Source organism: Pongo abelii, chromosome 8, assembly GCF_028885655.2.
Source record: "Pongo abelii isolate AG06213 chromosome 8, NHGRI_mPonAbe1-v2.0_pri, whole genome shotgun sequence".
NCBI lineage: Eukaryota > Metazoa > Chordata > Mammalia > Primates > Hominidae > Pongo > Pongo abelii.
Genome location: NC_071993.2, coordinates 99212311 through 99500668, shown reverse-complemented (window position 1 = coordinate 99500668; position 288358 = coordinate 99212311). Strand labels below are relative to the sequence as shown.

At 41.4% G+C, this 288358-nt stretch overlaps 4 protein-coding genes and 1 pseudogene across 6 annotated transcripts; 3 read left to right on the top strand and 2 right to left on the bottom strand.

Moving 5' to 3' along the window:
* Positions 1 to 27431: 27431 nt before the first annotated feature.
* Positions 27432 to 33212, bottom strand: HHEX (hematopoietically expressed homeobox). Its single transcript, XM_024253783.3, has 4 exons — positions 32727 to 33212; positions 30541 to 30719; positions 30333 to 30383; positions 27432 to 28529 (listed from the first exon to the last, which is right to left on the bottom strand). The coding sequence occupies exons 1-4, from the start codon at positions 33085 to 33087 to the stop codon at positions 28308 to 28310; spliced, it is 813 nt and encodes a 270-aa protein (XP_024109551.1). The 5' UTR covers positions 33088 to 33212; the 3' UTR covers positions 27432 to 28307.
* An 18194-nt stretch (positions 33213 to 51406) lies between these two features.
* LOC100434440 (eukaryotic translation initiation factor 2 subunit 2-like) lies at positions 51407 to 52800 on the top strand. Its single transcript, XM_063727665.1, has one exon. The coding sequence runs from the start codon at positions 51498 to 51500 to the stop codon at positions 52467 to 52469; it is 972 nt and encodes a 323-aa protein (XP_063583735.1). The 5' UTR covers positions 51407 to 51497; the 3' UTR covers positions 52470 to 52800.
* A 7934-nt stretch (positions 52801 to 60734) lies between these two features.
* Positions 60735 to 60892, top strand: LOC112135370 (U2 spliceosomal RNA; annotated as a pseudogene).
* Positions 60893 to 65862: 4970 nt separating this feature from the next.
* On the bottom strand, positions 65863 to 128798 carry KIF11 (kinesin family member 11). Its single transcript, XM_002820977.6, has 22 exons — positions 128356 to 128798; positions 115461 to 115593; positions 115142 to 115239; positions 114620 to 114698; positions 112568 to 112753; positions 112292 to 112416; positions 108612 to 108702; positions 108124 to 108366; positions 104929 to 105024; positions 100298 to 100386; positions 92465 to 92552; positions 91004 to 91192; positions 88973 to 89180; positions 87862 to 88034; positions 83725 to 83850; positions 83489 to 83647; positions 81130 to 81236; positions 75324 to 75603; positions 72511 to 72733; positions 70944 to 71095; positions 70404 to 70520; positions 65863 to 67608 (listed from the first exon to the last, which is right to left on the bottom strand). The coding sequence occupies exons 1-22, from the start codon at positions 128430 to 128432 to the stop codon at positions 67477 to 67479; spliced, it is 3171 nt and encodes a 1056-aa protein (XP_002821023.1). The 5' UTR covers positions 128433 to 128798; the 3' UTR covers positions 65863 to 67476.
* A 17744-nt stretch (positions 128799 to 146542) lies between these two features.
* IDE (insulin degrading enzyme) lies at positions 146543 to 277733 on the top strand. 3 transcript variants are annotated; one of them, XM_002820978.6, is made up of 25 exons: positions 146543 to 147149; positions 186218 to 186402; positions 188930 to 189137; positions 191800 to 191969; positions 209026 to 209148; positions 219832 to 219944; positions 221104 to 221266; positions 221786 to 221878; positions 222325 to 222416; positions 223472 to 223552; positions 225090 to 225193; positions 239407 to 239509; positions 242699 to 242821; positions 246636 to 246718; positions 250540 to 250684; positions 253993 to 254103; positions 255028 to 255148; positions 259669 to 259760; positions 261011 to 261122; positions 264163 to 264330; positions 266005 to 266277; positions 268739 to 268800; positions 273527 to 273599; positions 274314 to 274381; positions 275431 to 277733. In XM_002820978.6, exons 1-25 carry the CDS (start codon positions 147052 to 147054, stop codon positions 275524 to 275526), a joined length of 3060 nt encoding a protein of 1019 aa, XP_002821024.1. In that variant the 5' UTR covers positions 146543 to 147051; the 3' UTR covers positions 275527 to 277733. The 3 variants fall into 3 exon arrangements, with proteins under 3 accessions (XP_002821024.1, XP_009243901.1, XP_024109163.1); XM_009245626.4 differs by lacking the exon at positions 250540 to 250684 and adding an exon at positions 251175 to 251319 and having other exon boundaries at positions 146618 to 147149; XM_024253395.3 differs by lacking the exon at positions 146543 to 147149 and adding an exon at positions 152937 to 153052.
* The last annotated feature ends 10625 nt before the right edge of the window (positions 277734 to 288358 follow it).

Below are 288358 nucleotides of genomic sequence, written 5' to 3'. Positions count from 1 at the left end.
AGCATCCCAGGGAGGCAGAACCATGGAAGGTTAGCCAGAGGAGGGACTGAGAGGCCACCTGGTCATCTTACAGATGAGAAACTGAGGTCCAAAGAGGGAAAGGAAGGAGAGGTATCCATATTTTGATCCATATTTATCTGTAAGAAGATTCAAGCTCAAAGGGATGTTGAGGGGCTCACCCAAGTCAAATAGTGTTAAATAGGCAGTAGGTTAGCTAGTTGGTTATCCAGAACAAGGAACAGAATGGCCCACTGGAATTACCAAATTAGCTCTCTGAACTGTGAGCAGATCTCTCTCTGGTACATATTGATTGGATGGGTTTGGAAATTATGACACCTGCGTCAGTAGGTACACAATTATTTGGAAAGTCATTCTCAGAAAGCAGTATACATATTGCCCAGGGGGCAAGAAAAGAGAAAGAAAGAAAAGAAAGCCATTTACATATTGCCCAAAAACTTTTTTTTTACAAAAATCTCCTGCCCATATTCAAAACTAGAATTGATTGAACTGTCGACTCCAGGCATGTGATGAGTTCAGGGCTTACCAATACCTTGGCCTGGGTCTTGGCCTCTCAAATCATTTCTTTTTCTATAACCTTTAATGATTGGTCATTATTAAATGGTTCTTGCACATTGTCAGTTCAGCTATTAATCAAATCAAATATTTCCTTTTTTTTATGTTTTAAAATGGTAAACAACCAGTGCCACAAAGTTTCTTGCCTATGCTATAAAAATCTCCAAACATTACTGGAAAATAATAGCCAAGGTTCAGTGAGCATTTTCTATGTACCAGGCACTATTCTAAGCACTATGTGTGCCTTCTCTTATTGGACTTCTGCAACAACCTTTTGCGGTAGATACTGTTCCTATCCTTGCTTTATAACGGAAGGAATCTGAAACTCAGAGAAGCTCTGCAACTCTCCTAAGATCATACAGCTAGGATTCAAACCCAGTCAGGCTTACTGCAAGACCTGCCCTCTTGACTGTACTGTTCTTCATAATTCTGGAAATAGGATATGAGATATTGAGAACCATCTATTTTATAAACATTTCAATGAACAGTTTTTTAACTCTTTTTGGAGACAGGTCTCACTCTGTCGCCCAGGCTGGAGTGCAGTGGTGCAATCATAGCTCACTACAGCCTCGACCTCCTGGACTCAAGCGATCCTCCCACCTCAGCCTCCTGAGTAGCTCGGACTACTGGTGCCCACCACGACGCCTGTCTAATTTTTTTTAAAAAAGTTTTGGCTGGGCGCAGTGGCTTACGCCTGTAAGCCTAGCACTTTGGGAGGCCGAGGTGGGTGGATAACGAGGTTGGGAGATCGAGATCATCCTGGCCAACATGGTGAAACCCTGTCTCTACTAAAAATACAAAAATTAGCCGGGCGTGGTGGCACGAGCTTGTAGTCTCAGCTACTTGGGAGGCTGAGTCAGGAGAATCACTTGAACCTGGGAGGCGGAGGTTGCGGTGAGCCGAGATTGCACCACTGCGCTCCAGCCTGGCCACAGAGAGACTCTGTCTTAAAAAAAATTTTTTTTTTTTTGCAGAGATGAGATCTTGCTGTGTTTCACAGGCTGGTCTCAAACTCCTGGCCTCAAGTGATTCTTCCACCTTGGCCACCGAAAGTACTGGGATTAGAAGTGTGAGCCACCATGCCCAGCCTCAATGAACATTTATTGAGTGCCTTTGATAGTGAAAGTCCTGCAGTATATACAAGGTCAATGTAAGAGATAGCCCTTTCTCTTATAAAGAGTCAGACAGGTATTAAATTAATGTACCAAAAGGCAGAATGTCCTAAGGACTACATTGGAAACAGATAAAGTACAATAAAAACACATAAGAAGGATGGTTAATAGTGAGCAATCAGCAATGACTTCCTGGAGGAGGTGGCATGTGTAAGCTCCTTGAATGACAAATAATGCACCACTGGTAGAGATATAGGAAGGGCAGCTCCCAGCTGCCAGACAGTGTGAGATAGTGAGTGGGGTCAAATCCAGGTTTCATCACTTCCTAGCTACACAGCTTCATCTCTAGCTCTCAGTTTCCTCACCTGGCCAAGTAGAGGGCAATTACATGAACCTGTTCAGGCTGTTGTGGGATAACATCTCTGACAGTTTCAAATAGCACACAGTAGGGCTCACTGATGCTCTGTTCCCTTTCAGGTTCGCTGAGTCATTTCAGAATCCACTGCTCTAGGGCCACTGTCCAAAAAAGCTTCGTCTGTGTTCCTCTGGGAAAACACTCTGGTCAAGGCTACACTTCAGTCAAATATTCAACAGCAGGCCACTTAAACTCACAACAGGATTTGTAAAGGAAATGAGCACTGAAGCTTAACTTCAGTAGTGTGACCAGGAGCTACTGTCATAGAACAAATGGGTTGTTTATCAGCTTTCTATCTGTCCCTAACAAAACCATGTGAAATGAGGCATTCAGCCCCCGTTTTTTTAAAAAGATGACAAACACTAGCTAATTTACTGGAGTAGAACATATTGAGCCAAATGTTTAGTTTTGCATTAAATCTATATCTAGCATTTTCATTAAAGGGGGCAAATTGTAGACTTTACTGATGCTTCAGTGCCCATTTCAGATTAATGCTTAACATTTAAAACTGTGCATGAAATTGCAAATGTATTGGCAAACACATAAGAAGGAGCAGACTAAGTGCTATGTGCTTATTCATAGCCAGCCATTTCTGAGGCTGCCAATGTGTTATTAAGGTGGTTATTTCCCTACAGTTGCCTAGGCTGTGAATAGTTAGTACCCCTGATTACTTAGTTAAATATGCTTCTAGATGGAGAGAGGGAAGGCATGGAAGAAATGAGGGATTATCTAAATTTTGGGTAATGAACAATTAAGTCATAATATACTTCTTGATTCATGGTTGATATTTCCAGAGTAATTAGGTTAGTATCCTTCAGAAAAAGCTGTTCACTTCCATAATCATCATACATGGCCACATTTTAGCTGATGTAGTTGAGGAATAACAAGGACTAAGGATCTTAGAGAAAAAATAATTTTTCAAACAGAACCTTAATTTTTTGCCACCATTAAAACTAGTAAGATGAAACTTTTCCCTGTTATGAGATGAGAACTTTGGTTTATTTTGTGTAATCTTAAACCTTGACTCAGATATTGTCTGACATGTGGTTATCCAAATGACTGGAGAGAAACTCTGTAGTGTATTTCACGATCTAGAGTATTAAAAATTAAATGCAATGAAAAGCGATGCAATTTGGTACCAAGAAGCAAGCCAGAGTAATTTTTATGAAAGTGGGTTTTGGCGTCAGACCCTTTGAGTTTGAACCCCAGCTTTGGTCCCTACCAGCAATTACGGACAGGCAGACCCACCTAAGTGTGGGATGGAGGAGAGAGGTGGTGTCCCATGAGCAAAAATAAAAGGGGTGCAAGGAGCTGAAAACAACAGGTGTCTAGGCTACTTCAAGGGATGGTGATGGAACTGAGGGGCACAGAGCAGAGAGACCAAATGCCCACTCTCAAATCCCTGGGGCAGACCAGGGCCCAGAAGCCAAGGAGTTTAAATTTGAGGCTGAGAAATCATTTGCAACTAGGATGAAGATCCACAAAACAGGTTGGCATCCAGCCCTACTATATAATAGCAGCTCCATATTCAGGGTCTGCCCCAACCACAGCAGGGTTGGTGAGCACCGCCATCGGAGCAAGCTGTATAAACACAGGGGCCAGGAAGAGATTTCTTATTGGTTTCAGAGAGTGAGATGGATGCGTCAGAAAGGAGAGTCCATGGAATGATCTAAAGACTTCCAGACATTTTATTTTGACTTTGTGTCTCATTCACCCAGGTATCCTTTCTGAAGTCTTTTGTTGTTTTTGTTTTTGTTTCTGTGTTTTGAGATAGAATCTCGCTCTGTTGTCCAGGCTGGAGTGCAGTGGCACAATCTCTGCTCACTGCAACTTCTGCCTCCCGGGTTCAAGCGATCCTCCTGCCTCAGCCTCCCAAGTAGCTGGGATTACAGGTGCCTGCCACCACGCCCAGCTAATTTTTGTATTTTTAGTAGAGACGAGGTTTTGCTATATTGGTCAGGCTGGTCTCAAATTCCTGACCACAAGTGATCCACCCACCTCAGCCTCCCAAAGCACTGGGATTACAGGAGTGAGTGACCACACCCGACCATCTCTGAAGTTATAGCGTACAAGATGAAACACGGACTACTGACCAAGGCCATTGCTGAGTGCCTTGGTATCACCCAGAACCTCCACCCAATCTTCAGGATGGCTTTTGGTTCTAGAAATACCCACAACAATTCTGTTATTATCTTTACGGATCCTGGCTTTCTATTTTGGTTCCAGGTTCCCAGACAATAAAACATCAACATCCAGCCTCTATTTCCCAAACGGTGTTCACAGAATATTAATTCTAAGGGAAATAATGAGTGCTACACAAGCAAAGGGTTCTATGATCAAACAAACTTTAGGGACACTTTGTTAAACAAAGTTAAATTTATTTCTCTAGGCCAAGTGTGGTGGTTCATGCCTGCAATCTCAACACTTTGGGAGGCCGAGGCTGGTGGATTGCCTGAGGTCAGGAGTTTGAGACAAGCCTGACCAACATGGTGAAACCCCGTCTCTACTAAAACTACAAAATTAGCCAGGTGTGGTGGTGCACGCCTGTAATCTTAGCTACTTGAGAGGCTGAGGCAGGAGAATTGCTTGAACTTGGGAGGCGGAGGTTGCAGTGAGCCGAGATTGGACAACAAGAGCAAGTCTTGGGCAACAAGAGCAAGACTCCATCTCAATATATGTATATTTCTCTATTTTGCAGGAATTCTCAGGGTCTTTAAGATGTGAATGTGCCATGTAAATATCCAGAAGAGGATAAGACATGACAAATTTCTTAAGTTTATTCGACCCTAGGATCCTTTCTTTCTCATATCCCACACTCTGTGAGGCTGGCATACACCAGAGAAAAATGGATAACCAGCCGGGCGCGGTGGCTCACGCCTGTAATCCCAGCACTTTGAGAGGCCGAAGCGGGCAGATCACCTAAGGTCAGGAGCTCGAGACCAGCATGACCAACATGGCAAAACCCCATCTCTACTAAAAATACAAAAATTATCTGGGAGTAGTGGCAGGCACCTGTAATCCCAGCTACTCGGGGGGCTGAGGAAGGAGAATCTCTTGAACCCGGGAGGCAGAGGTTGGTTGCAGTGAGCCAAGATTGTGCCACTGCGCACCAGCCTGAGTAATAGAGTGAGTGAGACTCTGTCTCAAAAACAAAACCAACAAAAAACCCCGCAATGTGTCAAATAAATATATTAAAAAATGGATAACCTATAAAACATAGAAAACCATAATTTTTAGTCCATCAGCGAATTGCGCTGTTATACAAAGCAATCAAGGGAACTGAATTCCTAAGGCTCACAAGTCCTTCCAAAAAGGGACAAGACACACCAGCTGTTTCCTCTTTTGGCAGAGAATGGGAAGAACAGACAATCATCAGAAAACTGGATAAGAAGAAAACAAATTCTTACCGGCAAAGGATAAGCTAGCATGGCAGTTTAGAAGCCCTGAGCACGCTGGACACAGAGAAATCCCCATCTGCTTGCCATCCTTTTCCACTGGCCTCTACTCGGCGTGCATGAGAAAGACTGGAAACAGCACAGTAGGCCTGGGAGACCCTTCCCCCTTGGTGGTACAGCCCTACAGCACCTGCCAAGGTTTTAGGGTGGAGCAGGCATACCTAGGGAAGCCCATTCATGCTTTGAGCCTTGTCTGAGGACAAGGTGGTGCCTGTCTGCCCCTGGGGGAGGGGCAAGAAACACACTGTGATATAAATTAGCGGTCTACTGTTGCCAGGCAAAGGACAGAAATCTCTCCTGGGCCCCAGACACTCCACCAGTACAAAGTCAGAGTTCAGTAGCTACGGGAGAAAGGGGAGGAAACCTGCCTGTGCTCTAGATCCAGAACTCAGCAGGAAGCAGAGGTTATCACTAGGAAAAGCCCTGAAATGTTAAAAAAAAAAAAAAAAAAAAAAAAGTTACCACTCCAAGAAATTATGCATGTCAATGAAAGGGTCAAATCAAGGTAGACAGGAACAGACTGGCTGGTTGGGAGACTGGGGAGAAATACAAGGACAGTATAGTGGGCACTGACGTTAGCAGACCTGGCCCAGGATCCAGGGTCACCCCCTAATAGCTACATGACTTTTGCAATGTTATCCAAAGTCTCCAAGTCTTAGTTTCCTACATGTAAAAAGGGTGAGCTGGGCACGGTGGATCATGCCTATAATCCCAGCACTTTGGGAGGCCAAGGCGGGCGGTCACTTGAAGTCAGGCATTCAAGACCAGCCTGGCCAACATGGTGAAACCCTGTCTCTACTAAAAATACAAAAGTTAGCTGGGGCATGGTGGCAGACGCCTGTAATCCCAGTTGCTTGGGAGGCTGAGGCAGGAGAATCGCTTCAACCTGGGAGGTGGAGGTTGCGGTGAGCAGAAATCATGCCACTGCACTCCAGCCTGGGTGACAGAGTGAGACTCCACCTCAAAAAAAAAAAGAAAAGAAAAGAAAAGAAAAGAAAAAAAAAAGGTGAGAGTACTGGAATCTTCCCCAGAGGAATGCTGGGGAAATTGGAGCCATGTAAAACACGTGGCATAGTGCCTGGCACATAGAAAACAATCAATTGCTTTGATTCCAGCAGTTGTTGGAAACTGATAAGGAGTGGTTGCAAAAGGCACTTTCCTATTTGTAGAGGAAATTAGTTGTTTTTACCTGACAATCTTTCAGTTCCTCTTCTTCTGTTAACATCTCCCTAGTTTTCTTCCAGGAAGCCCCTTATCCACAATCAATTTACATGATTCATGTGGCACTGACCCCTCCCCATCCCTACCTTTAGGAGTAGGGACATGACCACGTCCTGGCCAACCATCATGTTCCATGTCTGGGCTGTAGCGATAAGTTCAAGGATGAACGCACATGTATGCCAAGGCAGCCCAATGAGAGACAGTCCTGAGAATTCTGATGAAACTCTTCTATCTCCTAAAGTTGCTAAGCCTGAAGTTTTGAGGATTGGGAACAACTATAACTCTCAGGCACTGCTAGTGGGAATGCAACATGGTACAGCCACCAGGGTGTGCTGAATAAGTGTTCCCCCCAAAATTCATGTCCATCCTGAACCTAAAAATGTGACCTTACTTGAAAATAGGGTCTTTGCAGATATAATTAGTTAAAGTAAGGTCATACTTGATAAGGGTGGGCTCTAAACCCAATGACTAGTGTCCTTAAAAAAAAGGAAAAAACCGGTGGCTCACGCCTGTAATCCCAGCACTTTGGGAGGCCGAGGCAGGCAGATCACGAGGTCAGGAGATCAAGACCACGGTGAAACCCCGTCTCTACTAAAAATACAAAAAATTATCCGGGCACAGTGGCGGGCGCCTGTAGTCCCAGCTACTCGGAGGCTGAGGCAGGAGAATGTGAACCCGGGAGGCGGAGCTTGCAGTGAGCTGAGATTGCGCCACTGCACTCCAGCCTGGGCAACAGAGCAAGACTCCACCTCAAAAAAAAAAAAAAAAAAAAAAAGGAAAAAACACAGAAAGACACAGGAGAGAAGGCCATGTGCAGATAAAGGCAGAGATTGAGTGACACAGTTACAAACCAAGGAATTCCAAGGTTTGCAGGAGCTACCAGAAGGTAAGAAGAGGAAGGAAGGGTCAGGCTAGTGGCTCATGCCTGTCTTCCCAATGATGGCAGCTGACCATGGCCACAGACCCAGGCCTCCTGCTCTACTGAGCAGGCAGGGGCCCTTCCCCCCGGGTGGGGATACAGGCACCCAAACTGCAGCTGTGAATGCAAGCCTCCCCTCACTCTTGAGGGTGGCCAGGAGCAGGCAGGATCTGCCCTCCTGGGTGCAACTGCAGCCCCTGGACCCGCAGCTGCAGACCTGGGCCTCCTGCTCCACAGAGCAGGCAGGAGCCAGGGACAAGCAGAGGAAGAGGCTTCCAAGTTGGAGGGGTGGTAGCTCCCAGAGTGCAGCTGCAGCTACCCTCCCAGGCACAGGACCCAGGCATCTCTGCAGCCTGCGCCCTCTGGGGCCCAAGAAGGCCCCTCCCCAAACATACCTGCAGGCCTGGGGTTGTCTGCTCCCACTGCCTGGCCTCTCCTCTCCCGGTGCCTGCTCCAATCTCCAAGCAGGGTTGGGGCTGAGCCCCGGGGTCATGAATGGCAGCAGAAGGCAGACAGATTCCTGGAGGGAAGGGAGCAGGTTCCAGTAAGGCCACACCTTCAGGCCAGAGAGGGCCTGAAGGCTGGGGGCTAGGCTGCCAGTCCCACAGACCAGAGTGGAGACTTGTGCCTCCTCCAGGTCACCTATGGCTGCCTGTGGACCAATCAGTACATACTTCCTCCCCTCTGAGCCCTGGAATCAGCAAGAAGAGGGCAGAGGATGGAGAGACAATGGGAGGACTAGCTGCAGAGAGGAGCTACCCTCTCTGCTGAGAGCAGAGATGCCCTTAACAACCTGCTTGTGGAGAGGAGCTACCCTTTCCAGGGCCTCCTCTCTGCTGAGAGCTGAACACTCCATGGGACAACCTGCCTACAGAGAGGAGCTACCCACTGTGGGCCTCCTCTGAGCTGTGCTAACACTAAATAAAGCTCCCCTTTGACTTCTTCACCTTTCACTTGTCTGTGTACCTCATTCTTCCTGGACACAAGAACTCAGGCAAAGGTGCCACCGGCCGCAAAGGTTTCCAGGAAGAAAATGGATACCCCAAAGATCCCAGTACTTTGGGAGGCCAAGGCGGGCAGATCACTTAAGGTCAGGTTAAGGTCAGAAGTTTGAGACCAGCCTGGCCAACATGGTGAAACACTGTCTCTACTAAAAAGAAAAAAATTAGCTGGGCAAGGTGGTGCACACCTGTAATCCCAGCTACTTGGCAGCCTGGGGCAGGAGTATTGCTGGAACCCGGCAGGCAGAGGCTGCAGTGAGCTGAGATTGCCCCACTGCACTCCAGCCTAGGCGATAGAGCGGCTCTCTCTCAGAAAAAAAAAAAAAAGGAAGGAAGAATTCTCCCCTAGAGCTTTCAGAGGGAGTATGGGCCCACCAACATTTTGAATTTGGACTTCGAGCCTCACAGAACTATGAGGCAATAAAATTCTATTGTTTTAAGCCACCAAGACCGTGGTAATTCATTGTGGTGGCTCTATGAAACTGAAAATGTTTGGCAGTTTCTTATTAAATTAAACCTTCATTTATCCTATAATTCAGGAATCCCATTCCTAGATACCTACCCAAGAGAAATGAGAACATATGTTTACACAAATACATTTATGTGAACTGTTTATAGCTGCTTTATTTGTAATCACCAACAACTGGAAACAATTCAAATGTTCTTCAAGTAGCAAATAAATAAACAAACTGAGGTACATCCATACTATGGAATACTACTCAGAAACAAAGGAACTATTAATAAGCATATGAACACAGATAAATCTCAAATGCATTGTGCTAAGTGAAAAAGAAAAAAAAACATATTCAAAAGGCATGACACCACAAACCTACAGCCATCTAATCTTCAGCAAAGTCAACAAAAATAAGCAATGGGGAAAGGACTCCCCTGTTCAATAAGTGGTGCTGGGATAGCTGGCTATTCATACGCAGAAGAACGAAACTGGATCCTTCCCTCTTACCATACACAAAAATTAACTCAAGATGGATTAAAAGATTTAAATGTTAGGCCTCAAATTATAAGAATCCTAGAAGAAAATCTCGGAAACATCATTCTGAACATTGGCCTTGGGAAAGAATTTATGACTAAGTCCTCAAAAGCAATTGCAACAAAAACAAAAATTGACAAATGGAACCTAATTAAACTAAAGAGCCTCTGCACAACAAAAGAAACTATCCACAGAGTTACTAGACAACCTACAGAATGGGAGAGAAAATACTCACAAACTGCATCAGACAAAGGTCTAATATCCAAAATTATAAGAAACTTAAATAATGCAACAGGCAGAAAACAAATAACCACATTAAAAAGTGGACAAAAGACATAAGCAGACACTTCTCAAAAGAAGACACACAAGCAGGCAACAAATATATGAAAAAATGCTCAACATCACTAGTCATCAGAGAAATGCAAATCAAAACCACAGCGAGATATCATCTCACACTAGTCAGAACAGCTATTATTAAAAAGTCAAAAAACGTCAGATGCTGGCGAGGCTGTGGAGAAAAGGGAGCGCGCCTGTATACCATTGGGGGTAATTGAAATTAGTTCAGCCACTGTGGGAAGCACTTTGGAGAAATCTCAGCTTGAGTTTCCCATCCAGTGTAGGAGACTGACAGGAGGTCACAGTATTGACAATGTGGAGAGCTTCAACAGGAACTACTTTTGAGCTATTGTGATAATAAATCAGATTTGTATAGTTTTCTCAAAATAGAAAATAACCTCAAAACATCCATCTGAAGAAATAAGGTCATGAAAAGAGGAAGACAAAGGAGGATGCAAAACTGAGCAGTCACAAACTTGACAAAAATTAAGTACTACATGTGAACAAGAAAAATTGCTTTCAGTATATCTATTAACCTGTGGGTTACCAATTAAGAAATGTTCACTAGTACAAACAGATTTTTAGTCTTTTTGTTTATCTAACCTTTTGTAAACCTAAAGTAAACAATGTATTAAGCACCGATTGTCTCTCCTCTTTGACAGAGACAGTATGTAATTCTTAAGAAAATAAGCTCAGGGCCGGGCGCGGTGGCTCACGCCTGCAATCCCAGAACTTTGGGAGGCTGAGGCAGGCAGATGACCTGAGATCAGGAGATCGAGACCATCGTGGCTAACACAGTGAAACCCCGTCTCTACTAAAAAATACAAAAAAATTAGTGGGACGTGGTGGCAGGCACCTGTAGTCCCAGCTACTCAGGAGGCTGAGGCAGGAGAATGGCATGAACCCAGGAGGCGGAGCTTGCAGTCAGCCAAGATCGCACCACTGCACTCCAGCCTGGGTGACAGAGCAAGACCCTGTCTCAAAAAAAAAAAAAAAAAAACAAACACAAAAATTATCTGGGCGTGGTGGTGTGTACCTGTGGTCTCAGCTACTTGGGAAGCTAGGCATGAAAATCCCTTGAAGCCAGGAGGTGGAGGTTGCAGTGAGCTGAGATCACGTCACTGCACTCCAGCCTAGGCAACAGAGTGAGACTCCATTTCAAAAAAAATTAAAATAAAAAAAAAAGAAAGTACAGAAATAAACCCATATGTCTATAGTTAATTGATCTTCAACAGGGTGCTAAAACCATTCAATGGGAAAAGCATAATCTCTATTAGCGGTACTAGGACAATTGGATATCGGCTTGCAAAACAATGAAGCTTTGGCCGGGCAGGATGGCTGATGCCTGTAATCCCAGCACTTTGGGAGGCCAAGGTGGGTGGATCACTTGAGGTCAGGAGTTCAAGACCAGCCTGGCCAACATGGTGAAACCTGTGTCTACTAAAAATGCAAAAATTTGCCAGGCCTGGTGGCAGATGCCTGTAATCCCAGCTACTTGGGAGGCTGAGGCAGGAGAATCGCTTGAACCCAGGAGTCCAAGGTTGCAGTGAGCCAAGATCACGCCACTGTACTCTAGCCTGGGCAACAGAGCGAGACTCTGTCTCAAAAAAAAAAAAAAAAAGAATGAAGCTGCCTCATACCATATCCAAAAAGTAACTCAAAATGAATCAACAACTCAAATATAAGAGCTAAAATAATAAATCTCTTAGAAGAAACCATAGGAGTAAATCTTTATGACCTTGGATTTGACAATTGGTTCTTAACTATGACACCAAAAGCTTGAGCAACAGAAGAAAAATTGAGAAATGGAACTTCATCAAAATTAAAAACTTCTATGCAAAAAAGGACATTATCAAAAAAGTGAAAGAATGGTTATCAATAATTTATTGTATATTTCAAAGTAGCTAGAAGATGTGGAATGTTCTCAACAAAAAGAAATGATAAATGTTTGAGGTGATGGATGTTCCAGTTACCCTGATTTGATCATTACACATTGTATGCATGTATCAAAATATCATGTGTACCCTCTAAATAAGTACAATTGTTATATATGAATTTTTAAAAAGTGAAAAGACAACCTACAGAATGGGAAAAAAATATTTGCAAATCATATATCTGATAATGGTTTAGTATCCAGAATATGTAACAAACTCCTACAACTCAACAACAAAAAAGACAAACAACACAATTTTTAAATGAGTAAAGAGTTTGAAAAGACATTTCTCCAAAGAAGGTATACAGGCTGGTCTGAAGATAGTGAGTTATCTCAGTTGATTGTTTAGTCAGTTATAGATCGAACTCCTTATTCTACTCTTTCCCCCTTCTCACTACTGCACTTGACTACTCAAAAATAAAAAATAAAAAAGCAAAGAAGGTATACAAATGCAAATAGGCATATAAAAGGTGCCCAACATCATTAGTCATTAGAGAAATGCAAATCAAAACCACAATGATATACCACTTCATACCCATGAGCTTGGCTATAATTTTTCTATAAAAGGAAAACAAGTAATGGTAAGGACGGAGAAACTGGAATCCTCAAACATTCCTGGTGGGAATGTAAAATGGCGCAGTGATGACGGAAAATGGTTTAGAATTTCCTCAAAAAGTTAAATATACAATTGTCATATGGCCCAGCAATTTCACTCCTAGGCATATACCCCAAGTAATTCAAAATAGATACTCAAATAAGTACTTGGACACACATGTTCATAGCAGCACTACTCACAATTGCCAAAAGGCGGAAACAACCCAAACGTCCATCAACTAACAAATGGACAAATAAACTGTGTTTTATTTATACAATGAAATATTGTCCAGCCATAAAAAGTAATGAAGTACTGATACATGCTACAACGTGGATGAGCCTCAAACACATTATGCTAATGTTTTATAAATAAGACACGAAAGATCACATATTGTATTATTCCATTTGTGTGAAATAATTAGAATAAGTAAACCCATCCAGAAAGCAGATTGGTGGTTGCCAGAAAATGGGGGAGAAGAGAGAATGGGGAGTGACTGCTTAATGGATACAGAGTTTTATTTTGGAAAGATGATAATGTTTTGGAACAGGCCGGGCACGGTGGCTCCCTCCTGTAATCCCTGAACTTTGGGAGGCCGAGGCGGGTGGATCACCTGAGGTCAGGAGTTCGAGACCATCCTGGCCAACATGGTAAAACCCCATCTCTACTAAAAATACAAAACCTTAGCCAGGTGTGGTGGCACGTGCCTGTAATCCCAGCTACTCAGGAGGCTAAGGCAGGAGAATAGCTTGAACTCAGCGGGTGGAGGTTGCAGTGAGCCAAGATCACGCCACTGCACTCCAGCCTGGGCACCAAAAGCTAAATCAAAAAAAAAAGGAAAAGAAAAGAAAATATTTTGGAACAAATAAAGGTGGTGTTTGCACAACATTTTGAATGTACTAAATGCCACTGAATTGTTCACTTTAAAATGGCTAATTTTATGTTATATTTCACCTCAATAAACTTGAAAATTTTTAATGAGTATGTATTAAATAAAGAAAATACTTAACTTTACTGAGGACATTCATAAAGATTTGAAAAAAATGCAAAAAATACAAGTCTCCAGTAAGCGTTAACTATTTTTTAAATCTAAAGACTTTTTCTTTCTTTCTTTCTTTTTTTTTTTTTGGTATGGAGTCTCACTCTGTCACCCAGGTTGGAGTGCAATGGCACGATCTAGGCTCACTGCAACCTCCACCTCGCAGGTTCAAGTGATTCTCTTGCCTCAGCCTCCTGAATAGCTGGGATTACAGGCATGCACCACCATGCCCGGCTAATTTTGTATTTTTAGTAGAGACGTGGTTTCTCCGTGTTGGTCAGGCTGGTCTCGAACTCCCTATCTCAGGTGATCCGCCCGCCTTGGCCTCCCAAAGTTCTGGTGTTACAGGTGTGAGCCACTGTGCCTGGCCATCTAAAGACTTTTTCTAATACACCACTGGAGTGGTACACTATAATTTAAAATAGAAATGGACTAGCAGGCAGGGCACTTGCTTGTCCATGTCAGAGGATTCAGCCAATGATGCACATAAAGCTTCCTAAGTTCTGTTTCTTGAGTTCGGTGCTCTGTAGGTTCTGAGAGCACTTTCATCTGCAGTGCAAGAGTCATGAACAGAAGGCCAGGCAAGGTGGCTCACGCCGGTAATCCCAGCACTCTAGGAGGCTGAGGCGAGTGGATCACCTGAGGTCAGGAGTTTGAGACCAGCCTGACCAATATGGTGAAACCACATCTCTACTAAAAATACAAAAATTAGCCAGGCGTGGTGGCAGGCGACTGTAATCCCAGCTACTCGGGAGGCTGAGACAGGAGAATCACTTGAACCCGGGAGACAGAGGTTGCAGTAAGCCGAGATCATGCCACTGCACTCCAGCCTGGGCAACAGAGAGGCTCAGTCACACACACACACACACACACACACACACACACACACACACACAAAGTCATGAACAGGAAAATCCAGATATGGTAGACTCTGATGAGAAAGCTAGCTGTTGTTTGTTTCAAAAGCCAGCTCAACCTTCGAGGAAAGAGAAAGCTGATTATATGTAAGAATGAACAGAAGCTCTCATCCTGCTACAGAAAGAAAATTCTAGTCCTTAAACCCAGCCACACATATACAAAATACAAAAACAAAATTGAAAGAACATTGCAATTAGTCCAGAAACCAAGGTGTTTTTAGACATTTAATCCAGGAAAAGAGCAAAAGGGAATGATTATTGCATGAATGGAATACTTAGTTAGGTATTTGGGGGTAATTTTTTATTTTAGTTCTTCACCTGATATTGTGGAGCAAAATAAATTTCAGGTAGATTAAGCATTAAATGTAAAATAATGAGGGGTGAGAGAGAGAAGGAAGAGTTTTAGGGGGAGGGTTTTTGTTTAATGTCTGTGGATGTTCATTTGCTTTCTGAATGAGGGAATCTTTCTAAGCTTACGAGAAAAGAAAGAAATCATAAAAGAGATATTGTTACATTTGACTACACAAAAATGTTCCATTTTCCTAAACATCTTTTTAAATAACTGAGAAACATTTTTGCAATAAATAAGGCAAAAAGCTTATATCTTCCAACATAAAGAATTCAAATAAATCAGCTGGGCATGGTGGCTCCCGCCTGTAATCTCAGCACTTTGGGAGGCAGAGGCAGGTGGATCACCTGAGGTCAGGAGTTTGAGACCAGCCTGACCAAAATGGTGAAACCCCATCTCTACTAAAAATACAAAAAATTAGCCGGGCATGGGGGTGCGCACCTGTAGTTCCAGCTACTCGGGAGACTGAGGCAGGAGAATCGGTTGGACCCGGGAGGTGGAGGTTGCAGTGAGCCGAGATGGCACCACTGCACTCCAGTCTGGGAAACAGACTGAACTGTCTCAAAAAAAAAGTAAATAAATAAATAAAAATAAAAGAATTCAAATAGAAAAAGAAATAAAAGGTTAGCATATATATATATTTTTAATTTATTTTTTGAGACAAAGTCTCGCTCTGTTGCCCAGGCTGGAGTGCAGTGGCGTGATCTTGGCTCACTGCAACCTCCACCTCCCAGGTTCAAGTGATTCTCCTCCCTCAGCCTCCGAAGTAGTCAGGACTACAGCCACGTGCCACCACACCGGGCTAATTTTTTGTATTTTTAGTAGCGATAGGGTTTCACTGTGTTAGCCAGGATGGTCTGGATCTCCTGACCTCGTGATCCTCCCGCCTCGGCCTCCCAAAGTGCTGGGATTACAGGAGTGAGCCATAGCACCTGGCCAGCATATTTTTAAAATTCAACTTTGGGAATAATGAAAGAAATGAAATGTAAAATTAAAATACAGCATACTATTCTTCTCCTAAACAATTAAGAAAGATTAGAAAAACAGCACTTCCATTGGTGAAGATATGGAGAAATGATCCTTGTTCTCCACTGATATAAATTGATAAAACTTTCCCAGGAAGTATTTCACAATATTTATCAAGTATTCATCCCTTTGGCTCAATGATTCATTTTCTATGAATATACTGTAGAAGAAATTAAACTGAAAGGGGGGAAAACATTCTCATTTTAGAAAATTTTATAACAACAAAACAACATTAACCCAACCAGAGAATTAAGAAATTATGCCATCTCTACCTAATAATACATTATGTGCCCAAATGGTAGCTCATGCTTGTAATCCCAAGCACTTTGGGAGGCCGAGGCAGGAGGATTGCTTGAGGACGGGAGTTCAAGACCAGCCTGGACATCATAGAGATCTTACCTCTATAAAATTTTTTTTTTTAATTAGCCAAGTATGGTAGCATGCACCTATAGTGCCAGCTACTTGCGGGCCTGAGGTGGAAGGATCCCTTGCACCCAAGAGTTGGAGGCTGCAGTGAGCTATGATTATGCCACTGTACTCCAGCCTGGGTGACAGAGCAAGATCTTGCCTCTAAAAATATATATACGTAGACTTTTATACATGTAAATATAGACATATATATAATGAAGACCTTGCCCAAGGTGGAGTTACCTGGAGGAAACCAGGGGAGATGGGCAGATTCACAGCCTCAATGCCAGAGGAAGGAAATGTTGAGGGAGAGATGACAGTCCTGGGTGTGGGATGCCAGGTAATACCATCTGTTGGAGACACTTTTATAGTTATTTAAACCACACTGTGTGGGAGGTGAAGTGGGCATTCACCCCAGGATAGAAATGAAGAGAGAAGAGGGCATTTGTGGGGACGTGCTCTAAAAGAAGGTCCACTTAGTTTCTTATTTATGACTTTGGAATGCCCATGTGTTATTAAATATTTTGCTATGGGTTGTTTGGCAAAAGCTTTTGCAAGACAAACTCAAGAACTTAAACAGCATGGAATTATTATATAGCAAGCAAAATTATAATTATGCTTAGGATGAAAATAGGTTCATCCTTGAATATTGGAAATTAAAAGGATGTTTTCTCTGGTCTTCAAAGTCATCCTACTGAGCCTTATGCAAATTTATATCCCCAGTGCTTCCACGTGCCACATAGTAGGTGCTCAATAAATATTTTCTGAATGAATACTTGAATAATTTGATAGAAAACTTACAATCAACATTCGAGTTTATTTCAATACCCTATTATTTGTTTGAAAATATATGGACAGCTGGGAAATATTAGAAATGCTTCCCTAAGAACACTTCCCTAGGATGAGCTTTTATAGGCTTTGATAGAGACTGAGCCTTGATTTAACCTTAGAACTGAGCTTAAGTATAAGACAAGTCCTGCTCAGGGAGTGGACACCAGAAGGCCGGTGAAATAAAAGAATCTTCACTCCCCTCAGCACCTAAAACACATAGCCACTGAAGTTTAGGGGTGAATATGTTGCTTAGAAAGATATAGAACAGAAAAACATAGCATCTTAGTGTTAAGTGCAACATTAAAGATGACCTAGGCTGGGCGCGGTGGCTTACACCTGTAATCCCAGCACTTTGGGAGGCCAAGGCAGGTGGATCACCTGAGGTCAGGAGTTTGAGACCAGCCTGGCCAACATGGTGAAACCTCATCTCTACTAAAAAATACAAATATTAGCCAGGTGTGGTGGTGCGTGCCTGTAATCCCAGCTACTCCGGAGGCTGAGGCAGGAGAATCGCTTGAACCCAAGAGGTGGAGGTTGCAGTGAGCCGAGATTGTGCCACTACACTCCAGCCTGGGTAACAGAGTGAGACTCCATCTCAAATTAAAAAAAAAAAAAAAAAAAAAAAAGATCACCTGGTCCAAAAGCTTCATTTTTATGATGAGGAAACAGAGAGATAATTGATATGTCCAAAGTCACATTGCTACCTAACAGCAAACCTAGGCATAAAATCCAGCACACCATCCCATAGCAGCTTTATAATTATAAACATCAAAGTAACAGGAAAATGAAAGTGGAATAGAATGCAAACTAAATTCCTAAAACTACTGAAATAAAATACTGTAACTACAGGGAGACCTATGTCCAGAATTAAAATAAAGTTGCCTTTAGAAATTTTTTTTTTCTTTTTGGAGACGGATTCTTGCTTTGTTGTCCAGGCTGGAGTGCAGTGGCATGATCTCAGTTCACTGCAACCTCTGCCCCCCAGGTTCAATCAATTCTCCTGCCTCAGCCTCCCGAGTAGCTGGGATTACAGGTACCCGCCACCATGCCTACCTAATTTTTAAGGGTTTTGTTGTTGTTGTTATTGTTTGGTACTTTTAGTAGAGATGGGTGTCACCATGTTGGCCAGGCTGGTCTCGAACTCCTGACCTCAAGTGATCCAACTGCTTCAGCCTCCCAAAGTGCTGGGATCACAGGCGTGAGCAACCGCACCCGGCCTAGGTGATTTTTTTCATTTAACCCACCTGAGTGGGAAAAAATAATTGAGATTTTGGTTACTGATATTCCCAGCCCTTCTGATATGTGAAAGGTTGCAGTAATTTGTTTCTTGACAGCCTGATGCTCCTGGTCTTTCTGCTATCTTTCTTTCTCTCCACCTAGGAGTCTTGGAGTCCAGTAAAATGTAAGCAGCGTCATTTTCAAATGTAAATTTTATGGCACAGTTTTTATATTTAGATGCATTATTTAAACTAACATGAAAATTCATACAATGGACCACTATGCAGCAGTGAGGATAAACAAACAACATCACACCATAACGTGGATGAATTTACCAGCAAAAAACTAAAGGAATGGGCAGCCGGGCACGGTGGCTCACTCCTGTAATCCCAGCACTTTGGGAGACTGAGGCAGGTAGACCACTTGAGGTCAGGACTTCGAGACCAGCCTGCCTAACATGGTGAAACCCCATCTCTACCAAAAATACAAAAATTTGCCAGGTGTGGTGGCAGACGCCTGTAATCCCAGCTACTTGGGAGGCTGAGACAGGAGAACTGCTTGAACCTTGGAGGCGGAGGTTGCAGTGAGCCGAGATCACGCCACTGCACTCCAGCCTGGGTGACAGAGCAAGACTCCGTCTCCAAAAAAAAAAAAAAAACTAAAAACTAAAGGAATGAAGGAATGGGAGATAAAAGAGAAAATACTGTGGGATTCTACTTTCATAAAGTTCAAAAATTGGCAAATGAATCTATGCCATTTGGAATCAGGTTAGTGGAGTCCCTTGGAGTGGGGTTGGGGATAGTGAACTAGAGGGGGCATAAAGAGAGCTCCTTGGGATCTGGTAATGTTCTATTTCAAGATATGGATTCCAGTTACATAGTGTAGTCATGTCTTCAGCTGTACACTTATGATTTGTGAGCTTTTAAAATATATATGTTATACTTTAATAAGTAGTTTCTTGAAAAAAATTGACAATCCATATCTCTTAACAAATTTTATTTGTAAAAAAACTATCTTGTAAACATGATGCTTTAAAATATATTTGAAAAGTAAAACAAATACAAAATGTAAATATATACAAAATGTAAATATATTTTAGTGCCCCATGTTTATACAGGGTGGATAATACTGAATAATGGCTAAGATTCAGAACAATATACAACAGAAACTGCATGCATAAATTCCCTGGTCACCATTAACATTGTGTTTTTCTTAATGCCTGAAATAACATCTAAACAAGGGGCAGCTGCCTCAGGCAAATGGTACTTAGGTGATTTTAAAGACCTTAATGAGATCAGGTAATTGCTTGGTGAAGCTAAAAATTTTACCTTCAATTAACTGATCAACAGCACCATACATCATCATAACTTCTCACTCCCTTCCACCTCCGTACCATCAAGTCATTTCCTCTAGACGTCTGAACCTGCACTCAGGGTCCATTTTTTAAACATTTATTGAATTAGTCTGGTCTAATCTACAATTAATGGAAAGTCTGTAGTAATGCAGTTTCCATAAGCAGCTAAGGAAAGTTAAAACTTTGAAAGAGCATGTGAAGCAAACACTTTCTGTTCCTTCTACACTTCTTTGCAACTCATAAAATACTTTCAGAAATCATTTAAAAATATTTGGATTTCCTGCTTCCATTTTCTGAATAGATGATGCTGATAAAAATAGTAGTGATCACAGCCCATCCCAAATAGTGTCATTTTTTTTTTCAGTAAACTGGGTATATTTTAAATAAAACTCTTGATTGAAATTGAGAAGTGTGAACTGGAAATTGAATGAAATTGCCAAGTCTGAAAGGGAAAAATGGCCAATAAAACCACAGAAGCACTTCCTCTTCAAATTTATGCTGGTAAAAAGATGGGAGAGAACATTTTCTTTTAGAGCTTGTTTAGGCTTAAACAGACCTAAATATGTCCTCCCCTCACCCGTGGCCCAAGTTGGCACCTGTCAAGTGTCTCTGTAGCACTTACAGCCCCTGCCCACTATGCTTTCTGCTGTGCTCCCAAAGCCATCCAGGCAAGCTATGTTTCTGGTGGCCAAGGAATAGGAAGTATAATGAGGGTGCAGGACTTGGGGAGGGAGGGAAATGGCTCACCTCTCCTTCAGGGAGGGCACATGGCTTTCACTTTCATTCTGTAGTAAGATATTTATTAAAAGTTTACTGTAGGCCAAACATACTGCTGGATGCTGGGGACACAAATAGTAAGCTATCACACTGCTATGTTCAGAGTCCCTTGTGGAACATGACTCAATGGGCCAGATGAGAGGCAAACTTTCATATATATATATATATATATATATATGAAATGTATATATATATGAAATGTATATATATACACATATATATGAAATGTATATATATGAAATGTATATATATGAAATGTATATATATGAAATGTATATATATATGAAATGTATATATATATGAAATGTATATATATGAAATGTATATATATATGAAATGTGTATATATATGAAATGTATATATGAAATGTATATATATATATGAAATGTGTATATATATATATATTTTTTTTTTTGAGATGGAGTCTCACTCTGTCTCCAGGCTGGAGTGCAGTGGCGCCATCTCAGCTTACTGCAACCTCCGCCTCCCGGGTTCAAGCGATTCTCCTACCTCAGCCTCCCAAGTAGCTGGGATTACAGGAGTGCAACACCATGCTGGGCTAATTTTTGTATTTTTAGTGGAGATGAGATTTCACCATGTTGGCCAGGATGGTCTCGATCTCTTGATCTCATGATCTGCCTGCCTCGGCCTCCCAAAGTGCTGGGATTACAGGCATGAGCCACCACACCTGGCCAACTTTTTTTTTCTTTTTTAACACTTTGAAAGATATAAAGTGTATCTTATAATGCTCACTTCCCCAGAAAACTGAGGGGGAAATGGTATTTCACTCAGCTTATTAGTTTCCTAATGTAATAGAATAATATGTTACATACACAGAAATTGCTTATCCCTTATACTGTATCATAGTCCCTTCCAGATGTAATGCTAGATTTGAATCAAGGCAAAAGATTAAGTAAGATGAGCAAAAAAACCTCAACTCTCTTCTTATAGCTAGAATTAGACTTGATTTGATACCTTTTCAAGAATGCGACAGATTCAGTGAGGAAGTTCTCATTACAACATTGATCGGTATGGTAGTTGAGGTTTTGGGCTTAATTTCTCGGTGACAGTTTCCTTATCTGGAAAATGGGGTTGATAACAGCCTCTACCTCATAGGGTCATTGATGATTAAATGATATAAAGCAGGTTAAAGATTTACATAATATTTAGCAGCACATAGTACACGCTCAGTAATTCATTGATTTAACATATGTTTAACAAGCACCTAATAGGTCAGGCTGAAGATACATAACAGTGAACAAAACAGACAAAAATCCCTACCCTTATGATGTTCATATGTCAATGAGGAGAGACAAATAATAAATAAGGCAGTAAAAATATTATATCCAATTTCATTAAGTGAAATAGAGAAAATTAAATTGTTGTTGGAGATACGAAGAGGAGGTTGGCATTGTAAAAAGGTGGCAAAAGAAGGCCATGTCTGAAGGAGAGGAGGGAGCAAGCCATGAGGCTATATTTGGGGGAAAGAGAGTTCCAGAGAGAGGAAAGTGCCAATGCAAAAACAAAGAGAGCTGTGTGGTGGGTAGAGACAACATAGGTCCACAATCCCTCATTCAAAATTCTGAAATCCAAAATCTCTGGAGTCCAGTCACGCATACTCCCTACCCTCTTTCACCTCTAGACCTGTGTACAGGATCGTCCTTCTCCATGGAACGCCTTCCTTTTCCTTTTCTCTGGTTGGGAGTCCCTGGCAGACTCTGCCACAGCATCTGCTGTCCATCCCTTATTGCAGCATCTCTCTCTGTCAGCTTCATTACACTCCAGTGCTACTGAGCACCTGGACCCTAGAGACACAGGGATTATTACTCTTCTATTTATTTTATTTTATTTTATTTTTTTGAGACGGAGTCCCACTTTGTCACCCAGGCTGGAGTGCAGTGGCTCAAGTGATTCTCCTGCCTCAGCCTCCCTAGTAGCTGGGATTACAGGCACCTGCCACCACACCCTGCCAGTTTTTGTATTTGTTTTAGCAGAGGCGGGGGTTTCACCATGTTGGCCAGGCTGGTCTTGAACTCCTGACCTCAAATCATCTGCCTGCCTCGGCCTCCCAAAGTGCTGGGATTACAGGCATGAGCCACCGTGCCTGGCCTGTTATTATTATTGCTTATCTTGGCTTAAAAAAAAAAAAAAAAACTATCCCTGGCGGGATGGGAGCAATGCATTAGGACTCCAGCAACATTTCCCTCAAACAGGATTCTCACCTCAGCTAAAAGTTGAACATTTCTATAAATTTAAAGAAAATCTTGGCCCCAATAGTGACATCTAAAGAGTGGAGATAAGTCATTTTCTATTCTAAATGGGAAAGTAAACTGAATGAAGATGAGGAATCCTAAAAGGGAAAGGGGGAAAAAGAGAAAGGGAATGAATAAGATAAGGAAGGAAAAGTGGGGAGCAGAAGAAGGATGGAAGGGCATAAACCATGAAAGAAAAACATAAACAAGGTTATGAGCATATCTTACTGCGAGCGTCTGCGAGCAGCAGGGGAGGGACCCTCTGCTGTTAACTGTTTCCCATGCTTGTTCATCTAAGAAGTCGTCTTCAGAGAGAATGAGATTTTTGAATACTTAAGGTTTTTCAAGGATACCAAACTCCCCCTCCAAAATAAAAAGGAGTCTAAGGAATGCTTAGAAAATACGTTTTAAACAAATGTTTTTTAAGTGGGAAGCAGCCTCATTGGCTTTCATGTGGAAACTCGCCTGATATTGGCAGTGACTTTTTTTTTTTTTTTTTTAAGTAGCGACGCAGGAAAGTATTCGGCCGCTCGCGGCGACGGCCGGATGCTCCAAAGTCAAGATCCTCCGCAGACAGGAAATGCCTCTGCCAGCTCCAAGGTCCCCTCGCCGCAGCCCTCTGTGTTGTCCAGAGAGATTTGTGTACATCCGACTGAAGAGGTTTCTCGCCTGCAACTGCGAACCCAAGAGCTGTCTCAAAAGAAGGGAATCACTCGGGGTGTCTAGCTTTTCTGACTGACACTCGGGGCCCACGGCGTGCCACGGACGCCGCCTCCTCTCGGGGGAGCCACGCTCCGCTCTAGGAACTGAGGGACGGAGGCTGAGGATGCGGGTGTCCCTCGGGTCCCCAGCCAGCAAGAGAGGGTAGAGAGTTCCATCTACCCTGCTGCAAGCCATGCTTGTATCCACGACGGGGTGATTCCGGTTTTCCTACAGCCACAAGTGAAGGGGTAGCTGCTCTTCTGTAGACCTGGGGTCTCAGATCTTTGGGTGAGTGGGAGGAGTCTCCAAAGTGCTTCTTATTTGGAGTTATCAACAATACCAAAAAATACATATCAAGGGACAAAATTAGATTAGACATATACAGAGCCCAACTGGGACTTCCTAAAACCTCTATGGACTGAAAAATAAATGTCAGTACAACCTGATTACTTTGACCACAAAATACTGAACTCCTAATCATTTATTTTTTCTTTTTCTTTCTTTCTTTATTTTATTTTATTTATTTATTTATTTATTTTTTTGAGATGGAGCCTCGCTCTGTCGCCCAGCTGGAGTGCAGTGGTGCAATCTTGGCTCACTGCAAGCTCTGCCTCCCAGGTTCACGCCATTCTCCTGCCTCAGCCTCCCCAGTAGCTGGGACTACAGGAGCCCGCCACCACGCCCAGCTAATTTTTTGTATTTTTAGTAGAGACGGGGTTTCACCGTGTTAGCCAGGGTGGTCTTGATCTTCTGACCTCGTGATCCGCCCGGCTCGGCCTCCCAAAGTGCTGGGATTACAGGCGTGAGCCACCACGCCCAGCTCCCAGCCTTTTTTTCTTTTTTTGAGACAGAGTCTCACGCTGTTGCCCAGGCTGGAGTGCAGTGGCATGATCTTGGCTCACTGCAACCTCCGCCTACTGGGTTCAAGCGATTCTCCTGCCTCAGCCTACTGAGTAGCTGGGATTACGGGTACGTGCCACCACGCCCAGCTAATTTTGTAGTTTTAGTAGAGACAGGGTTTCACCATGTTGGCCAGGCTTGTCCCAAACTCCTGACCTCAGGTGATCTGCCCACCTTGGTCTCCCAAAGTGCCTGGCTTGAACTCCCAATCATTTAGAAGCATCCTGGGTGATTGTTTGGTGTTCACATTCTGTCCCATATTGTAAGTAGTCACATAAGTATCTCCAATCACAGATTTAAAGGATCATTGATTATTAGATCTTGAAAAAAAATCAAAATCAGGAGCTTTTGGGTTCATCAGTTTCCACATGCCAATATATCTGGAGTGGGAATTTTAGTAAGTCTCTTCTGTCCCCAGCAAAACGCATTTTCCCCAAATCCAAATAAGTTTTCTTGAATCCCTGTCCTGCCCCCATTAACTAAGATGAATATTCACAGTAATGAAAACCACACACACACACACAAAAGCTTGTCAGAGAAGTTGAAAGACAAAAGGTACTTTCACTATCAGAGATGGTTTCCTCTTTTCCCACAAGATGTCTTATCAGCTTTCACCCTGAGAAAACCATAAAAAGTAAGAAAAAGAAATGTTATGCAATAGTTCTCTAAATAAAATACTACACAGTAGGCTAGTCATCTCTAAAAGTGATGTTGTTTAAAGAGTCAAAGTACATCATCCAACAAAATCAATATCATATTAAGTTAGAAAGGGTTCTGAATATCAAAGACCAATGAACTGAATAACTTAAAGTATAAGTACACGACCCAGGGGATTAATCACACACTGTCATGGTGAAATTAGGGCAATTCTTCCAATCATTAACGTTTTGCTTACAAAAATGTGCTTTTCTGTTTGTCTTTCTGCTAAATGATAACCGTTTTCAAGTTGAATCTCCTGATAAAAAGAGTTAAAAACAAGACAGGAGTTGTGCTGTAAAGGTCATACGTGCTGCTTCGACATGAAATAGCCAAAAGACAAACAAATGAAAAATGCCCGGATCGTAGGAGGAATTTCTAAATCTTCATTGGCAATTTGCAATGGGGTACTTCAGAAAAGTGAATGCCTACCTGTGTCCTGAGAATACTGCACCTCCTCCAGTTAACATGCTCTTGATTCTTAAGGACATGTTTAGATTCAGAATGGGAGCAACTTGGAAAGAGTTAGGATAAGCTTGAAATTGGAAAGCAGCCTGGTTTCAGGGAATTGTCAGCTTTAAAACTAGATTTTACCCCTCAAGTTTTCCAGTGTCAATCAATACATTAGTCTGTATTTCTCTGCTGAATAGTCATGATACAGTTACTCTCAAGAATAAACATTAACTAGGGTTTATCTCCAGAAGCGAAACACACACACAGGTTTCAGGATTACTGTAATTCAATATTACGTCCATAAGCCTCCCATTCTCCAAAAAATCTGATATGGACAGTCCCATTTTCAGATGAGATGGATTATGACCTTTGAAACCTTGATGTAACCTTTTAGGCAGAGTCTGGAGCCTACAGCTGATGGGAAGGGAAACTCTCCCACTGGGTGGCCACTTTGGGTGCCAAGGCTGAGGAGACATGGGGAGTAGGGGAACAATAATGACGGCATGAACTGAGTTGGGAATTTGGGAGCTGGAAGCGGTTCATATGGTTCAACTAGACCGTCTTCGTTCTACAAATGATTTGAGGCCAAGAACTAAAACACCAACCCAAATCTTCAAACTTCCAAGTCTATCCACACCTCTCTGCTTAAGGACTAGTACTGCTTTTCTCAGAAATCTTAATTCCCCTGCAATTCCAGGGGCCTTCTTAGAATCTAAGGAGGCCGGATGTGACAACTCCCTAACAGCAATGACTTTTTCACTGTCTTCATCTGAGTGTCCATATCTGGGGGCGCCACAGCCCTAGGAGCCAGGCCAGGGGTCGGGTCATTCCTTCACAGGTCCTTAGCCAGGAAGTACCCAACTCTACAACTAGAGGCCTCCTCCATGGAGGCCAAGGCTAGAGAGAGATTTCCAGGCCTCTCCCCCAACATATCTCTGTCATGGTTTTCCTGGAATGTCAGAGACCTGATGGCTCAGCTAGGCAATCAGCTGGCACAGACTAGCAATACCCTGAACAATCAGAAACCTGGGCCCCCAAACCCACCTAACCTCAGCACCCCATTCTCCCTGCATCTCATGGTGCCCCTTCCTCCACCCTGCGCGCGCCCTCTGCTCAGCCATCAAACCTCACTCCCACTAGCTTGGATAAGCCCCTCGCTCCTCTGTTCCCCCTCGCCTTTCCTTCCTCTCAGCCCTCCGCCCCAGCCTCTTGCTGGCCAGAGTTACCCGGGGAAGCAGGCGGGAGGGAGGAGTGCCGGTCCCACCTGCTTCTTCCACACCCCTTGCGCTCACATCAGTGGTTCCCCAGGGGTGGTGTCCGGGCCCGCAGCTTTGGCGTCACCTCAGCGCTTGTTGGAAATACAAATTCCCGGTCCCAGCCCTGTCCTAACAGATCAGAACTCCAGGAACAGGGCTGGGTTTCCACAAGCCCTGCAGGAGGTTCTGAAGTTCCCCGGGTTCAGAACCGCTCTCAGCGCAAACCACCTCCCCGCTCCCCTCGGCAGGGTCCCCCATCCCCCCACTCGGACTTCCCCACCCCGGGCCCCGCCGCGCGGAGCGGGTTCCCGAGACCCGGCCGCCGAGGGATGACGCGGTGTTGACTCAGCCGGTCAAGGACGGCAAGGGCCAGCCCGGCTGCCGAGGAGAATCGATGGGGTCCGGACGGCCCCGCGCTTCGCGGCGCAGCGGGCCTGGGCCTCGGCTCTTCCCGTCGCCTGGCGTGCCCGGGACTGGAACCCAACAGGCTCGGAATCCGCCGGCGGGAGCAGAGCTCCAAAGCAAACGGCCCAGGAGAGGCCCCAACCCACGTTCCAGGCACCCACCCGCGGTCCTGGGACTCGGAGCGAGAGCCCCAGCAAGATCCAGCCCCAGTCACTTCCTGTCCCGAGCCCAGCACCGTGCCGGGTACCCAGGAGGTCAAGAAAAGGTGTGCAGATTTTTTAAAATCAAAGAATTAGACTTGCAACGAGGTCAGTCGTCCCACGGACGGCTTTATTTTATAGTCAAGTTACTTATTAAAAAAAAAAAAACATTTTGGCCATTTTTTTTACAGTGAACAATTCTATATACACATTATAAACATTGATATAAAACAGTATCTACAATCTACTTACATTTAATTAACCTGTGACTTCTAGTTCATCTGCAATTAATTTTAGTCAGGTCAGTTTCTCTGCTTGAATTGGGAGGTACTATCCCCTTAACACCTTGGTCAAACAGGTACTAAGTGATAGTGCAAAACAAGCATTTAAGATTCTTATCAACTATATCTCTGACAAAAAGAACACACATCTCTGAGACAAGAGCTCTGAAATGGTTTTGGATTTGAGACAGCAGTATAAGAATGTCATATAAAAGTAAAGAATGTTTTCCTTTTAAAATACTCCAAGGCTGCCTGAAATGTAGGCACCTCTGGATTTGGGGTACCCCTTTGCCTTTCCAATTAAGTGGGAGATAAAGAGATTACAGAAAAGTCATTCAAGAAGGTCCTATTAAAACCTTTAAAGCTATAACTTAAAAATTTAACAAAAAGTTCAAAATTACTTTTTTATAAATAGTGAAAACAACTTACTGTTTTTTTAAAGGGGGAAGAATTTAATCACTATAATGTCACTTTATCAAAACAACCTAAGATCAGTACATAAACTATCTGTTAAGTCAAAATTAAGGTCTCCATGTAGGTTTGTTAATTGAGCAGTGCACCAAATATTTTTAGGTTTCCAGAATACCAGAGAATTGATTCCCTTTCTTATATAGCCTTCCAGTTCTTCTATGAAGATTTTCTGTAGCAAAATATTATTCCTAAATCCAGTTTTCTGAACATGCCAATGCCAGTGGTCATCATCCAGCATTAAAATAGCCTTTATCGCCCTCAATGTCCACTTCCTGATCAGAATCCTCTGAAATCTCTGATTCAAGGTCTTCTTGGGAGGCAGGGGAGGGCGAACATTGAGAGCTATCCAAAGAAGCACCTTTATTCTGTTCACTGGGCAAATCTTCCCTCTGATCACAGGAACTGTCCAAACTTTCCAGTTCTTCTTTTTTATTGCTTTGAGGGTTCTCCTGAATAAAGGAAATGAAAATGGAGATTGGAAGGATCATAAAATATGGATAGGTGAAAGGAATAAATCAAAATGTCTCTTCATCCTATTCCATCTTTTAATTTTTAGTTTACTGAGTGTTTTCAGTTTATAATCTTATTCAGGAGATACATACTTGTGCTTTTTTCTCACTTTGGAAGAAAAGTTTCTGTCATATCAAAGATTATACGCTTAAAAGATGAGATCCAGTCATGAACATAAGGGCAGATATACTATACCAATTGAACACAGATTCTGGTTACTTAACACCAGCCCAGACCCATGGTTTCAATATTCTCAAAAGGTTAAGGGGGAAAGAAAATCAGATCACTACAGATACACCTTAACTTCATTCTTTAAATATTTAAACCTTGCCAATTAACAGTCTTTCAGACATTTTAAAAATAAGAATGCTAACTGGTGAATTAAGAATAAAGTTTCAATTATTAGACTGGATCTTTTTTCATTCATTTTCTGGAGTAAATTTATAAACATCTACATGTGTAAATGTATAACAAGTTACAAAATCATGGCAAAGAAAAAAAATGTGGATCTGGAAGAATGCTGCCAACTGAGAAGGTAGACAATTAGCTACAATTCACTTAAAATCTGGGGCAAATTTCTGGGAAATATCCCCATATTACATAGAAACCACTATTTTTAAGGTCTCTGGTAAACTAGAGTCAAGCCTTTGACCAAGAACTATTAAGTATATAAGCTAGTGAATTTTTAATCCTATACTTGTCTAAAATGCATATAAATACTACATAGAAATATTACAACACCTATACAACTATATTTGTCATATAGTTGTAAGCCTATAGTCTCAACAAATAGATGCACATGGTCAGAAATTGAGAGTGGATCTGCAAATATTTAAATCACATTACAGTAATGAAGTTATGGGAATTTTATTTTCTATTTCAAAATATTCTTTGGGACCCTTTCTTTTTAATGAAAAAGTAATGATCAATAAATTTTAAAATCCACTTTGCTTTAAATTTCTCCACTCATTGTTTCAAAGTATTTATTATAAACCATATATACAATGACAAGTGAACAATTCAGCAATTATCAGATAACTTTGGAGAGTATATCCAGATTAGGACATCAAAAATGAATGTTTAGCTTTAAGTCAATAGACCTTCTTTTAAAAACTAAATTAGCCTTTACTTTTTATCACATATTGCGAAACAAGGTCACTGGAAGAAAGACTGTCAGAAAGTTTAAGCTACTTTCCAAACAAGCTTGAATATTTTCTTACAAGTTTTATGTTTCATTTTAAGAGCTGGCATTAGATAGAAAATAATTTTTAAACTCCCTGACGTTTAATTCTTCTAAAAAACAGTGCAAACAAGACTTAAAGGTGTTTGTTTCTTTATATTTACCCTTGAGTTCTGCCTGGTTTTATTATGGCTGTGTAAATAAAAGAAACAATTTTCTCCCAAAGATAACTGCTTAAGTCATTTACTGTCAATTACTTTATCTTTCCTGCGTTAATTAGATAAACAACATATGGGATTTATAAAACAATTAGCTGGGAGTTTTACTAGCCAGTGTGTGAAAACCCAAGCATAATTGATATAGGAACCCCATTAGGTGCTTTTAGCATTACTGCCACCTGAGCAACTCATCCTGAATTTCAGCAGGACTATTTGTCTTTTTAATCAAGGTGAAGAGGTTAAATAGTCTCTTAAATGACTTTTGCATACAACCCATAACAGCCTTGCACTGAGATAACGTGATAAAAATATTTATTTCCATAGAAACAGAACCATGTCCATACCTGTTTTAGTCTCCTCCATTTAGCGCGTCGATTCTGAAACCAGGTTTTGACCTACAGGAAAGAGAGAAAGAAAATTTGCCACAAGCCCGCGTCGGGACGTGCCAGAGGGCAGGGTAGCTCCTCGCCTCTCTCTCGGTGGCCCGGCGACCCCTACACCCCAGAAGCCTTCCCTTCCCCGGAGGCGGCCCCAGGCCCCCCGCGAGCTCACCTGTCTCTCGCTGAGCTGCAGCATCTTGGCCAGACGCTTCCTCTCGGGCGGAGAGAGATATTTCTGCGTCTCGAATTTCTTCTCCAGCTCGATGGTCTGGTCGTTGGAGAATCTCACCTGGCCGCCTTTCCTTTTATGCAGAGGCCTCTGCAAGAAGGGGCTCCAGAGTAGAGGTTTGCCTGCGGGCGGGAAGAGCGGCGCTCACCCACGGCCCTGGAGCGGCCTGGCCAGACCCCAGAGCTGCCGGGCCCCGGCGATGACAAAAGTAGGCCAGGAGGCCACCCAACCAGACACATTCACATACACCCACCGGCACGTGGACCTAACACGTTCCCACCAACACACAAACATACCCAAAGTCACACACTGACACTGCAGATGCACACAGCCTTGTACACACACAGACACACAGCCGTCACACCTAGAACTAAATCCAGACGTATCTTTAACCCCGAAAAGAATGGGCACTACCGGCTGGGCTTACAATACCACGACCCTCTTTCCCCAGTAGCTCTCGGATTTATACATAACTTTTTGCCCCCTTGGATCTCCCTTGGTGAGCCGCACTTTCGAACACCGGGTGTGTGCGTGTTGGGGAGGAGCGGGGCTGCTGCACCGACAGGGCCTGGCTGCGCGGGAAGCGCTCGGGCCGGGACGCCCGCATTAGGCTGCGCTAGGAGCCTCCAATCCTGGCTGGGGGAGCCGCGGCCTCCTCTGATTTCACACCCAGCCCGCGGGGGCGGCCAGTTAAAGCCACCCCATGGGCTATGGCAACATTTCCGTCAATGTGTTTCCTGTTGGTCTAGCTCGAAAAACTCTTTGCTTCCTCCTGCGCGGTCCCAGCAGTAACCCAAGGAAACTCAGGGCGCACTGTGAAAACGTTAGCCCCCAGGCCCGGCCCGACTGAGGGTCCCGCTCCAGCCCCGACAGGCGACCACAGCCAGGCTCGGGGCGCATCATCAAACCCTCGAGGCTGGAATCAGACAGACAGGATAACAACTCAAAAACATAAAAAGATGAACTAAAAATACAATCCCCCTCCCTGTAACGGTGAGAAGGTAAGGTAAAGGGCTGAGCTACAGGCCGCGCCGTAATAATGGAGACATTAAAATGCTAATTAAGACGTTAATTGTTTTCAGGGTCCCTACTGAAGCTTCCAATAACAGAGTTCATTTAAAACTCTAGAGGCGCCCCGTTTCCTTATTTACCCTAGGGCTCCAGACCTCGAAGGCGCCAAGGGTCACCCACAGCGCGACCACGGGCGGCTTATTTCTTAGGCCGCACACTGAGGGGACAAGCCCCAAAGTTCTGGAATATATGCCCTATGTGTCCCTGCTTCCCTTCCTAACTGACGACCAGGAGCTGCTGCTTCCTACTCCCAAAGTAGTGTCGGTCGGTCCGTCCGTCTGCAGGCCTGCACCTCAACGCTTTGAAAGCTAGCATTGTTTTTTCGAGATTTTGCTTGCGTCAGGCTTCAGACTGGTGCAAAACAGCCTCGAAAAAAATAGGAAGCAACTGGTTATTTTAGCTGCCATAAAGTCACATCCCACACAGAGGAAATGAACAATATCAGAAAAACGGATCCCGGCTATCAGAAGCCGAGTGTTTCCTGAATTTGTCTGTATTGAGGATGTCGATAAAATAATCAGCAGCGTGCACTACTCCGGGGGAAGGGTCTGCTTCATGCAGCCAGGAAAACACTTAACAGCTTCTGAAACCAGATTTACTCCTATCGAGAACTCAAGATTTCCTGTATGAACGGAAAGGGTCAGGCTCTTTCACTGCACAAGCCTGTTCAACCAGGTCCAGCCCCGTAGCCACCCGGGCCCGGCTGTGATCCCTGTCCCACGGGGGCCGGCCTGGGGCGCCTCGACGCCCCTTTCCCCGTCCCTCCCGCTAAGGGAGACCCACCCCGGGTGACACGCGCGGTCCACGGCTGCCCTCGCCGCGGGGTCTATCGCCGGCCCGCGCGCCCCGACGCCTGCAAGGTGCAGGAAAACCAATCTGAGTCACGGTGCGGTCAGCCCCGGCCGCGCGCCTCCCGTCCCCGCGCGTGTCCGACAGCCGCTTTTCCATCGCTTTTGCCACAGCCGTCTACCGCCAGCCCCCTTCGCCCCTCGGCCTCCCGGGCGCTGCCACCTGCCGGGTGGCGCCTCCTCGCCCCGACCCTCGCCCGGCCGCCTTACCCAGGGGGTCGTGGCGGAGCAGGGCGTGCGTGTAGTCGTTTACCGTCCGCGGGAAGGGGTACAGAGGGCCCCCGAAGCCGCCGGGTCCGTAGGCAGCTGCCAGCGCGGCGGCGGAGTGGTGCGAGAAGGCGGGGTGGATCGGTGTGGGCTCGTACACCGGGGTCCGGTAGGGGGACACGAGGCTGGTGAAGGAGGAGTTGGGGGACGGCAGCGTGGGGGCGGGCGTGGGCGCGGCGGGCCCGCGGCCCAGGATGTCCTCGATGTAGAAGGGCGTCGGGTGTGCAGGCTGCAGCAGCGGCGTGGGCGCGTACAGCGGCACCCCCACGGCGCCCGCCGCCGGCCCGGGGTGCGGGTACTGCATGGCTCCGCCGCGCTCCGGCCCCTCGCAGAGCTGCTGGCCCGCGCCGCGGCGCTACATTTATCCGCGCTCCGCGCTCCCGGCGATAGGCTCCGCCGGCCGCGGGGTGGGGCCGCGCTCGCTGGCCCCTTCCTGCCGCCGGGCCCTGCGGCCAATGGCGCGGGGCCCCAAGAGCTGCCGCCCGCCCCCACCCTGGCCCGCCCCGCCGGCCGAGCTCCCCGCCCCCGGGACGCGCTTGCTCCCAGGCTCCGGGGACCTAGCGCCCTGGTGCCCCGCCGCCGCTGTCGCCCCTGGGGGTTCCAGGCACCCTGGCCGAGGACGCCCTCGAGGGAAGCCCTGGGCCGCGTCCGTCGGGGGAGGCGCGAGGAAGGCGGCCTCCTGGAGTGCGGGCTCCAGCGGCCCTGTCACCTCTGCGGAAAGTCTGGGGCGCCGTCCGGGCCCGGGCCCGGAGTGGCAGCAGCTGTTTCCAGGCGGGGAGCAGCGGGACTCGGCGGGAGCAGAGGCCGCTGGCCTAAGACGCCTCCCCGGTGGGTGCGCTCCCTGGATTAACAGTGGCGCTGGCTGTCACCCCGGCCGCTTCCCGAGCTGAGAGCGGGACAGCGCTCTGGGTTCCTAGGGCTGCTCGGCGGCCCTTAGCTGCGGCCCGGCGGGATTCGGATGGCGGCTGGAGTTCAGGTGCTGCGGACTCTTGGCCGCTCCAGCCGGTTTCATTTGGAGGCCTCGGACTCAAGCCACTTCCGCGAGGATGCTGGCAGAAGCCGCTGCGAGCAGCAATCAAGGGGAGGCCCGGGTCCTACAGCGCCGGGCAGAGGCTGTGCAGTCTTCAATCCAGTGGGGGCTGCTCCGTGTCTTTTTTGCTGGCTCTTGAGGGTCGCAGCTGCGCGCAGTCTGGCTCTCTGGTTTTGCACGTGTTTTCTATTGAAGCAGTCCGTACTGCTGGCCCGTATGGCCTCGGCTCTGTGCGTCTCCACTCGCCTCCGGGGCAAGGGGGCATTTTCTTGATTGACGCCCTCCTGCGGTCGTCACACCTCGCGGTGAGCCGTTTCTGCTAAGGTCCTCCATTAATCGTGGAAATGGAAAGACTTCCCCGCTTTTTCTATTGAGACTTCTCAGGTTTTAAAGTTTATAATTTGGAACTATTTGTCCAAACGCAGCGGGACCACAGTAGGAAGAGGCGTGGACTGTGAGCCTGACCGCCTGTTCGAGTTTCACTTCACACATTTTTGTTGAGCAACTACTGTGTGCCAGCAGTGAAAAGGACAGATGTAGTCCCTCTCCTCATGGAGACAGGAAACAAATTTTAATACATGTATGTGCTAGGAAGGAGATGTACATAATGATCTAAAACCTGTAACAAGGGGACATCACCTATCTGGGGGACATTAAGGAAGGGAAAAGCTTCCCAAGAATTGATGTTTGAAAACTGAGTGGGTGTCAGCAAGCCCAGGGTGCTTGGACATTCCAAGTCCAGAGAATAGCGTGTGAGCGTTGTTAGTTAATGCAACTTCCGTCAAGTCACCGTCCCTGAGTTTTTCTCATCTGAAACATTTGAGACTTGGCCTAAAGGCTCCTAATCTTTTTAGGGTAGTGTTAATAGGTATCTTTCAGAATCTAATGACAGACAAGAGCTACAAGTCCAGACAAACTCAGAAGTGTACTACATTATCATTCGAGTTAAAGCATGTTGGGGGTAGGTAAGAATGTAATTGCTCTATTATACTTATACAGTACATATAAATTATAAATTTATATTATATATTACTCCATGATAGAAACTGTCTCTGGAAGGATAACGAACATTGGCTGACTATGAAGAAAGGGGTGGGATTGGAGGGGGCATGTATAGCTGTGAATATTTGGAGACTTGCACTGGATGGATGTATGATCTGTTCGTCGTATAAGTAAGTCCTTGAAGAAGTGGCTGATTCTAGATCTAGGGCAAGAAAAGTACAAGGTAAGCTCAAAGACATCTTGTGCCAGAAACCGTGAAAAGAAAATAGGGACCACCTTGGAGTGGTTTCCATCGGCAAAATTTGGGGTGATTTAAGCTTTAAAAATACATTGGGGATTATACCACTTTGAATATAACAATTCGTGAGTCCATAGTGGTACTAAGAGAGAGAAAGGTGCAGTGGATGTGAAAGCTGGAAGAATGCCAGCTAACAGATGTAGAAAAATTGATACAATAAAAAAATGTAATAATTCATTCAAGAAGAATCATCACCAACTAACAAGTGAAATGTTGAGGATGAGGATTTTCACAAGGCCTCATAATATCCCAATTAACTGGATTCTGGATTTTAAAAAACTATAAAGGAGCCGGGCGCGGTGGCGTACGCCTGTAATCCCAGCACTTTCGGAGGCCGAGGCGGGCGGATCACGAGGTCAGAAGATCGAGACCATCCTGGCTAACACAGTGAAACCCCGTCTGTATTAAAAATACAAAAAATTAGCCAGGTGTGGTGGCGGGCGCCTATAGTCTCAGCTACTCAGGAGGCTGAGGCAGGAAAATGGCGTGAACCCGGGAGGCGGAGCTTGCAGTGAGCCAAGATCGCGCCACTGCGCTCTAGCCTGGGCGACAGAGCCAGACTCCGTCTCAAAAAAAAAAAATTAAAATTAAAAAAAATATATATATAAAAGACATTGCTTTTTATGGGGGGGATAATGGGGACAAACTATGAAGTATATGTTAGTTGACATTAATCTTCTTTTAATGTGATAATCTTTATTAATCTTCTTTTAGATGTGATATTGGTATTGCAAGTTACTTTGGAAAATGTCTGCTATCTTGGGAGTTGCAAGCTAAAGTGTTTAGGGGTGATGGGTCGTATCTGCAGCTTACTTTTAAATACTTCAATATATACATATGTGCACACATATCTACATATTTATACACACATATCTATGTATATGTACATATATGTATACATAAAGAGGGAGATATCACAGGTTCAGTTCCAGACCACTTCAATAAATAAACATAGCAATAAAGCAAGTCACATGAATTCTTTGGTTTCCCAGTGCATGTAAAGGAAGCTATCTTTACACTATACTACATTCAGTGCGCAATAGCATTATGTCTTAAAAAACAATGTACATAACTTAATTTAAAAATACTTTGTTACTAAAAAAATTGCTAACGATTGGCAGGGGGTAGTAGCTCATGCCTGTAATCCTAGCACTTTGGGAGGCCAAGGCTGGCGGATCACTTGAGGTCATGAGTTCAAGACCAGCCTGGCCAATATAGTAAAACCCTGTGTCTACTAAAAATACAAAAATTAGCTGGAAAGTGCTTGAACCCGGGAGGCAGAGGTTGCAGTGAGCTCAGATCATGCCACTACACTCCAGCCTGGGCAATAGAGTGAGACTCCATCTCAAAAAAAAAAAAAAAAAATTGCTGACAATCATCTGAGCCTTCAGCAAGCCATAATCTTTTTGCTTTTGAGGGGTGTTGCCTTGATGTGGATGACTGCTGACTGATCAGGGTGGGAAGCACAGAAGGTTAGGGTGGCTGTGGCAATTCCTTAAAGACAACAATGAAGTTTGCCACATCTCTTGACCCCTCCATTCATAAAAGATTTCTCTGTAGGCTGTGGTGATGTTTGATAGCATTTTTATCCACAGTAGAACTTTCAAAATTGGAGTTCATTTTCTCAAACCCTGTGCTGCTCTATCAAGTATGGTTATGTAATAGTCTCTCTTTTTTGTCCTTTTTTTTTTTTTTTTTTCCTTTTTGTAGAGAATGGAGTCTCGCTCCATTCATTGCCCAGGCAGGTCTCGGACTACTGGGCTCAAGCTATTCTCCTGCCTCTGCCTCCCTAAATGTTGGGATTACAGGCATGAGCCATTGCATCCAGCTATGTAATATTCTAAATCCTTTGTTTTCATTTCAATAATGTTCACAGCATACTCACCAGAAGTAGATTCCATCTCAAAAAACCGCTTTCTTTGCTTATCCATAAGAAGTAACTCCTCATCCATTCAAGTTGTATAATGAGATTGCAGCAATTCAGTCACATCTTCAGGCTCCACTTCTATTTCTCTTGCTGTTTCCAGCACATATGCAATTACTTTCTCCACCGAAATCTTGAACCCCTCAAAGTCATCTGTGAGGGTTGGAATCAACTTCTTCTAAACTTCTGTTAATGTTGATATTTTTACCTCCTCCCATGAATCATGGCCTCTGGAATGGTGGATCCTTTCTGGAAGGGTTTTACTTGACTTTGCCGACAGAGGAATCACTGTCTATGGCAGCTATAGCCTCACAAAATATATTTCTTAAATAATAAGATTTGAAAATCAAAATCAGTCTTTGATTCATGGGCTGCAGAATGGATGTTGTGTTAGCAGGCATGAAAACAACATTCATCTCTTTGTATATCTCCATCATAGCTCTTGGGTGACCAGGTGTATTGTCAATGATCAGCAATAATTTGAAAGGCATATTTTTTTCCTGGGCAGTAGATCTGAACAGTGGGCTTAAAGTATTCAGTAAACCACACAGTAAAATGATGTGCTGCCATCCAGGCTTTGTTATTTTATTTATACAGCACAGGCAGAGTAGATGTAGCATAATTCTTAAGGGCCCTAGGATTTTCAGAATGGCCAATAAGCATTGCTTTCAACTTAAATGTCAGCTGCATTAGCACCTAACAAGAGAGTCAGACTGTCCTTTGAAACTCTGAAGCCAGCATTGACTTTTTACTGGGTATGAAAGTCCTAGATGGCATCTTCTTCCAATAGAAGGCTTTTTGGTCTACATGTAGAATCAGGTTAGTGTAGCCACGTTCATCAATGATCTTAGCTAGATCTTCTGGGTAACTTGCTGCACCTTTTCTATTAACATTTTCTGCTTCACCTTGCACTTTTATGTTATGGCGATGGCTTCCTTCCTTAAACCTCATGAACCAACCTCATCTAACATCCACCGTTTCTTCTGCAGCTTCCTCACCTTTCTCAGCCTTCATAGAATTGAAGAGAGTTGGGGCCTTGCTCTGAATTAGGCTTTCGTGTAAGGGAATGTTGTGGCTGATTTGATCTTCTATCCAGACCACTTGCACTTTCTCCAGATCAGCAATAAGGCTGTTTCACTTCTTAGCATTCATTTGTTCATTGGAGTACCACCTTAAATTTCCTTCAAGAACTCTTCCTTTGTGTTCACAGCTTGTCTAACTTTTAGTGGATCTTAACTTTCTACGTGGCCTCCTTGCTGAGCTTAATCATTTCTGGCTTTTGATTGAAAGAGACATGCGATTCTTGCTTTTCCTTGAACACTTAGGGGCTATTGTAGGGTGACTAATTTGCCCGATTTCAATATTGTTGTCTCTCAAGGAATAAGGAGGCCCAAGGAGAGAATGAAAGAGACTGGGGAACAGCCTGTGAGTAGGACAGTCAGAACACGCGACATTTATTAAGTTAGCTGTCTTATATGGGTGCAGTTTGTGGTGCCCCAAAACGATTACAGTAGTAACATCAAAGACCACTGATCACAGATCATCATTACAGATATAACAATAAATATTATGAGAATTACCCAAATGTCACACAAAGACATGAAGTGGGCACATGTTCTTGGGAAAATGGTGCCAATAGACTTGCTTGATGCAGGGGCGTCACAAACCTTCAATTTGTAAAAACTGCAATATCTGCAAAGCACAATGAAGTGAAACACAATAAAATGAGGTATGCCTCTATCAAAAATTATTAATTGGTGAATTTAGGCGAAGAGTATACAGGTGTTTGTTGTACTATAATTTCAGAGTATATAGGTATTTGTTGTACTCTAATTTTAGCTTTTTTATAATTACACATAGCAATTAAATTACCATAATTCCTGTAGATTTGAAAGTTTTCAATATAAAAATGAGAAAAAATGAAAACACTGTTTCTTTTCTTAATCTCAAGTTCCTTTTTACTTTTTTTTTTTTTTTTTTTTTTTTTTGTGAGATGGAGTCTTGCTCTGTCGCCCAGGCTGGAGTGCAGTGGCACGATCTCGGCTCATTGCAAGCTCCACCTCCCGGGTTCACGCCATTCTCCTGCCTCAGCCTCCCGAGTAGCTGGGACTACAGGTGCCTGCCACCACACCCGGCTAATTTTTTTGTATTTTTAGTAGAGAGGGGTTTCACCATATTAGCCAGGATGGTCTCGATCTCCTGACCTTGTGATCTGCCCCTCTCAGCCTCCCAAAGTGCTGGGATTACAGGCGTGAGCCACCGTGCCCGGCCTACCATCCATTTTTTTAAAGGCAAAATGTTTTGAATGATTTGTGAAGATTGCGTACAATTTCAGGTAGTGCCTTGCCCCGGAAACTATCAGTGAAGGGTTATTTGGGAATCACTGATCCCTCTGTCGGTCAGCTCCAGTGTTGTGCCATCTCCACCGGTCATCATTCTCATCCCATAGCCTGATGAATTCAATGTGCTCTTCTGTGTTCCAAGGACAGAGACAAGCTCTGGGGACAAAGAAAGAACAGTTATTATCTGAAGTTCAAACCTACCTTCACAAGTTATGTTTGGGTCTTGAAAGATTGGGACCTCAGTAAACTAAGCAGAAAACTGTGCTAATTATTTTTCTCACAAAATGTTTCCCCTTTGTTTTCATTGTTCTCCTTTTTCCTGCCCCTTCTACTCCTTGAGTAACAGATGATGACTCCAATTCATTTAGTGCTTTCACAGTAAATCACTAGCCAGCCTTTATTCCCATCTTCAGAAACAGTATGAGTTTATGGTACTGGTTTATTCTGTGCATGATTCAGCCACCAGCCAAAAGATCTAAATCTACAAATATTTTAAAAATATATATTAACATGCTAGGGAAATAATCACTAGCATAGAATTATTAAATAATCACTAATAAAGGAAGCATCCTCTCTTTCTTTGATTTAGCCACAGATCCTGGGAAGTAGATGGAGATCTTAAAAGGCATTGGTAAAACATTCCAACTCAGCTACATAATCCTCACTGGCAAACTGAAGCACTTAATTCTGTTAAGCTATATAACACTACCTTTTCTACATCCAATCGTCAGATCCATGTTCACTTAGCTAAAGTTAAAAAAAAATTACAACCACATTTGTGAATGTCACATTTATTGAACTACATAATTTTTAATATCACTTGTGTACATTTTATAGTTTGTTTTATTGTTTTAAAAGTCATTTGGGGCCCTAAAAGAACTAGATTTTTCCAAAGTTGTCCTTATGATTTTTTTTCACACAGTCAGAACTAATAAAACAAAACTGTTGTAGCTATTTAATTCAAAATCTCTCGGAGTTTCAATATTTTTTCTCTGCTGGATACTAAAACCAATAAAGCTCCATGAGATTTTAATTATATTCTGAATTAAACAAGACTTTCTCCAAAAATTTGGCCCCATTTATTTTAGCCATTGCTGTTGTGCAAAAGACCAAATTTGTAAGAAAAGAAGGTAGTTCTCACTTGTAATTTATCTAGAAGGAATTTAGGTAAACTTTTTGCAACTTACTTTTAATAAATGTATGTAGAGGTAAAAATTCAAGTTAGCTATAGCTTGAAAGTATCAATGGATTTTATTATAACAACTTCGTTCTATTTATACTTACACTAAGTTTTATTATCTTCAACTGTTGGGATGACTAAACCATTTATTAAATTTCATATCAAATCATGTATTTTTTAAATATTTGAGAAAATCTAATTAGTGCTTTAGTGGCTTACTAACTTACAAAATACTAACCTGATCAAATAGAAATGCCTCATCCACATCATAAATGGAATCAGAGCCCTGAAATACATAAGCAGTAGGCATCATGACATTGCTTCAGTGATGTTCTTTTTCCAAAAATTTTTTTTTTTTTTTTTTGAGATGGAGTCTTGCTCTGTCACCCAGGCTGGAGTGCAATGGCGCGATCTCGGCTCACTGAAACCTCCACCTCCCTCGTTCAAGCAATTCTCCTGCCTCAGCCTCCCAAGTAGCTGGGATTACAGGTACCTGACACCACACCTGGCTAATTTTTGTATTTTTAGTAGAGACGAGGTTTTGCCATGTTGGCCAGTCTAGTCTTGAACAGCTGGCCTCGGGTGATCCACTGGCCTCAGTCTCCCAAAGTGCTGGAATTACCCACATGAGCCACCGCACCCAGCCTTTTTCCACATTTTACATACTACAAGGTGCCTCACATACCACTGTCTTGTGGGTGAATTTTACTGATCATGGAGCTTTAGGTAGAGCTTTAGGTAACTGCCCAATTTAAAAAGTGATGAAGAATTCAATAATAAAAAGAGCACCCAATTCGTTAAATGAGCTAAAGGTCTGAATAGATATTTTTCCAAAGAAGATATACAAATAGCCAATAAGCACATGAGAAGATGTTCAACATCATTAGTCATCAGGGAAATGCAAATCAAAACCACAATGAGATACCACTTCACACCCACTTGGATAGCTATAATAATTTTAAAAACACAAGTGTTGGTGAGGATGTGGAGATTTAGAACCCCCCATGCTTTGCTAATCGCAATGTAAAATGAAGCAGCAGCTTTGAAAAGCAGTCTGGCAATGCCTGAAAAGTTTAAACAAAGTTACCACATGACCCAGTGATTCTACCCTTGGGTATATTCCCACAAAATGAAAACATATGTCCACACAAAAACTTGTTCACAAGTGTTCACAGCAGAATTATTTATAATAGCCAAAAAGTGGAAACAACCCAAATGTCCCTCAAATGATGAATGGGTATGTTAAAAGTGGTATATCCATACAATGGAATATTATTTGGTAATAAAAAGATACATCTGATACATGGATGAACTTTGAAAACATTTATCTTCAAAAGAAGTCAGACGCAAAAGCCCACATATTGTATGTATCTTTCAAGCTTGTCCAGCCCACGGCCATGGGTCGCATGTGGCCCAGGATGGCTTTGAATGTAGTCCATCACAGATTCGTAAACTTTCTTAAAACATTATGAGATTTTTTTGTGATTTTTTTTTTTAGCTCACCAGCAATCGTTAGCGTTAGTGTATTTTAGTATGGCCCAAGACAGTTCTTCCAGTGTGGCCCAGGGAAGCCAAAAGATTGGACACCCCTGCTGTATATGAAATGTCCAGAATAGGCAAATCTGTACAAATGAAAAGTGGAATAGTAGTTGCCAAGGCTGGGGAACTTGGGGATAAATGAAGGGTGATTGCTGGTGGGTACAGGGTTTCTTTCTGGAGTGATGAAAATGTTCTAACAGTTATTGTGGTGGTTGTTACGCAACTTTGTGAATAGCTTTAAAAAAACTTTTTTTTTTTGAGACAAGGCAGAGTTCACTCTGTTACCCAGGCTGGAGTGCAGTGGTGCAATCTTGGCCCACCGAAACCTCTACTTCCCAGATTCAAGTGATTCTCCTGCCTCAGCCTCCCAAGTAGCTGGGATTACTGGCGTGTGTTACCACGCCCAACTAATTTTTGTATTTTTAGTACAGACGGGGTTTCACCATCTTGCCCAGGCTGGTCTTGAACTCCTAACCTCAGGTAATCCACCCACTTCGGCCTCCCAAAGTGCTGGGATTACAGATGTGAGCCACCACACCCGGCTAAAAAAAACTTTAAATGGTAAATTTTATGATATGTGAATTACATCTCAATACAACTGTGTAGGTTTTTTGTTTTTTTTTTTTTTTGAGATGGAGTCTTGCTCTGTCCCCCAGGCTGGAGTGCAGTGGCGCAATCTCGGCTCACTGCAAGCTCCACCTCCCGGGTTCACGCCATTCTCCTGCCTCAGCCTCCCGAGTAGCTGGGACTACAGGCGCCCACCACCACGCCCGGCTAATTTTTTGTATTTTTAGTGGACACGGGGTTTCATTGTGTTAGCCAGGATGGTCTCGATCTCTTGACCTCATAATCCGCCCGCCTCGGCCTCCCAAAGTGCTGGGATTACAGGCATGAGCCACCGCGCCCAGCCTGTTTTATTTTTTGAGACAGAATCTCTCTCTGTCACCCAGGCTGGAGTGCAGTGGCGTGATCTCAGCTCACTGCAACCTCCGCCTCCCGGGTTCGAGTGATTCTCCTGCCTCAGCCTTCAGAGTAGCTGGGATTACAGGCGCCCACCACCATGCCCGGCTAATTTTTGTATTTTTAGTAGAGACGGGGTTTCACCACATTGGCCAGGCTGGTCTCCAACTCCTGGCCTCAGATGGTCCACCAGCCTCAGCCTCCCAAAGTGCTGGGATTACAAGCGCAAGCCACCTTGCCCAGCCATTTTTTGGTTTTTGAGACAGTATCTCTCTCTGTTGCCCAGGCTGGAGTACAGTGGTGTGATCTCAACTCACTGCAACCTCCGCCTCCTGGGTTCAAGCGATTCTCCTGCCTCAGCCTCCTGAGTAGCTGGGATTACAGGCACATGCCACCACAGCCCAGCTAGTTTTTGTATTTTTAGTAGAGATGAGGTTTCACCATATTGGTCAGGCTAGTCTCGAACTCCCGACCTCAGGTGATCCGCCAGCTTCAGCCTCCCAAAGTGCTGGGATTACAGGTGTGAGCCACCACACCTGGCCAGTACTATTAATCTCAATGATAAACCAGGACCCATGCTGTCTGGACCACGGACACCTCTATTCAAGAGGAGCAGCCTGTTCCTCTTGATCCTGTGCCTCTTAATTTGCATGATTTTCACCAACCAGGTGCCCTTCTAATCAGCACCGAGAAAGTAGGGGAAGAGGGACTTACTGCCAGAGAACTCAAAGTCTATTGGAAAACCTGAAAGCCAGTACAAATTCTGTTCCTGATTTTAAAATTTTCACAATGTCCTCTCAGATCATATGGCCACAAAATTCCACCATCCTTCACTTTAAGGAGCACTGTAAAGATTCTATTCTGAGAGAAGGAAAAGGCAACAAAATGTTGCGATGCGACATTTTGAAGTCGCAAGACCTGTGTTCTGCAGGGCTGTCAGAGAGAGCTCGGTTCAGACAGAGGTGGAAGGGAAGTAGTGTGGACTTTGTAAGTGTGGGGATCTATGAGAGCTGAGGATGGCCGCCTCCTAGAAAAACAGAAGGTTCATGGTAAAGACATTGTGATTTAACCTACAGGAACTCACCCTCCAATTCCACAAGGACTTCATCTCAGTTCAAACATAAGCTGGCTTCCTGAGGACACGTTTCCCCCAGACATGAAATGGGCCTGAAACACTGAATTATTTAAGATTGGCTTATCGCTGGCCAGGCATGGTGGCTCATGCCTGTAATCCCAGCACTTTGGGAGGCCGAGGTGGGTGGTTCACGAGGTCAGGAGTTCAAGACCAGCCTGACCAACATGGTAGAACCCCGTCTCTACTCAAAATAAAAAAATTAGCTGGGCATGGTGGCACGCACCTGTAATCCCAGCTACTTGGGAGGCTGAGCAGGAGAATGGCTTGAACCCAGGAGGCGAAGGTTGTGGTGGGCCGAGATCATGCCACTGCACTCCAGCCTGGGTGATAGAGCAAGACTCCATCTCAGAAAAAAAAAAAAAAAAATGCTTATTGAAGAAGTCTGAGGTCATTCGGAGAGGTGTGAGAGTGGTAGGAGAGATTGCCCACGCCAAGGTTTGACCCAAAAAAGAACTCCCTGACTGAAGTTACAGGCCTCACCAGAAACTGATAACATTGGTTGCTCAAAAGGGGGAAGCTGGTTGGTGGTGTAGACATAGTGGTGGAGAGGGGCAGGGCAGAGTGAGATGGGAAGTGGCTTTATGCTGCCATTTTTGTACTTTTTGAATTTTGCACCCGGTTTCCAAAAAGTGTCTGGCATATAGTAGGTGCACAATAGATATTTTTGAAAAGCTGAATGGAGTCAAATAAACATGATTGTTTAAAACTTTTAGTTTCAGAGGTACATGTACAGGTTGGTTCTACAGATAAATTGCATGTTGCAGAGGTTTGGTGTACATATTATTTTGTCACCCAAGTAATAAGCATAGTACCCTTTTGGTAGTTTTTCAGTCCTCACCCTCCTCCTACCCTCCACCTTCACTTAGGCCCTGGCATCTATTGCTCCCTTCTTTATCTCAATGTTCAGCTCCTACTTATAAGTGAAAACATGTGGTGTTTGGTTTTCTGATCCTGCATTAGTTTGCTTAGGGTAATGGCCTCCATTTCCATCCATGTTACTGCAAAGAACATAATCTCATTCTTTTTTATGGCTGTGTACTATTCCTTGGTGTATATGTACCACATTTTCTTTATCCAGTCTACTTAGGATGGACATTTGGATTGATTCCTTGTCTTTGCTATTGTGAATAGTGCTGCAACGAACATGCAAGTGCATGTGTCTTTATGGTAGAATGAGTTCTATTTATTTGAATATATACCCAATAATACGTCAAATGCAAACATGATTTTGAATTCAAGTCCCACCAATTTTACTGTGTGCTTTGATTTGTTTCCTCTTTTTTTTTTGAGATAGAGTCTCACTCTGTTGCCCAGGCTGGAGTGCAGTGGTGTAATCTTGGCTCACTGAAACCTCCGCCTCTCAGGTTCAAGCGATTCTCCTGCCTCAGCCTCCCGAGTAGCTGAGACTACAGGTGTGTGCCAACACGCCCAGCTAATTTTTTGTATTTTTAGTAGAGACGAGGTTTCACCATATTGGTCAGGCTGGTCTTGAACTCCTGACCTTGAGATCTGCCCGCCTCACCCTCCCAAAGTGCTAGGATTACAAGTGTGAGCCACCAAGCCCGGCCTGATTAGTTTCTTAACTTCTTCGAGCCCCAGTGTCCTTTAAGTAGCATAGGAATGGTAATATCTTTCTCATAATAGTATTGTGATGATAAAATGAGTTGTTGCATGTCAATCACTAGCATAGAGTAAGCACTTAATAAATGGTAGTTGCCATGGTAATGATAATAATGATAATGCCAATGACAACTACAATAATGATAACGGAGAAAAGTAGCTCAAGGGGCTCTTCTAATTCTTTTATGGTAAAATAGAGCATTTCTCTAGCAAATATTGCTTGAAATTAATGTGCCTTGTCTGGATTTTGGAAATCTGTTATTATAGGGAGATTTTCAGTTAGAAATTTATCCAGGATCTATCATACTAGATATAAACATCTAGTGGAGAATATAAATATTAATAGGACAAGGCTTCTGCCCTCAAAGAGCTTTGTTATAATGGTATTGGTAAATGAATGTCCTGAAAAGCTCCAGACTATCTGATTTTTGTTGTTGTTATTGTAGTGGATTTAATTATAATGAACATATAACATGAAGATTCAAGAGCTGGAAATTCAATGAATCTAATACTCTAGATTCTGTAGTCACTAGTGTGGCAATGCGCCAAATATCACATGGACAATATTCTCATCTTCTTACCTTTGCTTAGCATCTGAATTTTTTTGTACAGTGTTTGTATATATATTCCTGAATATAGAAGGTAGTGTTACCCAGTAGTTAAAAGTATGGACTTTTCTCTAAACTTCCTAACTCTGTGATGTTGGGCAAGGCATTTACTCTTAGCGTGTGTTTTTTTATTGTTTTGTTTTGAATTTAGCCTTTTAAAAAAAAGGCCAGCTAATAATCACACTCATATCATATGGTTTTAAAATGTTTAGCACTATGCCTGACCCAGTAAGTTCTCTACTTCCTTCTGTTTGAGGAGAGTAGAATAAATTTTGCCTGGTGGCAGAAAAATAGCTGTAGAAAAAACTAGTTCAGGCCGGGCATGGTGGCTGACGCTTGTAATCCCAGCAATTTGGGAGGCTGAAGCAGGAGGATCTTTTGAGCTCAGAAGTTCAAGACTAGCCTGGGCAACATGGTGAAACCCCATCTCTACAAAAACAAAAACAAACAAAAAAACCAAAAACCTTAGTTCAGCCCACCTTTCCTTCTCCCATGTTTAAGGGCAAACACTTTTTTGGTTGATTGATTTTTTAACTTCATAAATTATGCAAATGCTATGAGTTGAATGCATCCCACAAAGTTTTGTGTTGTAAATGTAATCCCTAATGCAACAGTGTTGAGAGATGGGATGTGTGAGAGGTGATTAGGTCATGAGCGATCTGCCTTCATGAATGGATTAAGGTTGTTATCACGGGTGTGGGTTCATTGTCAAGATAGTGGGTTTGTTATAAAATCGAGTTCAGCCCTCTCTCATCCTTTCCCACCCTCTCATCTTCCACCATGGGGTGATGTGGCAGGAAAGCCCTCATTAGATGCTGGCACCTTCATATTGGACTTTCCAGGCTCCAGAACTCGAAAGTTTGGGAGCTAAATACATTTTCTTATTTATAAGTTACCTAGTCTTCAGATATTCTGTTATAGCACCACAAAATGGACCAAGACAGAAAACTGGTACCAAGAAGCACGGCTGATGCTATAACAAATGCCTGAAAATGTGGAAGCAACTTTGGAACTGGGTAATGCATAGAGGCTGGAAGAATTTAGAGGAGCAGGCTAGAAAACACCTAGACTGCCATGAATGGAGCACTAAGGGCAATTCTCAAGAAGGCTCAGAAGAAGAGAAAAGCTGTCGGCAAAGTTTGGACCTTCCTAGAGATTACTAGAGTGATGTTGTTTAGAATGTTCATAGAAATATGGACAGTAGGCCAGGCGCGGTGGCTCATGCCTGTAATCCCAGCACTTTGGGAGCCCAAGGTGGGTGAATCACCTGAGGTCAGAAGTTCGAGACCAGCCTTACCAATATGGTGAAACCTCATCTCTACTAAAAATACAAAAATTAGCCAGGCGTGGTGGTGCACACCTGTAATCCCATATACTCGAGAGGTAAGGCAGGAGAGTCACTTGAACCCAGGAGGCGGAGGTCACATTGAGCCGAGATCATGCCACTGCGCTCCAGCCTGGGTGACAGAGCGAGACTCTGTCTCAAAGAAAGAAAAGAAGAAATATGGACAGTGAAGGCCATTTTGATGGGGTCTCAGATAGAAATGAGGAATAAGATTGCAAACTGGAGTAAAGACCATCCTTCTTATACCGTTGCAAAGAACTTGATGGAATTTTGTCCATGTCTTAGGGCTTTGTGGAAGGCAGAACTTAAGTGTGATGAACTATTAATAGAATATCTGGGCTGGGCACGGTGGCTCATGCCTGTAATCCCAGCACTTTGGGAGGCCGAGGAGGGTGGATCACCTGAGGTCAGGAGTTCAAGACCAGTCCGGCCAACATCGTGAAACCCTGTCTCTACTAATAATACAAAAAAATTAGCCAGGTGTGGTGGCGCACACCTGTAATCACAGCTAATTGGGAGGCTGAGGCAGGAGAATCGCTTGAACCCAGGAGGTGGAGGTTGCAGTGAGCCAAGACTGCACCATTGCACTCCAACCTGGGTGACAAGAGGGAAACTCCATCTCAAAAAAATAAACAATAATAAAAAATAAATAGAATATCTAGTGGAAAAAAATCTCTAAGATGAAAAATATTGAAGGAGCTTCGTGGCTACTTTTAACTACATGTAGTAAGATATGAGAGGATAGAAAGAATTTTTTTACCCCCACCAAAGAACTGATGAGAAATAATTAATTGTATTTCTTTCTTTTTCTTTTTTGAGATGGAGTCTGGCTCTGTCGCTCAGGCTAGAGTGCTGTGGCGCCATCTCAGCTCACTGCATGCTCCACCTCCCGGGTTCAAGTGATTCTCCTGCCTCAGCCTCCCTGGTAGCTGGGATTACTGGCGTGCAGCACCACGTCTGGCTGATTTTTGTATTTTTAGTAGAGACAGGGTTTCACCATGTTGGCCAGGATGATCTCGAACTCCTGGCCTCAAGTGATCCACCTACCTCAGCCTCCCAAAGTGCTGGGATTACAGGCATGAGCCACCACACTAGGCCTGATGAGAAATAATTTAAAGATTGAATTTATCACTAAAAGGAAAGCAGAGCAGAAAGATTTAGAAAATTCACAGCCTGGCCTGGTAAAGAGCGAAAAGGCATCTTTAGGAGAGCAAACCAAGGCCATGGCCAAGCAACAATTTGCTAAAGAGATTAGTAGGAATAGAGGAAAGCCAGGTTCCATCTGTTAAGGCAATGGAAGGATGATCCCAGAGGCATTTCAGAGCTCTTTAAGGCAAGCCAGGGCCTTGAGGGCGAGGTTTCCAGAGAGGGCCATGTGAAACCTTAACATTTGCTGCTCTGTACTGACTCCTCCCTAGGAGTCAACTCCCGCCCAGGAGTTCGAGGCTGCAGTGAGCTGTAATCACACCACTGTACTCCAGCCTGGGCAACAGAGCAAGATGCTTGTCTCAAAAGAAAAGAAACACCCTCTAGCAACCTAGCCGCCCACCACACTACTGAAAACCAAAGAGAAAGAGAAAATTTTGAAGACGACCAAAAACAGAAGGCACATTAAATGCAGAGGAACAAAGATAAGAATTATACCAGGTTTTTCATTAGAAACTGTGCAAACCGGAAGACAATAAAGTGACATTTAAAAAATATTGAAAAAACCCACTTTTAACCAGAGTTCTATACTCAATGAAAATACTTTTCAAAAATGAAGGCAAAATAAATACTTCTTTAGAAAACAAACCTAACAATTTATTACCAACAGTCCTGTACTATAAGAAATATTGGCCAGGCACGGTGGCTCCCGCCTATAATCCCAGCACTTTGGGAGGCCAAGGCGGGCAGATCACCTGAGGTCGGGAGTTCAAGACCAGAATGACCAACATGGAGAAGCCCCGTCTCTACTAAAAATACAAAAATTAGCCAGGCGTGGTGGTACATGCCTATAATCCTAGCTACTTGGGAGGCTGAGGCAGGAGAATCGCTTGAACCCAGGAGGCAGAGGTTATGGTGAGCTGAAATCACACTATTGCACTCCAGCCTGGGCAACAAGAGTAAAACTCCATCAAAAAAAAAAAAAAAAAAAAAGAAAGAAAAGAAAAGAAATGTTAAAGGGAGTTCTTAGGCCAGGCACGGTCGTTCATGTCTGTAATCCCAGCACTTTGGGAGGCCAAGGTGGATCATTTGAGCCCAGGAGTTTGAGACCAGCCTGGGCAATATAGTGAGACCTTGTCTCTACAAAAAAAAGAAAAGAATTAGCCAGGCATGGTGGTGCACACCTGTAGTCCCAGCTCCTTGGGAGGCTAGGGTGGGAGGACTGCTTGAGCCCAAGAGGTAGAGGCTGCAGTGAGCTGTGATCATGCCACTACACTCTAGCCTGGGTGACAAAGCAAGAGCTTGTCTCAAAAAAAAAAGGAAGTTCTTTAAGCAAGGGGAATATGATATCACAGAATCTGGTATTATACACAAAGCAAAGAAATCTACACATAAACAATGAAGATTTCTGGAAATGACTAAAATTAAATATAAAAACTTTTTAGTTTTATTTTTGATCTCTATAAAAATTATTGACTTTCAAAAATATAGTGGAATGTATTGTGGGTTTATTGTACATTTATAAATAAAATAAAAACAATCATAGAAAAGATTAAAGAGAAGAATTGAAAGTGTACTGTTACTAGGTTCTTCTTTTTTTTGAGACGAAGTTTCGCTCTTGTCACCCAGGCTGGAGTGTAATAGGGCAATCTCAGCTCACTGCAACCTCCGCTACCCAGGTTCAAGCGATTTTCCTGCCTCAGCCTCCCGAGTAGCTGGGATTACAAGTGCCTGCCACCATGCCTGGCTAAATTTTTGTATTTTTAGTAGAGACGGGATTTCACCACGTTGGCCAGGCTGGTCTCGAACTCTCGACCTCAGGTGATTGCCCGCCTTGGCCTCCCAAAGCGCTGGGATTACAGGCATGAGCCACTGCGTCCAGCCAATAGTCTTTTTTTTAATTAAAAATTTTTAAAAAAGAAAATAAATAAGTAAATAGTGTCCTATCATATATTAAAGAGGCGTCAATATTGTTCGTAGAATTAATTAGCAGATATGAAAAAGTTCTTAAATGTTACAATTTTAAAAATATTGTGCACCCATAAAATACAGCTGTTTACACTCCTTAAAAAAAGAACCTGGTATACGGGCCGGGCGCAGTGGCTCACGCCTGTAATCCCACCACTTTGGGAGGCCGAGGCGGGCGGATCATGAGGTCAGGAAATCGAGACCATCCTGGCTAACACGGCGAAACACTGTCTCTACTAAAAATACAAAAAATTAGCTGGGTGTGGTGGCAGACGCCTCTGGTCCTAGCTACGTGGGAGGCTGAGGCAGGAGAATCGCTTGAACCCAGGAGGCAGAGGTTGCAGTGAGCCGAGATCCTGCCATTGCACTCCAGCCTGGGCGACAGAGCAAGACTCCATCTCAAAAAAACAAACAAACAAAAAACCCCTGATATACAAGGAGATAGCCCTTGATCCAAAACCAAGAGAAAAGACAGACAATAGAAAGAAAGAAAAAAAAACAACAAAAAGCACCAGTGAGGTGGTGGGAGAGGTACTGGCAGGAGCAGCGCTGCCGCTGGGGTCTGGGGCTGACCCGTCTGACTTCCCGTCCATGCCAAGCCCACTCGAGCCGCAGCCATGTCTGGGGACGAGACGATTTTTGATCCTACTGTGAGCAAAAAGAAAAAGAAGATAAAGAAGCCTTTTATGTTAGATGAGGAAGGGGATACCCAAACAGAGATAACCCAGCCTTCAGAAACAAAAGAAGTGGAGCCAGAGCCAACTGAGGACAAAGATTTGGAAGCTGATGAAGAGGACACTAGGAAAAAAGATGCTTCTGGTGATCTAGATGACTTGAACTTCTTTAATCAAAAGAAAAAGAAAAAAAAAACTAAAAAGATATTTGATATTGATGAAGCTGAAGAAGGTGTAAAGGATCTTAAGATTGAAAGTGATGTTCAAGAACCAACTGAACCAGAGAATGACCTTGACATTATGCTTGGCAAGAAAAAGAAGAAAAAGAAGGTCAAGTTCCCAGATGAGGATGAAATACTAGAGAAAGATGAAGTTCTAGAAGAGGAAGACAGCAAAAAAGATGATGGTATCTCATTCAGTAATCAGACAGGCCCTGCTTGGGCAGGCTCAGAAAGAGACTACACATACGAGGAGCTACTGAATCGAGTGTTCAACATCATGAGGGAAAAGAATCCAGATATGGTTGCTGGGGAGATAAGGAAATTTGTCATGAAAACTCCACAGGTCGTCCGAGTAGGAACCAAGAAAACTTCTTTTGTCAATTTTACACATATCTGTAAACTATTACATCGTCAGCCCAAACATCTCCATGCATTTTTGTTGGCTGAATTGGGTACAAGTGGTTCTATAGATGGTAATAACCAACTTGTAATCAAAGGAAGATTCCAACAGAAACAGATAGAAAATGTCTTGAGAAGATATATCAAGGAATATGTCACTTGTCACACGTGCCGATTACTGGACACAATCCTGCAGAAGGACACGCAACTCTATTTCCTACAGTGCGAAAGTTGTCATTCTAGATGTTCTGTTGCCAGCATCAAAACCAGCTTCCAGGCTGTCATGGGCAAGTGAGCATACCTCCGTGCCAAAGCTAACTAATTTGCTAATCACTGATTTTGCAAAGCGTGTTGTGGGGATGTGGCTGGACAGATTTGCCATCAGAGTGGATATGCCGTTGTATTAAAAACAAGATAAAAAAGCTGCCAAGATTTTTGGCGAGTGGTTGATTGGTCTGAAGTCCTTACAAGACGCTGATGCTCAAGCTGTTGATATACTCACTGCCTACTTTAACACCTGTCAGAGAAACATGATATGAGGTAAGGAGGTGCTTTTTAAAAATTGTTCATAGACTTCTGTAAAATGCAAGATAAATTAAAGTTATTATAACAGTGAAAAAAAAAAAGCACCATACAGCTAATGGAGTTGCAAAACAAGATTTTGAGACAGGGTCTTGCTCTGTATTTAGGCTGGAGTGCAGTGGTGTGATTATATCTCACTGCAGCTTCAACTCTTGGGCTCAGGTGATCCTCCCACCTCAGCCTCCCAAGTAGCTAGGACTACAGGTGCATGCCACCATACTGGTGTAATTTTTTAATTTTTTGTAGAGACAGAGTCTCTCTATGTTGCCCAGGCTGGTCCTGAACTCCTGGCCTCAAGCAATCCTTCCACGTCGGCCTCCCAAAGTGCAGGTATTATAGGCCAGAGCCACCAGGCCCAGCCCAAACAAAATTTTTAAAAATTGAATTTTCAAAAACTTTAAAGACAAGATGGAGTACTTTGGCTGGAAACTATAAAAAGTAATCGGATGGAAATTCTAGAATTGAAAAATGCAAAAAATTATAAACGAGATGGATTTACTTACTGGCTAGTCAGTTAAAAAGAGAAAAAGACTGGGTGATAGTTGTAAGAAAATAGTTACAGTTGACCCTTGAAAAACATGGGCTTGAACCATGTGGATCCACTTATACATAGATTTTCTTCCACCTCTGCTGCTCCTGAGACAGCAAGACCAACCCTTCCTCCTCCTCCTCCCCCTCCTCTTCTTCTTCCTCCTTTTTCTCCTCCTCAGCATGAAGACCATAAAGACAAATACCTTTATGATGATCCACTTCCACTTAATAGTAGATAAATTTTCCTTATGACTTTTTAAATAACATTTTATTCCCTGTAGCTTACTTATTGTAAGAATACAGTATATAATACATATACAAAATATGTGTTAATGGACATATTCAAGTAAGGCTTCCAGTCAACAGTAAGCTATTCATAGCTGAGTTCTGGGGGAGTCAAAAGTTATACACGGCTGGGCACAGTAGCTCACACCTGTAATCCCAGCTACTCGGGAGGCTGAGGCAGGAGAATCGCTTGAACCCTGAACCCAGGAGGCGGAGGTTGCAGTGAGCCAAGATCATCCCACTGCGCTCCAGTCTGGCAACAGAGCAAGACTCCATCTTAAAAAAAAAAAAAAAGTTATACACAAATTTTCGACTGCATGGGGTGGGACAGCACCCCTAACCCCTGCATTATTTAAGGGTCATCTGTTACTAAGGCATGGGTAGGCAAAAGGATGAGAAACATAAAGCGGTTATGGTAAAGAAGTCTAACATACATGTAACTGGCATCTCAGAAAAAAAGAATGGGGCTGAAGCTCTATGTATTAGCTCATGCTGCCATAAAATACCATAGAATGGGTGGCTTTTTTTTTTTTTTTTTTTTTTTTAGATGGAGTTTTGCTCAGTGTGGAGCAGAGTGGCGCAACCTCAGCTCACTGCAACCTCCGCCTCCCGGGTTCAAGCCATTCTCGTGCCTCAGCCTCCCAAGTAGCTGAGACTACAGGTGCGTGCTATCATGCCTGGCTAATTTTTGTATTTTTAGTAGAGACGTAGTTTCACCATGTTAGCCAGACTGGTCTCGAACTCCTGACCTCAGGTGATCCTTCTGGCTTGGCCTCCCAAAGTTCTGGGATTACAGGTGTGAGCCACCACGCCCAGCCAGAATGGGTGGCTTGAACAGAAATGTTTTCAAATTGTGGAGGCTGGAAGTCTGGGATCAGGGTGCCAGCACAGTTGGGTTCTGGTGAGAGCTCACTTCCTGGCTTGCAGATGGTGCTTTTTCACTGTGTTCTTACATGGCAGAGTAGGATGCGGAGTAAAGGGCACTCTCTGGTATTTCTTTACAAGGACACATTCTGTAGTATCAGAACCCCACCCTCAAGACCTCATTAAACCTTAATTCACTCCTTATAGGCCCTATTTCCAAATACATTCACATTGAGAGTTAGGGCTTCAATATGTGGATTGGGGGGTGGGGAGACACAATTAGGTCTATAGCACTGTATAAACCCTAAGCAGGATACATACAAAGTCACACTGAGGTATATCAGAGCAAAACTGCTAAAAACCAAAGATAAAGAAATATCTTAAAACTAACCAAAGAGCAGAGGCAGGTAGATTGCTTTGAGCCAAGGAGTTCAAGACCAGCCTGGGCAATATGGCAAAACCCTGTCTCTACTAAAAATACAAAAACTAACTGGGCATGGTGGTGCGTGCCTGTATTCTTAGCTACTCAGGAGGCTGAGGTGGGAGGATGGCTTGAGCCCGGGAGATGGAAGTTGGAGTGAGCTGAAATCGTGCCATTGCATTCCAGCCTGAGTGACAGAGCCAGACCCTGTCTCAAAGAAGAAAAAAAAAGTAACCAAGGATAAAAAGATTATTTTCATAGGAACAATAATTAAACTGACTATGATTTTGCAACAGAAAAAATTGAAGCAGACAATGGCATGATGCCTTCAAATTACTGAATGAGGTGAGGTCAGTAGGAATGGTGGAGTAAGGGCCTCTAAAAACCTCTTCCTACATAAAAGCAATGAGAATATTGAGATAACTTGTAAAATAAAAATTTTCAGAATTCTGAAATTAACCAAAGCTTTGCAACAACCCAAGGAACTTTTTTTTTTAAAGGCTGTATCTCAGTAAGAATGGTGAGCTTTGTGGTGTTTTAACTTGCCTTATCCTCAACGCTCTCCTCAACTCCTCATTAGTCTTCAAAACTAACAGTTCTGCAATCATAGTGAAGACCAGTAGCCTAGCAGCCACTTGCTAGGACAGAATGGGTTTGGAGATCCCCAAAATAGCATTATTTGAGAACTGTCCTTATTTGGCCTGTCTGACAATTCCCTGGAAACCCTCATTCACAAGACTTGGCTTAGCCAGCCACGGTGGCTCAGGCTTATAATCCCATTACTTTGGGAGGCTGAGGTGGAAGGATTGTGTGAGGCTAGGTGTTCAAGACCAGCCTGGGCAACAGAGTGAGACACTGCCCCTACAACAAATAGAAAAAAAATTAGGTGTGGTGGCACACACCTGTAGTCTCAGCGACTCGGGAGGCTGAAGCAGGAGAATTGCTTGAGCCCAGGAGTTCGAGGCTTCAGTGAGCTATGGTCATACCACTGCACTCCAACCTGGGTGATAGAGCAAGACCCTGTCTCTAAAGAAAAAAAGAAACAAATGTTTGCCTTTATTTGACCCAACTCAGACCATGCTCGGTGAGAATAGCCTTTCACCTGGGACATTTGTTGAAAATAATCAGTAGCATGGCTAACATGCAGCTAACTAAGGTAGTGGTAACAGTTGGGGCAAACAAGCTGCCCCCCAGCCAAAAAAAAAAACCATCGAAAGAAGAGCTGGGGAATGAGGTGGCCATAGGAGGCTTTCAAGACTGCTGACATGACTGGGTGCAGTGGCGCACAACTGTAATCCCAGCACTTTGGGAGGCTGAGACAGGCAGATCACCTGAGGTCAGGAGTTCGAGACCAGCCTGGCCAACATGGTGAAACCCTGTCTCCACTAAAAATACAAAAATTAGGGGCTGGGTGCAGTGGCTCATGCCTGTAATCCAACACTTTGGGAGGCAAGGGCAGGCGGATCACCTGAGGTTGGGAGTTCGAGACCAGCCTGACCAACATGGTGAAACCCTATCTCTACTAAAAATACAAAATTAGCCAGGCATGGTGGCAGGCGCCTGTAATGCCAGCTACTCGGGAGGCTGAGGCAGGAGAATTGCTTGAACCCAGGAGGTGGAGGTTGCAGTGAGCCGAGATTGCGCCATTGCACTCCAGACAGGGCAACAAAAACTAAGCTCCATCTCAAAAAAAAAAAACAAACAAAACTGCTGACATATTTCATGGGACTCTAGAAGGCCACGCACATACATGGGCGTATGTGCATGCTCAAATCTGTCCACATGCCCAGGAAAGACCTAAGAAGGTCCTAAGTTCTAACACAACATCTGGCTGAGCTTGAGGCACTGCAAAAAAATGACGAAAGCTAAGTCAGCATTTTTAAATGCCTGCCTGAGTGTGAAGGGTGCCCCAACACAAACATACACAGAGCCTCTTAGAAATGGCTGGGAGGGTAAATAGATTCAGTCATTTAAGTAACTATCTAATCACTAGCTGACCACTAAGCTAAGTGAGCAGAGAATTCAGTGACAAAGAAGACATACTTCATAGATTCATTTGGAAAAGCCACTAAAAAAAAACCCAACATCAACAACAACAACAAAAAAACATCAATAAGTCCTTAGAAGGGGAAATAGTTTGATTTCCAGAGTAGTCACATTGTATTATTAGAAATGTCCGTTTTTGGCCCAGCATGGTAGTTCATGCCTGTAATCCCAGCACTTTGAGAGGCCGAGGCAGGCGGGTCATTTGAGGTCAGGAGGTTAGGACCAGCCTGGCCAACATGCTGAAACCTCGTCTCTACTAAAAATACAAAAATTAGCCAGGCTTTGGTGGCACATGCCTTTAGTCTCAGCTACTCGGGAAACTGAGGCATGAGAACTGCTTAAGTCCGGGAGGCAGAGGTTGCAATGAGCTGAGATAGCAACAGTGCACTCCAGCCTAGGCAACAGTGAGACTCTGTCTCAAAAAACAACAACAACAAAAAAGAAATGTCAGCTTTCTGTATAAAATTATGAGACAAGCAAAGAAATAAAGTATTGTTCTTACACAGGAAAATAGCAATCTATAGAAACTATCCTTGAGGATATTTTAAATGTGTTCAAAGCATTAAAGGAAATCATGTTTTTAAAAATGTTAAAAAGTGCAATAACTGAAATTAAAAATTCACTAGAGGGACTCACAAGCAAATGTGATTAAGCAAAAACCAAGACTCAGCAAAAGTCTTTTTGGATCCATTGGATCTCTAGGAAACACCAGAATTATCAGTGAAGAATATATTAAATGGCTCAAGGCCTACTGTCAGGCATATTTCTATGAATTAACAGTAAAACTCCTAGACCTGGTTCCTGTTTCTGCAATGAGATGTTCCTTTAGAGTCAACGATAACTCACAAACAAAACCTACAATTCATGCAGGAGACATCTTGAAGTTCTTAAAAAAGTCAGCTGAAGAAAAATTGAAGAAAAGTCTATTGTGATTGTCTAGTCTGAGGAACAGAAAGGAAGAAGGATAAATAAAAATGAATAGAACATCAGAGATCTGCGGGACATTATCAAGTATACCAACATACACATAATGAGAGTTCTAGTAGAAGAGAATAGAAACGGACAGAAATAATATTTGAAGAAACAATTTGCTGAAAAACATTTTTTGCTGAAAAATAAAATAAATTTGCTGAAAAACATTTATCTCCATATCCAAGAAGCTCAATGAACTCCAACTAGGACAAACTTAAAAAGATCCACACCTATACACATCATCATAATCCAACTGTCAAAATCCAAAGAAAAGAGTCTTGAAGAAAGAGAAATGCAATTAATCATTTAGAAGAGCTCCTTCACATGATTAACAGCTGACTTCTTATCAGTAACCATGGAGGCCAGAAAGCCATAGGATGACATTCAAAGTGCTGAAAAAAAGACTGTCAACCAAGAATTTTATATCCAACAAAACCAGCCTTCAAAGATGAAGCAAAATGTAAGTCATTCCCAGATAAACAAAACTGAGACAATTTGTCATTAGCAAACCTGTCACGCAAGAAATACTAAAGGGAGTCCATCAAGTTGAAATGAAAGAACACTAGACAGTAATTTGAGACCACATGAAGAAATAAAGAGCACTGGTAAAGGTAACTAAATAGATAAATATAAAAGACCATATGAATATATTTTTGCTTATAATTCTTTTTATCTTTTAAATGATTTTTAAAGACTACTGCATAAAGTTATAATTATAAACCTGTGCTGATGGGCACACAATGTATGAAGATGTAATTATGACAACATTGCCAAGAAGGGGAAAGGGAACAGAGCTACATAGGAGCTAGATTTTGTATACTATTGATATTAAGTTGGTAGTAACCTAAACTAGATTGTTAAATTAAGTTGTTAATTGTAATCTCCAAAACAACAAGGGAAATGACTCAAAATTATACATAGTAAAAAAAAAAAAAGAAATGACAAAGGAATTAAAATGGTATATTAGAAAATATCTATTTAATACAAAAGAGGACAATAATGGAAAATAGAAAGGAAAAATGACATAAGACATACAGAGAACATAGCAAAATGGCAGACATAATTCCTTCCTTAATAGTAATGACATGAAATTGATTAAACACCCCAGTCAAAAGTAAGAGAATGGCAGAATGGATTTAAAAAATGATTCAACTATATGTTGTCTTACAAGTGACACACTAGATTCAAAGACATGAATATGTTGAAAGTAAAAGGTTGGCGGCCAGGCGCGGTGGCTCACACCTGTAATCCCAGCACTTTGAGAGGCCAAGGCAGGCGGATCATGAGGTCAGGAGTTCGAGACCAGCTTGGCCAACATAGTGAACCCCGTCTCTACTAAAAATACAAAAATTAGCTGGGTGTGGTGGCATGAGCCTGTAGTCCCAGCTACTCAGGTGGCTGAGGCAGGAGAATTGCTTGAACCCGGGAGGCGGAGGTTGCAGTGAGCCGAGACCATGCCATTGCCCCCCGGCCTGGGTGACAAGTGAGACTCCATCTCAAAAAAAAAAAAAAAAGATGGCAAAAGCTATACCATGCATACAGTAACTCAGAGAGACCTGCAGTGGCTATTCTAATATCCCACAAAATAGACTTTAAGGCAAAAATTGTTACCAGTTATAAAAAGGGATATATTTTAATGATAAAAGTATCAATTTATTAGCAAGGCATAACTATAAACATATGTAATTAACAACAGAACCCCAAAATACATGAAACAAAAAATAACAGAATGGAAGAGAGAAACAGACAATTAAAAAATAACAGTTGGAGACTTAAATATGCCACTTTTACTAATAAAACAAATAGGCGGACGATTGAGAGGGCAATAAAAGACTTGAACAATACTATAATCCAATTAGACCTAATAGATTTTTATAGAACATTCTACCAAACAACAGTATAAGATACATTTTTCTCAAGTGGGGATGGAACATTTCCAGGATAGACCATATATTAGGCCATAAAACAAATCTCAATACATTTAAATTGATTGCAGTAATACAAAGTATTTTTCTCCAACTATAACGCAACAAAATTAGAAATAAACAACAGAAGGACATTTGAGAAGTTCACAAATATGAGGAAATTAGACAACACACTCCTAAATAACCCGTTGGTAAAACAAAAAGTCACAAGGGATATTATAAAATACTATGAGAGGAATGAAACAAATATACAACATACCAAAATTTATGGGATGTAACTAAAGCAGTGCTTAGGAAGAAATTTACAGTTGTACATACCTACATGTATTATATAATTATACCTACATACATATATGTATGTATGTATGCATATATGTATCAAGTGATCCTCCTGCCTTAGCCTCAGCTGGGACTACAGGTGTGTGTCACCATACTCAGCTAATTTTTTTTTTTTGGAAATGGGATCTCACTCCATCACTCAGGCCAGAATGCGGTGGCACAATCTTGGCTCACTGCCACCTCTGCCTCCTGGGCTCAAGCAATCCTCCCACCTCAGCCTCCCCAAGAAGCTAGGAATAGAGACATGCTCCACCACACCCAGCTAATTTTTTCTATTTTTGGTAGAGATGGGGGTCCCACCAGGTTGCCTAGGCTGGTCTCGAATTCCCAAGCTCAACTGATCTGCCTGCCTTTGACTCCCAAAGTGTTGGATGGAAGGCGTGAGCCACTGCACCCAGCCAAATTTTTAATTTTTTTTGTTTTGTAGAGATGGGGTCTTGCTGTGTTGCTCAGGCTGCTCTCACATTCCTGACAAGTGATCCTCCTGCCTCAGCCTCCAGAGTAGCTAAGATTATAGGCACAAGCCACCGTTTACAATTTTCTAGTTTTACATGTGACTTCCTCTTTGATCAGTGGGTTTAGAAGTGTGTTGTTTATTGTTTCTCGGCCTTTTGGCTAAGATCAAGTGTAGAAGCGTGTTGTTTAATTTCCAAATATTTGGACATATTTGGGGAATTAAACTTGACTTAAAATTGAGTTAAACTTGAAGTCAATAATACATAGTTGGAAAATCCCCAACTATGTATTATTAACTTCAAGTTGTATGACTTGTATTGACTTCAAGTTGTATGACTTGTATTGACTTCAAGTTGTGTGTATTGACTTCATACTTGTATGATTTCAATTCTTTAAAACTTGTGGAGATGTTTTTTAATGAACCAGAATATAGTTCATATTGTTTGAATGTTTCAAGCACTTCACAAATAATATATTCCCCTATTGTTGGGTGTATTGTTCTATAAATATTCATTAGGTCAAGGTGGTTGACAGAGTTGTCAGGTCTTCAATATCTTTATTGATTTTCTCTCTAGTTCTGTTACTTAAAATGCTCAAGTCTCTAGCTATAACTGTGGATTTGTTTATTTCTCCTTTCAGTCCTGTCAGTTTCTAGCACCTCTGTTGTTAGGTACATACATATGTAGAATTGTTATACCTCTTTGTGAATTAACATCTTTATCATTATGTAATGTTCCTTTTTATCCTTGATGACATTCCATATTCTAAAGTCAACTTTGGTAGTAATATAGACACTCCAGCTTTCTTTTGATGAGGGTTTGTATATCTTTTCCCATCCTTTTCTTGTTAATCTGTATATATCTTTTCTATTTGAAATGGGCTTCTTGTAGATAGATTATAATTACTTTTTATCCAATCTGATGATCTATCTTTTAATTAGTTTATTTAAACTGCTTACATTTAATGTGGTTATTGGGCTTAAATATATCCATTTGCTACTTCTTTTCTGTTTGTTTTCTTTGTTCTTTGTCCCCTTTTCCTCATTTTCTGTAATTCTAAAATTAACTGAGTACTTTTATGAATCTGTTTTATATCCATTAAAAATTTTGCCTAGTTATTGCCCAAAGCCTTACAATATACATCATGAATTAATCATGGTCTGCTTTCAAAAATTATTATACTGATTCATATATAGTTTAAGAACCCTGGCTAGGCGCAGTGGCTCCTGCCTGTAATTCCAGCACTTTGGGAGGCCGAGGTGGGCGAATCATCTGAGGTCGGGAGTTCAAGACCAGCCTGACCAACATGGAGAAACCCCGTATCTACTAAAAATACAAAAATCAGCCGGGCATGGTGGCAGGCGCTTGTAATCCCAGCTACTTGGGAGGCTGAGGCAAGAGAATCGCTTGAACCTGGGAGAAAGAGGTTGCAGTGAGCCGAGATTGCACCAATGCACTCCAGCCTGGGAAACAAGAACAAAACTGTGTCTCAAAAACAAACAAGAAAAAGAGTATCACTCTGTCACTCAGGTTGAAGTGCAGTGGTGCAAATTCGGCTCACTGCGACCTCCGCCTCCCAAGTTCAAGCTATTCTCCTGCCTCAGCCTCCCAAGTAGCTGGGATTACAGGCGCCCGACACCACACCTGGCTATTTTTTGTATTTTTAGTAGAGACAGGGTTTCACAATATTGCTCAGGCTGGTCTCAAACTGTTGACCTCAGGTAATCCGCCCTCGTTGGCCTCCCAAAGTGTTGGGATTACAGGCTAGTTCCAACATATTTCCAACACCCCAGAAGAAAATCCCATACCCATTAAGCAGTCACTCTTCATTCTCCTCACACCAGATTTAACCACCACCCGTCTGCTGATTCTATGAATTTACCTATTTTGGATATTTCATAAAACTGGAATCATAGAATATGTGAATTTTTGTGTCTTCTTTCACTTAGCATAATGTTTTCGAGGTTTATCCATATGGTAGCCTGTATCTGTACTTCATCTTTATGGCTGAGTAATCTATCATATGTATATAATACATTTTGTTTATCCATTCATATATTGATGGGTTGTTTACACCATTGGGTCATTGTGAATAGTGCTGCTATAGCATCTGTGTATAAATTTTTGTGGATGCATGTTTTCTTTTCTCTTGGGCAGACAGCTAGGAATGGAGCTGCTGGGCTATATGGTAATTGTTTATCTTTTTCAGGAACCACCAAATTCTTTATCTACAGTGGCTGAACCATTTTACATTCCCATGAGCAACGTACAAGATTCCCATTTTCAGGCTGGGCGGGGTGGCTCACGCCTGAAATCTTAATACTTTGGGAGGCCAAGACAGGTGGCTCACTTGAGATCAGGAGCTCAAAACTAACCTGGGCAACATGGCGAAACCCCATTTCTACTAAAAATATAAAAATTAGCCAGAAAAAAAATTAGCTGGGTGTGATGGTGGGCACCTGTAATCCCAGCTACTCCAGAGGCTGAGGCAAGAGAATCACTGGAACCCAAAAGGCGGAGGTTGCAGTGAGCTGAGATAGTGCCACTGCACTCCAGCCTGGGTGACAGAACGACACTCCATCTCAGAAAACAAAAAGTTTCCCATTTTCCAGCATCCCCAACAACACTTTTTTTTTCTATATTTTTTGTTATAGCCATCTTTCTGGATGTGAAGTGGTATCTCACTGTAATTTGGATTTGCATGTCTCTGATTGCCACTGTCTTTCTGACTCCAAGATCCTCTCTTCAGTTTTGGACAGTTTATGTATGTCTTGACATGGATCTCTCCTGATTTATCCTATTTGGAGTTCCGCAAACTTCTTGGGTGGGTACATTCAAGTGTTTTCACAAATTTGAGGTGTTTGGGGCCATTATTTCTTCAAATATTCTTTCTGCCCCTTTGTCTCTCCTCTCCTTCTGAAACTCCTATTTTGCAAAGGTTGGTTTGCTTGGTGGTAATCCACAGCTTTCTTAAATTGCTTCTTTCCTTTGTTCTTCTGCTCCTCAGATGGACAATTTCAGTTGATCTACCTTCAGCTTCACTGATTCTTTCTATTCTGGCCATATCTGCTATTAGAACCATTTTCCCCCTTTTTTATTGTACTTTTCAGCTAATTTTTATGGTTCCTTTTTATAATTTCTTGGACAATCTCTATGAGACATTGTTTCCTGTATTCCCTTAGCTCTTTGAGCACTTTTGAGACAGTTGATTTACAAATTTTGTCTTAAAGTCCAATGTCTGTGCTTCCTCATAGTTTATTCTAATTTTTTCTGTGAGTGGGCTATACTTTCTTTGCATGCTTGATAGTTTTTTGTTGAAAGCTGAATATTACTTTACTATTAACTCTGGAAATCAGATTCTTCACTCCTCAGGGTTTTTGTTACTTGCTATGGGTTGTGGTGGTCTGTTTAGTGACTTATATATATTTAGAGACAAGGTCTCACTCTGTTCCTGAGGCTGGAATGCAGTGGCGCAATCATAGCTCACTGCAGCCTCAAACCCCTGGGCTCAATCGATCCTTCCACCTCAGCCTCCCAAGTGGTTGGGACTATAGGCCTGTGCCACCATGCCCAACTAATTAAAAAAATTTTTTTTTTTATAGAGATGAGCTCTCACTATGTTGCCCAGGCAGGTCTCAAACTTCTGGGTTCAAGTGATCCTCCCACCTCAGCCTCCAAAAGTACTGAGATTACAGGCGTGAGCCACAGCACCCGGTCCTAGTGACTTTTCTGACCTGTTTTTGTAAAGTTTCTGTTCTTTGACTTACACGGTCTGTAAGGTGTCTTCATTTTGCTTGCGTTCAGTGTGTTGAGATTTCTTTGAAAACTGGTTGCCCCAAAAATTGACAAAGGAAGAAAAAAACCCTGTTTTTGCTGATTGGCTGTGTTGGGACACACCCTCAGTGCCTATCCAGGCCATCTGAAATTGGCCTTAGCCTTTACTTCCTGCTTGCACTGAGCCTACACATCAGCCAGACATGAAATCTTGGGGTCTTCCCAGGTTTGAATGTGCAGACTGACCTGGGACTGTGCATGGCTTTCTAAATCCCCCAATATACATGGGTGCTTTTGAATAACCTAATTTCCCTAAGAAATTCTGCTGCTTTCCTCTCAGGCTTTAGGCACTCCTTTGTTTACCTCAACTGTAATTTTTTGCCTCAGGTGGCAGCGGGTTGTTCATTTGCCTTACAATATTTAGAGACAAACCTGCCAATTTCCCACCATGATTGAGTTCTGAGTTAGATGAAACAAATGCAGGTGCCTTTTGTCAGTCTTTGAGGCTGCCAGACAGGTCAGAACATAATCTTTCAAGAATAAAATCTCTGGGGCTGGGTGCGGTGGCTCACGCCTATAATCCAAGCACTTTGGGAGGCCGAAAAGGGTGGATCACCTGAGGTCAGGAGTTTGAGACCAGCCTGGCCAACATGGTGAAACCCCGTCTCTATTAAGAATACAAAAATTAGCCGGGTGTCGTGGTGTGTGCCTGCGGTCCCAGCTACTTGGGAGGCTGAGGCACGAATTGCTTGAAGCCGGGAGGTTGCAGTGAGCCGAGATCATGCCAATGCACTCTGGCCTGGGTGACAGTGAGACTGTCTCCAAAAAAAAAAAAAAACTCTTCTCCCTAGAAACCCAAGACCAGGACCCCACGCTGAGAATGTGGTCTGTGTGTCTTCAAGACTGTTGCAGAGCTGAGAATGGGGAAAGGGCAAGTAAAACACTGCCAAGCTTTCCTTCTCTTTTTAGGTTGCCTTTTTCTTGACTCAGCAAATGCTTGGTGCCGTAAACTATTTTCCTGGGTTCTGACAAAGTTGTTTCTGAATGTTTTTGCTTGATTTTTCAATGTTTCTGTGGAGGAAAAGGTCCTTGAAGCTACCTACTTGGCCATTTTTGCTGATGCTACTCTTGGTTACATTCTGAGGGCCCGACATTGTGTATGAAAATTGGTAGAGCTAATTTATGGCTCTGGATGTTAAAAATTCTCTGGAGATTTATTTTTGCTTCTGTGAGGCAGTGAAATTAGTTGCATCAGCATTCTCAGATAACTTTTAAACAGTCATGGAATGAGATGACTTAAAGCTGGAGTTCAGGCTGTGTGAGGACCTATTTCTCACTAGGATAGCCCCTTGGAGTGCAACTAAAAGCCTGCATGTTTACTAGGCTCCTTCTTCTTTGGTGGTACCTGCATAGTTTATTTTGGGAATGTGAATGCAGCTTGCCTAACTCTCTAAACATACCCATTGCCAGATAAGAAATTATGAAGCAAGCAGGTTAATGCAGAAACCACATTTATTAACCATGGATTTACTGAGGGCAGTTTATTAGATATTATCCATAGCTTATGCTGACATCTGATTTTGCAGAGAAATTATAGCCATTATTTTATTAAGATAATTCTACAAGATCAATTTAGTTTCTTGAAGTAGCATATATTCAATTCTTCAATAGGGTTTGGTTTAATTTAGCTATCAAAGTCAAATGTCTCTAAACTTTACACACTAAACTCATCATGGGCAGAAAATTTATTCTTTGTACATATTCCTTCTAAGTGTTTTGGTTCTTCAAGCTGAAACATCTCAACTTCCAGAAATATGGTTGCCAGATCAAAAATACCAGAGTCCTTCTAAGGGTTAAGATTTGAATCGAGAAAAAGATACATACATATACATATTTTATTATATACAAACAAGCAACAACAAAAAGTTTCATCATGTAAACAAAATAATATAAATTATAGACATAATTGGAAGTTTCAAAAAGTCCTCAAATCATTGTGAGCTTCTCCAAAAGACACAGGTCTTGGAGTGTGGGCACAGAGCCATTAGTCAGATGTCTGTGTGGTCTCCCATAATAGCAATGTATACTCTAAAGAAGTGGGCTTTTTGTGACCTCTGTCAGGGTGAATGAGTTAGGCCTCTTAAAGGAATGAAATGCTTTCACATTTGGGGCAACAAGTGAAAAATATTGAAAGGAGGGATACAACTAGGGTTAGATTTATTGTTGACAGTGATTTTAGAAATAACCACTAAAAAGGTGTTAAAAGATTTCTAGATAAAATTCTGGCTACTGAAAATAAGAAAGGATACCTTTTGTAGCTCTACAAATGGTTTGGTGAAAAATAAAAAGGGAAAAAGTGAGCCGAGGAGAAAGCGAAATAGAGAAGTCTAGGGAGGAGGCAAGAAAATACACAAGTCATAGCAAGAAAAAAAACATGAGATGGTCCTTTCTAAGGCCAGGTGTTGGTGATATTTACCTATGTAAGCTCAAGCTGAGAAGAGTACAGTTCTTATATATTTATTACTTAATAATATACAAGAAAAATACTTTTCATTTGTTATAAAAGAACTACTTTATATGAAAACTAGAAATACATATTTACATTGCAAATCCCAAATGAAACCCAATTTAATACAAAGTGAACTATAGGGATGACAGAAAAATGGGTGGATATCAAAATTCAACTAAATTTACAGTACTGCCTTATATCTTTTTTAAATTTTGTTTTTGAGACCGAGTCTTGCTCTGTTGCCCAGGCTGGAGTGTAGTGGTGTAATCTCAGCTCACTGCAACCCCTGCTTCCTGGGTTCAAGTGATTCTCGTGCCTCAGCCTCCCCAGTAGCTGGGATTACAGGAGTGTGCCACCACGCCTGGCTAATTTTTAACAGAGATGAGGTTTTGCCAAGTTGGCCAGGCTGGTCTCAAACTCCTGGGCTCAAGCAGTCCACCCGCCTCAGCCTCCCAAAGTGCTGGGATTACAGGCATGAGCCACCGCGCCCGGCTGATATATATATTCTTTTAAAATCTATACACAAGGCTCAAGTTCTGGGGTTTCAGGTTTTATTTTTAAGTTTTCTTTAAAAATAAAATTGCCAACCCCCAAGTGAATTAAAGGTTGATCTGGGCTCGCAGAGGTAATCTGCTCTTTGTAACCAAGTGCTCTGTAGTTTCTTCCACTTTAGACCTCTCCAGTGTGTTAATGCCTCTGTTTTCTTTGTCTTTTCCATGTGATTTTTTATGCTGTGGATTTAAGGCGGGAAAATTAAGTCAATATAAAGTAACATTTGATACACATTAACTACACTCTATTTTCAAAGTTCTCTGGGTTATAGGCAAAAAAACTTAAGTGTAGAAAACCAGAAAAGGTTCAGCACAAGTTTGAGCCAACAATTTGGCAAGTAGCACCAAATGCCTTCTTTATTTGATCACTAATGGAAGGAGTAGAGTGAAAGAAATATTAATTTTCTGTGTTATTTTCTAAGATATAGTTACAGATTTTACTCCAGGGTAGTGATTCTCATCAGGGAGTGATTCTGCTCCCACAGGGGACGTTTGGCAATGCTTAGAGACTTTTTTGGTGTTACAATCAGGGAGTGCTACTGGCTTTGAGTGAGTATTCACATAGTACACTGTTTTTCTTGTGTATCGACGTAGTACAGTCCATAGGAAAGCCCATCACAACAAAGAATTATCCAGTTTAAAATGCCAATAGCACTGCTGTCAAGAAACCCTGCTCTAAGGAAACAGATTTGCTGTCATGCAGAAAAGCCAATTCTGTTTTAAGCAGAGAAACTGGTACATGGGCCACCTTAAAAACACTTTTGCTTGTTTTTTAAAATTGTATTTTATTTTATTTGTAAAACCTATTTCATATTCCTCATTTGGAAGTTCTATTTCATTGGGATCCTACTTACCCATACAGAACATTAATGGACTGGTGACATTCATTGTACACTCAGTCATCAATGCTGAGACAAATTATAAACCAACTTTTAAAGTTTTAAACCCAGAGAAAAATCCCTACATCACACTGCTACTAGGGAAAAGATCATTTCTGGACTTCAGCTGAAGGTCTAAAACCCCATCCCAAACCCTTTCTGCTACTGTAGGGACTTCCTTACCATAGCTGAATCACTAAGCCTAATTCAAAATGCCACAGATAATAATAATAAAAGAATTTCTGACCAGGGATTAAGTAGTCACCAGGTTCTCTTATCCTTCCCCCTTTCCTAACTTGATAAGATAGAAGGATGAAAACTGAAGGACACATATTTATAGTTCTCTAACAGTAAGGAATAAAGCAAAAGGTGGCAAGAATTTGGGAATAAAATTGCCCAGAGGAAGACAGGGAGGAATTTATGAGAATCTGAGTTGGAACTTTGTTAACTATTGAAAGCAGGGATGGAGAATCTTTAGACCTTAAGGGAAGGAGCTGTAGATCTATTAAAAACAGTTACAGGCCGAGCGCAGTGGCTCACGCTTGTAATCCCAGCATTTTGGGAGGCTGAGGTAGGAGGACTGCTTGAGGACAAGAGTTCAAGACCAATCTGGCCAACATAGCAAGACCCTGTCTCTCTATATATTTAAAAAAAAAAAAAAAAAAAAGGTACAAGCATATGCATCTCAGAAGCAGAACTTCAACTGTAAATGTAGATACCAATGTCCTACGTAAGGAAATTTTTCCTTCACACATTCTGTCTAGGCTTGTACCTTCAAATTAGAGGAAAAGATACCAGCACTTTATAGAGCCTCACTTGGAAGCTGTATTTCATTGGAATCCTCCTACTTACCCATAGAGAACATTAAGGGACTGGTGACATTTATTGTGTACTCAGTCATCAATGCTGAGATGAATCATAAACCAACTATGTTCTCAACAGTGTTAAAAAGTGGGTAGGAGGGGCCGGGCCGGGCCGGTGGCTCACACCTGTAATCCCAGCACTATGGGAGGCCAAGGCAGGAGGATCACCTGAGGTTGGGAGTTCGAGACCAGCCTGACCAACATAGAGAAACCCCCCCTCTACTAAAAAAAAAAATACAAAATTAGCCAAGCATGGTGGCACATGCCTGTAATCCTGGCTACTCGGGAGGCTGAGGCAGCAGAATCACTTGAACCCAGGAGGTGGAGGTTGCGGTGAGCCAAAATCGCGCCATTGCACTCCAGCCTGGGCAACAAGAGCGAAACTCTGTCTCAAGAAAAAAAAAAAGTGGGTAGGGGGCCGGGCACAGTGGCTCACGCCTGTAATCCCAGCACTTTGGGAGGCCAAGGAGGGTGGATAATTTGAGGTCAGGAGTTTGAGACTAGCCTGGCCCACACAGTGAAACCCCGTCTCTACTAAAAATACAAAAAAAATTAGCCAGGTGTGGTGGTGCACACCTGTAATCCTAGCTACCTGGGAGGCTGTCAGGAGAATCACTTGAACTCAGGAGGTGGAGGTTGAGTGAGCCAAGATCATGCCACTCCACTTCAGCCTGGGTGACTCAGTCTCAAAAAAAAAAAAAAAAAAAAAAAAGTGTGTAGGAGGGGTCACAGGATTTAATTACATTGGATTAGAGCAGGCAAGGTGCTCAGGAAACATGAGGCAACAGTTCACAAGAGAAGAGCCTCAGGTAGAAGAAATCACTAATATAACCTAAGAAGCCTCCAGTCTCTCAATCTTTTCAATCACTTTGCCTTCAAAGTCTGATTATGGGCAGAGATAGGTTCCAAGACTTACATGTCAAAGGTAGAAGGAAGAGAAATGACTGCTCTCAGTGTCCGAGTATATAGGAAGCAGAAAAGGAATAAATACAATAGCTAAAGATTATCAGCTAAGGATGTAGATTAAGTCAAATTCTGCCTTCATTTATTCTACAGAAAACCCCTTATCAATATCAGATTTTTGTAAATAATTCAAATCGTAAGTGTTAACAAGCCATCCTAAGGAATAATTGAAAGGTTTTTGTTGTTCTACTCACCACGAATAATACCTTTATACTGAATAGTAAATGAATGACTTACATCAGATATGGAAGGGTTATCTGATATGATATACCTGGAAAAATGGAACCCCACCAATTGATGAACAATCCACACCAGCATCTACAGATGGCTCTTGACTTAGAGGTTCTTCAGTATACTGCCCCAGAACTGCCTCTTCTACATCCACATCCTAAAAGAAGAAACTGGATGAGTGACTAAGTCCAAGGGCTTAAAAGTCATCACAACAGTAACAGCAGTTTTCTTCTTTGAATGTAACACAATGCCCATGGTATAATATAAAAGTTAAACCTCAACAAAATTATTAGAAAGTCTACAAATTAATGAAAATAATTCCTAATATATTTTTATAGAGAGTAGAGGTTCCTATATAACAATGTTACTAAGCACAATATTAAGTATTGGCTATTATTATCTACTAGCATAATTTAAAAACTAGTAAGATTAAAAGAAACAAGCCTAAGGGCTAGGCCTATCATTAATGCAGAGGCAGGGTAAGATTGAGGGGTAAACAGTAAAATTCTTCACATGAAGTCAACCACATCAAGAGTTCATAAAAGAGTTCTATTATAAAATTATGATCCTTTAAATTTACCGGAATTGTCTCTTCTTTGTGGTTTTCTGAACAGTTTAGCATCATTAACAGCTCAGGCTGTTTCCTTTTCAACTGATCAAGGAGATGTTCACGTGGTTCAGTTCTTACCAGTGTTGATGGGTATAAATAATTTTTCCTCTGTGGTGTCATACCTTTAATGGACATTAGAAAAGAGGTAAAAATTAAAGTATGAGATGTAAATATTTAAAAAAAAAAAACTAAAACTTCCTAGTCTTGTCTTCTAAAAATATAAAATATAAAAATATAATTGCCATATATGAGGATCAGTCTTGCTACCTGTCAGACACTGTTTGCAACTAACAATATTTTCTAATTTGACAACAGACTTTACTATTTTCAAGATTCATCCTACTCTCTAAAATATGAAGTTTACCATCTCTAAGGATATATAAAAGATGTGCTATAAGCTCTAAAAGGAGTTATAGTGTTCTGAAAAAAATGGCAGCATTATTGGAATGAGTAGATTTCCCAACATGATTACTTTGATAGGAGTAATCATTTCACTATAAATGTGGTGTGGTGGTTAAATATTAACTAGTTATACATATATATATATATACTATGTTGCCCAGGCTGGTCTTGAACTCCTGGGCTCAAACGATCCTTCTGCCTTGGCCTCCCAAAGTGCTGGGATTATAGGCGTGAGCCACCGCATCAGGACCCCAGTTATATTTCTCTGTAATGAGCTCATGTTCTCATAGTTTACAAAAGTACTTGCCTTTTCACTCAACATTTACATTCCTAACTTCATTGAAAAGTAGACAGTAAATCTTACAGGTCTCTTGGGGAAAAAATAAACCAACATTCTATGTAGCACCATCCCATTTTAACAATTGCTTTTTAAATTAAAAAAAAAAAAAGAGTTTTGTGATATAATTTACATACCATAAAACACTCATTTTATGTGTATAATTCAGTGGATTTTAGTGAGTTTACAGGGTGTGCAACCATCACCACAATCCAATGAAGAACCCAATTATTCATGCTGTGTAAAACAGCTTGTTACATCTCTTCATGAAGACCTCCCTGAATCATTACAGCCTACAGTGATCTTTGCCATATCTGATCTCTCAAAATGTTGATTCCTAAATGCTAATGGTCCACGGTGATCCCTGATCTCTTAAAACAGGGATTCCTAAATGGCAATAGTCTATGACAAAATGAGAGGGACACAGAACAAAATGCACAATGTGGTAAACTTTGCATTAAACTAGATTTAGTCAGTTACATCTCTCCCATATTTGTGGTATTAAAATGTCCTTTTACAAACAGTGCTAGGTTTGTAGTTGTTTTAAAAATATCCCCTATTAACAAAGTCAACTCCCTGAATGTATGTGAAATTTTACTGAATTGTGATACCACCTGTATCATGATACTTGATTAAAACTATTTTAAGGTTCCAGTTTTCCCATTTTGAGTTGATTACAGTGAGATGCTAAATTCCTGTCAGGCAATGGAAGGACCTAATTTTTCTGAACATCTGACACTACATAGAGTTTAATTCGACTTCAAAAAATTTAACAATTCTATTTCTCTTTTAAAGTACCTGTTGGGATATCCAGTTTCAGATCCTGTTCCAGAAAGCAATTAAGCTTAGTCAAACCAATTTTTATGGTTTCATTAAGTTCTAGATTTTGTGCTATCAATTTATCTTCATCAATAGTCATCTGATCAAGAAAAATGTTATGCTGTTTCTCATGAGCTGTCTTATGTCCATTTGATTTCTCAGTGATGTCTGAACTTGAAGCCTCACAACATTGGTTTACAACCTGTAAATGATGCAAATAAGTGTTTATTACTAAAATTAAAGTTGCCAGTGTTTTATTCAATATCATATTTTCCCTTACCTTTTCCATAATTTTTTTTTTTTTTTTTTTTTTTTTTGAGACAAGTCTCACTCTGTTGCCCAGGTTGGAGTGCAGTGGCATGACTAGTGCTCACTACAGCCTTGACCTCCCAGGCTCAAGCCATCCTCCCATCTCAGCCTCCCAGGTAGCTGGGACTATAGGCATGTACCACCATGCCTGGCTAATTTTTGTATTTTTTGAAGAGATGGCGTTTCACCATGTTGCCCAAGGTGGTCTCAAACTCCTGGGCTCAAGCAGTCTGCCCACCTTGGCCTCCAAAGATTACAGGCATGAGCCACCATGCCTGGCCTTCAGTAATAAAAGATTTAAAAACACATAAAAAAGTAGAGAGAACAGTATAATTAACCCCCTTGTATTCATTACCCAGCTTCAACATTCACCAACAAGTGGAGTACAAACATTTACCAACAGGACTGGCCACTTAACTCCTCCACAAACCCAGGATTATTTTGAAACAAATCCTGTATCATTTCATCCATTTACTTCAGCATGTATCTTTAAGAGGTAAGAGCACTTTAAGACCACTATCACATCTAAAAAGGTTAACACTGATTCCTTCCTATCAAATGTCTAGTCCATGTTCAAACTTCACCAATTGTCTCAAATGTGTGTCACAATTGCTTTGTTTGAACCAGAATTCACCACTAGATTTGGTTTATAGGTCTTACGTCGGTGACTATATAATTTATCATCCAAATTGGGACACCTTTTAGAGTGAAAGGGCCCATTCTTAATAATCATTCTAATACAACAATGTCAACAAGGACTGCCTCAGGCAAACTAAGACTTAAGGACCTCTAGTCTTAAGTTTCTTTTGATCTACAGGTTATCTTTTCTCATATTTTTTCCCTTGAAAAAAAAAAAAACTTGTTGCTGAAGATATGAGGTCTTTACCCCATTGAACATCTCAAATTCTGGATTTGGTCAACTGCATTTCTATGCTTTACTTTCTACAAACTGGTTAGACCTAAAGGCTTGATTTAATTCAGGTTTAATTTTTTAGCAAGAATATTTCATAGGTAGTACTGCAAATACAAAATGCTTTGCTGTGTCTCTCATGTTAAGATTTATAAGTGAGTTCAGGTATGGTTAGCCTATTAATTATAAAGTTCCCCAACAGCTTTTGATCAAATGGTTTAAGCCATCATTAACATCCACAGGGGTTATTTTATTAAGAGTTGCATACTGGTGATATATTAATCCTATCATTTCTTCTCCATTTTATTAGCTTAGAGTCTAATGAAACACTTTTCTTCATTACCCTGTTAAACCAAGATATGGTTCTTTTAGGAAAGGCAGATGGATGCTATATTTTTTCTTCTTCTTTACCCATTTCAGGACAACGTGTTGCTTCCCTAGCATGATCCAAAGGAGACCTATGAAATTTTTATGAGTTCGTAAGTTTTAATATATTTGATGTGTTTTAATTCATTATGGCCATTATTCTTTTTGATGCTCAGATTGTACCACCTTTGAAGATGGGGGGGTTGGCTACTAAGACCTTCTGACAACCTCAGAAATCTTTAACAGCTTCCTTACTTTCTGGTATGACAAGATCTCTAGGCTCATATATTGTACATTTCCTATCGCAAATCTGAAATTAGCTATTTGTATACAAACTCTAGTTCCTTTTAGTGAAAACAGCTTATATAGATTAAAATTTTTAATTCTTTATACCCACTTCCTGAGAATGTTAGTAAAATCCTTCTAATGCAAAGAAAGAAAAAACCAAGTTACAAAGGGCTCATGCAAGCGTTAAGTTCAAGCAAATCCATAAACCTATCAAGTATCCTTTGGTTACCAGAACAATAACCTAAATACTTAAAATAATAATGGGTTTGAATGTACTTGGAGAAAAGTAAAAAGCAAAGATAGGCCAGGCGCAGCGGCTCATGCCTGTAATCCCAGCACTTTGGGAGGCTGAGGCGGGTGGATCATGAGGTCAGGAGTTCAACACCAGCCTGGCCAATATAGTGAAACCCCATCTCTACTAAAAATACAAAAAAATTAGCCGGGTGTGGTGGCAGGTGCCTATAATCCCAACTACTCGGGAGGCTGAGGCAGGAGAATTGCTTGAACCTGGGAGGCAGAGATTGCAGTGAGCTGAGATCGTGCCATTGCACTCCAGCCTGGGCAACAGAGTGAGACTCCATCTCAAAAAAAAAAAAAAAAAAAAAAAAAAGCATATATAAGTGGAAGGTATTACATATCAAAAGACAGGGTGCCCTTCTTTGAAGAAACTACTAAGTCAGAAACCAAAGGATAAATACAGGAAAGAAACTGTACAAATGTTAAATTAATTCCAAGATTGAGAAGACATACACCAAAGCACAAAACGAGATCATCTGTAAGCATACCAAATATTATACTTAAAAGTTTAAGTCATTATAGCTTAAAATATCATTTGTTTTGAAATGTATTCTTAGCCAAGAATATTTAATTTTCTGATTATTATTCTCCCCAAATTAAGTTCCAGTTACAAAGTTATTACCTCCAATAAGTTCTGAAGTTCCTGTTCCCTTTCATTTAAGGAAGATACCCACTGTTCAGAAAAATAAACTGTTCTTGTGTTCAGAGACTCACATCTCTGTTCAGTCTCTTGAGATATTTTTTCTAGGTTGCCATTGAGTTTATCAGAGTGTTTCACAGACTCTTCAACCAATTTTGTACCTTCTTGGTTAAAATTTCTGAGTTCCTGTGACAAGCCATCAGAATCAGCACAAAATTTTTGACTGTGAAAAGTCATTTTGTTGACTATATCCTTAGATTTCCTATAGGAAAAGAGAATGACACTGTTGAAATGGGGAATTAAGACTCAAAGGATATATAACTTCCCAAGATCACTCAGCTCTTAAGTGGCAGATCTGAACGTGGGCAGTCTGGCTTCAGGGCCCGTGATCTTAATAAATCTTCTGCATTGAGAATGGATGCCTTGGCCACTGTCTTTTCACAGCATTGCCATTAAATGACCTTTGAAAGGATCATCTTTGCTCATGAAACCTTTCACAGCCCTCCTCCAGTTATGATGCTTTCAAAATCTGTCTGCTTGTTTTATTCCTCTTACTAGGCAATGTTACTTCAGGGTATCTACTACAGCCTCTTGTCTAGTCCCTAAATTGGATAATCAGTCATTTATTCTGTTATTAAGCAGTTTCCTTTGCCTAGTATATAAAACAAATCATGAACATTACAAATGTTATGTTTAAATTAGCTATAAAGCTTTCTAATAATTAAAAGAAAATTATATTGGGGTGTGACAAATTATACATATAGAACAATATAACATAAACTTGATATAATATTAATGTTGGTTAGACATACATTTAAAATTCATTGATAATTTCCCTCTCGGTAAGTTGCCCTATAATAGCATTCCAAGTTATCTTACAGGACAAGATTTAAACCTCATGGAATGAAGTGACTCTCTATTACCACTAGATGGTACACCACATGGGTAAACCAAGTGAGTCAGCAAAGATGTTGAAAACCAAACCTACACATGAAAGTCACATGATTGAAAAAAGGGCAAGGCACAGTGGCTCACACCTGTAATCCCAGCACTTTGGGAGGCCGAGGCAGGCAGATCACCTGAGGTCAGGAGTTAGAGACCAGTCTGGCCAATATGGTGAAGCCCTGTCTCTATTAAAAATACAATAAATTAGCCGGGCGTGATGGTGGGTGCCTGTAATCTCAGCTACTTGGGAGAGAGTGAGGCAGGAGAATTGGCTGACCCTGGGAGGCGGAGGTTGCAGTGAGTTGAGATTGTGTCATTGTACTCCAGCCTGGGCGACAGAGCAAGACTCTGTCTCAAAAAAAAACAAAAAACAAAAAACAAAACAAAATCTCACAACTTAATGGGAAGATGAGATTGAGTTAAAAGTACTATAAGCCATGACAATAAATGCCAAACGCAGTTGGTTCAGTGTGTACATAAACATCACCTAGATTCCTGAGTGATGAATACAAAGTCCCTCGACCATACTGGGAAACTGGTGTAGACAGTAAATGTCAGGAAAGCAGGAAAAATGATTTGCATGGGCCTTAAGAAAGTATATCGTACTTCCCTTCCTACTGCAATCCTACTCTAGTATTTCCTCCACAGCTATGGAATGGCCTAGAAATCCATCAGTCTAGATACTAGGAATAAAAAGTAGGACATACTTTTTTGATTCAGCATATAGGAAGAGTTCACAATGGAACATGCTGTACTTAACAGGATCAAAAACAGGGTTGAAAAACAAATGACAGAAGTTAGGTAGGGATATATAAATGATAGCTAGAGTTCCACAGCAGCACTGCTCAACAGAAGTATAATAGAAGCCACATATGCAATTAAAAATTTTCGGCCAGGCGCAGTGGCTCACACCTGTAATCCCAGCACTTTGGGAGGCTGAGGCGGGCAATCACAAGGTCAGGAGTTTGAGACTAGCCTGGCCAACATGGTGAAACCCCCGTCTCTACTAAAAATACAAAAATTAGCCAGGCGTGGTGGTGGGTGCCTGTAATCCCAGCTACTTGGGAGGCTGAGGCAGGAGAATTGCTTGAAACTGGGAGGCACAGGTTGTAGTGAGCCAAGATTGCACCACTGCCCTCCAGCCTGGGCAACAGACCAAGACTCCCTCTCAAAAAAAAAAAAAATCTAGTAGATACATTAAAAAATAAAATAGATAAAGCAATTCAAGTAACAATGTATTAGGTGTTTATTGCACATATAAACACCTAAGTAAAATATATGAAAATAATGACAAATGGGAAAGAGGAAACAGGAATATACTATTATAATGTCCTCTCACTACACATGAAACAGCAAATTATTTGATAATGGATTCAAATTATCTTAAAATGTATACTTTAAATCCTAGAAATACTACTAAAAAGGGAAAATTTAAAAAGTATAAATAAGTCAATGGAAGAGATAAAAACATAAAAAGTGCTCAACTTAAATGAGGAAAGGCAGCTGGGTGCAGTGGCTCACACCTGTAATCCCAGCACTTTGGGAGGCCAGGGCAGGTAAATCACTTGAGGTCAGGAGTTCGAAACCAGCCTGGCCAACATGGTGAAACCCCATCTCTAGTAAAAATACAAAAATTAGCTGGGCATGGTGGTGTGTGCCTGTAGCCCCAGCTACTCAGGAGGCTGAGGCAGGAGAATCACTTGAACCCGGGAGGCAGAGGTTGCAGTGAGCCAAGATTGCACCACTGTACTCCAGCCTGGGCCACGGAGCAAGACTCTGTCTCAAATAAATAAATAAAAATAAAACATCATAGATTATAAATCTGATGAAAAAGCAAGACCCAACTATATGCTGTCTATAAGAAACCCACTTTAAATATAAAGACTTAGACCAAAAGTAAAGAGATGGAGAAGGGTACATCATACAAATAGCAATCAAAGGAAAGCTGGAGAACCTGTATTCATTTCAGACAAAACAGACTTCAGAACAAGAAAGATTATCAGAAATAAAAGTGGATATTACATAATGATAAAGAGGTCAATTCTCCAAGGAGATATAATAATCCTAAATGTATATGCACCCAACAACAGAGTTTCAGATACACGAGGCAAAAACTGATAGAACTAATTAAAAAAAATAAATAAATCTACAATTAGAGATTTCAATACTCCTCTCTAAGTCATTGATAGAACAAATAGGCAGAAACTCAGTAAGGCCGTGGATGACCTGAATAGCACTATCAATCAACTTGATCAAAGTGACACATACAGAACACTTCATCCAACAAAAGCAGAATACAAATTTTTCTCATGTGGGTAGCACACAAACAAAGCATTATCAGAATAACACTGCAAGGGCTCTAAAAACTAAATTGTCAGTGGAACCACAGCCCATAAAAGTGAGCCTGGATCTGTATGCTAAGCCTAAACAGGGTAAATGCCAGCTAAAAAATACTTAAATAGGATCTTGAATCTCCTAACATAATACCCAAAATCTTCAAGGTACAATAGGAAATCACTTATCATATATCAAGAACCACAAAAATCACAAGTTGAATGAGAAAAGACAATCAATAGATGCCAACAACAAGAAAACTCAGATGTTGGAATTGTCTGGCAAGGATTTTAAAGCAACCATCAAAAAATGCTCCAAATAGAAATTGAAATACTCCCGAAAAAAAAAAAAATCCTAGCTAAGAAACAAGGTATAAAAAAAGCAAATGAAAATTATAAAACTAAAAAAAGCAATAACTGAAATAAAACACCTCATTAAATTGTTTTAACAGTAGGTTAGAGATGACAGAAGGAGACTCAGTGAATATGAAGACAGATCAATAAAATTTCCCCAATGTGAACAATAAAGAGAATATATTTATCTATAAGAAATATATTCTACATATCTCCTGAGGGACCAAAATAAAAGATCTAACATTTGTGTCATCAAAGTCATAGGGGCAGATGAAAAAGAGTATAGGGCTGAAAAGTATTCAAAGAATTAATAGATGAAAATTTCCCAAGTTTTGGTGAAAGGCATAAGCCTACAGATTCAAGAAGCTAAACAAAACCCAAATAGAATAAACTCAAAGAAATATAAGTAGACAAAATATAATCAAGTTTCTAAAGACAAAAAAGTTTTGAAAGCAGCTGTAGGGAGATTGCCTATAAGGGAACAATTACTTGAATGGCAGTGGATTTCTCATTTCATAGAGGCCAGAAGAAGAAAATGGAACAGCATATTTCAAATGCTGGAAAAAAATAATTGTCAACCCTGAATTCCACAGCCAGTGAAAATACCTTTCGGGAATGAAGGGGAAATCAAGACATTCTTGGACAAAGAAAAACAGAATTTATGTCCAGCAGACCCACCCTTAAAGACTACAAGAAGTTCTTCCCACCAAAGAAAGCCTGAAACTTTAGGAAGTTTAATTTAGGAATTAAATGGGGAAAAATAGGGTAAATATAGTATCTTTCTCCTCATGAGTATAGAATACTCAATAGGCAAAAAACTGAAACTTGACAAATCTCCTATGTTTTATAAAAATTTTTAAATGGATCATGAATATAAATGTTAAACCATAAAGTCATAAAATTCCTAAAAGAAAACATAGGTCTGACTGTAGTGTATGGTAAGTATGTGGAACTGGCAAGCAATGAGGCTACAAAGCAACATTAAACTCTAATACAGGTCGGGAGCAGTGACTCACACCTGCAATCCCAGCACTTTGGGAGGCCGAGGTGGGAGGATCAGTTGAGACCAGGAGTTCAAGATCAGCCTGGCCAACATGGTGAAACCCCATCTCTACTAAAAATACAAAAAACTAGCCACGCATGGTGGTATGTGCCTGTAATCCCAGCTACTCAGGAGGCTGAGGCAGGAGAATCGCTTGAACTCGGGAGGCGGAGGTTGCAGTGAGCCAAGATCACACCACTGCACTCGCGCCACTGTACTTCAGCCTGGGCTACAGAGCAGGCTGTTTGTTTTTGTCTGAAAAAACAAAACAGGGCCGGGCGCCGTGGCTCACGCCTATAATCCCAGCACTTTGGGAGGCCGAGGTGGGCGAATCACGAGGTCAGGAGATCGAGACCATCCTGGCTAACATGGTGAAACCCCGTCTCTACTAAAAATACAAAAAATTAGCCAAGCGTGGTGGCGGGCGTCTGTAGTCCCAGCTACTCGGGAGGCTGAGGCAGGAGAATGGCGTGAGCCCAGGAGGTGGAGCTTGCAGTGAGCTGAGATCGCTCCACTGCACTCCAGCCTGGGCGACAGAGCAAGACTCCGTCTCAAAAACAAAACCAAAACCAAAAACAAAACCCTAATACAGGAATCAGCAAACTTTTTCTTGAAACGCCAGATAGCAAATATTTTAGGCTATTGTTCAATGACTTGGATGCAATGACTCAACTTTGCCACTGCAGTGCAAAGGCAGCCAAAGACAACATGTAAACAGATGGGTATGACAGTGTCCAATGAAATTATTTGCAATAACAGGCATCCAGCCTGCTAGCCATAGTTTGCCAAAGCCTGCTCTAGTTAGTATATTTTTCATCAGTAATATAGGTTAGAAATTGTGAAATTACTTAGTGTGTTTTCTAAGATTGAGGAAATTCGAAAATATATTGTGGATAACAGCCAGGTTTTTCAGTGTCTTAAAAGAGAGCACAAATATGCAATGAAAAGACATTTATATGCATGTATATATACACATACACACATACATAATAAAATATTAATGAAAGAGAAATTTGAAAGTACACAGAGGAATTATTTGTACTATTTAAAGCTTTTTCTTCTTAAATAATTTCAGACTTACAGAAAAGTTTAAGAGAATTTAAAAATAGCTTACTGCTGTATATTTTCCTGGACACTACTAAGTGGTTTCTGTATATTTTCACACTTTTCCTCCAAAGCACAGAATCTGTCTGTCCAAAGATTGATTAACTGGCAAAGTTCCTGGAAGAAAGGTGTGGGAAGTGAAGAGACTTAAAATTATGACATTTGAACATTTTTTATGACTGATAACAAAACAAGAAGTATTGTCCATAGGTGAGAATTATATAAATTCTTGACAAGAGATCTTTTAACTTTACCTTTCTTCCAGAGGAAAGCAGTGGAAGTGATATTAAAATATAGGATTTTTTTTTTTTTTAGAGACAGGGTCGCACTCTGTTGTCCAAGCTATAGTGCAGTGGCACAATCAAGGCTCACTGCAGCTTCAACCTCCTGGGCTCAAGGGATCCTCCTTCCTCAGCCTCCAAGTAGTTGGGACTATGGGCATGAGCCACTATGCCTGGCTAATTTAAACAATTTTTTTTTGTAGAGACGTGATCTCACTATGTTGACCAGGCTGGTCTTGAACTCCTAGCCTCAAGTGATCACCCTGCCTCAGCCTCTCAAAGTGCTGAGATTACAGACATGAGCCATCACATCCAGCCAGGATTTTTTAAAAAGTAAATAATTAGCAAACTTTACTATTTTAGCTGTAAGTAACAAATTGCTTTCAGTGTACCTCAAAACTAATCAAACAACCCCATATATCACATTATGTTTAAGACCCACTTTGACAGATATATATAGTTGCTTTTTAACTGATAACACTACTAGAAGGGAAAATTAATGTGATATACTAACAGGTCAAGCAATCCAAAAATATTATCAATTACTGGAGCTAAAAAATGTTACAGAACCTAGTTGGATCATATTAACAAAATGTAAATAGTCTTATCTTTGCTCATATTTTACATCTTTGAAAACAAGCTCTTATAGGCATATAACATGCTACACTGCAAAATGAAGAAGCCATCCTAATGACCAAAGAAGAACTGAAAATGCATCCAACATTCTTATTCACTGTTCAGTCTGCCGGTTGGCCAGTATCTCTGAATAACACATCAGTTGACAATACATATCTAACATTCCGATTATGAATAAAGTCTGTCAGTATTTTTACTAGTCTCAAAGGTATTATTAGATTAATAATTTGAATGCTAATGCAGGTAGTATCATATTTATCTATATGTAAATGTGTTCAAAGTTTTACATAATTATTTCAGTAGTGCTCATTTCAAGTTCTGAAAAATCTAAGAAATAGCTCACATACTGAACTTGCTTCCTTAAAGCCAGGGAAGCCAAACCATTCATGCTAAGATACTTTTCAGATCAGATTTTTTTGTATTGCTTTTTTAAACAGCTGCCTAACAATTTTAAGCATTTCAAAACAGCAAATTTATAAAAAGGGGATCAGCCTTAGAATATACACCTAAAAAGTTCTCAACAGGTTTAAGGGAAATACCCTATGCAGATGTATGAGAAAATGCTGCAGTTTTAAGTTGCCAAGAAACACATAGAAGAGCCATTCAAACATGGATGCTTTTCAGGTAGTACAATCACTACCACTTTCTGTAAGATGATCTACATACTATTAGATGCTCACAGGGTCTCAGTTTCCTCATTAAAAATCTGACTAGTATTATAATTTATATCTATATTGATGGGAGGAATAAACACACAGTGAATTGCTCAATAAATGTTAACTATTATAAGAGTTCTGTCATATTATAATAAGCTCATTTAATAAAACTTTAGACAGTCATTATTAAAGTCTTAAGAATACCAGAAGCTGTTTTTCAGATATCTGATATTTACAGATTATGGTTTGAAGGCTTGGTTTTGGTTTAAAGCCTCATATAAGGAGGAACAGTTTACAGGGAAGATAAATCATGAATTACATTTATAATCAATAAGAATTAAAAATTGTATCAATTTACTATGTTTTAAAAGTCTATCAGTGAGACAGAAATAAGAGAAAGTAGGACTTGGTTTATGAAAGACAACTATCCATGCCATCCTAGAAAGAAACAACTTAGCAGGTTTTAATGTAGATACATGTTCACTTTAAATGTTATAACCATTCTTCTCTAAAGGTATGTTTTTCCAGATTCATCTTTCATCTTGATGTGAGAAAAGGACTGTTTTGTCATATTGTGGTTCTCCATGGGGTTCTAGATGTAGCAAAACTTCAAATATTAAGAGAAGTATTCTCAATTGTTCTACAATAATTACTGTTATAAGCAACAGTGGCTATGGTATTTTCAGGTTTCAGGTTTTACAGTATTCAGATTGTATAACATAGATTAATTATCAAGTCATATCAAATCCTCCTAAAACTCTCTTTCTGTACTCCCCAAGTCAGCTAAACAACATACCTGGGAATGGGTCTGCTTTATTGTCTTCAGGTCTTCAGTTAGGTTTCCACATTGCTTTTGTGACTCAACCAAGGAAGAAACGGTATTTTCTTGTAGTTCATGTAGATTGTTACACAGTATACTGAGAAAGCCATCTAGTTCCTTTTTTTGATCTTCTATCTTTGAAGAAACAAAAATGAGTTTCCTTCTTAAACAACACATCAATTTTGAGATATTAAGAACATAGCATTTGTTACCTTATCGGCCACTGTCAATGAAGTCTTGAAAATATGCTTTAGTTGACTATTGATTTTCAGTATAGACACCACAGCTGGGGACAAAATCGTTTCCAGTGAACTTAGAAGATCAGTCTTGAGTACATTCTGGTTTCAAAAATAAACAAATAGGTCTTTAAAAAGAATATTTCCACTTCCATAAACCTTTCTAAATGATATCTTAAATACTTTGGTAGCTAAACATTCACATTAAAATTTACATTTCCATTCTCCATTCTTTTTTTTTTTTTGAGACAGTCTCATTCTGTCGCCCAGGTTGGAGTACAGTGGCAAGATCTTGGCTCACTGCAACAACCTCTGCCTCCTGGGTTCAAGTGATTCTCCTGCCTCAGCCTCCCAAGTAGCTGGGATTACAGATGTGAGCTACCACACCCAGCTAATTTTTGTATTTTCAGTAGACATGGGGTTTTGCCATGTTGGCCAGGCTGGTCTCGAACTCCTGACTTCAGGTGATCCGCCCACCTTGGCCTCCCAAAGTGCTGAGATTACAGGCGTGAGCCACCGCACCCAGCCCCATTCTCCATTTTTTATAGTCTACATAGATAAATCAATACAGTAATACAATAATTTATTATATTACAATAAATATAATAATTTCTCTTTTTTCAAGCCCAGTGAAAACATAGAATTTCTTTTTTTCTTTTTTTGAGATAGAGTTTCACTCTTGTGGCCCAGGCTGGAGTGCAATGGCGTGATCTCGGCTCACTGCAACCTTCGCCTCCTGGGTTCAAGCGATTCTCCTGCCTCAGCCTCCCAAGTAGCTGGGATTACAGGCACCTGCTACCATGCCTAGCTAATGTTTGTATTTCAGTAAAGACAGGGTTTCACCATGTTGGCCAGGCTGGTCTCAAACTCCTGACCTCAAGTGATCTGCCCACCTTGGCCTCCCAAAGCGCTGAGATGAGCCACCGCACCCAGCCAGAACTGTTTCTTAATAGTTTAATGAAATAGAAGTCAGAAGAATTCAAAAGAGAGGAAAATGACAGTTAATAAGATTTCAGCACTCCAAAGAAAATAAATTTTAAAAAACCTATAGGTATATTTTAAGAAAATAAATTTCAAACAAGTTTAGGTTACCAGTCAAAAAGGCTGAGACCAAGTAGTCATCAAGATTAGCCCTTGGGCTGGAAGTATTTAACTTTGAAGATCTGAGATGACTTACATCCTAGTGTATCAGAAGAACTTGTGAAAGATGTTGTTCTTGTCAAGAAATAGGGAAAATTAAGAATGTAGTATAGATTGGAAATATTTATAAAAAGAAAAAAAATCCTGATCTAAGCTCCTTTTGGTAGGATAGGGCTGAGGAAGTATAACAGAAATACATTAGTAAATACCTATAGGCCTACTGACATTCTTTTGGAAAGAGCTAGCATACCAATTTCAACTAATTTTGTGAGAGCAACATGCCTCTTTTAATTCAAGCAAAAATTGTAACTTGGTAAGTAGAAATATATCAATTCAGGCATAGCTTATTTTATTGTGCTTCACCTTACTATGCGTCACAGATACCAAATTTTTACAAATTGAAGGTTTGTGGCAACCCTACCTTGAGCAAGTCTATCAGTGACTTTCTTCAAATATCATGTGCTCACTTTCTGTCTCTGCATCACATGTTGGTAACTACTGCAGTATTTCAAACTTTTTCATTATACACTGTGATCAATGATCTTTGATGTTACTATTGTAATTGTCTTGGGGTACCATAAACTGTACCCCTATAAGACAGCAAATGTAACTGATAAACGTTGTTTGTGTTCTGATTGTCCCACCAGGTGTGTGCTGGAATTACAGGTGTGAGCCACTGCGCCTGGTCAACATAACCTTTATATGCACTGGGAAAGCAAAAAATTCATGACTTGCTTTATTGTAATATTCACTTTATTGCAGTGGTCCGGAAGCATACCTGCAATATCTCTGAAATATGCCTGTATATATACAGACAACCATTTAATGAATGAATCAATATTTGAAAAGTTAGTTCTAGATCCCTGAGGAATCGCCACACTGACTTCCACAATGGTTGAACTAGTTTACAGTCCCATTACTGGGTATAAACCCAAAGGACTATAAATCATGCTGCTATAAAGACACATGCACACGTATGTTTATTGCGGCACTATTCACAATAGCAAAGACTTGGAACAAACCCAAATGTCCAACAATGATAGACTGGATTAAGAAAATGTGGCACATATACACCATGGAATACTATGCAGCCATAAAAAATGATGAGTTCATGTCCTTTGTAGGGACATGGATGAAATTGGAAATCATCATTCTCAGTAAACTATCGCAACGACAAAAAACCAAACACTGCATGTTCTCACTCACAGATGGGAATTGAACAATGAGAACACATGGACACAGGAAGGGGAACATCACACTCTGGGGACTGTTGTGGGGTGGGGGGAGGGCGGAGGGATAGCATTAGGAGATATACCTAATGCTAAATGGCAAGTTAATGGGTACAGCACACCAGCATGGCACATGTATACATATGTAACTAACCTGCACATTGTGCACATGTATCCTAAAACTTAAAGCATAATAATAATAAAAAAAAAAAAAAGAAAAATGAAGAAAAAAAAAAGAAAAGTTAGTACTGACAGGATATCTTTTAACTTTGTCAAATTTGGGTGATTGAGAAAACCTATCAAGTAATGTCATCTAAGCACTGAATTGAGGCAGAGGGTCAGCTAACATTTGTAGTATTTACTTGGAAATTGTTTAATAAATATTGTTAAACTGAAAAAGGGAGGCAAAGACTCTGCACAAAGAAAACAAATAAATTATATGGCTAAGAACTTCCTAGACCAACTATACAATTATAAAATAAAGACTATATATAAATCAAGTATGAAGGAGGTAATATTAAGTGCAATTAGATGTGTGACTTCCATAGAACTCTGGAGAAAAGATTTATAGTTATGGCCCAGAAGGGCATAGCCACATAGATCTAACCCTAAGAATTGATATGTGTTCCCAGAATTCTAAGATATTTTTCTTGCACCATTATTACTATCATTTATTACTGTAGTTTTAAAATTAACTACCCAATATCCCCTTCTGGTTGGTCCAGGACCCCTGGGGAAAGAGTGACTTGCCAATTTCTGGGCCAACTAACAAGTCCCTTGATATCATGTGGTGCTAAACTTGCCCTTTAGTCATTAGAAGCCTCACTAATAACTCCTACTCCTAATGTTACAAGACATGAGTGAAAAAGGTTTCAAAAGTTAGTTCCATACATTTGAAAATAACCTTTCTGGGAGAGAATAAACAGTGCAGAGGTCTGTCTTTAAAAATATAAACGTACTCTCGGCCGGGCACGGTGGCTCACGCCTGTAATCCCAGCACTCTGGGAGGCCAAGGTGGGTGGATTGCTTGAGGTTAGGAGTTCGAGACCAGCCTGACCAACATGGTAAAACCCCATCTCTACTAAAAAAAAATACAAAAATTAGCCAGATGTGGTGGCACATGCCTATAATCCCACCTACTCAGGAGGCTGAGGCAAGAGAATCGCTTGAACCCAGGAGGCAGAGGTTGCAGTGAGCCGAGAAAAGGAGAGGCTGAAAAAAATAAATAAAGAAAAATAAAGAAAAGGAGAGGCTGGCCAGGCAAGGTGGCTCACGCCTGTAATCCCAGCACTTTGGGAGGCCGAGGCAGGCAGATCACGAGGTCAGGAGATCGAGACCATCCTGGCTAACACGGTGAAACCCTGTCTCTACTAAAAATACAAAAAATTAGCTGGGTGTGGTGGCAAGCACCTGTAGTCCCAGCTACTCGGGAGGCTAAGGCAGGAGAATGGCATGAACCCAGTAGGTAGAGCTTGCGGTGAGCCGAGATCACGCCACTCCTGGGCATCACTGCACTCCTGGGCAACAGAGCAAGACTCCATCTCAAAACAAACAAACAAACAAAACAAAACAAAATATATGTACTCTCTCACAGAGCGTGTCTATGACTGTGTCTAGCAAAGCTCAAGATGGAAGAATAGCAGTTAACATTGTTTATAGACTTATCAAATGTAACCCTTTAAAATATTTTATCAAATATTTATCAAATGTAACCCTTCAAAAATATTTTAAAGGATGTACTAACAATCAATTCCTGTAGTACAGTTTTACTTTCTGCTGCTAATGATTGTTCTTTCAGTATCATATTAAAAATCTGAGAAACATGAGTAGACACATTTTCTGGAATAGATGTGAGAGATCCAAGTGCTACTGTAGTAATGTTATCTAATGCAGAGACACTGGAAGACAGCAGATTACCTATAACAAACAAACAAAAAACAGAAAGATGTAAACTTTGACATAAATATATTAAATACAGTTCAAACCATTTCAAAGAAGTTGGCAAAAGTATACCCTTGTTGTAGAATTTGTAATAACGAGCTTAAAAGAACTGGCTCACTACAAAGCAAGGAAATATTTAAATATACATTACAATTTTCTATAGTGCTCTGTAAACCCTTAACATATTTGTAAGTGTATCAGACCCATAACTATAATTCATATAGTACACAAAGAATTAGAATATTCTACAATTAATCTCTAACTAAAAATAATATACAGAATTACGGTAAGTTTACAGAAGAAAAGAAAAACTGGAAATCAATACCAAAATGTATAGTGCTTGGCTTAGTGAGACTAGAGTCTAGATGATTTTTTAAATTTTTATATTTCTGGATGTCCAAATTTTCCATGAGGATAGTATTTCACACTAAATAAACATACTTTTTTCTAAAGGGAGATAATAGTTAAAAACAATGAGACACAAACATATTCTGACAATATAGCAAACCATCAAGATACATATGCCCCTCCGCAAAACAAGTTGCAGAATGTTTACGCACAGAAAATTTCTAGAAAAAGGCCCAAGAAATTTAACAATAACACCTATGGTGAATGACCCAGGGTCAGAAGTCAGAGTCAGGGAAAAAGAGGACTTCTACTTCTAACATTTATATACTTAGTTACTTAATAAATGTAACATTTTATAGAAAACAGAAGGGAGGGTGGGGAGGGAAAAAGATTTGTTTTAATTCAAAGACAATAAAAGCATTAATCTTCAGCCTGAACAAATAGTTTGTGCATGGTAGAGAGTATTGGTGACACTGTCATCTATGTTTCACAAAATTAAATTATCAGTTTTGAAATCAACATCACACTTAACACATCAAGACTAGAACAGAACAGCCTGAACTTACCAAATAAGGTCTTATGTACTTCTAGCATGGCCTTTTGCTTTGAGCTGCCATCCTTAATTAATTCTTCCATATTATTAAACAGACTATTCAGGTTTTTGCCAAAAATATCCTGAGCTTCTGCATTGTGTTGGTCAACTGCCTTCTTACGATCCAGTTTGGAATGGAGACCAGATACATCTTTTGTAGTTTCTTCAACTGTGTTAAGCAGCTATATTTTTAAAAATAAGTGTTAGACAAAATGGATATGGCGAAAGGAATCTGAGGAAAGTATCTACGCAAGGATTTATCTTGATAAGAACTAGTAAATTTTCCAGCCTGGCCAACATGGTGAAACCCCGTCTCTACTAAAAATACAAAAATTAGCCGGGCGTGGTGGTACACACTTGTAGTTCCAGCTACTCAAGAGGCTGAGGCAGAAGAATTGTTTGAACCTGGGAGGTGGAGGTTGCAGTGAGCCAGAGATTGTGCCACTGCCACTCCAGCCCGGGTGACAGAGAGAGACTCTGTCTCAAAAAAAAAAAAAAAAAAAATAGTCAATTTAAACATTGTATCAGAAGAAATGCTTTAACTCATGCTAATTTATCCAGATGCCCAGTAATGTTTGTTTCCCTTCCTGTAGCCATCTACGCAAGCACGGAAAACTGATTTTGTCAGTTATTGCAATAATTATGCTTCCTCAGAAATTTTTTTCCTTCTATGTTCTACTATTTCCTCAAAAGTACACCTAATGGCCGGGCGTGGTGGCTTACACCTGTAATCCCAACACTTTGGGAGGCCTACGCAGGCAGATCACCTGAGGTCAGGAGTTTGAGACCAGCCTGGCCAACGTGGTGAAACCCCGTCTCTACTAAAAATACAAAATTAGCTGGGTGTGGTGGCAGGCGCTTGTAATCCCAGCTGCTTGGGAGGCTGAAGCAGGAGAATCGCTTGAACCCGGGAGGCAAAGGTTACAGTGAGCTGAGATGATGCCACTGCACTCCAGCCTTGACTACAAAGCAAGAGTCTGTCTCAAAAAAAAAAAGTACAACTAATAAAAAATTAAATACTTTCAACATCTTTCATCATCAGAACATACTAATTACTTTTTTTTTTTTTTTTTTTTTTTTGAGGCAGAGTCTTGCTCTGTTACCCAGGCTGGAGTGCAGTGGCATGATCTCGGCTCACTGCAACCTCTGCCTCCTGGGTTCAAGCAATTCTCTTGCCTCAGCCTCCCAAGTAGATGGGATTATAGGCATGTGCCACCACGCCTGGCTAATTTTTGTATTTTTTTTTTAAGTAGAGATGGGGTTTTACCATGTTGGTCAGGCTGATCTCGAACTCCTAACCTCAAGCAATCCACCCACCTCGGCCTCCCAAAGTGCTGGGATTACAGGCGTAAGCCATCACGCCTGGCCAGAACATACTAAATTCTTAATGACTAATTAGGTTCAATCATCCCCACAAAGAATAAGCATCACAGCATCACTATTCTAAATGTCTACAAAATATATTATAAAGTTATGTTCTATTTTCTTTTTTTTTTTTATTGAGACGGAGTTTCGCTCTTGTTGCCCAGTCTGGAGTGCAAAGGTGTGATTTCGGCTCACCGCAACCTCTGCCTCCCGGGTTCTAGCGATTCTTCCGCCTCAGCCTTCCCAAGTAGCTGGGATTACAGGCATGCGCCACCATGCCCAGCTAATTTTGTATTTTTAGTAGAGACGGGTTTCTCCATGTTGGTCAGGCTGGTCTCAAACACCTGACCTCAGGTCAATCCGCCCGCCTTGGCCTCCCAAAGTGCTGGGATTATAGGCGTGAGCCACCACGCCCGGCTAAGTTATGTTCTATTTTCAAAACTCCAGGAGCAGGAGTAGTTTTTTCATAAGTCGACATCTCCACTGAGAAAAATATGGATGAAATAGTAAAATAATGTTTTTTAAATGGACGGAAATACCATTTGGGGTGAATAAACAGAATATTTAATGCTTAAGCACAGAAAATATTTTCTACCCATTCTCTATTTAATATGAGTACAAATCAACACAAGGGACAAACCTTGCTGGCAGCATCATGAAGTTTCTCCTCAGTACTTTCCAAAGCTGATGTGATATATTCTTCTTTAACAAGTTGTAATTTAGTTTCTTGCAAATGTTTTTGAGTGGTTTCAAGTTCTTGTGTTTTATTTTGCAGGTCAGATTTACACTGGTCAAGCTCATTTTTATTATCCATAAACAACTCTGTAACCTAAATATAACACAGAATTTAAAAAACGCTGATCTGGCTGGTAGGATATCTGGCTAGTTCATAAGATTAGAAAAATGAAACAAATTATTTCCATGCAAAAGTTTTAACAAGTTACCCAGTAGGTTAACACAAATATGTCATCCTGTTTCTTTCTGTAATCTTACTCAACACTTTGAGATTAAATAATAGGTTTGGTGTAGTACTATTAATTCTTCAGTTTCCTTCAACATTGTCAATGGATTTGAATATAACAGTGTTAATGTGGCCCGGCAAGGTAGTTCATGCCTGTAACTCCAGCACTTTGGGAGGCCAAAGCAGGAGGATCACTTGAGCCCCAGAGTTTGAGACCAGCCTGGGCAACATAGCAAGACTGACTCCATCTCTACAAAAAAATAAAATAATTAGCCGGGCATGGTGGTACATGCCTGAAGTCCAGCTACTCAGGAGGCTGAGGCAGGAGAGTTGCTTGAGATCAGAAGTTTGAGGCTGCAGTAAGATATGATTATGCCACTGCACTGTAGCCTGGGCATCAGAGCAAGACCCTGTCTCTAAAAAATAATTAAAAATAAATAAATAAAGGTATTAATATGAGGGTGGCCCTGAAAGGTCAGGCCTCTTGCCTACCCTAGTTATATTACTTTTATTTAACATCCAGTCTCTCCCAATATCTGTATTCCTTTATCTGATAAACATGTTAACAAAAATGCTTCAGCATTCACTATTTTGTAGTTTTAATAACAAAATCAAACAATTCAGTTAATTTCTTGTAATGTTTTATTAATATAAGCTGTCAGCTTTTTTGATGTGATTAATGATAGCAAAAAATCATAATATAACTTACTTTCAGTATAAGGGTCAGCAAAATAAAATCTTAAAGAAGGAGCTGGGTGTGGTGGCTCACGCCTGTAATCCCAGCATTTTGGGAGGCCGAGATGGGTGGATCATGAGGTCAGGAGTTCAAGACCAGCCTGGCCAGCATGGTGAAACCCTGTCTCTACTAAAAATACAAAAAAAATTAGCTGGGCATGGTGGTGCACGCCTGTAACCCCAGCTACTCGGGAAGTTGAGGCAGGAGAATCGCTTGACCCCGGGAGGCAGAGATTACAGTGAGCTGAGATCACGCCATTGCACTCCAGCCTGGGTGACAGAGCGAGACTCCGTCTAAAAAAAAAAAAAAATCTTGAAGGAAAAAATATTAGGTCTTTCACATTCTAAAATTTTCTTTCAATATTTGCTTTTCACATAACAGTAAATATCATTTTAAATGCTTACCCTATTCAGCTCCTCCTCAACAGCACCAATTTTTTCCATCAATTCTACTATCTGTTCTTCTTGAACAGTTAATTTTCCACTCATGACTCTAAAATAAAGTTTAATATGAGTTTAACAGTTAATATTTTTTTCTAACTCCTACAAAATGTATTCTAACACAATTGTGACAGCTACACAAACTCATTTCCAACATTTATCACCATCACTTGATACCCAAGTGTCACTTGATACCTAAGTGTCAATAAGCAATAAATACAAATTACAAAGAACAAATTATATTCCTTGTCTTTGTTTTATAAATGAAATATTTTTCCCTTGCCCTCAATTCTGAAACTAAGAATCCCTACCTATGAGGGGAAAAGCATGTGTGTATCAAATTTGAGAAGCTAGAAAGCTAACAGAGGACTGACTATAACTCAAAGTAGAGAGAGAAGGGAATGCAACCTAAGTGTCTATAATCAGGGATATAGAATATAAATATGCCCCACAGAATGCTGGAAAAATGTGGGACTTGAAGGCATCAGGTATCTTAGAAGGAAGGGGTAAGATTAGGGGTTAAAAACTGAGACTTAAAGTATGTATACAGAGCAATTACACCCCCTGCTGCTGCAACACACACATACACCAGCACAAACACCACTCTCACCCCACCACATAACCCCCATGAGAACAAAGGATTACTCTCTAGAGCAGAGTTTCTCAGCCTCAGCACTAGTGGATCAAATAATTCTTCATTGTGGGGATGTCCTGTACATTTTAGGATGTTCAGTACCATCCAATTCATGACAGTAAAAAATGTCTCTGGACCCTGCCAAATGTCCTCTGGGGGACAAAACCACCCACCACCACCAGTCCCTCAACACCACTTCCGTTGAGAGCCACTAGTCTATAGGAATTGCAGCAGAATTTCCAGGTTCACTTTCAGTAGACACCATGGACTGTAGAAGGTTTAGGGACTAGAAATGAGCATTTAAGTGTAAATCTACATACTAAATGATGGAATCCTCAGCCCCCTATACCCACTCTAATCAAAAAATATCAGCAGCTAGAAAAATCTCCAAGCAAACTGGGCAAATCTTCTCAGGAAAGACTGAGGCCTTGTCCAAAAGAAAAAAAATCCAACAAAGAATGATATCTGATGGAAGCCCAGACTTAAGACTGAGATCACCACTTTTTCATCTATAGTGAACTTACAGGTCCATAATCCTCACCCATGTACAAAGCTTCTAATCCATCTTAATTGCCAGGCAAAAATCACTAGACATTTGAAGAAAATAAATACAAATGACAGATATCACAACAGGGAAAAAAAAGATCCCAAAGGACAGAAAAACATAAAAGAAAACTTTAATAACATTAATAATGTTTCTGAGATAAGGAATAGATCCATAAAATAAAAGGATGCTATATTTTTCAAAAGGAGGGACAGGGATGGCAGAAAAGAGTTTTTAGAAAAATTTGACAGCAGAAATGAAATTCAACAAAAATATTAGTAGATGAAGTCAAAGTCAAAAGAAGTCATAAAAAGTAAAACAGAGCAATGCTTTTCTCAAGCACAAAGCTCACAGGTCTTCCAAACCCACTTTAATGGGTCTCCGATTTCTTGAGTATTAGTAAGTTTCAGAAATGAATGCCTGTATTTGCTCATCTAACTCTTTGGTAACAACCAACAATTTTCTATTTCACATTATGCTTAAATGACAAAGATTCTTCCATGAATACAAATTCCCTTAACATATTAGCTAGAGATATTGCTGACTAAAGGAAAAGCTAGAAATGAGCTGTAAGAGAAGAGTTAATTCGAATAGTCTTTTGATTAAATATATTAGCTTTTTATTAGAAATGGATCTTCTACAGCCAGGCGCGGTGGCTCACGCCTGTAATCCCAGCACTTTGGGAGGCCGAGGCGGGAAGATCACGAAGTCAGCAGATCAGGACCATCCTGGCTAACATCCTGGTGAAACCCCATCTCTACTAAAAATACAAAAACAAAATTAGCAGGGCGTGGTGGCGGGCGCCTGTAGTCCCAGCTACTCAGGAGGCTGAGGCGAGAGAATGGTGTGAACCCAGGAGGCAGAGCTTGCAGTGAGCCAAGATCGCGCCACTGCACTCCAGCCTGGGTGACAGAGTGAGACTCCATCTCAAAAATAAAAATAAAAATAAAATAAAATAAAATAAAAATAAAAATAAATAGAAATACATCTTTTATGTAAAATGGGATTATTTGAAATGCTTTTTTATAGTGAATGCCAAGGGGTAATACAACATTGTTATTGTATGGATGAGATGATTTTGATATGGTTTTAAAATGTCTATTAAGCTTGGCTTAAATAAAGCATTATCCTGTTTTAAATGTTGGCTGTAGTCTTTGTGATTCTTCTCTGACTGACACTGTACTAATTCCAAAAGCTTTTTCAGACAAAACTATCTCAGATTATGCCTCATGTCTATTAGAGAACAAACACCTAGGTTTTTTACAAGGGTTTTTAGTTTTAGGTTTTACATTTAAGTTTTTAATCCATCTTGAGTTGATTTCTGTATATGGGCGTTAAGGAAGGGGTCCAGTTTCAATCTTCTGCATATGGATAGCCAGTTATCCCAGCACCATTTATTGAACAGGCAGTTTTAACCCCATTGCATATTCTGTCGAAGATCAGATGGCTGTAGGTGTGTGGCTTTATTTCTGGGCTCTCTATTCAGTTCCATTGGTCTATGTGTCTGTTTTTGTACCAGTACCATGATGTTTTGGTTACTGTAGCCCTGTAGTACAGTTTGAAGTCAGGTAATGCAATGCCTCCAGCTTTGTTCTTTTTGCCTAGGACTGCTTTGGCTATTCGGGCTCTTTTCCAGTTCCATGTGAATTTTACAATAGTTTCTTCTGTGAAGAATGTCATTGGTAGTTTGAGAGAAACAGCATTTAATCTGTAAATGGCTTTGGGTGGTATGGCCATTTTAACAATATTGATTCTTCTTATCCATGAGCATGGAAAGTTTTTCCATTTGTTAGTGTCAAGTCTGATTTCTTTCAGCAGTGTTTTATAATTCTTACCATAGAGATCTTTCACCTCTGGTTAGTTGTATTCCTAGGTATTTTACTGTTTTTGTGGCTATTGTGAAGGGAATTGCATTCTTGTTTGGCACTCGGACATTATTGGTATATAGGAATGCTACTGATTTTTGTACAATGATTGTGTATCTAGAAACTCTGCTTAAATTGTTTATCAGATCTAGGAGCTTATGGACAGAGACTATGGGATTGTCTAAGCATAAAATCATATAGGCCCAGCTGGGCACAGTAGCTAACACCTGTAATCCCAGCAGTTTGGGAGGCGGAGGTGGGCAGATCACTTGAGGTCAGGAATTCAAGACCAGCCTGGCTGACATGGTGAAACCCCATCTCTACTAAAAATACAAAAATTAGCCGGGTGTGGTGGCAGGTGCCTGTAATCCCAGCTACTTAGAAGGCTGAGGCAGGAGAATTGCTTGAATGCAGGAGGCAGAGGATGCAGTGAGCCAAGATCACGCCACTGCACTCCAGCCTGGGCAAGAGAGTGAGATTCGTCTCAAAAAAAAAACTAGTATAGGCCCTGACAAAGATTTCATGATGAAGATGCTAACAGCAATTGCAACAAACCAGAAATTAACAAATGGGAGGTAATTAAAGAGCTTCTGCATAACAAAAGAAACTATCGCAGGGCGTGGTGGCTCACGCCTGTAATCCCAGCACTTTAGAAGGCTGAAGTGGGTGGATCACCTGAAGTCAGGAGTGTGAGACCAGCCTGGCCAACATGGTGAAACCCCATCTCTACTAAAAATACAAAAATTAGCCGGGCATGGTGGCAGGCACCTGCAATCCCAGCTACTTCGGAGGCTGAGGCAGGAGAATCGCTTGAATCCAGGAGGTGGAGGTTGAAGTGAGCGGAGATCACGCCACACTGCACTCCAGCCTGGGCAACAGTGAAACTGTCTCAAAAAAAAAAAAAAAAAAAAAGTGGGCAAATGACGTGGACATTTTTCAAAAGAAGATATACATGTGGCTAAGAAGCATATGAAAATATGTTTAACACCATTAATTGTTAGAGAAATGCAAATCAAAACCACAATGAGAAACCATCTCACCAGTCAGAATGGCTATTATTAAAAAGTCAAAAAATAACACATGGTGGTAAAGTTGTGGAGAAAAGGGAACGCCTATACACTGCTAATGAAAATTAGTTCAGCCATTATGGAAAGTAGTTTGGCAATTTCTCAAAGAACTTAAAACAGACATACTGGCAGGGCATGGTGGCTCATACCTGTAATCCAGCACTTTGGGAGGCCAAGGTGAGCAGATCACTTGAGGTTAGGAGTTCGAGACCAGCCTGGCTAACATGGTGAAACCCCGCCTCTACTAAAAATACAAAAATTAGCCAGGTGCAGTGGCGGGTGCCTATAATCCCAGCTACTTGGGAGGCGGAGGCAGGAGAATTGCTTGAACCTAGGGGGCAGAGTTTGCAGTGAGCCGAGATTGTGCCACTGCAGTCCACCCTGGACAACAGAGCAAGACTCCATCTCAAAAAAAAAAAAAAAAAACACAGAGAAATATTATTCGAGCCAGCAATCCCATTACTGGGTATATACCCAAAGGAATATAAATTGTTCTACCATAAAGACACATGCACACATATGTTCATCATAGCACTATTCACAGCAGCAAAGATGTGGAATCAACCTAGCTATCCATCCACAGTAGACTGGATAAAGAAAATGTGGTACATATACACCATGGAATACTACACAGGCATAAAAAAGAGCAAGATGGCTGGGTGCAGTGGCACATGCCTGTAATCCCAGTACTCCAGGAGACAGAGGTGAGTTGATCACTTGAGGCCAGGAATTCAAGACCAGCCTGGCCAACACGGTGCATGGTGAAACCCCATCTCTACTTAAAAAAAAAAAAAAAAATTCGCTGGGCATGGTGGCAGGTGCCTGTAATCCCAGCTACTCGGGCAGCTGGGGTAGGAGAATCACTTGAACCTGGGAGGCAGAGGTTGCAGTGAGCCAAGATCACACCACTACACTCCAGCCTGGGTGACAGAGCAAGACTGTCTAGGGAAAAAAAAAAAAAAAAAAAAAGAACGAGATCATGTCCTTTGCAGCAACATGGATGGAGCTGGATGCCATTGTCCTAAACAAACTAACATAGGAACAGAAAACCAAACACCAAATGTTCTCACTTATAAGTAGGAGCTAAACCCTGAGTACACATGGACATGAAGAAGGGAACAATAGTCACCTGGGCCTCTTTGAGGGTGGAGGGTAAGAGGAGAGTAAGGATTGAAATGCTATCCATCAGGTTCTATGGTTATTATCTGGGTGACAAAATAATATATACACCAACTCCTGTTACATGCAATCTATCTGTAAAACAAACCTGCACATGTACTCCTGAAACTAAAATAAAAGTTAAAAAAAAAGAGAGCAAAAACCATATTTTCAATCATGGGACTAAACAAATGAAAACCAAAGTTACTTCTTAAGTTCAAAAATAAAATCAGAAAGATGAAAGCTGCCAATAATCGATATCATTTCTAAAGATTACAGGCCAGGATTGAGTGCCTCACCAATTATTTTTTACTTCCAAAGTATCAAAAAAAGGACACCTCGTTTAGTGATGGTAAACTGTTAACTAACCCACAATCTTACATTGTTCTGATTCTAGGGCATCTTACACATTCATGGAATACATTATGACAGTTGGAAATAACACAGAAAAAACTTAAGTTTATTAAATGATTTATATACTATTAGAGTGTTAACATCTACAAAAAAGTTCAGTAAAAGATTACACTAAAATGCTTCTGGTTATTATTAATTACGTCTAATATCTTTTATCACTATTAACTTTTAAAAAATGCTCTGTGAAAGTCTTGCTTCCTAATATCTTCAGGATAAACACAATCAGGAATTTTCAAGTTATAGTCCTTTGCATCCCACTTACCTTCTTCCCCTTGTTTTCTCTGTTATTATTGTTGTTTTATATAATAGGCCTCAATAAAAGCTTTCCTTTGAACAAATTACTCCAGGGCTTTAAAAAGTGAACAGATTAGTGGTTGCCAGGGGTTAGGAATCATGGAGAAGATGAGGTGAGTGTGACTATAGTGAATCAGCAAGAGAGATCCTTGTGATGATAGGATAAGTTCTGTATCTTGATTGCAGTGGTGGTTACACAAATCTATACAAGTGACAAAATGGCATAGAACTATATACACATGTTGATATGGTCTGGCTCTCTGTCCCCACCGAAATCTCATGTTGAATTATAATCCCCACATGTTGGAGGAGGGGCCTGGTGGGAGATAAGTGAATGATAAAGATGGATTTCCCCCTTGCTGTTCTCACAAGATCTGGTTGTCTAAAAGTGTGCAGTGCTTTCCTCTTCACTTTCTCTCTCCTGCCGCCATATGAAGACGTGCTTGCTTCTCCTTAGCTCTTCTACCAGGATTGTAAGTTTCCTGAGGCCTCCCCAGCCATGACTCCTGTACAGCCTATGGAACTGTGAGCCAATTAAACCTCTTTTCTTTATAAATTACCCAGTCTCAGGTGGTTCTCTATAGTAGTATAAGAACAAACTAATATACATATTGTATCAAGGTCAACTTCCCAGCTTTGATATTGTACTATAATTATTTTTTATTTATTTTATTATTTTTTTCTTTTTTTTTTTTTTTTTTTTTGGAGATGAAGTCTCGCTCTTGTTCCCCAGGCTGAGTGCAATGCTGCTATCTGAGCTCACTGCAACCTCTGCCTCCCAGGTTCAAGCGATTCTCCTGCCTCAGCCTCCTGAGTAGCTGGGATTACAGGCACCTGCAACCATGCCTGGCTAATTTTAGTATTTTTAGTAGAGACGGGGTTTCACCATGTTGACCAGGCTGGTCTTGAACTCCTGACCTCAGGTGATCTGCCTGCCTCAGCTTCCCAAAGTGCTTACCCAAAGGGTGAGCCATGGCACCCAGTCTATTTTTTATTTATTTATTTTTTTTATTTTTTTTGAGACAGAGTTTCATTCTCGTTGCCCAGGCTGGAGTGCAATGGTGCGATCTCGGCTCACCACAACCTCCGCCTCCCAGGTTCAAGCAATTCTACTGCCTCAGCCTCTGGAGTAGCTATGATTACAGGCATGTACCACCACACCCGGCTAATTTTGTGTTTTTAGTAGTGATTGGGTTTCTCCATGTTGGTCAGACTAATCTCAAACTCCCAACCTCAGGTGATCCGCCTGCCTTGGCCTCCCAAAGTGCTGGGATTCACAGGTGTGAGCCACCACACCCAGCCTTGTACTATAATTATACAAGAGATAACCGCTGAGGAAGACTGGGTGAAGAATACATGAAAGCTCTCTTGTATTCTTCTTGAAATGTCATGTGAATTAATGATTTAAAAATTAAAAGTTAGTAAAAGATTTTATAAAAAGTGTTTGATAGCTACTTGTTAATGTCAAAACAAAATAGAAGCCTAGGCAGCATGGTGAAACCCTGTCTCTATAAAAAATGCAAAAATTAGCAGGGTGTGGTGGCTCATGCCTATAATCTCAGCTACTTGGGAGGCTGAGGCAGGAGGATCGCTTGAGCCCAGGAGATTGAGGACGTAGTGAGCCAAGATTGTGCCACTGCACTCCAGTCTGGGTGACAGTGCGAGACCCCGTCTCAAAAGAAAACACACACACACACAAAATGAAGTATTTATCGGTACTGGATATAAAGATTTTACTTACTGCTACATAAGTTTTACTTCAAATAGCCTGTTATCAGAAATGCTTATTCTTGGAAATTAACTCCATAGCCAAGGGCTTACCTAAAATTTTCTTCAGAAATGTACACTCCATTTTTCTCACGGGCTGCAGCAAGATCTCGTTTTAAACGCTCTATCTCCTCCGTATACTCCTACACAAGAGGAATACGTAGGTGTCAGTTTAGTACTTTTTTCATTCAGTTTGGGAAGGATATGCATCAAATACAATGTAAAGTTAGTTTTTTTATGTCTTTTAAAACTTAAAGAAGTATGATAAAAAGTTATAACCATACTTTTTAATCAATATTAATTTGTTTAGAAATAAAGTCTTTCAAAGCTCCTTTTTAAATGCACTCATTCTAAAAATATGGACTTCCCAAGAATAACCGCAACCTCCAATACCCAGGTTGGTAGCAGTATTTCACACTAAAATGAACCAGGATTCCTTATAAAAGCATTTGATTCCAGGACTGAGGCAGGAAATATTCAAGATGAACACAGAACATCTTGACAAATAAGACAAGGAAATAAGCTAAGCAAAGCCTACTAGGTTAATCAAAAGGACTCAATAAGCCACTTGAAGATGTAACCCCTTAATATAGTTTGGCTCTGTGTCCCCACCCAAATCTCATCTTGTAGCTCCCATAATTCCCACTCATTGTGGGAGGGACCCGGTGGAAGATGACTGAATCATAGGGGTGGATCTTTCCCATGCTGTTCTCATGACAGGGAATGGGTCTCACGAGATCTGATGGTTTTAAAAACAGGAGTTTCTCCGCACAAGCTCTCTCTCTTTGCCTGCTGCCACCCACTTAAGATGTGACTTGCTCGTCCTTGCCTTCTGCCATGATTATGAGGCCTCCCCGGCCATGTGGAACTGTAAGTCCAATAAACCTCTTTCTTTTGTAAATTGCCCAGTCTCGGGTATGTCTTTATCAGCAGCATGAAAACAGACTAATATACCCCTGGCCAAAGATGAGCCAATCTGAGCATCAGTGAGGAGAACAACTACAATGGGTTAACACAAATAGTTTAAATCTATGAGTTTATAAGGACACTAAGAAACCTAGGAAACCAACTCATTATTCTCAAAATTGGCAAATGAAGGAAATTAGTCAAGCATGTGTCCTGCCTTTCCTGTAAGAACTATACCTCTGGCCAGACGCGGTGGCTCACGCCTGTAATCCCAGCACTTTGGGAGTGGCGGGATCCGAGCACTTTGGGATCCGACGCAGGAGGATCACAAGGTCAGGAGATCGAGACCATCCTGGCTAACATGGTGAAACCCCATCTCTACTAAAAATACAAAAAATTAGCCGGGTGTGGTGGCAGGCGCCTGTAGTCCCAGCTACTCAGGAGGCTGAGGCAGAATGGCGTGAACCCGGGAGGCGGAGCTTGCAGTGAGCCGAGATGGCACCACTGCACTCTAGCCTGGGCAACAGAGCGAGACTCCGCCTCAAAAAAAACAAAAAAGACAAAGAACCAGACATTATATACTTCTAAATGGAAGAAGACACTACTGCTTATGAATTAGTTTTGCCAAAAATAAATAAGACAAAACTTGAATTTAATCAAGCCTCAAGATTCAGCTACCAATTTATAGAAAATACAAAGAACAGAGGAACACGTCAAAAGATACTACGGTAAAACTCTACAGGACAAATATACAGATATTTCCACAATTAAATTACAATGGGAAATAAATATATATACACATATATATGTTATATATGTAAATATGCAATATATGTATATGCTATATATACATAAATATATAAACATCAAATAAGCACATTAAAAAGATGCTCAACATCATTAGCCTTTAGAAAAATTCAAGTCAAAAATCACAATGAGATATCTATCACCTACGACACCTATCAGAATGACTAAAATAAAAAAGTTACACCAGCAAATGCTGGTGAGGATGTGAAGAAACTAGATCACTCATACACTGTAAAATGATATAGCCAATTTGAAAAACAGGCAGTTCCCTAAAATAATAAACATTCAATTATTATACAACCCAGCAATTGCACTCTTGGGCAATTATCCCAGAGAAATAAAAATTTATGTTTACATAAATACCTATAAATGAATGTCAATAGCAGTTTTGTTTGTAATAGCAAAAAAACTGAAATTAGCTCATATGTCATTCAATAACTGAATGGTTACAAAAACTGTATGTATGGTACATACTCACCATGGACTACTACTTAGTACTAAAAAAGAAAGATCTGCTGGGTGTGGTGGCTCACGCCTGTAATCCCAGCACTTTGGGAGGCCAAGGTGGGTGGATCACAAGGTCAAGAGTTTGAGACCCAGCCTGGCGAACATGGTGAAACCCTGTCTCTACTAAAAATACAAAAAATTATCTGGACATAGTGGCAAACACCTGTAATCCCAGCTACTTGGGAGAGTGAGGCAGGAGAATCGCTTGAACCCGGGAGGCGGAGGTTGCAGTGAGCTGAGATCGCACCACTGCACTTCAGCCTGGGCGACAGAGTGAGACTCCGTCTCAAAATAAATAAAATAAATAAGGCAATCTCAAACGTTTACATAATGTATGATTCCAATCAATAACAGTCTTGAAATGATAGAGGCCAGATTATTGGGTACCAGGAAAGGAAGGATATGGTGGGAAGAAAAGCGGTTACAAAAGAGCAATATGAGGGGTCCCTGTGGTGATGGAACTGTTCAGTATCTTGATTGTGGTGGTGAATACATGAACCTATACATGTGACAAAACTGTCTAGAATTAAATACACATACACATACACGTGTAAGGAAAATTGGGAAAGATCAGTGGATTGTTATTAATATCAATATCCCTGTGGTAATATTCTATAGTTCAACAAAATGTACAAAGGATTTCTCTGTATTATTACTTTTTTTTTTTTTTTTTTTTTGAGACAGAGCCTCACTCTGTCTCCCAGGCTGGAGTGCAGTGACACGATCTCTGCTCACTGCAACCCGTCTCCTGAGTTCAAGCAATTCTCCTGTCTCAGCCTCCTGAGTAACTGGGATTATAGGCACACACCACTACACCCAGCTAATTTTTGTATTTTTAGTAGAGATGAGGGTTTCACTATGTTGGCCAGGCTGGTCTCGAACTCCTGATCTAAAGCAATCCGCTTACCTCGGCCTTTCAAAGTGCTGGAATTACAGGCATGAGCCACTGTGCCTGGCCTGTTTTCTCTGTATTATTTCTTATAACTGCATGTGAATCTATAATTATCTCAATACTAAAAACTTTATTTAAAAAAAAAAAATCAAGGAAAGGAAAAAGTAAAGCCAGACTGGGAGGAAATATTTGCAAATCATATCTCATTAAGGGCTTGTATCTAGACTACATGAACTCCTTAAAACTTAATAAGACAAACCAATTAAAATTGGGCAAAGCATTTTAATAGACATTTCACCAAAAAAGATAAACAAATAGATAATAAGCACAAGAAAAGATGTTCAACATCATTAGTCATTAGGGAAATACTAATTAAAACCATACTGGGGCCAGGCGTATTGGCTCATGCCTGTGATCCCAGCACTTTGGGAGGCTGAGGCGGGCGGATCACGAGGTCAGGAGTTCAAGACCAGCCTGGCCAACATGGTGAAACCCCATCTCTACTAAAAGTACAAAAATTAGCTAGACGTGGTGGTGCACACCTGTAGTCCCAGCTACTCGGGAGACTGAGGCCGAAGAATCGCTTGAACCTGGGACGCGGAGGTTGCAGTGAGTCAAGATCGTGCCACTGCACTCCAGCCTGGGCTAAAGAACCAGACTTCATCTCAAAAAAAAAAAAAACAAAAAAACAAAAAAACCATACTGAAGTACCACTTTATACTCCTTAGAATGGTTAAAATTAAAAAGACCGATCATAACAAGTGTTAAAGAGGAGGTGGAGAAACTGCAGACCTCATAAACTGCTGTAGGAAATACAAAGTGGTACAGCTACTTGGAAAAGTTTCTACTATACAACCCAGAAATTAAATCCCTAGATATCTATCTACCCAAGAGAAATAAAAACACATCAACACAAAGACATGTACAGAAATGTTCACAATGGCATTACTGGAAATGATCCAAATGTCATATTATCAGCATATAATTGAATACTATTCAGCAATAAAAAGAAATAAACTACTGATACATGTTATAAGTGGAACCCCAAATATTATGCTAGGCAAAAGAAACTAGATGCAAAAGACCAAATACTACATGATTCCATGTATAGGAAATGCCCAGAAAAGGCAAATCTATAGACAGAAAGCAGGTCAGTGGCCACATGATTGTAAAGGAGCAAAGGGAAACTGGATAGTGATTTTCTAAACTAGATCGTGGTTATATTCCACAACTCCGTAAATGCACTATAAATCATTGAATTGTATGCTTACATTAGGTGGATGTTATGGCATGTAAATTATACCTCAAAAATGCAAATAAATAAATTTTGTAAATGTAAATAAATGAAAATTTTGCTAAGAGTACCAACTCAGTTGATAAAGTTGGTAAAGTCAACATATTAGCATTAGAAAAAAAATATGTTAACATGTAAGACATTTAGTTTAAATCACTATATAAAAAGCCTTCCATGGGCAATTTAACAAATCTTCTTTAACTATTATCTCCCACTTCAGTTTCTTATTTTCACATTTGTCAGACAAGATTACATTACTCTACAAAAATTCACAGTTACCTTAATAAGAGCTTTTTTGGTGAGTTTCTGATTCACTTCAGGCTTATTCAGTATGTTCTTTGCTCTATGAGCATATTCCAATGTACTCAGAGTTTCCTGTCATGGAAAGGAAAGGTCAATTACTGAAGATATTGTGAGAATAATGTAGTTCTGTTATCTAAAATATGTTATATAATAACTTACAAGTAATATTTTATAATTATATCTAATTTTGAAATCTAGTCATTAAGACCACTATGCCCAACCTTTAAAAAGGAAGTTGTCCAATCCTTTTTTCCCTTCTCTTCAATTTTCAGAGTCTCGACCCTTAGGATAATTTCCTTTAGACTATTCTTAAACTCAATGATGGCTCACATTTGTAATCCCAGCACTTTGGAGGCCAAGGCATGAGGGTCACTTGAGCCCAGGAGTTCGAGACCAGCCTTGGCAACATAGGGAGATCCTGTTTCTACAATAAATAAATAAATATTAGCTGGGCATGGTAGTATGTGCCTATAGTCCCACCTACTTGGGAGTCTAAGGTGGGAGGATCACTTAAGGCCACGAGGTTGAGGTTGCAGTGAATGTGCCACTGCACTCCAGCCTGGGCAACAGAGAGGGACCTTGTCTCAAAACAAACAAACAAACAAAACAAAGCAAAACAAAACAAAAAACCACAAAGCTCAATGAATCAACCAACTGATGAATAAACAAAATGTCCTATATCGGCCAGGCACAGTGGCTCACGCCTGTAATCCCAGCACTTTGGAAGGCCGGGGCGGGTGGATCATGAGGTCAAGAGTTCGAGACCAGCCTGGCCAACATGGTGAAACCCTGTCTCTACTAAAAATACAAAAATTAGCCAGGCATGGTGGCAGATGCCTGTAATCCCAGCTACTCAGGAGGCTGAGGCAGGAGAATCACTTGAACCCAGGCGGCGAAGGTTGCAGTGAGCCAAGACCATGCCATTGCACTCCAGCCTGGGCAACAGAGTGAGACTCCATCTCAAAAAAAAAAAAAAAAAAAAAAAAAAAATCCCATATCCATACTATAGAATATTATTCACCCATAAAAAGGAATAAAGTATTGCTGCTACAACACAGATGAACCTTGAAAATATTATGCTAAGTGAAAGAAGCCAGTCACAAAAAACTACATATTACATAATTCCATTTATATGAAATATCCAGAATAGGCAAATATATAGATGCAAAAAGCAGTAGAGATGGGAGTGGGGCAAATGGAAAGGTAATTTCAATGGGTACAGCCTTTCTTTCTGAGATTGTGAAAATGTTCAAAACTTAGATTTTGGTGATGGTTGGACAACTCTGTAAATATACTAAAATTATTAAATTAATATACTTTAAATTGGTGAATTTTATGGTATGTGAATTAAATCTCAACAAAGATTTTTTTTTAATGAAGGGGAAGCTGGAGACCTTAAAAAAGCTTTTTTGTTTTTTTGAGACAGAGTCTCGCTCTGTCACCCAGGCTTGAGTGCAATGGCACAATCTCAGCTCACTACAGCCTCCACCTCCTGGGTTCAAGCAACTCTCCCGCCTCAGCCTCCTGAGTAGTTGGGATTACAGGCACGCACCACAATGCCCAGCTAATTTTTTGTATTTTTTAGTAGAGATGAGGTTTCACCATGTTGCTCAGGCTGGTCTTGAACTCCTGAGCTCAGATGATCCACTCACCTCAGCCTCCCAAAGTGCTGGGATTACAGGCGTAAGCCACCGTGCCTGGCCTAAAAAAGCTTTTTAAAATCCATTTAGGTCAAGCGAGGTGGCTCATGCCTGTAATTGCAGCACTTTGGGAGGCTGAGGTAGGAGGATCCCTCGAGTCCAGGAGTTCAAGACCAGCCTGGGCAACATAGTGAGACCTCCGTCTCTATTTAAACAAAAACAAAACTTAGCCAGGCCTGGTGGCTCACACCTGTAGTACTAGCTACTCAGGAGGCTGTGGTTAGGGGAATCACTTGAGTCCAGAAATTTAAGTTGCAGTGAGCCATGATCATGCTACTGTACTGCGGCCTTGGCAACAGTATGAGACTCTACCTCTAAAAATAAAAAAATTAATAAATAAATAAAATTTCCACTTAAGGCAGATGACAGCAATAAAATAAGCGTACATTTTACCATCTTTGTTACTTCTCTTGGTTTTCCTCTCTGTTCTCACACATCCAAAGCCATCTTCAGTGTTCTCTAAGCAGCCTCTACCACACTAGCGAGCATTCACTTGACCTGCTTCTAAGTCCTCAATTAAATCTCCATACACCACCCACTGCTAATGACCACAGCAATTTTCTTTGAAGACTGTGTGGAAAAAGCCATTAAGAAACTGGCTTTTTAAGGTTAAAAACTCTGCCAGGAAGGAAAAAGATAACTTCTTCAGGAGTGTCCTCCTATATATATTCATATGCAATGTCCAGATTCTTTTAAATTATAGCATAGAATGAACGAAGCTAGGCCGGGTGGTGGCGCACGCGTGTAATCCCAGAACTTTGGGAGACAAAGGCGGGTGGCTCACCTGAGGTCAGGGGTTTGAGACCAGCCTGGCCAACAAGGTGAAACCATGTTTCTACTAGAAATACAAAAATTAGGTAGGCGTGGTGGCAGGCGCCTGTAATCCCAGCTACTTGGGAGGCTGAGGCAGGAGAATCACTTGAACCCAGGAGGTGGAGGTTGCAGTGAGCCGAGATCGCGTCATCGCACTCCAGCCTGGGGGACAAGAGTGGGATTTGTCTCAAAAAAAAAAAAAAAAAAAAGAATGAAGCTACTAAATGAACTTTTTTCCCCCACTATATATATGTGTATGTGTGTGTGTGTATATACATACACTTTTTTTTTTTGAGATGGAGTCTCCCTCTGCCACCCAGGTTGGAGTGTAGTGGCATGATCTCAGCTCAATGCAACTTCTGCCTCCCAGGCTTAAGTGATCCTTCCACCTCAGCCCCGCAAGTAGCTGGGACCACAGGTGTACACCACCAAACCCAGCTAATTTTTTGTATTTTTGGTAGAGACAGGGTTTCGGCATGTTGCCCAGGCTGGTCTCAAACTCCTAAGCTCAAGTGATCTGCCCACCTTGGACTTCCGAAGTGCTAGGTTTACAGGTGTGAGTCACTGTGCCCATCCTAGTAAATGAGCTTTTAAAATATATAATACCTAAATAACAATTACAGCTACTATACTCGCAGCTTCCTTTCAAAGGGCTTACCTCAAGATTGAGAGATGCAGGAGAAATTGTTGCAATTATAGATGTTCTTGTACGCCCTCCAAGAGAATCCTGGAGGATTCTAGTTAGTTTAGATTCTCGGTAAGGAACATGAGGTGTTCTTTCTACAAGGGCGGTAATGACCCTTCCCAAAGTCAACAGGGATTGATTTATATTTCCAGCTTCCCGAGCTCTCTTATCAACAGCTCCAGAACGGCCAATGTTTTCACTTCCCGCAAGATCAACCTTTAATTTTAAAAATAAAAATAAAAAGTGAGTCTATTGGATTTGGATTCAAAGACTTTCATTCTCACAGTATGCATAATTTATTAAATAGCCAGCAAAATAATTTTTCTGTAATTAACAAATTTCTTCTCCCACTACAAAGCTAATCACCCAGTGACCACAAAAATTTTGTCTCAAGGACAAAATTTCAAGCTGCTCTATAAGGTGTTTAAGAGTGAAACAGTAGTATTAAGGTGGATGCTTACCAAGTTCAACTTCCCAATTTTAACAAGCTCTTCTCCATCAATCGTAGTTTCTTTCATATGTATTGTAACAGAGAAAACTGAGTGGGAACGACTAGAAAACAATATCAAGTTGCCCAGTCATTATAATGTAAAATAGCATTTGCTGCTTCTGAAAAACTGAAAACAGGAAAGGAAGATCTAAATCCACACGAGCAGAGAAAGATAACATCAGACAGGAGATATCAAGAATATTTTGGAAGACAGGAGATGGATAGAACAGTGATTAGGATTTTGTTTTCTCATATCTACTGCCTGCAAAAGAGGCATCAATAAGAAGCTATCTGAAAAAAAACTCTAAAAGACTTAGAATCCTGAGGCACCTCTGAAAGCTGGATGTGGGTGGGGTCGAAACAGTTGCCTGGTATGTCAAGAAGAGATGGCTTGTAATCAATCTTCTATTCATAAGAACCATTTGAAATATGTCATTACCACAAATTCAAATGGTACCAGGTAAGGCATTAGTTTACTCTTCCACCTCCCCATCCATGTGTACATGCTGTTGTGTACATGCACAAGTACACTTCTCTGCTTCAAGACTGTCATCAGAAATAGATGACTCCTATCCCCTAACAGCAGAAATAGTAAACAGCATGATTACTAAAACACTACAAGATAATCACTGCTAGATTATAAAATGTTCAAAAGTCTACCTTATGCTAAATACTGATATTCAGGCTGGGGTGGTAGCTCATGCCTGTAATCCTAACACTTTGGGAGGCCAAGGTAGGAGGGTCACTTTAACCCAGGAGTTCAAAACCAGCCTGGGCAACATAGTGGGACTGCCATCTCTACAAAAAAATTTAAAAATTAGCTGGGCGTGGTGGCACGCTCCTACAGTTCCAGCTACCCTGGAGGCTCAGGTGGGAGGATCACTTTAGCCCAGGAGGTCAAGGCTGCAGTAAGCCATGATTGAGTCACTGCACTCCAGCCTGGGTGACAAAGTGAGATGCTGTCTCAAACAAAACAAAACAAATATTGTGCTTTTATCTTAGGGGTAAAAAAAATTATACAGATGACCAAAGACATTCTTTCTGTATCCAATGGCATTTGGTGAACATTATTATGTTTGTTAATATCACTGACAATTGACAGAGAATCTGGTAAGTTTCAATTTTCTTCTTTGTACTTTCATGTTACTTTAAAAAAAAATTAAGTATCTTTTTAAAAATCATTTATTTATTTATTTATTTATTTGAGACTTATTGCCCAGACTAGAGTGCAATGGCGCGATCTTGGCTCAATGCAACTTCTGCCTCCTGAGTTCAAGCAGTTCTCCTGCCTCAGCCTACCGAGTATCTGGAATTACAGGTACACGCCACCACACCCAGCTAATTTTTGTATTTTTAGTAGAGATGGGGTTTCACCACATTGGCCAGGCTGGTCTCAAACTCTGGACCTCAAGTGATCCACCTGCCTTGGCCTCCGAAATTGCTGGGATTATAGGCATCAGCCATCGTGCCCAGCCAAGTATCATTTTTATAAAATTATTTAAATTATTTTAAATTACAGAAAAGGAGGAAGATCCAAGGAAAAACATAAATGTAAACTATAGATATGAATTATAATATTCATCTCCACCGGGCATGGTGCCTCACGCCTGAAATCACTTTGAAAGGCCGAGGCGGGCGGATCACGAGGTCAGGAGATTGAGACCATCCTGGCTAACACGGTGATACCCCGTCTCTACTAAAAATACAAAAAATGAGCCAGGCGTGGTGGCGGGCACCTGCAGTCCCAGCTACTCAGGAGGCTGAGGCAGGAGAATGGCGTGAACCCAGGAGGCAGAACTTGCAGTGAGCCGAGATTGCATCACTTCCCTCCAGCGTGGGGGACAGAGAGAGGCTCCGTCCCAAAAATAATAATAATAATAATAATAATAATAATAATAATAATAATATTCATCTCATGTTTTTCTACCATTATCTACCCATTCCTAATCCAGATTAGGCAATTAATACAAATAAGCATTGAAGTTAGCTCTAATTTGGGAAAACTGAATTAGCTTCTCCTCTTTGTCACATAGCTTCATAAAAAGTGACCTTTATACAAGTCTACATACAAGAAAAAAGGAAAAATAGAAATTTTATACTTTAGTACACTTTAGTATACTTTAGTATAAAATAGTATACTTTTATACTTTAGTGAAATGTACCTAAAGAAATTTTACCTAGTCTTCAGTTCAGTTCTCAAAATTCTACATGAAATTAAGTTATAAATCAACCACAGAATAAAATTTCCATTTTATTGGAAAGCCATTAAGTGAAAATTTAATTAAAATTTTGAAATCATCCAAAATTCCATGATCTTAAATCACTTTTATGTTATATTTTTCTTCTTTCTTTAAATGCCAACTTTTTTTAGAGTTGCAACTGTAATTGTTATGGCATTTTACACAAATTTTCAACTACAAGCCAGCAAAGAAATAAGACTTCTAATCCTAACAATAATTTTGTAGCTCAGAGAAACTGATAAGCAGATAAATTCACTTATTTACAAAAAGTCATATGCTGAATTAACTGCGAAACTGAGACTACACACAAATATCTAATTTGCAATCCATTGCTTTTTCTATTACATTCTGAGGTTTAAAGACCACACACACACACAAAAACACTTCTGTTTTAGTAAACTATATTTGTAGAGTTTAGAATTTGTCCTGTAGGGGTCTTTACAAGAAAAAAGGAGTTCCTAACTTACGTAAATTTATGACAGGGATTTTATATTTCAATGAATAGAGTGGTAAGAGAGGAAAATAAACAATTTTTTAAAAAGGAATTTTATATTTCAGTAAAAGATAATTTAGAGAGAAAAAAAATTATCCCTTTCACCCCACGAAAGCCGGTGTTAGTGACCATCTGTCTCCCACATTAAAATGAAGCCATTTTAAAAGACCTGACTTCTAATCCTTATTCAATGCAAGGGTTTTCAAACTATATTCTAATATCAGTACGGGGCTCCACAAAAGTGCCTCAGGGACCCCTTCATAAGGCTAAGGAGGTAAGCCTCAGAGCGTCCCATTCCAAAATCAACTATAGCAGCCACATTTTATCCTGGGCTTCCATATATGATGTCACTAGAATAAAAGGATTCTTCCACTTTAAGAAAGTTTAGGCCGGGCACAGTGGCTCACACCTGTAATCTCAGCACTTTGGGAGGCCAAGGCAGGTAGTTCACCTGAGGTCAGGAGTTTGAGACCAGCCTGGCCAACATGGTGAAACCACATCTCTACCAAAAATACAAAAATTAGCTGGGCATAGTGGCGGACAGCTGTAATCCCAGCTACTCAAGAGGCTGAGGCAGGAGAATTGCCTCAACGCGGTGGGCAGAGGTTGCAATGAGTCAAGATCGCACCACTGCACTCCAGCCTGGGTAACAAGAGCGAAACTTGGTCTCAAAAAAGAAAAAAAAAAAAGTTTAATACTTCAGCTATGGTTCAACTTATCTTTGTCCTCCTTTCAACATTATTTCAATATTGGTTCCTTCCCTATAAATCTCAAGCCAATTACCAACAACCCCTCCTTATAACACAAAATCTAGGTACGTGACCCACATACCCTGACCCACTCCAATTTGACTTTCTCCAAGTTTCTAATTCTTCTTAAAAGAAAATGGGGCTAGGGAAGAGACTATGGCTTTCTTACCTAGAGTATGCATTCATCAGAGTAGCTGCAGTTGTCCTTTTTGCTGCCCCCTTTTCTAAAATTTGATAGACTTCATCCTTGTTGTGTACTGTAATTTCTTCTAAACCTTTAATTATCACTCCTCTCTGACCAAAATACCAAAAGAACATCCATTAGATTGGTTAAAACACACACATACACTCACACACACACTCACACACACACACACTCTCTCTGACTTCTCAAAGCCTCACACATTAAAATTCAGAGACATTTCATTCTCAAAGACTGAGTTACCTTGTTACGGGGATCATCAAACATCTGTAGTCTCTCAGAAACATCAGATGATGGATTAAGAAGATCAAAAAGCTCTTCATTATAGATCTCCAACAGAGACACTTTGACTGAAAATTCAGTACCATTATCAGTAAGTTTCTCAAAAATTTGATGAAGGGTACGTGGAATTATACCAGCCAAGGGATCCTGAAATTATAATAAGGACTAATATAAAGGAAGAATGCCATTTACTGTGGCAGTTAAAATACATGGGACTCCTTTATAATATATTTAAACATAAGTATGGCAAAGCAAGTTAAAACAAAACAAAAAAAGAAACAACTAACCTAATGTTAGAGAAGTCATTTACAACAGTCTGTTCAACAGTAGTCTTCACACCCTCCATAAACCCGTCACACTTCTTAGCCATCTTCATCCCTGAGCATTACATAGAAACCAATGGAACCTATCTACTTAAAAAGCCAAGTTCACCCGGGCACGGTGGCTCACCCCTATAATCCCAGCACTTTCGGAGGCCAAGGCAGGTGGATCACGAGGTCAGGAGATCAAGACCATCCCGGCCAACATGGTGAAACCCCATCTCTACTAAAAATACAAAAATTAGCCGGGCTTGGTGGCGTGCACCTGTAGTCCCAGCTACTCAGGAGGCTGACGCAGGAGAATCACTTGAACCCAGGAGGTGGAGGTTGCAGTGAGCCGAGATCGAGCCATTGTACTCCAGCCTGGGCAACAGAGTGAGACTCCGTCTCAAAAAAAAAAAAAAAAAAGCCAAGTTCAATAATTCTGCCCAACGAAACTATGCTTTAAGCCTATTCCGTATCTCCTATGGTTACAATTTTATAACTTTATTATCCATATATGTAAAGTAAGTTAATGACTCAATTATGTAAACACTAGAAAAAAAGGTTCTACCAAACTGTCAGTAATTTGGAAAATTAGCTGGGCAAGGTAGTATGTGCCTCTAATCCCAGCTACTCAGGAGGCTGAGGTAGGAGGACTCCTGAAGCCCAAGAGTTCAAGACTGGCCTGGGGAACACAGTGGGACCCCATCACTTTAAAATTAAAAAAACAAAAAAAATTTCTTTTTTTTTTTCTAAATTAACTAGTTTTTTGGTTTTTTTTGGTTTTTTTGAGACAGAGTCTCCTTCTGTTGCCCAGGCTGGAGTGCAGTGGCACCACCTCAGCTCACTGCAGCATCTGCCTCCCGGGTTCCAGTGAATCTCCTGCCTCAGCCTCTTGGGTAGCTGGGATTACAGGTATGTGCCACCACACCCAGCTAATTTTTGTATTTTTAGTAGAGACCGGGTTTCACCATGTTGGCCAGGCTGGTCTCCAACTGCTGACCTCAGGTGATCTGCCCGCCTCGGCCTCCCAAAGTGCTAGGATTACAGGCATGAGCCACCGCGCCCAGCCAATTATCTAATTATTAAACTCATTTAAATTTAAACACATTACTAAATTTAAAACTAAATTTTTTTTAAAAAGTTTTAACACTTCAGCTCTAGTTCAGCTTGTCTTTGCTCTTCTTTCAACTTTCTTCCAGTATTGGTTCTCTCCCTTAGTTATTAAACTCACTTAAATTCATGGAAATCTTTGTAAAACATAGTATATGCTTTCTGCAATATTAAACAATACATTCATCTTAATTTCTTGAACACTTAAGATCATCATGAATAAAGTAATATACTTCCCCTGGCCATGCTAACTTTCTGAGACCCATTCCTTCAGTACAAAGCCCTCTGTGCCTTCAAGCCTCACTCATATTCCAACTTTTCTACAATATTCTGCTCCAACCATTCTGTCATAAATAGACCCCTCTTTTATCATATAACTGTGCCATATATATTGGTCCTTCCTCTTCCACTGAGGCTGTTTCTTAAGCAGGAGTCATACCATGCAGTTTAATTTTACTGTAGTAGTGGTTTATCCTAAGTTCATTTTGACATAGGTACTCTGATCTTCTCTATTTCAAGACAGAGGCCCTCAAACAAGTTTTATACAGTTAAATTTCAGCCACATTAGAGATAAAAATATGTTATAAACAATAAATACCTCTTCCCAGGTATACTCTTCATTAGGTGACCTTTCACCTTCCATTGTAAAAGTTTTTCCAGTGCCAGTTTGGCCATACCTGTAAAGATGAACAAGTGTTAAATCAAAAAGAAACACGTACCCATATGACTCTTAGTGATAGACTAAAAAAACGAAAAACAGGCCAGGCGCAGTGGCTCACACCTATAATCCCAACACTTTGGGAGGCCGAGGTGGGCGGATCACCTGAGGTCAGGAATTCGAGACCAGCCTGGCCAACACGGTGAAACCATGTCTCTACTAAAAATACAAAAATTAGCCAGGCATGGTGGCAGGCACCTGTAATCCCAGCTACTTGGGAGGCTGAAATAGGAGAATTGCTTGAACCCAGGAGGCAGAGGTTGCAGTGAGCTGAGATCGCGCCATTGCACTCCAGCCTGGGCAACAAGAGTGAAACTCCATCTCAAAAAACAAACAAACAACAACAAAAAACACAAGCATTTAAGCTTTTTCATAAATCTGAAAAAACACCCTTTTACTTACGCAAAGATAGTGCAATTATAGCCCATAATAACTTCATCCAGAATTGGACAAACAACACTTCGGTAAACATCAATCTGTTTAGTAGATGCTCCAAACACCTAATGAAAAAAAGAATTAAAAAAAAAAATCAACCTCAAAATTACTCATTTTAATAATTTTGTTGTTCATATGTTAACTAATTCATAATTCAGCCCATTAGCAGCCATCTGACAATTCAGAGACAACTGAAATTTCTAAGTATACACAATTTTCCAGGTAAAATATGTATATTAAAATTATTTTAATTAGTGGATAATCAAGAAATTGTACCATATGTTACCATATCAAAAGTATATGTCTTCCTTGAGCTCTTGTCAGCCAATCCTCCAGTTCGTACACTAACTTCTTTTCGTACAGGATCACATTCTACTATTGAATGGGCGCTAGCTTTCCGCTCTGCCAAATTAAATGGTCTATAAAAAGAAATACACAAAGTCATTCAAGAGCTCTTAGTTCTCAGGTTATCAATGACATTTTCACTAACTACATTTGTCAAGAAAAATGCGAAGTTCTGACCACATTGTTGGTGATGGAGATTAAATCAGGACTAAATGATACTGCTAAAGCAGACAGTAAAATTATAAGTGTCTCAAGTTTCACGAATATAATTTTTTAAATGTTCAAAGATATGTTAAGACATTACAATTCTGGCAGCTTCTTAGAGTAGATACTAATAGAATTGTTTTGTTTTGACGGTAGAGATAGGGTCTCGCTGTGTTGCACAGGCTGGTCTCAAACTTCTGGGCTCAAGTGATCATCCCACCTCAGCTTCCCAAGGTGCTAGTATTACAGATGTGAGACACTGTGCCCAGCCACTAACAGGTTTTAACTTGTAAAAATGCCAAACTTATTTTTCAGAATTCCATTTCTCCTATTCTTAAAATCTCATCAAGGCTGGGCGCAGTGGCTCACACCTCTAATCCCAGCACTTTGGGAGGCTGCGGCAGGCGGATCACCTGAGGTCGGGAGTTCGAGACCTGCCTGACCAACATGGAGTAACTCAGTCTCTATTAAAAATACAAAATTAGCTGGGCATGGTGGCACATGCCTGTAATCCCAGCTACTCGGGAGGCTGAGGCAGAATTGCTTGAACCTGGGAGGCAGAGGTTGCGGTGAGCCAAGAGTGCGCCATTGCACTCCAGCCTGGGCAACAAGAGCAAAACTCCATCTCAAAAAAAAAAAAAAAAAAAAAAAATCTGATCAAATTAGGTTATGATGTAGTAGAAAAAACATGTCAAATTTGTGTTCAAAATACTAATCTGCCAGTAGATACCTGGCACAAAATAAAAGTACATAAAAATAATGACTAATAAGTTGAGTACTTACTATGTGCCAGGTACTTATTGTTTCAAGTGCTTTGCATTGTGCTCAGTTTGTCCACACAACACTGTGAGGTTGGTAATATTATTAGCCCCATTTTTAAATGAGTGAATAGACACAGAAGGTCTACACTGCCAACTGGATCAAGAGTCCTCATTCTATGGAAATGCCTGAGTAGGTATTTAGTTGAAATGATTATTTCCTCAGGAAGTCCTTTCCATCCTACGTGCCTCCCCAACCTGCTCCAACCAAGACCACATTAAATGTCTGCTATATATTCCTACAGCACCCTTTATACACCCTTCCTAAACATCACCTCTCTTATCATCTTTTTTTTAATGTGTTACCCACTAAACCTCAGATTACTAGATTAAGAAATCCTGTCTAGTTTACTGTTTCCCCAGCAACAACTACTATGCTCAGCACACAGTAGGTTCTCAAATATCTGTTAAACTACATTGCCTAATAAATGTCATCCTAAGAGGAATTATGGGAAAACTAAAAATAATCACAGTCCACAGAGTAGCATCCATAAGATAATTATATACTTAATACATGTCTGGGCCAAAGGGAGAGACATAATCTTGACCTGAGTTCATTTTTCCCATTGAGTACCATATATTTTGGAGAAAGTGCCAAACAGGAAATTATTTTCCCCTTATCACTAGATAAATCAAGTTGCTACTTATTTAAGAAGGATACCTCAACTTCCCCTGGCACAGCCCACTCTGAGTATACTTCTGAGTGATCAGAAGACCAAATCTGTGATCCTAGGAAACTTAACTCCCAGGTAGTATCTGGTAATGCTTTCATTTGCCAACTATACTAAAACCTACACAATGCATATAACCGACATGAATGTACAGTATTATTAAAACTTCAACAAAACTAAGGCAGAACCAACTTATACTGAGGTAGGCCAAGAGCATCAAGTGGAATGAATTGCTCTCATGTGGCTAAAGCTTTTCCAATTAGTCTATTATTTTTGGCATCCCCTAAACTAGTATCTTGCCTGGACATATAAAATTAAGTTACCAAATGTATACCATTCACATTGTCAGGACTGAGTGATAGGAAATTCATACAGATCACACATTCCTAAAAGTTATCAAAATTCTCAGAGAAGCTTTAGGGACTATCTGTACTCTAAGAAAGAGTACTGCCAAGTCATTAGTTTCCTACCGAGACTTCTCTAACTTATTAGAAATTGCAAAGTTTCGGCTGCTCACACTAACAAATCCATCAGTTTGTTGGCTTCACTATAGTTATATAAAAATTCAAACAATCAAAATGGTGAGGGAAGGGAGATTGAGGATTAAAAAAACCTAAGTCCTATCCTGAGGAGAGGTGCTAAATTAACTCATTCCACAAATATTCATCAAGTACTTACTATGTGATATGTAATTTTCTAGACACTGGAGATATAGCAATGAACAATACAAAGTTAAAGGAAAGAAAAAAACACCAAAATCCTGTGCTCAGGGAGCTTTTAATTTAGTTAAAGGAAGGAAGAGATGACTATCAAATGAATAAATATATTAGATGCTGATAAATTAGAAATGAAAATAAAGCAGGCCAGGCACAGTGGCTCATGCCCGTAATCTCAGCACTTTGGGAGGCTGAGGTGGGTGAATCACTTGAGGTCAGGAGTTTGAGATCAGCCTGGCCAACATGGTAAAAACCCATCTCTATTAAAAATACAAAAATTAGGCTGGGCACAGTGGCTCACACCTGTAATCCTAGCACTTTGGGAGGCCAAGGTGGGCAGATCACTTGAGGTCAGAAGTTCGAAACTAACCCTCGCCAATATGGTGAAACCTCATCTCTACTAAAAATACAAAAATTAGCCAGAAATCACTTGAACCTGGGAGACGAGGTTGCAGCGAGCCGAGACTGTGCCACTACACTCCAGCCTGGGCGAAAGAGTGAGACTCCATCTCAAAAAAAAAAAAAAAAAAATTAGTCAGGCATGGTGGCAGCCACCTACAGTCCCAGCTACTTGGGAGGCTGAAGCAGAGGTTGCAGTGAGCCAAGAATGCGCCACTGCACTCCAGGCCTGGGCAACAGAGCAAGACTCTGTCTCAAAAAAAAAAAAAAAAAAGAAAAAGAAAAGAAAGCAGTTTAAGGGGGACAGGAAGTGCTGAGAGGGGAAGATAGCTGGTTGCTATTTTAGGGTAGTTAGGGAATGCTTCTATGCAGGTGATATTTAAGCAGAACCTAAAAAGCAAGGGAGCCAGGCCCTGTAGGTATTTTGATGGAAAAATTTTTCAGGCAGAGAGAACAGAAATTGCAAAGATTCTGAAGTAAAAGCAGGTAGATGTATTTTTTAAATGTGTGTGTGAAATTAGCCAGGCGTGGTGGCACGCGCCTGTAATCCCAGCTACTCCGGAGGCTGAGACATGAGAATCGCTTGAACCGGGAGGCGGAGGTTGCACTGAGCCGAGATTGCGCCACTGCACTCCAGCCTGGGCAACAAGAGCGAAACTCAGTCTCAAAACAAACAAAAAACCACACACACACACACACACACACACACACACACGTGTGTGTGTTTAAGTAACCAGGGTTCAAAGACATCACAGAAAATTTTAGAGATTAATGAAAATGAAAATACAACATACCAAAACTTACGGGACACAGCAAAAGCAGTGCTAAGGGGGAAATTTATAGCTATGAATGCTTACATTAAAAAGCAAGAAAGATCTCGTATCAATACCCTAACTTTACAACTTAAGGAACTGGAAACAGAAGAACTAGTTATTTGTATCTTCTCTCTTATTGTTGAAAGAGTATTTTCAACAATTGTATGCCAACAAATCGGATAACCCAGCTGAACAAATTCCTAGAAACACAATACCTACAAAGACTAAATCACAAAGAAATGGAAATTCTGAATGGAGCTATAACCAGTAAAGAGGTGGACTCACTAACCAAAAATCTCCTGACAAAGAAAAGCCCTAGATCTGATAGTTTCACAGGTGAATTATACAAAACATTTCAAGAAGATCTAATACCAGTTCTTCTCAATCTTTTCCCAGAAAAAAATCTAGTAAAGGAGAGAACACCTCCCAACTCATTTTGTGAGGCAAGCATTACCCTGATACCAAAGCCAGATAAAGGCAACTACAAGAAAACTACAGATCACCATCCCTTATGAACACTGATAAAAAAAATCCTCAACAAAATACCAACACATTGAACTGAGCAGCACAAGAATTATACACCATGACCAAGTGGGATTTATTCCTGGAATACAGGGATGGTTCAACATGTAAAAATTGATCAATGTAATATACCAAATTAACAGAATGAAGGAAACCAAAGGATCATGTCAATCGATGCAGGAAAAGCATGTGACAAAACTCAAAATCCATTAGTCATAAAAATGCTCAACAAACTAGGAATAGAGTGAAACTACCTCAACAAAATAAAAGCAACATATGAAAAACCCACAGCAAACATAATTGATGGTCAAAGACTGAAGAATGTTCCTCTAAAAACAAGAACAGGGCCAGCACAGTGGCTCACGCCTGTAATCACAGCACTATGGAGCACTAAGAGGAGAGGATCACTTGAAGCCAGGAGTTCAGGATCAGCATGGGAAACACAGCGAGACCCCATCTCTGAGTAGTCCCAGCTACTCAGGAAACTGAGGCAGGAGGATCTCAAACTAATAAATAAAAGAACAGGAGCAAGACAAGGATGCCCAATGCCCACTTTCGCCACTTCCATTCGACATAATACTGTAAGTTCTAGCTAGAGCAATTAGGCAAGAAAGAAAAATAAGGGCCGGGCATGGTGGCTCACGCCTGTAATCCCAGCACTTTGGGAGGCTGAGGCAGGCAGATCGCGAGATCAGGAGATCAAGACCAGCCTGGCTAAAACAGCGAAACCCCATCTCTGCTAAAAATACATAAAAAAAAAAAAAAAAAATTAGCCAGTTATGGTGGCACATGCCTGTAGTATCAGCTACTCGGAAGGCTGAGGCAGGAGAATCGTTTGAACCCAGGAGGCGGAGGTTGCAGTGAGCAGAGATCGCACCAGAGTGAGCCTCCATCTCAAAAAAAAAAAAAAAAAAAAGAAAAAGAAAAAAAAAAAGAAAGAAAAAGAAAAAAGAAAAATAAAAGGCATCCAAATTGAAAAGGTAAAGGTTGAGGGCTGAGAGCGGTGGCTCATGCCTGTAATCCCAGCACTTTGGGAGGCCAAGGTGGATGGATCACGAGGTCAGGAGTTCAAGACCAGCCTGGCCAAGATGATGAACTCCCATCTCTACTAAAAATACAAAAATTAGCTGGGCGTGGTGGCATGTGCATGTAATCCCAGCTACTTGGGAGGCTGAGGCAGAGAACTGCTTGAACCCAGGAGGCAGAGGTAACAGTGAGCCGAGATGGCGCCACTGCACTCCAGCCTGGGTGACAGAGCGAGACTCCATCTCAAAAAAAGAAAAAAAGAAAGAAAAGGAAAAAGTAAAATTATCTGTCTGCAGATTATATGATCTTTTATATAGAAAACCTGGCCGGGCATGGTGGCTCACACCTATAATCCCAGTACTTCGGGAACCCAAGGGGATTTGAGGTCAGGAGTTTGAGACCAGCCTTGCCAACATAGTGAAACCCCGTCTCTACTAAAACTACAAAAACTTAGCTAGGCATGAGCGCATGCCTGTAGTCCCAGCTACTCGGGAGGCTGAGGCAGGAGAATCGCTTGAACCCAGGAGGCAGAGGTTGCAATGAGCCAAGATCGCGCCACTGCACTCCAGCCTGTGCAGCAGAGGAAGACTCCGTCTCAAAAGAAAAAAGAAAAGAAAGAAAACCGTAAAATTCATCGGGGCAAAAGGAGCTAGAGCATCGAGAAGAATAGCTAGTGGATATCGGGCTTAACAGCTAGGTGATGGGTTGATCTGTGCAGCAAACTATGATGGCACAGGTTTACCTATGTGATAAACCTGCACATCCTGCACATGTACTCCAGAACTTAAAAGTTGATGAAAAAAATAATAAAAATAAGGCCGAGTGCGGTGGCTCACGCCTGTAATCCCAACACTTCGGGAGGCCGAAGCGGGAGGATCACGAGGTCAGGAGTTCAAGACCAGCCTGACCAACATGGTGAAACCCCATCTCTACTAAAAATACAAAAACTGGCCTGGCGTGGTGGCGGGTGCCTATAACCCCAGCTACTCCAGAGGATGAGGCACAGAATTGCTTGAACCCGGGAGGCAGAGATTGCAGTGAGCCGAGATCACACCACTGCACTCCCGCCTGGGCAATAGACCGAGATTTCGTCTCAAAAAAAAAAAATAAATAAATAAATAAATAAATAAAAATAAAAATAATAATAATAATAATAAACTAAGGTTCAATAGTTAATTTAAAAAAAAAAAGCCGGGCACAGTGGTTCACGGCTGTAATCCCAGAACTTTGGGAGGCCGAGACGGGTGGATCACGAGGTCAAGAGATCGAGACCATCCTGGCCAACATGGGGAAACCCCGTCTCTACTAAAAATACAAAAATTAGCTGGGTGTCGTAGCGTGCGCCTGTAGTCCCAGCTACTCGGGAGGCTGAGGCAGGAGAATCGCTTGAACCTGGGAGGTAGAGGTTGCAGTGAGCCGAGATCACACCACTGCACTCCAGCCTGGCAACAGAGCAAGACTCCATCTCAAAAAAAAAAAAAAAAGAAAACCCTAAAATTCCACACACACACAAAAAAACTTAGAACTAATAAATGAATTCAGCAAAGTAGCTGGATACAAAGTCAACATGCAAAATCCAGCAACGTTTCTTTTTTTTTTTTCTTTTTTTTTGAGACAGAGTCTCACTCTGTTGCCCAGGCTGGAGTACACCTCCAGCCTGTGGTGGCTTGGCTCACCACAACCTCCACCTTCCGGGTTCAAGCAATTCTCCTGCCTCAGCCTCCTAAGTAGCTGGGACTACAGGCGTGCGCCACCATGCCTGGCTAATTTTTGTATTTTTAGTAGAGACAGGGTCTCACTATGTTGGCCAGGCTTGTCTCGAACTCCTGATCTCGTGATCCGCCCACCTTGCCTCCCAAAGTGCTGTGATAACAGGTGACAGCCACTGCACCCAGCTTCCAGTTACATTTTTATACACTAAGAATGAACAATCTAAAAAGGAAATTACAAAAACAACTCAATTTAAAATAGCATCAAAAAGAATAAAATATTAATAATTAATTTAACCAAGGAGGTGAAAGACTTATAAAATGAAAACTATAAAACACTGCTGAGGCCAGGCGCAGTGGCTCATGCCTATAATCCCAGCAGTTTGGGAGGCCAAGGCGGGTGGATCACCTGAGGTCAAGAGTTCGTGACCAGCCTGACCAACATGGTGAAACCTTGTCTCTAGTAAAAATACAAAAATTAGCTGGTCGTGGTGCCGCATACCTGTAATCCCAGCTACTCGGGAGGCCGAGGCAGGAGAATCACTTGAACTCAGGAGGTGGAGGTTGCAATGAGCCAAGATTGCGCCACTGCACTCCAGCCTGGACAACAAGAGCAAAACTCCGTCTCAAAAAAAAAAAAACTGCTGACAGAAATTAAGGTGCATAAATAAATGGAAACACATCCCTTGTTCATGAACTGAAAGACTTAATATTGTTAAGATGCCAATACTACCCAAAGTGATCTATAGATTCAATGTAATCCCTATTAAAATCCCAATGACGTGTTTCACACAAATAGAAAAATCCATCCTCAAATTCATATGGAATCCCAAGGGAGTCCAGATAGCCAAAACAATCTTGAAAAAGAACAAAGCTGGAGGATTCACACTTCCTGATTTCAAAACTTACTACAAAGCTGCAATAATCAAAACCATGTGGTACTGACATAAAGACAGACTTATAGACCAATGGAACAGAATAGCACTTAGAAATAAGCCCTCTTATATATGGGCAAATGATTTTTAATAAGGTTGCCAAGACCATTCAATCAGAAAAAGACAATCTTTTCAACAAATGGTGCTGGGAAACTAAATATCCATATGCAAAAGGATGAGGTTGGACCCTTATCTAACACAATATACAAAAATTAACTCAAAATGGATCAAAAATGTATGTAAGACCTAAAGCTATAAAACTCTTAGAAGAAAACATAAGGCAAAAGCTTCCCAACAATGGATTTGGCAATGATTTCTTGGATATAACACCAAAGATACAGGGAACAAAAACAAAAAGACAAACTGGACTTCATAAAAATTTAAAATGTTTGTGTATCAAAAGACAGCATCCCTGTGATCCCAGCTACCTGCAAGGCTGAGGTAGAAGGACTACTTGAGCCCAGGAGTTCACAACCAGTCTGAGCAATAAAGCAAGATACTATATTTAAAGGGGGGGAAAAATAGCCCAGGCATGGGCTCACGCCTGTAATCCCAGCACTTTGGGAGGCCAGGGTGGGCAGATCACCTGAGATCAGGAGTTGAAGACCAGCCTGACCAACATGGTGAAACCCCATCTCTACTAAAAATACAAAATTAGCCAGGCATGGTGGCGCATGCCTGTAATCCCAGCTACTTGGGAGGCTGAGGCAGGAAAATCGCTTGAACCCAGGAGGCAGAGGTTGCAGTAAGCCAAGATTGCACCAATGCACTCCATCCAGCCTAGGCAATGAGAGCAAAATTCCGTCTCAAAAAACAAACAAACAAACAAAAAAACCTAAGGGGGAAAAAAAATAAGGTTTTTTTCCAACATGGTGCAGGATCAAGGTAAAAAAAGAGAACTCTGGCCAGACGAGGGCTCACACTCATAATCCCAGCACTTTGGGAGGCCAAAATGGGTGGATCACTTGAGGCCAGTAGTTCAAGACCAGCCTGGCCAACAAGGGAAAACTCCATCTCTACTAAAAATACAAAAAATTAGCCAGGCATGGTGGTACACACCTGTAATCCCAGCTACTTGGGAGGCTGAAGCATAAGAATTGCTTGAACCTGGCAGGCAGAGGTTACAGTGAGCCGAGATTGTGCCACTGCACTCCAGCCTGGGTGACAGAGCGATTTTCTGTCTCAATATCTGTATGGAGGAGACTGGAGACGACTGACCCCAGCAGCCAAGGTGTTGGAGCAGCTCATAAGCCAGACCCCTGTGTTCTCCAAAGTCAAATACATTGTCAGATCCTTTGGCATCAGGAGAAATGAAAAGATTGCCACCCACTGCACAAAGAGCCAAAGCAGAAGAAACCCTGGAGAAAGGTCTAAAGATGCAGGAGTGTGAATCAAGAAAGAACAACTTCAACTTCTCGGATACTGGAAACTTTGGTTTGGAGATCCAGGAACACATAGATTTGGGTATCAAATGTGACCCATGCATTGGTATCTACAGCCTGGACTTCTATATGGTGCTGGGTAGACCTGGTTTCAGCACTGCAGACACATAGCACAGAACAGGCTGCACTGGGGCCAAACACAGAATCAACAAAGAGGCCATGCGCTGGTTCCAAAAAGTAAAAGAAAGGAAAAGACCACACGGTATCAATGAGTAAAAAGGCAACCCACAGTAATGGGGAAAAAATTTTTGCCGTTCATATATCTGAAAATATCCAAAATATATAGAAAATTCCTAAAACTCAACAACAAAAAAGCAAACCAATTTAAAAATGGGCAAAGGACTTAAACAGACATTTCTCCAAAGATACACAAAATGGCCAGTAAACACATGAAAAGATGCTCAACATCATTAATCATTAGGGAAATACAAATCAAAACTACAATGAGATACCACCTCACACTCAATGGATGGCTACTTGAAAAAAAAAAAACAGAAAATAAATGTTGGTGAGAATGTGGAGAAATTGGAACCCTTATGCACTGTTGGTGGGAATGTAAAATGGTCCAGCCACTGTGGAAAATAGTTTGTTGATTCCTCAAAAACTTTAAAATAGAATTATCATATGATCCAACAATTACAATTCTGGGTAAATACCCAAACGAATTGAAAACCCATATTCATAGCAACGTTATTCATAATAGCTAAAATTAAGAAGTAACTCAAGGCCGGGCGCGGTGGCGCACGCCTGTAATCCCGGCTCTTAGGGAGGCCAAGGTGGGCAGATCACGAGGTCAGGAGATCGAGACCATCCTGGCTAATATGGTGAAACCCTGTCTCTACTAAAAATACAAAAAATTAGCCAGGCGAGATGGTGGATGCCTGTAGTCCCAGCTCCTCAGGAGGCTGAGGCAGGAGAATGGCGTGAACCCGGGAGATGGAGCTTGCAGTGAGCCAAGACCGCACCACTGCACTCCAGCCTGGGCAAGAGAGCGAGACTCGGTCTCAAAAAAAAAAAAAAAAAAAAGAAAAAGAAAAAGAAAAGAAGTAACTCAAGTGTCCATTGACATATGAAGGTACAAGCAAAATGTGGTATATACATATAACAAATACTATTCAGCCTTAAAAAGGAAGAAAACCCTGACATTTGCTACAACATGGTCCAACCTGGAAGACATTATGCCTAAGTGGAACGAGCAAGTCACAAAAGGATAAATACTGTATTACGACTCCACTTTATGAAGTACTTAGAGTAGTCAAAATCATAGACAGTCCAATGGTAGGTGTCAGGGGTTGATGGGAGAGGGAAATGGGGAGTTATTGCTTAATGTGTATGGAGTTTCAGTTTTTCATGATGAAAAGAGTTATGGAGATGGATGGTAGTAATGGTTGCAGAATATTATGTATTTAATATCACTGAACTGTACACTTAAAAGTGGTTAAGATGTTAAATTTTATATTATGTGTATTTGAAAACGACTTTTTAAATTGGGAAAAAAATAGGGGAGGGAGTAGGAGGGGCATAAGAAAGAGAACCAGTAGCACATTATGTAGGGATCTGTAAACTTTAATCTGTGGGTCAAACCTGGCCCCTGCCCTGCCAGATTTAAGAATGATTTTTACAGTTTTAAAGTGTTCTTAAAAAAAAAAAAAGATCAGAAAATAATGCGACAGAAACCACATGTAGAGGGGTACGGTAGCTCACGTCTATAATCCCAGCACTTTGGGAGGCCAAGGCAGGTGGATTCTCTGAGGTCAGGGGTTCGAGACCACCCTGGCCAACATGGTGAAACCCCATGTCTACTAAAAATACAAAAATTAGCTAGGCATAGCAGTGTGCGCCTGTAATCCCAGCTATCTGAGAGGCTGAAGTGGGAAAATCGCTTGAATCCGGGAGGCGGAGGTTGCAGTGAGCTGAGATTGCATCACTGCACTACGGCCTAAGAGAGCGAGACCCTGTCTCAAAAAAAATGATAAACCATATGTGATCCACAAAGCCTAAAGTATTTAAATAAAATAAATATTTATTTCTCTGGGCCCTTTACAGAAAAGGCTTACCAACCCCTGAGGACCTTGCAACTCATAAGTCGCCTATTTACTAAAGCTTAATAACAGACTTGCACCAGGAAGGCTATTTGAAAAAAGGCTAATCTGAAAAAAAAATCTCTTTACACAAAAATTATTGTAAATATTAGACACAAGCAAAGAACTATTCATTGGTGATAAAGTAAATCTCTTCTAAGGCAAGACTTGAAATGTATATGGATCATAAACATCAACTTCAAGATAATGGTTAACTGTGGCTGGAGGAAAAGGGATGGAGAGGGAAAAGGGCGGCTCCAGCAATGATTGTTTTGTTTCTTAATCTGGGTGATGAATATACAAATGTTTATTACATTGTTCTTAATAATTTTTTGTAAGTCTGAAGTATTTTGTAACTAACATTAAAAAAAATTAAATAAACGCATACGGAAAAGGTAATATTGCCTGGTTTTATTAAACAACCAAAATAATTTTAAAATTTGCACTTGTTATATGCACTGCATTTTTAAATAAAAATCTTCAAACAACTACTAACAGAAGCCCCAGAGTACAACAACTAGTAAGTGTCACTGGCTAGACTTAAGACTGCCACCCAATTTCCTCTCTGGCACCTAGTTTAGAAACCTAGTCATCACCTTCGATATCCACAATTCAAGTTACCAGGTCTGAGTAAACAATAGCCTAAGAAAGTTTGTTGATACAAGTTTTTCTAAAAAATAACCTTTTAATTTTAGAATACTTTGGGGTTTACAGAAAAGTTGCAACAGCAACTGTTAACAGCCACAAAAACACACACACAAAACACACATACTTAGTAAACTGTGGAGAGCCTCTAAAAAGTTGAATAAATCAATTCTAACTAAGCAGCAGTTTCTAGCTCATTTTAAAATTGGGAAGTTATTTGGAAACCAGTCAGGGGAGGGCCGAACACCCCTCCACAACCCCTTATCTCGAAATATCCGTTTAATTTGGTCTATGAACAAACAGGCAAATGAAAGAGAAAACTGCAGCACAATCAGAAATTTACACTAGCTTAACTTGTCTTGATCTTTTAAAAAACATAAACTCACTTTATAACTTAATTTTTAATGTTTAAGGACAGAAATGTTTACTTGTTTAGTAGGGATGCAGAAAATATTGCATCTAGAATAAAGAGAACAGTGATTGATTGCTTTTTAGAGGTAATAATACCAACGTAAGTGCTTAACCATCTGCAAAACAGGTATTCAGTCTTACTTCCAAACTGACAAACTACATGAAGTAGCATATAAAAGTGACACCTAAATCTTTATTGACTATAGTTTAAAAATAAGAACGCACTTTTCAGTATGGAACAGTGATCAAATCAAACATGCTATTTTCTCCTAAAAATCAGACACACACAGCAACCGGGTGTCATTTTTATTGAACAGAACGCGGAGAACCAAGAAACTGGGACCCTCAGAAAATGCAAATAAAATCCCTCTCCCTGGACCGCGCAGTAGAGGGCCCAGCAGCGAAGCCCCGGCGCTCGGAATCCTGTCAGCCCTCTCCCTACCTGCATCTCACCACCACCTGGATGTTCTTCCCCTTCTCCTCTTTCTTCTTCGCAGACGAATTTGGCTGCGACGCCATGACGGTCCCCGCCAAAAAATCAAGGCCCGGCCGCTGACCTGGGCGCTGTGAGCAGCGGAGGGGCTTGGCGGCCGGCAGGAGCCGGAGTCTCCCTGGTCCCTCTCGGGCGCTGGCGTGGCCTGGAGGACCGACGCACGCAGCTCGGCGTCCCCGCTCTCTACTCGGTACTCTGGCCGTGGCGTTTGTCCCGCGCCAGCCGGAGCCGCCAAATCACTAATCTCGTCTCCGCTCGAATCCCCAGAAACCGAGCAACGACTCGGCGCCTCAATTTGAAAAAGGGACCGAGTAGCCGGACCAATGGCTGCGCTGGCGCGCAAGGGACCATGGGATGCAGTATCCTCACCGGAGCCCCGCCCCCGGAGCGTGGCCTACGGGAACGTAAAGAGATGGTCTGTCCGCTTGCTCCGGAACTTGGTAGTCCGGAGCCGAGACGCTAGAACTTGGTGTGGAACTTTTAGCGTAGTGTGGCTCAACTTACATAACGTCCCTAGCCCAAAATTCCCTCAGCTGCAGAGAGGAAATAATAGTAACCATCTCAGAGGGTTAGGGTGAGAATTAATGAGCTTGTGGAAGTAAATAGATTGGAATATATGGTAAGCACTCGCCATGATTATAATTATTAAAGAATTGTAAGAGAGGGCAGTAGAAGCACAGAAGAGAGGTCCAAAGCGAGCCGCCAACCCGGAGGCAGAGGCCAGACTAGTCTTTTTTTTTTTGTGAGACGGAGTCTCGCTCTTGTCACCCAGGCTGGAGTGCAGTGGCGCGATCTCGGCTCACTGCAACCTCCGCCTCCCGGGTTCAAGCGATTCTGCTGCTTCAGCCCCCGAGTAGCTGGGATTACAGGTGCGTGCCACCACGCCCGGCTAATATTTGTATTTTCAGTAGAGATGTGGTTTCACCATGTTGGCCAGGCTGGTCTCGAACTCCTGACCTCAGATGATCCACCCGCCTCGGCCTCCCAAAGTGCTGGGATTACAGGCGTGAGCCACCGCGCCCGGTCCAGGATAGTCTTGAAGAATAATTAATGTTGGGGCCCGGTGGCTCACGCCTGTAATCCCAACACTTTAACGGGCCGAGGTAGGAGGATAGCTTAAGTTCCAGGAGTTTGAGACCAGCCTGGGCGACATAGGGTCCCAACAAGTCTCAACAAAAAATAGGGGGGAAAAATAGCCTGGTGTGGTGGTACGTGCCTTCTGGTCCCATCTACTCGGGAGGCTGAGGAAGAAGGATCGCTGAACACGGGAGATCGAGGCTGCAGTGAGCCGGGATTATGCCGCTGGATTACTCCAGCCTAGGCGACAGAGCAATGCCCTTTCTCAAAAAGAAAATAATAATAATAATTAGGAAGTGTTAAGAGATAAGGCTACTACAGGTTCCAAATCGTGATGAAATGGACACTGGATGCCATTTGGAAGACACTGAATTTATCCTTTAGTCATCATCTCTAAGCGACTCCAGGCAAGAAAGCAGGGTCCGCCTCGATTTTAGAACGACTGCACTGACCGACTGACGCAGGCCGCGGGCGCGCTGCGCTCTCGGTTTCTGCGCGGCGCAGCGGGCGGTGGCATCTCAAGGAAGCTGCGCAAACATCCGCCGCCCCGGCCTACGGATCCCAGCATGCAGTGCTCGCTGGGGCCTGCGCGCCCTCGGTCACCTCCGGCCTGCTGCGGGCGAACTTTTCGGGGTCTTGGCAGTGCCTGGCGTGACTCGACCGCTGTAGGTGTGGTATGCCGCACCAGGAAATACTGAAACAGGAGCCTATTGTTATGAATAACTTTTAAAATCTTAAGGAAATTGAACACTTGAACAAAGGATTTTTAGCAAAGCAATTTTATTTTTGCGCAGAGGGGTGCCTTTTTGGCCAGTCGCCATGAGAGCACACCTGAACGAAGGGGCATGAGTCTTTATTTTTGACGCAAGTCCCGCCCCTGTATCTTTTTCCCATTGGCTGGGGTCGGGTCGTATAATCTAAACTAATCCGGTTGGCTAAACATTTGATTTTTTTTTGCTAAGGTGGGCACGTAAAAGAAAGCGGAGAGGAAAGGGGAAGGGGTGTCTGTAATGAGCTAGAAAGTTAGTCCTCTTTTCAAATAAGGAAAGAAATGTGAGCTGGTATTGATAACGCCTGGTATTGTGGCGTGCCTGGGCATTTAACAAAAGCAAAAAGGAAAAAAGGAGAAAAAGAGAAAAAAGAGAGGGTACTATGAATTCAAGAATAAAAGATTGATCGGGTTATTTGAAGAGAAACATCGTATCCCACGCTATGTTGTAGTCGGTTCCTGGAACTGCGCTTCTGGCCCACACAACCCATGGGAACCTAAATGTCGTGTTAGTCTATTAAGTAATAGCCCGGTGTAGTGGAAAGTTCTGACGTCCTTTTTGTGTTCCTCCACTTGCTAATCCCCTACATGCGCCACCCCCACCCCCCCACCCCAGCCCCCCGCCCCAAGGAAATAACTGCATCTACAGCTCCTTCTGCTGGTCATCTCTATTTTGAGTAGCCAGCTGTCTATTGATATCTCCTCTTAGGTGGCTCGCTGGCATTTCAAAATGGGACCTATCCCAAACGGAACCCTATCTTCTTATCTCTACCCTAATCTTTTCTCATCTGGATACTGGTGCTAACCAGAACCTTTGATTCCTCCACGTGTAGTGGAGTCCTGTTGATTTTATCTCCCCTGTGATGATCACCCTAGTCCAAGGCTCTTATCTCTTCCCTGAACAACTGTCATCTACCTCCTTAACAAGTTTCTCTTCTGCCTTTTTCTCCTCCCCCCGACCCCTCCACTACATTTACTCAGCAAGGGAAGCGTCTTTTAAGAAATAGGAAAATAAGATTATGCTCTTCATCTGCTTTTTAATCTTACACTACCTTCTCATTTGTATTTAGAATGAAATCCAAACTCATTACCATGCCCTGTAGGGTCCTTATGATCTGGCCTTTGTCCATACCACCAACTAAAGGCACTTTCCAAAAATCTCATCACCATGCTTCGGAGCTCCTAGCTTTTTCCTGTGACCAGGCCCTTGTACCTGACGTACCCTCTGCCCTGAACTCTGGCTCTTTGCATGGCTTACCCATCTCATTCTTCAGCTCTCAGTTGAACTTTCTCTTTTAAAAACACCTCTCCTGACCACCCTATCTAAAGCACATTCTTCATAATTTTCTTTTTTTTTTTTTTTGAGATGGAGTCTTGCCCTGTCCCCCATGCCGAAGTGCAGTGGTGGGATCTCGGCTCATCACAACCTCCGCCTCCTGGGTTCAAGCAATTCTTGTGCCTCAGCCTCCTGAATAGGTGGGATTACAAGTGCCCCACTACGCCTGGCTAATTTTTTTTTATATTTTTAGTAGAGACTAGGTTTCACCATGTTGGCCAGGCTAGTCTAGAACTCCTGACCTCAAGTAATCTGCCCTCCTTGGCCTCCCAAAGTCCTGGGATTACAGATGTGAGCCACTGCACCTGGCCTTCCTCATAACTTTCTATCTCAGAACCCTGTCTATTTTCTTCATAACACTGCAGGCAATATATTGTGTGTCTCCCTGGATAGAATGTAAGTTTCATTAGGGACCCTGTCTTTTTGTTCAGTATTATTTTCCCAGTGTCTTGAACAAGCCTTACACCAAAGTAAGGCTTTACTCAATAAATATATATTGAGTACCTGAAGGAAATTACTTCACCTCTATCAGCCTTGGTTTCCTCATCTGTAAAATGGAGATAATAATAATTACTGTTATTGTGAGGATTAAAATAACATATAAAGTGCCTGGGATATAATAGGAAAAAAAAAATCTTAATTTCTCCTTTTTGGCTGGGCACGGTGGCTCATGCCTTTAATCCCAGCACTTTGGGAGGCCGAGATGGGCAGATCATAAGGTCAGGAATTCAAGACCAGTTTGGCCAATAAATATGGTAAAACCCTGTCTCTACTAAAAATACAAAAAAAAGTAGCCAGGCTTGGTGGTGGGCGCCTATAGTCCCAGCTATTCAGGAGGCTGAGGCAGGAGAATCGCTTCAACCCAAGAGGTAGAGGTTGCAGTGAGCCGAGATGGCACCACTGGACTCCAGCCTGGGTGACAGAGCTAGACTCTGTCTCAAAAAAAAAAAATCCCCTTTTCTTTCATTTTGGTTTTTTTTTTTTGAGTCAGGGTCTCGCCCTATCACCAAGGCTGGAGTACAATATACCATCACGGCTCACTGAAGCCTGGACCTCCTGGGCTCAAGGGATCCTCCCATCTCAGCCTCCTGAGTAGCTGGGACTATAGGCACAAGCCACCAGACCTGGCTAATTTTTTTTTCCTTTGGTAGATATGGGGGTCTCCCTATGCTGCCCAGGCTGGTCTTGAACTCCTGGTCTCAAGTAATCCTCCGACCTCAGCCTCCCAAACTGCTGGGATTATAGGCATGAGCTACCCTGCTGGGCCGTCTTTCCTTTCTCTTTAGCAAATGTTCAAACAATATATATACGTTAACTGTCACATGGGTTGACGCATGAAATTCAAGGGTCTCCATTTGATAATAGATACAGCTACCATTTACCTAGGGTTTACTGTGAGTCAGACTCCATGCTAAAGACTGTGTGTATCATCTCATTTAATCTTCAGAACAACTTTGTGAAGTAGGAACTATTATTTTCCACTATTTTATCAGTAAACTAGCCAAATAAGTTTGTCTGTAGTCATACAGCATATGACTGTATTTACACTTTAATCATAGTGTAAGTTTAACTATTAGGGAAGGAACTTAGAATTCTTTCCCATTCCAACTCCCAGGTTCTTAACTACTGTCTTTCCCACTGAGTTTTTTTCATTTGCTAAGTGCACATGTATTCTTTTTTTTTTTTTTTTATTGAGACGGAGTCCCGCTCTGTCGCCAGGCTGGAGTGCAGTGGCACAATCTTGGCTCACTGCAACCTCTGCCTCCCGGGTTCAAGCGATTCCAATGCCTCAACTTCCAAGTAGCTGGGTTTACAGGCACGCGCTACCACACCCAGCTAATTTTTGTATTTTTAGTAGAGACGAGGTTTTGCCATATTGGCCAGGATGGTCTTGCACTCCTGACCTTGTGATCCGCCCGCCTCGGCCTCTCAAAGTGCTGAGATTACAGGCGTGAACCACCACGCCTGGTCACATCCACTTTTATCATACTCTTTTTGAAATGCTTACTGTGGGCCTAGCAATGAAACAGGCTGAATTATTGTACTTGCCCTCAGGGCTAAGTCTAATAGAGATAGTCAGGGTCTAATGGCCCCATGTAAGTGTTTTGTTGCACTAAGCAGTCCCTGAAATGTCATTTTACATTGCCTTTGTTGAGTTCAAACTACTCAGGCTAATAATCAACATTTTTCGGCTGGGCACGGAGGCTCACACCTGTAATCCCAGCACTTTGGGAGGCCAAGGCAGGTAGATCACCTGAGGTCAGGGGTTCGAGACCAGCCTGGCCAACATGGCGAAACCCCATCTCTACTAAAAATACAAAAATTAGCTGGGTGTGGTGGCACGTGCCTGTAATCCCAGCTACTTGGGGGGCTAAGGCAGGAGAATCGCTTGAACCCTGGAGGTGGAGATTGCAGTGAGCTGAGATCATGCCATTGCACTCCAGCCTGGGCAACAGAGGGAGGCTTCATCTCAAAACAAACAAATTAGCTGGGGCCGAGCGTGGTGGCTCACACCTGTAATCCCAGCACTTTGGGAGGCCAAGATGGGCAGATCACCAGGTCAGGAGTTTGAGACCATCCTGGCCAATATGGTGAAACCTTGTCTCTACTAAAAATACAAAAGAAAAAAAAAATTAGCATGGTGGCGTGTGCCAGTGGTCCCAGCTACTCGGGAGACTGAGGCAGGAGAATCACTTGAACTTGGGAGGCAGAGGCTGCAGTGAGCCAAGATCACGCCACTACACACCAGCCTGGTGACACAGCAAGACTCCGTCTCAATAATAATAATAATTATAATAATTTAAGTCTAGTTAAACTGAATTCTAACAATGCAACATCGTTGCCCACGTGTTTGCTCTGGCATTTCTCTTTCAGGAGTACATGTACTTCTCGAATAAACTATTTTAAATTGATTTTTATTTTTCTTAAAGAAAAACATGGAGGCTGGGCATGGCAGCTCATACCTGTAATACCAGGCAGGAGAATTGCCTGAACCTGGGAGGCAGAGGTTGCAGTGTGCCAAGAGCATACCACTGCACTCCAGCCTGGGTGACAGAGTATGACTTTGTCTCAAAAAAAAAAAAAAAAGAAAGAAAAGAAAAACTTGGAAATGTTTTATAAAGTTAAATAGTTCTAAAAGGCTTGTAACAAAAAAAAAACCAGTATTTTCTCAGCCTTATCCCACACCAATGCCTCTAGACCTTTACCCCAGAAACAACCAACCACTTTAGTTGTTTTTGCTGGCGTTTACACATTTCTATTTTCATAAGGAATTTGTATATACTGTTATTTGTATTTATTTATTTATTTATTATTTTTTTGAGACAGGGTCTCACTCTGTTGCCCAGGCTAGAGTGCAGTGGCTCTATCAGGTATCACTGCAGCCTCAACTGCTCCCATTGAAGCAATCCTATTGCCTCAGCCTCCTGAGTAGCTGGGACCACAGGCACATGTCACTACACCTGGCAAATTTTTTTCTATTTTTTATAGAGACAGGGTCTCACTTTGTTGTCCAGGCTGGTCTTGAACTCCTGGGCTCAAGTGATTCCCCCACCTTGGCCTCCCAAAGTGCTGGAATTACAGGCATGAGCCACCACGCCTGGCCCTTGACCTCCTGGGTTCCAGCAATCCACTTCCACCTCCTGAATAGCCTCAACTGCATCAGTTGAAGTGATCTTACTGCCTCAGCCTCATGAGTAGCTGGGACTACAGGCGCACACCACCACACCCACTAATTTTTAAAATTGTTCATAGACACAGGGTATTGCTTTGTTACCCAGGCTGGTCTCAAGCTGCTGGACTCAAGCAATCCTCCGTCTCATCCTTCCAAAGTGCTAGGATTATAGGCATGAGCCACCCCTGTGCCAGACCTATACCATTATCTTTTGATTAATCCATTTTAGACATTATTTATTGACATCTTATGGTAGGTGAGGTTTAGTTCTCAAACTTTACCATCCTCTCTGCATTTCCTTCTCCATATACCCAATATTACAATTTCTGGTTAAATCAATTATCTGTATTCAGGTTATTATGTCTGTTCATAGCTGAGCATTTCATTCTAGTGACTAGAAATTTTGCAATGAGGCGGGGCGTGGTGGCTCATGCCTGTAATCCCAGCACTTTGAGAGCCCGAGGCAGGTGGATCACCTGAAGTTGGGAGTTTGAGACCAGCCTGGCCAATCATGGTGAAACTGCATCTTACTAAAAATATAAAAATTAGCCGGGCATGGTGATGCACGCCCAGCTACTTGGAGGCTGAGGCATGACAATCGCTTGAACCTGGGAGGTGGAGGTTACAGTGAGCCAAGATTGCACCACTGCACTCCAGCCTGGGCGACAGAGCAAGACTCCATCTCAAAAAAATAAAAGAAAAGAAAAAAAGAAAGAAATATTGCAGCCAGGCACGGTGGCTCACGCCTGTAATCCCAGCACTTTGGGAAGCTGAGGTGGGCGGATCACGAGGTCAGGAGTTCGAGACCAGCCTGGCCAATATGGTGAAACCCCATCTCTACTGTAAATACAAAAATTAGCCGGGCGTGGTGGTGCATGCCTGTAGTCCCAGCTACTCGGGAGGCTGAGGCAGGAGAATTGCTTGAACCCGGGAGGCGGAGGTTGCAGTGAGCCGAGATCACGCCACTGTACTCTAGCTGGCAGAGTGAGACGCTGTCTCAAAAAAAAAGAAAGAAATCTTGCAATGATGTGCCTTGGTGTGCATCTACTTTCTCTCTTTCTTTTTTTTTTTTTGACACGGAGTCTCACACTGTCGCCCAGGCTGGGTGCAGTGGCCCAATCTTGGCTCACTGAAAGCTCCGCCTCCTGGGTTCACACTATTCTCCTGCCTCAGCCTCCCGAGTAGCTGGGACTACAGGCACCTGCCACCACGCCCGGCTAATTTTTTTGTATTTTTAGTAAAGAGGGGGTTTCACCATGTTAACCAGGATGGTCTCGATCTCCTGACCTCATGATCTGCCCGCCTTGGCCTCCCGAAGTGCTGGGATTACAGGCGTGAGCCACCGCGCCCGGCCAATGTGTGCATCTACTTTCATTAATTGGGCTGAGCCTTTCAGTCTGGCAAGTTGTTACCTTCAGTCTGGGAAATGTTTTTGAATTATTCATTGACTATTTCACTTGTCACATCTGTTCTTTCTTCCTGGAACTCCTATATAGAGATAGCAGATTTCTACCACCCAGCAATTACTACCATTAATATTTTGATGTATTTCTTTCCACTTGTCTATTTGCATATTTTCAATAATTGAGATCATAATTGAATATATAGGGTTCTTTGGTCTTTCCCCCCTTTTTATGGAGAACAGGGTCTCACTATGTTGCCCAGGCAGGTCTTGAACTCCTGGACTCAAACTATCATTCTGCCTCTACCTCCTTAAGTGCTGGGATTACAGGGGTAAGCCACTATGCTCAACCTGAATATAGAATTTTGCATCCTGAATTTTTATTTAACATAAGAATTCTTCCAAGACTGTCCAGACCTCATCTCTACAAAAAATGAAAATAGTCTCAGCTATGGTGGCACTCACCTGTGATCCCAACTACTCAGGAGGCTGAGCTGGGAGCATCACTCGAGCCTGGGAGGTGAGGCTGCAGTGAGTCATTATCATACCAGTGCACTCCAGCCTGGGTGACAGAGCAAGATCTTATCTTGAAAAAAAAAAAAAAACGGGGGCCAGGAGCGGTGGCTTATGCCTGTAATCCCAGCACTTTGGGAGGCCGAGGCAGGTCAGGAGATCGAGACCATCCTGGCTAACACGGTGAAACTCCATCTCTACTAAAAGTACAAAAAAAATTAGCCGGGTGTGGTGGCGGGCACCTGTAGTCCCAGCTACTTGGGAGGCTGAGGCAAGAGAATGGTGTGAACCCGGGAGGCGGAGCTTGTAGTGAGCTGAGATTGCGCCACTGCACTCCAGCCTGGGCGACACAGCAAGACTCCATCTCAAAAAAAAAAAAAAAAGGAAAAACAAAAACACCTTTAGTTAGTTTTAATTACTCAACAAATGTTTGCTGAGCTTAGGTGCATACCCTGTGATAGTCACAAAAATGAATTTAAAAAGTCCTGCCCTGCCAGGCATGGTGGCTCACAGCTGTAATCCCAGCACTTTGCGAGGCCGAGGCGGGCAGATCACCTGAGGTTGGGAGTTCAAGACCAGCCTGACCAACATGGAGAAACCCTGTCTCTACTAAAAATACAAAATTAACTGGGCATGGTGGCACATGGCGGTAATCTCAGTTACTTGGAAGGCTGAGGCGGGAGAACTGCTTGAACCTGGGAGGCAGAAGTTGCGATGAGCCGAGATCATGGCATTGCATTCCAGCCTGGGCAAAAAGAGCAAAACTCCGTCTCAGAAAAAACAAAAACAAAAACAAAACAAACAAACAAAAAAAACAGGCAGACAGGGTCTCCCTCTGTCACCCAGGCTGGGGTGCAGTGGCATGATCTCGGCTCACTGCAGCCTTTGCCTCCCGGATTCAAGGGAGTCTTCCGCCTCAGTGTCCCAAGTAGCTAGGACTACAGGTGTGCACCACCAAACCCGGCTACTTTTTGTATTTTTAGTTTTTTTTTTGAGACAGAGTTTTACTCTTGTTGCCCAGGCTGGAGTGCAAGGGTGCAATCTCAGCTCACCGCAACCTCCATCTCCCAGCTTCAAGTGATTCTCCTGCCTCAGCCTTCCAAGTAGCTAGGATTACAGGCATGCACCACCACACCCGGCTAATTTTGTATTTTTAGTAGAGACGGGGTTTCTCCATGTTGGTCAAGCTGGTCTCGAACCCCTGATCTCAGGTGATCTGCCTGTCTCAGCTTCCCAAAGTGCTGGGATTACAGGTGTGAGCCACCGCACCCAGCCACTACTTTTTGTATTTTTAGTAGAGACGGGGTTTTGCATTGTTGGCCAGTCTGGTCCCCAACTCCTGACCTCAAGTGATCCGGCTGCCTCAGCCTCCCAAAGTGCTGGGATTACAGGCGTGAGCCACCACGCCCGGCCTTAACCTTTCATATTCATAATAAACAATAGATTAGGAGTGATGTCTTAGTCATTTTTGTATCCCACCTAGCAGCAAGCATGGTGCTTAGTAAACGCTTGTCAAATGCATATTTGCTGAATCTGATCAAATCGGTGGATGTAACTACCATTTACAGGAAATATAAGAAACAAACATGTTAAGTCACATTGTAAGAATACAGTCAGCAGGCTGGGCATGCTGGCTCACGCCTGGAATCCCAGCACTTTGGGAGACTGAGGCGGGTGGATCGCTTGAGGTCAGGAGTTCAAGACCAGCCTGGGCAACATGGTGAAACCCTGTCTCTACTAAAAAATACAAAAAAATTAGCTGAGCTTGGTGGTGCACACCTGTAATCCCATCTACTCAGGAGGCTGAGGCAGGAGAATCGCTTGAACCCAGGAGGCGGAGGTTATAGTGAGCCGAGGTCACTCCATTGCACTCCAGCCTGGGCAACAAGAGTGAAACTCCGTCTCAAAAAAATAAAAATAAAAAGAATACAGTCAGCAAAATTTAGAATGTTGGGAACACTATAGGATAAATGACTCAACTCCTTTGACAAATAAATTGTAAAATAAAAAAGAGGAGGGAGAGGCTGGGTGCAGTGGCTCATGCCTGTAATCCTAGCACTTTGGCAGGCCAAGGCAGCTGGATCACCCGTCAGGAGTTTAAGACCAGCTTGACCAACATGGCAAAACCCCATCTCTACTAAAAAAATACAAAAATTGGCCAGGCGTGGTGGCTCACGGCTGTAATCCCAGCACTTTGGGAGGCCAAGCCGGATGGATTGTGAGGTCAGGAGATTAAGACCAGCCTGACCAATATGGTGAAACCCCATCTCTACTAAAAATACAAAAATTAGCCAGGCATGGTGGCATGCACCTGTAATCCCAGCTACTCAGGAGGCTGAGGCAGGAGAATCTCTTGAACACAGGAGGTGGAGGTTGCAGTGGGCCGACATCCTGCCACTGCACTCTAGCCTGGGTGACAGAGCAGGACTCTGTCTCAAACAAACAAACAAACAAAATAAATAAATAAATAAAAGATTTAGAATTGACAAGCTATGGGCCAGGCACGGTGGCTCACGCCTATAATCCCAGCACTTTGGGAGGCCAAAGCAGGTGGATCACCTGAGGTCAGGAGATTGAGACCATCCTGGTTAACACAGTGAAAACCCCGTCTTTACTAAAAATACAAAAAGTTAGCTGGGCATGGTGGCACGTGCCTGTAATCCCAGCTACTCGGGAGGTTGAGACAGGAGAATTGCTTAAACCAGGGAATCGGAGGTTGCAGTGAGCCAAGATTGCACCACTGCACTCCAGCCTGCTGACAGAGTGAGACTTCATCTCAAAATACATAAATAAATAAATAAACAGGCAGGCGCGGTGGCTCATGTCTGTAATCCCAGAACTTTGGGAGACTGAGGCAGGAGGATCATCTGAGGTCAGGAGTCTAAGACCAGCCTGACCAACATTGTGAAACCTGGTCTCTACTAAAAACAAACAAACAAACAAACAAAAAAAACAAATTAGCAGGGCGTGGTGGTGGGCCCCTGTAATCCCAGCTACTTTGGAGGCTGAGGCAGGAGAATCACTTAAACCTGAAAGGCAGAGGTTGCAGTGAGCTGAGATCACGCCACTGCACTCCAGCCTGGGCAACAGAGCAAGACTCTATCTCAAAAAAAAAAAAAAAAAAGAAAAGAAAAGAAAGTGAACAAACAAAAATTATTCTAAAAAATATGGATAAATCTCACCAGATAGTTAAACAAAGCCAGACCCAAAAGAGTATATACTGTATGAGTGCATTTATATTAAACTGTAATCCAGGCAAAACTAATTTATCATGTTAGAAGTCAGGTTAGTGTTTACCCTTGGGGTGACAGTGACTGAAAGGGAGAATAAGGCAGAGCTTCTGGGTGTGTTTACAGGGATGTGTTCAGTTTTTGAAAATTCACTGAGCTGTACACTTATCACTTGTTTACTTTTCTGTTTGCAATACTTCAATAAACTCTTCAAAAAAGATAATCTTCAAAAGATACAAAACAAAACAAAAAAAGGAAACATATTAATTACATGAAGTGTTTTGTTCTTGTTTGGATCCTGATTTGAACAAACGCATTGTGAAAAAGAAACATTTGAGGCGATCAGGAAAGTGGGAACACTCAGGAAAGTGGGAACACTGACTAGATATTTGATTATATTAAATAATTATCTTAATGTTTTAAGTATGTTAGTGCCTGTGGATTTTCTTTAAGTCCTTTGAGACATATACTGAAATACTGAGATGAAATATTAATAATATGATGCCCGGTATTTGGTTCAGAATAATTTGGTGGAGGTTGAGGGAGTTGGAGGAAAAGATAGAACAATATTGGCCATGAACTGGTAATTATGGAAGCTGAATAATGAGTGGATGCCTGGGGTATTTATTTATTGACATTGTTTGGCTGTGGAATTCTAAAATCGTATTTTTCAAAATGTTTTTATCCTAAATTACAAAATCTATGTTGACATTGTTGGGCTATAGAATTCTAAAATTATATTTTGCCTGGAATAGTTATACTATTTTCTTTTCTTTTGTATATGTTTGACTACTTGTTCCATAATACAGTTTTCTCTTCTTTCTTTTTTTTTTTTTTTTTTTTTTTTGAGACAGAGTTTTGCTCTTGTTGCTCAGGCCGGAGGGCAATGGCGTGATCTCAGCTCACTGCAACCTCCACCTCCCAGGTTTAAGCAATTCTCCTGCCTCAGCCTCCTGAGTAGCTGGGATTACAGGCATGCACCACCACGCCTGGCTAATTTGGTATTAACAGAGACGGGGTTTCTCCATGTTGGTCAGGCTGGTCTCCAACTCTCGACCTCAGGTGATGCGCCTAGCTCGGCCTCCCAAAGTGTTGGGATTACAGGCGTGAGCCACCGTGCCCGGCTTTTTTTTTTTTTTTTTAATGAGACAGAGTTTCGCTCTTGTTGCCCAGGCTGGAGTGCAATGGCTTGATCTTGGCTCACTGCAACCTCTGCCTCCTGGGTTCAAGCAATTCTCCTGCCTCAGCCTCCCGGGTAGCTGGGACTACAAACGCCTGCCACTGTACCCGGCTAATTTTTTGTATTTTTAGTAGAGTCGGGGTTTCATTACATTGGCCAGGCTGGTCTCGAACTCCTGACCTTAGGTGAGCCACCCGTCTCAGCCTCCCCAAGTGCTGGGATTACAGGCGTGAGCCACCGTGCCCCTCCCAATAAAAAGTTTTAAAATGTATATTAGTTTTAAGTACAATACTATGGTAATAAAATCCTAAAAGCAACATGAATTTTTAAAAATGTTTTATAGATAAGCGATTAATTATAAATTTGTTAAGAGTTTTCCTAAATGACTCATCTTTGCTAGTCCTTAAAGGTAAATTTGAGTTACTTTATGGGCAGGATCTATAATTCATATTTTCCACACACAGTTAAGACAACTCTTGATCTATCCATTCAGGAAATATTATGGGCTGAGGGCTTGCTTTCAATGTTGAGGATACATCAGAGAAACGAGCAACCAGGTTTCTATGCTTGTGGTATTTACATGTTAGTGAGGGAGATAAATGAGTAAATTAAGACACATAAAATAAGGCCGGGTGCGTTGGTTCATGCCTGTAATCCCAGCACTTTGGGAGGCCGAGGTGGGCAGATCACTTGAGGTCAGGGGTTCGAGACCAGCTTGGCCAACATGGTGAAACCCCGTCTCAACTAAAAATACAAAAAAATCAGCAGGGCATGGTGGCTCATGCCTGTAGTCCTAGCTACTTGGGAGGCTGAGGCAGGAGAATCGCTTGAACCCGGGAGGCAGAGGTTGCAGTGAGCCGAGATCACTCCACTGCACTCCAGCCTGGGCCACAGAGGGAGACCCCGTCTTAAAAAGATAAAAAAGGCTGGGTGCAGTGGCTCATGCCTGTAATCCCAGCACTTCGGGAGGCTGAGGTGGATGGATTACCTGAAGTCAGGAGTTTGAGACCAGCCTGGCCAACATGGTGAAACCCCGTCTCTACTAAAAATACAAAAATTAGCTGAGCGTGGTGGCGGGTGCCTATAATCCTAGCTACTCAGGAGGCTGAGGCAGGAGAATCGCTTGAACCTGGAAGGTAGAGGTTGCAGTGAGCCAAGACCACACCATTGCACTCCAGCCTGGGTGACAGAGTGAGACTCTGTCTCAATAAAAAAAAAAAAAAGTCTTTTGAGACATTTTTCTTTTGAGAAAAAGAAAATTGATGGTTAAAATCAATGTTCCTCAGCTGTTCATTAAAGAATTGGTGTTGCTCAAGAGCCTTAAAAAATAATAAATAAAAATGATGTTTATGAAAAATGTTTAAGGTCTTGTAAGAACTGTTGTTTGAGACAGGGTCTGGCAGTCTTGCCCAGGCTGGAGTGCAGTGGCATGATTTTGGCTCACTGCAACCTCCACCTCCTGGGCTCAAGCCATCCTCCCTCCTCAACATCCAGAGTAGTTGGGAGCACAGGCATGCACCACCATGCCCAGCTAATTTTTGGTTTTGTTTTGATTTTATCTTTATTTTAAATAGAGATGAGGTCTATGTTGCCCAGGCTGGTCTTGAACTAAGCTCAAGTGATCCTCCTGCTTTGGCCTCCCAAAGTGCTAGCATTACAGGCATGAGCCACTGCACCTGCTGCCTAATTTTATTTTTATTTTTTTATATAGACAAGGCCTGACTATGTTGCCAAAGCTGGTCTTGAACTCCTGAGCTCAAGCACCCTCTCACCACTGCCTCCCAAATTGTTGGGATTACAGGCATGAGCCACTGCGTCTGGCCCTAACTTTAAATTTTCCTTTGTTATTAACTACCTAGGTATGCTTTCTCTTTAGCTATTTGTACAAAATTTTGAGTTGGTGGATTCAGAATTCAGATTTTGATTTTGAATATATAACATTAGGCTAGATTAGTTCAAAAGACTTTTTTTTTTTTTTTTGAGATGGCGTTTCACTCTTGTTGCCCAGGCTGGAGTGCAATGGCTTGATCTCGGCTCACTGCAACCTCCGCCTCCCGGGTTCAAGCAATTCTCCTGCCTCAGCCTTCCGAGTAGCTGGGATTACAGGCACGCACCACCATGCCCAGTTAATTTTGTATTTTTAGTAGAGACGGGTTTTCTCCATGTTGGTCAGGCTGGTCTCAAACTCCCAACCTCAGGTGATCCGCCCACCTTGGCCTCCCAAAGTGTTGGGATTACAGGTGTGAGTCACTGTGCCCAGCCTCAAAAGACATTTTAAGTTTTACTTTTGAGACAGGGTCTCACTCTGTTACCTAGGCTGGAGTGCAGTGGCACGATCTCAGCTCACTGCAACCTCTGCCTCCCAGGTTCAAGCGATTCTTGTGCCTCAGCCTCCCAAGTAGCTGGGACTACAGGTGCACACCATCATGCCCAGCTAATTTTTAAATTTTTTTGTAGAGACAGGGTTTCACCATGTTAGCCAGGCTGGTCTCAAACTCCTCACCTCAAGTGATTCACCTGCCTCAGCCTCCCAAACAGCTGGGATTATAGGTGTGAGCCACCGCACCCGGCCTATTTAAAAAAAAAAAAAAGAAAAAAAATTCTTGGCCGGGCGCGGTGGCTCACGCCTGTAATCCCAGCACCTTGGGAGGCCGAGACAGGCGGATCACCTGAGGTCGGGAGTTGGAGACCAGCCTGACCAACATGGAGAAACCCCGTCTCTACTAAAAACACAAAAATTAGCTGGGCATGGTGGCATGCGCCGGTAGTCCCAGTTACTCCGGAGGCTGAGGTAGGAGAATCGCATGAATCTGGGAGGTGGAGGCTGCAGTGAGCCGAGATCGCACCACTGCACTCCAGCCTGGCAACAGAGCGAGACTCCATCTAAAAAAAAAAGAAAGAAAGAAAAGAAAAAAAGTTGTCTAGGTGGTTTACACCTTATACTTGTTTGAGTGAGAGTGGGAAAGATTATACCCCAGATCTTCACATTTCCTACTTTTTCTCATCATTCTGGGGTCTGCCTGAATGTCACTTCCTCAAAGAGGCCTTTCCTGACCACCTGTTCCTTCATATCACTTACTTGATTATTATCTGTTTTTCCCACACAGCTAGAAGGTAACCTCCATCAAGACAGAAACTTTTGTCTTTTTTGTCCACTGCTGTATCCCCAGCACCTTTATAATACCTGGTATCTGTAAGGCATTCAACAAATATTTGTCAAGTCATAAATGAGATGAGCAAATCACAGGTTTTGGAATCAGACAGTCCTGGGTTCAAATTACAACTCCACTCTTTTTGTCCAATTGTTGGCAAGTTACTCAACCTCTCTCTGCCACAGCTTCCTCATCTCTGGTAGGTGAGGAAATATCCATTACAGAGGGTGGTCATGATGACTAATGAAGGATCCATGTACAATGCCAGACACAGAGTAGACCCTCAAAATTGTTACTTTTCCATCCACGTCCTCTTTATTGAGATGATAGTTATGAGACTATATTAATATTATTCTTTCTTATCCAGGACATCTACTCCAACTAGAGGGAAATTTATTATGAAGTTAATGAAGTTTAAACTTCAGGGCTGCTCACTTGCACTGGCTCCAAACTGGGAGTTGTAGAGGGAAAGCCAGTTGTTGTTTGGAAGCATTTTTTTTTCTTTTTTTGAGACATAGAGTCTCATTTTGTTGCCCAGGCTGGAGTGCAGTGGCATGATCTTGGCTCACTGCAACCTCCGCCTCCCGGGTTCAAGTGATTCTCCTGCCTCAGCCTCCTCAGTAGCTGGAATTACAGGCGCATGCCACCACGCCTGGCTAATTTTTGTATTTTTAGTAGACACGGGGTTTCACCATTTTGGTCAGGCTGGTCTCGAACTCCTGATCTCGTGATCCGCCCGGCTTGGCCTCCCAAAGTGCTGGGATTACAGGCATGAGCCACCACGCCCGGCCATCTGGAAGCATTTTTATGTAAGCATTTCTAATAAATAGCCTAAAGAAATCTCAGGAAAAGAAAGGGTACTAATCTCCAAGTCTCGAGTATTTGTTGTGATGTATTTTCTCTCTATCGTAATCTTTTGATTGCTAGTTTTGTATTTATAATTTGTATTTCATGTCTCAAAGAGGTCCCCCAAATTGTATATGTTTCAAGCCCTCCAAGTCTGAATCTACCCTTGACCCAGCCCATTTATAGATTCCATTAATGGAGCATAAATGTATTCAGAAAGGCTGCATTAACACTCTCAGAGGAGCTGCTTCAAGGTGATTGACTACTCTGCATTGGGACTGGTAATTTAAAGGTTCTTAAAACCATGCACTTGCAAACACCACTACGAGGCTTGCCATATTTTTTACCTGTTTTCATCCAAAGGTTTGCCTTTAGGTGAAACTGCACTGTTAAAAAGATCGTGGGTACGTCTTCGATAAAGCATCAACTTGATTAAGGAACCCTCCTACTGAATTCCCATTTAAAGCAATACTTGGACTAAGGACACTTTTTGGCTGCAGTCTTGATGGTCTGCCAATCAGAAACCTAAAAGTACTTAAGCTGGGAAATCATCCCTAATCGCATTCTTCCTTAAAGACTCTCATAAGGTATTATGGAAAGTTAGATTCATAACAACCATTAGGTTGTTCGTGGGTGCAAAGCCCCATAAAGCCATTGGGGAGAAAACTCTTTGTTTAAAAAGTAGCGACTGAAGCCGACTGACAGTAGTATTCCTAGTACGGAGTACTAATAAGAGTAGTAGTTTCTACTCTGGATTTGAAGGCTTGTTTTGCTGTGCCGCCCGTCCCATCCGCACCTTCCTCTTAAGAGAGCTGCTAGCTTCTCCAAGGATGGAAACGTCCCCCTCGGTCCTGGCGTCTCTATCGCGGACCCCTGCGTCTGAATTTCCCCCACGCCGCACTCGAGCCTTGTCTCCAGCGCATCTGTGCCTTCGCGGTCCACGTCCCCACCGCGCTCTAGAGGGAGCCCGCGGGCCGCGCGCCCGCCGCGGATTCATTTTATGTGAGGCCGCCGCGACCACGAACCTTGTTCCAACACCTGCAGGGTCCGGCACGCTAGTTAGTGGGGGTGCCTCAGAAAACATAGTCCTGTGTGCCCTCACTGGATTCATCAGCGGCCCCTCGCCCCCTCACAGTCAGACACACGTCGCCACCCTCACAAGTGCGGCCGGTGGGACCTAGCTGGGGACCTCCCCGCCTGGGGAAAGTCTGGGTGCTGGCTCCTAAAGCGCCCCGGCCAGACCCCTGTCCCGCCAGTCCGCCTGGTCAGGCCTCGGCTGTCCGCGGTCTTCACAGTTCTCGCCCGCGTCCTCGCCCCATCCGGCTCCAGGCAAAACCCGGAGCGGCTACCTCTCCGCAGCTCCCGGGAGACCGCGCGGCGCTTCGGCTAGGGCATGCGCAGTGCGCAGGGCCGGCTCGAAGCGCAAGCAGGAAGCGTTTGCGGTGATCCCGACGACTGCGCTGGCTAATGCGGTACCGGCTAGCGTGGCTTCTGCACCCCGCGCTGCCCAGCACCTTCCGCTCAGTCCTCGGCGCCCGCCTGACGCCCCCGGAGCGCCTGTCTGGGTAAGCTGAATGGAGCGCCCGGGCCCTCGGGCCCCGTGGGTCACAGTGGTTTGGCGCTCGGGTTGCAAAGTGGTGATTCAGCACTTAAAGCCGCCACCGCTGCCCCTCACGCCGCCGGTCCCGCCGGCCTGGGGCCCGTACTGCCGCGCTGAGGCCACCCCAGGGCCCGGAAGAGCGGCTCGCCAGGCGGGAGCCAGAGGCCTGGTCCAGAGTCGGGGAGGTCCCTCGGGCTGGTGAGGGGCCGGGGCCGTTACCCGGGGCCACGGGGCGTGTGCCACTAGTGCGGGGGGCGCGGGGCCGGACAGAGTCATCTGGCCTCCACCCGGGAGCCGCGCCGCGTCACTCTCCCGGAGTCCGCCTGTGAGGGGGCCGGGAACCTGAGGCGGACTCGAGCCATGGGGTAAAGGAATCCGGCGACTTCGGGGGGACCGCTTCTCACCTTGCCCTCAGCCCTGCCCTTTCCTCCGGGCACTGAGTTTCCAGGACCGTGTGGAATGCCCGCGCTGGGAAAAAAGTTTGCCTGCCTCCCGCCTTAGTGAGAAGACGAGTGTGGGGTTTCCTATCGGGGGACATTTAGGAGCCGAAAGATACCTTGGGATCCTCTACAGCAGCTCCCTTGTTTTACGTCGGAGACAACCGGAGCTCCGAGAGATGGCTTGATTTCCCAGCAGTTGCCGAGATTGTGGCAAAACCAGGATTAGGACACAGGTTTTTTGCCATCCGGTGGCGTGCCCTCTCCACTGCACCGTTGATCTGCGTACGCTAGGCATTTTCAGGCTTGAAGTGAACGCTGAATACTTTTTACTACGAATGGAAGAGGATAGGCAGTATTATCTTGCCCTCCCTAGAAACATTATTTGAACTCCTCCTGGTTTTAATCAGTAATAGCCAGCACCTACTAAGTGCAGGGCACTGTGCTGGACCCTCTATGTAAAGTATGTGTCTGCCTTCCAAGGAACTTTGACTTGATTGGAGCGGATTGGGATGCCACGGGAATTGAGATAGCTAAAAGGGTGTGTTGATGAGGGTCAGAAGATGGGTAGTATGGGTAGTGTGTGGGGGCAGAGATAGAAAAGTGGGGGATAGGCTGGCTTTGGAAGGAATGGCAGAAAGGTTGGAGTGAGGGCTGGCGTGGGCGTAATCCAGCCTAGATAGGCGGGCAGTTTGTGTTGGGGGAACAGTGAGCCGATTAGTCTGGTTGATGCTTTATAGAATTTCCCTGGGAGAATTAGAAGGACACAAGTCCTGTATTATAACAGTAGGGTAATGCTGGCCTGGGTCTTGAATTTTAGTTGGGATTTTCCCAATGCGTAGTAGGTAGGGAGCCATTAAGTTTTTGAGCTGGAAAGTTATCTGATGGAACTAGGGATTTAGGAAAGTAGTTTGGTGGCTGTGTGCAGGATGTCAGGAAGTGGAGAGAGTCCTGAGGCAGAGAAACCTGTTGGGACTTAGTCTTTACTGCCTGTATTAGGATGGTAGCAGTGGGGCACTAAGATAAGCTAATACAAATGAAGACTCTATGAAACTTGTTCTCCTCTGTTTTCCACTACATCACAAAATCTCCTACAATGTGCAAGAGACCCCTGAGCTTAGAGAATCAGGTGGTAAGCACAGGCAGGATGCCTCCTCTTGTCCTCTTTTGGGTCAGTCCGCTTTTGTTCTAAATTCATTACTGATAGGCTAGGCTTAGCTATCTCCATACTGTCTCCAGCATATAGCATTTGTGATTTTTAAAGAAAGCACCAATTTTAAGTCTTATATAACTAAGTGGTTTGTATGTTCTAGTTAAAATTACATTTTCTCTGTAGTTATTAAGTCCAGTCGACCATCCAGAGTTTTAAGATATATTTTTCTCAAAGATGGAAATTTGAGAGATTCAAAGCATAATGAATGAGATGAGCCAGCTAGAAAGCTCTACCCTAAAATGAGTGAGTGAGGCTTTTGAGGAAAATACAGGTCCAACCAAAGGGATTAGGGCATAGTTTTAGGAAGGAAAGCACTAACATCTGAAGCTACCACATATTCACATCTTAAGGAATGCAATCAGCCCTACTGTACATAGTCAGAAGACTGTCTTAACAGATATAGCCACACAGCTATTTGCTGGAAGAGCTGAGATTTAACCCATGTCTTTCTGGCATCGGAGCCTGAGCTCTTCCTAACTGTTATGTATTTGCAAACGCAAGTACTGCCTCTGCTGGTATTTTGGCATTCGTTTTCTGGTCTAACCTCTTGAGACAGAGATGGTCTTAAAGCATTTATGTAAGATCAGTCCATTTACAGAGTAACCTCCTTGTTCTCTGTTCAGCCATATTTTATAACTTGGGACTGTGTGGAATTATCTGAACTATTGGGGCACCTGGAGATAATAGCCCATTCCCTGGCAACAACTTGAGCCACCTGGGCATCAGTCATCTCACTTTGCAGGCAGCCCTACTTTGCATTTCCCTGTTCCATAGGCTTAGGAAACAGTGGTATGTCAGTTGGGACTATCAACATTCAAGCTTTTAAACTTTTAATCAGAAAAATGCCTTTTAATAGTGTAAAAGGACAGGGTACCCCTGAAGTTTCTTTAACCTAATCCACACATTCTGCCTGTCTTGAAAGTTAGGGTTGAGGCCAGGTGGGGTGGCTCACGCCTGTAATCCCAACACTTTGAGAGGGCGAGGTGGGTGGATCACTTGAGGTCAGGAGTTCAAGACCAGCCTGGGCAACATGGTGAAACCCCATCTCTACTAAAAATACAAAAAAATTAGCCGGGTGTGGTGGTGGGCGCTTGTAATCCCAGCTACTCATGAGGCTGAGGCAGGAGAATCGCTTGAACCCAGGAGGCGGAGGTGCAGTGAGCTGAGATCGTGCCACTGCACTCCAGCCTGGGTGACTGAGCGAGACTCTGCCTTAAAAAAAAAGAAGTTGGGGTGGGGACAGTCTCCCCAGGGTAGGGGAGAAAAAGTTCAGTATGTTTTCTTTTTTTTAAAGTTCAAGACAGGGTTTCACTCTGTCGCCCAGCCTGGAGTGCAGTGGTGTGATCTCAGCTCACTGCAGCCTTCATCTCTTGGGTTCAAGTGATCCTCCCACCTCAGCCTCCTGAGTAGCTGGGACTGCAGACTCACACCACCACCCCACAACTAATTTTTGTATTTTTGGTAGAGATGGGGTTTCGCCATGTTGCCCAGGGTGGTCTCAAACTCCTGGGCTGAAGCAATCCCCCTGCCTCCCAAAGTGCTGGCGTTACAGGCATGAGCCACTGTGCCAGGCCCAGTATATGTTTCGTAAACACTGGTTTCCTTTCTGTTTTTCTGTTGGTATTTTATATCTCCTAAACATGTAGCCAGAGGATCAGGCTACCTTTTAGCCAGGATGACAAGGCTAGAGCACTTTCCTTCCACAGGGGTAGATCCTGTGTAGCTATGTTAGGTTCTGGAACCTTCTCAGTTGGCTTGTCTTCAGTCTGTTCTCACTGTTCTGTTAGTTTAGACATTATTTGAATGTCTACTCTGTAGTGATCACACACTGTGTCCAGTACTGTGTAAATGCAAAGATAGCCATAAATCTTGTCCTCAAGGAGCTTTCAGTAATAAACAGTAAACTGCTTTACGTCTGACCTTTTACTGGACACCTCCACTTTTATGTTTTGTTGTTTCTTTCAATTAATTTTGAAAAACAACTTAGTATTTTTTTATCACCATACTGATTACTTTTTTAAAAAGTGGGACTCACAAAATTATTTTATTCTTCTCAAAGAACTGTTTAGTTTCTTTTTGCCTATTAAAAGTATAACTTTTTTTTTTTTTTTTGAGACTGGGTCTCGTTCTGTCACACAGGCTGGAGAGTGACACGATCTTGGCTCACTGCAACTTCCAACTCCCGGGTTCAAGTGATCCTCCTGCCTCAGCCTCCAGAGTAGCTGGGATTACAGGTGTGTGCCACCACACACAACTAATTTTTGTATTTTTAGTAGAGATGGGATTTCACCATGATGGCCAGGCTGGTCTCGAACTCCTGACCTCAGGTGATCCGCCAACCTCGGCCTCCCAAAGTGCTTGGATTACAGGCGTGAGCCACTGTGCTCGGAATAACTTTTTAAAGTAGGACTCACAATCTGCTTTCTGAAGGGAAGGCATCACACTCTGCCTGACACATAGTAGGTACTCAGTACACATTTACTGCATAACTTGATTAATGGTCGTTTTTCAAAACTATTTTTTTCTGTAGAGTCCTTAGTTTTGCTATGTTGTTATCATTTTTTCAGTTTAGCTTGAAAATGAGAGTTTTCAGTTTAGCTTGAAGATGAGAGTTTTCAGTTTAGCTTGAAAATCTTTGAATCTTTTTCCCTCATTGCCTATTCCCAAGACCCAGTCCTCCTGAGTCTTTCATCCTAAAGACGCCTAAAGTTTCTTGGAATGATCTTGACCCTCATCACCATCCTACTTCAGGCCATGATCATCTTCAGTAACATCTTACATCAGTGAGATTATCTCACCTGAACAGGTTTTAGAACTGACTTTTCCAGCCTTCTGTCTCCCTACTAGTTGATTCTTATCATCACGTCAGATTAAAAAACCACTTTTCCCAAGCTGTTGTCTCGCCTAAATATCACCAGTGGCTCTGCGCTATTTCAAGATCAAGTTCAAACTTCTTGACCCAGCATGTGAGCATTCTGTTGGCTGGCCTTAGCCCAACTTTTCAGCCTAACTCTTCTCCAGTCAGACTTACCAATTTGCTGTCTCCTTTTACATGACCTATTCATTCCCAATTCCGAGATGCCCTTTCTGTCTTTTCTTTATATGACTAAATCCTTTATTCTTTTTAGGCCTTGTTATACAGGTCACACAATTACTCTTCCTTTTTCTCAACTTAATAATTTTTAAAAACATTGTGAAACATCTATTTGATGTTTATATATTGCCTCTTATTTTTTTACTCTCTTATTTGATATTGTACATGCCAGAGTATATAGGACAAAGAAGAAAAACAAAACGAACACCTGTGTACCATCTATTTTAGGAAACAAACATTTCCAGCAACTTTGAAGCTGTCTGTGCTCACCTGCCCAATTATAACTCTATTCCTCCCCTGTAAAGGTATTATTAGTATTATTATTATTATTTTTTTTTTTTTGAGAAAGAGTCTGGCCTTGTTGCCCAGGCTGGAGTACAGTGGCGCAATCTCGGCTCACTGCAACCTCCGCCTCCCAGCTTCAAGCGATTCTCCTGCCTCAGCCTCCCAAGTAGCTGGGACTACAGGTGCGTGCCACCATGCCTGGCTAATTTTTGTATTTTTAGTAGACATGGGGTTTCACCATGTTGCCCAGGCTGGTCTTAAACCCCTGACCTCAGGTGATCCACCCACCTCAGCCTCCCAAAGTGCTGGGATTACAGGCGTGGGCCACCGTGCCCGGCTGTATTATTCTATATTTGGATAACAATTTCCTTAGCTTTCTTTATAGCTTTATCACATTTGAATACTTCTTAAGCAGTATATTGTTTAGTTTTATTGTTTTAGTTTTATAGCTTTTGACCTTTAACATTCATTTAACATCATTCATAAAGATGTATGAGTTCACTGCTGAATGGCAGTCATGCAAATATGCCCTGGTATCATATTGATCGTTGCAAAAATTCTGTAAGGTAGGCCTAATCTATATTCTGACAACTCCCAAATGTATTTCTCCAGCCAGAACCTCTCCCTCAAATTTCAGTTTTAAGTAATAAACTTCCTACTCAACAATATGAGTCACACTGGTCTCCTTGCTTGACTTGCTCTTACCTCAGATCATTTGCATTGTTTTCCCTCTGCTGAGAACACCCTGCTACTAGTAAGAATGGGGAGAGCTTTGCAGAGAACACAGGATTTGAACAAGAGTCTTTGAAGGAAGTATTGACTTTGGATGAACAAAGAAGGTAAGTTGAGAAAATATTTTATTTTTTGGAGACAGGATCTCACTCTGTCACCCAGGCTGGAGTGCAGTGGCACGATCAAAACTCACTGCAGCCTTGAACTCCTGGGCTCAAGTGATCCTCTCACCTCAGCCTCCTGAGTAGCTAGGACTACAGACTTGTGCCACCATGCCTGGCTAATTTTTTAAATTTTTGTAGAGGCAAGATCTTGCTATGTTGTCCATACTGATCTCTAACTCCTGGCTTCAAGCAATCTTCCTGCCTCTGGCTCCCAAAGTGCTGTGATTACAGGCATAAGCCACCACAACCAGAAGAGAAAATATTTTAGATAGAAGGAATGGTATTAGCAAAGGTTCAGAAGTAGGGAAATTCACAATATCAGCAAAGGAAAGTGAAATTTTGTCTTATTGGATATAGAGAACCTCAGATACTTTTTGAGCAATAGAGTGACATATGAAAGCTGTATTTTTGGCTAATTAATCTGGCTGTTTTTTGTAAGCACAGTTTGAAACGCAGGCAGAGACTGGTGAGGGATAAAGAAGGTAGTACAAATGACAAGGAAAGAAGAGTGTCTGCAGAAGACATGTGCAAGAAGGATTCAGCAGGGTTTAGTTATTGATTGGATGTAGGGACGATGGGAGAGTCAGAGAAGCCTGAGGTCTTGAGCCTGAGTGACTGAGTCTAGAATAGGAGGGGCCACCAGCGTAGGGAAAACTCTTGTCAGGGAGACCCAGCTCTGGGAAGAAGTTCAGCTAGGTGAGATGTTTGTCCTGCCTGGCAGGTGGCAGGTTTTCCAAAGGCATACCAAAAGAACAGGTTGGTTGGGTACAGCAGTGGGCACAGTCTTGTAGGCACTTTTGGGCTGGCTGTTACCCTCAGGTCCCGTAGGGTAGTGGACAGGACTGAGCAGTCCTTAAATACCCAAGGGAATGAAATCTAGTTTGTAGATTGGTAGCTCAGGGAGTAGTTCAATTAGAAGATCAGAACCATATTGATGAATACTGACCTACTACTGGGGTTTCTTATTTGTTTTGTTTAAGGATAGGAAATGGATCCAGAGCCTAGAACAAGTCTGACCTGTGCTGGAGTCTAAGTGGATTCAGCTGTAACGCTCTTGCTGCTGCTGATAATGTTAACCATAAAAGATGTAGTAGCTAATATTTATTGAATGCCTATTGTATGTTATGCTTTTTTGGGTGGGGGGTAGTCATCCCCTCAAGCATTTATTCTTTGTTACAAACAATCCAATTAAACTCTTTTAGTTATTTTGAAATGTGCAATTAAATTATTATTGATTATAGTCACCCTGTTGTGCTATCAAATACTAGGTCTTTTTTTTTTTTCTTTGGTACCCATTAACCATCCCCACCTGCCCTCAACCACCCACTACCCTTCCCAGCCTCTGGTAACCATCCTTCTACTCTCTATCTCCATGAGTTCAATTGTTTTGATTTTTAGATCCCACAAATAAGTAAGAACATGTGATGTCTGTCTTTCTGTGCCTGGCTTATTTCACTTATCATCATAACCCCCAGTTTATGCATTTTATTAGGAGCTTTGCCTGTGTTTGTGTGTGTGTGTGTGTGTGTGTGTGTGTGTGTATGTGTGAGAGAGAGAGAGAGACAGAGTCTGACCCTGTCACCCCTAGGTGGAGTGCAGTGGCGTGATCAGGGCTCACTGCAGCCTTGACCTCTCTGGGCTCAGGTGATTCTCCCGCCATCTGAGTACTCCCATTTCCCGGGTAGCTGGGGCTAGTAACTGGAACTTGGCACATACCACCATACCTGGCTAATTTTTTGGAGATTTTTTTTTTTTTTTAGAGACAGGGTTTCGTCATGTTGCCCAGACTGGTCTTAAACTCCTCGGTTCAAGCAGTCCGCCTACCTTGGCCTCCCAAAGTACTGGGATTATAGGCGTGAACCACTGCACCTGGCTACATATGTTGTCTTGTTTAATGGCCACGGTAATTATGTGGGAGAGTGGTGGTGGTAGTCTTTTTTTTTTTTTTCTTTCAGATAAGGATATTGAAGCTCAAAGAGGTTAACTTGCTCAAGGATACACAGCTAGTAAGTGGCTTAGCGAGATATGAATTCAACTGGGCTCACTCAAGAACCTCAGGGGTTGGCCATTATATTCTTCCTAGAGGTAGCACAATATCTTTAGTAGAGATGGGAACGTTAAAACAGGGAGTTTTTTTTAGAAAAAATATACATGGTAGTTGATGATATTGAGTCTGAAGTGATTACCGGATAGCCAAGGGGAGATCTGCAGGAAGCATTTGAAATATGACTGGAACTTGGTAAGAAGGCCTGAGCTGATTTCCTAAATCTGAGCATAGAGTTGAAGACACAGACACGGATGGATATAGGAAAAATAATCCATGTTTAGATGTGGTGGGGGAGGGGGCAGCCTTGACAATGCTCACATTTAGGTGTAAGAAGGAAACATAGTTGGAGAGGTTGGGAGTTAGAGAGGTGGAAGATGATATCGGAAGTGAAATAGCCTGAAGTTCTAGCCAAAGAGATTTTGGGGAGAATAGGGTCTTGAGAAAAGAACAAATACCATTTCTTTCTTTCTTTTCTTTTTCTTTTTTTGAGATGGAGTCTCGCTTTGTTTCCCAGGCTGAAGTGCAGTGGTACTCACTGCAACCTCTGCCTCCTGAGTTCAAGCAATTCTCATTCCTTAGCCTCCTGAGTAGCTGCAAGTACAGGTGCCTGCCACCATGCCCAGCTAATTTTTCTTTTTTCTTTTTTTTTCTGAGACAGAGTCTCGCTCTGTCACCCAGGCTGGAGTGCAGTGGCGAGATCTTGACCCACTGCAACCTCTGCCTCCCAGGTTCAAGCAATTCTGCCTCATCCTCCTGAGTAGCTGGAATTACAGGTGCCCGCCACCACGCTGGCTAATTTTTTTGTATTTTTAGTAGAGATGGGGTTTCACCATGTTGGCCAGGCTGGTCTCAAACTCCTGACCTCAGGTGATCCACCCACCTCGGCCTCCCAAAGTGCTGGGATTACAGGCATGAGCCAGCACACCCAGCTACTGTTATTTCTTGATCTCTTAATTTTAGAAATCTTCTGTTGCTATGTTATGCCCAGCTATTTTATTTTTTTAGAGGTGGGGTCTTACTATGTTGCAGAGTTTGGTCTTGAACTCCTGGCCTCAAGTGATCGTTCTGCTCAGCCTCCCAAGTAGCAAGGATTACAGGTATGAGCCATCACACCCAACTATTTACATATTTCTGATTCTTCCTACTTGATCCTGTGGTACTATGGACGTTTAGTACAGTTTCAGTGTTTTTTTTTGTTTTTTGTTTTTTGTTTTTTGTTTTTGAGACAGTCTTGCTTTATTGCCCAGGCTGGAATGCAGTGGCACAGTCTCGGCTTACTGCAATCCCTGTCTCCCGTGTTCAAGCATTCTCTTGCCTCAGCCTCCTGAGTAGCTGGGACTACAGGCATGTGCCACCATGCCCACTAATTTTTGTATTTTTTTAATAGAGAGACGGGGTTTCGTCATGTTGGCCAGGCTGGTCTCCAACTCCTGACCTCAAGTGATCTGCCTGCCTCTGACTCCTAAAGTGCTGGGATTACAGGTGTAAGTTACCTTGCCCGGCCTAGTACAATTTCTTATATGATCAAATCTATTAGATGGTCTGTTGGTTCCATATTTTCTCCTTGGAGACTATCCTTCAGGACACTTTTTCCTTCTTGCTGTAGTTTGAACTAGTTTTCTCCAGGCTTGCTACAGAATGGTTGCCTGGAATTTCCCTTTGCTTCTCTCCTTTAATGGATCTGTTTCCTGGTTCTCAAATTTTTTTCTTTCTTGGCTTGCTCCTTCATTCAAGAGTAGTTGTATGTTGGAACAAGCTTTCATGTAAAGACTACATGGGAGATAACTTTTTGTAGCTCTTCTGATTTCCAAACAGAAAAGTATAGATCTGGGTTCTAGTGTGAATCTACACCTTTGTAGAATAAGACTACAAAAGTGAGAGAGATGACCTGAATGGCTTCCACTCCCTCCATCCAGCTCTAGAATTCTAGTATTGTAAGTACTTGGGAATTAAGTTATTTTACAGGTTATCTAGCACATGGTTAAAGCAGCAAGCTTTCAAGGATATCCTTTGCGAGACTTTGACAAAAAAGACATATGGCTTCTTTTTTCCCCCTCCCTTTAAAATTGAACTTTAAGTTTTTTTAATTGAACTTAAAGATTTTCTTTTCTTTTCTTTTTTTCTTTCTTTTTTTTTTTGAGACGGAGTCTTGCTCAGGTGCCCAGCTAGAGTGCAGTGGCGTGATCCCGGCTCACTGCAACCTCTGCCCCAGGTTGAAGCGATTCTCCTGCCTCAGCCTCCCACGTAGTTGGGACTACAGGCACGTGCCATCACACCCAGCTAATTTTTGTATTTTTAGTAGAGATGGGGTTTCACCATGTTGGCCAGGATGGTCTCAATCTCTTGACCTTGTTATCTGCCTGCCTCAGCCTCCCAAAGTGCTGGAATTACAGGTGTGAGCCACCATGGTCTTTTTTTTTTTTCTTTTTGAGACAGAATCTCACTCTGTAGCCCAGGCTGGAGTGCAATGGTGCAATCTCGGCTCACCACAACCTCCGCATCCCAGATTCAAGTGATTGCTTCAGCCTCCTAAGTAGCTGGAACTACAGGCATGCACCACCACACCCAGCTAATTTTTGTATTTTTAATAGAGATGGGGGTTTCATCATGTTGTTTTTTTTTCCCCCCCGAGGTGGAGTTTTGCTCTTGTTGCCCAGGCTGGAGTGCAATGGTGTGGTCTTGGCTCACTGCAGCCTCTGCCTCCCGGGTTCAAGCAATTCTCCTGTCTCAGCCTCCCAAGTAGCTGGGATTACAGGCGCCTGCCACCACGCCTGGCTAATTTTTGTACTTTTAGTAGAGACGTGGTTTCACCATGTTGGCCAGGCTGGTCTCGAACTCAGTTGACCTCAGTTGATCTGTCCACCTTGGCCTCCCAAAGTGCTGGGATTACGGGCGTGAGCCACTGTGCCCAGCCAGGGTTTCACCATGTTGACCAGGCTGGTCTTGAACTCCTGACTTCAGATGATCCACCTGCCTTGGCCTCCCAAAGTGCTGGGATTACAGACGTGAGCCACCACGCCCAGCCTACTTTTCTTTTTATGGAGGAAGTACATTTGAAATTTTGCTTTTAAAACAAGAAATAATGAAAACAAACATTAGTCACCTGATTTTCCTTCTTTTTTTTTCTTTCTTGAGTTGGTGAAAGTTTCTCCCTTCCCATTGTTGGGCTACTCTGTGGTTTCTGTATGCTCTGCTGAAGGCCAGTATAGGCTGGGAGTGTTGGATAGCATTTGGTCCAGGGTAAAATATTCTTGAATTCAGCTTCTGTTCCAGGAAGATATCAGTAAGATTGACACCTGTTCTAAGTTTGTACTCCAAACTACTTTAAACTGCCATCCAGTTGAAAAAATGCCTTATTCTCTCTATAGTCTATCCCCTTGGGAGCCAGTGTGATGTAGTGGAAAAGTTACTCTGACTTGGCACTTGGTTATTCTTTTTATCTTGAATTGGTTAGTTTGCATGAGTCTTTTTCCTAGCCACTAGACTAAGTAGCTTCAAATATCTTTATTAATCCTACCAAGTTTTGGTTTCTGAACATTGGCTTCTACAGGTGCATAGTTCTTTTTCCTTTCTTGTGCTTACATATCACTAACTCCTCACTTGATGTTGCTTTTATTTTAGAGAGTATGACCGGCTATAAATGAGGTCAGTGTAGACCAGTAGGCTGGGATGTGGCATGTGGATATGTTTTGCAGTTGTTATATTTTAAATGAGAATCAACACTTAGAAATCCTGAGAGTTCAGTTCCTTTTGGGAAAAAGGGATAATCTGATAACAGTGGGCCCACATTCCTGCCTGGCAGCAATTAGCTTGAGCTAGGGAAGATTTGTCTTTCAGAAGGGGCATGCATTCCTTCTTACAGCCTGCTTTGCTTATTTACATTACATTTTTGGCCTTGTAAACATTATATTTGTGAACCGTTCTATACAGTGATTGGAGGAAGTCAGTCTTAGTAGTTTTCAGACATACTGGAGGTTTTTGTTAATAATAAAAATGAAACAAAATACACATGTAAATTGCCCCGAAAGTACAGAAATGATTGTGTAATCAGGACTACGCTTTGCCTCATTTAAAGTTTATGAAGATTATCACATCATCTTATTTTATTTTATTTTTTTGGTGACAGAGTCTCGCTCTGTCACCCGGGCTGGAGTGCAGTGGCACGATCTCCGCTCACTGCAAGCTCTGCCTCCCATGTTCAAGCCATTCTCCTGCCTCAGCCTCCCAGGTAGCTGGGACTACAGGCACCCACCACCACGCCCAGCTAATTTTTTTTCTTTTTTGTATTTTTATTAGAGATGGGGTTTCACCGTGTTAGCCAGGACGGTCTTCAACTCCTGACCTCAGGTGATCCGCCCACCTTGGCCTCCCAAAGGGCTGGGGTTACAGGCGTGAGCTGCTGCGCCCAGCTTACATCATCTTATTTGATCCTTGCAGGACTACCCTTTGCCTCATTTAAAGTTTACGAAGATTATCACGTCATCTTATTTGATCCTTATGGCAACTATAGGTAGTTGACAGAGAAATGAAAAGTCCCACAGCTCGTAAGAAGTCTACTTTAGACAGCTCTGCTACTGCTGAGTTCGCCTTATTTATTTATTTATTTACTTACTTATTTTTTTTTAGACGGAGTTTCACTCTTGTTGCCCAGGCTGGAGTGCAGTGGTGCCATCTCGGCTCACTGCAACCTCCACCTCCCAGGTTCAAGTGATTCTCCTGCCTCAGCCTCCCGAATAGCTGGGATTACAGGCGCCCGCCACCATTGCCCACTAATGTTTGTATTTTTTTAGTAGAAAGACAGGGTTTCACCATGTTGGCCAAGCTGGTTTTGAACTCCTGACCTCAGGTGATCATCCGCCTTGGCCTCCCAAAGTGCTGGGATTACAGGTGTGAGCCACCACGCCCAGCCTGAGTTTGCCTTATTGTCTAGAACCCAGGTGAGGATGGAGTGAAGGCGGTGGGTGTGGAAGAGCATGTTAGCTTTGCTTCTAGGAAAGTAAGTAGAGCTATCAGCCTGAGCTCTGTGAGCATGCATAAAAGGAGTAACAAGTCACTTCTCTCAATCTTTTTTTTTTTTTTTTTTGAGACGGAGTCTTGCTCTGTCGCCTAGGCTGGAGTGCAGTGGCTCCATCTTGGCTCACTGCAACCTCCGCCTCCTGGGTTCAAGTGATTCTTCTGCCTCAGCCTCCTGAGTAGCTGAGACTACAGGCGTGTGCCAGCCACCATGCCTGGCTAATTTTTGTATTTTTAGTAGAGACGAGGTTTCCCCTTGTTGGACAGGCTGGTCTTGAACTCCTGTCCTCAGGTGATCCACGTGCTTGGGCCTCCCAAAGTGCTGGGAGCCACCGTGCCCAGCCACCGTGCCCAGCCCACTTCTCTCAACCTTTGAGGCATCTCTCGAGCTGCTCACCAAGAAGAGAGGGAGAAAAGAGAGCAAACAGTGTACAGTAAGTCAAGAAGATGATGAGTATAATGTAACAAGGTAGGGAAGACCAAGAACCTTTTGGAGCAAGATGGCTACATTAGGATTTCTGGTCAGTCAGGTCACATAAATAAGGCAGATAGGAACCTTGACACTGGGAAGCCACCGTTCTCAGAAGCCGAATAGATAAGACTATCTGGCCAGTCAGATACAGGGTTAAACTAACAGACTTTTAAGGAAAATGAATATCTTATTTGTACTTACAGTCAGCCAGCCAAACTATTATCGATATTATTATATGGCAACAACATAACATCTTTCTAGAAATATTAATGAACAAATTAGGAATTGTCATAAAACAGCAAAAGGGGCAGAGGAAATCAATGAAGCACACTAGAGTTTAACCCTTTCCCTTAAACAATTGAGTTTTTAAATAAGTAAATCCTGTGACTCCCAGACTGAGGCAGGAGGATTGCTTGAGTCCAAGAGTTGGAGACTAGCCTGTGCAACATAGTGGGACCCTCTCTCTACAAAAAATAAAAAATTAGCTGAGTATGGAGGCACATGCCTGTAATCTCAGCTATTCCAGAGGCTGAGGTGGGAGGATTGCTTGAGCCTGGGAAGTCAAAGCTGCAGTGAGCCATGATTACACCATTGCGCTTCAGCCTGGGTGACAGTGATACCCTGTCTCAAAAAAAAAAAAAAAAGTATACCATTCATGGGTTTTAGTATATTCGCAGAGTTGTGCAACCATCACCACAATCATTTTAAAACATTTTCATCACCTCAAAAAGAAACATTATACCCTTTGGCAGTTACACTCTATTCCACTCTTCCCTGAGCCCATGGCAGCCACTCATCTTTCTTTCTATGGATTTGCCTGTTCTGGACCATTCATATAAATGACATCAAACAACATGTGGTCTTTTGTGTCTGGCTTTCACTTAACATAATGTTTTCAAAGTTCATTCATATTGTAGTATGTGTCAGTACTTCATTCCTTTTTAGTACTCGTAGTATTCCATTGTATGGATAAACCAGATTTTATTTATCCATTCATTAGTTGATGGACATTTGGATTATTTTCAGTCTTGAGATAATAATGAATAATGCTGCTTTGGGCATTCGTGTACAAGTTTTCATGTGAACACTCCTTTTCGTTTCTCTTGGGGATATGCATAGGAGTGGAATTGCTAGGTCATATGCTAACTCTTGTGTTTAACCTTTTCAGGAACTACCAGGTTGTTTTTCAAAGCAGCGGCACTATTTTGCATTTCCACCAGCAGTGTGTGAAAATTCCAATTTCTCTATATCCTTGACAACACTTTTGTTGTCAAGGATATATGTACTTTTGTTATAAGCCATCCTGGTGGGTGTGAAGTGATGTCTCATTGGAATTTTGACTTTGATTTTCCTGATGACCAGTGAGTATATTTTCATATGCTTCTTGGCCATTTATATATCTTCTTTAGAGAAATGTCTACTCAGATCCTTTTTCTATTTGTTAATTGGGTTTTTTTTTTATTAAAGTTGTAAGAGTTTTAAAATATATTCTCTAGGCTGGGCGTGTTGGCTCATGCCTGTAATCCCAGCATTTTGGGAGGATGAGGCAGGTGGATCACCTGCGGTCAGGAGTTCCCAGGACCAGCCTGACCAACAAGGTGAAACCCCATCTCTACTAATAATACAAAAATTAGCCGGGCGTGGTGGTACATGCCTGTAACCCCAGCTACTCGGGAGACTGAGGCAGGAGAATCGCTTGAACCCTTGAGGCGGAGGTTGCAGTGAGGCAAGATTGTGCCACTGCACTCCAGCCTGGGTGACGAGAGTAAAGCTCCATCTTCAAAAATATGCAAATGAAAAAATATATTCTCTATACAAGTCTCTTATCAGATATATGATTTACAAATATTTTATTCCATTCTATAGGTTGTCTTTTCACTTTCTTGATGGTGTTCTTTGAAGCAGAAAGTGTTAAATTTTGGTGAAGTCTAATTTGTCTTTTTAAAAAACTGGTTGTGCTTTTGATGTCATATCTAAGAAGCCACTGCCTAATCCAGGGTCACAAAGATTTAAGTTTTCTTTTAAGATTTGTATTATTGGCCAGGCATGGTGGCTCACACCTGTAATCCTAGCACTGTGGGAGGCCGAGGTGGGCAGATCACCTGAGGTCAGGAGTTCGAGACCAGCCTGGCTAACATGGTGAAACCCTGTCTGTACTAAAAATACCAAAAATTAGCCGGGCGTAGTGACAGGCGCCTGTAATCCCAGCTAGTCAGGAGGCTGAGACAGGAGAATCGCTTGAACCCAGGAGGTGGACGTTGCGGTGAGCTGAGATCACGCCTTTGCACTCCAGCCTGGACAACAAGAGCAAAACACTATCTCAAAAAAAAAGTTGTATTGTTTAATTATTTAGCTGTTACATGGAAGTCTTTGATCTATTTTGAATTAGTTTTTATGTATGGTGTGAGGTAAGAGTCCAACTTCATCTTTTTACATGTGGATATCCAGTACAGTTTGTTGAAAAGACTAGTCCTTCCTCATTGAATTGTTTTGGCATCCTTTTTTTTTTTTTTTTTTTTTTTTGAGATGGAGTCTTTCTCTGTTGCCCAGGTTGGAGTGCAGTGACTGCAACCTCCGCCTCCCAGGTTTAAACAATTCTTATGCCTCAGCCTCCCGAGTAGCTGGGACTACAGGCGTTGGCCACCGTGCCCAGATAATTTTTGTATTTTTAGTAGAAATGGTGTTTCACCATCTTGGCCAGGCTAGTCTCGAACTCTTGGCATCAAGTGATCTGCCCACCTTGGCCTCCCAAAGTGCTGGGATTACAACATGCCCGGCCATCATCCTTTCAAAAATAAGTTGATCAAAAGGTGAGGGTTTATCTCGGAGCTTTCTGTTCTGTTCCATTAATCTGTATGGTTTTTTTTTGAGATGGAGTCTTTCTCCCAGGCTGGACTGCAGTGGCGCTATCTCGGCTCACTGCAAGCTCCGCCTCCCAGGTTCACGCCATTCTCCTGCCTCAGCCTCCTGAGTAGCTGGGACTACAGGCGCCTGCCACCAAGCCTGACTAATTTTTTGTATTTTTAGTAGAGACGGGGTTTCACCGTGTTAACCAGGATGTTCTCGATCTCCTGACCTCATGATCCGCCTGCCTCGGCCTCCCAAAGCGCTGGGATTACAGGTGTGAGCCGCCGTGCCTGGCCCATTAATCTGTATGTTTATCCTGATGCCAGTATCACACTATTTTGTTTACAATTGTTTTGAAGTCAGGCAGTTTGAGTCTTCCAGCTTTGTTCTTCTTTCTCAAGACTTTTTTGACCATTCTGGGTCCTCTGCATTTCCAAAGAAGTTTTAGGATCAATTTGTCAATTTCTGCAAAAAAGGAGTCTTAGGTGGGATTTTGATCTATTTGGGGATTACCATTATCTTAAAAATACTGTCTTCCCATCCATGAACATGGGAGTCTTTCCATTTAAAGTTTAAGTTTTACATTTCTTTTGTTAAATTTATTCGTAAGTTTTTTTTTTTTTTTGAGGCGGAGTCTCACTCTGTAGCCCAGGTGGAGTGCAATGGCAAGATCTTGGCTCACTGAAACCTCCACCTCCCAGGTTCAAGCAATTCTCTTGTCTCAGCTTCCCTAGTAGCTGGGCTTACAGGCGCCCGCCACCGTGTTCAGCTAATTTTTGTTTTTGTTTTTGAGACAGACTTTTGCTCTGTCACCCAGGCTGGAGTGCAGTGGCGTGATCTCGGCTCACTGCAACCTCCGCCTCCTGGGTCCAAGCGATTCTCCTGCCTCAGCCTCCCGAGTAGCTGGGATTACAGGTATGTGCCACCATGCCTGGCTAATTTTTGTAGTTTTAGTAGAGACAGGGTTTTACCATGTTGGCCAGGCTGGTCTCGAACTCCTGACCTCAGGTGATCACCTGCCTTGGCCTCCCAAAGTGCTGGGATTATAGGGGTGAGCCACTGCACCCAGCCTAATTTTTGTATTTTTTGAGAGACAGAGTTTCACCATGTTGGTTAGGCTGGTCTCGAACTCCTGACCTCAGGTCATCCACCTGCCTCGGCCTCTCAAAGTGCTAGGGTTACAGGCATGAGCCACTGTGCCCAGCCAGTATTTTATTTTTTGATGCTATTATAAATTGTTTTCTTATTTTTAGTTTGTTCATTGCTACTGTATAGAAATACAATTGATATTTTTATATTCAAGATCGTGTCTTCTGCAAATGGAGCTAATTTTACTTTTTTCTTTCTAATTTGTACACCGTTTATTTCATTTTCTTGCCTAATTGGTCTGTTTAGAACTTCCAGGACAGTGTTGAATAGAAGTGGCAAGAGTGGAAATCCTTGTCATCTTCTCGATCTTAATGGTGAAAACATTATCTGTCACCATTAAGTACGATGCTAGCAGTAGCTTATTCATAGAGTCCCTTTTTCAGGTTGAGGAAATTCTCTTTTATTCCTAGTTTGATCAGCGTTTTTGTCATGAAAGAGATATACTGTATTTTTGAAACAATCTCATAGTGAAAAGTTGTTATTGTACATTATAGCACAAATAATTTTTTTACTGAACCAATTACAGTAATTTGACCATTGGATACTTTAGTGTGATTTTCTTTTTTTTTTTTTTGAGACAAAGTTTTGCTCTTGTTGCCCAGGCTGGAGTGCAATGGCACTATCACGGCTCACTGCAACCTCCGCCTCCCGAGTTCAAGTGATTCTCCTGCCTCAGCTTCCTGAGTAGCTGGGATTACAGGTATGTGCCACCACGCCTGGCTAATTTTGTATTTTTAGTAGAGATGGGATTTCACCATGTTGGACAGGCTGGTCTCGAACTCCTGACCTCTGGTGATCCCCCCCACCTCAGCCTCCCAAAGTGTTGGGATTACAGGCGTGAGCCACCGTGCCTGGCCTCTTTAGTGTGATTTTCTATATCATCACAATACCATCAGAATCAGAAAATTATTGATGAATAGAAATGAGAGTGGGCATCCTTGTCATGCTTGTTCCTGATTATAGAGGAAAGGCTTTCAGCTTTTCACTGCTGAATATGTTCATTGTTTGCTTGTCTTCCATGGCCCTTATTGTACTGAAGTACACAATGGAGGTATTCCTTGTATACCCAATTTGTTGAGAGTTTTTACCATGAAAAGCTGTTGAATTTTGTCAAATTATTTTTCTGCTCTATTTTTCCCTGCCTTTTTTCACAGATCCTGCATGTGGCATCTGAAAGCTGTCTGTGAGGAGGTATTTTTTTGTTTGTTTTTTTTTTTGAGATGGAGTTTTGCTCTTGTTGCTCAGGCTAGAGTGCAAGAGTGCAGTGGCAAGATCTTGGCTCACTGCAACCTCTGCCTCCCAGGTTCAAGCGATTCTCCTGCCTCAGCCTCCTGAGTAGCTGGGATTACAGTCATGTGCCACCACACTTGGCTAATTTTGTATTTTTAGTGGAGACGGGGTTTTCCCATGTTGGTCAGGCTGGTCTCGAACTCCTGACCTCAGGTGATCTGCCTGCCTTGGCCTCTCGAAGTGTTGGGATTACAGGCGTGAGCCACTGCACCTGGCCATCTTTTTTTTTTTTAAGACACTATTGCATTCTTGTCAGCCTGATTGGAGTGCAATGGTGCAATCATGGCTCACTGCAGACCTAAACTCTTGGGCTCAAGGAATCTTTCTACCTTAGCATCCCTGAGTACTTGGGAATATAGGCATGTGCCATCATGCCCAGCTGTTTTTGTAGAGATGGTGTCTTGCTGTGTTGCCCAGGCTGGTCTTGAGCTCTTGAACTCAAGCCATCCTCCCACCCCAGCCTCCCAAAATGCTGGGATGACAGTCATGAGCCACTATACTTAGCCTTTTTTCTGCATCTATTGAGATGATTGTGTGGGGTTGTTCCCCCTTCATTCTGTTAATGTGGTATATCACATTTATTGATTTGCAATAAGTGTGTTGATGTTGAACCATCCTTGCATTGCAGGAATAAATCTCACTTGATCAAGGTGAATGATCCTTTTAACGTGCTGTTGAATTTGGTTTGCTAGTATTTTGTTGAGGGTATTTGCATCAATATTCAGCAGTGATATTGGCCTGTAGTTTTCCTTTTTTGATGTGTCTTTGTGTAGTTTTGGTATCAGGGTAATACTGGCCTCACAGAATGAGTTTGGAGTTATTCCTTCCTTCTCTATTTTTTGGAATAATTTGAGTAGAATTGGTATTAGTTCTTTAAATATTTAGTAGAATTCAGCAGGAAAGCCATGGGTCCTGGGCTTTTCTTTGCTAGGAGACTTAATTACAGCTTCAATCTTGTTACTTGTTGGTGTGTTCAGGTTTTGGATTTCTTCATGGTTCAATCTTGGTAGGTTGTATGTGTCTATGAATTTATCCATTTCTTCTAGATTTTTCAATTTATTGGCATATAGTTGCTCATAATAGCCACTAATGATCTTTTGAATTTTTGTGGTATCAGTTGTAATGTCTCCTTTTTCATCTCTGATTTTGTGTCGTCTCTCTTTTTTTCTTAGTCTGGCTAAATGTTTGTCTATATTCATCAAGGTTATTGGCCTGTAATTTTCTTTTCTTGTAGTGTCCTTGTCTGGCTTTAGTATCAGGGTAATACTGATTTCATAAAATGAGTTTGGAGGTATTCTCTCTTCTTCTTTTTTGGAAGAATTTGAGAAAGATTGGTATTCTTTTTTTTTTTTTGAGACAGAGTCTCACTCTGTTGCCCAGGCTGGAGTGCAATGGCACAGTCTTGGCTCACTGCAACCTCTGCCTCCCAGGTTCAAGCAATTCTCCTGCCTCAGCCTCCCGAGTACCTGGGACTACAGGCGTGTGCCACCACACCTGGCTAATTTTTGTAGTTTTAATAGAGACAGGATTTCACCATGTCTGCCAACCTGGTCTTGAACCCCTGACTTCAGGTGATCCGCCTTCCTCAGCCTCCCAAAGTGCTGGGATTACAGGTGTGAGCCACCGTGCCCAGCCTGCTTTTTCTTTTTCTTATTTATTTATATTGCTATGAACATACATTTATCTTAACTTACAGCTGAAAATTCAATACTATCGTTCTTTGTTTTGTTGCTCAAATTATTATGGCTTTGACCCTTAGGAGTTTCTTCATTTTGGCTCCTGTGTATTTTGAATAAGCCACATCTTTTTTAGAGTATTGTTTTACTTCTGTTCTAGACTCATCTTATATTTTTCTTGTCCTAGCCCTTGAATCAATCACTTAGTTCCTTTTATTGGAAAATAATTTTTTTATTTTATTTTGAGACTGAGTCTTACTCTGTCACCCAGGCTGGAGTACAATGGTGTGATCTCGGCTCATTGCAACCTCTGCCTCCCAGGTTCAAGCAATTTTCCTGCCTCAGCCTCCCAGGTAGCTGAGATTACAGGCATGTGCCACCATGCCTGGCTAATTTTTGTATTTTTAGTAGAGATGGGATTTCACCATGTTGGCCAGGCTGGTCTCAAACTCCTGACCTGAGGTGATCTGCTCGCCTCAGCCTCCCAAAGTCCTGGGATTACAAGCGTGAGCCAACTCACCTGTCCGGAAAATAATCTTCACAGACCAAGATCTGGGCACTAGATGTGCTCATTGTTGCTAAGGTGTCATTGCTTCTAGTGGCCAGTCTAGTGCCTCTGGTGGACAGCCACATATACACATTTTTATATTTCTATGTCCTTTTGTATATATTAAAAATATAAGTTTGTATTGATACCTTTGATTCCAACTTAGTACCACAATTGTAACCTTTTCCCGTTTCTTATTTATAACTTCTTTTCCAACAGTGAGAACACTGGATTTCATTTTCTACAATTTACTTTCTTATTTCCTCAATTCTAGTGTACACATAGTTTCATAATTGCTAGCTCACCTGTGAGAAACACTTTTAAAATAGGTCACGATATTTACATATAGTTCTTTTTCTCTTAAGCTTTATTGTATCCAGTCAAAATCCAGCTTTCCATGGTTAAGTTCTTTTCTTTTACACTCCTTCAATGTGATTATGTTACTCATTTATAGTTGTTAGGTTAGTTTGTTAGAATTTTGATTCTGTTTCCCACCCCACCCCCCATCATAGTTGGTTTTATTCTTGTGATAAAGAATATATAACATAAAATTTATCATTTTGACCTTTTTGTGTGTGTGTATAGATGGGGTCTGACTATGTTGCCCAGACTGGTCTCAAACTCCTGGCCTCAAGTATCTTCCTACCTTGGCTTTCCAAAGTACTGGGGTAACAAGCATGAGCCACTGCATCTGGCCCATTTTGAGCATTTTTAAGTGTATTGTTCAGTGGCAATAAATACATCCACGTTGTTGTGTAACCATCACCATCACCCATCTCTAGAACTTTTTTCATCTCACCAAACTGAAATTCTGTGCCCATCAAATAATAACTCACCATTTCCCCTCCCTTCAGACCCTTGCAACCACCAGTCTGTTTTCTGTCTGTGAATTTGACTACTCTAGGTACCTTATGTAAGTGGAGTTGTGTAGTGTAGTGTTTGTCCTTTTGTGATTAACTGATTTCTTTTTTTTTTTTTTTTTTTTTGAGATGGAGTCTTGCTCTGTCACCAGGCTGGAGTGCACTGGTGCAGTCTTGCCTAACTGCAACCTCTGCCTCCCAGGTTCAAGCAATTCTCCTGCCTCAGCCTCCTGAGTAGCTGGGACTACAGGTGCACACCACCACTCCCAGCTAATTTTTGTATTTTTGGTAGATATGGGGTTTCACCATGTTGGCCAGGATGGTCTCAATCTCTTGACCTCCTGATCCGCCTGCCTTGGCTTCCCAAAATGCTGGGATTGCAGGCATGAGCCACCGTGCCCAGCCAGCTTATTTCATTTAGTATGTCTTCTAGGTTCATATGGTAGCATGTGCCAGAATTTTTTTCCTTTTTAAGGCTGAATAAATTTTATTATATAAACTACATTTTGTTTATTGATTCATCCATCAATGGACACTGGGGTATCTTCCACCTTTTGGCTGTTGCCAGTACTGCTGCTATGAACATAGCTGTACAAATATCTGTTTGAGTCTTTGGTTTCATTTCTTTTGTATATGTATCCAGCAGTGGAATTGTTACATCACATGGTAATTCTATTTCTAATTTTCTGAGGAACTGCCATTCTGTTTTCCATACTGCTGTACCATTTTGTATTCTCACTAGCAGTGTGCACAGGTTCCAGTTTTTCCACATCCTCACCTGCACTTATTATTTATTTTATTTTATTTTTTAATATTATGTTTTGAGACCGAGTCTCGCTCTGTTGCCAGGCTGGAGTGCAATGGCACGATCTCGGCTCCTGCAAGCTCTGCCTCCCGGGTTCACGCCATTCTCCTGCCTCAGCCTCCCGAGTAGCTGGGACTACAGGCGCATGCCACCACACCCAGCTAATTTTTATATTTTTAGTAGAGACGGGGTTTCACCATGTTGGCCAGGATTTTTTTTTTTTTTTTTTGAGACGAAGTCTCGCTCTGTCGCCCAGGCTGGAGTGTAGTGGCGCTATCTCTGCTCACTGCAAGCTACGCCTCCCGGGTTCACACTGTTCTCCTGTCTCAGCCTCCCGATTGGCTGGGACTACAGGCACCCGCCACCACACCGGGCTAATCTTTTGTATTCACAGTGTTTTTAAAATAATTATCCTAATCGGTATGAAGTAGTATTTCATTTTAGTTTTGATTTGTACTTTTCTAATGATTAGTGATGTTGAGCATCTTTTTATATGCTTATTGGCCATTTGTATATCTTCTTTGGAGAAGTGGCTTTTCAAGACCTTTGCCCATTTAGAAATTTTTTGTTGTTTTGTTGGAGATTTTAATATATTCTGGATATTAACCCCTTATCAGATATTTTTTCCCACTCCACAGGTTGCCTTTTCGCTGTGTCCTTTGCACAGAAATTTTTTATTTTAATATAGGTCAGTTTATTTATTTATTTACTTATGTATTTAGTTTTTGAGATGGCCTAGGCTGGAGTGCGATGGTGTGATCTCGGCTCACCGCAACCTCCACTTCCCAGGTTCAAGAGATTCTTCTGCCTCAGCCTCCTGAGTAGCTGGGATTACAGGCACGCGCCACCATGCTCGGCTAATTTTGTATTTTTAGTGGAGACAGGGTTTCTCCATGTTGGTCAGGCTGGTCTTGAACTCCTGACTTCAGGTGATCTGCCTGCCTTGACCTCCCAAAGTGCTGGGATTACAGGCGTGAGCCACCACGCCTGGCCAATTCAGTTTATTTTTTTCTTTTATTGGCTGTGTTTTTGGTGTCATATCCAGGAAATCATTGCCCAATCCAGTGTCATGAAGCCTTTGCCCTATGTTTTCTTCTAAGAGTTTTATGATTTTAGCTCTTATATATATATTTTTTTTATCCATGCCCCGGATTTTTTTTCTACACCAAAGTTAAAGAATAAGAGGAATTCAACTATCTTTTATCCAGTACTTACTGTATTGCTCAGTTCTCGCATTGCTATAAAGAAATACCTGAGACTGGGTAATTTATAAAGAAAAGAGGTTTAATTGGCTCACAGTTCTGCAGGCTGTGCAGGAAGCATCTTGCTGGCATCTGCTCGGTTTCTGGGGAGGCCTTGGAAACTTTCAGTCATAGTGGAAGGCAAAGGGGAAGAAAGCACCACTTACATGGCAGGAGCAGGACCAAGGAGGAGGGAGGTGCTACACACTTTTAAACAACCAGATCTCACTCACTCACTATCACAAGAACAGCACCAAGAGGATGCTGCTAACCCATTCATGAGAACTCTGCCCCCATGATCCAGTCACCTCCCACCAGGCCCCACCTCCAACACTGGGGTTTACAGTTCAGCTTGAGATTTGGTGGGGACACAGATCCAAACCATATCACTTACATAGTTTCATTTTTTACATTTTGTTTTCTTATTTATTGGGAGTTTATTTTTGTGAATGATGTTAGATGTGGATCTGATTTTGTCTTTTTCCTGATGGCAACTCAATTGTCCAGACACTATTAAAAGTCCATCTTTTACACTGAATTGAAATGCCACTTTTGTTAAAAGCTATGTTTCCATATGTATTTCAGTCTAATTCTGTACTTTCTAGTCTTTTCTGTTGTTCTATCTGTCTTTTTTGTTTGTTTGTTTTCCAAGCCAGAGTCTTGCTCTGTCACCCAGGCTGGAGTGCAGTGGCAACCTCTGCCTCCGGGGTTCAAGTGATTCTCCTGCCTCAGCCTACCAAGTAGCTGGGACTACGGGTGCCTGCCACTGTGCCTGGCTAATTTTTGTATTTTTAGTAGAGACAAGGTTTCACCTTGTTGGCCAGGCTGGTCTCGAACTCCCGACTAAGGTCGGGATTTCACCTGCCTTTATCTCCCAAAGTGCTGGGATTACAGGTGTGAGCCACCATGCCTGGCCTTTCTTTGCTATTTATTCTTGTGTGTTTGTTTTTCCGTATAAACTTTAACATCAGTATGTCTCCATAAAATGGCTTTTTGGTATTTTTATTGGGGTTCTGCATTAATTTTTAAACTATACTTGACAGAGCTTTGGGAATCCTTGTCAGTATCACCAACACTGATGGAGCCCAGAATTTTTGTTTTGTTTTGTTTATTTGGATAGGGGGAGGGTGTCACTGATTTCCTCTTCCCTTCTTGAACCAGTCATTTCATTTTATGAATTAGATTTCCATAAGATTTCAGTGGAAGACAGCGTATTTCTTTTTTAAAAAATAGTTTGAAACCTATATCATAAAGTAGCCTCTACTTGAATGCTTGGTGGTGTGATACTGCTGACACAGCCTTGTCTGTGAAGACTAGATTAGATTGTCTATATAAGCATCAGTTGCTCTCCTTGTATCTACCAACATTGAGCCTAGTTTTGCCTACTGTGGCAATAAAAAGTGGGTTTACTTTTTTACCTAATAGTCTTGAATACTTGAGGATTGCTTTTATCGATTGGTCACAGTTTTATGGATGAGTCCATTTTAATGGGGTTGAAGGGAATATAGGTAATCATTCTTTAGCTTGCATTGCTGCTGGGATTCTGGAGCAACAATGCTTGTACTTGAATCTTGTACATCATTTGCCTTTGTGTGGCCTGGGTCTCCCAATCGCCTTTCGCAAGCCCGTTTCCTCATCAGCAAAATGTGGACCATAATAGTATCTGCCTCATAGGTGTGTGGTGAGAATTCAGTGAGAAAATGCATGTAATGTGTATGTCCCTAGCATATAGTAAATGTTTAATAAATGTGGACTAATAATGTGACATTACTAGGGAGAGGAGAAGTAATTATTTCTAGATGGACGACAACAGGGTATAATTTCAAAGTTGTAGACAGCTAGCTAGATGCTAGATGGGGGTTGGAGGGGGTGACTTTTTTTTTTTTGAGACAGAGTCTCGCTTTGTTGCCCACGCTGGAGTGCAATGGTGCGATCTGGGCTCACTGCCACCTCCGCCTCCCGGGTTCAAGTGATTCTCCTACCTCAGCCTCCTGAGTAGCTGGGATTACAGGCACACACCATTATGCCCGGCTGATTTTTGTATTTTTAGTAGAGACGGGGTTTCACCATGTTGGTCAGGCTGGTCTCGAACTCCTGACCTCACGATCCACCCACCTCGGCCTCCCAAAGTGCTAGGATTACAGGCGTGAGCCACCGTGCCTGGCTGGGGGTGACTTTTCTTAAAGTCTATGTCTATACACCTGCTATGTACCCACACACACAAAAAAAATACAAAGTTTATATCTAAAGAAATAGAATAGCATCGGTGGTAAGAAAGAGTCAGAATCTAGGCTGCTAACTTTCTAAACTTCCAGCAGTTATTATCCTGTGTGCACAAAGAAACAAAGTGGAACCTAAAATTGAAGCAACATTGGGCCAAACCACATTAGATTAGCAGTTGAGTGAGGAAAGTAGGTGTTAGAATTAGGCTGTGGGTTCTGTTCCATTGTCTGCTTGAATCTTTCACCCGACAAACCATTTAAAAAATCGTTTTGGAAATCGCCCCAGTTGTGAGCCAACAAACTAGTTCCTTTTTTTAAATGTTTTTTCTTTTCTTTTCTTTTCTTTTTTTTTTTTTTTTGAGACGGAGCTTCGCTCTTGTTGCCCAGGCTGGAGTGCAGTGCCACAATCTCGGCCTACTGCAACCTCCACCTCCCAGGTTCAAGCCATTCTCCTGCCTCAGCCTCCGGAGTAGCTGAGATTATAGGCATGCGCCACCATGCCTGGCTAATTTTATGTTTTTAGTAGAGACAGGGTTTCTCCATGTTGGTCAGGCTGGTCTTGAACTCCTGACCTCAGGTGATCTGCCTGCCTTGGCCTCCCAAAGTGTTGAGATGAACTTTTAACTTGGTGGAGTGTTTAACAGCATGGTCATTTTGTGTCTAAAGACTTGGGTTTGAATCCTAGCTCTTCTATTTTATACCTATGTGGTTCCAACCAAATAACTTTTCTGAGCTTTAATTTCCCTGTCCAGTAAAAAATGGGACTAATAGGATCTATATAAGGGGTTTATTGAATATATTATATATATGTATAATATATAATAGATTTATTCCCCAAGCAAGTATATGTGCTGCAAGATACTGACTGAGTATTCAGTAAGCATCTGTTCTGACATACTGGCTTTGCTTCTTTCTAAGCTTAACCCCTTCACTTATGTGTTAGATTCCTTACTCTAGGACAAGGTTCCTGTAAAGTTTCCTTCTCTCTTTCTCTTTCATTATCAGTTTTTCCCCTCTCTTCATGTAAATCTTTTGTGGCTTAGATTTGATTGATTGATTGAGAGATATATAGATACATAGATGGGAGTTTAATTATAGAAGAGTTCTGTACTTTAATGAGGCTGTCTCTTGGATTTAAGTGGATAGAATTGGTTGCATTGATATTCATCCATTATTTGGGGGGTAATAAAATCAGAATTATAAACTAGGGTCTTTCATCCTTAGCGCTATTGATATTTTGTGCCAAAATCTTTTTTTTTTTTTTTTTTTAAAGACACAGTCTCACTCTGTTGCCCAGGCTGGAGTGCAGTGGCACAGTCTTGGCTCACACAACATCTGCCTCCCAGATTCAAGTGATTCTTGTGCCTCAGCCTCCCGAGTAGCTGGGATTACAGGTTTGTGCCACCATGCCAAGCTGATTTTTGTATTTTTAGTAGAGACAGTGTTTCAACATGTTGGCCAGGCTGGTTTCGAACTCCTGGCCTCATGTGATCCTCCCGCCTCAGCCTCCCAAAGTGCTGGGATTACAGGTGTGGGCCAAATAATTCTTTCTTGTGGGAGATATCCCGTACAGTGTAGGTTGCTTAGTGGCATCCCTGGCCTCTACTCACTATATGCCATTAGCACCTTCAGTTGTGACAATAAAAAATGCCTCTAGTCATTGCTATATGTCCTCAGTGGGGGTTGGTGAGTGGGAATAGTCACCCATTGAGAACTACTTACTATAAACACTGGTTCATCTATAGCAATTATAAAGGGATAATTATTTACCTGGTTTCCTAATAGTCTTATAAAGTATAATCCTATTATCAGCCTACCTAATGAATGTTTTTGACCTCCAGAGATGACAAATAACATCTGGAATTCACATAAGTATGTGTTAAGAATGCTGGTAATAACATGGTGGTTATGGAGGTGGTCCATTTGCACCTTAGTCACTATGACCATAATAATGATGATGATTTTATAATAATCAAGTTACCATTCGTGGATGACTACTGTGTACCAGGAACTATGCCTTGGTGAAGTTTATATAAACATATTTTACAGGAGAAACTCTGTGAAGGTTGCCTGAGTGTGATGCAACTATAGGTGCCCCTGTCAATTTAATGGGCCATGTATACATTTCATCTGACTCTTTTTTTTTTTTTTTTTTGAGATGGAGTTTTGCTCTTGTTGCCCAGGTTGATCTTGGTTCACCGCAACCTCTGCCTCCCGGGTTCAAGCGATTCTCCTGCCTCAGCCTCCCGAGTAGCTGGGATTACAGGAGTCTGCCACCACGCCTGGCTAATTTTGGTATTTTTAGTAGAGATGGGGGTTTCTCCACGTTGGTCAGGCTGGTCTTGAACTCCCGACCTCAGGTGATCCGCCTGCCTCGGCCTCCCAAAGTGCTGGGATTACAGGCGTGAGCCATCACGCCTGGCCTCATCTGACTCTTGATTGTCAAAACTAGATGAGGCCAAGATGGGCATGATGGCACACCATCCTAGTTGGGAGGCTGAGATGGGAGGATTGCTTGGGCCTGGGTGTTCAAGTTCAGCCTGCGCAACATAGGGAGAACTGTTTTTTAAAAAAACAAGCTAGATGAGGCCAGAAAGTCTGGTTTGACCAGAATAGTCCAGTAGTATCCAGTACCTCAGGAGCAGAGAGGTCATCTGGTAAAGGTGAGGGTATGTAATTATCGAACACAAGCTGGAAGTGGTCAGTAGATCAGTGCAGACAGTGAAGAATCATACTAAGGCAAAGTACAGGTCAAGTTTCGTGAGGCAGCATTCTCTGAGTTGGGCAGATTATCTTCTGTACATATGGGTGGAACTGAACCGTCTGTACAGAATACAGGTTGAGCATTCCAAATCTGAAAAAATTCAAAATTCAAAATCAGAAATGCTCCAAAATTCTAAATTTTTTGAGCACCAACATGATGCTCAAAGTAGATGCTGTATTGGTAAATGTAATGCAAATATTTAAAAATCCAGGAAAATCTGAAACACATCTGATCCCAACCATTTTTGATAAGGGATATTTATGGTTTGCTTTTTTTAGAGGGCTATCTTGAGAGAATTAGTTACGGGTCAATAACTCTTCCCAGCCTGTGATTTGAATTGATGTTTAGAAACCAGGCCAGGTGCAGTGGCTTATGCCTGTAATCCCAGCATTTTGGGAGGCTGAAGTGGACAGATTGCTTGAGCCCAGGAGTTCGAGTCATTCTGGGAAACATGGCAAAACCCTGTCTCTACTAAAAATAAAAATACAAAAAATTAGCCGGGCATGGTGGCGTATGCCTGTAGTCCCAGCTGCGCAGGAGGCTGAGGTGGGAGGATCACCTGAGCCCAGGAAGTCATGAGCCATGATAGCGCCACTGCACTCCAGCCTGGGCGATGGGAGTGAGACCCTATCTTAAAAAAAAGAAGAAGAAGAAAACCATGACAGTTGTCTTTAAGCTGCCCTTGCTGTTTGGGTTCATGAAGCATCTATGGGAGGTTGCCCATATGTAAAATTAGTTGAGTTTGAAGAAATGTTAACGTTATATGGTATTCTTTTAATTTTGTTTTAAAAATAATTTTTCTTATTCAAATCCTGAATTAGAAGTTGTTTGGTATAAATATTGAAAATTGTTGAGGGGAGAATTTATTCAAAGTTTAATCATTTTGCTTTTATCTGTGTTATACTTAGCTCTTAGTTACTGGAAGTGTCAAGTTTTATTTTTAGATCTTAACTAGAGTCTAAAGTAATTACTAAAAGCTAGTTTTCAAATAATATGTAATGAGTAAAGTCCTGAGTTAAAAGATTTAGCATACTGAATTAACTTAGTTAACTGATGCTGTACTTACATGGGCCTCCTATTTCTTGTGGCCAAGATAGCATCAACAGAAATATTTGAAATAATTGTCTCGAGACACACCTGAGAAGGTTTAATTATGTTAATTGTACTACTGTTCCTTAGTGAGCCTTCTTAGTTTAGCACCTCTTTGGTATGTGTAGCTACTTTCCAGTATTCAAGTGGTACTATTTCCAGATGATTTTTGGTGGTTGATATTTGTAATATCAGTAATTCATGTATCTCCCCCTTCCTTTTATTTTACTGTGTTTTATGATATTTTGAAAAGCTCTATTTTTAAGAACTTTTTATTGAAAGATGTCAGTGTTCAACTTAATGCATTTTTACGAACTGAACATACCTGTATAACCAGCACATGACCTGGAACCCCAAAGCCCCCTTCATTCTCCTTTCCAAATCCAATCACTACTCCCACTCCCAAGGGTAATGACTATCCTGGGATGAAGGCATAGCTTGATTTTACTTGCTCTTCTGCTTTGTATAAATGGAAGGTTACAGTATTTACTCTTTTGTGTCTAGCCTCTTTCACTCAACCTTATATTAGTGAGATTCATGTTTATTGTGCTTTGTTCTATATTATTCCTTTTTATTGCTGTATACTTTCCATTGTGTGAATGTACAGTTTATCATTTCACTGTTGATTGTCATTTGATCATTTCTAGTTTGGGCTAGTTTGAATAGTGTTGCTATGAACATATAAATGCATTTATTTGGGTTATTTATCTGTTACTAGCATTGTTAGGTCATAGTGTGAGCTTTAGTGTATAGTGCCAGTTTTTGAAAATGGTTGTACCCATACCAAATTGCATGTCTATAGCAGTGTGTGAGAGTTTGTTAACTTCTCTAACACTTGGTATTTGCCCTCTTTTTCTTTTTAGCTATTCTGGTAAACATGTAGTAGTATCTCAGAAAATCTTCTGTTGGGAAAGTTAGTTGCAAATTTGGGACCTCCTGGGACTTTAATCTGTCACACCAACTTCATGCCACCACTGAAGCCTCAATGATACCTCTTCATCCAATAGAGTCCCTTTGCTTAGGGCAAGCATGATCTTCAGTCTGCACTCAGAATTAGCAGATATTCCCAGAGAAGAAAATGAATGATGATTATCAGCTCACCTCAGAGGTTGCTCGCCTTTCTGGAACTGGTTTATCCAATCCTTGTTGCTTGCACAACTTTCCAGCATCTTTGCAAATGTGATTTTTGTAATTTATCCTGGCCTTTTCTAGTTGTTGAAGCTGAATTAGTTTGCCATGAGCTGCTATATCCTACCCAGAAGTGGAAGTTGTCAGTAGATTCTTGGGATTTTCTGTATACATAATCATATTGCTTGAGAATTATGTTAATTTTTTTCCTCTTTCCTTTCCCATCTCTATGTGTTTTGTTTCTTTTTCTTGGTTTATTTGGACTGGTTAGAACTACCAATACAATGTTGAAATAGAAGAAGTGTTAGTGGCATCGTGTTGGTGGGGAGGGCGGGAGATTGTTTACATTAATTGTAATGTAAACTATTGAGTATACCATTGAATATGATAATTACCATAGTTTCTGCGATATTCTTTTTAAAATGGAGAAATTTAATTCCAGTTTGCTGACTTTAAAAAAATACATGAGTGGTTGTTGAATTTAAGTACTTTTCTGCACCTACCGAGATGATTATGATTTTCTTCTCTTTTTTCTGATCATATGGTTTAATGTATACTTTTAAAAAATAGTATACTTAAACCCATTCATGTCTACTGTAGTACTTATTTTTGTTTCCTTTCATGCATGAGTCAGTTCTGTACATATACTCTCTCGCTTTAAACCTGTTATACATTTAATCCTGCTATGTATTATGGTTCTTAGCTAAGGGACTCCTTTGGTAGATTAGAAGCATTGCAGACTCCCCCTACTACCTCTGTTTTATATGCGGAAGAAGGAGTAAAAAACTGAAAACTTTCCTTGGAGCATTTGTTTTGACCTACTTTAATTTTTGTTTCCTGGCTTTTGTTATTTGGGATTGTAAGGGAAGAAGAATGGGGTCAGGGAAAGACTGTGAGGGTGATAAACAGGAGCTGGAGAATAAACTAGTGTATGATTTCCTTCAGCACCACCTCTGTCCCTCCCCTTCCCACGCTTCCTCTTTCTCTGTAGTTCCAGCTTTACCACAATCAGCTTGCCCTTGGGCAAGTCACTTAACCACTTATCTTTTTTTTTTTTTTTGTCTTTTTGGTTATACTTTAGTATGCAAGCACTGACTGAGCTTTTGTTTCTCATTTGGAGTTGAAGAGGATGACTGTGAACAGCTGTTACGACCCACCACTTAGGGAGAATGGAAAGATTAAATGAACAGTTTATAAAGCCTATGACACTTTAAAAAAATAAGAGCGATTCTTAGGATTAGATTTATACAATGGTATTCTATCTTTTTTTTTTTTTTTTTTTTTGAGATGGAGTCTTGCTCTGTCACCCAGGCTGGAGTGCAGTGGCGCAATCTTGGCTCACTGCAACCTCCGCCTCCTGGGTTCAAGCAATTCTCCTGCCTCAGCCTCCCAAGTAGCTGGGATTACAGGCATGCGCCATCATGCTTGGCTAATTTTTGTATTTTCAGTAGAGACAGGGTTTCACCATGTTGGCCAGGTTGGTCTCGAACTCCTGACCTCAGGTGATCCGCCCACCTCAGCCTCCCAAAGTGTTGGGATTACAGGCGTGAGCCACCGCACCCGGCCTATATCTTACATTTCCTAACAGCCCTGAAAACTCCATGTGGAAGAAGGATACTTGTGAAACACCCTTGGTACCCAAACTACAACTATAAGAAACTTTCTATAGTTACCTCTGTGGCACAAGGTCTAAAACAGAGGTTTTGTTCATTTGCTTAAACTTTATAACGTTTCTATAAAGTGTTCTGTGTTAAGCTTGTCACTTTTGGAATGAACAACCATTGATAGGCATGCATCAAACTAAAACAACATTTGCAAAAGCACTTCTGTCTAGAATGATACTGCTTTAGAACTTCTTTAAATTGCAACCACCCTACTTCATTTAAGGGTTTATTTGTTGATCATAATCTCCTTTCCAGAGGGCCAGGACATAGAGTTACGACAGCTGATATTCTGCCTGGCACAAAGGCAAAACATCAGGGGTGAATAAGATTTAACTGACAGGATTTTATTTTGTACCCAACTTTATGATCTAGCTGGTGTATGAAGTTAGGTGTACCTGTTGCTATAACTGAAGAGCTTTGGGTAGGTGGCTCCCTAAGATATGTTGTTATTTTTTAGTTCATGTATTATTAATAGTACTTGGGGTATATGGTTTTAAGCATTAATATGTTGAGGCATCCTTGGGCTCATACCACCACTATCTTGTCACCCTCTGCTTATTTACCTCTACCTTCTGCAAGGAAGTGGGAATGTTATGTGGTGTGGTTTTGATTTCATGCCTTTTCTCTCTGGGCTCCTCCTCCACGTGCATGAGTGCTATAGGCCTTGACTTCCACCTATGGTCTTGGGAGTGGGTGGATGGATTCCACAGAAGGGAGGTTTTGGTTTGTAATTCACTATTAACATGATCACTCACCTGTTCAGGTTTATAGGTCGTTATTTCTAAATCAGGTCTGACTTTAAATTTGTGAGAGACCAATGGAGGTGAGTAGGAAGCAAAAAGCAAAGTAAAATTTCCCAATCTGCTACTATATTGATCATGAAACACTTTAAAGAGAGATGAGAAAGACTGAAAGGTCACCTGAATAAAAGATTCTTTGCAGCGTAAAATTTACTCTTGGTGTGGAATTTGGAAATGACCTTATATTTGGGGATTTGTTTTTGTAAACCTGAAATTTAGGCCTTTGCATGTCTTAGTCCATGATCTTGACCTGGAGTTCCTGTTGTAGGTCATTAGCACCACGCTTCTTGTTTTTCCACTATATTCCTCATGCTTTTTCCTCATTGTCAGGCTTCGCTCACGAATTCCCTTCTACTTTGATTGATTGTCCCCTTGCCTTTTATTTGGTGTGCTTCTACTCTCCCCTCCTAGACAGGGTTACTCCCATAGTGCCCCGGGGACAATTTTGTCACCACACTTAAAAGATAATGACCTGGCCTGGGTGTAGCATCTCATGCCTGTAATCCCAGCACTTTGGGAGGCCAAGGCGGCAGTCTCTTGCACCCAGGAGTTTGAAAGACCAGCCCGGACAACATGGCAAAACCCCATCTCTACAAAAAAATTACCTAGAGACTAGGCACGGTGGCTCATGCCTGTAGTCCCAGAACTTTGGGAGGCCAAGGCGGGTGGATTGCTTGAAGCCAGGAGTTTGAGACCAGTCTGGCCAGCATGGCGAACCCTGTCTATAAAACAAAACAAAAAATTAGCTGGGTACGGTGGTGAGTGTCTATAGTCCCAGCTACCGGGGAGGCTGAGGTGGGAGGATCACCTGAGTCTGGGATGTTGAGCCTATAGTGAACCAAGATTTTGCCTGGGTGACAGAGTGAAACCCTGTCTCAAAAAATAGAAAAAAAAGATAATGACCTGTTTTTATATCTGACTTCATCACTAGTCTAGGTTCCTTCAAAACAAGGGCTCTGATGTACTCATCTTTGTAACCATTTGCATAGTGTGATGCCTGGACCTTAATAGACTTCCTTAAGTGTTTGTTTGGATGTGGAGGGGAGGCTGGACACAGGACTGGGAGTTAAGACTGAGTTTGATTATAACTTTTTGTTGTATGATCTTGGGCAACTGATTTATTAAACTCCTTGAGGTTCAGTTTCCTTGTATGTAAGATGAGGGGATCTAGCCCACCTGGGGATCTTGTTAAAATGCAGATTATGGCTCAGTAGGTCTCTGGTGGCTTCTGATATTTTGCATTTTTAACAAGCTCCCAGGAGAAGCCAGTGTAGCCAGTCCATGAACTGCAAAGGACTAGATAACATCTAGTGGCTCTTCCAGCTTTTATCTTCTGTGATTATAGTCATTGTTTTAAATTCTGAGCAAAATGACAAAATATGTGTTGTAATTACTAAATATCTCTCCAGTTTATCAGAGTGCTGAAAAGACAATTCTGTTTCTTATGAAGTTTCCAGTGTATGTCAATGTCCCTAGAATTGAAAGTAATTTTATTGCTCCTAAAATTTTAACTTTAACAAGTTAAAAATATAAATGTCTGGGAAAGCATTTGAGTTAACACTAGCTCATCATCTAAATTGTCAGTATGCTTGCTTATTGGAGAACATTTGCCATAAATAAAATTGCTCTTGAAGGCTTTATGCTAATGATCTGAAGTAGATAGACAGGTGATCTTATGAGTATAAATACAGAGACAGGCAAGCTGTTGATGAATTCATCATCAGAGGAGGAAGAGTTCCCAGTCATTGTCTTCACTTCTCCAGAAGGTGAGAATCAAATCGTTGTAGAAAGTGTTTATAGATATGCTATAGGTAAACCCAGACTTTGTATTGAATAGGATTGCCGGGAATAGGTTTTGTTTGAAAATGTTGCTACTATTTCTTTTGGATTTTACTTCCTCAATAAGTCATGATATTTGATTAGGGAGTATTGCCACCTTGGAAATTTTTAGGTTTTCTTGATCCTTTGTACACAAGTAGTTGGACTAATTTTTATGTGTGACTTGTAGAATAAATCCATCTCCTTATTCTCAACCATATCAGGAATATTAATCCAGCACAACTTCAGCATCCAAACAAGTTATATCCATGGCTGTGATGGATTCTGATCATTTGTAAATAGTTTTTACTGGGCTGGAACTGTTCTGTCTACCTACATCCTACTCTGTGTTTTACAATTTAAATTTTTTTTGTCTAAAAAAATTAAAATCCAGATAAGGGAAGTTGGAACCCTGAAAAAAAAGTACAGAGTGTAGCTTATAGTTGAGGTGGTTATCTTTATATAGAGTTTTTAACCTCCCACATAGTAAGATAATTTATACTTCCAAAGTGAGCTATATTTCATCTCCCCTCTACACAGTTGTGGTTTGGACAGAAGTTTTAGACCATCATCATCATCATTATTACATTTTAATCATTTGTAATTCTTGGTTACCTAAGTCAAACTCACTAGGTCAAGCACCACAGAGGAAATTGAGTATAACTATCACTAGAAGACCAACCCCTTTTCTCCCTGGAGTAGATTGTTGCCTGGGGTAAGTTCAGGCATTCTCTTTGGTACACACGGAGGTTCTTACTAACACTGCCGTTTTAACACTGCCCTTCTTGCTGGGAGTCTTAATGGAGGCTGCCTTGTGACTGACTTATTTAGTGTTATGTCGCTGCTAAGTTGGACTCATTTTTAAAAATAGTTTAATTTATATTGAACTCAGATTAATGTTTTTGAAACAAACTATGTACACACTGAAGGCATTTGCTGCAGTCTAAACAGATTGTCCTTTGCCAAATGTCTTAACCAGAACTGTTTTGTTTTTTTTTTCTTTTGAGACAGAGTCTCGCTCTGTCGCGCCCAGGCTGGAGTGCAGTGGCATGATCTCGGCTCACTGCAGCCTCTGCCTCCCCGGTTCAAGTGATTCTGCTGCCTCAGTCTCCCAAATAGCTGGGATTACAGGCACCCGCCACCATGTCCAGCTAATTTCTTGTATTTTTAGTAAAGACGGGGTTTCACCATATTGACCAGGCTGGTCTCGAACTCCTGACCTCAGGTGATCTGCCCGCCTCGGTCTCCCGAAGTGCTAGGATTACAGGCGTGAGTCACTGTGCCTGGCCTAGGACTGTTATCTGAGGTTTCTTGTACCCCTCTTTAGAGTCTGAAATAGACTATTTCCTGTCACCCTGAGAATTATTACTATTTTACCACAAACACCATTTTTTAGACTTTGCACTCAGATATTTTCATCGTTGACATTGAATTTTAGTGGCTTGTGGCTAATGAGAAAGAAAATAATTTTTTTTTTCCTTTGAGACGGGGTCTAATGCTGTCGCCAGGCTGGAGTGCAGTGGCTTGACCTCAGCTCATTGCAACCTCTGCCTCCCGGGTTGAAGCGATTCTCTTGCCTCAGCCTCCCAAGTAGTTGGGACTACAGGTGCACGCCACCACGCCCATCTAATTTTTGTATTTTTAGTAGAGACAGGGTTTTACCATGTTGGCCAGGATGATCTTGATCTCCTGACCTTGTGATCCGCCCGTCTCAGCCTCCCAAAGTGCTGGGATTACAGGCGCGAGCCACCGTGCCTGGCCTAAAATAATTGTTAATAATGGCTTTTCAGTTTCAAGTTGCTTTTGAGTTTTCCAACAGTGACCTACTAACATAGCCCCAATATGTTAGTATTATATTTTATGCTTTGTTTTTCAAGAAATGATTTTTACTATAAATAGAAGACCATTAGCACTATCTGTTGTAAAGTACTATGTGATTTTTAAAACCAGTATTTACATTTAGTATGATATGTTGATCTTTAAAATTCCTTATCTCTTCTCCTCTAAAGAAGATCTATCAGCACTGTAAGAGAGGGTGAGAGAAAAAAAAAAGATCTAGGGGATCTAGGGGACAGTCTTAGTAGCAACAAACCCCTTTGGTTTATCAATTGTTATGCAGATTGGAAGAATAGTTATAGGTGATTTCAGAGAGGAAAATATAATGGTGAAAGCAAACTAGATTTTTTTTCCTCTCTCAATCTCTAGAGATTTTAACACAGAAAAAACTTATCTAAAATAATTGTATGCCTATTTCTTCCCCCTCTTACTTACCTTTAAATCTAGCTGTCAGTCTTTAAGGAACAGTCAAATCTTTTTAGTTTTGTCTTGCAGGTAAGAAGCAGATGTGCTCATAGAGGGTTATTTTTCCTCTATAGTTTCAGATATGTTTTTGGCTTTACTTAATTATATACTGGCAGTGTATTAACCTGCCAGTAGTAGCAGATTCAATTTTTTTTTTTTTTTGGTCTATTAAGCAATCTCCAGTATAGACAAAAGTTACATCTACCCTGCTCTCAAAAAACATGCATACCCCAGACTCTGGAAAGTCCCTTCACTGCACTAATTCCAACCAACATCCCTACAGGATTCTGTGTACTGATAGTCCTTTCCCATCACTGTAATCTAGCCGTTCTAGAGAAGAAAGAAGACTGTCAGAGGAAGCCTTTTGTAAGAGAATTTTTCTGACATCTCTGTTAAGATTGCCAGACTTTTCCTGCTCTGGCATTCAGCTCTTCAGCAGGTTACAAAAATACTTGGGGTCCTTCCAACTTTTTGTTTGTTTGTTTTATGTCCTTGTTATTGCTGCCATCATAGGACAGCACAGGTCTCTTATTTTATATTAGAACTTTACAGGATTGTTCCTCATTGGGGGTTGTTCCCTATGTTCTGAGCATGTGTATATCAGACCTGTGAGTTCCAGATCTACCCTATCTTTCAATATCATCAGTTTGAGCAGTGTTTGAGCTAACCCAGTAATAATTCTTACACAACATCTCACCTCACTTATTCTAGCAAATACCTCTGAAATAGTGTGAAATAAAACTCTATTCTAGGCCGGGCGTAGTGGCTCACACTTGTAATCCTAGCACATTGGGAGGCTGAGATGGACAGATGGCTTGAGCTCAGGAGTTCAAGACCAGCATGGGTAACAAGTTGAAACCCCGTCTCTACAAAAAATATGAAAAATTAACTGGGTGTGATGGTGAGCGCCTGTGGTCCCAGCTGCTTGAGGGGACTGAGGCAGGAGGATGAGGTCCACTTGAGCCCAAGAGGTTGAGGCCTGCAGTGAGCCAAAATCACGCTACTGCATACAAGCCTAGGTGACAAACTGAGACCCTGTCTCAAAAAAACAAAAACAAAAAACCAGCAAAAAAACTCTATTCTAGTTCTGCATACAGACCAACACATGGTCTAACCCACCCTGTCTCAAATCCCTATCCATGTGCTCTTTCAGATACAAATATGGCTCCATGAAAACAATTTTGTTAGCATTTCTTAGAAAGAATGAGGGGTAAGAGGGAGGAAAGGAATGACTGCACCCTGTAGAGTGGCTATAAAAGGTTTCCTCCAGCATTTAAAAAAATCTGATGATGTATTATATGGGTTTACTTGACGTTATTGTTTGTCCTTAAATATAAAGTCACAAATCAACAATTAAAAATCTCTTTCTTTTCAGTTGCCAAAAAAAGACTTACAGCAAAATGAATAATCCAGCCATCAAGAGAATAGGAAATCACATTACCAAGTCTCCTGAAGACAAACGAGAATATCGAGGGCTAGAGCTGGCCAATGGTATCAAAGTACTTCTTATCAGTGATCCTACCACGGATAAGTCATCAGCAGCACTTGATGTGCACATAGGTACAATTGAAAATTGTGAATTAAGCTTTGTTTTGTTTCATTGACCTAATGTTGACATTTATTAGAACTTTCCATACGTGTTTAAATACTCAATAGTTACCGGTTCCATGTACTTTATTTTATACCAGAACCCTCGTAAAGCTATTGGTAAACTGCAATTGTCTCAGTCAAATAATCTTACATTTTCTAAGGACATCTTGTTAGGTTCCCACCTTAAGTGACCTAGCAGCAAAAATTCATTGCCATTCTTTACAGTAACAGTTACGATTTTTTTTTTACCTTGGTACATTTAATATAATATTCCTTTTTCTTTTTCTTTTTTTTTGAGACAGAGTTTACTCTGTCGCCAGGCTGGAGTGCAGTGGCGCAATCTCGGCTCACTGCAACCTCTGCCTCCTGAGTTCAAGCAATTCACCTGCCTCAGCCTCCTGAGTAGCTGGGACTACAGGCATGTGCCTCCATGCCCAGCTAATTTTTGGATTTTTATTAGAGATGGGGTTTCACCATGTTGGCCAGGATGGTCTCGATCTCTTGACCTTGTGATCTACCCACCTCGGCCTCCCAAAGTGCTGGGATTACAGGCGTGAGCCACCGTGCCTGGCCTGATACCATATTTCATAGGTTTTTGTGTGCACATTTCTTTTTTCTTTTTTTTTTTTTTTTTTGAGTAGGAGTTTTGCTCTTGTTGCCCAGGCTGGAGTGCAATGGTGTGATCTCGGCTTACCTCAACCTCCGCCTCCCGGGTTCAAGCAATTCTCCTACCTCAGCCTCCCAAGTAGCTGGGATTACAGGCGTGTGCCACCACGCCCGCCTAATTTTGTATTTTTAGTGGAGACGGGGTTTCTCCATGTTGGTCAGGCTGGTCTTGAACTCCCAGCCTCAGGTCATCTGCCCGCCTCGGCCTCCCAAAGTGCAGGGATTACAGGCGTGAGCCACCGCACCCAGCCTTGTGCTGTCGCCCGGGCTGGAGTGCAATCATGTGATCTCGGCTGATTGCAACCTCCACCTCCCAGGTTCAAGCGATTTTCCTGCCTCACCCTCCTGAGTAGCTGGGATTACAGGCATCCACCACCACGCCCAGCTAATTTGTGTATTTTTAGTAGAGATGGGGTTTCACCACGTTGGCCAGGCTGGTCTCAAACTCCTGACCTCAGGTGATCCACTCGCCTCAGCCTCCCAAAGTGCTGGGATTACAGGCGAGAGCCACCACGCCCTGCCATGTGCACATTTCTTACACATTTAATGTTGCTTTAATCAGGTTGCTTCTTTTTTTTTTTTCTCTGAGACAAAGTCTCACTCTGTTGCCCGGGCTGGAGTGCAGTGGTGCAATCTCCGCTCCCTGTAGCCTCCACCTTCAAGGTTCAAGCAATTTTCCTACCTCAGCCTCCCTAGTAGCTGGGATTATAGGCGCCCACCACCACGCCCAGCTAGTTTTTGTATTTTTATTAGAGACGAGGTTTTGCCATGTAGGCCAGGCTGATCTCAAACTCCTGACCTCAGATGATCTGCCCACCTCGTCCTCCCAAAGTGCTGGGATTACGGGTGTGGGCCACTGTGCCCGGCCAAGTTGCTTTTTATGTATGTGTACCGTTAGTGGGACAGTGTTTCTTTTTGTCCTCTTTGAAAAGCTTTTAACTCAGTGTCATTTTAGAACTGAAGAAATAAGGTAATATTGAGCAAATAACTACTGCCTACCATAATTCTTTAGACTACCAGGGTGATTTGCATATGTCATCTAATTTGTACTCACACAGCCCTCTAAGATGGGTATATATTGAAGCAAATGAGTCAAGACAGGTACAGTATTGTGCTTACCGTTTCACAGCCAGTAGAGCTGGTAACCCCCAAACGCATGCTGTTAGCACTGTGCTGTATAGTCTCCTGCAATGAAATCATGACAAGAAAATTCTAGCTCTTGCCAGGCGTGGTGGCTCAAGCCTGTAATCTCAGCACTTTGGGAGGCCGAGGCTGGCGGATCATGAGGTCAGGAGATCAAGACCATCCTGGCTAACACGGTGAAACCCCGCCTCTACTAAAAATACAAAAAATTAGCTGGGCGCGGTGGCGGGCGCCTGTAGTCCCAGCTACTCGGGAGGCTGAGGCAGGAGAATGGCGTGAACCTGGGAGGCAGAGCTTGCAGTGAGCCGAGATCTCGCCACCGCCCTCCAGCCTGGGCGACGGACCAAGACTGTCTCAAAAATAAATAAATAAATAAAAAGAAAATTCTGGCTCTTAAAACTGTGAATCCAGCTCCTTCTTCCTCTCCAGCATGTGGGGAAACTAATGTTCAGAGACACTAAGTAACCTGCCCGAGGTTACCAACTAATTAGCGTCAAGAGCAGGCACTAGAAACCAGTCTTCTTACTGCTGATTTACTTTCTAAATAATACCATTTTAGGTAGCTTGTGCTTAACTTTCTCTGATTATATAGTTGGAGTTGTCATGCTAACAAGAACTACAAATCATCTGTACTTACTAACTTTCAACATAAGACAATGATTTATTATATATGTGTTTTCTCTTTCAGGTTCATTGTCGGATCCTCCAAATATTGCTGGCTTAAGTCATTTTTGTGAACATATGCTTTTTTTGGGAACAAAGAAATACCCTAAAGAAAATGAATACAGCCAGTTTCTCAGTGAGCATGCAGGAAGTTCAAATGCCTTTACTAGTGGAGAGCATACCAATTACTATTTTGATGTTTCTCATGAACACCTAGAAGGTGCCCTAGACAGGTAATGCAGAATACCCTATGAATTATCCAACTTTGTGTACTTCTCACATTAATAATAATAATTATTATTTCTACAGAGATGGCTTCATAGTTTAACAAAAGGTATTTTAAGCAGTGTTTTTCCCTGTGTTTTCTGAAAAAGAAAAAATGAGTGATGTCATATTTTAAATGAGCCTTCAGGCCTACAAAATATTTTATTGAGGTATAGAATTTTCAGCAGCCCTTTCCATTCTAACTGGTGTTACATATAAAGCATGTGATGAGGACTAACCTGTGATAGTGTCATTGATCTCTTTTCAGACATACTTCTGTTCCAGAATGCTAAACCTTAAATATTCTCTCCTCATTCATTTCCTTGCTTCTCAAGGATGCTTAGTAGATACAGAACGTTTTGACCTGCTGTTTCAACCGTGGGGATATTTTGAAAGTGTTTTCTGGAGCAAGCTGCATTAGGCCGATTTAATTTCTTGGTCAACCGTGGGGATATTTTGAAAGTGTTTTCTGGAGCAAGCTCCATTAGGCTGATTTTATTTCTTGGTCAATTTTTTTTTTTTTTTTTTTTTTAGACGGAGTTTCGCACTTGTTTCCCAGGCTGGAATGCAATGGTGCAGTCTTGGCTTACTGCAACCTTTGCCTCCTGGGTTCAAGCAATTCTCCTGCCTCAGCCTCCCAAGTAATTGGGATTACAGGCATGTGCCACCACGCCTGGCTAATTTTGTATTTTTAGTAGAGATGGGGTTTCACCATGTTGGTCAGGCTGGTCTCGAACTCCTGACTTCAGTTGATCCACCCACCTGGGCCTTCCAGAGTGCTGGGATTACAGGCGTGAGCCACTGCGCCCAGCATTGGTCAGCTTTTTTTTTTTTTTTTTTGTCAATTTTTTATACAGCTAACAATTTCTAATTTTTTTGTTACATCAGTGATTTGATTCGTTATTTGACTCAAATAATGGACTACACTCTGGTAGTCCAAAGCATTATGGTAGGCAGTAGTTATTTGTTTATCCTTGGTGAATATTTATAGTTTTCTGTGATGCCAAGGTGTAATTCAGCAACTTTTTGGATCTATAATGAAATTTGACAGTTTTAGTCACTGTCAGCTTTATTTGCTTACTTTTAATAATAGTTATTATATTCTTGAAAAAACATTATCAAGGCAAGGGCATGGGTTTATGATATGTGCTGGGCCAAAGTAGTCTGTTTCCTACTTATTCTATTTTATGTTTCAGTCTTTAGGCAGCAGCTTTGAGGTGTAATCATCTCTGATATGTATTCCCAGAAGACTTCCATTAATTAGTTCCCTGGGATCATACACTGAATTTCATTTCTTGCTTTACAAATGCTGCAGCAGATGTTCATATAATCTCTGTATGGTGGCGGATGTCTGTTACTTGGCTCAAACTAAAAATCCACTTGTATAAGAGGATCATTTAAAAAACTTTATTATACTGTGTCATAACATGACCCTTTATCTGGGCCTATCCAGCTTTGGTATGTAGCTATTAGACATTTTTCCCAGCCTGGAGGTACTGAGGTGGGTAAAAGATGTTATGTGGCCAGAAATTATCTGTTTTCATACATCTTTGATTATAGACTCCAGATAGATAGCGTTTCCCCTTGTGGTATATGTAAAGTACTTAGCACAGTATCATATTTACTTATGCACTTAAAGTAAATAACAAGTAATGATAATGGCTTCTGTGACAGCTGGACTGTGAGGCGTAGTAACTGAGATGTTTATAGATCCAAGAGTTCCTTAGGCCCACTGAATAAAGTAGTCCTATTCAGAGCCTCTGCTCTTAGCTTCATCTGAATCAAGTCTTATTCTATAAAATGGGATGTAAAGTTTCTTAAGAATTACTACAGGAATCATGAGTTAAATTCAACCAGATATAGAAGAGTTAATTTATTAGCTGTAGGTATCTTAAATTTTGGTACTATTATTAAGGAATAGCCTCAAGAAAGGCATATTGGTTACTTATGTTAAAGTTACATACCATGTTATTTATTGAATCACTGCTTATTAAAATTTTATGGACTGTTTCTCTTATGATTTCATAAAAGTGCATAATCATGGCTTAGTCAAACTATGTCATACCTCAGGTTTTTCACTGCATTATGTTTTTTCCTACTAATTCAAGTTTGTTTTTCTGCATAAGAAGAAAGAAATATTCAAATTGAGCCTGTTAAAAGTAGGTCACTTGTTTGTCCTAAGGTGCCTGAGTCTTAGTGAAATTGCACCTAAAACTGTAAATTTAAGATTGGCCTAAAAACTATGACCTGCCTTTTTCTTTCTTTCTCTTTTTTTTTTTTTTGAGCATTAGCCACATATAACAAAGTTTTTATAGACGTACCAAATTAAAAATCTTAAATAGACTGCTGTTGTCCATAACCTGCCTTTTTTGGTGTTAATTTTTTAAATTTTCACTATTTATCATCTCTGGGGTAGATCAACTCCTCTGCATTTACCTCTGTTCAATATTAGATTTTTCTTCTGTTACGTAGCACTTATTTTATATTCCTTTTTTCTTAATAGCAATGGTAGTTTTGTTTCTGATTCTGCAAAATTTACATTTCCTATCTGATAAGTTCCAAAAATCTTTCTAAAACGCTATTGTTTTAAAATGACATCTTTCAAGTTTTAATTATGTTTTGTACCCTTAGGTTTGCACAGTTTTTTCTGTGCCCCTTGTTCGATGAAAGTTGCAAAGACAGAGAGGTGAATGCAGTTGATTCAGAACATGAGAAGAATGTGATGAATGATGCCTGGAGACTCTTTCAATTGGAAAAAGCTACAGGGAATCCTAAACACCCCTTCAGTAAATTTGGGACAGGTTTGTCAACAGCTGCTTTCCTTGACCTCATTTAAACCCATGGCCACTGCATAGTATTATATTTTATGTATATATAAAATATATTTATGTATATATTTATGTATATAACCCATGGCATATACAGTTCATGGCATATTTTACAATTCAGGATAGATTTCAAAATTCCACATTTCTACTTACATCCTGTTCAAACAGGGTTCTAAATGTTTAAGGAGCAGAGCAGTTAGAGTTATGAATAGATATTAACCAGCATTCCATATGGAGAAGATAATAGATTCTTTTATTCCAAAGCCTACCTTCCAAAGTACTTTTTTTTGTAAAGGCTCACTATAGTATTGTTGAATCCACTTGTCCTCATTGCCTCCACTTCTTCTAATCCAGATGCATAGCGTCTGCTGTGGGGTTAGCTGTGTGGGAGATAGGACACTGTGGAAGACACACAAGATCCCTGCTCTTAAAGTGCTACAATCTCCTACAGGGAGATAAGAAATGGGGATAATAGGAAGTAGAATAAGATAAATGTGGAGACTCTTGACTTTATAATTGTACCTTTTTCTTCAATTTTTCATTAAAAAGTACTTGTTTAAATATTTAAACAGTACAAAAGCATTTAGAGTAAAAATAAAAGCAGAAACACAAAGTCTGTCTATTCTTTATCTATTCCTGCCAGTCCTACTCACCAGAGGTAATCATTGTTAACAGATTGCTATATTTTTAAAATACTGTTTTGGGTATTATAAAAGTATGTAAGAATAATAATATATTATTTAATGTACTTAGAAATTTATGCTTAAAAATTCACTTCTCTATTATGAGAACATGCTTATTTTATAAATTAGTTTTGGGAACTTTTTAAAACCATAAAGACAACTTTCTTTAAGTTTGGATATCATTCTAATATATCCAACAGCAGTCAGAGAAATTAGCATAGCTTTACAGAATTAGGAGTTTTCAAAAATTATACTTTGAAGCAGTGATATTATATTCTTCAGAACTGTGGTACTTGGCACTCAATATTAACATAATTGCCAAGATGAATAGTGTGGTTCTTGGAATGTCTACATAATGCTGAATTTTTTAAAAAGTGATTTTTCTGGAGAACATCAGCATACATGGTATGTCAAGAATGGAATGTGAGTTTTAAAAAACAAGTATCAGGCCAGGCATGGTGGCTTATGCCTGTAACTGCAACACTTTGGAAGACCAAGGTGGGAGGATTTCTTGAGTTCAGGAGTTTGAGACCAGCCTGGGCAACATAGTGAGACACTATCTCTACAAGAAAATAAAATAATTAGCCAGGCATGGTGATGTGTGCCTGTAGTCCGAGCTACCTGGGAGGCTGAGGATGGCTTGAGCCAGTGAGGTCAACTGCAGTGAGCCACTGCACTCCAGCCTGGGTGATAGTAAGACCCTGTCTCAAAAAAAAAAACCCAACTTTTTTTTTGTTTTTTCAAAAGCATTACATTCAAATGGTTATTTATTTATTTATTTATTTATTTATTGAGACAGAGTCTGGCTCTTGTCACCCAGGCTGGAATGCAGTGGCCTGATCTCAGCTTGCTGCAACCTCCGCCTCCTAGGTTCCAGCAATTCTCCTGCCTCAGCCTCCTGAGTAGCTGGGATTACAGGCGCCCGCCACCACACCCGGCTAATTTGTGTACTTTTAGTAGAGACGGGGTTTCTCCATGTTGGTCAGGATGGTCTCAAAATCCTGACCTCAGGTGATCCGCCTGCCTCAGCCTACCAAAGTGCTGGGATTACAGGCGTAAGCCACTGCGCCTGGCGATTATTTGTTTTTTAAAGTAGTCCTTTTGGTATGTTAGATGCTTACACAAACAATGCTGCTATTGTGCAGAATATGTTGGAGCTCCTCTTTGGGAGTTGCCTTTTTTTAAATAGCTTCACTGGTGACAAATTATAATCAGCATAATCAGAAAGCAGCTACACATTTTCCAGAAATAAATCCAGTGAATAAGGTGAGTAACGTTACTTCTGATCACAAAAAAGGAACATTTCTTTTTCCTGTAGAGGTGGGGTCTCACTGTGTTGACCAGGCTGGTCTTGAACTCCTGGCCTCAAGTATTCTTCCCGCCTCGCCTCCCAAAGTGCTGAGATTATAGGCATGAGCCACCATGCCTGGCCACAAGAACAATCTTAAAATATTCTATAGAAGGGTTTCAGGAATGATGGGCAAAGAGATACATTGCATGGCATATCCATATGGGTGAAGTTTCAGGGCATATTTCTTTTTATAGCCTGACAAAGCTAGGCAGTTAGCAAAGTACAAGATAATATAAACAGCTGAGAAACAAGTGAGCCAGACTCAGTACACAGTACAGAAAATGTGATATAAGTAATGCAAATGTCAAGTTACCTTCTGATTTTAGAATTATAAACTTACGTTGAATTTTTTGGAGTAGAAGTTCTGTGTATTTTTAAGGTCACAGGTACATTTGAAAATTTGATGACAGTTGTATGCCCTCGTCTCAGATATTATGCATATTTAAAACTTTGCAAAAGTGATCCTTGAAGTAGGTTCCTTGTCAGAAATTCATGCTAATTTATGTAGATTGCTTTGGCCTCAGATGTTTTTGTGAATGTGGGCCACTTGTTCATCAGGGGATTTTTTGTTTTGTTTTTGTTTTTTTGAGACAGTCTTGCTTTGTCGCCCAGGCTGGAGTGCAGTATGGTGATCTTGGCTCACTGCAACCTCTGCCTGTCAGGTTCAAGCGATTCTCCTGCCTCAGCCTTCTGAGTAGCTGAGATTACAGGCACCCACCACTATGCCCAGCTAATTTTTGTATTTTTAGTAGAGATGGGGTTTCACCATGTTAGCCAGGCTGGGCTCGAACTCCTGACCTCAAGTGATCTGCCCGCCTCAGCCTCCCAAAGTGCTGGAATTACAGGCATGAGCCATCACGCCTTGTCTCATCAAGGGATTTTGATTTAAAATAATAATACCAGGAAAAGGTATGTATTTTTGAATGAATAAAAACCACACATTGTATTATCTGTTTTAAGAAAACTTTACGGTAAGATGTTTGTCCCTAACAGTCGTTTTTCATGCTTCAGAAATAGTATAGATTAGTGGCTTTCAAACTCTTTTTTGTATACAACTCATAGTAAGAAGCACATTTTATTTAGCAGTTCAGAGTACATATATGTGTTTGTGTAAGCAGCTGAAACAAAAGTTTTGTCAAATACTATCTTACATCATGGGATGTAGTCTGGCACTTTCTGTTATATTCTGTTTTTTTTTTTTTTTTTTTTTTTTCTAGAGAAACTCTGATCTGCTAATACTTTAAATGCATTTAATTACAATATAATGGGTCCTGACCCACAGTTTTAGTAGTCCAAAGTGGTAGACAATAGACTCTGAGCATTGGATAAAACACAGCACTCATCCATGAACAAAAATAAACCACAACAATAAAAAACTTTTAAGCTGATTAAAAACTGTTGTCAAACATCATGATTAATGGAGGTTTCAAAGGATTTCTGTTGAAAAAATAAGGATGCCCACTATCACTTTTTGTTTGGCTATACTTACAGGTATTAATCATTACAATTAGTCAAGGGGGAAAATGTGGTTATAAGAGATGGAAAGGAAGCACAACAAAACCTATTTCCTTATTTCCATATGATAGGATTGTCTCCATAAAAATACTGAAGAAAATCTTCAGATCAGTCATTAAAAATAATTCAGCAAGGTTGCCAGAAAGAAGAGAAACACACTAAAATTGCGTTCTTCTTTTTTTTTTTTTTTTTGAGACGGAGACTCTGTCACCCAGGCTGGAGTACAGTGGCGTGACCTTGGCTCACTGCCACCTCTGCCTCCCAGGTTCAAACGACTCCCCTGTCTCAGCTTCCCAAGTAGTTGGGATTACAGGCATGTGCCACCACGCCCAGCTAATTTTTTGTATTTTTAGTAGAGACGGGGTTTCACCATGTTAGTCAGCATGGTCTTGATCTCCCGGCCTCGTGATCCACCCGCCTTGGCCTCCCAAAGTGTTGGGATTACAGGCATTAGCCACTGTGCCCGGCCATGTTCTTGTATCAATAATCAATTACAGGAAAATGCTGGCGTAAAAATTATTTCATTTGCATATTTAACAAAGCTGTAAAATATTCAGAAATAAATCCAATGAAAGAGTTGCAAGAAATATGTAATAGATATAAAAAAATGCCTAAATGGGGAGGTATATCATGCACATGGATGGTTAAACTCTATATAACATAAATGTAAATACTCCCCAGATTTCTCTAAATTCAATGCAGTGCCAGTTGAAAGTCCTGTAAGTTTTTTTTTTAGGAATTTTATAATCTCATTATAAAAATAATAAGAGAGTAAAAGGCCAAGAATAGCTAAGATAATTTTGAAGAACAAGGAAAGCTACTTCTACCAGGTACCAAGACTTATTATAAAGTTCTAGTTGTTACAGTAGTAGAATTGAAGCAGGGGTGCATGAAGATACAAGTAGAACAGATTATAGGCCTTGGAAACATCCACAAACATATGGAAACTTGATATAAGGCAGAGGTACATTACAAATGAAAAAAATATAGTTCTTTCTTAGGACTTTATGTAGACTTTCTATAGACTACACGCACGTGCCACTGAGTCTGGTTCGCTACAACTTTTAAAAGAAAATATATGAGAATTTTTTTTATCTTCAGATAGAAGAAATATTCTTAAACACACAAAAAAACCCATAAAGATAGAGATAAACCATAGGTTTAGAGATAAACTTGACCTCATTGAAATTTAAAATCCTTGTTCAAAAGAGACACAAAAAGCTAGATGTGGTGGTATGCACCTGTAATTGCAGCTTCTCAGGAGGCTGAGGCAGGAGGATGGTTTGCACCCAGAAGTTCAAGACCAGTCTAGGCAACGTAGTGAGACCCTGTCCTTTTTTTTTTTTTTTTTTTTTTTTTGAGACAGGGCCTTACCCTGTTGCCCAGGCTAGAATGCAGTGGTGCAATCTTGGCCCTCTGTAACCTCCTTCTCCTGGGCTCAAATGATCCTCCTACCCCAGCCTCCCAAGTAGCTGAGATTACACGCACACACTACCACAACTCAGCTAATTATTTAATCTTTTGTAGAGATAAGGTCTCCCTATGTTGCCTAAGCTGGTCTCAAACTCCTAGGCTCAAGTGATCCTCCTGCCTCAGCTTCCCAAAGTGCTAGGGTTACAGGCATGAACCATCGTGCCCAGCCTCTTAATTTCTCTAAGCCCCAGTTCCTTTCCACGTCAGGTTGATGTCAATATTAAATGAGATTGTGCATGTGAAGCCCATAATAATGTTAAATAAATCATATTAATAGTATAATACCTGATTGGTAGCTGTGAAAGGACAGTAGGATTCTGAAAAAGTCCTTGTCTTGATTCCATATAGATTTTAGGATTTTTTTTTTCTATTTCTGTGAAGATTGTCATTGGTATTTTGATAGGGGTTGCATTGAATCTGTAGATAGCTTTGGATAGTATGGACATTTTAACAATATTAGTTCTTCCAGTCCATGAACACAGGATATCTTTCCTTTTTGTGTATGCCCTCTTTAATTTCTCTCATTAGTATTTTATAGTTTTCATTGTAGAGATCTTTTACTTTTTTTTTGAGACGGAGTCCTGCTCTTTCTCTCAGGCTGGAGTGCAGTGGCACCATCTCAGCTCACTGCAGCCTCCACCTCCTGGGTTCAAGTAATTCTGCCTCAGCCTCCCAAGTAGATGGGATTACAGGCTTTCACCACAACGCCCAGCTGATTTTTGTATTTTTAGTAGAGATGAAGTTTCGCATGTTGGCCAGGCTGGTCTCAAACTTTTGAGCTCGAGTGATCCGCCCACCTTGGCCTACCAAAGTTCTGGGATTAGAAGTGTGAGCCACTGTGCCCAGCCTGAGACCTTTTACTTTTTTGGTTCAGTTTGTTCTTAGAGGGCTTTTTTGTTGTTTGTTTGTTTTTTGTTTTTTGTAGCTATTATAAATGGGATTGATTTCTTGGTTTTTTTGTTTGTTTGTTTTTTTTGTTTTTTTTTCAGATTGTTCACTGTTGGCATATAGAAATGCTACTGATTTTGATATGCTGACTTTTGTATCCTGCAACTTTACTGAATTCATTTGTCAGTTCTAACAGGTGTTTTTGGTAGAGTCTTTAGGTTTTTCAAAATATAAGATTATGTTGTCTACAAACAATGACAGTTTGACCTCTTTCTTTCCATTTTGGATGCCCTTTATGTCTTGTCTAATGGCTCTGGCTAGGACTTCCAGTACTATGCTGTATAAAGTGGTAAAAGTGGGGATGCTTGTCTTCTTCAGATCTTAGAGCAAAGGCTTTCAATTTTTCGCTGTTCCATATGATGTTAGCTCTGAGTTTGTCATATACAGCCTTTATTGTTTTGACATATGTTCCTTCTGTACCCAGTGTGTTGAGAATGTTTATCATGAAGGGATGTTGAATTTTATCGAATGCCTTTTTCAGCTTACGGTGTTTGTCCTTGATTCTGTTATTGTGATGTATCATGTTTTTGTTTTATTTTGTTTTGAGACAGTCTCACTCTGTTGCCCAGGCTGGAGGGCAATGGTGCAATCTCAGCTTACTGCAACCTCTGCCTCCCGGGTTCAGGTGATTCTCTTGCCTCAGCCTCCCCAGTAGCTGGGATTACAGGCACACACCTGGCTAATTTTTGTATTTTTAGTAGAGACTGTGTTTTGCCATGTTGGCCAGGCTGGTCTTGAACTCTTGATCTCAAGTGATCCACCCACCTCGGCCTCCCAAAGTGCTGGGATTACAGGCATGAGCCATTACACCTGGCCCTGTGATGTATCATGTTTATTGATTTGTATATATTTGTATATATTTTTGTTTGTTTGTTTGAGATGGAGTCTCACTCTTTCACCCAGGCTGGAGTACAGTGGTGCCATCTCGGCTCACTGCAACCTCCGCCTTCTGTGTTCAAGCGATTCTCCTGCTTCAGCCTTTTAAGAAGCTGGGATTGCAGCGCCCACCACCACGTCTGGTTAATTTTTGTATTTTTAGTAGAGATGGGGTTTTGCTATGTTGGCCAGGCTGATCTCAAACTTCTGACCTCAGGTGATCCACCCGCCTCGGCCTCTCAAAGTGCTGGGATTACAGGCGTGAACCACTGTGCCCAGCCTGATTTGTTTATGTTGAACCATCTTTGCATCTCTGAGATTAATCCCGCTTGATCATGTTGAATGATATATATATATAATATATAATATATATGAGATATATAATAGATAATATATATGATATATATCATATATCATATATGATATATGATATATATTATATATCATATATGATATATGATATATATCATATATCATATATGATATATGATATATATCATATATCATATATGATATATGATGATATATGATATATATCATATATCATATATGATATATGATATATATTATATATCATATATGATATATAATATATAATATAATATATATATGATATATAATATATAATATATAATATAATATATAATATATAATATATAATATAATATATAATATATAATATAATATATAATATAATATATAATATATAATATAATATATAATATAATATATAATATAATATATAATATATAATATCATATATAATATTATCTATAATATATAATATCATATATAATATATAATATCATATATAATATATAATATAATATATAATATAATATTATATATATATATATTTTTTTGAGACAGAGTCTCACTCTGTCACCCAGGCTGGAGTGCAGTGGCACAATCTCAGCTTACCGCAACCTCCATCTCCCGGGTTCAAGCAGTTCTGCCTCAGCCTCCCAAGTAGCTGCGATTACATGCCTGCCACCATGCCCAGCTAATTTATGAATTGAATGATATTTTTAATATGTTATTGAATTCAGTTGGTATCCACTTACGCTTTTTCTCTTCATTATTCACATATGCCTTTAGTTTCATAGTTCCTGATAAACTAGAAACCATTTTTCTGCCTTATTTTGTTTTTTTGTTTGCCTCTCAATGGAATTAAAGTAGGAGCAGTTGAATGTTTTCAAGTAGGTTTAGAATAGTAAAAGGAAAAACTTAGTTCTTGTTATTCCTTACTGATCTGTTTCTCCAAACATAACCCTACCGACACTGTGGGAGCAACTGGGTTTAGTCAGCTGGGAGGGAAATAAAAGAAGGAGTCAAAGAGTGGGTGGGAGCAACAAAACAGGTACTCCTTCACATATAGGTAGAATGAAAGGCAAAGTAGAAGACAAGAATATAGAGGGTGGAGCTGTATTTTAGGTGTGGGTGACTTTTTTTTTTTTTTTTTTTTAAGACTGAGTCTTACTCTTGTCGCCCACACTGGAGTGACATGGCATGATCTTGACTCACTGCAACCTCTGCCTTCTAGGTTTAAGTGGTTATCGTGTCTCAGCCACCCAAGTTGCTGGGATTATAGGCACATACCACAATGCCCAGCTAATTTTTTTTTTTTTTTTTAAGTAGAGACGGGGGTTTCACCATGTTGGCCAGGCTGGTCTCGAACTCCTGACCTCAGGTCATTTGCCTGCCTTGGCCTCCCAAAGTGCTAGGATTATGGTGTGAGCCACTGCGCCCAGCAAGTGAAAAGAAAGAAAATTTCCTTCTTTTCTTTTCTTTTCTTTCTTTGAGACAGGGTTTCCTTCTGTCATTCAGGCTGGAGTGCAGTTGCATGATCTCGGCTCACTGCAGCTTCCGTCTCCTGGGTTCAAACGGTTCTCCTGCTTCAGCCTCTGAAGTAGCTGGGATTAAAGGCATGTGCCATCACACCTGGCTAGTTTTTGTGTTTTTAGTAGAGACAGGGTTTCACCGTGTTTACCACGCTAGTCTCGAACTTCTGAGCTCAAGTCATCTGCCTGACTCCGCTGCTATTTACTCTAGTATGCTTATTGCAAGTTCACAGGATTATAAATATAAATGAGCCCGAATTTTCTCTCTCTCAGTTAACAAGTAATTTTTTTAGTCCCCCTACATGTAAAGTGCATTAGAAAATGCAAAGAAGCGTAACCAGTGTCATTGCACTCAAGGTGCTGAAAGTTTAGTTGGGGAAGCAAGGCAAACCCAGGATTTCATTGAGTGTAATTTTAGCTTTGATTTTCCAGGATCATCATCTCTCCATTTTCTTCCTTCTTTTTCTTCCTAATTTTTATTGGGTGCTATGCTAAGCACTTTATGTGGATTATTTAATTTCTAATAATTCTCACAGTAACCCCAGTAGGTAGATGCTCTTATTTCCATCTTATATATGAGTAGATTAAGACTTAAGAGAAGATAATTAAATTGCCTCGGGTCCCTCAGCTTTTAAGTGCTGGAGTCGGGATCTGTGCCCAGATTTGGAGCTTTTAAACACTATCCTATTTTGCCTGTTTTAGTGTTGCCCAGAATTTAATTCTCCAGGATCTTAGCGGAGATGCAGTTTCACTTCTCCTGAAGTATAGATAAGATTTCCTTAAGCAGAAGGAAGAGCCATTCAAGAGGAAAAAGAAAAGGAACTAATATTTATTGTATTTGACTAATGTTTTAGTCTTGCAGGGAGTACAGAGAGGAGAGAGATAGGGTGGTAGTGGAACTATCTGTATAAGTTATGGAATTCAATTATCAAGTCAGTCTGAACTCAAAGCCTATGTTCTTCATGATAATAATTAGGTTGACCCCCAAAACCATGACATGAAGAAAAGATCAAGGAGTGAGCCTGGTTTCTTTTGGAGAACATGAGTTAGGATAGTTTGAGTATAACAAAGGATGCTTTTGCATAGAGAAGTAGGAAGGAATAGAATAGAAAAATAGAACCCAATAAAATTGTGGAATATGAACCAGAGGGTAGTTCAGTGACTCCTGATCCTGTGGTAAAGATAATAACACACCAAATCAGACTCTAATACAAGTTCAATTACTTTTTTCTCTCTTCCCTCCCACCCTTATTTCCTCTTTTCTTCCCTTCACCATTTTTTTTTTCGTGAAGAATTTAAAACATACACAAAAGAACACAAAATACTATAATGACCCTATGTGTGCATCACCCTGCCCCTGGCCAATTCTGTACAATCCACATTTCCATTCACCCTTTTGTATTATTTTGAAGAGATTCTAGATATCATTTTGCTCATAAATATTTCAGTATATATCTGTAAAACATAATAATTCATTTTTAAAAACAAAAAAATACCATTATTGTTACCATTATTATCAAATATCCAGTTAGTGTTCAAATTTCTAGTGTTCTTATAAAAATCATAATTTTAAAAGTTTATTTGAATCAGAGTCCAAATAAGGTTCACATATTAGTGATTGTTTGATATGTCTTTTATTATTATTATTATTATTATTATTATTATTTTAATTTTTGTAGAGACAGGATCTCACTATGTTGTCCAGGCTTGTCTTGAAATCCTAGCTTCAAGTGATTCTCCCACCTTGACCACCCAAAGTGCTAGGACCCCAAAGTGAGCCACCCAAAGTGAGCCACCACTCCAGTCTGATATGTCTTTTAAGTCTCTTTTTAGTTTATAAGTTCATCCTTCATCTCTTCCTCTACTCCTTTCCCTCACTCTCCTCTTGGAATTTATTTATTGAATAATCAGGTTGTTTGTTTTATCGAACTTCTCATAGCCTAGATTTTTTTTTTACTGCACCCCTAACAATGTAGTTTAACAAGTTCCTCTGTCTTCTGTATTTCTACAAATTGGCAGTTGGATATAGAGGCTTGATCAAATTTGTGTTTGACTTTTTGACAAGACATCTTCATAGGTGGTGATGTATTTTTCCATTGGGCATACAATGTCTGGTCATTTATGATGTTGCAAATATTGGTTCTCAGTGCATCACCTCCCTAATTTTGGTTTTTCTAATGCTAATTCTGTTATTCCATCTCTTTTGATTAACTTGAGTACTGCTGTAAAATCTCCTTTTCTACTATTTGGCTAGTCAGTGGTACAGTTACTATGGGAAAGGCAGGATAAATGCTTTTATTCCATTCCATTTATTTACCAGTTTTCGAAATAATGAATTGGTTCGTCAGCATCCTTCAGGGTGACTAATTTGTTTTTTGAGTATCACATAGACTCGTGGATATAAAAACATTTCATATATTTTAGTCCATGTAATCATTTATTGTTCCCTAAGCTTTTCCATGGATTTTGTTACTATCTTTTTTCCCGTTACTGGGATATGTGTCTGTGGAAAACTAGAAATTTACTGAAAACAAGAGCTGGACCAATCAAGTGTAGGAGTGTTTTCTGATGGCATTTAAGAGGTTTTCGCTGAAAGTCCCCTCTTATAACTCATATCTTATACTTGCATATACTTACTCAGCTGCAGAGGAATTGTCGGTTTAAATTTTGTGGGAAAATTCACATATATCAAAAGGCTTTAGTCTCTCACTTCCAGGATTTTTAGAAGATTGCTATAGCAAGAAGAAAGGGCTTTTAAAAAAGTTTGTAATAATTCCAAGTAACTACTTGAAAGTTAGGTATGTTAGCCTAACTTTCAGGATCTTGGGTTTTCAGAGAACAGATAAAATTATAATGGGTTATAACTATCAAGTTGACCTTTCCCTGAGAACATACTATTGGAGAAACCTCTGGTTTCTAAGACGTTTCTAAAACTTAAAACTCATTCCTTCCCAGTATAAGAAATATATTGCTGGCTTCAGAATTTTCCAGGAAAATAAATTTTATTCCCTTGAAAATCAGTATTCATATACATTAGTACTGAGTTTGTAAGCTTTATTTATTCTAAACAGAATTTAAAATAGTTGTTAAAATGAAAATATAAAGTAGCACTTACTGGATTTTACAATTTACCAACTCCTCTTCACATCCATTATTACATTTCTTAGGCTTCACAAAACCCAATGTTAATACTGAGTAACTATTGTCTGATAGATGCTATGCTGAGCCTTAACATGGATTATTTATTTATTTATGAGATGGAGTCTTGCTCTGTTGCCCAGGCTGGAGTGCAGTGGCTTGATTTCGGCTCACTGCAACCTCCACCTCCCAGGTTCAAGCGATTCTCCTGCCTCGGCCTCCCCGAGTAGCTGGGACTACAGGTGCCCGCCACCATGCCCGGCTAATTTTTGTATTTTTAGTAGGACGGGGTTTCGCCATGTTGGCCAGGCTGGTCTCAAGCTCCTGACCTCAGGTGATCCACCTGCCTCAGCCTCCTAAAGTGTTGGGATTACAGGCGTCAGCCACCGCGCCTGGCAGATTATTTATATTTTAATTCTTACAGCAATCCTGTGAGGTTGGTTCTCTTATTATTCCCATTTATGAATCAGTAAACTGAGGCGTAAGAGAGGTTAAGAAACCTGCCTGTGTCTCACAGCTAGGAAATGAAGGAGAGTCAGGGATTGAGCCCTTCCTTGCTCTTACACAACTGGACATATATCCATATTATCCCCATTTTACAGATGAAATAAATGACACCTTGGAGATATTTGGAGACTTTTCCAAGGTTGCTTAATTAGCACATGATGGAGTCAGGACAAGAATCCCTGAATTCCTAAATGCCAAGGCAGTGTTCTCGCCAGCAGGCCTAGAGTGGAAGGGTCACAGTAGGTGAGCAACCCTGCTCCTCCATTCACTGCTGGAGCTCACCTGGGTGGCAACAGAGCCAGAAAGGTAGGATTCAAGATTTTAGTACAAGTAGCAGCATTTTAATTTGACATAAATGACCCAGCTGAATGAGCACAAAATTAGGACAGTATGTGTCTAGAGACTGAATTGGTATTTATTATCCCAGCCTTATTCATGTTGTTCTCCATACAAGGATTCTTAGGTGTTGGGAGCAGTCATCTGGACCATTTACTCAGCTTCTAGCCACAATTTTAATTTTTTTCTTTGGGGAGTACATCTTTTTGTTCAATGATTCACTTAGAAGCCAAGAGTCTTTCCTACAATTCAAATTGTAACAGCAGTAGCTACTGTTTGTTGTTTATTTTCTGTTGTTTATTCATTAAGTATTATGTTAAATACTTCAGTATTTTTACAGATTTATGATGTAGTTGTCATACGAAGAGGTAGGTACACAGACATTTGCCAGATCATTCTCTGTCACACTGCTTAAAGAAAGAGAACGTTACAAATGCACTTTGAGCATCCGGTGTACACTTCAATTGCATTTTCCTTCCTGCTCCTGAGAGATAACCACTATCTTCTTTAATGACTATCATTTCCATGTTTATAGTTTTATATGTTTTTAGGTTTCATGGAAATAGTATTTTATTGTGTGTAATCTCTGCCGCTTGTATTTTTTCAGTCAACATTTTGTTTTGTAAGAGTTGTCCGTATTGATAAGTATTCCTCTGATAATTTTTTTATTTTATTGCTCTTTGAAAAATTCATTGAATGACTGTACCACTATTTATTCATTTTCCTGTTAATGAAACAGTGTTACTATGGAATTCTTGTACATGTCTCCTTGTACACAGACTTCTCTGGATACATATATCCAGGAGTGGAATTACTATGTAGTAGGATATGGACATCTTCAGATTGACTAGATTGTTTCCTGTAGTGATTGATTCAAGATGCACTCCCTCAGGCAGTGTCTGAGTTCTCATTCTCTGCATACTAAACAACAGTTGGTGTCGTAAGACTTTAACATTTTTGTTAAGTAATAGTCTTATACTTTTTTTACATGTATTTTTCTCATTATGTACTGTAAGTCCACTAATATCAGTTTAGGAGATTGAGCCACAGAGAAGTGAAGTAAAGTAACTTGTTCAAGGCTATGCAGTCAGAAGATACCTGGCCCCAGGAGAATCAATTGAATCTTGGAGGTGGAGGTTGCAGTGAGCCGAGATGGCAGTGTAAAGCACTAAGGAGCTTAAGCAAAACTCCCTCTAGAACTGTGGCTTTTAGAATCTTCATTTAGTAGAAAAGAAAGGCATCATCAATACTCAGTTTTCACCTTGATATGAGAGAACTTTAAACATTCACCAGCAAAAGGCCTTTTTTTTTTTTCCCTAAGGAGTTAGGACTATGGGTATGCACCTAAGAGCATCTGGACCCCTCAGGTAGAGTGAGAGAATGTTTCAGGACTTCTCTGGGCAGTAAAGCAGAACTAGGTCTTATTTGTTTATTTATATTATTTTATTTATTTATCAATCAATCAATCAATCAGACAGAGTCTCACTCTGTCACCCAGGCTGGAGTGCAATGGTGTGATCTTGGCTCACTGCAGTCTCTGCCTCCTGGTTTCAAGTGATTCTCATGCCTCAGCCTCCTGAGTAGCTGGGATGATAGGCATGCCACCATGCTTGCCAGGCTGGTCTTGAACTCCTGGCCTCAAGTGATGCACCTGCCTTGGCCTCCCAAAGTGCTGGGATTACAGGCATGACCCACTGTGCCCAGCTTGAACTGGTCATTAGTGAGAAAATGAGAGGACTAATTAAGAACCTGGAACCAACCTGGGTAACATAGACCCTGGTTCTACCAAAAAAATAAAATAAAATAAAAAAAATAGCTGGACGTGATGGTACATGCTTGTGGTCCCAGCTACTCTGGAGGCTGAGGTAGAAGGATTGCTTGAGCCCAGGAGGTCGAGGCTGCAGTGAGCTATGATTACACCACTGCAGTCTAGCCTGGGCAACAGAGTAAGAGACCCTATCTTAAACAAAAACAAGAACAACCTGGAAACTTAGGTGATAGGCTACATCTAGTGAGTATGAATGCATATGATTACTTTGTGACTAGGAAAAGGTTAATGAGTTAAGGTTAAGGTTACTTGCTAGGCTGTTTCATGCACATTCTGTCTTCACTGGATCTGTTAAGTACTCTGGGAGAGGAATCTTGACTCAGTACTGCGCAGCACTACTGAGCTAAAGACTGAGTTTGAGAGCGCCATCTGGTGGCTTTCTGTAGACATCCAATTTCATGAAAGAGGGACTTTCCCAGTGCCCCTATTATCAGATATTATAAAAACACAAGAAAAAAAAAAATTAAACCACATCAAGAACATACTCTACCATAGTTTTATCTCTGCAGAAGAAAGACAGGCTCTCACTTAGTAGTGTAAGTAGAACCAATAATAAAAGTTATTATGCCAGGATCTTAGGATATTTCCAGTCAAGATGCCATTTTGGAGAGACACCAATCATTGGAATTTCATCTCCCAGTCCCTAATCTGCAAGGTATTATTTAGAGAATTTGACCATTTGTTTTTGACTTACGTATTTTACCCTACTTGAATTAGTGATTAAGATTTCATGAGAGCTGTTAGTGGTACACTACATACATCGCTGGAGAGTTATAAAAATAGCATTGCATCCTTTTTTTAACCAGTCTAGATCACATCTATGAGAATTCACATCACAAATTTAATAGTTTGGCCCGAAATAGTAAATTTCTTTCCACAAGTAACTTGGCAAGTTCTAAAAAAAATCCCTCAGTGACTCTGTTCAATTAATTATGGAGTACACAGGGAATTGAAAATTAAAATAAGCATGAATGGAGGCCATGTGGATCTTATTTTGTCTTTTAAGCGCTCATAATACCTACTATCTCAGGGATTTTAAGAAGTAGAGATATAGATACAGATATAGATATTTTTTTTGAGACAGAGTCTCACTCTGTTGCCCAGGAGTACGGTGGTACGATCTTGGCTCAATGCAACCTCTGCCTCCCAGATTCAAGTGATTTTCTCATCCCTCAGCCTCCCGAGTAGCCGAGACTATAGGCGCCCACAACCATGCCGGGCTAATTTTTGTATTTTTAATAGAGAGGGATTTTCACCACGTTGGCCAGGCTGGTCTTGAACTCCTCACCTCAGGTGATCCACCCGTCTTGGCCTCCCAAAGTGCTGGGATTACAGGTGTGAGCCACTCAGCCCAGCCAAGAAGTATAATTTTTTTTTTTTTTTTGAGACGGAGTTTCCCTCTTGTTGCCCAGGCTGGAGTGCAATGGCACAATCTTGACTCGGCACGATCTCGGCTCACCGCAACTTCTGCCTCCTGGGTTCAGGTGATTCTCCCGCCTCAACCTCCCCAGTAGCTGGGATTACAGGCATGTGCCACCACGCCTGGCTAATTTTGTATTTTTAATAGAGACGGGGTTTCTCCACGTTGGTCAGGCTGGTCTTGAACTCCTGACCTCAGGTGATCCGCCTGCCTCAGCCTCCCAAAGTGCTTGGATTATAGGCATGAGCCACGCACCCGGCCAAAAGTATAATTTTTATAAAACACTTTTAGGCCGGGCTTGGTGGCTCAGGCCTGTAATCCCAGCATTTTGGGAGGCCGAGGCGGGCAGATCACCTGAGGTCGGGAGTTTAAGACCAGCCTGACCAATATGGAGAAACCCCGTCTCTACTAAAAATACAAAATTAGCCAGGCATGGTGGCACATGCCTGTAATCCAGCTACTAGAGAGGCAGAGGCAGGAGAATCACTTGAACCCAGGAGGCGGAGGTTGGGGTGAGCCGAGATCGCGCCGTTGCACTCCAGCCTGAGCAATAAAAGCGAAATTCCGTCGCAAAAAAAAAAAAAAAAAAAAAAAAAATGGCGGGTGCGCGGTTGCTCACGCCTGTAATCCCAGCACTTTGGGAGGCTGAGGCGGGCGGATCACGAGGTCAGGAGATCGAGACCAGCCTGGCTAACACAGTGAAACCCCATCTCTACTAAAAATACAAAAAATTAGCCAGGTATGGTGGTGGGCGTCTGTAGTCCCAGCTACTCAGGAGGCTGAGGCAGGAGAATGGCGTGAACCCGGGAGGCGGAGCTTGCCGTGAGCTGAGATCACACCACTGTACTGCAGCCTGGGCGACAGAGCAAGACTCTGTCTCAGAAAAAAAAAAAAGACACTTTTAATTCCGTAGAGATGACTATAGTTTAAAATGTTGCTGGTTTGTACTCTATTATCCTGTTTATTCACTTAACATTCAAATAAATTTGAGTTATTATGTGTATTAGAACTCTATTTTTAAAGTTCATCTTAAGAAATATCAGTGATAATTACAAAACTTTAAAAGTCCACATATTTTGCTTTTTCTAAGAAATGCCTTTTCTTCCCTTCCAGGTAACAAATACACTCTGGAGACTAGACCAAACCAAGAAGGCATTGATGTAAGACAAGAGCTACTGAAATTCCATTCTGCTTACTATTCATCCAACTTAATGGCTGTTTGTGTTTTAGGTCGAGGTAAGAACCCTTACAATTTTTTATAGAATTGGATAATGTAAGTTTTTCATGTTGGCTTTTTCACAGTGTTAGAAGATGGATATAAGATAGAGCTGCTTATTTGCTCAGCATCTTTTGAAAATGATCTACTTGTTAGAGAATACATAGGTGGGGATTTTTATGTTTAAATCATTGTGTTCCCAAAAGAAGTTTAAGTGGAGATCTGAAAAAAAAAATACAAATTACTACAGTAATAGGTGCTCTAAGCATATAAAAGCAAGGCAAGCCCAGCCTGGGCAACATAGTAAGATCCTGTCTCTACCAAAACAAATTTTTTTAAATTTTTTAAGACTACAGGTGGTAGTCTGCACCTGTAGTCCTAGCTGCTAGGGAGGCTGAAGGAGGAAGATCGCTTGAGCCCAGGAGTTAAAGGCTGCAGTTAAAGGCTGTGATCACCACACCACTGCACTCCAGCCTGGGTGGCAGAGAGAGATCCCATATTAAAAAAAAAACACACAAAAAGGACAAAGATTGGCAGATTTGACCTTATAACAATTCAAAAAACTGGAAAAAAAAAAGCAGATGACGATAAACTTGGGAAACCATTTGGAATGTAAACAACGGTTTGATTTTTAAAATGCAGATTAACTACTAACATTGTTTCCTGCTGTTAAATTATCACAGTTTTGTTTTTAAGTAATACCCACTGCCGATGGTATTGCTTTTTTGTATTGGTAATGTTGGTATCAATTGCTCTAGTCTTTCTGGAGGGCAGTTTAACAATATCAATCTTAAAAGTAAATATGCATTTTTACTTTTAAAAATGTAATCTTAGGAAATAATCAGAGTTCAAATAGGAGATATAAAAGGATGTTTCTGTCAGGATAGTATATATTAGCAAAAATTTAGAAATCTAAATGTTAATAGGACATTGGCTAAATACTGATTTTATAATTGCAAATAGAATGTCTTATAGAAAAATAGCATTTCTTATTCTACTTTCCATCTTACCTGCTTTTTCTTTATAGTATTTATTAATACCTCAGGTATTAAATATTTGTGTGTTTTTGTTGTCCACCCTACCAAAGTGTAAATTACTTGAGAATAGAAACTTTGTTTTGTTCACTGCTTTGTCCTCAGTACCTGGGCTCATGCTTGGCACATCATAGGTAAATATATATTGAATGAATAAACAGTTTTATGACAGCATTTTAATACCATGGGAAGATATTCTTAATATATTCTCATATATATGAATATATATTCTTATATATGCATATATAATTATAACTAAACATTTTTAATTAATATATGTATATCATATATAAGAATATATTATAATTTTTTAAATGTTCTTAATGTATTAAAGAGAAAACAAAAGCTGTTTACAAAAACATGTGCTATATGGTCCCATTTTGGGATTTATTAAAAATTCCAAGACATATTCCCCCCACAAAATTTTTAAAAACTCTAATAGGGTCCAGGCGCAGTGGCTCACACCTGTAATTCCAGCACTTCGGAAGGCCGAGGCAGGTGGATCACTTGTGGTCTGGAGTTTGAGACCAGCCCGGCCAATATGGCGAAACCCCATCTCTACTAAAAATATAAAAATTAACCGGGCATGGTGGCAGGCACCTGTAATCCCAGCTACTTGGGAGGCTGAGGCAGGAGAATCGCTTGAACCTGGGAGGTGGAGGCTGCAGTGAGCCAAGATTGTGCCACTGCACTCCAGCCTGGGCAACAGAGTGAGACTCCGTCTCAAAAAAACAAACAAACAACAACAAAAAACACCAAAAACTCTAATATACCATATATGGTGTAGGTAAAAGACAAAATGGAAAAGCATGTACTAGAAATTTAATAATGTATAGTAATTAAGAACTCACATTCTACAGTCCAACAACCTGGCTTTTCATTCCAAATATACCACTTACTTAGCTGTGTGGCTGTGAGCTAACAAACTTACTTAGGTTTTTCAAACTTCAGTTTTCACATTTGTAAAGTGGTGGGTGGTACCTTGTACCTGTTGTGAGGTTTAATTGAGATAATACTAAGTGTTTAGCAAGGTGCATGGCACATAGCAAATGCTCCACAAATGGTAGTAGCCGCTCTAGCATCTTTATAATCATGAAATTATGGTAACTTTTGTTACCATAATCTAGCTTTTGTTTCTAAGTTTTCTGCTATTGGCAAATGTTACTTTTATAGTTAGAAAATAAACTATTTTTTAAGTTGGTAGCAAGAACCAGGATGTAAAATGGATTCAGGGAGAGAGGACAATTAAAAAAAAGCATACTCTGTAATGCTACGTGCTTGCTTCAGGTAGGTGGGTTTAGAATGTTAAAATATCACTTGCTGTTTAGAACCCAGTCCTGGGAATAGGTGCCAAAGCTGGGTTTGTTTTTTTTTTAATCTGTGTTATATTTGAGATTAAACACATGATTTCAGTAAACATTTAATGGGCAAGTAACAATGGCAATAGATGAATCAAACCTGATCCCTGTCCTCAGAATGTTCTTGGTTTAGTGGAAATGACAGAATCAGAATCTAAAAGTGTCTCAGTTCCCTGATCCATACACATCACTCTCCCATTGTGACTGACTTCCTGTGCTGAACCCAAGAGAGATGTCTTTACGTATAGAGGTATGAGGAGGAAACTGGATCTCTTGGAGGATTAAAAGATAATCCACTCCTTCTTTTGACGGGAGGAGAGAGGAAGAGTAACCATGTGGAAGGATCTCTGTCACCAGGGAACAAAAAGTTTTTCTGTTCTTGCCTGGAGCTGTCTCTCTAGTTGTGGAAGCACTAATTGTCTGAACACTTGCCACATAGGTAATCATCAAGCACAGACACTGAGGTTGCCAAACCTTGATGATATGAAGGTGAGTGGGACTCAGTTCCCTGATCTCTGGGGAGCTCACAGTTTAGTGGGGTAGACAGACTGTGCAATAGTGTTTAGCTCCCTTACCTTTAAAAAGTGACACTGTGAATTTATGCTTTTAGGGTAGAAATATGCAAGAGGAAAGATACACCTGGTAGAACCTTGCTCAGGGTGTTGCTGTCACCAGTACTGCAGGCCCACAAACCTTTCTTGACTGCTCACCTTGTTTCAAGTCATACGTCCCATCTGAAAAAAAAGATGTCTCTGACATCTCTTGCTACAATATTCCCTATCCATTCCTAAATTCACTTGTCATATAACAAGCAGCCACTGGTCTGTCTTTTATTTGGCTCTGGACATTTTGGAGTCCTTCATGCATGTTAAAAATTTGAAGCAAAGTAGGTATATTTTATAAATAAAATGCAAATGCCTACACTTAAAGGCACAAAAGAGAATTTTACACCATATAAAGGCAGCTCTCAAATAGTCATTTAGTACTCTGGATAATTCATGGAAAAGTTCCAAATGGGTCATAGAATATCAAGGCAAGATTCTTATTTTTTTTTAATATATATATATTTATTATTATTATACTTTAAGTTTTAGGGTACATGTGCACAATGTGCAGGTTAGTTACATATGTATACATGTGCCATGCTGGTGTGCTGCACCCATTAACTCGTCATTTAGCATTAGGTATATCTCCTAATGCTATCCCTCCCCCCTCCCCTCACCCCACAACAGTCCCCAGAGTGTGATGTTCCCCTTCCTGTGTCCATGTGTTCTCATTGTTCAATTCCCACCTATGAGTGAGAACATGCGGTGTTTGGTTTTTTGTCCTTGCGATAGTTTACTGAGAATGATGATTTCCAGTTTCATCCATGTCCCTACAAAGGACATGAACTCATCATTTTTTATGGCTGCATAGTATTCCATGGTGTATATGTGCCACATTTTCTTAATCCAGTCTATCATTGTTGGACATTTGGGTTTGTTCCAAGTCTTTGCTATTGTGAATAGTGCCACAATAAACATACGTGTGCATGTGTCTTTATAGCAGCATGATTTATAGTCCTTTGGGTATATACCCAGTAATGGGATGGTTGGGTCAAATGGTATTTCTAGTTCTAGATCCCTGAGGAATCGCCACACTGCCTTCCGCAATGGTTGAACTAGTTTACAGTCCCAATAACAGTGTAAAAGTGTTCCTATTTCTCCACATCCTCTCCAGCACCTGTTATTTCCTGACTTTTTAATGATTGCCATTCTAACTGGTGTGAGATGGTATCTCATTGTGGTTTTGATTTGCATTTCTCTGATGGCCAGTGATGGTGAGCATTTTTTCATGTGTTTTTGGCTGCATAAATGTCTTCTTTTGAGAAGTGTCTGTTCATGTCCTTCGCCCACTTTTTGATGGGGTTGTTTGTTTTTTTCTTGTAAATTTGTTTGAGTTCTTTGTAGATTCTGGATATTAGCCCTTTGTCAAATGAGTAGGTTGCGAAAATTTTCTCCCATTTTTCAGGTTGCCTGTTCACTCTGATGGTAGTTTCTTTTGCTGTGCAGAAGCTCTTTAGTTTAATTAGATCCCATTTGTCAATTTTGGCTTTTGTTGCCATTGCTTTTGGTGTTTTAGACATGAAGTCCTTGCCCATGCCTATGTCCTGAATGGTAATGCCTAGGTTTTCTTCTAGGGTTTTTATGGTTTTAGGTCTAATGTTTAAGTCTTTAATCCATCTTGAATTAATTTTTGTATAAGGTGTAAGGAAGGGATCCAGTTTCAGCTTTCTACATATGGCTAGCCAGTTTTCCCAGCACCATTTATTAAATAGGGAATCCTTTCCCCATTGCTTGTTTTTCTCAGGTTTGTCAAAGATCAGATAGTTGTAGATATGCGGCGTTATTTCTGAGGGCTCTGTTCTGTTCCATTGATCTATATCTCTGTTTTGGTACCAGAACCGTGCTGTTTTGGTTACTGTAGCCTTGTAGTATAGTTTGAAGTCAGGTAGCATGATGCCTCCAGCTTTGTTCTTTTGGCTTAGGATTGACTTGGCGATGCGGGCTCTTTTTTGGTTCCATATGAACTTTAAAGTAGTTTTTTCCAATTATGTGAAGAAAGTCATTGGTAGCTTGATGGGGATGGCATTGAATCTGTAAATTGCCTTGGGCAGTATGGCCATTTTCATGATATTGAGTCTTCCTACCCATGAGCATGGAATGTTCTTCCATTTGTTTGTATCCTCTTTTATTTCATTGAGCAGTGGTTTGTAGTTCTCCTTGAAGAGGTCCTTCACGTCCCTTGTAAGTTGGATTCCTAGGTATTTTATTCTCTTTGAAGCAGTTGTGAATGGGAGTTCACTCATGATTTGGCTCTCTGTTTGTCTGTTATTGGTGTATAAGAATGCTTGTGATTTTTGTACATTGATTTTGTATCCTGAGACTTTGCTGAAGTTGCTTCTCAGCTCAAGGAGATTTTGAGCTGAGACAATGGGGTTTTCTAGATATACAATCATGTCATCTGCAAACAGGGACAATTTGACTTCCTCTTTTCCTAATTGAATACCCTTGATTTCCTTCTCCTGCCTAATTGCCCTGGCCAGAACTTCCAACACTATGTTGAATAGGAGTGGTGGGAGAGGGCATCCCTGTCTTGTGCCAGTTTTCAAAGGGAATGCTTCCAGTTTTTGCCCATTCAGTATGATATTGGCTGTGGGTTTGTCGTAGATAGCTCTTATTATTTTGAGATACGTCTCATCAATACCTAATTTATTGAGAGTTTTTAGCATGAAGCGTTGTTGAATTTTGTCAAAGGCCTTTTCTGCATCTATTGAGATAATCATGTGGTTTTTGTCTTTGGTTCTGTTTATATGCTGGATTACATTTATTGATTTGCGTATATTGAACCAGCCTTGCATCCCAGGGATGAAGCCCACTTGATCATGGTGGATAAGCTTTTTGATGTGCTGCTGGATTCGGTTTGCTAGTATTTTATTGAGGATTTTTGCATCGATGTTCATCAAGGATATTGGTCTAAAATTCTCTTTTTTGGTTGTGTCTCTGCCCGGCTTTGGTATCAGGATGATGCTGGCCTCATAAAATGAGTTAGGGAGGATTCCCTCTTTTTCTTTTGATTGGAATAATTTCAGAAGGAATGGTACCAGTTCCTCCTTATACCTCTGGTAGAATTCGGCTGTGAATCCATCTGGTCCTGGACTCTTTTTGGTTGGTAAGCTGTTGATTATTGCCACAATTTCAGAGCCTGTTATTGGTCTATTCAGAGATTCAACTTCTTCCTGGTTTAGTCTTGGGAGGGTGTATGTGTCGAGGAATTTATCCATTTCTTCTAGATTTTCTAGTTTATTTGCATAGAGGTGTTTGTAGTATTCTCTGATGGTAGTTTGTATTTCTGTGGGATCAGTGGTGATATCCCCTTTATCATTTTTTATTGCGTCTGTTTGATTCTTCTCTCTTTTCTTCTTTATTAGTCTTGCTAGCGGTCTATCAATTTTGTTGATCCCTTCAAAAAACCAGCTCCTGGATTCATTAATTTTTTGAAGGGTTTTTTGTGTCTCTATTGCCTTCAGTTCTGCTCTGATTTTAGTTATTTCTTGCCTTCTGCTAGCTTTTGAATGTGTTTGCTCTTGCTTTTCTGGTTCTTTCAATTGTGATGTTAGGGTGTTAATTTTGGATCTTTCCTGCTTTCTCTTGTGGGCATTTAGTGCTATAAATTTCCCTCTACACGTTGCTTTGAATGTGTCCCAGAGATTCTGGTATGTTGTGTCTTTGTTCTCATTGGTTTCAAAGAACATCTTTATTTCTGCCTTCATTTCGTTATGTACCCAGTAGTCATTCAGGAGCAGGTTGTTCAGTTTCCATGTAGTTGAGCAGTTTTGAGGGAGTTTCTTAATCCTGAGTTGTAGTTTGATTGCACTGTGGTCTGAGAAACAGTTTGTTATAATTTCTGTTCTTTTACATTTGCTGAGGAGTGCTTTACTTCCAACTATGTGGTCAATTTTGGAATAGGTGTGATGTGGTGCTGAAAAAAATGTATATTCTGTTGATTTGGGGTGGAGAGTTCTGTAGATGTCTATTAGGTCCACTTGGTGCAGAGCTGAGTTCAATTCCTGGGTATCCTTGTTAACTTTCTGTCTCGTTGATCTGTCTAATGTTGACAGTGGGGTGTTAAAGTCTCCCATTATTACTGTGTGGGAGTCTAAGTCTCTTTGTAGGTCACTCAGGACTTGCTTTATGAATCTGGGTGTTCCTGTATTGGGTGCATATATGTTTAGGATAGTTAGCTCTTCTTGTTGAATTGATCCCTTTACCATTATGTAATGGCCTTCTTTGTCTCTTTTGATCTTTGTTTGTTTAAAGTCTGTTTTATCAGAGACTAGGATTGCAAGCCCTGCCTTTTTTTGTTTTCCATTTGCTTGGTAGATCTTCCTCCATCCTTTTATTTTGAGCCTATGTGTGTCTCTGCACGTGAGATGGGTTTCCTGAATACAGCACACTGATGGGTCTTGACTCTTTATCCAATTTGCCAGTCTGTGTCTTTTAATTGCAGCATTTAGTCCATTTACATTTAAAGTTAATATTATTATGTGTGAATTTGATCCTGTCATTATGATGTTCACTGGTTATTTTGCTCGTTAGTTGATGCAGTTTCTTCCTAGCCTCAATGGTCTTTACAATTTGGCATGATTTTGCAGTGGGTGGTACCGGTTGTTCCTTTCCATGTTTAGTGCTTCCTTCAGGAGCTCTTTTAGGCAAGGTCTGGTGGTGACAAAATCTCTCAGCATTTGCTTGTCTGTAAAGTATTTTATTTCTCCTTCACTTATGAAGCTTAGTTTGGCTGGATATGAAATTCTGGGTTCAAAATTCTTTTCTTTAAGAATGTTGACTATTGGCCCCCACTCTCTTCTGGCTTGTAGAGTTTCTGCCCAGAGATCCGCTGTTAGTCTGATGGGCTTCCCTTTGAGGGTAACCCGACCTTTCTCTCTGGCTGCCCTTAGCATTTTTTCCTTCATTTCAACTTTGGTGAATCTGACAGTTATGTGTCTTGGAGTTGCTCTTCTCGAGGAGTATCTTTGTGGCGTTCTCTGTATTTCCTGAATCTGAATGTTGGCCTGCCTTGCTAGATTGGGGAAGTTCTCCTGGATAATATCCTGCAGAGTGTTTTCCAACTTGGTTCCATTCTCCCCGTCACTTTCAGGTACACCAATCAGACATAGATTTGGTCTTTTCACATAGTCCCATATTTCTTGGAGGCTTTGTTCATTTCTTTTTATTCTTTTTTCTCTAAACTTCCCTTCTCGCTTCATTTCATTCATTTCATCTTCCATCACTGATACTGTTTCTTCCAGTTGATCGCATCGGCTCCTGAGGCTTCTGCATTCTTCACGTAGTTCTCGAGCCTTGGCTTTCAGCTCCATCACCTCCTTTAAGGACTTCTCTGTATTGGTTATTCTAGTTATACATTCGTCTAAATTTTTTTCAAAGTTTTTAACTTCTTTGCCTTTGGTTTGAATTGCCTCCTGTAGCTCATAGTAGTTTGATCGTCTGAAGCCTTCTCTCAACTCGTCAAAGTCATTCTCTGTCCAGCTTTGTTCCGTTGCTGGTGAGGAACTGCGTTCCTTTGGAGGAGGAGAGGTGCTCTGCTTTTTAGAGTTTCCAGTTTTTCTGCTCTGTTTTTTCCCCGTATTTGTGGTTTTATCTACTTTTGGTCTTTGATGATGGTGATGTACAGATGGGTTTTTGGTGTGGATGTCCTTTCTGTTTGTTAGTTTTCCTTCTAATAGACAGGACCCTCAGCTGCAGGTCTGTTGGAGTTTGCTAGAGGTCCACTCTAGACCCTGTTTGCCTGGGTATCAGCAGCAGTGGCTGCAGAATAGCTGATTTTCGTGAACCGCGAATGCTGCTGTCTGATCTTTCCTCTGGAAGTTTTGTCTCAGAGGAATACCTGGCTGTGTGAGGTGTCAGTCTGCCCCTACTGGGGGGTGCCTCCCAGTTAGGCTGCTCGGGGGTCAGGGGTCAGGGACCCACTTGAGGAGGCAGTCTGCCCGTTCTCAGATCTCCAGCTGCATGCTGCTCTCTTCAAAGCTGTCAGACAGGGACATTTAAGTCTGCAGAGGTTACTGCTGTCTTTTTGTTTGTCTGTGCCCTGCCCCCAGAGGTGGAGCCTACAGAGGCAGGCAGGCCTCCTTGAGCTGTGGTGGGCTCCACCCAGTTCGAGCTTCCCAGCTGCTTTGTTTACCTAAGCAAGCCTGGGCAATGGCGGGCGCCCCTCCCCCAGCCTCGCTGCCGCCTTGCAGTTTGATCTCAGACTGCTGTGCTAGCAATCAGCGAGACTCCGTGGGCGTAGGACCCTCCGAGCCAGGTGCGGGATATAATCTCCTGGTGCGCCGTTTTTTAAGCCCGTCGGAAAAGCACAGTATTAGGGTGGGAGTGACCCGATTTTCCAGGTGCCGTCTGTCACCCCTTTCTTTGACTAGGAAAGGGAACTGCCTGACCCCTTGTGCTTCCCGAGTGAGGCAATGCCTCGCCCTGCTTTGGCTCGCACACGGTGCGCTGCACCCACTGTCCTGCACCTACTGTCTGGCACTCCCTAGTGAAATGAACCTGGTACCTCAGATGGAAATGCAGAAATCACCCGTCTTCTGCGTCGCTCACACTGGGAGCTGTAGACCGGAGCTGTTCCTATTTGGCCATCTTGGCTGCCACCACAAGATTCTTATTTGATTCAAATGCTTACTGACAGTAACAGGTTATGAATGTTTATACCATTTATTAATAACCTATTTTTGAGGAGACAGAATCAAGATGAGAGGTTATCTTGTTTATAAAAAGATAGGTTTTGGCCGGGCATGGAGGCTCACATCTGTAATTCCAGCACTTTGGGAGGCTGAGGTAAGCAGATCACTTGAGCTCAGGAGTTTGAGACCAGCCTGGGCAACATGGTGAAACCCTGTCTCTATTAAAAATACAAAAAACTAACAGGGTGTGGTGGCGCACGCCTGTGATCCCAGCTACTGGGGAGGCTGAAGCATGAGAACCACTTGAACCTGGGAGGCAGAGGTTGCAGGTAGCTGGGATTGTGCCACTGCACTCCAGCCTGTGCAACAGAGCAATACCTTGCCTCAAAAAAAAAAAAAAAAGATAGGTTTTTGTTTTTTTTTTTACACTGCTTTCTTTTTAGGATAATAGTAATTTGTACAAATGGAAAAAATTTAATTCCACACAGAAAGGTATAAAATAAAAAGCAAGCTGTTCTTTAGTCCATCCTATGACTGCTGTGCCCTCTTCTCAAAGACCTAACTCATTTCTTGTTATACTTCCAAAAGTAGAATTTTGCTAATATCATACACACACACACACATAAAATGTGCATTTTGGAGTCCTTCATACATGTCAAAAAACTGAAGCAAAAATAGGCATATTTTATAAATAAAATACAAATACTCACATTTAAAGGCACAAAAGATAATTTTATACCATAGAAGGCAATTCTCTATCTATGTATAAGGTGAATGTTATACTCTGCTAGTAGTTCAGTATATATGCCTGTTGGGAATCATAGTCATTTTTCCAAATGCAATTAATTATTATTGTTTCTAATATTTGTTTTAATTTTATTGTAATATTTGTGAAATAATATTTTGAATAATATTTGTGAACAATTTTTTAAAGTAGAAAGAGATAGGTGTGAGGTGTAATCATTTTCACATTTTTCTTTCAGTAGTACTGAGACTTTTCAGGAGATCCTAAGATTTTAAGCACTCCCTGTTGTATGTTATGATTCGCTTAATTCCTTGTTTGTTTTCTTGTAGAATCTTTAGATGACTTGACTAATCTGGTGGTAAAGTTATTTTCTGAAGTAGAGAACAAAAATGTTCCATTGCCAGAATTTCCTGAACACCCTTTCCAAGAAGAACATCTTAAAGTAAGTGCATAAATTTTGGTATTTTGTCTTCTTAATTTATGGACATAATATATACCTAGTTTACTATAGAACAGGTGAAAATTTTTGGAGGTTTCATTATTTATGTTGTGGTTTTTTTTTTTTTTTTGGAAACAGAGTCTTGCATTGTCACCCAGGCTGGAATGCAGTGGTGCGATCATGACTCACTGAAGCCTCAACCTCCCTGGCTCAATTGATCCTCCCACCTCAGCGTTCTGAGTAGTTGGGACTACAAGCACACACTACCACACCTGGCTAATTTGTGTATTTTTAGTAGAGACAGGGTTTCACCATGTTGCCTTGACTGATCTCGAACTCTGTATCTCAAGTGGCCCACCTGTCTCAGCCTCCCAAAATGCTGGGATTACAGGCGTGAGCCACTTCACCCAGCCCCTATGTAGTTTTTTTTTGTTTGTTTGTTTCTGTTTTTGGTTTTTTTGACCTGGAGTCTCACTCTGTTGCCCAGGCTGGAGTGCAGCGGCGCGATCTTGGCTCCCTGCAACGTCTGCTTCCCGGGTTCAAGCAATTCTTCTGCCTCAGCCTCCTGAGTAGCTGGAACTATAGGTGCATGCCACCGTGCCTGGCTAATTTTTGTAATTTTAATAGAAATGGGGTTTCACCATGTTGGCCAGGCTGAGGTCGAACTCCTGACCTCAGGTGATCTGTCTCCCTCAGCCTCCCAAAGTGTGAGGATTATAGGTGTGAGCCACCGCACCCGGCCCCCATGTGGTTTTAAACATTTGTCAGGATAATAAAATCAATCTCACATTTATTAGGATCATGAATCACCAAAAACATATCAGTATGTTCTGGTCTTTACATGCTAAAAGTAGTTTTGGTAGCTGTAGTCTCAATAGACTGTTGAAGCTGTTACCCTGTACCTGAAGATAAGCATTCAAAACCATTAATATTTAGCTGCATGGTTCAGGGGGTCAAACATGGGCTATATACCGACTGTAATGAAATTCCACTAGGAGAGTGCTGAGTCATTTATTTCTTTGTGGTCAGTGTATCATTTTCTGTGGCAATTGATTTGCTCTTAAATTTGGGATTCTTCCATGAAAATCATTCTTCATAGTTTAGAAATATTTTCTTCAGTAGGAGTTGTATACAGCTAATCTCTGTGATTTGTTTTCTCCAGCAACTTTACAAAATAGTACCCATTAAAGATATTAGGAATCTCTATGTGACATTTCCCATACCTGACCTTCAGAAATACTACAAATCAAATCCTGGTCATTATCTTGGTCATCTCATTGGGCATGAAGGTCCTGGAAGTCTGTTATCAGAACTTAAATCAAAGGGTAAGTCTCCTGAGCAGCAGCTTCTGAGTGTCCACCACATCTTTTCACTCTGGCTCTCATTTTCTCCTGAATATTGTCCTATGAAGGAACATTCTTAGATGTGACTATTTTGGGTTAGTGAGTGAGATGGTGGTTTTTGGCATGCTGTTGTCTTTTTTTTTTTTCTTTTTTAGATAGAGATAGGGTTTTGCCATTTTGCCTAGGCTAGTCTCACACTCCTGGTCTAAAGTAATCCGCTTGTCTTGGCCTCCTAAAGTTCTGGGATTACAGGCATGAGCCACCGCGCCCAGCCAGTAGTCTACTCTTGACTGGGAATTGATTTGAGGAATCTTCAGGAAAGCCCCCACTTCTGCACCATCTGAAACTGCTTTTCTGAACTGATTTTTTTTTTCCCAATCTTTTTGCAGGAGGTTCATTCTGATATCTTAGGAACATACAGTATGAATTTTTAAAATTTTTCTTATCTTCAAGGAAGCCACATACGCAATCAATCATGTTGATTTCCTTTGAATGTTGCAGGCTGGGTTAATACTCTTGTTGGTGGGCAGAAGGAAGGAGCCCGAGGTTTTATGTTTTTTATCATTAATGTGGACTTGACCGAGGAAGGATTATGTAAGTATTGACTTACCTTTTTACTTTTGAATGAAAATTTACTTTCTATGATGTTTTTTAACTTCTTCATGCTGTGGATCTGTTTTATGTTGAAAGCTATAACACTTTAATTCATACAACTTATCCATTGTATTTTTCATATGTAACTTGGCCTTTGTTTCATGGATGATTCTTCCCCCCTTAACAACTGATCATTATGTTGCACTTGTTAAATGTGGACTTGGCTTTTTATTTGCTCATTTACTGCCCCAACACCCTTTCTGTCACATATCCCTGAGCCCGGAGGGCCATGTATGTGGGACACCTAAAACCAGTCTCAAGGAGGTAAGGACTGCATTTTCTAAGAGGGACCATCTTCCACTTACCTGACTTTACCTTAGGAGTGAGCTCACTGCTTTGAAGGATTCAAGGACTGAATGGTTTTTAAGTGTGCCCCTTTTTTCCAGTACATGTTGAAGATATAATTTTGCACATGTTTCAATACATTCAGAAGTTACGTGCAGAAGGACCTCAAGAATGGGTTTTCCAAGAGTGCAAGGTACTTTTGTTTCACCAAAATTTTTCTTAAGGAATCTATTTTTCAAGAACAAATACGTGTGAATTAATTTAAATATAAGGCCCAGTTAAACTTTTAAAGTTTTTTTCCTAATTGAACTCTAAAATTTTGCAATGTATAATAGTATTAGTTAAGGCTTAGTTGTACTAGTCTGATTTGCTACTTGGGGCACAACTAAGTGGAAAGGCATCGTGTAGCCCTTTTTAGGATGGAAAAGGGAAGAAATCCAATGCTTTTCCATCACTCAGAAGAAAATCAGCAGTTTCTTGAGCTGAAATATGTCAGGGATTATGTTACTCCCTGCCTGAAGCTGCATGAGCTCTGTCATTTTCAGATCTTTAAATTTGTAGCAAACTCTCAAAGAAGTAATGAATTGCTTTATGTATGATTGTGTTATTAAAAGTGATTTTATTATTGTATGTATGGGAAGAGCCTGGCTTTTTTTTTTTTTTTCGCATAAAACAAATGGTGTTTGTCTTTCAAATTTTTAAAAGCCTTTTAAAAAAGGGTTTTTAAAAATATGTGCTTTAAAGCCTATCGAGATTCTCAAATGTATTTTAGTATGAGAAACATCCTTTTTAACTAGATAAAAGTTTAAAGGTATAATCTCTGCTTCTGAAAATTATGACAATAACTCCTAATCTGGGTGCTGTTCTCTGAATGAGTCACCAAAATCATCTGTGGTGGAATTGTTGGATCTCACAAGGTTCTTTCACACAGTTTTTCTAAATTCTTTGGCTACTAGTTTCAACAACTTAGGCTATCGAGCCATATCCTGTATTTGTTATTTTCATTGAAAGTTGTTTACCTATTTTGCTTTTGGTTTTAAGCCTAGATTGATGGATTAAATTTTATACACATTAAGAAATTTTTAAAATATTCTATACATTTCTAAATCAAGCATAGCCATTTTTTCAGAAAGTGTGATAAAGTTAAATATGGAGTAGAAAGCTTATAGTGCAAGCCAAACACTAAAAAAAAAAAAGTGTTTCTAAATAAGGGTGGACATATCTAATTGGATTAACTTTCTATTTTAGGACTTGAATGCTGTTGCTTTTAGGTTTAAAGACAAAGAGAGGCCACGGGGCTATACATCTAAGATTGCAGGAATATTGCATGTAAGTTTGTTGTTATTTTACTGTATACATTGCTGTGTAGAGTATTTCAGCAATCTTGCATATATTTTCAGTAATAAGTCAATGATTAAAATTGAAGCTGAAGTATAAAACTTTCAACTTCGTAGCAACAGGGCAAATGTTGATGTCAGGATATGTTTAAAATCTTAATTTTCATCATCCTGAAATTTATTTTCTGTAATATTTTTATTAAATATGCATTTTGGTTATTGGCTTTAAATATATTTCAGTTCTATAGCATGTCAAGTGCTACTTATGTTAAAGCTATTGATCATTTACTTTTTTAAAATTTCCATTGCTACCATCCTAGTCTGAGCTGTCATCATTTCTTGCTTGGGCTACCATGATAGTCTTTTACCTGCGATCCCTATTTTCCTCTTGGTCCCCATTGTAGTTTATTTTTCCAGCCTCATGATCTTTTGAAAACTAAAATCTGAATGTTTCACTCCTCTGTTTAAATTCCTTCAGTGGTTTCCCAACAGAGTTGGCATAAAATGCAAAATTTTCCTTGGCCTACAAGGTGATGTGGCCCCAGCCTATCTGGCCATTTTCTATACCACTGTCCAGCCCACCTCTCCCATTTGCATTCCACTCCAACTGTACTGGCTCTCTAATTTTCAAGCATTAAGTTTATTTCTCCCCCATTGCTATTTTCTCTACATGAAACACTGTTCTATCTGATCTTTGCCTGGCTAGGTTCTTATCATTTGAGTCTCCACTCAGAGTTCTTCTCAGACCTTCTCTGACCTCCCAAACTAAAATAATGCCCCTGCCCCTTTTTTTATTGTTTTCACAGCATCTCTCACTAACATTACAATATTTATTGTCTGCCTCCCTCCCAATTACAATGTCTGTGTGCTTCTTGCAGGACAAAGGATTTCATGTGTCTTACCTACTTTTGTATCCATAGTGTGTGGAACAGTGTCTGGCACAGAGTAGATGTTCATTAAATATTTATTGGATGAATGAATCAGTCAGTGTGTCTCAGTATATTGGAAGTTGCTCTTACCAAAAAGCATCTTCTGCATTGTTTTTCTACACTGGCCAAAAATATAAGCCATTTTTTTTTCCACAACTGCTTCTTAAATGTTTGTCTAATTTGTTTCATAGAAATTTAGGAGAAAATTCGGTTCATAAAAATGTGTGTACTTTATATTTTAAAAATCCTGTAGGTGTCAGCATTTTATTATCAAATTTTCTTCATTAACAAGTACTCAATTTTTAACCAGAAATATTCATGGTTTTCCCTGAAAGAAATGTGATTTTGCTCTCTATAATGGAAGTATGTTTGAGGATTAACAGTATATTTGGCAGAATCATCAAACAATATGAAACTGCTTAACAATGTGGTAGGAAAGAGAAAACGATTTAGGGCTACAGAAAATTTTTCCAATGGAGTAAAATTTAATTGAAGAGAGAAAGGGTGTACAGTAATGAATTTAATGTGTTACGTATCTGCTTTAATAAACTATGTAGTAGCTTTGTATATTTTATTTATTTATATTTTCCTTTCTAAAAGTATTATCCCCTAGAAGAGGTGCTCACAGCGGAATATTTACTGGAAGAATTTAGACCTGACTTAATAGAGATGGTTCTCGATAAACTCAGACCAGAAAATGTCCGGTGAGTCACCATAAAGATTTTACTATTATACACTAAATTTTCAATAATGATTAGAATCTGAAAAAATTTGAAATTGTGAATAAAATGCTTTTAAACATTTTATCAAGCGTTACAAAAGTAGAGAATAGTATAATGAAGCAACACCAAGCTTCAACCATTGATATGTGGCCAGTCTTTTTTAATCTATACCCATCCCTCTTCAGTCATCCCCCTTCCACCCTAAATTATTTTGAGGCAATATCTCTAAAAGATGAGGACATTTTAAAAAACAAATATAATTTTATTATCATAAATAAAATAGAATAATAACCTGTCTTAACTTGGCTTTATTCTAACTCAAACGCCCATAGTATCGGCCCACCTATCTGACTCATATAAGCAATTGAAGGCACCCTCTTTTTCTTAAGCCACAGTAAAGATTACAATCTCAGAATCCTCCTGATTGACCAGTGGTTAACCAGGAAATCAAAAGTCCAAACTCTTATAGTAGCAGAGGTATTCTTGCTAGAGGAAAGTAGTCCTTCAAGTGCTTGTGAGCTACCACATGATATTCCTCCCTTAAAACTGAATTTCATCTATGTTTTCTAAAGTCAAATGATAGAGGGAATATAATTGAATGACACGTTTTACATTTTTAATTTTTCTCCTCTGTTAGGGAAGTATTTTTGAAATTCTACTGGCAATTTGGTTATTGAGTAAATACGTTTTTTGGAACAGTTGTTTTATGAATAAGATCAACAATGTGATAGAACTTTTTGAAAAAAAAAATCTTTTTTGGCTGGGCGCAGTGGCTTCCGCCTGTAATCCCAGCACTTTGGGAGGCCAGGGTGGGCGGATCACCTGAGGTCGGGAGTTCGAGACCAGCCTGACCAACATGGAGAAACCCCGTCTCTACTAAAAATACAAAATTAGCCAGGCATGGTGGCATGCATCTGTAATCGCAGCTACTCGGGAGGCTGCAGCAGGAGAATCGCTTGAACCCAGGAGATGGAGGTTGCTGTGAGCCGAGATCATGCCATTGTACTCCAGCCTAGGCAACAAGAGCGAAACTCCGTCTCAAAAAAAAAAAAAAAAAGTATTTTTGACAGAACTATCCTATCAGAGTCTTTTCCTAGTTACCATTGTTTGAACTTTTCCAGACATATTATCAAAGATTCATTAGCGATAGTTGCATATATATGACTTGCACTATACTGTTTAGGTTGAGAACAATAATTAATGTCTTCTAATGTTCAGGTGGGCTTGGCCTATCTGTTGTCACTCCTAGGTGGTTGGTGGACTCGGGTGACTTTCTTCTAGGAAATACTATTAGCCAGATTTTACCTGACCTCATGCTAGGATTCAGCTAAATATTCTATTTTTTGGAAAGCTAAGGCAGAGGAGGATCACTTGAGCCTAGGAGTTTAAGACCAGCCTGAGCAGCATAGTGACACCCCATCTCTATTTTTAAAAGTTTTAATGATTTTCTATATTATGATACAGTGTTTGGATGAGTACAGATAATTATCTAGCTTCAAGAACAATTTTTTATAGAGATAGGGTCTCACTGTGTTGCCCAGGTGGATCCCAAACTCCTGGCCTCAAGCAGTCCAGCTTAGCGCCCCAAAGTGCTGGGATTACAGCTGTGAGCCACTGTGCCCAGCCTAGAATTTTCTTTTCTTTTCTTTTTTCTTACTGAGCCTAGAATTTTTAAATTGGAATAAGATACCATGGTTTTGAGGTTTAAAAAATATATTAAGGGTCAAAATTTAGAAATCTTTTTCAATGAAAATAACATGTGAAATTATTTAGAAATTAAATTTCTGGTTTGAGGTACCCAGTAGGTTACAATGTTTCCTACGCAGTTTCTTGCCAATATTTTAAGTCCCCATTTATTGCCTAATCCTTAATTACTCAAGAATTGATTATGATACAGAAAATCATACTGAAAAACTAGACGAAGTTACGGACAGCTGTGAATTCATTAGAGATTGCTGAGTTGATCATTCTGCCTTTAACAGCAAATGCTCTTTTTCAACTCTAGATATTTTACTGAGGAATTGAAAAATGAAGAAGTCTTTCCTTTTCCATTCAGTGAACAACAGAGAAAGTTGTAGATTAAATATTTGTATAACGTAATATGTTAAGTTATTCATGTCTGAAGTAATCTAGTGGGGGATGGCGAGATATAGTTCACATAATTTAAATGGTTTAAAGTGATAATATGCACTGATACACATAATTGCGTATGTAGAAAATCCTAAGGAATCTACTTTCCCCTTCAAAAATCTGGAACTAATAAGTGAATTCAGCACAATCACAGGTTGCAAGGTCAATATACAAATATCAATTGCGTATCTATATATAGCAACAAAAAAATAGAAAATTAAAAGAAGTATTTACACTAGCAACAAAAGCATAATATTACTAGGAATGAGTTTAACCAAAGATAAGCAAGACTTCTACATAAAAAACTAAAAACAGTAGAAGAGAGCAATTAGTAGCCGAGAAAAATGAAGGAAGACCTAAATAAGTGGAGAAGCATACTATAGTCATACATTAGGAGACTTGATATTATTAATATGTTAGTTCTCTCCAATCTGATTCATAGACTCAATGTAATCATAACCAAAATCCTGGTAGGCTGTTTTTCTTTTTCTTCTTTTTATTCATTTATTTAGAGACAGGGTCTTGCATTGTCACCCAGGCTGGACTATAGTGGCGGGATCATAGCTCACTGCAGCCTTGACCTCTTGGGCTTAAGTGATCTCCTGCATCAGCTTCCTGAGTAGCTGGGACTATGGGTGCAAGCCACTATACCTGTTTATTTATTATTATATTTTTTAGATGGAGTTTCACTCTTGTCACCCAGCCTGGAAGTGCAATGGTACAATCTCGGCTTACTGCAACCTCCGCCTCCCAGATTCAAGCAATTCTCTTACCTCAGCCTCCCGAGTAGCTGGGATTACAGGCACCCGCCACCACACCTGGCTAATTTTTTTATTTTTAGTAGAGATGGGGTTTCACCATGTTGACCAGGCTGGTCTCGAACTCCTGACCTCAGGTGATCCGCCCACCTCAGCCTCCCAAAGTGCTGGGATTACAGGCGTGATCCTTTTTTCTTTTTTTTTTTTTAGACAGAGTCTCGCTGTGTCGCTGGACTGGAGTGCAGTGGCGCAATCTTGGCTCACTGCAACCTCTGCGTCCCGGGATCAAGCGATTCTCCTGCCTTAGCCTCCGCAGTAACTGTAACTACAGGCACGCGCCACCATGCCCAGCTAATTTTTGTATTTTTAGTAGAGATGGGGTTTCACCATGTTGGCCAGGATGGTCTCGATCTCTTGACCTTGTGATCTGCCTACCTTGGCCTCACAAAGTGCTGGGATTACAGGCATGAGCCAACGCACCTGTTTTTTTGTTGTTGTTTTTTTGTTTTTTGTTTTTTTTTTTGAAGACAGAGTCTTGCTCTGTTGCCCGGGCTAGAGTGCACTGGTGTGATCTTGGCTCACTGCAACCTCCTCCTCCTGGGTTTAAGCAATTCTCATGCCTCAGCCTCCCAAGTAGCTGGGATTACTGGCATGTGCCACCAATGCCCAGCTAATTTTTTAATTTTTTTGTAGACAGAGTCTCACTATGTTGCCCAGATTAGTCTCGAACTCCTGAGCTCAAATGATCCTCCCACCTCAGCCTCCCAAAGTGCTGGGATTACAGGCATGTGCCACTGCACCTGGCCTTTTTTTTCTTTTTTTCTTTTTCTTTTTTTTCTGAGACAGGATCTCACTCTGTCGCCCAGGCTGGAGTGCAGTGGTGTGATCTCAGCTTACTGCACTGTGTGCCTCCCATGTTCAAGCGTTTCTCTTGCCTCAGCCTCCCGAGTAGCTGGGATTACAGGTGTATACCACCACGCCCAGCTAATTTTTGTATTTTCAGTAGAGATGGGGTTTCACCATGTTGGCCAGGCTGTTTTTTCTTTTTTCAGAAATTGGTAAACTGATTCCAAAATTTATACGGACATACAAAGGACCTAGATAAGTCAGAACACTCCTGAAAAAAAAAAAAAAATCACCAAATGTGGAAAGAATTAAACCACTAGATTTGAGGACATTAGTATAAAGCTTCAGTAATTAAGACACTGTAGTATTGACATCATATGGATAGACAAAGAAATCACTGGAACAGAACAGAGTCCAGATATAGTTCCACACATATATGGTCAGTTGATTTTTTTGTTGTGATTAAAAAACAACTTCCCTTTTCTCTCTGCCTTCTTATAAGCACTGTTCTACATTCTGTTTCTATGGGTTTAACTACTTTCGATACCTAATGTAAGTAGGATCATACAACATATCTTTCTGTGCCTGGTTCATTTCACTTACTATAACGTCTTCACGGTTCATCCATGTTGTAGCATATGACAGGATTCCCTTTCTTTTTAAGGCTAAATAATGTTCCATTATTTGTATGTACCATATTTTCTTTATGCATTCATCTATCAGTCAGTTGGATTTCTTTTTTTTAGAGATGGAGTTTCGCTCTTGTTGCCCAGGCTGGAATGCCATGGTGCGATCTCAGCTCACTGCAACCTCCATCTCCCGAATTTAAGCAATTCTCTTGCCTCAGCCTCCTGAGTAGCTGGGATTACAAGCGCGCACCACCATGCTTGGCTAATTTTGTATTTTTAGTAGAGATGGGGTTTCTCCATGTTGGTCAGGCTGGTCTTGAACTCATGACCTCAGGTGATCCGCCGTTCTCAGCCTCCCAAAGTGCTGGGATTACAGGCATGAGCCACCGCACCCGGCCAGTCAGTTGATTTTATTTTTGAGAAGAGCATCAACATAATTGAGAATGGAAAATCTTTTCAACAAATGGTGCTGTTCTACCAGCTGCATATCTATATGAAAAATGATGAAACTTGACCTTTGCCTCATACTATTTATAAAATTTGAGATAGATCATAGACCTAAATATAAACACTAAATCTATAAAACTTCCAGAAAAAATAGAAATATATCTTCAAAACCTTGAGATAGGCAAAGATTTCTCGGATAGAACATGAAAAGCAGTAACCACTAACGAAAACACGTTGACCGTGCACAGTGGCTCACACCCGTAATGCCAGCACTTTGGGAGGCATAGAGGGAGGATTGCTTGAGCTCAGGAGTTCGAGACCAGCCTGGGCAACATGATGAAAGCCCATCTCTAAAAAAATATGCAAATTAGCAGGGTGTGGTGGTGCGTGCCTGTAGTCCCAGCTACTCAGGAGGCTGAGGCAGAAGGATCACTTGAGCCCAGGAGGTGGAGATTGCAGTGAGCCATGATCATACCACTGCACTCCAGCCTGGGCAACAGGGTGAGACCCTGTCTTAAAGAAGGCTGGGCGCAGTGGCTCATACCTATAATCCTAGCACTTTGGGAGACCAAAGTGGGTGGATCACCTGAGGTCAGGAGTTCAAGACCAGCCTGGCCAACATGGCGAAACCTTGTCTCTACCGTAATTCCAGCTACTTGGGAGGCTGAGGCAGAAGAATTGCTTGAACCTGGGGGCTGGAGGTTGCAGTGAGCCAAGACCATGCCACTTTACTCCACCCTGGGCAAAAGAGCAAAACTCCATCTCAAAAAAAAAAAAAAAAAAACCACCGATAAAATGGACTTCATCAATATTAAAAACTGCTCTTAAGTGATATATGCATTTACTTACATCATTAAAATACATTGAAGAAAAATACCCAGAACACACACTAATTTTTACTTTACTTGCCACACTAGTTTTAATTTACTTGCCTCATTTAGGCAAGTAAAACAGTTTAAATATTTGTATTTTCCTCAGTGTACCTATATTTCCAGGGGGGAAAAATCAGCCTAAATCTGGTTGAATTTTATCATATACCTTCTACAAATAAAACCTTTTACCAACATGAGAAAGAGCTATAGATTTACCAATAGAAATCGTTAGACAATCTGTTCCAGGTTCAAGCAATTCTCTTGCCTCAGCCTCCCAGTAGCTGGGATAACATGCACGCGCCACCACGCCTGACTAATTTTTGTTTTTTGTTTTTTGAGATGGAGTTTCGCTCTTGTTGCCTAGGCTGGAGTGCAATGGCACGATCTTGGCTCACTGCACCTCCGCCTCCCGGGTTCAGACAATTCTCCTGCCTCAGCCTCCCGAGTAGCTGGGATTACAGGTGCCTGCCACCACGCCCAGCTAACTTTTTGTATTTTTAGTAGAGACAGGGTTTTGCTATGTTGGGCAGGCTGGTCTCGAACTCCTGACCTCAGGTGATCCACCTGCCTCAGCCTCCCAAAGTGCTGGGATTACAGGTGTGAGCCACCATGCCCAGCCTGTATTTTTTTTTAGTAGAGACAAGATTTCACTACGTTGGCCAGGCTGGTCTCAAACTCCTGACCTCAAGTGATCCACCCGCTCCGTCCTCCCAAAGTGCTGGGATTATAGGCGTGAGCCCCCATACCTGGCCTCACTAGACAATCTTTAAGATTCCTTCCAGTTACTAATTTTGTGTGGTTTTGTCACCTACTACTAGTCATGAGATGTTGGATACATCATTTTTTTCTTTCAACGTTTATTGAATCACTTACGTGAAACCTCAGAGTTCACAGTCCTGAAAGGGGGACTTGTGAAAAGTTAACTTTATATAATGTCATGAATACTGGCTGTCATTTAATTTACTTGAACCCTGCTCATCTGCAAAATGGGGATAGTGCTTTATCTGTATGATGTAAAATGATGTAGCAAAGTCAAAAAGTGTTGTACAAACACAAGGTAATGCTGTATTAAAGTTATACCATATAATAAGGATGTGCTTTTTCATTTTTGTAAGAAAAAACCATGATTTAAATTACAATTCTTGCTGCTCTAGAGCCAGTAATTGACCCAGCAACACTTTGTAGGAGTGCATTTGCTGGAGCATATGTTTTACTTTTGAAATTGCATATTTCTAAATTTGATATCTTATGCAATTAGAGTTAAATACCAATTTTTACTCTCGCATTTAAAGAGAAAGCACTTTTCCTCTACAGGATTGGTCTCTGTGACTGTTACAGTTGTAATTGCAGTAGGTCAGTGATACATGGTGCAAAACAGCCTGGGATAATATTGTCAGCTGCCAGGCCAGACTAGGGTGGCTCAAGGGTAAGATTACCTTCTTTAATACCCGCTGAGACAAGTTTAACATTGCAACCAGATAGGGAAATAAACAGGAAACTCTTAAGAATGAAAGGAACCTTAGAGGCCATTTAATCCAACTCCTGTTAGGTATACACTTGGCCCTCCATATCCGCAGGGGATTGGTTCCAAGACCCCCGTGGATATCAAAATCCAAGGTGCTCAAGTCCCTTATATAAAATGGTGTGTAGTATGGTACTGTGTATCTGTTCTGCAGTATCCCAGCTAAGTAGTTACCAGCTTCAGTTTAACTTCTTCCAAGGATGGGGAACTCATTAAATACCAAGGTAGCCAGTTTCATTTTTGCCAGTCCTAATTGTTAGAAAATTATTTTGAATTTTGAGACTTGATTACCTGTTCAAAGGTGTTTACCTATTATTACTCCATGATCATTGTCACCCACCTTCCCCGATCCTATCATTTGGTACCTGTTTTACCATATTAAATCTACAAAGACAGCTATAGAGTCTTTGTCATGTGCCTTCCTTTAGTCATAAATAATTCCATTTATTTGGGAGAAGTTATTCTTAATTAGTCCTTGAAAGTCCTAGTGATAACGACGGTCTTCTTGTCTAAATGTTTGACAGTCTGACAGTTAACTGTAGAATTTTGTCAGGGATGAATTCCTAATTTACTGGCTTATGGTGTTCAGGCTTCACTCCTTTTTTCTTTTTGAAAGTTACAGCATTTGCCCATCTCCATCTCGTTTTCTGCCTCATCTCGTGTTCTCCAGCATTTCTAAAAGATGATGGACAATGATTTTGTTAGGATTTGGTAGTTGCCTAAGCATTAGAAATTGTGACTCATCTATGTTTGGAGATGTGATTTCTCCTTTTTTATTTTTATTTTTTTTGAGACAGAGTCTTGCTCTGTTGCCCAGGCTGGAGTGCAATGGCACAATCTCGGCTCACTGCAACCTCTGCCTCCTGGGTTCAAAGGATTCTCCTGCCTCAGCCTCCCGAGTAGCTGGCATTACAGGCACCCACTACCACACCCGGCTAATTTTTGTATTTTTAGTAGAGATAGGGTTTCACCATATTGGCCAGGCTGGTCTTGAACTCCTGACCTCAAGTGATCCACCGGCCTCAGCCTCCCAAATTGTTGAGATTACAGGCGTGAGCCACCACACCTGGCTAGAGAGGTGGTTTCATACTTGGCTCATTCACCTGTTTTTAACGCCTTTTTTCTGTGTTTGGTCCACCTTTACAGTTTAAAGACCCATGTTTATTTCAAAGACAAGGTAAATAAGAGAGGAGTAGTCCTGCCATCTGTTAACATGAGATTAACTGATTACATTTTGCTATAGGTCATGTGTCCTATTAAATTATGAGTTTCTTCTAAATAGGAACTATATTTTGTCTTTCCCAGAATTTGACCTGGTAAGAACTCAGTAAAAGTTGACTGAATTTTCTAAACTTTAAGCCTAATCTTTCTTGATTTTTTTCTTACTTTAAGAAACACTTTAGGCCAGGCGTGGTGGCTCACGCCTGTAATCCCAGCACTTTGAGAGGCTGAGGCAGGTGGGTCACCTGAGGTTGGGTGTTCAAGACCAGCCTGACTAACATGGTGAAACCCTATCTCTACTAAAAATACAAAAATTAGCCGGGCATGGTGGCAGGCACCTGTAATCGCAGCTACTCAGAAGGCTGAGGCATGGAAATCGCTTGAACCCAGGGGGCGGAGGTTGCAGTGAGCCAAGATCATGCCACTGCACTCCAGCCTGGGGGATAGAGTGAGACTGTCTCAAAAAACAAAACAAAACAAAACAAAACAAAAAACACTTAAAAAAAAGTTTTTTAGCGTTTTTCATGAGTCTCAATTCCTTTAGCACTTTAGCTTTCCTATCACTGTTTAAGTATGATTTTTGAGTCTCATCAATAGATTTTTTTTTCAACTTTCTGTCTTCTCTATGTATCCTTTAAAAATCTAATTTGATATCATGATAGTGTAGAATTTTACTAGTGGAAGGAGAGGGTTCATCTAATTTGAATCCCTATTTAAAAATTAATGAGGCCAGTTGTGGTGGCTCACGCCTGTAGTCCCAGCACTTTAGGAGGCCAAGGTGGGTGGATCACCTGAGGTCAGGAGTTGGAGACCAGCCTGGCCAATATGGCGAAACCCCATCTCTATTAAAAATACAAAAGACCGGGTGCAGTGGCTCATGCCTCTAATCCCAGCACTTTGGGAGGCCGAGGTGGGCGGATCACAAGGTCAGGAGTTTGAGACCATCCTGGCCAACATAGTGAAACCCTGTCTCTACTAAAAATACAAAAATTAGCCAGGCATGGTGGCGTGTGCCTGTAGTCCCAGCTACTCAGGAGGCTGAGGCAGGAGAATCTCTTGAACCCAGAAGGCGGAGGTTGTGGTGAGCCAAGATCGCGCCACTGCACTCCAGCCTGGGCAACAGAGTGAGACTCCACCTAAAAAAAAAAAAAAAAAAAAAAAGCTGGATGTGGTGTAATCCTAGCTACTATGGAAGCCGAGGCAGGAGAATCGCTTGAACTCAGGAGGTGGAGGTTCCAGGGAGCCGAGATCACACCACTGCACTCCAGCCTGGGCGACAGAGCAAGATTCCATGTCAAAAAAAAAAAAAAAAGAAAAATTAAAAATTAATGAAACTGAAGTTTAGAGAGGCTAAATGGCTTGTGCCTAACTTAGATCTGTGATTTTGGCAAGATTTCAAAGAAAGTGATTCAGAGTATCTGCCAGAATCTCAGTTTCTTATTGCCAAGTCTGTGCCCTTTCCACTAATTGTTTGAATTAATCACAATTACCTATGAAGCCTTTTCTCATTCTTTGGATGTCCTTTCCCTATTCTGTATCAGGGATCATTTGTAAAAATCTCAGGAGAATTTATTCTTTGGGAACCATATTGCCTTTTCATGTCTGTAGTCAGGAGACCTTTTGTTTCCAGATGAGTTCCATCCAGCTTCGACAGCTGCATTCCCTCCAAACATTTTTAAATGTACTTGAAGTCAACAGCATTCATTCTAGCCCACTGTTTCCTTTTCTTGCTGTTGTAAGTTTTAGTATGAAAAGGTTGTGTTTTCTCATGTTTCATTTTTTAATTTCTTTCTTTTTCTTTAAATAGAGACAGGGTCTCACTGTATTGCCCAGGCTTGCCTCGAACTCCTGGGCTCAAGTGACCCACCCGCCTTGGCCTCTCAAAGTGTTGGGATTACAGGCTTGAGTCACTGTGCCTGGCCTGTTCTCTCATTTCTAAGGATCACATCATTACCATATTGGCAGCCTTTTCTTCCCCCACACTCTAGCCACATTAAAAAAAAAAAAAACTGGGCTGGGCGTGGTGGCTCGTGCCTGGAATCCTAGCACTCTGGGAGGCCGAGGTGGGAGGATTGTTTGAGCTCAGGAGTTTGAGACCAGCCTGGGCAACGTGGTGAGACCTCATTTCTATCACAAAAAAAAAAAAAAATGGCTAAGTATGGTGGTATATGCCTGTAGTCCCAGCTACTTGAGAGACTGAGGCAGGAGGATCACTTGAGCCCAGGAGTTCAAGGCTGCAGTAAGGTATGATCACACCACTGTACGAGACCCTGTCTCAAAAAAAGGAAACCCTATTTTTTGGAATAATTAGATTTTCAGCAGATGGTCTAAAATGCTACAATATTTGTACTAGTTTTTCTCAGCTGTCTGCGGTTGTGTATACCATAGGTATCTGTACTTCAATTACTGTGACCTTTTCTCCTAATTCAGGTGCTCTTCCCTGTACTTTCACACTCTGGTTCATAGGTATCTATATGGGTTTGATGTGTGTATACTCTGTCTCTACCGTTATTTTCTTCCCTGTCTTTATTTATTACCTCATACATACCCTTTCATTGTATATTTCAATCTGGAATTCCTTAATGATATACGAACTCTTGGTCTGCAAAGGTATCTCTTTTTGTTAGTCTGGTATTTGATCTGTGCCTACTCTGAGGAACTGTGCTTGTCTGTTTCCTTATAATAACATTTCAAATGTTACCCATACACCTCACTTTGGTATATAGCTATCCAAATCCCTAAGGACTGTACTTGATGAGTCTGCCTTTTTCCCCTCCTTTTTTTTTTAACCTGAGCATTACTGCACAGCCTCAGTGTCTGCTTTCTATGTCAGATAGTCATCCTCCAGAGCATCTGGCTTGGCAGCTTGTTTACTTTCTCTCTCAGAACTGAGTTTAAGGTTTTCTTGTTTCAGAGGGCAAGTCCACTCCACTCCAGCCTGGGTGTCACAGTGTCACAGTGAGACCCTGTCTCTAAAAAAAAAAAAAAAAAAAAAAAAAAAGAAATCAAGCGTTTCGTGGAAGAGTAGATGGGAAGACCATCTACCAGATTCTTCTGCTCAATATATTTTTTAGAAGTCTCCTCAAGAATCAATCCATTCATTCTCTGAGAAATCAACAAAAGTGGAAGCCCGAGTTCCTAGGCCTGTGTCTTCATAGGCTCTATCATGTATTGAATGCCCTTAAGAGATACCATACACCCTTCATATAACTATATGATTTCTGTGAACTCTCTACCCATACACCTCAAACGGGATTCTTGAACTACCAACATGCATCACTTCCTTCTGACACAATAATAGAACTCTTTCATCTGTCAAACCCTCTGATTCCTCTGTATCTTTCTCTGGAACGTATTTCTTATTTAGCATGTTTTCTAGAACTGGTAGTGGTTAGTGACAGATAGGCCAGATCAGGAACACCTACAGCTGGAAGATTTGTCAGTCATACTGACAGGTGAGTCAGCTTGCTTTAGGATATCTACCGAAAAGCAGATAACAAGACCAAGTCCAGTCAGCCAGGTAGAGTATAAAATAAAAAATAGACAATAGTTCAGACTACTAGCGTTGAAGTTGGGGAGCTTCAACAAGGGGCAGGTATTTGGAACGGAGATTGGGATTCTCAAAATGGATGAGTATCATCAGAGGGGAGTTTTAATTACAAGTACTAGGCTTTCAGCTGTGACGCCAACATTCAGAGGCTAGAATCAAACCTCTGGGGGGTAGGTGAGAACAAGCAGGAACAGATATGGACCTAATTATTTGAATTGGGAATTGGGACTTAAGGGAGAAGTGGAACCAATAGCAGGACTGACTTTACACCAAGTTGCCCAAGCTAATTGGCTAGAATTCCTTGACCCACAAGATTCAAAATAGGATTGGTCCCAGCCTGTGGTTGAGTCCACTGGTGGGGGTGTAATGATTCCAATTTTGATGATTAAAAGGCAGTAGAGGTGGAGTGTCCCTGATAGTGCTACACAGGGATGGCTTAGAGTTCCACTGGTTCAGAACTTCTTTTGCTCCTCTAGTCTTGTCATTTTTTTGTTCACTTACCTTTTGACATCACTTTACCTCTGCCTTCCCTCCTTGAACACTTTTTTTTTTTTTTTTTTGAGACAGAGTCTCACTGTGTCTCCCAGGCTGGAGTGTAGTGGCGCAATCTTGGCTCACTGCAAGCTCCGCCTCCTGGGTTCACGCCATTCTCCTGCCTCAGCCTCCCAAGTAGCTGGGACTACAGGCACCTGCCACCACGCCTGGCTAATTTTTTGTATTTTTAGTAGAGACGGCGTTTCACCATGGTAGCCAGGATGGTCTCGATCTCTTGACCTTGTGATCCGTCCGCCTTGGCCTCCCAAAGTGCTGGGATTACAGGCGTGAGCCACCACACCCATCCTTGAACACTTTTTTCCATCTGACTTCTCTTCTGGGCTGTTTCTACTGTTGCATCAAAAAAAGCTTTTAGGCTGGGCACAGTGGCTGACACCTGTAATCCCAGCACTTTGGGAGGCTAAGGCAGGCAGATCACCTGAGGTCAGGAGTTCAAGACCAGCCTGGCCAACATGGTGAAACTCCATCTCTACTAACAATACAAAAATTAGCTGGGCAAGGTGGCAGGCACCTGTAATCCCAGCTACTTGGGAGGCTGAGGCCAGAGAATTGCTTGAACCTGGGAGGCGGAGGTTGCAGTGAGCCAGGATCGCACCATTGCACTCCAGCCTGGGTGGCAAGAGCAAAACTCCAACTCAAAAAAAAAACAAAAACAAAAATTAGCCAGGCGTGGTGTCGGGCGCCTGTAATCCCAGCTACCTGGGAGGTTGAGGCAGGAGAATTCTTGAACCCGGGAGACAGAGGTTACAGTGGTAGACATTTTTTGGTCTTGTCCCTTTCTCCCCTAGTAGCAGGAAGGCCTGTGTATTTGTAGTAGATAAATTTGATGCTAGTCTCTGGCAGGGAAAAAAACATAGAGCACAAATGTAGCAAGCAATAATAAAAGTTTCTTGGGTATGTGTGTCACGTTTTTAGAATCTCTGGATGAGCCAGCAGGTTTTGTTAGTCATTCCTGTTAATTCTGCACCTGAGATACTCCTAGGAAGGAGTACTTTTTTTGCCTTTTTTTTTTTTTTTTTTTTTAAGAAACAAGGTTTTGACTTGTCACCCAGGCTAGAATGCAGTGGTGTGATTCTAGCCTACTGCAGCGTCAAACTCCTGGGCTCAAGCAATCCTCCCACCTCAGTTTCCCAAGTAGCTGGGACTATAGGTGCGTGCCACCTCACCTGGTTAATTATTAAAATTTTTTGTAGAGACAGGTCCCACTATTTTGCCCAGATTGCTCTTGAACTCCTGGGCTCAAGTGATCTTCCTGCCTCAGCTTCCTAAAGTGCTGGGATTTCAGGCATAAGCTACCACATCCGCAACTTCTTTGCTTTTTTTAGGACTGTTTTTTAACTGACTTTTTAACTGACCTTGTTACTTTTTTTTTCCCGTAGTTACTCTTCTTTTTAAATTTTAGTCAGTAGCAACCTAGAGGAATCTCTCCTGTGAGCACTTTTTCATACTAAAAATAATGGACTGTAACTAAAGGATAACAGGGACTATGATCAGAAACCTCTATTCATATATTGCTTGTTTGGACTAAGCCTTACAGGATTTGCTGGGTCTTAAGAGGCCCAGCACATTCTCGGATATTATTTAAATTGTCCTGAGTCAGGTTCTTTAAATTCATATATACAGTATGAGTTTACAGGGTTTTTTGTTTGTTTTTTCTATCTCTAGGGTTGCAATAGTTTCTAAATCTTTTGAAGGAAAAACTGATCGCACAGAAGAGTGGTATGGAACCCAGTACAAACAAGAAGCTATACCAGATGAAGTCATCAAGGTGGGGTTAACTCATCTATGAATAAGCCTGACATGTGAGGAATCACAAGAACATTGCTCCCTAGATCCACCAACTAAGGCCCCAGAGTGTGGAAGACTGATGACCTAGTGTTGTTTGTACCATCCTAAGAGAAATCAACAAGTAGATAGGGAGCAGGAGTTTAGCCTTTTCCTGTAGACATGGTACTCTAGCCACCTTCTCATGTGTCTATCAAACCACCAGGGTTGTGCCTCATGCCATAAAATGTAACTGAAGTGCAGAGTACATGGGCACGGGCACCAGAAAGGCAAGAAGCGATGGAAGTAGGAAGCATGAGAGACCAATGCAAGGGCTCCAAAGAGCTACAGTCTTGCCGTGAACACAGGCTGAGAGCAGGCTCTAGGATTCATACCATCTTCGCTTCAGGAGGTGCTATGTTTTATGCCTCATGTTATAGCACCGTTCTTTTTGTCAACATAGGGGAATTATGATTTTCAGAACAGGTATGTTAAAACAATATTTTGTCCCATTCATCAGTAGTCAGGATTTTGCTTGTGAATGTTACCTACTTATCTAGTACTTTTTCTTTTTTCTCTTTTGGTTCTCATTGGCTATGTGCCTTTGAGACTGGGTCCCTTATTCCTGGGAAAAGACCAGAAAACTTTACTCTGACTAGATTCTAGTTAAACTCGAGTAATGGACATTTTAAAAATGTACCTGTATGATGACATACAAAAAAAGGAATTAGTTTAAGAAAGAAAATCATCACTGGTACTTCACAGATCTCTGACATATTCATGATACAGAAGGAGATCATTAAAGCCCTCCAGTGTGTGAAAATGTCCATCTCTCTAAACTGTGAGGAAAGCTGATCTTCCATGAATTAGTGCTGGGTCTGAAATAGTCCTAAAACAAGAAAGAATCCCCCTGTTCACTGGACTCTGACCATAACAAACCTGCCCTGAATGGGAATTTTTTTTTTTTTTTTTGAGATGGACTCTCGCTGTGTCGCCAGGCTGGAGTACAGTGGCATAATCTTGGCTCACTGCAACCTCCGCCTCTCAGGTTCAAGCAATTCTCCTAGCTCAGCCTCCCGAGTAGCTGGGACTATAGGCGCATGCCACCACACCCAGCTAATTTTTGTATTTTTAGTAGAGACAGGGTTTCACCATGTTGGCCAGGATGGTCTCAATCTCTTGACCTTGTGATCCGCCCGCCTCGGCCTCCCAAAGTACTGGGATTACAGCCGTGAGCCACCGTGCACGGCTGGGAATTTTTTAAGAACACATCTATCTGGGAACTCAGTAGTGAAATTACTTACTGAGTGTTTCCTAGTCCCTACTATTCAGCCGTTCTGGAAACCTAAGGTACCACTTAAGAAATATGGCTAACGTCCCCAATGCCAAAAGACACAAATGCAGGAACTAAGAACTGTAAAATCTGCAAGGCTGTGCCACACCAGCTAGAGATCAAATTACTGAATCCAGAAATCCAGAATTATTGACAATCGGGTTTTTTTTAAATAGACAGGGCCTTGCTCTGTTGTCCAGGCTGGTTGCTTTTCACTCCTGGCCAGTTGCTTTTTTTTTTTTTTTTTAAATAATGAAAAGCCTTATAAATTAGGTTCAACAATCAGTGGCCTGTAATCTGTCCCACTTAGCTTTTGGAACTAGGACAGGAAACAGATCCAGTCTACTACAGGTTGTGTGAATCCCTCCCAACCTAAATCTCAACTTTGTTTTTTCTTTTTTCTTTTAGATGGAGTCTTGTACTGTTGCCTGGGCTGGAGTGCAATGGCGCCATCTTGGCTCACTGCAACCTCTGCCTCCCAGGTTCACATGATTCTCCTGCCTCAGCCTCCCAAGTAGCTGAGATTACAGGTGCATACCACCACACCCGGCTAATTTTTTGTATTTTTAATAGATACGAGGTTTCACTATGTTGGCCAGACTGGTCTCGAACTCCTGACCTTGTGATCCGCACATCTCGGCCTCCCAAAGTGCTGGGATTACAGGCGTGAGCCACCGCGCCTGGCCTCAACTTTGTTCTTAACCTTGTGCTTGAACTACTGGTTCACTTGAAAGTTCACATGATCATCTGGGAGAGGTGTGGGCCAGTTCTTAAGAAGTACTGAAAGCCGAGCGCAGTGGCTCATGTCTGTAATCCTAGAATTTTAGGAGGCTGAGGTGGGCAGATTGAAGGGAGTTTGAGACCAGCGTGGGCAATACAGTGAAACCCCATCTCTAATAAAATACAGAAATTAGCTGAGTGTGGTGGTACACACCTGTAATCCCAGCTACTCAGGAGGCTGAGGCACAAGAATTGTTTGAACCTGGGAGGTGGAGGATGCAGTGAGTGGAGATCACGCTGCTGCATTCCAGCCTGGGCAACAGAGTGAGATTCTGTCTGAAAAAGAAAAAAAGTACTGAAGTGAGGCCGGGCATGGTGGCTCATACCTGTAATCCCAGCACTTTGGGAGGCTGAAGTGGGTGGATCAGTTGAGGCCAGGAGTTCAAGACCAGCCTGGGCAACAGTGAAACCCCATCTCTACTAAAAATACAAAAATTAGTCAGGTGTGGTGGTGCACACCTGTAGTCCCAGCTACTTGGGAGGCTCAGGCACAAGAATCACTTGAACGCAGGAGGCGGAGGTTGCAGTGAGTTGAGATCATGCCACTGCACTCCAGCCTGGGCGACAGAGCAAGACTGTCTCAGGAAGAAAAAAAAGAGAGAAGTACTAAAGTGAAAGACACCCCCTTTAGCCTGGCTTTCAGGCCATACATGGATATAACTTAGTATAGCTGAAAGTATGGCTCTTATATAAATGACCTATTGTCTAGCAGTTGTGGGAATATATTCCTGGGCAGATTATTCTCCATTCTTTAAAGAGCTAGAATAAACATGATCTGCATACGGACCAGTCAGCTTTTCTGTGTTCCATAGTCTCAGTTGTTCCTCAGCTGGTCATTTTGGAGATGTGGAGAGGAAGGATAGATATATGAGTGCAAATTCTTTGCTAGTACTAGAAAGACTAACTCAAGTTTCATGAAAACCCATCAATAGATTTGGTAGTACCTCCTTTATATATGATGGAAAACAATGCTGTGTGACATTTGTGCACTTAATATTTGCCCATATGTTGAGCAGAGATACTATTTTAAACTCTTAAATCAGACTCTTACTGCATTTGTGTGTTTCATTATTCATCCAGAAATGGCAAAATGCTGACCTGAATGGGAAATTTAAACTTCCTACAAAGAATGAATTTATTCCTACGGATTTTGAGATTTTACCATTAGAAAAAGACGCGACACCATACCCTGCTCTTATTAAGGTAATGTGTTTGAATCAGTGATTTTAAATTTGGGGGACAGACCTAATACATGGGGGACTGGGTAAATGATTTCTTACATTTGGTACTATGTTGATTTGGGGAGGCTCACATCCTAATAGGTGACAAAAAAGCTGCAGAAAGAATAACTACAAGAAATATTAGAAGGTTAAAAATATTAAAGCAAACAAAACTAAACAATGTAGAATCTAGGGAATCACTTTCTTTGTAGGAGAAAAAAGTAAGTCTGAGCTGTAACCACAAGTCTGTGGAAAGGTCTGTGCCTCTTTTCCATGTCTGCTGAAGACCCAATAAGGAAGTAGGTTTATGCTGCATCATGGACATTAAAGATAAGAAAGGATCTCTAAAGCCTGAAAGAGAGCAAGTCCAGGGGGAGCTGTTGGATTTCCTGCCCTTAAAAACATTCATTATGACATAGTGACTATATCAAATTAATGGAATGATAAACTAGTGTGAAGGGCTGTTGAGAAGTAGGGTTCCCTCCCCATCTTTTTCAGAATGTCCTTTTCGTGCTATTATTTCAGAACTTGAGTAAAGTACGTAAAAAATTCTATCAAATTATTACAGCACATTCTCCCTTCTAAACGTATTTCTTCTCCCTTCTAAACTGTTTCTAAACTCATGACTGTAGGCACACACACACACAGATCGATCTTTTTATCTTCTTCAAATGACCTAACATTTGGAAGAATTTAGATGAGTTCAATGAGATAACAATTAGTGTTTAGGAACATTAAAATTTGTCTTAAGCAAGTAGATTATTAATGAGGCAACCATTTGTCTTTTTTTGCTTTTCTTTTTTGAGACAGAGTCTTGTTCTTGTTGCCCAGAGTGGAGTATAATGGCATGATCTCGGCTCACTGTAACTTCTGCCTCCCAAGTTCAAGTGATTCTCCTGCCTTAGCCTCCCGAGTAGCTGGGATTATAGGCACCTGCCACCATGTCCAGCTAATTTTTTGTATTTTTAGTAGAGACAGGTTTCACCATGTTAGCCAGGCTGGCCTCGAACTCCTGACCTCAGGGGAGCCACCTGCCTCGGCCTCCCAAAGTGCTGGGATTAGAGGCATGAGCCACCATGCCCGGCCCATTTTTCTTTAAAAATGACATTTTAAAGAGTTTTATATTAGCTTATGCAAAGAGAAAGTTCATTTACCTCAGCTGTTTTTTTATGTATTATTTATCTTTAGATTGATTGATTGATTGATTGAGACAGGGTCTCTCTGTTGCCCAGGCTGGAGTGCAGTGGTGGGATCATAGCTCACTGCAGCCTCAAACTCCTGGGTTCAAACCATCTTCTGGCCTCAGCCTCCTAAGTAGCTGGATTACAGACGCACACCACACCCAGCTAGGTTGTTTTTAATTTTTTGTGGAGATAGGATCTTGCTATGTTGCCTGGGCTGGTCTGGAACTCCTGGCCTCAAGTGATCATCCCCCTTCAGCCTCTCAAGTAGCTGGAATTATAGGTGTAAGCTACCATATCCGACTTTTGCTGTTTGTTTTAAATAGGCCTTCCCAGAGCAAACTAACGAGAACATTAAACCATTTATATCTCTTCCCAGAGTTTCAAGGTAGTTTCAAGTGACTAAAGCCATTCTTACTATAGCATGAGTGAAGTGGAGAGGCAAGATAAGTAGCTTATTTGTTCATCCTTGGCCATGTTGGTTATCCATGGTTGCATATTAAATTATTCCAAAATTTAGAAGCTTAAAACCACAACATTTAAGTTAGGCCAGATGCAATAGCTCACGCCTGTAATCCCAGCACTTTGGGAGGCTGAGGCGAGTCGATCATGAGGTCAGGAGTTCGAGACCAGCCTGACCAACATGGTGAAACCCCGTCTCTACTAAAAAAAATTAGTTGGGTGTGGTGGCGCATGCCTTATCCCAGCTACTCAGGAGGCTGAGGCAGGAGAATCGCTTGAACCCAGGAGGCAGAGATTGCGGTGAGCTGAGATCACGCCATTGCACTCCAGCCTGGGTAACAAGAGCGAAACTCCTGTCACAAAAAAAAAAAAAAAAAGAAAAAAAAAACAACCCACAACATTTATTATCTCACACAGTTTTTTTTTCTTTTTTTAAAAAGACTTGCATTGCCCAGGCTGGGGTGAAGTGGTGCAGTCATGGCTCACTGTAGCCTCGGCCTCCTGGGCTAAAGTGATCCACCCACCTCAGCCTCTTGTGTACCTAGGACTACAATCACACACTACCATGCCCAGCTAATTGTTCAATATTTTTGTAGAGGCGGGATCTCACTACGTTGCCCAGGCCGATCTCAAACTCCTAGGCTCAAGCGATCCTCCTGCCTCAGCCTTCCAAATTTCTGGGATTACAGGCATGAACCATCATGCCTGGTCTCTCACACACAGTTTCTTTTTTTCTTTCTTTCTTTTTTTTTTTTTCGAGAGAGTCTCTCTCCGTTGCCCAGGCTGGAATGCAGTGGTGCAATCTCAGCTCACTGCAGCCTCCGCCTCCCAGGTTCAAGCAATTCTCATGCCTCAGCTTCCTAAATAACTGGGATTATAGGCATGTGCCACCATGCCCAACTAATTTTTGTATTTTTAATATAGACAGGGTTTTGCTATTTTGGCCAGGCTGGTCTCGAACTCCTGGCCTCAAGTGATCTGCCTGCCTTGGCCTCCCAAAGTGCTGGGATTACAGGTGTGAGCTGCTGCACCATATCTCACACACAGTTTCTTTTTTTTGTTTTGTTTTGTTTTTTGAGATAGTCTTGCTCTGTCGCCCAGGCTGGAGTGCAGTGGCACGATCTCGGCTCACTGCAACCTCCGCCTCCCGAGTCCTGGTTCAAACTATTCTCCTGCCTCAGCCTCCTGAGTAGCTGAGACTACAGGCACAAGCCACCACACCCTGCTCATTTTTGTATTATTAGTAGAGACGGGGTTTCACCATGTTGGCCAGGATGGTCTCGAACTCCTGGCCTCATGATCCACCCACCTCAGCGTCCCAAAGTGCTGGGATTACAAGAGTGAAGCCACCGCGCCTGGTCCTCACACAGTTTCTGAGGAGGGCCAGGAATCCAGCAGTGACTTAGTTGGGTAGTTCTGGCTCAGGGCTTGTTGTGAGGTTATAGTCAAGCTGTTGGCCAAGGTTTCAGTCATCTGAAGGTTCAACCAGGGCTGGAGGATTCTCTTCCTAGTTCAGTTATGTGGTTGTTGGCCAGCCTTAATTTTTCACCACATGGACCTCTCTGTAGAGTTGCTTGACATGGCAGCAGGTTTCCCCCAAAGTGAATGATCCAAGAGGGAAAGTGAGTGATCAGGATGCAAGCCGTGGTGTCTTTTATAATGCAGTCTCAGAGGTATACCATTAATTCTGTCATATTTTGTTAGTAAGGCAGACCAACCCTGATCTAGTGTGGGAGGGGACCACCCAAGGCTGTGAATCTCAGCAGGCAAGGATTGTTGTGGGCCACCCTGGAAGCTGGCTGCCATACGCTTGCAAGGGACTTCTGCCTCTGCCTTCCTCCCAGTGTCCAGAAAGATGAAGACAGGACAGTTGGTATTGGCTTCTCTGATCTGTCTCTTCCTTCACTGTACCCCCATCTCCCTAATACAGGGGAAATAGAAGGCAGATTTCACTCTGCTACAGGAGTCTGCAGTCTTGTCTCCAGCTTCCTACCCGCTGACTCTTGAGTATGCTTCAAGGCCATGGGACAGCAGCTCCAGAACAAAACTCTAACTATTGCTTCTGTCCTCCTCCTCCTCTTGAAGAGTGATTTGATTGAACATTTTTGCTGAATGCGCCTCTATTTCCCTAACCAAATTGTTTCTCCATCACAGGATACAGCTATGAGCAAACTCTGGTTCAAACAAGATGATAAGTTTTTTTTGCCGAAGGCTTGCCTCAACTTTGAATTTTTCAGGTATGTAAGATGAATCTAGCTTATAAAGCTTATAAAAATCAACAATTACGTTTCCAAAAGTTGTCTGTTCTTCTTAAACATCCATGTCTAGAAATAAAAGGAATTAGAGTTATTTCACCTAGAAAAGGAGAGGCTGAAAAAAATAAATAAAAATAAAAGGAGAGGCTGGCCGGGCACGGTAGCTCACGCCTGTAATCCCAGCACTTTGGGAGGCCGAGGTGGGTGGATCACAAGGTCAGGAGATTGAGACCATCCTGGCTAACACGGTGAAACCCCGTCTCTACTAAAAATACAAAAAATTAGCCGGGCATGGTGGTGGGCGCCTGTAGTCCCAGCTACTCGGGAGGCTGAGGCAGGAGGATGTAGTCAGCTGAGATCGCACCACTGCACTCCAGCCTGGGTGACAGAGCCAGACTCTGTCTCAAAAAAAAAAAAAAAAGAAAAGGAGAGCTGTTGCTGTTAAGAGGTATTTTAAAAACCAGTGTTGTTAATTCTTTTTTTTTCTTTCCCCATTAATGAGTATACCTTTAGCTGAAATGATATATGTTAGCTATTGTTAGGACGACCTTCTTAGCCTTCAGGGTTTTGGATTCTGAAGAGGCTGTAGATTTATCCAGAAGAAGACTCATTGAAGAAAGAATAAATAATTTAGGGTGTTTTTATTGCTTTGGTTTTGTATTCCTGGAACTTGTCTGGAAGAAGAGGTACTAGTTACTAAATGATCCTGAGTCTTGTTTCATCCTTTGTCTGGAGCCCTTAGATACTGCTTCCTCTATTTCTGGCTTGATTACTTAAACATTACTAATAAAAAGGGAGAAGATGTTTAGTAAAATTTATGAATAATGCTATTGCAGTAATTTCTCAGTGCACCTTCAATTCATCTTTGTCTTCCTTTACTTATTTGTGTGTTAATCACCTGGTTCAGATTTTACTTTGTGAGTTTATACTTTATAATTTTCTATTTCTAAAATTCAGTGGTTTGTAAGATAAGCCTATCATGGTTCATTTGTTCAGTAATGTTCAATATGATAATCAGCTTTTTCATTAATTTTAATTCAGTTGGCTTGACATGAAATTAAAGGTAGATATGGTTTAAATGCTTTGGAAAGAGGGAAAAGAATCTGATTTTCCATCAACAAATATGTTGAGATTATAGTGATTATAAATATTGTGGTTTTATAGCATGAGATTTGCAGATTATCTAGAACTGTGCAGAGATTTTTTATTGTTTACACCAAACATGGGCTGTCAGGTTGTGGCTTATTATTGGTAAAGGGCATTACAAAGCTGCTTTTTATTTTTTGATATTTGAGAGCAATATTTTTAACACTCTAAGCAGCTTGTCACCACTTTTCCATTTGGCCTCTATGATGATGAATTTCTTTAGACTACCCTTTGAGAGACCATTTTACATTTTTGTGTTCTCTAAACTGCCTAGCACATTTCCTAGAACTGAAAATGTCTGCCTCCCACACAAATCCCTCCCTCTGGTCTGTCTTCCTAGAGGTAACCACTGTTCTGTTTCTTGTACATTTTAATTGAAACTTTCATGTGTGTGTCTATATCCTTTCCATCTTTTCAGAAATAAGATTATATTATGTGTAGTTAGCTATGGTTTTTAAAACCCTGTGATCCATATTAAAGCATATAGTATCTTGTTACAAAATAACGTATTTTTAAAATTACACATGAACCAGAATTTAGGTATCCCAGTTGAATCCTATTCTCTTTTAAAAGTTAGTTTAGGGTCTTTGCCACTTCACCAGCACAGCTGCTGTGGATACAGCTGTTTTTGTTGTTGTTCTTTTTTTTTAGGAGACAGAGTCTTACTCTGTCACCCGGGGCTGGAGTGCAGTTACTGCAGCCTCAAACTCTTGGGCTCAAGTGATCCTCCCACCTCAGCCTCCTGAGTAGCTGGGACTACAGGCACATGCCACCTTGCCAGGCTGGATGTAGCATTTTAGGACACTCCTTGGAATTATTTTCTGAGCCTGAGCCATAGTGCTTTGAGACCCAAAACTTGGATTTTCTGGCTTTTCACTTCCACCTGAGAAAGGTGCATAGTTGCCTGTGGGGCCGACCGCTGTGATAGCCTCTCTTTTGTTTTGATGATTTTGTTTTTGTGAATTGTGCCTTAAGTTTTTGAGCGGCTATTTGCCCAAAGAAGGAAATCTGTCATCGTGTATCATACTTTAAAAAATTTAATGGCAGAACATTTATTCAGATTTTCCAGTTGGAGAATATTAGGATAGCTGTAGAACTTTGTCTTTGATTTTAATTCTCTAAGTGACTACACATTTTATCCCTATTTTTGCTTTTTTATCAGCTTTGATAAAATTGTTGGCTTTTGGCTGGGTGCAATAGCTCACACCTGTAATCCTAACATTTTGGGAAGCCGAGGCAGGAAGATCGCTTGAGCCTAGGAGTTCGAGACCAGCCTGGACAACACAGTGAGACCTTGACTCAACTTTAAAAAACAAAATGTTGGCTTTGTTATCAGTACATTAGTTATATTTACTGTGCTACAAGTAGAGTGAAACTTTTAATTTGCTGCCAAACAAGCCAAGCAGGCACCTGCCTCAGGCCTTTAGCACTAGCTATTTCTTCAGCCTGGGAAGTTCTCCACTCCACCCCTTAGATATCCCCAGGGCTCACTCCCTTGCCTCCTTCAGGTCTGGGTCCAGATGTCACATTGTAAGAGTGGCCTTGACTGGCTATCTTATGTAAAGCAGCAGTCTTTCTTCCCTGCTGCCATCACCCCATCGTTCCCTATTCCCCTTACCCTGCTTAATTTTACCCCATAGCACTGTCACCAACTAATATGTCAAATTTAAATTTATTATTATGTGTCTCCTCTAGCTAGATTATCAACTCTGAGGTCAGGGACTTTGCCTGATTTGTTCACTCTTTATTTCCAGTGCCTAGAGAAGAGCCTGGCACTGTAGTAAGCATATAATACATATTTGTTGAATGAGTGAAACTTTTACTTTCTTCTGATAAAAGGTAAGCAAGGTTGTATAGTCAAAGGAGCAGGTCATTTAACTTGCATTTGAATCCCAGCTCTGCTGCCACGAACTCAGGGGACCTGAAGAAAATTATGTTTCTTATCTGGGAAATGAAGTTTAGTTGATCACTGTGGTGGTTTAGTTCTTGTGCTCTATAATTCTTTCTTCTTTGTTCTTTCTCATTAAAATATTTTTCTATTTTATTTTTCCCTAGTTTTGGCTGCTGTTATATGATAGAAATTATCAATTTACTGACAATTCTCTAGCTTTACTGTTTTGGGGAAAACTCAGGGATAAGCTAACATTTTCACAGGTCTCAATTTTTCTAAGTTCATGTAATTACTACAGGCACATTTCCCAGTCCTTTACTCCTGTCCACCAAGGGTGTGACTTTATTGGAAAGAGAGGGAAGACACGCAAATGCTGTATCTGTTCTGTCGGCCGTGTTCCTCCCGTTAGCCTAAGCACAGCCATGCATTTTGGCCCGTTCCCACTCCTCACATACCCTGCGTTTCTAACTTGTCAGTTCTGCCACACCATCTGGGGTAGGCAGTTCCTTCTCCTTCTTCACTACCACCAGTGCGCTCGCGCGCGCACACGCACATGCACGCACACGCACACACACACACACACACTTCAGGCTTCTTTTTCAGACATCTTGTTTTTTTCCTCATAAGAAGAAGTAGCCTCAAGAATTCAACCATATCCTCAGGAAATCATATTAACCAGTGTTCAATATCTTGATCCATCTCAAAAGGCCATATCACATTGAGAAGTAATAAAATCAGCTATTTTACTGTCAACATTTTCTTCCAGCCCATTTGCTTATGTGGACCCCTTGCACTGTAACATGGCCTATTTGTACCTTGAGCTCCTCAAAGACTCACTCAACGAGTATGCATATGCAGCAGAGCTAGCAGGCTTGAGCTATGATCTCCAAAATACCATCTATGGGATGTATGTAAGTACCCACGCCTTAGAGCCTTCCACTCATCAACATTTTTTATATTGATTTGATGGAAGCATTTTTTGATTGAGGGTATGAGTTTAATTTCTTTTTTTTTAATCTTTATGGCTAATCATATTTTCTCATTTAATTTTTAAGTTAGCTTTTATTCTAAGTGTTCAACTACATACCATTCATATTATGCAAATTTTCCTTGATTTCTTTTTTTTTTAAACGTCTTTCATCAGAATGTCATATTTTTCTACTCAAACAAAATTGGACCCTGATTTAGGTTTATATCTTACCCATTCTGTATTTTAAATCTTGGTCTTTGGCAAAGGAAAATGAAATCTTCCTTCTTTCGTAAAACCTAAAGTTGGTATATACTATTTCCCTAGAAATCCAGATCATGAGGCTGCATATCCATACTCTTCGGTCATGTTTCTTCATTACCATGCCACTGCTTGAGGTATCAAAGCATTTCTTTTGTTTTTCTTTTTGTTAGTCGCTACATTTATGCTGATCCTCTCCATTGCAACATGACATACCTGTTTATCAGGTTATTGAAGGATGATTTAAAAGAGTATACATATGCAGCACGCCTCTCAGGTTTGAGCTATGGCATTGCATCAGGAATGAATGCAATACTTGTAAGTAAAATGAAAACCAAAGAAAAGGCACCACCCCGTTTAAGCATTATGTTGAGCTTGGGAAAACTATTAACTTCTGCATTTTTAAACAAGAAAGTTGATGGTTTTTTTCCTTGCACCTTTTTGATGATCGAAGAACTCCAATTAGTGTTAGTTCCACTAATGAATGATTTAATAAAGTTTAGTGCATCTTGTGAACATGTATGTGTGCTACATTTATTTGCATGTTCTTCTGCCTGAGATGTTTAACGTATTAATCCTGAAAGCATGTTGTTCTTTCTATATAATTGAGTATATTAACATCTGTAAGTAGAAGATATCCATAGTTGTTGTGGTGATTGAATTTTACTTATAAATAGGCTCCCTTTATTTCTGCAGACAGTAGTTGTAAAGTTTCTATGTTCAGATACACCTGACATTTTAATTTAAAACTTATTTCGTAGCATGCACCATTACCTACTTTATGTGTGTTTTAAAATAAGCATTATTAAACCCATCTAAGAAATAACTAGATCCTTTCTTTGGAATGTGTTTCCAAGCTTGCTTATATCTCAATTCAAGTTAACATCCCTTTTATGGCACACATTCATCTTCACTTTTCTTGAAAATATATTGCATATTTTAGTAAAAATGAAAACGAGAGCATTTTGGGGTACTCGTTATTTAAATTCTTACACAAAAGATTGTAGGAGTTTTAATTTTTATTTATTTTCCAGTGACTTTTTTTTATTCACATAAATAAATTCTCTGGTAGCTTTTGTTTAATGTATAAGAATGTATATTAATGTAACCGTTCTCAAAGTCCACAGAAGTTTGAAGCTCAGAGATCAAAATTAGCTCCAAATAGAAAAGTAATCATCTGTTTTCTCTTTTTTCTGTTGATTTTTAGTAGCATATTACCATCAAAACACATAATTTTTATTTATGACAAAATGGGTTTTCTGCTAATTGTCAGTCTAGTTCCTACAGTAGAAAACATGATGTGCTTGCCATGGCCAGTGGCCTTCCCTCCTGCTGAGGTTCTTGCCTATCATCCTGTACAGCGGAGAGACTTTCATGATATTCTAGCTGCAGTGTATCCCCTACTGCTTTGGGTGCCACCATGTGGAAATATCATGATAGAAATTCTCCATTCCCCACTTTTCAAAATGTTAGGCATTTAGAGACAAAGTAAATTGTGCTAAGTTGGCTGGGCACAGTGGCTCACGCCTGTAATCCCAGCACTTTGGGAGGCCAAGGCAGGCAGACTGCTTTGAGCTCAGGAGTTTGAGACCAACCTCCTGGGCAACATGGCAAGACCCCATCTCTACAAAAAATACAAAAAATTAGCCAGACACGGTGGTGTGTACCTGTAGTCCAGCTACTCCGGAGGCTGAGGTGGGAGGATCGCTTGAGCCTGCAGAGCAGAAGTTGCAGTCAGCCAAGATTGTACCACTGCACTCCAGCCTGGGTGGCAGAGCCAGACCCTGTCTCAGAAAAAAAAAAAAAAAATGTGCTAAGCCAAGGTCCTGATGGTACATACAGTGTATCCTTTTTACACATTTGTTTTGTCATTAGCTTTTGGAACACCAACAGAACTTATCAAATAAGCAAGTGGTTAGAATTGTGGATCCTGCCTGACACGGTGGCTCGTGCCTGTAATCCCAGCACTTTGGGAGGCCGAGGCAGGTGGATCACCTGAGGTCAGGAGTCTAACTATGTTGCCCAGGTTGGTCTTAAACTCTTGGGCTAAAGCAAGCCTTCCATCTCAGCTTTCCAAGTAGCTGGGACGACTTGTACATGCCACTATGCCTTGTGATTTTTATCTTCTTACCTCACCTGTAAAAACCTTAAGTCTGCCGTTCATTAGATATTCTTTTTGAAGAAAAAACTTAGCCACATTCTACAATTAATTTTATAATAAGAACTTGAATTTTGATGATATAGTATATGCCACCATAGTTCGGTGTCAGGTGAGTTTACTTACTGTTGGTTTTGTTTCAGAAAAGTAAAATTATGCTTTTGGGTATAGAGATTGTTAATGGCCAGGCACTGTGGCTCACACATATAGTTCCAGCTACTTGGGAGACTGAGGCAGGAAGATCACTTGAGCTCAGGAGTTTGAGTCTAGCCTGGGTACCTAGCAAGACCCTGTCTTGAATAAATAAATAAATATATATTTTTAAAAAGATGGTTAAGGCTGGGCATGGTGGCTCACACCTGTAATCCCAGCATTTTGGAAGGCCGAGGCAGATGGATCACCTGAGGTCAGGAGTTCAAGACCAGCCTGACTAACATGGTGAAACGCCATCTCTACTAAAAATACAAAATATTAGCCTGGTGTGGTGGTGCACGTCTGTAATCCCAGCTACTCTGGAGGCTGAGACAGGAGAATTGCCTGAACTTGGGAGGCTGAGGTTGCAGTGAACCGAAATCGTGCCGTTGCACTCCAGCCTGGGCAACAAGAGCGAAACTCTGTCTCAAAAAAAAAAAAAAAAAAAAAAAAAAAGATAGTTAATGTTATCTTCCTATGTGTTACACTATATTTATATATTTATGAGACATTAAATTGAATTTGTTTCATTTTTTATATGTCTGTCTTGGGATTTTCTACATGTTTAAAAATCAAGTCGTTTATTTGGAAGTTGTTTTGTGATATTTTTAGACTTTTAATACCCTGAATTCTTTCTGTAGCTTTCAGTGAAAGGTTACAATGACAAGCAGCCAATTTTACTAAAGAAGATTATTGAGAAAATGGCTACCTTTGAGATTGATGAAAAAAGATTTGAAATTATCAAAGAAGCAGTAAGTTTTCTGAACCTTGTTTTTTTATTCATAAGATAATATTGCTATGTTATAAAAAGTTTTCATAATAGTTTTTATAATACAAAAGAAGCAAGGAGGAAAAGAAGAATTCGTAACCCTGTTGCATTCATCTCACCTTGTCATTGCAAAATCCTATACTCCATCCAGAAAGAAATCCCAGTAGACTCTGGTTGACGCCTGTCCTCTTCTCTGTGGGTGCCAAGAGCTCACTGCAATTCAGAGTTGCAGCTCTCAGTTTCAAAGAGAAGCACTTAGTGGCTGTCAGGGCCTCCTTGAAGGTTCCATCCCAACCTTTAGTTCAGAAGAACACACAATTCAGCAGACTGAGGTCTGCTTTACCGCAAGACCTTGTCACATTAGAGCACACTATTTGGGTTTGACATATCTTCCACTTAAATTCAATTCATGTTTGGCCCAGTAATGGAAGTATGGGATGAACAGCTGCTTCTGAAGCTAAACTATGACCTTTTCTTGTATACCAGAAGAAACCACCATCAGTTTTCAAATAAAGATCCCATATTTTATATGGCTACCTATTTATGTTGCTTGCTTATGGAGACTTTGGGGATGGCTTTATAGCATAGAACCTAAAGATTCCAAAAGACTTCCCTGAAAACTAGGGATAACTTTCTGAGGGACTAAAGATATCCCATAGTGAAGGCACTTATAGTCCATGTCAGAGGCTGAACAAATGTAGCTTGGACAAAGAAAAAGCATGCACTTTTATGTAAAGATCAGAGAGGAATAAACCCCATTCTGAATTATATAACTTCAGAAAGGGGAAAGAAGTGAATATCCTAGTAACACATAGTTTATAGAGAATTGAAATTTGATTATAACTGGACTTTTGAAATGATTTTTAAAAGATTTATAAAATTAATGAACACATGTCTCCTTCACTAGTATATGCGATCTCTTAACAATTTCCGGGCTGAACAGCCTCACCAGCATGCCATGTACTACCTCCGCTTGCTGATGACTGAAGTGGCCTGGACTAAAGATGAGTTAAAGGAAGCTCTGGATGGTGAGACTTTCTACTTAAAGCTTAATGCTTTCTTCATTTTTTTCCTAAATTCATTTTGGTTTATTCTGATATTGACTGTTTATACTTTTAAATAACTTGTAGTTCTATTAAAGCTGGCTGTGCATATGTTTTATAAAAACAGTGGTGGCAGGATGGCCGTAGTTAACAGTAACATATACTTTTAAATAGGTGGAAGGAGGATATTGAACATTCCCAACCCAAATAAATGATAAATAAATTTGAGATGATAGATATGCTTAGTACCCTGATGTGATCACTATACATTATATGTATATATAATAACATTTTATATACTCTATGAATATCTACAATTATTATTTGTCAATTAAAAATAAAATCTAAAAAAACAGTGGTGGCTTTGAAGTGGTTTTTGCATTCAGGCAGATTAGCCACATTTACTGTTTTCAATCTGGACCTACACCAGTTAATTATTACTATTTTTAGATTTCTGCAGAAGGGCTGGGTGCGGTGGCACATACCTGTAATCCTAGTACTTTTGGGAGGCGGAGAAAGGAGGATCGCTTGATCCCAGGAGTTTGAGACCACCCTGGGCAATATAGTGAGACTCTGTCTGTACAAAAAATAATAAAAATATTAGCTGGATGTGGTGGCATACACCTGTGGTCCCACTTACTCAAGAGGCTGTGGTGAGAGGATTGCTTGCGCCCGGGAAGTTGAGGCTGCAGTGAACCGTGATTACGCCACTGTGCTCCAGCTTGGATGACAGAGCAAGACTCTGTCTCTGCCTCCAAAAAAAAAAATTTTTTTTCTGCAGACTAAATGCTCTGACCCAAGTACTAACCTGTTAATATTGAAGGTTTTTTGTTTGTTTGTTTTTTTAAAGACAGAGTCTGCTCTGTTGCCCAGGCTGGAGTGCAGTGGTGCAATCTCAGCTCATTGCAACCTCCACCTCCCGAATTCAAGCAGTTTTCCTGCCTCAGCCTCCCGAGTAGCTGGGATTACAGCTGTATACCACCACGCCCGGCAAATTTTTTGTATTTTTAGTAGGGACAGGGTTTCACCATGTTGGCCAGGCTGGTCTTGAACTCCTGACCTCCAGTGATCCGCCCGCCTTGGCCTCCCAGCGTGCTGGGATTACAGGCATGAGCCACCGTGACCGGCCAATATTGAAGTTTTAAGAAAAGAAAAAGTTAGCTGAACTTCAAAGTCTTAACACACAATGTTCAGGCTTTTTTTTTTTTTTTTTTTTCCTGCTTTAGCATCCTTAGATCAGTTCAGTTAAAAATTGGAAAATGTGAAAGCCTAAAGAGTCATCTTTTGTTGTTGTTGTTGTTTTTTTCTAGAATCTTAAATCTAATTTTCAGGAGTTTGGCTTGAAAATCCCAGCTTCCTTGAGAGCAGTGATTATACCTTCCTTCCATACCCCTTTACTTAGTATCTAGTATAATATTATGCCCTCAGTGTGTATCTAATGAATGCCTATTGAATGCAAAGAAATTGCTTTCAGGATTTCTTTTTTGGAAAAAAATGTAGATTGGTATCACCCTTTATTATTGTTTTAGATTTTTTACTTCTCAACATTACCTCACCAATTAATCTTTCTTTCTGCGTGCTCAGCCATAAGCATTAAAATGCAATAAAAAGAATTCTGGGCCAGGCGCTGTGGCTCACGCCTGTAATCCCAGCCCTTTGGGAGCCCAAGGCAGGCAGATCACGAGGTCAGGAGATGGAGACCACGGTGAAATCCCCTGTCTTCTGAAAATACAAAAAATTAGCCGGGCGCTGTGGCGGGCGCCTGTAGTCCCAGCTACCGCTTGGGAGGCTGAGGCTGGAGAATGGCGTGAACCTGGGAGGTGGAGCTTACAGTGAGCCGAGATCATGCCACTGCACTCCAGCCTGGGCAACAGAGCAAGATTCCATCTCAAAAAAAAAAAAAAAAATTCTGGGCCGGGCATGGTGGCTCATGCCTGTAATCTCAGCAACTTTGGGAGGCTGAGGCGGGTGAATCACAAGGTCAAGAGATCGAGACCATTCTGGCCAACATGGCGAAACCCATCTCTACTAAAAATACAAAAATTAGGTGGGCATGGTGGCACGCGCCCATGGTCCCAGCTACTTGGTAGGCTGAGGCAGGAGAATCACTTGAACCCAGGAGGCAGAGGTTGCAGTGAGCCGAGATCGTGCCACTGCACTCCAGCCTGGCAACAGAGAGAGACACCATCTCAAAAAAAAAAAAAAAAAAAAAAGCTGTTGAATGTTTTAATAACCTTTTATGACAAGTTCTTATGTAACACTGTGCTTTTGATGTCTTCAGTGACACAAATCGAGCAAAGTACTGAAAGTCATTATTTTGTTGGTTGCCTCAGGCATTGGATAGGAGGCTAGATTATAAAAATCATTAACTAGAACGGGTACATTTTTTATCGGGACAGTTAATATGCTTTTCTTTGCAAAATGACTATGGTCATATGCAATTAATAGCAAGAATTATATCTTTTAAAAATACCACACAATTAATTTTAAATGTTTTCCAAAACGAAGCCTACTTTTATAATGATCAAAAAGCAAAGGTTTGAGGGCTTTTTTCACCCTTCGTTAGAATCTAGGTTAGATGGCATGTTAATTTTAAGCAGAATAAGCTCTATACTATCTCAGAGGGATATGAAGTCTTCCTATAATGGATTTTATAAAGAGAAAAGTCAGTACTTTTTGGTTTAAATTTTCTGCTCAAGTAAATAATTATTCCATTTTGATATATATACTCCTACAATAATCCAAAATGCCAGAATGGCTTAATTTGGAAACAACTCAGTGTGAGAGGCTCCCTCTTCAGTGACTCTAAATCATTCAGCTATCCAGGTGCCAGGGTAGCAAGAACTTCAGGGTTCAGTGTGGTCCAGCAGCATTTACTGACTGCCTGCCATGCACCCAGCCCAAGACTGCAGGTGCTTGAGGTTAAAAAATGATCAATTAAACATGGCAAAACCCCATCTCTACAAAAAATACAAAAATTAGCCAGGGATGGTGGTGCATGCCTGTATTCCTAGCTACTCAAGAGGCTAAGGCAGGAGAATCACTTGAACCCGGGAGGTAGAGGATGCACCACTGCACTTCAGCCTGGGTGACAGAGCAAGACTCTGTCTCAAAAATAAATAAATAAAAATTTAAAATGATCAATTAGATGGGGTTTCTTTGATCAAGGAGCTCTACTCTGGTGGTGAAGCATACATGTAAGTAGATAATTTTAATAGAGAGAGACAAGGGGGTAAGTATTGTGGTGGAAAGCTGCAGAGAGTGCTGAGGGAGCCTAGTGAAGAGGACCCCTAAGGCAGTACAGTGGAGTAGAATGAACATCCACTTTGGAATTGACCAAGGATCAAATCCAGCTCTGCAATTTACTAGCTTAATGACTTTGAACAACAAACTTAAATTTTCTTAACTTCGTTTTCCTATCTTTCAAGTGGGGATAATAGTACCTACTTTATAGTGTGAAAGATAACATCTGTAAAATTCCTGATCTGTGGTAAGCACTTGTTATTTCCATTCCCATGTTTCTCCTTAAATGTCTGTCACTGATTTTAGCATCCATTGGTAGATCTTGCATGTAGCAATTATTACTATGGTGTCCTAATGGAGAAGGGACAGCTCTTCCTTACAGAAGGATTAAATCAATATATGTGAAAAGAACGAGGGAAGTAGAAAAATTGCCATTAGAACTCCATAGTAATAATTGCTACAGGCAATAACCACCAGTGGATGCTAAAATTAGTGGGTCAAATTTAAAGAAAAAGAAAATATTTGTATAATCTCATTTATTTTTCCCAAAATAAATATTTAGTAATTACAAAGGGAAAAATAGGTGTAGATGGGCAAGTGGGCTTTTCCAAATTGCATATAGAGCACATATGAGTTATTAGATTATAAACAAAAGAATAAAATAATACATTTACAGTGAGGACATCTGGCAGACACCACCTTAACCAAGTGATCAGTGTTAACATCACTAGTACTACAACATATCAACTTCATGAGTCCCCTGATAGGATGCAGTGAGAAAGGCGCATTACCTTTGTGGTATTCTTTGTAGTAATACAGACATGAAATCTAATCATGAGAAAACACTAGACAAACCCAAATGTGGCACTTTTATAAAATAACTGAACAGTACTCTTCAAAAGTCTTAAGGTCATGAAATATATGGAAAGACTGAGAAACTGTCAGAGATTAGAGGGAACTAAAGACACATGACAGCTAAATGTAATGGAGGGTTGTGGATCAAATCCTGGAATTAAAAAAAAGACAAAAATGGGAAAAATCCAAATAAAGTCGGTACTTTAGTTAACAGTATTGTATCAATGTTAATTTCTTAGTTTTGATGGTTATGAAAGATGTTAACATTAGGGAAAACTAAGTGAAGTGTTTACAGGAACTCTCTGTACTATTTTTGCAAGTCTTCTGTAAGTCTCAAATCATCTCAAATTAAAAAAAAAAAAAACCCTCATAGGTAGCGCTCACTATGTCTTCTTACACCTTTGCAGATGTAACCCTTCCTCGCCTTAAGGCCTTCATACCTCAGCTCCTGTCACGGCTACACATTGAAGCCCTTCTCCATGGAAATATAACAAAGCAGGTGGGTGGTTGAGGTTTTAGCAATCTTTTGTGGATCATTGCAAGGTATTTTTTCCCTCTAGTCTTTCTCAAGATTGTTAACCAGCATGGTGTGATAAGAAACACATTAGAGTTTACTCAGCTCTCTCGCTCTGTGGAGGAAGGTAGAGGGCACAGGGAAAGTAGAATGATGGTGATTAACTGAGGACCTACTTTCAGCTGCCTCTTCTGCTGTTTCCTACCTTGTGCAATTATCGGAGGAAATGGGAGTAATTATCCCTACTCTGTATAGGGTGGCATAATTGTATAGTAGATAAGAGCACATGCTGTAGAATCAGACAGCCTGGATTCGAATCGTGGCTCTGCTATATACTAGATCTGTAATCTTTTGAAAATATCTTAATTCTGTGCTTATCTGTTTTCTTTTCTGTAAAATTAGAGTTATAGTAGCACCTACGTCATGTGTGATAAGGATTAAATAGTACATGCTAAGTACTTAGCACATGGAAAGCACTACAAAATTTCCGTGACAGTCTGTCTCAAGATCCCTCAGTCTCAGCCGGGTGCAGTGGCTCATGCCTGTCATCTCAGTACTTTGGAGCCTGGGGCAGGAGGATTGCTTGAACCCAAGAGTTTGAGAGCAGCCTGGGCAACATAACTACAAAAAAACTGAAAAACAGCCAGGTGTGGTAGTGCATACCTGTAGTCGTAGCTACTCAGGAGGCTGAGGCAAGAGTATCTCTTGAGCCTAGGAGGTTGAGGCTGCAGTGAGTTATGATTGTGCCACTGCACTCCAGCCTGGGTAACAGAACGAAACCCTGATTCAAAAAAAAAGAAAAGATCCCTTGGTCTCTACCACTCTGCTATACCCCTCCAGAACAATATGCCCGAGGTCGGATGCTAATAAGTGGCAGAAGCAAGATTCTTACCAAGGTCATTTTACCTACAATAAAGCCTATGTTTGCCTCCCTTGCTTTTCTGTGACCCCAGGTGCCTGTAGTCAGGATCATTTCACTTGAGACCATCTTTGGCAGTGCCTTTTTTCCAGCATCAGCATCAGTGTTGATGATTGTTTGGGTGTCTCTTTCACCACTACCATATTGACTTTACTGCAAAATGACCATACTGACAAATTCAATTTTTATCCATTTAAATAGGATCAAATGTATTTAAGATTTTAGAATCCACTTTTATGATAAACAAAGCTAGTTTATTTCACAACAAGATATGTTTATGTTTTTGTAATATGCTGGGACATATCTTTTTCCATAGGCTGCATTAGGAATTATGCAGATGGTTGAAGACACCCTCATTGAACATGCTCATACCAAACCTCTCCTTCCAAGTCAGCTGGTTCGGTATAGAGAAGTTCAGCTCCCTGACAGTAAGTAGAGATGTTGTTACTTTGGGAATGGACTACTTTGACATAACAGTGTGGGTGATTACAGGTGGGCTGAATTTGGTATAGTTTTATGCCAAAGATTTACTTGGGAACCTCTACTATTTACAGAAGTATGATTAGAGATAGGTGATTCTGCCAAAAAAATTTTTGGTAGGAGGGCCAAAGAAGTAGAATTGGAGATAGGCAACAATTTTGAAGAGAGTGATACTGGAATTGATGGGTACTTGAATGAAGGGGAATTAGGAAGTAAAAATATCACAAAGCTATTGACTATGAGTCATGAAGTAAAATACATTTATAAAAATGGAAACTGGAACTATAATATTTAATTGGAAACCCATAGGATTCTTTGGCAGAAATAGTTTTAGGAAACCCACAGGTGCAGATAACATGTAATCATTACAAGTATATTTTTATAAGGGATTAACAAAGACTTTTATTGAATTTATATATTGGGGTTTACAATGTTGGGTTACTTTTACATTAACAGTGGCTTCTTCTGATAAAAACTCATTAAGCATTATTGTCAATATTGCTCAAAACTGTGTAATAGAAGGGTATATTAAATGAAGGAAGAGAAGCTTTTTTTGACCAGGCTTGATTGTTTGGCTGTTCCCTATGCATGAACCATCTGTGCTGCCTTTTCCCCCCAGCTATTTTATCCTCCCAAAATGGTATTCTCCTTTCCCCCTTCTTCCTCATGGGCCAGTGCCTACATCCTACTTCTCCTTTCAGGCCTATTTTATAAGCTACTTATTCCACTAAACTTTTTCTAAAACTCCCAGCTAGAAATAATCACATCTACCTTTGGACTTGCAGTACAATTTTTCTGAACCTCCCTATTCAAGCTACTTAGCACTTCTCTTGTGTTGGGATTGAAGTACATCTCTATCTTCTTATTAGACTGTACATTCCTTAAAGCCAAAGTCTGTGTCTGGTTCATTTGAGTAGCTTCTAAAGCAACTGGAACATATTATTATTTCAGGATACCTTTGTTGAATGCTTAGAGATATGTTGAGCCCAGCTCTGTTGTTGTGCATGACCAGTCATCACAGATCTTGTAGTGGTTTATTTCCAACTTTTGCTAGTTTATTCCTCAGTCACTATAACCAGAGCAAGACTCAGGGTATGCTGATTCCACTACAATTAGAGAAAGACTCAGGATATGCTATGCAAGAGCCATAGCAGTTGACTTCAAAGTGAGGCCAGTCTAGAAACAATATTTCAAAGTGAAATTCATTCTTCTTACTTCTTTTGACTCTACTTCCCTCTTTCTGTCTCCTTTCCTAGGATCTTAATCTCTTTTGCCTCCTAAATACCCTCCCAAATTTCTCCACGTTCAAAAATAGCCCAGTTCACATCTCATTCTCAAAATGCTAGGTGGTAGGAAATCATTCTGAATTAGCCAACTGATCAGATGTGAATGCTTTAAATAGTTCTTCACTTAACTCTCCATGGAAAGGCACTTACTATTTAAAAATAAAATATTCAGGCCAGAGTGGTGGCTCATGCCTATAATCCCAGCACTTTGGGAGGCCAAGGTAAAAAGATTGCTTGAAGCCAGGAATTTGAGACTAGGCTGGGTAAAATAGTGAGAACTTGTTTCTACAAAAAATTTAAAATAAAAAAAAATTAGCTGGGCATAGTGGCGCATACCTGTAGCTACTTAGGAGGCTGAGGTGGGATGATCGCTTGAGCCAAGGAGGTTGAGGCTGCAATGAGCCATGATTGTGCCACTGCACTCCAGTCTGGGTGCCAGAGTGAGAGACTATCTCAAGTGAAAAGGAAAATTTTCAGGCATTATAAAGGAGATGTTTTATTTATCTTTATTGTTATTATTATTTTTTGAGATGGAGTCTTACTCTGTCACCCAGGCTGGAGTATAGTGGTGCAGTGTCAGCTCACTGCAATCAAGGAGATGTTTTAGAATATATATGAAAAGGGCCAGGCAGCCGGGTGTGGTGGCTCACACCTGTAATCTCAGCACTTTGGGAGGCCGAGGTGGGTGGATCACCTAAGGTCAGGAGTTTGAGACCAGCCTGGCCAACGTGGTGAAACCCCGTCTCTACTAAAAATACAAAAAGTAGCTGGGCATAGTGGCAGGCACCTGTAATCCTGGCTACTCGGGAGGCTAAGGTAGGAGAGTTGCTTGAACCCAGGAGATGGAGGTTGCAGTGAGCTGAGATTGCACCACTGCACTCCAGCCTGGGCGACAGAGCGAGACTCCGTCTCAAAGAAAAAAATAAAATAAAAAAATAAAAGGGCCAGGCGTGGTGGCCCATGTCTACAATCCCAGCATTTTGGGAGGCCAAGGCAGGCAGATCACCTGAGGCCAGGAGTTCAAGACCAGCCTGGCCAACATGGCAAAACCCCGTATCTACCAAACATAGAAAAATTAGCCAGGTGTGGTGGCACATGCCTATAGTCCCAGCTACTCGGGAGGTTGCGGCAGGAGAATTGCATGAACCCGGTAGGCGGAGGTTGCAGTGAGCTGAGATGGCACCACTGCACTCCAGCCTGGGTGACAGAGCAAGACTTTGTCTCAAAAAAAAAGTATGACAAGGCTAGAAGGATGTGAGGTGGGTAAGGGAGAGAGGCTTACAGGCCACGTTCCTCTCTGCTTTTTTTTTTTTTTTGAGACAAGTCTCACTCTGTATCTTGGTCTGGAGTTTAGTGGTATAGTCACAGCTCACTGCAGCCTCAAACTCCTGGGGTCAAGTGATCCTCCCGCCTCAGCCTCCCAAGTAGCTGGGACTATAAATGTGAGCCATGATGCTGGCTCCCCTCCTTCTGATGAGAGGGAACTTAGTGCTGCCAATTTATAATCAGTAAGTTTGACTGTTGGTCAAAGTTGGACATGATCAGAAAAGTGAAATCAATGAAATACAACTCCAGGCTTCTCTACCTCCCTTTTCTATTAATGTCTAAATTATCATCTGTAAGTGTGGGCAGACATAGCATTGACTTTATTAAACCCCAAATAAGTTTTTGAACTTGCTGCTGTCTTTTTGAAACTTCCTAGGAGGATGGTTTGTTTATCAGCAGAGAAATGAAGTTCACAATAACTGTGGCATCGAAATATACTACCAAACAGACATGCAAAGCACCTCAGAGAATATGTTTCTGGAGCTCTTCTGTCAGATTATCTCAGAACCTTGCTTCAACACCCTGCGCACCAAGGAGCAGTTGGGTGAGAGGAAAGTGGGGAAATAGCAGGGTACTGTAGACTTCGATGAATTGTTTTCCCTGTAAAACATTTTCCACATTTTCACCTGACACTGTGTATCAGGCATGCTCTACTTAGACAGACTTGAGAAAACCTTATTACAGAGAATCCACTTCTAAAAGATAAGCAATCACTATCTTATGGACAGTAAAGCAATTCTTTATGAGATGATACTGTATATTACATACATGTCAATAAAGAGGACATTTTAGGTGGGGGAAAAGGATACTAAGGACAAGCTTATGGGTAGCAAGATGAGAAACAAGCCATCCAGAGGAGCTTAGATTCACTAAAGCTTGAGTTCCTTGAGGGTAGGTATTATTTCTCGTTCATCTTTATATCCCAAGCCTGGGACATACAGAAGGCACTCAGCAAGTGTTTGCAGTTTTAGATACTGTTAAAAGTCTTGAGGTACTGGCAGATTTAATCAATGAGGAAAGAAGCTCAAAGAAGCCCCAATAATGACAGAAAGGAACCAGTGAAAAAAGGATGAGTCTCTCCAAGTACCTATCATTGTTTAAATACCCATTGTGCTAGGTGCTGGACATGGAAAATGGATGCTCCAGATGGTCTTTCCTTTTGAGGAGCTCACAGTCAAATCAGGATGGCAGGCCTGTAAAGGAATAATTTTAGTACAGCATGGTAAATGTTATTATAAGAGCTCAAACTATTGGCCGGGCACGGTGGCGCACGCCTGTAATCCCAGCACTTTGGGAGGCTGAGGCAGGTGGATCACCTGAGGTCAGGAGTTCAAGACCAGACTGGCCAATATGGTGAGACCCCATCTCTACTAAAAATACAAAAATTAGCTGGGCGTGATGGTGCATGCCTGTAATCCCAGCTACTCGGGAGGCTGAGGCAGAGAATCACTTGAACCTGGGAGGTGGAGTTTGCAGTGAGCAGAGATCGCGCCACTGCACTCCAGCTTGGGTGACAGAGCGAGACTCCATCTCAAAAAAAATCAAACTTTGAATGGCTATGTTGAAGATAGAAACTTCCTCAGAAGTGAGACCCAGAGGCACCACAGCTGTTGGAAGTGGTGGATCAGGGCAGGGCAGCTGAAGGAGATAAGCCAAGAGCTTGGTTTTGAAAAGATGTTGAAGGGAGGTAGTGCATGGCCTCATGAGATAACATGGAAGTATGACTTTTAATTAGCTTGATCTCTAGAGAGTTGCATTCTGAATTAATTGGCTCTGGAATGGATTATCTAACAAGAAATACAGTAGGAGAGTCAGGTTCATACATGGAACTTGGATGTTAAAGGAAACACAGCTAGGACTGTGACTAAGGGATGAAAATGAGTCCAGCATTTTATAGTCTGGGAGTAATTTTAGCGTAGATTGAAGAGGATTAACTAGCAGAGAGTGAGGAGTGACAAGATGGGAGTTTGAATAATGAATAGGATTTTTTTCCTAAGAAGAAGAAAAAGTCATCTCCAACTTTGTAATTCTTCAGAGAGCTCTTCTGCTCTGTCCTTAGGAACTGAAACCATCTTAAGTGCTCTTATTTCTTTAAGAGGTGAATAATCTAAAACCTTAAACTAGATTTTATTTGCTCAGACAGGTTAGTTTTTGAAGGATTAAAAATGACCCAGGTGTCAAATGCCAAGGTCATGACTGGCTGATGTCTGTGTTTCAGGCTATATTGTCTTCAGCGGGCCACGTCGAGCCAATGGCATACAGGGCTTGAGATTCATCATCCAGTCAGAAAAGCCACCTCACTACCTAGAAAGCAGAGTGGAAGCTTTCTTAATTACCATGGAAAAGTCCATAGAGGATATGACAGAAGAGGCCTTCCAAAAACACATTCAAGCATTAGCAATTCGTCGACTAGACAAACCAAAGAAGCTGTCTGCTGAGTGTGCTAAATATTGGGGAGAAATCATCTCCCAGCAATATAATTTTGACAGAGGTAAGGTAAAATTAGGGCCCTAACATTTATGGCATTCAAGTAACATTTGATTAAGGCTATTCTACAAAATGGTATTCATTTTGTAGGTGATATTCCATTACCTATTTGGGGAGTTGGGGTGGGGGGATGGCTGGCACTTCTAAAGAATTGTTATTTAATTTAACTCCAATTTTCTATTACAAACCTTATCTCTTTTTTCCTCCAAACCTAGACGTGGATCTACCTATATCTCACAATAAAGTATTAATAATAATTCAATTTCACATTTTTGTTTCATCAGCGTATCCTGAGATTCTGATCACAGATACCTAAGTATCTATTTCCCATAATACTAAAAAAATGAGATAATACCAGATTGAACCCCTTTGAGGCAAATGCTGTCCTTGAGGCACAGGAGTTCAAACATTTGCCTGTAGGGATCTCCAAAGATTTTTCACTCCTTTCAGATTTGGGAGAGCTGTGATTCTTGAAGTCTCCTGTCTTGAATCAGCTTCCTTTCACTTTGCTTCTAGAGCATAGATTAACAATGGATTGTGCTAAGCTGTAATAGAAGTCAGGGGATGTGGATTGTGTTCTTATTCTGACACCAACAAGCTAAAAATCTTGGTCAAGATACCTTTTTTGGACCTCAGTTTCCTTACCCATAATTTTTCTTTTTGTTCTTTCAGACAGTATCTCACTCTATCAGCCAGGCTTGAGTACAGTGTGTCATCATAGCTCACTGTAGCCTTGAATTCCTAGGCTCAAGCGAGTCTTCTGCCTCAGACTCCCAAAGTGCTGGGATTACAGGCATGAGCCACCACGTCCAGCCTACCTATAATTTATCTAGCAGTTGGATTCACTATTAATAATACTATCTCTCATTTATTGAGCGTTTACCATCTACCTAGCAGTGTTATTGTCATATATCTTTTTCCTAATTCTCACTGCAGCCCTTATTAAGTAGTTATTATCCCCAATTTCCAGATGAGGAAACTAAGGCTCAGGAAAGTTGAGATGAATGGCCAAGATCCAAAAGCTCATAACCAGAGAGCCAGGATATGAATCCAGGCTGGCCTGGCTCCTGAGCCAAGGCTCTTACCCATTGCACTACATCCACTTATTATTATTATTTTTTAAGATGGAGTTTTGCTCTTGTTGCCCAGGCTGGAGTGCAATGGCACGATCTCTGGCTCACCACAACCTCCACCTCCCGGGTTCAAGCGATTCTCCTGCCTCAGCCTCCGAAATAGTTGGGATTACGGGCATGTGCCACCACTTTGTATTTTTAGTAGAGACGGGTTTCTCCATGTTGGTCAGGGTGGTCTCGAACTCCCAACCTTAGGTGATCCCCCCGCCTCGGCCTCCCAAAATGCTGGGATTACAGGTGTGAGCCACCACACCTGGCCTCTTTTTTTTTGAGACAGTTTTGCTCTGTCGCCCAGGCTGTAGTAGAGTGATGTGATCTTGGCTCACTGCAACCTCTGCTTCCCGGGTTCAGGTGATTCTCATGTCTCAGCCTCTCCCAAGTAGCTAGGTCTACAGGCACACTCCACCACACCCAGCTAGTTTTTGTATTTTTAGTAGAGATGGGGTTTCACCATGTTGGCCAGGCTGGTCTCAAACTCCTGGCCTCGAGTGATCCACCCACCTTGGCCTCCCAAAGTGCTGGGATTATAGGCGTGAGCCACTGTGCCCAGCCAGCATCCACTTACTTTTACCTGAAATCAAAGCAAATGATCACGTAAAAATGTGGATGCTTGGCCAGGCGCAGTGGCTCACGCCTGTAATCCCAACACTTTGGGAGTGCGAGGCGGGTGGATCACGAGTTAGGAGATTGAGACCATCCTGGCTAACACGGTGAAACCCCATATCTACTAAAAATACAAAAAAAAAAAAAAATTAGCTGGGCATGGTGGCAGGCGCCTGTAGTCCCAGCTACTTGGGAGGCTGAGGCAGGAGAATGGCATGAACCCGGGAGGCGGAGCTTACAGTGAGCCGAGATTGCACCACTGCACAACAGCCTGGGTGACAGAGCAAGACTCCATCTCAAAAAAAAAAAAAAAAAAAAGTGGATACTTGGCCAGACACGATGGCTCATGCCTATAATCCCAGCACTTTGGGAGGCTGAGGTGGACAGATCACTTGAGGTCAGGAGTTCAAGACCAGCCTAGCCAACATGGCGAAACCCCATCTCTACTGAAAATATAAAAATTACCCAGACGTGTTGACTTGTTCCTGTAATCCCAACTACTCAGGAGGCTTAAGGCAGGAGAATCACTTGGACCTAGGAGGCAGAGGTTGTAGTGAGCCGAGATCGAGCCACTGCACTCCAGCGTGGGCGACAGAGTGAAACTCTGTCTCAAAAAAATATATATGGATACTTAAGAGTCTTGGAGTGAAGTATATTGTCATTTAATGTACTGTTCTGGGCTGCTTCATATGGGAATGTTAGTAAAATATTGTTTGATTACTTTTTCAGATAGCACTGAGGTTGCATATTTAAAGACACTTACCAAGGAAGATATCATCAAATTCTACAAGGTAAGTCAAATTCATATATTTAGATTTTGACTGATAAGAAAGTATTATAGGGCTGGGTATGGCGGCCTACACCTGTAATCCCAGCACTTCGGGAGGCCAAGGCGGAAGGATCGCTTGAGGTCAGGAGTTAAAGACCAGCCTGGCCAACATGGTGAAACCCCATTTATACTAAAAATACAAAAATTAGCTGGGCATAGTGGCATACACCTGTAATCCCAGCTACTCAGGAGGCTGAAGCATGAGAATCGCTTAAACCTGGGAGGCAGAGGTTGCAGTGAGTGGAGATCGTGCCACGGCACTCCAGTCTGGGTGACAGAGCGAAACTGTGCCTCAAAAAAACCAAAACACCTATTGTATGTGCTATATTGTGTGTTGCTCCTTTGAAGCCATTCAGGCTGGATTTATGAAGGTGTTTTTGTGGATCTGAGTTTTTTGACACAAACGCTTAATGACTTTTAGAATAAAGACAGTTTTTATTGAACCAAGTACTGTTTTCCTCTCCCTCTAAACCAAGTTTGCCGAACCTGCAGCCTGCGGGCCATGTGCAGCCCACATTACGAGATATTTTGCAAATTTTTTTTTCTTTTAGCTTATCAGCTATTGTTAGTGTATTTTATGTGTGGCCCATGACAATTCTTCTTCTTCCAGTGTGGCCCAAGGAAGCCAAAAGATTGACCCATGCTCTAAACCAAGGACTGTGACAGCCTTTCCTGACTTCCAGATCTACCTTTTTAGGCACCCTTTCAGTTTCTTCTCTCTGTTCTCCACCCTGCTCTGCAAAGAATATTGCTGAGCTTGTTTGGTGGGAAGGAAGAACAAAGAAAACAAAAGAACTTGAGAATCAGATTATTTTCCAAGCTCTGACAACTATAAATTATCTTCACCCATTTAGGTGCCACTGTGGCTGCTTTTTAAAATAAATGATTACTCACCTTTGAATTGTGGTCAGAGATATTATAAGTTTTACATGCTTGTGCTCACTTAGGAAGTTTATCAACTGGAAAGGGAGGCACCACCATTAAAGTCTTCCTAGCAAGCTTTAAGAGATTCACACCGGCTGGGCGTGTTGGCTCACGCCTGTAATCCCAGCACTTTGGGAGGCCAAGGTGGGTAAATCACGAGGTCAGGAGTTCAAGACCAGTCCGGCCAACATAGTGAAACCCTGTCTCTGCTAAAAATAATAATAATAAAAAAAATTAGCCTGGCGTGATGGCGGGTGCCTGTAATCCCTGCTACTCGGGAGGCTGAGGCAGGAGAATCACTTGAACCCGGCAGGCGGAGGTTGCAGTGAGCTGAGATCGCACCACTGCACACCAGCCCGGGTGACAGTGCGAGACTCCGTCTCAAAAAAAAGAGGTTCACACCATCTAAATCTTCCCCTATATAAAAATTCTAAGAAGGATAGCAAAATTTCCATTAAGTAGGTATATTAATGTGTAATAAGTATGCTAAATGCAAAAACTCAAAATTTATGCTGCAATGGAGTTGCACCTAAAGTGTTACATATGTTTTTTGTAATATATTGGGGCCTCTAGTTTGTGTAAAATACTTATATGCCTATTTTTCAAAATAAGGAGCAAAATTATACTCTGTGATTACCGTAGTACCTTAGAATTGTCCCTTAATGTTCTAGCCATTTCTGGTTTGTATCTGTCATTATGTTGTTTGGTCGGGGACTCAGTCCTGCCCTGTGCCCACATCCTTTTAGAGAGATACTCTACAGTATTTTTTTCTAGGGATGTACTATAGCTACCAGCATAGGAGTCAGTGCTTACAGTTTTCATTAGAATGACTTTGTGAAGTTAGTGGTACAATGAGGCTTGATCACATTTTCTCCTGTACTAGGGTTTCTAATGTTAGTTTAATTCACCACTCTTAGTGCTGAGTGAGAGGGTAAGGAAAAAGTAACAGTCTTTGACCCGAAGGTGCTGATAGTTTCTTTGAGAAAAATGGTGATTTTGTATCATCCATGAGTTGCTTACACCTCTCTCGGCAACTCTTCTGCAAAATTATTAAGGCTGTATGCAAACAAGTATTAATATAGCTGGTATCACCTTAACAATAAGGAAAGGAGACTATAGTTTCAGAATTGAGCAGCAGAAGCCAGTATTTTGAAAGCACCTTTTTCAGCAATGAGATTTGACCCATTTTGGCTACGAAAATGGATGGCTGGACAAGTGATTTTCTTTACCTCATGGCTTCCTTTGCATTGTATGGAGGAAAAGAAGAGTCTCATCTAAATTACTCTTGTTCTTTTGCAATAGTAGCCTGTAGTCCCACCTGCTGGGGAGGCTGAGACAGGAAGATCGCTAGAGCCCAGGAGTTCAAGACCAACCTTGGAAACATAGCTAGACCCTGTTTCAAAAAAAAGAGAGAGGGGCTGGGCGTGGTGGCTCACGCCTGTAATCCCAGCACTTTGGGAGGCCAAGGTGGGCAGATCACGAGGTCAGGAGTTCGAGACCAGCCTGACCAACATGGTGAAACCCCGTCTGTACTAAAAATACAAAAATTAGCCAGGTGTGGTGACGCATGCCTGTAATCCCAGCTACTCAGGAGGCTGAGGCAGGAGAATCACTTGAACCCAGAAGGCAGAGGTTGCAGTGAGCCAAGATTGCACCACTGCACTCCAGCCTGGGCGACAGAGCGAGACTCCATCTCAAAAAAAAAAAAAACAACAACAACAGAGAGAGTATTTATAACCAGGCTTAAGCTAAGTCTAGAACAGCATTTCCCTAGCTGTGTTCCAGGGTATGCAAGATATTAATAGGGGTACCTAGGAAAAGGGTTTCATGAGCATACAAGTTTGGGAAAGACTATTCGCATTCTTAGAGAATCAGAGTGTATTGGTATTTTAGAAATTATAAGAAGTCCCACAGTAAAGACTTTAGCCTGCATTTATTTAATTTTGACTAACATTTTCTAAACTGATTTCACCATGCATCCTTTTTTACACGGAATACCTATAAATATCTCCCGGGACTGTAGTGTTCCTTAGAACATATTAATAGTTTGCATGAAGGTGCAGTTGTTTGTTTTTAGAAAAATGAGGATCGTCCAGAGTTGGTCAGAAAATCGGGAACAATCTGAAACTGGAGAAGGTGTTCTGCTGTCTGCTGATGTGGATAGACAAGGGGGTAATGAAGGTTTGGGTGACAAGAGATGGAGAAGAGATCTTTGGAAGCAAACTTTTTACTCCAGTAAGATGAAGTTCTTAGATGAGGTGCTACATGTTAATAGAGGCAGACCTGGGCTGAGCTCCTGGAAAGAGGCTGGAGAGGTCAGAGCAGGCCTGTGAGAATCTGGGCTGTTTTGCCTGCTGGCAGGGAGTAGAGTGGGGAGCCATGGGCAGGATTGCTGTGCAACATCAACAGGGCTTCCTTGCAGTCACATAGGACCAGGCTTATTAGTAACTGCCCAGTTACTAGTAACTAGTAATAGTTATTAGTAAATAACTGTTGAGTGGATTTGGTTTGGCTGATGATTTCTTTCCTCTAAGGATATGAAACGTTGCTTGTGGCTAAGGAATAAGAGGAATTTTGTCACAATTTTGTACCCCTTTAGAAAAGACAGTAAAAGTCTGCTGTTAAGGGAAAGGTTGGGACATACTTCCCCACAGGATCCACCCGCCAGCCTAGCACTGCTGGCATTCATGGTAGTAACTAAGGAGAATCCCTCCAAGCAGCATGGTGGAATAGAGAGAGCAAGCAGACTCTAGCTTCTGACACCATCACCTATGAACTGTGTGACCCATGTAATTCATGTAAGCTGCTGTGTCTTAAGAGTCCATGCCTCTAAAGTAAGAATCATCATGATGCTTAGTTCACAGAGAATTAAGTGAACTGACATAGGAGAGTGCCTGATATAACGCAGGACTCAGTAATTGTTAGTTTCCTTTCTCTTTTGGTAGATGAACCACAGTTTACAAGCAGAATCTGAGAAGGTTCTTAGAGGAGCAGGCGTTGTGCTTATCCCTGACTAAGCTCAGACCATTGTCTCTGTAGACACTAAAGATCACCAAGTGCAGCCCTGCACAGCCCATCCCAGGGAGTACTAGGCTAGGTTTTTAATCCTAGCTCAGGCACTTATTAGCTGTAGGAGTTTGAGCAGTTTTTTAATTTCCTTGGATTCAGTTTTCTCATCTGTAAAATTGGGTTAAGAATAATTCTTTCCTTAGAGTAAGAAAAGGAAAGGAAAAAAAAAAGAATAATTCTTGCCTGCCTTGCTAAATCTTTCTAGAGCTTAAATAAAATAATGTAAGTGAGGGGAAAGAAAGGGAAGTATCTTTTCTTTTTCTTCTTCTTTTCTTTTTTTTTGAGACAGAGTCTGGCTCTGTCACCCAGGCTGAAGTGCAATGGCGTGATCTCGGCTCACGGCACGTGGCAAACTTGCTTCCTTGTGTCAGGCAATCCTCCCACCTCAGCCTCCCAAGTATCTGGGATTACAAGCATGTGCCACCACATTTGGCTAATTGTTGTATTTTTGGTAAAGACAGGGTTTCACTATGTTGGCCAAGCTGGTCTCGAACTCCTGACCTCAAATGATCCACCTGCCTCGGCCTCCCAAAGTGCTGGGATTACAGGCATGAGCCACCGCACCCGGCCAGAAAGGGAAGCATCTTTTCTGTATCTGACTGTGTGATAGCTGATTCTTCATAGTCATCAGAGAACATCTCATTGTAAGTTCTTTAGTGGAGCAAAAGGGTGACCTTGCTCTTCTTTCTGCCTAGGAAATGTTGGCAGTAGATGCCCCAAGGAGACATAAGGTATCCGTCCATGTTCTTGCCAGGGAAATGGATTCTTGTAAGTATTAAATGTTGCCTTTTTAGGCTCATGTTGAGCCATCTGATAGTTGGCCTTTGTCATAGCTACATGCCTTATATAACACCAGAAAGTAAAAGAGGTAGAGAACGGAAACTGGAGATAAGGTCTGCAGATATAAGGGGAAAAGAGAAATGAGGCAGTGAAGGAGAGAGGCAATACCAGGTGATAGAATGCTGAGCTAGCCACAGCATCACAGGAAAACACAGCTGCTTGCTGTTGGGGCGTCTCCAAACAGGCTGCATGAACCACTGCTTGTGGGGAGTATGGGTAAGCAAGTTAACTTCCCAGTCCTCGTTTCCTGGCTTTTACTGGCCAAAGTTTGTCCTGTGGCCATTAACTCCCTTGCTTTCTGGGCAGTTTAGTAAAACTAGTAAGTTTACTAACAGTTTAGAAACCTAGTAAGGTCCTTCTGGGTGGCCAGAAAGTCACATTAGACCTGGGCCCTAAAACTGCTGTGGCCAAAGTTTTATGACCTCAGGAATATCATGAGCCATCACTGGGTGGCTCTGGATAGGAGGCAGGACAAGTACTTAAAGGCCTTGGGTAGCAGGCAACCTTTAGAGGATCTGAGAAGTACATGAACGGGGCTGGTGCAGTGTTTTTAATTAACTGAGTCTGGTTTAGTTTTTTTTAGTTGTTCTTTTGTGATAGTATCAGTAAGTACAAAGTATTAAACCTTTTATTTTCTTATAGGTCCTGTTGTTGGAGAGTTCCCATGTCAAAATGACATAAATTTGTCACAAGCACCAGCCTTGCCACAAGTAAGAAATTTAATGTTATGTTAGATTGTACTGACAGAGGACTTTCTATTTAGAAGAAGCAGCTTGGTTTTTTTTGTTTGTTTTTTTGTTTTGTTTTGTTTTTTTTTTTTGAAATGGAGTCTCACTCAGTCACCCAGGCTGGAGTGCAGTGGTGCGATCTCATCTCAGCTCACTACAACCTCCACTTCTCGGGTTCAAGCAATTATCCTGCCTCAGCCTCTTGAGTAGCTGGGATTACAGGCACATGCCACCACGCCCAGCTAGTTTTTGTATTTTTAGTGGAGATGGGGTTTCACCATGTTGGCCAGGCTGGTCTCAAACTACTGACCTCAAGTGATCACCCGCGTCGGCCTCCCAGAGTGCTGGGATTACAGGCAGGAGACACCGTGCCCGGCCAGAAGAAGCTTGTTCATTGGGAACTAAAAGTGATGAACTAAAAGTTTCAGGTCACCAGGTGTTGGAGCCTCTACTTTAGTTCTTCCCTGAACATCTAGTCACTCAGCCTCTACCCTTGTCTGCCTTTGCCTCCTGTTTGAACAGTTGTGTTATTTTGCAGTGGATCATTTCTGGCCACATCTGTTCCCAGCACTGAATATTGGAGAGAGACTTCTTAGTCTCTCTCCCATGTTACCTGTGTATTTTAATCATCTAGAAGGATTGACATTAGCTTGCAAGAGGAGGAAACTGGCAGTGTAACTAGGCTTTTTGTGGGTGGGCACACCAGCCTCTGCTACTCTGCTGAAGCCTTGATGCGGAGCCCCTAAGTCCCTGGTGAGCCAGCCCTTGTTTGCCCAGAGGAAAACCAAAAGGACTAAGGACACTTACCATAGGTTTGTACAGACCAATTCACGACCCTCCAGACCTACTGATCCAGAAGAAAGGTCAGCAGATCATGATACATGGGTTATTAGGTAGAGCGGCCTCAGGCCAAAACAAACCAGTATATTGAGTAGAACTGAGGTGTGCTCCCAGTGTCCCCCCAAAAAAGTCGATGTCCTTATTCTGATGTTTAGGTTAAATACACTAAAAGGAAACTTTTTTCTTTGCAGCCTGAAGTGATTCAGAACATGACCGAATTCAAGCGTGGTCTGCCACTGTTTCCCCTTGTGAAACCACATATTAACTTCATGGCTGCAAAACTCTGAAGATACCCCATTCATGGGAAAGTGCAAGTGGATGCATTCCTGAGTCTTCCAGAGCCTAAGAAAATCATCTTGGCCACTTTAATAGTTTCTGATTCACTATTAGAGAAACAAACAAACAAAAAAATTGTCAAATGTTATTATGTAGAAATATTATAAATCCAAAGTAATTAAATTACAAAATCTTATAGATGTAGAATATTTTTTAAATACATGCCTCTTAAATATTTTAAAATTTTTCTTTTGATTACTGAGAGAAATTTCCCCAATATAACAATGCTTAAAATGAATGATATTCCTATAGAATCTTCCTTCCCTATTGTGTAAAATAGTCACTTGTCCAAAGAAAGTTAAAAGTTAACTCTTTTCTAAAATCCTCCTAGGTTGACATGGAAGGCTTCACAACATTTAGAAAGGTAATAACTTTTTAAAAATTGATCCTCAAATTTGCTTTTTACTTGATGGTTTCATGTAAATCAGTGGAAAACATTACATTTGGCAGATGATAAAGCAATGTAATCTTTTATTAGTGAAATGCTGGTTATATAAGGCATGGTTTTAATCTTTTTATAAAATTTGAACATGTTTTTTATTCCAACTAGTAAAATGCTAGAAAATCCTACTTATTTACAATGCTAGAAATACAGACTTACCTTACATCAATTTTGTCCTAAACTGAATTTCTCAGGATTACTGTGGTTTCTTTCATTCTGATTGAATTATATTGACCTACTTCTTCATAGTTGGTTTGCAGTGTTCCATGAGTTTTACTTTTCCTCATCAACATATTGCTTTAACACAACATATTTATTTAACACGTACAAATAGGGTCAACTTCGGATCCTACTGAGTGTGTGACATGCTTTTCCAACATCAGCTTTTTGTAACCACCTATATAACTTTTTATTACAGTGAAATTGCAGTCAGTATGTGAACCAAAATATCTTGCCCCTTTATGAGTTTAAAAGGCAGCAAATACAAAGCCACCTTTTTGGAAATATAAAAAGTAAAGCCTTGCATTCTTATATAGCAGGTCTTCATAAAACTCTAAAATCCCTTGTTGCTACCAGTCTAATCTTGCCTTAAATGTTAAGTTATTTTTTGAATATATAAATATAAACATATAAACACAGATGATGACTGGAGTGGACTTTTAAAAAATATTTTTGTCATGAGATACTATTTTAGGTGAAATTGTTACTGTAGATTTAACAGCTGTTTTGAAATATTTACTGTTATTAAAACTTGCTTCAAGAGAAATTGTGAATATATTTCCATATACAAGCACTAGTAACAGTAAGTGGCCCTGTCATCCACTAACTCAGGCAAAGTAAAGAATGGCATTTTCGAAGGACATTTTACCTCCCCATATGATTTGATTGGCTAGGACTTTCTTCTGTAAAGTCATACCTTTTCACATCTTAAGTTTTTACATTTGCCATTTTCCAAATCTCAATTTGGGGCAAGAACGATATAGTCACAACTATGGGGCTGCTTTCAAAAGCGGGGCTCCATTTCTACTGTCAGATCAATGTGGTGCTGTAACCATCTTTTTATCCCTACCTTCAAGAACCTCCTTATATGAAGCCTGTCTCTATCCATCAGAAGGTGTGTGAAATCATCACTTCCTTCTGGTTTTATGTACTTGTAGACTATGCAGCTTTTCATTAAACTGCAAGTATATACAAGACATCTAAAATTAGGCCTGAGTGTTCTGATCCACCACTGTACTAGTAAATAAAAATCCACCTACCTTTTATGTGGAAAATTATGTGCTATTGAGTAACTTTTAGCTCTTTTTAAAAAAATGGGTGAAATTTAAGTGTCTTTTTTTATGAGAATGACACATGAAGAGATCTGAGAGCAATCTCATGTAGTCTTCCATGAACCTGCAATTGTTGTTTAGTATGCGTCAGCATTTTCCAATTTCCAGGTTGGATCTAGAGCTGCTGTTGATCACTCAGGCATACTAACGGATTCATTTAGATGGGTCCAAGCTGCAGTCCATGAGCAATAACAGACTACCCCAGATACTGCAGTTTACTCAGTGCTTAGTAAATGAGATTTGTGGAACTAAGTTATTAGTTACCTGAGGCTTCTTAAGAAAGTCTTCTTTTTTGACCAGTTGATGTGAAAGAGGGAGCATGTGACACAGCCAGTATGGTGGAGTGCTAGGGTTATCCTGTTTACAATAAATCGCCTGAATTTCACCTCTGGAGTCTGCATTTGTATTATTTTTCCAGTTTTAGTGAAATAGTACAGTGGCCAGTCCTCAGCCTACCTCTCAACATCCCAGTTTGACCAGATTTCTTGCTTCCGTTGTTCATAATGCAGAAAGCAGTGAATTATATTAACATTTTAAAAGTGTTTCTGGGTAACAATGATTTTTGTCAAATAGAAGACTCAATTTCACAACCTTAAGAATAGATCACTTTTGTAAAACAAGAATCTCAGTATTTGATGTTGGACTCCTTGCTGTGAGTATTGTCACTGACTCCAAACCCAGAAAGATTTGTTCCTGCCCTTACAGGGACGAAAATAAAAAGGATAGAAAAAATATTTCTCTCCCCTACAATGAGTCCTTACATCTTCTTGCCACATCTCCAGCTGCAGTTTAGGCAGATATCGTGTTCAATCTCTGTCTTCTTGATCCCTGTCAAAATAATTTTTCTACTCATGTAGTGGCCAGCTGGCTCAGGCAGGCATTTCAAGAAGAATCTGCTTGTTCCTCACTTTTCCAGCATAGGCAGTGGTCCAGCCCGCACAGTCAGCATTGTTCTCAGGGACGATGTGGCAGCCCCACACAGAGGCCAAGAGCAACAGAGCAACTCCAGGATTTATGAGTTGGGACAGTCGTCCCCTCATTCATGATACATGGAGGGACTCAGGGGACTCAGCAGGTCCCCCTATTGTTTTTTAGGGTTTTTGTTTTTGTTTTTGTTTTTTTTGAGACAGAGTCTCACTCTGTCAGCCAGGCTAGAGTGCAGTCGTGCGATCTCGGCTCACTGCAACCCCCGCCTCCTGGGTTCCAGCGATTCTCCTGCCTCAGCCTCTGGAGTAGCTAGGATTACCTGTGCACGCCACTGCACTCCACTAATTTTTTGTATTTTTAGTAGAGATGGAGTTTTGCCGTGTTGGCCAGGCTGGTCTCAAACTCCTGACCTCAGGTGATCCACCCGCCTTGGCCTCCTAAAGTACTGGGATTACAGGTATGAGCCACTGCACCCAGCCCACAGTCTTTCAACAGGGAGGATAGTGATAAAAAATTTCATCATCCCAGATTTTCAGAGGTGGAAATAGGCTCAGAAAGGCTGAATAGTTTGCCCAGGATCATCCAGGAAGCAGATTCAAACCTCCACTCAGCTCTTTAGACTTCAGCTCTCATTGTACCATGTGGATTTCCTGTAGTAATAGCTTCCAAGCCGATGAACGTCCTTGTAAAACAAATAGACAGTTGCTTTTACATGTGTATATAACTTTACCTTTTTCCCATTTACTGTCTTACTTGATCTCTTAACCTTGTCTATTTTGGAGGGCATGAGACCAGATCGCACAGTCTTACCCAGTCCACTTCGCCAGGCTACTTTGAGACAGTTGTCACCACTGCCTGCAGAATCTCCTTCCCTTCCTTTTGGGGGCAATCCAGGTCTTAAACCAGTGTAAGCTCTTTTTCCTATTGCTCTGGAGTGATAGTTTCTGGGATCTTTCAGGAAGTTTGGAAGAGGCCAGGCGTGGTGGCTCATGCTTGTAATCCCAGCACTTTGGGAGGCTGAGGTGGGTGGATCACTTGAAGTCAGGAGTTCAAGACCAGCCTGGCCAACATGGTGAAACCCCATCTCTACTAAAAATACAAAGTTAGCTGGGTGTGGTGGCAGGCTACTCGGGAGGCTGAGGCAAGAGAATCGCTTGAACCTGGGAGGCGGAGGTTGCAGAGAGCGGAGGTTGCAGTGAGCTGAGATCGTGGCACTGCACGCCAGCCTGGGCGACAGAGTGATATTCTGTCTTAAAAAAAAAAAAAAAAGTTTGGAAGAGGAGTATGAGGAAGAGTCATTTTCACCTGTGACACCACCACGGAGACAGCCACTGCTTGCATGGTGTTTCTCTGCAGTCTTCTTCCTGTGCATATAGGAAGGGATCACGTACTCAGTGTTGGAACTCTTCCCCTCAGTAGCCTATTTATACTGAGCATTTTCCACATGGATACCCTTGAAAAAAGTATGTCTTTTGTTGTTGTTGTTGTCGGCAGCGGCTCTTTGGTATCGTATTGTTTGTTTATTGAATCCTCTGGGGGGGTTTTACGGTGTTTTCAAGTTCTGATCTGTGATAAACTTTCTTGTGCAGAGTATGTGTGTGATTTTCTGATTATTCCCTTAAATTGCCAGGTTATGGAATATGAATATATTATTTAACTTTATATATTGAAAAATGTTTAATCTACAGAAAAGTTGTTGAAATAGTCCAGTGAATTCCCATATACCCTTCACCCTGTATTGACCAATGTTGTTTGTTTCATATCCTGTCCGTTCTCTCTCTCGTGTGTATGTGTGCGTGCGCACGTATGTGTTTTGCCAAATCATTTGAGAGTAAGTTGCAGATGTTATGACCTCTTACCCCTAAATACTGCATCAAGTGTCTTCTAATAACAAGGTCAGTATGTGATAAGGAATTTTCCGTCACTCAGAGGGAAGTCTGGCCTTTGTCTTCTTTCTCTTTGCTATAGACAACTATATACCAGTAAATCTGACAACTTAGATGAGATGGACACGTTCCTTGAAAGACACAAATTGCCAAAAGAGACATGAAAAGAAATAGAAGATTTGAATATTCCCTTACCTGTTAAAGAAAGTGAGTCATAATTGAAACCCTTCCCATAAAGAAACTTCCAGGCCCACATGACTTCACTAATGAATTCTATTCAACATTTAAGGAAGGAATTATACCAATCTTACATAACATGTTAGAAAACAGGGAAGCCCTTCCCAACTCACTTCACGAGGCTAGTATTACCCTTATACCAAATCAAAGATATTTCAAGAAAAGAAAGCTCCAAGCCCTTAAAAACAATTCCAAAAGTCCTTAACAAAATATTAGCAATTTGAATCCAGCAATATATAAATATGAATTTTTTATATAATTGATTTTCAAATATTATACCAACCTTACATGATGACCAAGTGGAATTTTCCCAGGAATTCAAGATTGCTATATTATTTGAAAATCAGGGCTGGGTGTGGTGGCTCACGCCTGTAATCTCAGCACTTTGGGAGGCTGAGGTGGGCGGATCACAAGGTCAGGAGTTCAAGACCAGCCTGGCCAACATGGTGAAACCCTGTCTCTACTAAAAAAATAACAAAAATTAGCCGGGCATGGTGGTATGTGCCTGTAATCCCAGCTACTTGGGAGGCTGAGGTGAGAGAATTGCTTGAACCTGGGAGGCGGAGGTTGCAGTGAGCCAAGATGGCGCCACTGCACTCCAGCCTGGACAACAGAGCAAGACTCCATCTCAAAAAAAAAAAAAAAAATCAGGCAGGGTCCGGTGGCTCACACCTGTCCAGCACTTTGGGAAGCCAAGGCCAGCGGATCACCTGAGGTCAGGAGTTTGAGACCAGCCTGGCCAACATGGTAAAACCCTGTCTCTACTAAAAATTCAAAAACTAGCTGGGCGTGGTGGCACACACCAGAAATCCCAGGTACTCGGGAGGCTGAGGCAGGAGAATCGCTTGAACCCGGGAGGTGGAGATTGCAGTGAGCTGAGATCACGCCACTGTACTCCAGCCTAGGAGACAGAGCAAGACTTAGTCTCAGAAAAAAAAAAAAGAAAAGAAAAAATCAATTATTGTTATTTATCATGGTAACAGAAATAAAACACATTATGGATTATTTCAATAGATACAGTAAGCATTTTACAAAGTTCATGATAAAAGCTTAAAGAGTAGAAGGTAACTTTCTCAACGTAATAAAGGGAATTTACAAAATATCTGCAGGTAACTTTTTTTCTTTCCTTTTTTTGAGATGGAGTCTCATTTTATTGCCCAGGCTGGAGTGCAGTGGCACAATTTTGGCTCACTGCAACCTCCACCTCCCGGGTTCAAGTGATTCTCCTGCCTCAGCCTCCCAAGTTGCTGGGATTATAGGTGCCTGCCACCATGCCCAGCTAATTTTTGTATTTTTAGTAGAGATGGGGTTTCACCATGTTGGCCAGACTGGTCTCGAACTCCTGACCTCTGGTTATCCACCCCACCTCAGCCTCCCAAAGTGCTGGGATTACAGGCGTGAGCCAACGCACCCAGCCTACAGGTAACATTTAATGATAAAATATTGAACAATTTCCCCTTAGATCTGCATCAAGACACCACTTCTCTTCAAACTTGTATTTGAGGTCCTAGTCAGTGTAGTAAGGCATAAACATTGGAAAGGATGAAGTAAAACTGTTCACGGACTACATGATCACATACATAGAGAATACTAAAAATGCTACCACTAATGACAATTAACAAGGTGCAGGATATAACTCAACATTAACAATTCAATTGTCTATATACTAGCAACAAAATTAAAATAGAATTTTCGATCACAGCAAAATATAAGGAATTTAGGGGTAAAGTTCTAAAAATGTGTAAAACCTGTACACTGAAAACTTCAAAGCATTGCTAAGAGAAAAATTTAAAGATCTAAAAGGATGTTTGCTCACATGGATTGGAAGGTGATGGATGGGAGGAAAAATATTTCTCACTTGTCTTGGGATCATAACTGAGGTCCTGTGATACTGTAATGTAATAAGATATGCCAGGCACAGTGGCTCATGCCTTTAATCCTAGCACTTTGAGAGGCTGAGGTGAGAGGATCACTTGAAGCCAGGAATTTGAGACCAGCCTGGGCAACATAGTGAGACCCCCACTGCCATCACTACAAAAAAATAAAATAAAATTTAGCCAGGCCTGGTGGTGCAAACCTGTAGTCCTAGCTAATTGGGAGGCTGAGGCAGGAGGATCCCTTGAGCCCAGGAATTCAAGGTTAAAGTGAGCTGTGATCACACCACTGCACTCTAGCCTAGAAGACAGACTGAGACCCTGTCTCAAAAAAAATCAACTGGGCATGTTGGCTCATGCCTGTAACTCAACACTGGGAGGCTAAGGTGGTTGAATTGCTTGAGCCCAAGAGTTTGAGACCAGCCTGGGCAACGTGGTGAAACCCCATCTCTACAAAAAATACAAAAACTAGCTGGGTGTGGTCGTGCGTGCTTGTAGTCCCATCTACTTGGGAGGCTGAGGTGGGAGAATTGCTTGAGCCCAGGAGGTCAAGGCTGCAGTGAACCATGATTGTACCACTGCACTCCAGCCTGGGCGACAGAGCAAGACCCTGTCTCAAAAATAAATGAAACGTACATGGACATGAAAAGAATCCTGAATAGCTAAGTTAATTTTGAAAAAAAGGGACAAAGTTATCCATCCTGATAGCAAAGCTTATAGAAAACTGTAGTAATCAAGACAGTGTGGTATTGCCCTAAGGACAGGCATATAGATAAAGGAAATAGAATTGAGAGTCTAGAAATAGATCCACACATTGATTTCAGTTGTTTTTGACAAGTGTCATTGTAATTCAATGAATGAAAAATAGTCTTTCAACAAATCATGCCAGAATAACTGGATGGACTGGGTGCAGTGGCTCACACCTGTAATCCCAGCACTTTGGGAGGCCGATGCGGGTGGATCACCTGAAGTCAGGAGTTTGAGACCAGCCTGGCCAACATGGCAAAACCCCAGCCTGGCCAACATGGTGAAACCCCGTCGCTACTAAAAATACAAAAAAAAAATTAGCCAGGCATGGTGGCACACGCCTGTAGTCCCAGCTACTCAGGAGGCTGAGGCAGGAGAATCACTTGAACCTAGGAGGCGGAGGTTGCCGTGAGCCGAGATTGTGCCACTGACTCCAGCCCGGGAACAGAGCGAGACTCCATCTCAAAAAAAAAAAAAAAAAAAGTAGCCAGGTGTGGTGGCGCGCACCTGTAATCTCAGCTATTTGGGAAGTCTGAGGCAGGAAAATCACTTGAACCCAGGAGGCAGAGATTGCAATGTGCCAAGATCACTCCATTGCACTCCATCCTGGACAACAGAGCAAGACTCCATCTCCAAATAATAAACTGTTGGAAACTAAATAATTAAAAAATTAACACAAAAAGGACTACAGCTAGGCACAGCGACTCACACCTATAATCCCAGTACTTTGGGAGGCTAAGGTGGGAGGATTGCTTGAGCCAGCCTGGGCAACATAATGTGACCCCACCTCTATAAAAAATTAGCCAGGTGTGGTGGCACATGTCTGAGGTCCCTGTTACTGGAGAGGCTGAAGTGGATCTCTTGAGCCCAGGTTGTACTCCAGCCTGGGTGACAGAGCAAGACCATCTCAAAAAATAAGTAAATAGTACTACAGATTTAAACAAAAACTAAAACTATGAAACTACAAGGAAATGGGGAGGAAATCTTTTTGGAAAAGATTGACAAATTGAAGTTTTTTAATTTTAAAAATGTCTTCTCTCTTTTATATGTTTTTGTTGTTGTTGTTGTTTGTTTGTTTGTAAATAGAGATGGTCTTTCTCTGTCACCCACGCTGGAATGCAGTGGTACAATCATAGCTCACTGCAGCCTCAAACTCCTGGACTCAAGAGCTAGGCGCAGCTTAGCATTCCTGAGTAGCTGGAACTACAGGTGCACACCACCACACCTGGCTAATTTTTTAAAATATTTATTTTTTAGGCCGGGCACAGTGGCTCACACCTGTAATCTCAGCACTTTGGGAGACCGAGGCGGGTGGATCACCTGAGGTCAGGAGTTCAAGACCACCCTGGCCAACACGGCAAAACCCCGTCTCTACTAAAAACAAGAAAAATTAGCTGGGCGTGGTGGTGGGCGCCTGTAATCCCAGCAACTCAGGAGGCCAAGGCAGGAGAATCACTTGAATCCAGGAGGCAGAAGTTGCAGTGAGCCGAGATGGCGCCATTGCACTCCAGCCTGGGCAACAAGAGCGAAACTCCTTCTCAAAAAAAAAAAACAAAATTGTATGTGTATATATATACAGGGTCTCACTATGTTGCCCAAGCTGGTCTCAAACTCCTGGCCTCAAGCGATCCTCCCACCTGAGCCTCCAGAGTAACTGGGACAACAGGGGTAAGCCACTGCACCTGGCTAAAAATATCTTCTCTTCAAAAGATACCATTAAGAAAATAAGGCAGGCTGCTAACTGGGAAGATGTTTTTGCAATACATAAAGCAAACAAAGGACTTATATAAGAACATATAAGAAACTCTTAGAATTCTAAGACAACAGTAAAAATCTGGTAAAAGAATAGATGCTTCACTAAAGAAGATATAGGCAGCAGTCAATATACCTGTGAAAAAATCCTCAAGGTCTTGACTATCAGGGAAATGCAAAGTAAAGCCACAATGAAAGGCAAAACTATAATGAGAGAAGATCAGTGATTGCCTGGAATCTGGAACCAGGACATAGGATGAAAGGACTTGAGGAAACTTTCCAATGGAAATGTTCTTTTTTGTTTGTTTGTTTTGTTTTTTGTTTTTTGAGATGGAGTTTCACTCTTGTTGCCCAGGCTGGAGTGCAATGGTGCGATCTCGGCTCACCGCAACCTCAGCCTCCCGGGTTCAAGTGATTCTCCTGCCTCAGCCTCCCGAGTAGCTGGGATTACAGGCATGCACCACCATGCCTGGCTAAATTTGTATTTTTAGTAGAGACGGGGTTTCTCCATGTTCATCAGGCTGGTCTGGAACTCCTGACTTCAGGTGATCCACCCGCCTTGACCTCCCAAAGTGCTGGGATTACATGCGTAAGCCACTGCGCCTGGACAGAAATGTTCTGTAGCAACTAAAAAGCTGGGGAAAAAGTTGTTTGGTATAAATTGATTATTTTGCTATTTATTTTCTATTTTTTAAATCTGTTTTTATTGTTTTTAAATGTTTTCTTTTGGTTTGAGTTTTTTAAGTGATTTTATTTTGTCTCCTTTGCTGGCGAAAAAAGTATTTTTTAAAAAACAAAATGAGATACCATTGCATGCAGACTGGCATAGCTAAAATTAGATGCACTGATAATGCCAAGTGAAAGCTTCTAGCACATATTTAGAAAAACAGTTTTCAAAGTTTCTATTTCTACTATAGAGTAGACACACTTGTTCTTTTTCCCCTTTTTTTTTTTTTTTTTTTTTGAGATGGAGTCTTGCTCTGTCGCCCAGGCTGGAATGCAGTGGCGAGATCTTTGCTCACTGCAAGCTCCGCCTCCCGGGTTCACACCATTCTCCTGCCTCTGCCTCCCGAGTAGCTGTGACTACAGGCACCCACCACCACTCCCGGCTAATTTTTTTTGTATTTTTAGTAGAGACGGCGTTTCATCGTGTTAGCCAGGATCGTCTCGATCTCCTGACCTCGTGATCCGCCCTTCTGGGCCTCCCAAAGTGCTGGGATTACAGGCGTGAGCCACCGCGCCCAGCCTCTTTTTCCTTTTCTTTCTTTTATTTTTTTGTATTTTTTTATAGCTGGGGTCTCACTCCAGGCTGGAGTGCAGTAGCACCATCACAGCTCATTGGCAGCCTCGGACTCCCAGGCTCAGGCAATCCCCTGGCCTCAGCCTCGGAGTAGCTGGGACTACAGGTGCACGCCACCATACCTGGCTAATTTTTTAATTTTTTGTGGAGACAGGAATATCGCCATTTTGCCCAGGCTGGTCTCAAACTCTCCTGGGCTCAAGCAATCGTCCCTCCCTGGCCTCCCAAAGTGCTGGGATTACATGCATGAGCCACAGTGCCCAGCCACACTTGTTCTTTATTGTAGCAAAAGATATTTTGGGAAGTGTTTCAGAGGAATCTTTCCACAACTATAAGGTAGGGTGAGTTAGAAATATAAAATTAGGCCGGGTGCATTGGCTGCCGCCTGTAATCCTGGCACTTTGGGAGACCAAGGCAGGCAGATCACCTGAGGTCAGGAGTTCCAGACCAGCCTGGCCAACATGGTGAAACCCCGTCTCTACTAAAAATACAAAAGTTAGCCAGGCATGGTGGTGTGCACCTGTAGTCCCAACTACTCGGGAGGCTGAGACAGGAGAATCGCTTGAACCTGGGAGGCAGCTGTTGCAGTGAGCCAAGATTGCACCACTGCACTCCAGCCTGGGCGACAGAGTGAGACTCCGTCTCAAGAAAAAAAAATTAAGATGTAATTATGAGGACAGTGCTTCTGTCTCCCAGTCTCTGTGGGAGGATAGAATCCTAACTTCCATAATTGCCAGCTTGGTGTGGCTGGGCATGGTGGCTTACGCCTGTAATCCCAGCATTTTGGGAGGCCAAGGCAGAGGGGATTGCTTGAGCTCAGGAGTTCAAGAAAACCTGGGCAACGTGGCAAGACCCCGTCTCTACTAAAAATACAAAAAATTTGCCAGACAATCCTCCCACCTCAGCCTCCAGGTACTCGGAAGGCTGAGGTGGGAAGATCACTTGAGCCTAGGGTGCAGTGAGCCGAGATCATGCCACTGTACTCCAGCCTGGGTGACAGAGTGACACCCTGTCTCAAAACAAACAAAAAACATAATTCCCAGCTTGCACACACAGTCTTCACATTTACACCGACCAACCCTTTGTAATGTTTCACTTGCGTTCCCTATCGCTCCCCCTTCCTACACCCTCATTCTCCCTTTAAAACACCCAGGCACCTTGTGTAAATTAGAATGGAGTTCAGCTGTTTCCACTACTGTCAATAGTTACTGAATAACATCAGTTGTCACCACTTCAATTAAAGTCCAGCTTTGTTTATCTTTGACAGCCTGGGTTAAGTTTATAGGAGGCCATTATTTTGGACTGAGCTCCTACACTAAGCCCCAACAGACCAAACCAAAATGGAATCACTCATGCTAAAGTGCCAGACAATCAAATTGAAACTTTTTTTTTTTTTTTTTGAGACGGAGTTTCGCTCTTGTTGCGGCAATCTCGGCTCACGGCAACCTCTGCCTCCCGAGTTCAAGTGATTCTCCTGCCTCAGCCACCCAAGTAGCTGGGATTACAGACATGAATCACCACACCTGGCTAATTTTATATTTTTAGTAGAGATGGGGTTTCTCCATGTTAGTCAGGCTGGTCTCAAACTCCTGACCTCAGGTGATCCGCTTGCCTCGGCCTCCCAAAGTGTTGGGATTATAGGCGTGAGTCACTGCACCCAACCTAAACTTTTTTCTTTTTTTTTTTTTTTGAGACAGAATCTCACTCTGTCACCCAGGCTGGAGTGCAGTGGTGCAATCTCAACTTGCTGCAGCCTCTGTCTCCCGGATTCAAGCAATTATCCTGCCTCAGCCTCCCGAGTAGCTGGGACTACAGGTGTGCACCACCACACCCAGCTAATTTTTTGTATTTTTAGTAGAGATGGGGTTTTGCCTTGTTGCCCAGGCTGTTCTCAAACTCCTGATCTCAGGCAATCTGCCCACCTCAGCCTCTCAAAAGTGCTAGGATTACAGGGGTGAGCCACCACGCCCAGCCTCCAGCTGAAACTTTAAGGAAGCAGGAAAACCCCAAGTAGACCATTTTTCCTAAAAACATGTGATTGCAGCAACCAATCAGAAGGAGCCCAGTCAGGCCGGGCACGGTGGCTCACACCTGTAATCCCAGCCCTTTGGGAGGCCAAGGTGAGTGGATCATCTGAGGTCAGGAGTTTGAGACCAGCCTAACCAACATGGTGAAACACAGTCTCTACTAAAAATACAAAAATTAGCCAGGCGTGGTGGTGAGCGCCTGTAATCCCAACTACTCAGGTGGCTGAGGCAGGAGAATCGCTTGAACCCAGGAGGCAGAG

Bases quoted from the DNA above. Each gene is read 5' to 3' on its own strand.
- IDE (XM_002820978.6), top strand. From the start codon at position 147,052: ATGCGGTACCGGCTAGCGTGGCTTCTGCACCCCGCGCTGCCCAGCACC. The intron at 254,104-255,027 runs GTAAGTTTTCTG...CTCCTTCACTAG, and splicing joins TTGAAATTATCAAAGAAGCA to TATATGCGATCTCTTAACAA. The intron at 261,123-264,162 runs GTAAGTAGAGAT...GAAACTTCCTAG, and splicing joins AGAAGTTCAGCTCCCTGACA to GAGGATGGTTTGTTTATCAG.
- LOC100434440 (XM_063727665.1), top strand. From the start codon at position 51,498: ATGTCTGGGGACGAGACGATTTTTGATCCTACTGTGAGCAAAAAGAAA.
- KIF11 (XM_002820977.6), bottom strand. From the start codon at position 128,432: ATGGCGTCGCAGCCAAATTCGTCTGCGAAGAAGAAAGAGGAGAAGGGG. The intron at 92,553-100,297 runs GTAAGCCCTTGG...ACTTTATTTTAG, and splicing joins ATTTCTGAAGAAAATTTTAG to AGTCATGAGTGGAAAATTAA. The intron at 70,521-70,943 runs GTAAATTTAAAG...TTCTTCTTTTAG, and splicing joins ACAAAGAAGAGACAATTCCG to GATGTGGATGTAGAAGAGGC.
- HHEX (XM_024253783.3), bottom strand. From the start codon at position 33,087: ATGCAGTACCCGCACCCCGGGCCGGCGGCGGGCGCCGTGGGGGTGCCG. The intron at 30,720-32,726 runs GTAAGGCGGCCG...TCCCGCCCGCAG, and splicing joins GCTCCGCCACGACCCCCTGG to GCAAACCTCTACTCTGGAGC. The intron at 30,384-30,540 runs GTGAGCTCGCGG...TCTTTCCTGTAG, and splicing joins TGCAGCTCAGCGAGAGACAG to GTCAAAACCTGGTTTCAGAA.